At 48.2% G+C, this 288,358-nt stretch overlaps 1 pseudogene; it reads left to right on the top strand.

Annotated features, from left to right (window-relative positions):
- The first annotated feature begins 53,310 nt into the window (after window positions 1-53,310).
- LOC141161351 (cytochrome P450 2K4-like) lies at window positions 53,311-278,262 on the top strand (annotated as a pseudogene).
- The last annotated feature ends 10,096 nt before the right edge of the window (window positions 278,263-288,358 follow it).

The raw sequence follows: 288,358 nt of genomic DNA, 5'->3' as shown, positions 1-288,358 counted from the left end.
AGGTGGGTGTTGCAATTATTGCAGGACAGGGGACATTATTACACCACAGGGACACCATTACAAGACAGGGATATTATTACAGGACAGGGACATTATTACAGGACAGAGACATTATTGCATTGTAGCGGTGCCTGAACAACACTGCCGGGCAGTACTCAAATACAGTACACGAGGAGGCAGAAACAAAACACCGGCTTTATTGAGAGACAGAGGATTATATGCCAGAAAATAAGACTAACAGTTATTGTAATGATAATAGCAATTATAGATACAAGGAGAGACAGCTGGAACGTGTCACACAAGCTGCTCTCCAGCTATGGCAATGCAAGGTTCAATACAAGCAGTATAAACTATTTCTACAAACTACTCTCTGCTAAATTACTAACTGGCTTCTGATAATTGGGCTGCGCTGCTGCAGCACCCTAGGTAAAGAAGCCTGCTCTATACCCTAACACAGTTGAACACCGGTGTCATAATCACAGTTCTGTAGTCTTAAGCCACGGCCCCTCTGTCAGTATTTGGTCAGTATTCGGTCAGTATTTTTTCCCAGAAGTAGGAACCAAAACCAGGAGTGGGTGATAAATGCATAATTGGTGCACTTGTTTCTATTATACCTGTTCTCTGATTGTTCCTCACCTGGTTTTGGCTCCAACTTCTGAGAAAAAATAGTGACCGAATACTGACCAAATACTGATAGTGGGGCCGTGGCCTTAGAAGAAAGTCTGGTAACTGCTGCTTGGTCCTGATGTAGTAGAGCAGATTTATTGTGTTGAGCTCTTCCTTCAGGTTATTGGATCCATCCTCTTCCAGTTCTGGGCAAGTCTCATTCCCACTTTCAATGTTGAGGGATTACTGGTAAGACAGAGTTGTTTCCTCCCTCAGGTTACAGGTGCCTATGGGAGAACTACCCTGGCTGTGCAATGCGCCTCTTTCCTTTTGACACAGTCTTGGAGATAGATACTGCGACAACCGGGCACTATCTTCTCCCTTGTTAGGACACAATTATTGTCCTTCCTGTCTCTTACAGGCACCAGTCTCTCACAGGGCAGCACAAGTCTCTCACAGACAACAGTCTCTCACAGGCACGAGTCCCTCTCTTCACTTCCTGAACAGACACTTCCTGCTTCATGTTCAAACCAACACACAGCAAGCTGCAGGGGAGAAAGGACTAGTCCAAGTGTATTATGCGCTTCACCGAGGGGCCCAGCAAGACTAGCACCCAACCTGAAAAGTCAAAGCCACGGACGCACTTGTCTCAATCTGCCCAACTAAGTGAGCCCCTGAGGGCCGGGAATACTCTTCACCCAGCTCCCAGGAAATGGAAGGGGGACTTTGGTAGAGCCTTTCCCATGCCACTGTCATCAGACAGCTGGTGTCTGGTGATGCGGCTAGTGCCTAGTCAAGAACTAGGTGAAACCCTCTGCAAGAACCCCAGGAAGTGAAACCAGAAGAGAAAATGAGAAAAACCCTTAAAAAGATAGCAAGACTAATGCTAGCACCACCACTCACCACCAAGCACATAGGGAATTGCAATAAACAGCAAAGGACTGACCATGATTATATAGCCCGTCTAATGATCAGGTGTTTATTACCTCCCAATCATCCCCAGACAGCCACTCCCTGCTAGCTTCACCAGCAGACTGGACAAAATCCCACCATATCTTGGTACCAGACAAAACAGCGACCTGCGTTGCCTGGCAATCGAGGAAGACGGCTCCTATCTTCCTTGAGCAGAGAAATCAGTGATGGACACGTCCTCACTAGTGATGAGCGAGCACTAAAATGCTCGGGTGCTCGAAGCTCGGGCCGAGCACATCGTGATACTCGGGTGATCGACCCGAGCAATGAGCCCAATGTAAGTCTATGCGAAACTCGAGCATTTTTCTGGCAGTTTCCCCCGGCGGTCTGCAGAAGGTCAAAAATTGCCCAAATCGATGGGAACAGTGCTCAATTAAATGGCAGGCAGGCAGGCAGAATATACAGGCAGACAGGCAGGCAGCGTATATAGGAGGGTGCATGAAAAACATAGCAGGGCACTTGGAACACACTAGTGCCCTCCGATTTTAACGCACCCGTCTCTTTAAAAAAGCTGGCAATTCATCAGCGGCATACATCGGTACCCGATGTATCGGTACAATCGGTCATTCTAATGACCACTGTTACTGGCGGGACTCCACTATATCTGGCACAGGGGCCCACCGATGACCCAGAGCCCACCGGTGGATCATTCGGTGTCCCTACGTGCTAGTCCGACGCTGGACACAGGGGGAAATGTTTAGAGGTCCAGGAACCTAGTTCAGCTATCATGACATTACCATCTGCTGGCAGAGGAACTACCTCTGCAACATCTGGCACCTCCCCCATGGCTCACCACAAATTGATCTTACAAAAGATAAACAGCACACAGGAACAGTGGAGGCCAAGTTAAGGTCTGGAAGACCAAGCTAAATTTCAGTGAGAGCTGCTTGTAGGGTTGCTAGAAAGGCAAATCAAAACCCCCACTTGACTGCAAAACACCTTCAGAAAGATTTAGCAGATTCTGGAGTTGTGGTACATTGTTCTGCTGTTCAGAGACACCTGCACAAATATTGCCTTCATGTATATAAACCTATAAAAGTCTCACTAAAAAGTGAAAACAGTCCCAAATAGAATGAAGAAGCGAAAAACACAACATTCCCAAATCAATATCACCAACCTGAAGATACAGTATATAGTATATTGTTGGGGACTGGCGGGAAATAAAGCAAACTGTGGGATCAGTTTGTAAGAAAGTAATACATTTTATTAAATATAGTAGGTATACATCATAGAGAAAAAATCAGTTAAAAATAGTTTGGAGTGAGAGAAATAACTGCAGTGGCACTATAAACAAGATGATAAGATGTGCATCACAGTAAGAAATAGAGACACATGGGATCCTAGTCAGCCTATATAGAACTTTCTAATAGGGGCTGCTCTGACATGTTGTTAAGCAATAGTTAATACCCTACAATCAATCTAAGAAGTAATATACAGCCTGGTTCTGTCTTGTATATAAGTCAATTAATGTCAGATAGTGTTAATCAGAAAGTAATATACAACCCAATTCTGTCTTGTATATGAGTCAATAGAAGTCTAGAACGGAATATAAAGCATAGTAATTACCTTGAGTCATGTTATAATGTCAGATAGTATTACTAAGGATCCGTGTAGCAACCTCGTGCAGCAGCCTTCATGGAAGAGTGATCAGAAAAAAACCTCTCCTGCATCCTTACTATAAAATTCAGCGGCAGAAGTATGCAAAAGAACTTCTAACAAGCCTGATGTATTTTGGAAGCAAGTCAGGTGGATGGATGAGGTTAAAATAGAACTCTTTGGCCACAATGACAAAAGGTATACAGTACAGACCAAAAGTTTGGACACACCTTCTCATTTAAAGATTTTTATGTATTTTCATGACTTTGAAAATTGTACATTCACACTAAAGGCATCAAAACTATGAATTAATACATGTGGAATTATATAGTTAACAAAAAAGTGTGAAACAAATGAAAATATGTCTTATATTATAGGTTCTTCAAAGTAGCCACCTTTTGCTTTGATGACTGCTTTGCACACTCTTGGCATTCTCTTGATGAGCTTCAAGAGGTAGTCACCAGAAATGGTCTTCCAACAATCTTGAAGGAGTTCCCAGAGATGCTTAGCACTTGTTGGCCCTTTTGCCTTCATTCTGCGGTCCAGCTCACCCCAAACGATCTCGATTGGGTTCAGGTCTGGTGACTGTGGACGCCAGGTCATCTGGCGTAGCACCCCATCACTCTCCTTCTTGGTCAAATAGCCCTTACACAGCCTGGAGGTGTGTTTGGGGTCATTGTCCTGTTGAAAAATAAATGATGGTCCAACTAAATGCAAACCGGATGGAATAGCATGCCGCTGCAAGATGCTGTGGTAGCCATGCTGGTCCAGTATGCCTTCAATTTTGAATAAATCCCCAACAGTGTCACCAGCAAAGCACCCCCACACCATCACACCTCCTCCTCCATGCTTCACGGTGGGAACCAGGCATGTAGAGTCCATCCATTCACCTTTTCTGCGTTGCACAAATACACGGTGGTTGGAACCAAAGATCTTAAATTTGGACTCATCAGACCAAAGCACAGATTTCAACTGGTCTAATGTCCATTCCTTGTGTTCTTTAGCCCAAACAAGTCTCTTCTGCTTGTTGCCTGTCCTTAGCAGTTTCCTAGCAGCTATTTTACCATGAAGGCCTGCTGCACAAAGTCTCCTCTTAACAGTTGTTATAGAGATGTGTCTGCGGCTAGAACTCTGTGTGGCATTGACCTGGTCTCTAATCTGGGCTGCTGTTAACCTGCGATTTCTGAGGCTGGTGACTCGGATAAACTTATCCTCAGAATCAGAGGTGAATCTTTGTCTTCCTTTCCTGGGGCGGTCCTCATGTGAGCCAGTTTCTTGCCATAATACGAATTCTAACAGTCTATTCAGTAGGACTATCAGCTGTGTATCCACCTGACTTCTGCACAACACAACTGATGGTCTTTATAAGGCAAGAAATCCCACTTATTAAACCTGACAGGGCACACCTGTGAAGTGAAAACCATTTCCGGTTACTACCTCTTGAAGCTCATCAAGAGAATGCCAAGAGTGTGCCAAGCAGTCATCAAAGCAAAAGGTGGCTACTTTGAAGAACCTAGAATGTAAGACACATTTTCAGTTGTTTCACACTTTTTTGTTAAGTATATAATTCCACATGTGTTAATTCATAGTTTTGATGCCTTCAGTGTGAATGTACAATTTTCAAAGTCATGAAAATACAGAAAAATCTTTAAATGAGAAGGTGTGTCCAAACTTTTGGTTTGTACTGTATGTGGAGAATAAAGGGCACAAAATTTCAGGAAAAGAACATATCACCAACTATTAGGCATGGGGCTGGATCAATCATGCTTTGCTGTTGTGTTGCAGTCAATGTCACAGGGAACATTTCAGGGATAGAGGGAAGAATTGATTCAATGACATTTCAAAAATTCTTGATGAAAACACCATCTGTAAAAAACTGAAGTTGAAAAGAGGATGCCTTCTTCAAATGGATAATGATCCTAACACACGTCAAAATCCACAATAGACTACCTCAAAAGGCACAAGCTGAAGGTTTTACAATGGCCATCTCAGTCCCCTGATCTTAACATCATTGAAAATCTGTGGTTAGACCTCAAAACAACAGTGCATGCAAGATGACCCAGGAATCTCACAGAACTGGAGGAATTTTCTTAGAAAAAATGGATGAAAATCCCTCAAACAAGAATTACTACATAGATAGAAATTTAGTCATTTATTAATAAATTACATGAGCAGTAAGGTACACAAGCAAAGCACGGATTATATCTATCACATATTTATATCTATCTGTATATCTATCTATTATAAATCTATCTATTATCTATATATCTATCTATCCATATATCTATTATCTATATATCTAGCTATCCATATATCTATCGATCTATTATCTATTTATCTATCTATCCATATATAAACTGCTCAAAAAAATAAAGGGAACACTCAAATAACACATCCTAGATCTGAATGAATGAAATATTCTCACTGAATAATTTGTTCTGTACAAAGTTGAATGTGCTGACAACAAAATCACACAAAAATCATCAATGGAAATCAAATGTATTAACCAATGGAGGCCTGGATTTGGAGTCACCCCCAAAATTAAAGTGGAAAAACACACTACAGGCTGATCCAACTTTGATCTAATGTCCTTAAAACAAGTCAAAATGAGGCTCAGTATTGTGTGTGGCCTCCACATGCCTGTAAGACCTCCCTACAACGCCTGGGCATTCTCCTGATGAAGTTGCGGATGGTCTCCTGTGGGATCTCCTCCCAGACCTGAACTAAAGCATCCACCAACTCCTGGACAGTCTGTGGTGCAATGTGACGTTGGTGGATGGAGCGAGACATGATGTCCCAGATGTGCTCAGTCGGATTCAGGTCTGGGGATGGGCGGGCCAGTCCATAGCTTCAATGCCTTCATCTTGCAGGAACTGCTGACACACTCCAGCCACATGAGGTCTGGCATTGTCCTGCATTAGGAGGAACCCAGGGCCAACCGCACCAGCATATGGTCTCATAAGGGGTCTGAGGATCTCATCTCGGTACCTAATGGCAGTCAGGCTACCTCTGGCGAGCACATGGAGCGCTGTGCGGCCCTCCAAAGAAATGCCACCCCACACCATTACTGACCCACTGCCAAATCAGTCATGCTGAAGGATGTTGCAGGCAGCAGATCGCTCTCTATGGCATCTCCAGACTCTGTCACGTCTGTCACATGTGCTCAGTGTGAACCTGCTTTCATCTGTGAAGAGCATAGGGCACCAGTGGCGACTTTGCCAATCCTGGTGTTCTGTGGCAAATGCCAAGCATCCTGAACGGTGTTGGGCTGCGAGCACAACCCCCATCTGTGGACGTCGGGCCCTCATACCACCCTCATGGAGTCGGTTTCTAACCGTTTGTGTAGACACATGCACATTTGTGGCCTGCTGGAGGCTCTGGCAGTGCTCCTCCTGTTCCTCCTTGCACAAAGGCGGAGGTAGCGGTCCTGCTGCTGGGTTTTTGCCCTCCTACGGCCCCCTCCACGACTCCTAGTGTACTGATCTGTTTCCTGGTAGCGCCTCCAGCCTCTGGACACTATGCTGACTGACACAGCAAACCTTCTTGCCACAGCTCGCATTGATGTGCCATCCTGGATGAGCTGCACTACCTGAGCAACTTCTGTGGGTTGTAGAGTCCGTCTCATGCTACCACGAGTGTGAAAGCACAACCAACTTTCAAAAGTGACCAAAACATCAGCCAGAAAGCATTGGTATTGAGATGTGGTCTGTGGTCCCCACCTGCAGAACCACTCCTTTACTGAGGGTGTCTTGATAATTGCCAATAATTTCCATCTATTTTCTATTCCATTTGCACAACAGCATGTGAAATTGATTGTCAATCAGTGTTGCTTCCTAAGTGGACAGTTTGATTTCACAGAAGTTTGATTTACTTGGAGTTATATTCTGTTGTTTAAGTTTATTTTTTTGAGCAGTGTATATATATCTATCTATTATCTGTTGATCTATCTAATTATCTATCTAAGATAGATAATAGATAGATATATGGATATATAGATATATTGATAGACAATAGATCAATAGATAGGTAGATAGTATGATATATAGTAGATATAGTTAGATGTATGGATAAATAGATTTATAGATAGATAATAGTTGGATATATGGATATATAGATATATTGATAGATACTAGATATGTGGATAGATAGATAAATACAGTAGATTAATAGATATATGGATAGATATATAGATAGATAATAGATATATGGAGATATAGAGATAGATAAAAAAGATATATGGATAGATAATGTGGTTAGATCTCAAAATAACAGTGCATGCGAGATGACCCAGGAATCTCACAGAACTGGAGGAATTTTATTAGAAAGAATGGATTAAAATCGCTCAAACAAGAATTGAAATACACTTATCTGGCTACAAAAAATGTTTCCAAGCTGTGATCCTTTCAAAAGGGAGTGCTACTAGGTACTAACCATGTATATCAAAAAAGGTCAACAATTACACCTCGCAATAGGATATTTACCACACAAGCACGGGCTACATAGGCCCGGCTTAAAGGAAGATTAAATACAAGTTCATTAAAATAAATTATTTTTATTTCAAAAAAATTAAAAAAAAATTCCTTTAAGATTAAAAACCAGGTGCCTTCAGATTTCATCAATTCAAACCTCAATACTTGCTACAATTTTCATGCAATATTACCTCATAAAGACATGCCTAAAAATCCATGGTGCCTATATTGCACTCCCTCCATGGCCATAAAGTGCTGTAAATAATTAGATCCAATCCACTCTAATCCAAATGTAAAGTGCAAGTGCATAGGAAAAATTTTTTCTCCCTATATTCAAGAAAGTTAACTATACTTGTAAGTATGAGTGCATTGATACAATTACCAAGTGGTATGTGAAAAACACATGTGAAGCCCAGCTGTGCTTGGTATCACAGATCCTAGAAGGGTGTATTGAAGGATTCCTCCACAAGAGGCCCCCATAACCATTCACACATCTCCACCTTCCACCTCAGACCACCAGAGGGAGCCCGTTAGGGATATAAAAGGGAAGGTGGAGCCAGGCAGCAGTTAGTCAGTTGGAGTCAGAGTTCAGTCTGGTTTAGCAGTGAGTCCAGTGCAGTCTGAGAAGAGTTACCTCAGAGGACAAAAGTCTGTTCCAGCTCCTGCAATTGCTATCCTGCAGTGGAACTTATCCAGATCGAGACTCGGTGTAGCTCAGTGAGGTGAGCTTTAGGTGTGCTGGCACCATAAGATCGGTGAAGAGCGGCATGCTGCCGTTAGTGTGAGTAGCCTATTGAGGGTACGAGTAGGCCGAAGGCGAAAGAGTAGAGAGAGTTAGTTCATAGGGGGCAGAGGAGCTTAACTAGCTCACCCCGAAGAAGAAGCAGTTACTGGACACCGGGTCCGAAGCTTACCAGGATCTCCATGACCCAGTAAGATTGTTAGGATCATTCAGCCATGGAGGGTCCTTGTTGGAGTCGGGGTATCCCCGTAACAAGAAATACACAGACACGTAGTGTATAATCAAGTACTGGGAAGCCCCTGAGCGCGTCTCCCTCTATGGGTGCTGTCCCTTTATTTATAATAATAATCATTTTTTTTTTTTTTTTTTTTTTGTCAGACATGCGCAGTAAAATGCCTTTGTTTCACAGGCAGCGAAATGATGATTCATAACAGTGGAATGTTGATAAGAAAGTTTCATAAACAAAAAGTGATAATTAGTAGAAGCTTGCTGAGACAGCTAAAACAAGTTACAATCTAGTTTCTGGGCGTCAGTCCAAATGTCCAGATAAGGGAAGAATAACTTCATCTGTGTCTTACATCGTAGTCTTGCGTGAAGTACAACTCCCATCATCCTCTCAGTCCCCCCTTTGATTCTTCCTTATGGACTTTTGGTAGAAAACCTGGTCCGGGAGTTCTTTTCTTTCATATTCTTGAGTCCGTGTTACAAAGCTTATTTATGCATATTAAAATAATTTTTAATCCTATTTTAAACACTACATATATGACTACTATAATTAGCACAATCTGTAATATACCTTGCAGAATTCCAGCCACCCAACCTCCAATACCCTTAAACCAGTTCTTTGGGTTGAGAAAGGAGAAGGTGTCTGACCACCAGCTATCTTTATTTTGGTCATTGTGTCTGTCATATTCATCCCGTAATCGTTGTATATCTGCCAGCTTGAACCTCATACTCATTGTACTGTTTGGATCTATGTAATGACAACAGGTTGGACCAATAATTTGACACATTCCTCCCTGGGCCGCAGTTAGGTAGTCTAACACTACAGTATGTTGATTAGTAACAATTATAAGTTGATTTTGTACAGCTATACTAGTATTAAGTATATCCATAATATCCCATATCTGATCATCTAGATAGTCGGTGGCCTGAACTAATTTATCCCACATCTGCATCAACATTGGATACACAAAGAAAGTGCTGAATATTTTATTAGGAATTCCCATTTGGACCACATGTGGCCTACCTGAAGGTCTAGGCGAGTTGTCGGCTGCTCTTTTGTATAGTGTGTGTTTAGGTACTGCTTGCATATCTACCTGCTGATTCTGAACTATAAATGTGGCCGGTGTTAAGCGTCCTAGAGTACATGTACCTTTTATTCCTACTGGGAGCCATTTATATGCTCCATTTCCACAAATCCAGAAGGTTCCTTCAGGCAGATCCCATATTGCAGAGTGTTGGAGCACCAACCTATGTACCAAATCTAAAAATTTAGATACATTCTGAAGTATACACCAAGGGGGTTTTTGACCTAATGGACTACAGTATCCTGCATCTGGATTTTCACAAGTCGGTGTACCTGGGTCATATGCACTTGACTCATTACATAATATATTACCTGGTATCTTTGAACATGTATCATTGTTTCCATCGGGGAATAATTGTGAATATTTCCAACCATTATTGTGTATGTATTTTTCTACTATATCAGGTTTAAAAGGTTGAGAAGAAGATACTGTGCTACTAAAACTGAGTTGTATATTTTCTGTAGGAATTAACCCTAAGTCTGTTAGTCCCGTCTTATTTCTAGGAACCCATACACCTCCTTTAAACGCTAAATATTGTAAGTTGTTTATTTTTCCGGTCATATTACCTTGCCACCAGGGAAATCCCACCCACCCCACAACTGGGATGGCAACAGTGGTGTTCCATAATCTAGAATTAACGGTTTGGTTATTTGCTAATTTGTCTGAGCAATTAGTCCATGTAAACACTTCCTCAGGGGTCATGGGTACGGCCAGGAAGGGTATGCTCGTGGCTGATATTGGAGAATGCGTACAAATCCAACAGTCTGCTATTTTCTGTCCGCCATCGAGCAGCCCGTTTACCAATGTCTCATGATGTTTTATAAATTTATTATCTGTAGGTTTTGGGGAACTTAGTTTATCCCACAGGTCTCCCTGATCTATCGTTATAGCTAACACAAGTACAATCACCACTATTTCTTTTTGCAATGGCTTGCATGTACCCATGCTGATTTTCCTTCCAATTTTACTGCAGTTGGAGTTGTCAATAACACCTGATATGGACCCTCAAATCTGGGTTCTAGCGTTCTTCTGTTATGTCTTTTTACGTAGACTTCGTCTCCTGGTTGCAGCTTGTGCGTTCCCTCAATGGAATCTGGATCTGGAATGGAAGAGAACACTAAAGAGTGTATTTTAGACACATGCTTACATAAATTTTGTACATAAGCAGTTAAGCTTTCAGTTTCTAACATTAAAGTCTGTGGGAAATACAATCCTGTATTGGCAACTCTACCAAACAATATTTCATGGGGGGTGAGTTTGCTCTTTCCCTGGGGGGTGTTTCTGACTGAATACAATGCTATTGGGAGACACTCAGTCCATGGTTTCTGTGTTTCTGCCATGGCTTTCTGTATTTTTAACTTAAGTGTTCCATTCATTCTCTCAACCTTACCAGAACTCTGTGGGTGGTAAGGGGTGTGTAGTTCACTTTTTATACACAACATTTTCATTACATTCTGAAAGATCTCTCCAGTAAAATGTGTACCTCTATCTGACTCGATCACTTCTGGGATACCATAACGGGGTACCAGTTCATGTGCTATTTTTACTGCAGTGACTTTAGCCGTGGCTGTATGAACTGGATAAGCCTCTGGCCACCCCGAAAACATGTCCACACATACCAGTACATACTTATAGTGTCCATGCTTAGGCATCTGGATGTAATCGATCTGAAGTCTCTGGAACGGATATAGTGGTCTTACATGGTGCTTCTGGGGGGTCTTAACAGTCTGTCCTGGATTGTGGGCTAAACAGATTTCACAAGAACCACATTTTGCTCGAGCTACCTGGCCGAACCCTGGGGCTAACCACTTCTGTCTGACCCTCTGTATCATACCGTTTGCAGACACATGTGTAGGTCCGTGGGCTTCACTGACCACAACAGGGTACCACGCTCGGGGGAGACAAAGCTCATCTCCTTTTCTCCATAGTCCTTCTTTTTCTTCTGCCCCCTGTTTCTGCCACTCTTCTTTTTCTTCTCTACTCACCTGCTGGTGGGCTTCTTTGAGCCGTGTAATTAAGTCAAATTCTGATACTGCACTAATAGTGTGGTCAGTTGTCAGAGGTTTTACTGCAGCTCGCTTAGCAGCCTTGTCGGCTCGGTCATTACCCCTAGCTATCTCGGTGTTGAGTCTTACATGTGCAGGTACTTTTATTACTGCTACTTGTTTGGTTGAGGCAGCTGATTCTAGGATTTGTCTAATCATTTGTCCATGTTTTACTGGTTGACCTGAAGCTGTCATGTAACCTCTAGCTCTCCATATACATCCAAAATCATGTACAATACCATATGCATATCAGTAAAAATATTAGCGGTTTTTTCTTTTGCTAACTGTAATGCTCGTATTAGAGCTAATAGTTCAGCTTCCTGGGCTGAACAGCTGGCCTGCATTGGCTCAGCTTCAATAACATCATAATCTGATACAATGGCATAACCTGTGTGAAAGTTACCAGTTTCATCTGCATACCTACTACCATCTATATACATATGTAGGTCTGGATTGTCAAGAGGGGTGTCCTGTACATTAGGTAGCCCTTGTGTTTCTTGTTCTATACACTGTAAGCAATCATGTATTATATTGTCTTGTTCGTGGTATTGTAAAAAATTTTCATCTTCGTCTTCCTGACCTCCTTCCACTCCCCCCTTTGTCTCTAGTGGTAACAGAGTGGCTAAATTTAGAGACAATATGCGGCGAAAAGTGAGGTTTGGTGGCATTAGTAAGGAGCATTGTAATCTAAGATGTCTAGCCATTGAAATGTGTTTTGGCAATACCTGATTCAGTATGCCATGTACATCATGTGTAGTTTGTACTATTAGGGCATGGTCTAGTACTATTTCTGAGGCTTTTTCTACCAAAAGAGAGACAGCTGCTACTATTCTGACACATGATGGTGCAGCTTTGGTAACATTATCTAATTGAGCAGAATAGTATGCGACAGGTCTTTGTTTATTTTCATGTTTCTGTGTTAGTACTCCTGTAGCATGATTAGACATTTCCGCAGCCATTAATTGGAATGGTTTGGCGTAGTCTGGGATTCCCAAGGCCGGGGCTGACATGAGACCTTTCTTGAGGTCTTGAAAGGCTATGAGTGCTGATTCAGTTAATTGGAAAGGTTCGATTTTTAAACAATCATATAGAGGTTGCATAAGCTGACTAGCATGTATAACCCATTGTCTGCAGTGTGATACTATTCCCAAAAATGCTCTTAATGTTTTGTAGTTCTTGGGAGGAACAAGATCTCTAATGATTTTTAGTCTGTCGGCGGTGAGGTGCCGAATACCTTGTGAAATGCAGTGTCCTAGAAATACTACCGTAGTCATACAAAGTTGTACTTTTTTCTTGTTAACTTTACAGCCCATGTCTGCTAGAAATATTAACAACCTTATTGTGTTGCTGTTTGCGGACTCTTGAGCAGGGGCACATAACAATAGGTCATCAACATATTGGAGAATTACAACCTCATCCGTAGGTTTGAAATTTTGAAGAACTGATCTCATAGCTTCTGAGTACAAGGTAGGTGAATGTATCATACCCTGTGGTAATCTTGTCCATGCTAATTGTCTATTCTTAAATGTAAATGCAAACAGTTTGTAACAGTCTGGGTGTAATGGTACTGAAAAAAATGCATTTGATAAGTCTATGACAGAAAATACTCGTGCTGTTGCTGGGATCTGTGATAGCAACGTGTGTGGATTTGGCACAACAGGAGTAATAGGTTCCAAAATTTTATTTATCTCTCTTAGATCATGTACCATCCGGTACCTAGCAGCTGACCCCTCAGTAGATTTCTTTTTTACGGGGTACAACGGTGTATTGGCTGGTGACTTTACTTCTATCAGTACTCCAGTTTTTAGATAATCTTTTATCTGTTCTCCTATGGCGTGTTCTTGTTGGGCACTAATAGGATACTGTCTCAATTGGGGTAGTGTCACACCTGGAACAGGAGTGACTTTTACTGGAGCTATTGGCATTAGTCCTACATCGGTGTCATGTTGTGCCCATAATTTTTCTGGTACCTCAGAAAGATCTAAAATAATTTGGGTAGGGGCAGGATCTTTCTCATCCTCTAAGGCTTGGACTTTTACAATGTTTTCTAGAGACTCTTGGTCATCAGGCACCAAAATTTGGACTCTACCATCCTTTGTCTCTTACCACTCCTGCTTTTCTAGCCCGAATGTCCTCCCATAGTTTCCTGTTAAACCTGTCATGCCTTGCTACCTGAAAAGTTTTGCAAACTTTCCCTAAATTCTTAGTTGCTTCTACACCACACCTTTCTTTCACGATTGTATAGACATCTTGCTCATCATTTGTGGTCTTAGTCTGTTTGTTGCCCATTTTTCCTGACTATTCTTACCTTAGGAGGCTTTTTGGGTTAGATAAAATATATTCTATATTTTACCTTTCCTCGTTACCTATTCTGTCCTAAGGAGCCATTGTTGCCCATTTTTCCTGACTATTCCTACCTTAGGAGGTTTTTTGGGTTAGATAAAATATATTCTATATTCTACCTTTCCTCGTTACCTATTCTGTCCTAAGGAGCCAGTATCTGAAACGGTTTCTCTGGACCGTTTTGTCTGAAGTGTAGAGTAATTCTAACACACATATATATGGCAACAAGGGCAAGACCAACAATACATAAAATGAACCATACAGTCTCCATTATATATCGTGTCCCTGGAGTATTATCATTACTTCCATGGGCTCATTCTGTCAATCTCTTATCCGTCAAAAAGGAGGACAAAGGTTCGGGAGTTAAGCGTGAGCGAAGGTTTCCCCGAAAGGACACAACCTTATGACTCAGTTAGGCAATCTCCGTAATACTTATGTCATCTACCTTAGTGCGGCTTATGAGGCTATTCCCGACATCCACATCTCTTTCATACCATCCGTTTCATAACCTTCTCTGACCTCTCCTTCGGCAGATCCTACAGTATATACATGAATGACCCGAGCTATAGGTATCCTTCTCTACTAGTTCCTCAATCCCAACACAAGATATGCATGAAATTTACGGACTATCGCAGAGCAGATGTAAGAGAACTAACAGTGTCTCTTACCTGGCCAGGTTTGTCATCTGCTGTTCCGATGTCCCAATCTCAGCGGTTACTCGTGCCGGTCGATGAACTTGAAGGAATACGCAGACCTCGGGTCCCTGTTTCGGGCGCCAGGAATTGTTAGGATCATTCAGCCATGGAGGGTCCTTGTTGGAGTCGGGGTATCCCCGTAACAAGAAATACACAGACACGTAGTGTATAATCAAGTACTGGGAAGCCCCTGAGCGCGTCTCCCTCTATGGGTGCTGTCCCTTTATTTATAATAATAATCTTTTTTTTTTTTTTTTTTTTTTTGTCAGACATGCGCAGTAAAATGCCTTTGTTTCACAGGCAGCGAAATGATGATTCATAACAGTGGAATGTTGATAAGAAAGTTTCATAAACAAAAAGTGATAATTAGTAGAAGCTTGCTGAGACAGCTAAAACAAGTTACAATCTAGTTTCTGGGCGTCAGTCCAAATGTCCAGATAAGGGAAGAATAACTTCATCTGTGTCTTACATCGTAGTCTTGCGTGAAGTACAACTCCCATCATCCTCTCAAAGATAAACCGGAATCCCTGGAGAACTACAAGTCCCAGGATCGCTAAAGTGCTGATACGTACCAGAGCCAGGAGACACATAGGCCCCGTAAGTCGGGAGCGTGCACTCCAAGAGAAGGCCCTACCACAAGGTCAGCCAGCGCAGGACAGAGACAAAGTTAGGCCTAGCTCCAGGCAGGTCAGAAACTTATTACGCAGCAGCAAGAACCAGGAGGCCCAAAACCTGCTCATTGGGGAGGATCCGGACATACACCCTTCACCCTACAGTGCTCCGGGGAGTGCCTGAATTTCCTTCAGTAAAAGGTACTGAAGTGACTTTTGTGTCCGTCCCTGTTCTTGCTCCGACTCGGCTGAGTCTCCTTGTCCTGCATCCCCGTTCTTATACTGCCCTGAGGCCCAGCTCCACCTGTGGGGAGCTATACAATCAAGCTGCCTTATCATTAGCCTCAGTGGACTGCGCAGCGCTGGTGATCCTCACCAGAAGCCACAGGTGGCGTCACAAACTTTTTAATAAAACTTAACAATTATCAACGCCTTTTTAAAGAGTGACCCCAGAGTACGGGCCCGGGAGCGGACCACCGTGACCTCCTTAAGGCTAAAGGCCTGGGTAACCGAGTCATCCCCATCCCCTGGGCTAGTCACACAAACAGCACCTACTGAAGTTATTAATGGAGAGCTATATATATCAAATCATGTTAGCCATAAGCATGAACTGAAAAGGATAGTACTTACATGTGGGCTATTGATAACAGTGTACAGCCTGTAGAGGTGTTTGAAAAAATCTGCCCCGACGACGCCGTTTCGCCATGTGCTTCTTCAATGGGGGCCCTTCACAGGGAAGGGGTTGTCCACTACTAGGACAACCCCTTCTCATACCCTTATTTTGGCCCCAATAAAATAATAAAGCTTATTCTCACCTCCCGTGCTGGCGCCGTTCCTGAAGTATCGGCACTCGCAGTCCCGGGGTTCTCGTGTGGTTGTTCTGATATGTGATTCCGGTGCCTAATCACCGTCACTGTCCCCACCTTCGGACAAATCTAACATGAAGGGGAAGTCAGAGATCAGCTGCAGCCCGGACTTCCTTCTTCTTCCATCTTCTGGGCGATGCAAGCATGGCACTGCATGTTGTGTGGTATTGCATAGGGGAGTGATGTTGCATGTTGGGGGCTTGCATATGCATGTAAGTGATGTTGAGGGTCTATCACAGGCAAGGGGATGATGCATGCATGTGCTGCATGTTGTGGGGGCTTGCACATGGAATGGGTTAATGTTGCATGTGAGGCCTTGCATATGTAAGAGGGTGATGTTGCATTTCTTTCCTCTTGCACAAGGAATTTGACTGTAGCTGCGTGCACAGGGCTGCATGTTGGGGGGGTGTACACAGTGAAGGGGTGCATCTTGAATTGTGGTATGTGTTAAAGGGGCCCACTGAGACTCTTTCACCCGGGGCCCACAAAAAACTGGAGCTGGCCCTGGAATCAAGTTTAGTACACATATTAAGGACTTACACTTACCACATAGATACTTTCACAAAACCAAGTTTACTACAACTATATGGTAACAGAAACAGTTTTACTACATAAATACAGGAACAGAACTGAGCTTACTACATAGATGTGGGAACATAACCAAACTTACTTCATAGATATGGGAAGATAACTGAGCTTACTACATAGACACAGTAACAGAACCACACTTTCTACTACAATGTTACTACATAGACACAGGAACAGAAACCAGCTCATTATATTAATACAGGAACAGAAACCAGCTTAATAAATAAATACAGGAACAGAACTATGCTTACTACATATGTATGGGAACACACCCAAGCTTCCTACAAAGATATGGGAACAGAACCAATTTTATTACATACAGTGGCATGTAAAAGTTTGGGCACCCCTGGTCAAAGTTAGTGTTATTGTGAACAGTTAAGCAAGTTGAAGATGAAATGATCTCTTAAAGGCCTGAAGTTAAAGACAACAGATTTCCTTTGTATTTTAGGCAAAAAATATATATTTTTTAATCTTTTACTTTTTAAAAATGACGAAAAAGGAAAATGGACCAATGCAAAAGTTTGGGCATCCTGCATGGTTTGTACCTAGTAGCACCCCCTTTTGAAAGTATCACAGCTTGTAAAAGCTTTTTGTAGCAAGACAAGAGTCTTTCAATTCTTGTTTGAGGGATTTTCATCCATTCTTCCGTGGAAAATCCTTCCAGTTCTGTGAGATTCCTTGGTCATCTTGCATGCACTGCTATTTTGAGGTTCAGCCACAGATTTTCATTGATGTTCAGAAGAGGGGACTGTGAGGGCCATTGTAAAACCTTCAGCTTGCACCTTTTGAGGTAGCCTATTGTGTATTTTGATGTTTGTTTAGGATCATTAACCATTTGTAGAAGCCATCCTCTTTTCAACTTCAGCTTTTTTACAGATGGTGTTATGTTTGCATCAAGAATTTGTTGAAATTTCATTGAATCCATTGTTCCCTCTACCTGTGAAATGTCCCCTGTACCATTGGCTGCAACACAACCCCAAAGCATGACTGATCCACCCCCATGCTTAATAGTTGGCGAGATGTTATTTTCCTGAAATTTGGTGGCCTTTTTTCTCCACACATACCTTTGATCATTGTGGCCAAAGACTTCTATTTTAACCTTTTCGGTCGACAGAACTTGTTTCCAAAATGTATCAGGCTTGTTTAGATGTTCTTTTGCACGCTTCTGATGCTGAATTTTATGGTGAGGCTGCAGGAGAGGTTTTCTTCTGATGACTCTTCCATGAAGGTCATATTTGTGCAGGTGTCTCTGAACAGTACACAAAAAGAAAAAGTGGGCACTGCTGGGGAATAATAATCACAAATAGAAAGGGGTGCTAACAGTAACCTGATGTAAAGACACAAAATTATTCGGAAGAAAAAGACTCAGGATATATAACCATGCACACCCAATGTTGGAAAAGTGAAAAAAATCTTTATTACATGATTACATTTAGACAACAAAAGAAAAATTTTTTAAAAGCATTTAAAACAGACAAAAACATGTGCAATCTTCATATGGGGGAATTCATGATAATATGCATAAAAATAGCAATAAACCCCACTATGTTATGTGCCACAGGTATATTTTACATCACTTATATAACATTCGATTAATGTAGACCAACTAAGCAACCCTGGCTATAAATAGCACAGCATAACCAGTCAAAATATATGTTTATGACAAAGCAAACCCCCCTAAATAATATAAGTGAATCAAGGAATGAGTAGGAGAGATGGTCTATTGGCAATGGGGGCCCATATTTTAGAGGTATTGGCCAGATTGTGTCACCAAAGTCATATATGACGTGGCACAGTTGATCCACATATAAATAACAAGCCAGGCATTCCTGAGTGGTCAAGTCAAGAAAATAAGTAAATAAAAAATATATGGAAGAATAATGACCTGCTGGCACCAGAGACCCTACGCGTTACGCTGCTCAGACGCAGCTTCGTCAGGGGTATGTTGTCTAAGAGCACATGTGTGTGTTATATAGTTGATCCCAAATGGTGTGACTAGTTTCAGGTGAGTGTTTGTCTCCCTATGGTGTGTAGACAGGCCTGTTCTCATCAGAATGTGTTCCACCCAGTCCATGTGGAACGCAAACGGAAATGGGTTAAACGTCATATCCGGTCCAAAGCAGAGGGCGCCAAATACAGCCCTGAAGCTATTATTGTCAAAGGTGCGTCCCACCCGTACCATACGGTGGAAGGGGGGTGGAAGTAAAGTAAACGTCATATCCAGTCAGAAGGGTAAACACGCAGAGCAATGAACTATGCACGTAGTCATAATAAAGAAGAGGCTTGCGTTCCACGATGGAACGCAAAAACCCCAGGAGCAGCGCGTCCGCTGCAGAGAATAATAGTGATCACACAAGAAAGTGCTAGCATTAAAAAAAAAAAAAAAGAAAGAAAGAATTGCAGTCCAAACCAGGAATACTAAGAAGTCAGTATATGATCTGAGGACAATCACCAAACATGCATAGATACAAAGATAGATACAAAGATGCATCACATAACAGAATACAGACCTGGACATATAAGACTCACTAACCAGACAGACATAAAACAACAACAAAAAAAATAAAAAAAATAAAAAAAAAATCCCATTTAAAATAAAACTCTCTCCTTTCCCTCTTTTTCCTTTTTTCTCTTCCTTTCTTTCTCCCTTCCCTTCCTTCTCCTTTCCCTTCCCCTTCTTTTCCTTCCCATTTCCATCCTCCCCTCTCCTTCCCTCCCCTTCCTTTATTAAGATAAAAGACAAGACATATAAATGCATATGAGACTGTGTGCAAGTATGTGAAAAGATGCACACAGCTAAACACAAATGAAAGAAATAAGCAATAAACTAATGGAACTGCACAAGTTGGCCCCATGGGAGGGAAAAAAAAAAAAAAAGGTGAATCAAAACCCCAATAGTGGGCAAGATTCCACATATAAGAACACCATGGGAGTCTGGAAAAGTCAGAACTGGAAAATACTCATTCGTGCCCCTCATAGCCACTACATCAAACATTAGGGTCCAATAAGAAACTAACCCCGGGGAACTGGGTAGAATCTAAAAAATATTGATATTAAAGCTGCTGGAATGGAATTTAAAGGAGGTGCACATGCACCCCCAAAATAAACAGAGTACTGCTTATAAGGACACCATGGAAATTTAAGCCAAGTAACCAGTAAATGAGAGATCCTCATTTATGCCCTTTGGGGCCACTGTGTCAAGTGTAAAGATCCACCTGGATTCTGTCCTCAAAAGGTCCCTAGTATGATCTGAATTGCGTGGGTTAGGCTTCATTTTTTGGAGGCCTGTAACTCGCAATTTATTAGTGCTGCTGGAATGGAATTGAAGAAAGTGCAGGGCCACCGTGGAGATGGTCCTGCCCTTTCTCAAATCCTGTTCAGCAAGATGGATATTCGAAGCGTGTTGCTGTACCCGCCTCCGAAGTTCCTGCGATGTTTGACCAACATAGACCTTGGGACAGGGACAGGTCAAAGCATAAATAACATTAGTGGACCTGCAGTTAATGTAGTCCCTCAAAGGAAATTGACGATTGTCAGTCGGGTTAGTAAAGATTTTTTCAGATGAAAAAAATGGACATGCAGAACAATTGCCGCAGGGAAAAGAGCCTTTGAGCCTATTACCACCAGAGGTATTGTACAACGGACGTAAGTAATGGCTATGAACGAGTTTGTCCCCTAAATTTGGGGCTCGTCTAGCCGTCAGCAAAGGTTTGTTTGATAATATACTGGATAGACGGTGATCTGTCTTCAGTATATTCCAATGTTTGCGGAATAGACCACCTACTTCATTCCATTGATTGTTAAACCTAGTAATAAATCTGATCTGTGTGTCTTCCATGTCAGCTCGTGGTTGCAACAGAACCTCCCGTGGTTTGGCGATGATCCTCTGATGTGCTTTAGAGATTATGGATTTCGGATAGCCCCGTTCACAAAAGCGTGCAGTTAGGTTACTGGCCTCAGTTTTGAAGTCATCCTGTGTTGTACAATTCCTCTTGGCCCTTGAAAACTGTCCCACTGGTATACTGTCTCTCAAATTTCTGGGATGAAAGCTTTGGTAATGTAGAAGACTGTTTGTAGCAGTCGATTTTCTGTATAATTTAGTAACAAGTGATCCGCCCACTATCCTGATTTCCAAATCCAGAAAATAGACTGCGGAAGAAGATATACAATGGGTAAGATGGATGTTAAAGTCATTAACATTAAGTCTATCAACAAAATCAATTGCCTCCGCCTCCGTGCCCGTCCAAATAATTAAAATATCATCAATGAAGCGAAACCACTTGAAAATCCCATAATTGTATTCCCGTAAGGGATAGACGTGTGTATCCTCCCACCAACCCAGGAATAGATTGGCGAAGGCGGGCGCACACCGTGCGCCCATGGCGGTCCCAGAGGCCTGCCGATAAAACACATGATCGAATACAAAATAGTTATGCGTGTCTACATTAATCGAATGTTATATAAGTGATGTAAAATATACCTGTGGCACATAACATAGTGGGGTTTATTGCTATTTTTATGCATATTATCATGAATTCCCCCATATGAAGATTGCACATGTTTTTGTCTGTTTTAAATGCTTTTAAAAAGTTTTTCTTTTGTTGTCTAAATGTAATCATGTAATAAAGATTTTTTTCACTTTTCCAACATTGGGTGTGCATGGTTATATATCCTGAGTCTTTTTCTTCCGAATAATTTTGAGTCTTTACATCAGGTTACTGTAGCACCCCTTTCTATTTGTGATTATTATTCCCCAGCAGTGCCCACTTTTTCTTTTTGTGTACTTGTATTTCTTGTCAGTTTCTGACATTCCAGAGTGGCTGCACACAATATATTATAGAAAATATATTTTTGAAGGCTTTCTTTTTGGTCTTTATTATGTGATTATAATTGTATACATTTAACCCTTATATTTTTGTATTTTGTTTGAATAGTCGTCTAATTGGTTGTGACTTCTCAGGGACAATGGCGTTTGATTTTGAGGCCAGGGAAGCGGCTTGCAGTAAACACAGTTTGGCTGCTTTTCCTCCCCCCACATTAGTGGAGGATAATGATTTTAACCGTCTTGCACGGGATTTGACGGATCTGCACAAGGCGGTTACACGTGTCTGGTGGAATATATCTAGTCTTGAAGAGTACCAAAGACTCTCCATTTTTCCTCGTGGACTGAGAGTCCAGATTTTTCCGGCCTGGGAACCTTCCCCGGAATTCAAGTCCACATGGGAGTCGGGTCTATCACAGTGCTCTAATATCCTCATCAACATGTTAATTCAGCATGACAGGGAATTATTTCAGACACTGAAAATCCGAATAAAATCATTGGAAACACAGATGTCTAAATTTGATCTTAATAAATTAGTAATGCCTTTCCAAATTAATTTGAGGGACACTATTGATCGTCTTGATAAGGACACCATGGAGAGAAAAAGAGCCAAACTTAATCGTGATAAGGCTGATTATGACAGGGGTCAAGCTTATAAATGGAAGCACAGGGGTAACCTGCGCAGATTTTCCTCTACAAAGTTTATAGAAGGGGGATCCTCATCAAGTGTAGGGCGTAGCGATCATTTTTTAAGCTCAGAAACGAGCGACACCGACGGCGGACGAGACGGGGAAAACGCAAGCAACGGCAGCAAAAAAACAAGTCTGAACTCTGCAAGGACCATGGCCACCAGGACGTACAGGAAGAGAAACAGGTTTTGAGCCAGAGCTCTGATCAATTGCAGATCATCAATCTCTCTACATATACTCTAAGTGACACTGAAAGGTCTGTATTACAAAAGGGTCTAACATTTTCTCCTATGGTGCCGGCGGACAAATTCACCTTGATAAAAGATTTGTATCTATTTTGTAGGAAAATCATTTTTAGGGTCATTTACAACAAGTCTGATGTGCCATCAGATCTTTCTTCTCCTACGGATAGACAGGTCTTCTCTGATCTACTTGAACTCCTACGGGACAACCAGGTAGGCAAAAATTTCCACACCGATTACCTTCTAAAATCTTACCGTCCCTGTCCATGGTTCCAGCAGTGTTTACCTTCTTTGAAGTCATGAAGGACGAGATCAGGAGATTACCCGCTAATAATTTATCCCATCAAAATCTAACAAACATGGAAAGACGTGCCCTCCTTTGTCTGCAAAAAAATCAGGAATTCCTTATTAAGGAAGCTGACAAGGGGGGTAACATTGTCCTTTGGCCCTGGGACATGTATACCACTGAAGTACATAGGCAGTTGAATAATAGCAGATTTTATCTGAGGCTTCCATCGGATCCGACTCAGATTTTCTCGGCTAAATTTGAACGATTGATCCTTAAGGCCTTTTCCATGGGGATTATCAATAAACAGGAGAAGGACTTCATGATGGTGAGGAAACCAACTATTCCTACTTTCTACATATTGCCTAAAGTGCATAAAGACCTGGTTTGTCCGCCCGGACGACCCATTGTGTCAGGCATAGGAAGTATCTGTGAAAAAGCATGCATTTATGTAGATTTTTTCTTACAGCCACTTGCCACCAGCCTTCCTTCTTATCTCAGAGACTCTTCCCATCTAATACAGTCTCTCAACTCCCTAAGTTTACCTGACCAGTTCCTGCTCATTACTGTTGATGTTGAATCGCTGTATTCCAATATAGCTCACCAGGATGGCATAGCAGCGGTCCTGCACTTTCTGAATAACACGAGTGGAGGTAATCGTCTGCATGACTCCTTTATTGTGGATCTTTTGAAATTTATCCTCACGCACAACTATTTTGTATTCGATCATGTGTTTTATCGGCAGGCCTCTGGGACCGCCATGGGCGCACGGTGTGCGCCCGCCTTCGCCAATCTATTCCTGGGTTGGTGGGAGGATACACACGTCTATCCCTTACGGGAATACAATTATGGGGTTTTCAAGTGGTTCCGCTTCATTGATGATATTTTAATTATTTGGACGGGCACGGAGGCGGAGGCAATTGATTTTGTTGATAGACTTAATGTTAATGACTTTAACATCCATCTTACCCATTGTATATCTTCTTCCGCAGTCTATTTTCTGGATTTGGAAATCAGGATAGTGGGCGGATCACTTGTTACTAAATTATACAGAAAATCGACTGCTACAAACAGTCTTCTACATTACCAAAGCTTTCATCCCAGAAATTTGAGAGACAGTATACCAGTGGGACAGTTTTCAAGGGCCAAGAGGAATTGTACAACACAGGATGACTTCAAAACTGAGGCCAGTAACCTAACTACACGCTTTTGTGAACGGGGCTATCCGAAATCCATAATCTCTAAAGCACATCAGAGGATCATCGCCAAACCACAGGAGGTTCTGTTGCAACCACGAGCTGACATGGAAGACACACAGATCAGATTTATTACTAGGTTTAACAATCAATGGAATGAAGTAGGTGGTCTATTCCGCAAACATTGGAATATACTGAAGACGGATCACCGTCTATCCAGTATATTATCAACAAACCTTTGCTGACGGCTAGACGAGCCCCAAATTTAAGGGACAAACTCGTTCATAGCCATTACTTACGTCCGTTGTACAATACCTCTGGTGGTAATAGGCTCAAAGGCTCTTTTCCCTGCGGCAATTGTTCTGCATGTCCATTTTTTTCATCTGAAAAAGTCTTTACTAACCCGACTGACAATCGTCAATTTCCTTTGAGGGACTACATTAACTGCAGGTCCACTAATGTTATTTATGCTTTGACCTGTCCCTGTCCCAAGGTCTATGTTGGTCAAACATCGCAGGAACTTCGGAGGCGGGTACAGCAACACGCTTCGAATATCCATCTTGCTGAACAGGATTTGAGAAAGGGCAGGACCATCTCCACGGTGGCCCTGCACTTTCTTAAATTCCATTCCAGCAGCACTAATAAATTGCGAGTTACAGGCCTCCAAAAAATGAAGCCTAACCCACGCAATTCAGATCATACTAGGGACCTTTTGAGGACAGAATCCAGGTGGATCTTTACACTTGACACAGTGGCCCCAAAGGGCATAAATGAGGATCTCTCATTTACTGGTTACTTGGCTTAAATTTCCATGGTGTCCTTATAAGCAGTACTCTGTTTATTTTGGGGGTGCATGTGCACCTCCTTTAAATTCCATTCCAGCAGCTTTAATATCAATATTTTTTAGATTCTACCCAGTTCCCCGGGGTTAGTTTCTTATTGAACCCTAATGTTTGATGTAGTGGCTATGAGGGGCACGAATGAGTATTTTCCAGTTCTGACTTTTCCAGACTCCCATGGTGTTCTTATATGTGGAATCTTGCCCACTATTGGGGTTTTGATTCACCTTTTTTTTTTTTTTTCCCTCCCATGGGGCCAACTTGTGCAGTTCCATTAGTTTATTGCTTATTTCTTTTATTTGTGTTTAGCTGTGTGCATCTTTTCACATACTTGCACACAGTCTCATATGCATTTATATGTCTTGTCTTTTATCTTAATAAAGGAAGGGGAGGGAAGGAGAGGGGAGGATGGAAATGGGAAGGAAAAGAAGGGGAAGGGAAAGGAGAAGGAAGGGAAGGGAGAAAGAAAGGAAGAGAAAAAAGGAAAAAGAGGGAAAGGAGAGAGTTTTATTTTAAATGGGATTTTTTTTTTATTTTTTTTATTTTTTTTTGTTGTTGTTTTATGTCTGTCTGGTTAGTGAGTCTTATATGTCCAGGTCTGTATTCTGTTATGTGATGCATCTTTGTATCTATCTTTGTATCTATGCATGTTTGGTGATTGTCCTCAGATCATATACTGACTTCTTAGTATTCCTGGTTTGGACTGCAATTCTTTCTTTCTTTTTTTTTTTTTTTTTAATGCTAGCACTTTCTTGTGTGATCACTATTATTCTCTGCAGCGGACGCGCTGCTCCTGGGGTTTTTGCGTTCCATCGTGGAACGCAAGCCTCTTCTTTATTATGACTACGTGCATAGTTCATTGCTCTGCGTGTTTACCCTTCTGACTGGATATGACGTTTACTTTACTTCCACCCCCCTTCCACCGTATGGTACGGGTGGGACGCACCTTTGACAATAATAGCTTCAGGGCTGTATTTGGCGCCCTCTGCTTTGGACCGGATATGACGTTTAACCCATTTCCGTTTGCGTTCCACATGGACTGGGTGGAACACATTCTGATGAGAACAGGCCTGTCTACACACCATAGGGAGACAAACACTCACCTGAAACTAGTCACACCATTTGGGATCAACTATATAACACACACATGTGCTCTTAGACAACATACCCCTGACGAAGCTGCGTCTGAGCAGCGTAACGCGTAGGGTCTCTGGTGCCAGCAGGTAATTATTCTTCCATATATTTTTTATTTATTTATTTTCTTGACTTGACCACTCAGGAATGCCTGGCTTGTTATTTATATGTGGATCAACTGTGCCACGTCATATATGACTTTGGTGACACAATCTGGCCAATACCTCTAAAATATGGGCCCCCATTGCCAATAGACCATCTCTCCTACTCATTCCTTGATTCACTTATATTATTTAGGGGGGTTTGCTTTGTCATAAACACATATTTTGACTGGTTATGCTGTGCTATTTATAGCCAGGGTTGCTTAGTTGGTCTACATTAATCGAATGTTATATAAGTGATGTAAAATATACCTGTTGCACATAACATAGTGGGGTTTATTGCTATTTTTATGCATATTATCATGAATTCCCCCATATGAAGATTGCACATGTTTTTGTCTGTTTTAAATGCTTTTAAAAAATTTTTCTTTTGTTGTCTAAATGTAATCATGTAATAAAGATTTTTTTCACTTTTCCAACATTGGGTGTGCATGGTTATATATCCTGAGTCTTTTTCTTCCGAATTATTTTGTGTCTCAGAACAGTAGAACAATGAACCACAAAGCTAGAGTCTGTTAAATCTTTCTGTAAGTCTTTTGAGGTCAAGCGGGGGTTCTGATTTGCCTCTCTAGCAATCGTACGAACAGCTCTCACTGAAATTTTGCTTGGTCTTCCAGACCTTATCTTGACCTTCACTGTTCCTGTTAACTGCCATTTCTTAATTACATTTCAAACTGAGGAAAGGGCAACTTGAAAACACTTTGCTATCTTCTTATAGCCTTCTCCTGTTTTATGGGCCTCCACCATTTTCATTTTCAGAGTGCTAGGCAGCTGCTTAGAAGAACCCATGGCTGCTGTTTATTTGGCATAAAGTTAGAGGAGGCTTGGTTTTTATAAAGCTGGGAAATTTTCATCACCTGGCATTTCCTAACGATGGTAGTGAACAATGCATAACCCTAACAGGCTAATTAAGGTCAGAAACCTTGGTCAAAATTATCAAAGCACACAAATCTCCAAGGGTGCCCAAACTTTTGCATAGGCCCATTTCCCTTATTGTAATTTTTTAAAATGAAAAAAAAAAGACCATCTATATACTTATTTGCCTAAAATACAACTGAAATATGTCATCTTTAACAATATGCCTTTTAGAGATCATTTCATCTTCAACTTGCTTAACTGTTCACAATAACAGTGATTTTGACCAGGGGTGCCCAAACTTTTACATGCCACTGTAAGTATGAGAATGCACATTAGCTACTGTAGCTACAGTAAATATTAACACCATAACAGAACAACGTTTAGTACAGTACATATATATAGGAACACACATAAGTATGTGGTTTGAATATTGCATGATATCCTCAAAGTTTTTGCCTTATTTAAACTGCATGTTTTCACAGTCACTGCGCCTGTCATGTGACCATTCCATGCTTGGTACACAATTACAATCACAAGCCGACCTCTTTCTTTTCCACTTCTCTCAATTGTTACCACAATGGTCAGCTCGTGATCAGCTGTATGCGAACTGAATAGACATGTGACGATCGCAGAGAGAGTGAAAACAACGGAATCTGAACAGTACGTTACAAATAGTTAGCAATCTACAGGTCAAAGTCAGTGTCAAATCCAATAAATGTCTCGTACAACCAGTTTCAGCTACATTACACAATCAGAAGAAAAATATATCTACCACCATTGTAAAACATAAAAACAAATCCATCTGAAACATAGCTTACATACAGTGCATATCCTTGTCTGTAAGAAACTTGGGATAAAATTAAAAACATAGTGTAAAACTAGAATAAAGGGTTCTCTACGTACAATTGCAGCATCAAACAAGTGAATATATTTGGAAAAATACACAAAAAAGGAATTCAAGGGTAGCGATCTGCAGACGGAATCAATCACTCCAATAATGCGTACGTCCAACTGACTTTATGCCAGGTATTTGAGAATTTTAGCAGTTTAATAGATGATTAGTGATGGGCGAATCCGTCACTGTTCGGGTTCGGTTAATATAGCCGAACACCGAACAGTTTTTTAAAAGATCGAGTTCCGGTACCAGAACAGTACCCGAACCCGAAACCAAACACAGACCCCATTCATTTGAATGGGGGACCCAAATTCACGTGGTTTCCCGCTCTGTCATTTGCGTGACAGCGCAGGAAACACATGCTCTGATCGGCGGTAATTGCAGTACCACGATCAGAGCTCTGTAGCATCATGCTGACAGGTGTCAGCATGATGCCACAGCTGTGACAGTGAACCGGCGGTAAAAAGCTTACCACGGGTCATAGGCGCCTCCTGCCATTGGAAACAGCGAGCACAGGCACTGCTGGATGGGAGCAGTAGTCTCCCATCCACCGGCGCCTGTGCTGTACTGAATGTTAAAAAAAAAAAAAGTTAAAATGAATAAAAAAATATTAAAATAAAAATAAAACACATTATACTCACCTACACCTTGTCCCCGATGTTCGCCGCCCCTGCAAAAAATAAAAAATAAAAAAGCACCATATACTCATCTTACACCTAATCCCTGAAGCCCACGATCACCTGTAATAAAAGTAAAATAATAAACCAACCTCATCCTTACCTTTCCGACGCAGTCCAAATAACGAGTTTCCCACGAAGATTCGATGAACAGAGCGGCCACATTGTATGTGACTGCTCTGTTCATTTGCCGGCAATACACTGACTCAGTGTATTCCCAGCAAATGAGGTCTGAGCATTAGGCATGAGCGAATATTTCAATGTTCGGTTTGGAAAAGTTTGCCAAACAAATTGATATTCGCCTAATTTATTCGCCGAATGTTCATCGAACATTTCCGAATCTCATAGGAGTCAATGGGGGGGGGACCAAAAAAATGCATATACAACACCTAGAAAAGGGACCAAAAGCTGCCCAAACACATCAAATTAGGTGTAGACACCAGGGAAGTGCCATCAATTGACTCAGAGTACAAGTACTATAATTATTATTACTGTGACAGCGACATTTATTCAGTTGAGCTTTACATGTCAAAAGGGGTCACCGACTGGTATAACAGGGGAGAGGGCCGTCCTGACGAAACTGCAGCAGCGGTGAAATGCGTGTCGATGTAGCTATTGAGCCAGAGAATCTACCATCCAGGACTACACCTAATGTCTACAGGTAACCTACCCTTCTAAATTTTATATTTGAGACACCTATAGTACATACTATATATATATCTATACTACCTCTTATTTCAATGAGATTCATTATACTGACTATAAGGTAGCCTCTTGTATTTACTTTATTGCCCATTACCCTATACCTTAGACTTAGGGGTTAAACAACACTGTAGTCCAGCTCATTGGTCTCCTATTCCATTGTACTAAGTTATGTCCTATTCCTATGTATATGTATAACTTTTTCTATCATGATTTTAAAACTTTTTTGATATAATAAACTTGTGATATATAAAATATATTGATCTATTGCTCCCTCCTTCTGCTCGTGATTGGTAAAGGAGAGAGGACCCTGCCTGTGAGGGCGCACTGTCACGGACGTGGTTTGTGGAACCACTGTGCCACAGACCCCGGAAAGCCTGGAAGGGCGCGACTAATCAAGCACTGGACTGTTCACGAGAGCCTCTAATGGTGAGGTTAGACTTGGCTCCCGATGAACGCCAGGTGCCTCTCCAGGACAGACCAACGGATGCGCAGCAGCTGGACCCAGTAGGACAGACTAGATGGTGCAGCAGGCAGAGTCTCCATCAGAGTGCAGCAGGCAGAGTCTGCATCAGAGTGCAGCAGGCAGAGTCTGTGTCAGGAGTTCAACAGGCAGAGTCTGTATCAGGAGTGCAGCAGGCAGAGTCTGTATCGGGAGTGCAGCAGGCAGAGTCTGTATCAGGAGTGCAGCAGGCAGAGTCAGTATCAGAGTGCAGCAGGCAGAGTCTGTATCAGGAGTGCAGCAGGCAGAGTCTGTATCAGAGTGCAGCAGGCAGAGTCTGTATCAGCAGTGCAGCAGGCAGAGTCTGTATCAGAGTGCAGCAGGCAGAGTCTGTTTCAGGAGTGCAGCAGGCAGAGGCTTTATCAGAGTGCAACAGGCAGAGTCTGTATCAGGAGTGCAGCAAGCAGAGTCTGTATCAGAGTTCAACAGGCAGAGTCTGTATCAGGAGTGCAGCAGGCAGAGTCTGTATCAGGAGTGCAGCAGGCAGAGTCTGTATCAGAGTGCAGCAGGCAGAGTCTGTATCAGGAGTGCAGCAGGCAGAATCTGTATCAGAGTGCAGCAGGAAGAGTCTGTATCAGAGTGCAGCAGGCAGAGTCTGTATCAGAATGCAGCAGGCAGAGTCTGTATCAGAGTGCAGCAGGCAGTGTCTGTATCAGGAATGCAGCAGGCAGAGTCTGTATCAAACTGCAGCAGGCAGAGTCTGTATCAGGAGTTCAGCAGGCAGAGTCTGTATCAGGAGTGCAGCTAGGACTGGTATGCAACCTTACACAAATTAGACTGCAGAACAGGAAGGTTCCACTTCAGCTAACCCATTAGATGGAGATCCAATCAGGATTCCCCACATTTAAAAAAATTAGTGGCAGACGCCAGCAAAGTGGCATCAATTTCACTACTGTAGAAATAGTGTAAATAAGACCCACACCTCTTCCAGTACAGCCAACGCAGGAGATGGAGACCTAGCCAGGAGTGTTCACATTGCCCTAAATGAGGGCCCAACGCCACTGAAGTGGCATCAATGTCATCAGACTACAAGTAGTTTAACACAGACCCAAACCTGTCCCACTTCAGCCAACCCAGGAGATGCAGACTCAATCGGAAGTGTTTGCAGTTAAAAAAATAGCTCCTAAGACCACCATTTCCATGGCCAACAGATTGGAGGTTGTGGAGTTCAACCTCTTAGCTTTGTCATGTGTAGGATGAAACAATCTTTTACGTGACCACAACAGCGGGATTGAGGACTGGTTAAGGTGCTGAGGGAGGGCGGAGTATGGTGAACCGGAAAAACTGGTGGAGTGTGAATGAGGTGCAGATGTTATGGTGGATTGAGAAACATGCGGTGTGCTCAGTGAAACAAACACAGCAGGCGTGTCCGCTTCCGTTACAGCTGACGGGCTGTCACACAGTCTCACTGGAGCAGGTAAAGAACCGGAGTTTCTGTGATGGGAGACCTGCGTGACAATACTTGGCATGGTAACAGAGGAGGAGGAAGAAGCAGTAGATGCATTTGATGGGGCAGTTGATGGTTGTTGAGATGCGCTGGTCCGCATTTCAGCGCGGTAAGATTCCCAGCGTAAAGAATGTTGTTTGAGCATGTAAACGTTCATGCATGTAGTAGTCAAATTATTACAGTTTTTCCCTCTACTGAGTTTTTAATCACAAAGTTTGCAGATAACGTGAGTTGGCTCATCCTTTGCACTGACAAAAAAGGCCCAGGCTAGGTAACCCTTGCTGCCCTTGCGAGCTGCAGACTCGTGACCGCTGCTGGCCACAGCCACAGTTGTGGCTAAGGATGCAGTGCTCCTGGTGCTTGCATCACTCCGTGTCTGCGCCATAGGGCAAAATGTGACCTCCTCGTCTTCCTCCTCCACCTCCTCAGATGAGCTACTCGGCTGCATGACTCTGGGTTCACGCCAAGTAGGATCTTCAACCTCATCATCATCCAATGTGTTATCCCATTCCTCGCCCTCAGAGTGACCCCTCTCCTCTTACACTCCTGACAGCACAGTACAGTCCGCATGAGCCTCAGGTATCTGAGTCTCATCAAGATCACCTACCTCCCCTGCGGCTAACGTCTGTTGACGAGGGTCAGGAACCTGCTCAGAGCCTACTTCGTCCTGCCCCGAATCCAACCTAAAAAAATTTTGGGCATCGGTGCAGATGCTTTCCTCCCCTTGACTCTGTGACTGTTTGGCGTACACTTCTGAGTTCTATAGACTTTCCCATCTGTGGTTCACTAAAGTCAGTTGGCCAGTTGTGACACGGGGGGAAGCATGGGTAATTGGGGTGCCTCCTCTGTGGACTGTACTGCGTGTGATGTTGAGGTGGAGGAAGAAGAGGAGAGGGCACTGAAAGGAGAGCTTGCCATCCACTGGACCACCTGCTCTTTCTGGGCCTTATCATCAAGGCGTATCGCTGTCTGGCTGCCAAAGGAAGGGAGTGCAGTAGGCCGTCCACTAACAAAAGTTGTCAGCTGTCTTTGGATAGGACCTGTTTGTGTTGGTTCACTAGTGCTTTCACTAACATTACCACGTACCCCACGTACACCTTGAACACCAAGCCTATTCCCCCTTCCACCACGCCCTCTCTTTTTCCCACTCATGTTAGTCAGATACAGTGGTAGGAGCATGCAATTAAGTAAAGAAAAATATTTTTTTTCCTGTGATATAGCTCAGCACACACCTGAATTTCAGCGACACTAAATGACAAGGTAAGATTGCACTGCCGTATAATGTTACTAACAGACAAAAGAAATTTGTTAGTGTGCATGAGGCTGATAAAACCTACGAGATATTCTCCAAACAATTTCAAACTGAGATGTCCCCTGCTGTATTACTTTAGGAACAGAAGAAATTTTTTTTTGAATGTGGATGAGGCCAGTATGACAGAATATATGCTCCAAAATATTTCAAACTCAGATCTAGCCAGCTGTATCACTTTACTCAGAGCAAAAATATTTTTGGGTTACTGTGCATAAGCTCTGCGTCCAGCTGACTTTTTGGACTGGGCCTAGTAAGAGAAGTTTTGTTTTTTTTACTGTGAAACCAGGACAAGTTCAACACCACTAAAATAGGATCTGCCTTTTAGCAGACTGGATCAACTTTGCCACAGTAAAAAACCTTTGGTGGACTCAGCCTGCCAACCAAAAATACAGTATATAGGTTTGACTGTGCGTACAAGCTGAATTTGACCACCACTGACGTAGTACCTGGTTTATAGCACTGTATGACTTTTGGCACAGGAAAAAATATTTTTTGGACTGGGCGTAGCAAGAGAAAAAATGTATTTTTTTATTCTGAAACCACCTGAAGTTCAACTCCACTAAAATAGTATCTGACACTTTCAATATCACAATAGCAACAAAAAAAATCAGATTTTGTGCTCTGCAATAAGAAGCTCTGCAGACTGTGCAGAGCACAATTTCGACCCCACTAAATGAAAAGGTGCACTGCGCTTGCTTGATCACATTAGCAAGTGCAAAAAAAGATTCAAGGTATACTGAGACATGGAGCTCTATACCAGCGGTGCACAGCACTATTGTATGGCATGGGCCCTCTGTTTCTGTCATTATCTCAGTACTTGCACAAGAACACCAAAAATGTGCTGCACCAGCTGTTGCAGAGGTACACAGGCCAGGAATTACAGTGGTGGCCAAAAGTATTGGCACCCCTGCAATTCTGTCAGATAATACTCAGTTTCTTCCTGAAAATGGTTGCAATCACAAATTCTTTGGTATTATTATCTTCATTTAATTTGCTTGCAAGGAAAAAACACAAAAGAGAATGAAGCAAAAATCAAATCATTGATCATTTCACACAAAACTCCAAAAATGGGCCAGACAAAAGTATTGGCACCCTCAGCCTAATACTTGGTTGCACAACCTTTAGCCAAAATAACTGCGAACAACCGCTTCCGGTAACCATCAATGAGTTTCTTACAATGCTCTGCTGGAATTGTAGACCATTCTTCTTTGGCAAACTGCTCCAGGTCCCTGATATTTGAAGGGTGCCTTCTCCAAACTGCCATTTTGAGATCTCTCCACAGGTGTTCTATGGGATTCAGGTCTGGACTCATTCCTGGCCACCTTAGAAGTCTCCAGTGCTTTCTCTCAAACCATTTTATAGTGCTTTTGGAAGTGTGTTTTGGGTCATTGTCCTGCTGGAAGACCCATGACCTCTGAGGGAGACCCAGCTTTCTCACACTGGGCCCTACATTATGCTGCAAAATTTGCTGGTAGTCTTCAGACTTCATAATGCCATGCACACGGTCAAGCAGTCCAGTGCCAGAGGCAGCAAAGCAACCCCAAAACATCAGGGAACCTCCGCCATGTTTGACTGTAGGGACCGTGTTCTTTTCTTTGAATGCCTCTTTTTTTTCCTGTACACTCTATGTTAATGCTTTTTCCCAAAAAGCTCTACTTTTGTCTCATCTGACCAGAGAACATTTTTCCAAAACGTTTTAAGCTTTCTCAGGTAAGTTTTGGCAAACTCCAGCCTGGCTTTTTTATGTCTCGGGGTAAGAAGTGGGGTCTTCCTGGGTATCCTACCATACAGTCCCTTTTCATTCAGACGCCGACGGATAGTACGGGTTGACACTGTTGTACCCTCGGACTACAGGGCAGCTTGAACTTGTTTGGATGTTAGTCGAGGTTCTTTATCCACCATCCGCACAATCTTACGTTGAAATCTCTCGTCAATTTTTCTTTTCCGTCCACATCTAGGGAGGTTAGCCACAATGCAATGGGCTTTAAACTTCTTGATGACACTGCGCACGGAAGACACAGGAGGTGGACTTGTAGCCTTGAGATTGCTCATGCTTCCTCACAATTTGGTTTCTCAAGTCCTCAGACAGTTCTTTTGTCTTCTTTCTTTTCTCCATGCTCAATGTGGTACACACAAGGACACAGGACAGTGGCTGAGTCAACTTTCATCCATGTTAACTGGCTGCAAGTATGATTTAGTTATTGCCAACACCTGTTAGGTGCCACAGGTAAGTTACAGGTGCTGTTAATTACACGAATTAGAGAAGCATCACATGATTTTTCAAACAGTGCCAATACTTTTGTCCACCCCCTTTTTTAGGTTTGGCGTGGAATTATATCCAATTTGGCTTTAGGACAATTCTTTTTGTGTTTTTTCATTGAAGACAAATTAAATGAAGATAATAATATCAAATAATTTGTGATTGCAATCATTTTCAGGAAGAAACTGAGTATTATCTGACAGAATTGCAGGGGTGCCAATACTTTTGGCCACCACTGTATCTACACTTCTACATCTGACTACCACACAAGCGCCCATCTATATATAGCTAATAACTCTCATTACACAGGAGAACACTGAGCTGCGTCTGTCTCCAGCAGTGACATGGATATAATGGCGCTGAGGGAACATGGCGGCTTTTTATAATGAGAGGACATGTGATTTCTGCAGCCAATTGCAGAAGCCCTTATGTCTAGGCAGTGTAGATGCTTCCTGCGCTATCATTGTCTGGCTGCGCTTTCCTCAGTTAAAGTTACCGCCCACAGGAAAAAAAACAAAAACAAAACAGTGCGCCGCTGATCTGACCTGTTCTAAGATCTCCACAGCCCTCACACTCACCTGGCACATGTCACCGCTCGTCATACACTTGCACTATGCTAACAAAACTGTTCAAAACACCGTGGTTGCTCTGTATTTGCGGTCCCGCGCAAATTCGTCGAACTTTTCCGATTGTAAGAAAATTTGCTCGCCTTTGCGATCACGAATCTGAATGTGCCATATTCGTGCCGAATTTGTGCCGAATTTGAAACTTTAGAACATTCGCCGAACAAATTTGCTCAACACTAACCACAACTTTATCAATCCATTGTAACATCTCCGCCTGCATCTCACTCATGGTCCAGCAGTTTGTCTGGTCCACCGTACTCCGCCCTTTCTCAGCACCACAGCCAGCCCTCGGTCCCGTAAAAGATTGTTTCCTCCTACACATGACAAAGCTAAGAGGTTGAACTCCACCATCTCCAATCTGTTGGCCACAGAAATGGTGGTGTCAGGCCCTTATTTTTTGAACTATGAACACTCCTGTATGGCTGCTTTTTTTACTGAGGAGGAAACTGGGGAACCTGGGGGAAACCCCCGCAATCACTGGGAGAACATACAAACTACTTGTAGATGTTGTCCTTGGTGGGATTTGAACCCAGGATTCCAGCGCTGCAAAGCTGCAGTGCTAACCACTGAGTCACTGTGCTGCTGTCTCTGTTCTCCCGGCTCTGATATCTAACATGCTGGAGAAACTTGCACCTACTGCCACTCAGTGTCTTCAGCTGCTTTGTGAGAAACTAATGTTTGGGCAGCCACTCAGTCTACCAAATAAAATCCTGAGAAGGAAATTGTGGATGGCTTTGTTTCTGGTACTATGTGCACTACTAATACCATGGTGTTGTGCCATAATTCACTGGAAATATCCCAGGCTGGTTGGAGGCAAGCTCAATCCCACAGAAAAGTACCAGCAGCAAGCTTATTAGATGGTGGCCTCTATCATCATAAAGGAGTTAGCTCGTTGTCTAGTAGACCGACCACCGCTGCTGTCTACCTTATGGACATTGTGTTGAAGCTTGCAAGGTGTCACGGGTTTACCATGACAGAGAGGAGCCAGAAGACTGCAGCTTCTGATTCCTCTCACTCCTGCAGTCATTAGAAGCCTTTCGCCTTCATATTAATTGGTGCAGAGGTTAATCTGCTCAATTGTGAGCTGCTGGAAGCTTCCCTTCATTTAGGCTCTCAGCAGATTTGTCCCGTTCATCTCCCCTACCGTGTAACTCTGTACCCCAACACATCAGACTGTCGCCTACCGTGGAAACATTGAAAAGGAAGCTGAAGACTCACTTCTTGTGGCAAGCATACAATCTGCGTTAACCCTCGCTCCAGCATACCGCTGTACGACCAGCTGTATCCTGACCTACTGTACCCTTACCCATCCCTTGTAGATTGTTTGTGCACCCTAGCAGGCAGGGTCCTCTCTCCTCTTGTACCAGTGAGCCGGAAGTTGCAAACGCTGCTGAAGCACTGCCAGGGTGGCAGAAGTTGTAGCTGACTTTCTGAAATAGGCACACACGTGACATACTTTCACAAGCATCTCTGGCAGATCTGGGTAGGTTTTGAGAAACCGCTGAACCACTAAGTTGAGCACATTTAGTTCTCGCTCATCACTAATGTGTACCCATGTGTGGAGAGCAATATCTGCCCCAAAGAATTTTAAGCAGAGATGTAGTTTGCTTTATATACCAGTTTTGACTTTATCATATCTTTGTACCCCTGTATGGAGAACAATATTTGCCCCAAAGAATTTTAAGCCGACATGTAGTCTGCTTTATATACCAAATTTGAGTTTATCATATCTGTGTACCCCAGTGTGGAGAACAATATCTGCACCAAAAAATGAAGATCATTAGAGTATAACAATTGTAAAGGAGACCAAAATCTCTTCCACTGCAGCCAAGCCAGTAGATGGAGACCTAATCAGGATTCTCCACATTTCCAAAAATTATTGGTAGACACGAACGAAGTGGCATCAGTTTCACTACAGTAGAAATAGTAGAATTAGGAATGACACCTCTTCCACTACAGCCAAGCCAGTAGATGGAGACCCAATCAGGATTCTCCACATTTCCAAAAATTATTGGCAGACACCAGCGGAGTGGCATCAGTTTCACTACAGTAGAAATAGTAGATTTAGTAACGACACCTCTTCCACTACAGCCAACTAAGTAGATGAAGACTCAATCAGGATTCTCCACATTTCCAAAACTTTGTGGCAGACACCAGCGAAGTGGGATCAGTTTCACTTCAGTAGAAATAGCAGAATTAGGAACGACACCCCTTCCATTACAGCCAACCCAGTAGATGGAGACACAATCAGGAGTGTTCACATTTAAAAAAATTAGGGCATAAAACCTTCAGCAGCAGCAAGAGCAGGCACAGAAGCCACATCACAGACTGCAAGTCCATGAGATCAATGCAGCACACTAAAAACTACAACATTGCCTAGTTTGTACAGTCTGCAATTGGAGTGAAAAAGTCCTTGGAAATCCATGGCTTGTTCATCTTGATGAAAGTTAGGCGGTCTACACTTTCAGGGGACAGCTGGCTGCGCTTATCCATCAGGACACCACCAGCAGCGCTGAAGACACATTCTGTGAGAACGCTGGCTGCCGGGCTTGATAAAACTTCAATGGCGTGACAGGCGAGCTCAGGGGATTCATTCATTTTTGAAGACCAATGCAGCATCGGCGTCTCTGCCTCCTGCCGGGCAGAGACTCCATCCCCCTTACTGCCGCGGTCCCGGCCCGGGGTCCTCCTGCTCCTCTGCTGCTGGTGCACGCAGCTTCCCGGGCACTGTGCTTAGGGCGCGCGCTCCCTCCCTCTTAAAGGGGCCGCGCGTGCCATCCTAAAGAGTCCCCGGCCAATGGCCAGAGGACTTCCACTCTATAAGGCACCTCCTCCAAAATGGAGGTGCCTGTGCAAGGTTGTAGTTTGTGTGCTAACACTCTCCTCAGCCCTCAGGTCCCTGTGCCTGCCAGTCTGCCTGTCAGCCGTGCCTGCCAGCCGTGCCCGCCAGCCTGCCTGTCAGCTGTGCCCGCCAGCCTGCCTGTTAGCCGTGCCCGCCAGCCTGCCTGTCAGCCGTGCCCGCCAGCCTGCCTACCCGGAGCACCCATCTCGCTATCTGCCATACCCGCCTGCTTACCAACCTGGAGCACCCGTCTGGCTATCTGCTATACCTGCCTGCTTGTCTAACCGGATCACCCGCCTGCCTAACTGGCCATGCTCATCTGCTGTACCTGTCAGCCTCCACCATCTGACCCGTGGGAGTCGCCTGCTCTCACACAAGGTCGGTCCCAGAGTGGCACCTGGTCCACCTGCCCGGACCCTCGCTGGTTCATGGAGTTGACTAAGCCGCCGTGTGAACTGGGTCAGTCCGAGTAGGCACTTAGTTACGCTCCTCTGGTCCCTCCTTGCACCGAACAACAGAGGTTCCACCACCCGGACCCGTAACAACCAAAATGTAGAAGGGTCCAATGATTGTATTCATATTGAGCTCTAGATACTCCTGCACCATTTTCTCCAGTTGATCACCATGTGTCAGACTTGTACTCTGCTGTACTGATGCACGAGCTGTTGTAAAATATGTGTGAAAGGACTCACAGAAATTGCTTCTGCCACTTACGCTGCTGCTGCTAATGTTTTGGCATTGACACACTGACAAGCCAGAGGTTGAAAAACTACAGCTGCTTTGTACACTGTGTGCCTCACTGCTATCTTGGGGAAAACCTGTCTTAAGGTTGCTTAAAAGCTTGTTTCGATACTCCAGCATTAGTGGGTCCCTTTCCAGGGTGTTAAGCATCTGGCAAAATTTACTCTTTAAGGAGGATCTAACAGTGGCAACCCAGTAGTCATCATTATTTCAAATCATAGCTATACGGGGATCATGTTGCAGATAGTGTATCAAGAAGGCACTCATATGTCGGGCTCTTCCAGGAGGTCCAAAGACAGGTTGTTTTGATGGCTGCATAACACTGATGCTTGTTTCCTCCTTCCCCTCCTGCTAACCATGATCAACAGAGTGGGGATGATTATCCTCTTCATCTTCTGACTGTTGCTCGCCCATCACCACTTCCTCTTCCATTTGTTCCTTGGCTCTTGCATCTTCACTAAGTTTGTCTAGTATCACCAACCCCCCTCCATTGCAGTAATCCACTGTCACTTGGCATCCGCCTGTGTGAAAACAGTCTGGAATTTTGAGACATTTTTATCCCTTCCACATCCTCCTCTTCTTATGGGACCACCACCTCCTGCCACAGGCTAGTCCAAGTCTGCTCTAGTATGTAGATGACCGGAATAGTGATGTTGATGATGGCATCGTCAGCACTAACCATTTTAGCAGCCATGTGAAAATTGTGCAGAAGGGTATAGAGGTCCTAAATTTGTGCCCACAAACATAAATGTGATATGCTCCACATCCATACTGAGTTGGTCCAGGCTATACGACATGACATACTGCGTCAGGGCTGGATGCTGCTACCAAAGTCGCTGCAACATGTGCAGAGTGGAATTCCACCGTGTGGGCACATCGCATATCAACCTGTTAACTGGCATGGACAAAGACCTCTGTATCGATGCAAGTCGATGACATGAGGGATGCGAACGGCAGAAGCGAGCACACAGTTTCTGTGCTTTCTGAAGCAGCTCATCCAGGCCGGGATAGTGGCAAAGAAATCGCTGTACCACCAGGTTGAGCCATGCAAGGCATGTGTGTGAACTCGCCTCGGTGTAGGGCCGCCACCAGGTTCACAACGTTATCGCACACAGCCTTTCCTGGCTCCAGGTTCAAGCTGTCCACAACTCTTCAGCTGTATGACTGAGATCTCCAATATTAATTTTAACACTGCCTGATTGAGGTGAGCCCTGGCTGCGCGGTATGGAGGTGGTGTGGAATCGCTCTGCACTGTTGTAACGTGTGTCTTGTTAAGGCAGAGGTTGAGTGCGCATGTGAAGGCCCAAGAGGAGGTGGAGGAGGCAGAAGCAGTGGAGGAAGTGTAAAATACAGAGGTTTGTTCTGCAAGCCTTGGGGATTCCAAAATGTGTAGAGCAGCCCCTGCCTCACCTGTCCCCACAGCCACCAGTGTCACCCAGTGTCCAGTAAGCAAGATGTGATGCCCTTGGCGAAGCTTACTCATCCAGTTGTCTGTGGTGAAATGCACCGTGGCAGACATAGATTTAGTCAAGTATCGGGTGATGTTGTCTACGACATGCTGGTGTAGTGCAAGTACAGCTTTCTTAGAGAAGTAATGGCGCCTGGGCAACTGATACTGGGGGACTGCGACCTCCATTAGCTTTCGGAAACCATCTGTATCTACCAAGCGGAAAGGAAGCATATCCGTGGCCAACAGATTGGAGATGGTGGAGTTCAACCTCTTAACTTTCTCATGTGTAGGATGAAACAATCTTTTACGTGACCACAACTGCAGGACCTCGGGCTGTCTGCAGTGGTCAGATAGGGCAGAGCATGGTGAATCAAACAAGACAAACTGCTGGACCGTGAATGAGGTGCAAGCGTAGATGTTACTGTGGATTGAGAAACATGTGGTCTGCTTGGTGAAACATGCACAGCAGGCATGTCCGCTTCCGTTACAACAGATGGACTCTGACTAACCTGACTGGAGTGGGTAGAGAACTGGAGGTTCGGTGGTGGGACACCTGCGTAACAATACTTGGCATGGTAACAGAGGAGGAGGAAGAAGCATCGGATGTGGTTGATTGGGCAACTGATAGTTGTTGAGGTCCGCTGGTCCGCATTTCAGCACAGTAATATTGCCAGTGTAACGCATCTTGATTGCTCATGTGAAGGTTCATGCATGTAGTAGTCAAATTATTACACTTTTTCCCTCTACTGAGTTTTTTCTGGCAAAGTTTGCAGATAGCGTGAGTTGGCTCATCCTTTGCGGTGACAAAAAAGGCCCAGGATAGGAAACCCTTGCCGTAAGCTGCAGACCCGCGACCGCTGCTGGCCACAGCCACAGTTGTGGCTAAGGATGCAGTGCTCCTTGTCTTTGCATCACACCATGTCTGCGCCATAGTGCGAAACAAAACCTTCTCGTCTTCCTCCTCCACCTCCTCAGATGAGCTACTTGACTGTGTGACTCTGGGTTCACACCAAGTAGGATCTTCAACCTCGTCATCATCCAATGTTTTATCCCATTCCTCACCCTCAGAGTGACCCCTCTTCTCTTGTTGCCCTGACAGTACAGTACAGTCCGCATGAGCCTCAGGTATCTGAGTCTCATCAGGATCACCTCCCTTCCTGTTGGTTAACGTCTGGTGACGAGGATCAGGAACCTGCTTGGACCCTACTTCGTCCTGCCCCGAATCCAACCTAAAAAAATTTTGGGCATCGGTGCAGATGCTTTCCGCCTCTTGACTATGTGAATGTTTGGAGTACACTTCTGATGCCCATGGTATAGAATGGGTGAACAATTCTACAGACTCACCCATCTGTGGTTCGCTACAGTCAGTTGGGCAGTTGGACAGTTGTGACACAGGGGGAAGCAAGGGTAATTGGGGTGCCACCTCTGTAGACTGTACTGTGTGTGATGTTGAGGTGGAGAAATAAGAGGAGAGGCCACTTGAAGCAGAGCTTGCCATCCACTGGAGCACCTGCTCTTTCTGGCCCTTGTCAACAAGGCATATCTCTGTGCGGATGCGAAACAAAGGGTGTGGAGTAGCCCCTCCAGTAACAGAAGTTGTCACTAGTGCTTTCACTAACATTACCACCTACCCTGAACACCAAGCCTATTCCCCCTTCCACCACGACCTCTCTTTTTCCCACTCATGTTGCTCAGATAGTGTGGTAGGAGCACGCTATTAGCCTAACAAAATGTGATTTTTTTCCTCTGCAACAGCACTTCACACATCTGAATTTCAGTGGCACTAAATGACTAGGTAAGATATGGCTTGCTGTATAACATTACTAACAGAAGAAAGTATTTTTTTAGTGAGGATGAGGCCTGTTTAACATAGGAGATATGCTACGAACTATTTCAAACTGAGATGTCCCCTGCTGTATAACATTAGGAACAGAAGAAAGTATTTTTATTGTGGAAGAGGCCTGAATAATATACGAGATATTCTCCTAACTATTTCAAACTGAGATGTCCCCTGCTGTATAACATTAGGAACAGAAGAAAGTATTTTTTATTGTGGAAGAGGCCTGAATAATATACGAGATATTCTCCAAACTATTTCAAACTGAGATGTCCCCTGCTGTATAACATTAGGAACAGAAGAAAGTATTTTTTATTGTGGAAGAGGCCTGAATAATATACGAGATATTCTCCAAACTATTTCAAACTGAGATGTCCCCTGCTGTATAACATTAGGAACAGAAGAAAGTATTTTTTTATTGTGGATGAGGCCAGTATAACAGGCGAGATATGCTACGAACAATTTCAATCTGAGACACCCCTGCTGTATAATGTTAGGACCTGAAGAAAGTATTTTTTTATTGTGGATGAGGCCTGTACAACATGCGAGATATTCTCCATACTATTTCAAACTGAGATGTCCCTTGTTGTATAACGTTAGTAACCAAAGAAAGTATTTTTTTAGTGTGGATGTGGCTGTATAACATACAAGATATTTTCCAAACTATTTCAAATTGAGATGTCCCCTGCTGTGTGACGTTAGTGACGTGCCTCCTGGGCCGTGGGGTACTCGGTAGCCGGGCCGATCGGTGCTGGGGGATGTCACAGTGGCAGTGACCCGCTCCGTGACCCAGGGCAGTCAATAAAAGGGGTTTAAAGAAAAGGGGATAAAGTTTTTATGTATAATGTTCATGACGCCACCTGTGGTATGCGGCTATATGGGGCCTCCGCTGCGGTGCAGCTCCTCTGGAGCTGATGGTGATGCAGCAGAGTTGGTTCAGCTCTCCACAGGCAGAGCTTAGCTCCAGGGCAGGGAATGTTTGAGGTAGATGTTGTTGGTGATGTGTAGTGCAGGGCTGGTTATGGCCCAGCAATAATTCTAGGACACAGTGGGGTGCAGGTGTAAGGGGGAAGACCGGGGTGTAAGTACTTTCAGAGCAAGGGATCCGGAACTGCTGGGGCCGTACCTCTGGTTGCAGGGGGAAGACAGACTGCGAGCACAGGAGTCAGGTGACTGGGAAGCTGGGGGCGTGTCCAGAGTGAGAGCTGGGAGGTCAGGTGACCGGGTAACTGGTGGCGTGACTAGAGAGAGGAAGAGACGAGGACTTTTGCGTGGGAAAGTGGCGCTGGGTCCTGCTCAGGAGAGCAGTGTGAGAGGGTCCAGACTCCTGGCTACAGTACTTGGAGCAAGATCCGAGTGCAGTGGACCGGAGGAGTCAAGCCGACTAGAGGGAGAAGAGACGCAGGGTCCGTGGAGCCGAGCATGTGAGGTGCCGTGTTATGGACTAGGGGTTCAGCGGGTAAAACCGGAGACCGCCCGCTGCCGCCAGAAGACGGAGCATTGTTTGGGCGGGGAAGCCTGAAGAAATCAACACCGGCATCAGCTGGCAACTGCCTTGTGGAGGATAAGAGCCAGCTAAGTGTAAAAACTGTCAATTACAACCGGTTCGACTCTGCTACATCTAGTTAAACTGTGAACTGCCAGTAATAGACTTTTACCTGCTACTTCCCTTAATTTTCCCCATATCTTCCCCTGTTACTCCCTGCGTGGAGATTGACCCTGTTATCATAAACCTCCTCTGTTTATTAACCCCGTATTGGCTGCTCTGTGTTTCTGTGTCACTGCATCTAAAGTACCCGTGTTACATTTGGCTTAGTCGGCAGGATGCAGTCGTTAGACACAGACACTGCAGAGCAGCCCATCCTGGGAGCTCCTAAATCTAGCTTGCCGCTGGGGGCCATGCTCAGCAATCTCCAAATGTTCACCGGGGACAATATGATGCTGTGGGACTGGATTGAGAGAGTTAGGAATATGTTACGTATGTGACGCGCCCCCTGGGCCAGTGTTGTTTGGGGGGATACCCGGAGCCGGATCAGATGGGGGTTGTAGTCTCCGAGTGGCGGTGACCCGGTCCGTGCCCAGGGTGTCAAACTCAGTGTGTGGCAGTCCTACAGATGTTGCTGGATGTTCTTTAGTGTCGACTACGCCACCCGTTGATTTGCGGTCAATACGGCCGCCGCTGCAGCAGGGTCCGCTGAGGCTGGTGGTGTGTGTGCAGCTTCTGGTAGTATAACCCCCAACGGGAGGGGTATAGCCTCAGGGGGTCAGGTGTAGAGGGTGGTGGTTGTGGTGGTGCAGTGAGGATGGTAATGAGACTCAGAGCCGGGCTGTGCAGTTCAGGGTCTTTACTTACTGCTGTTCTTGTGGTCACTCTGGCCTTGAGTGACCGCCCGAGCCGTGCTGCGTCCACCAGGTCCTGGACTCGGCCAACCCCCAGGTGATTCTGGAGCGTGGTCCTGAGCTCCCTTTCTGTCTCTTCCTTTCTCTGGCCTACCCCACCAGGGATCCACCTATGTCCGGCTCCCTCGGGCCTCTTGTTGGGTAAAACCCTTGTCTCTGGGTTCCCTGACCCTATTCTTGGTTTGCCTTCTGGGTGGATTTAGTGGGGGATCGTGGCAAATCCTGCCCACGACCTCCGGTCTCTGGCTGAGGATTAGTGCCCTCCACCAGCTTGGGATCCGGTACCCTTGTGCCAACTCTTCACCCTCCGGTCTAATTTTGGGCTCTTGGAGTTCCTTCTTCTCCCCCTCTGGGTCCTTCTCTTCTCCTCTCTCTCACTTCTCAGGACTGCCGACCCTCTACACAAGGCTGACTGACTGACTGACCCTGATCTAAGATGGTTCCCACCTTATATACTCCCTCTATGTGTGAGCTCAGGTGACCAGCACCCAATGAGCTCCTAGCATTACCCAGACTGCTCCCCCTATCTGCCCCTACACTACTGGGATGTTCCACCCCCCTCCCACTCCAGCCAGGGACAGACACTGTCGTACCTGCACATTTCTCTAGTGGGAGTACCATTGATCTGTCCCCCGGAAATGGGATGTATGTAGTGCATGCAGCCTACTGAGCTCAGTTCCACACTCCATCCTTACCCGGGAGTGGAATACCACACCTCTGGCTGAGGTGCAATACCCCTGTAGCAGCCGAATCCTCAGGGTGCTACATATGCATCCGATGACCCCAGCTATGCAAGCCGAAATAGCCTTACTGGCCCTGGACGGTGAGGCCCGACAATCCGTGATGTATCGCCCTCCCCATGACCGGGATACTGTAGAAAAAGTGGTGCGGATACTGGAGGAGATGCATGTCGATCCCACCAGTGTAGGAGAGCTGAGGATACGGCTGTTTCACCAAGTGCAGCAGGAGGGGGAGACTGTGACGCAGTATGTTAATGCCTTACACAGGATGCATGCCTATATCACTAGAAAAGATGACATGGGGAATTTGGGAATGGGCCCCCCTGACGTGATCTTAAGGGACCAGTTTGTGGCAGGCCTCAGGGATGTGCAGCTGAAGCAGGCCTTGCGGGAGCGCCTGCGCGCCAACCCACGTATGACTTTTCTAGAAGTGGGGGCAGAGGCACATGTGAGAGAGCAGGAGATGAGGGTGACGACCCTGGCAGGGATGGTCCGGAGTAATGTGGTACCCACTCCGCCTGCAGCTGAACCGGAATGGGCTCGAGAGATGCGGAAGGAGATACAGGAGATGCGGGAAGAATGGTCCAGTCTCAAGAAGACACCAGAGATACCCAGATCGATTGCCCCAGTTATGGAAAGAATTGAGTTCAGGCCCCCCCCTGCAGGAGAGTTCCATAGAGGAGTGAGGCAGCCCTACACAGACAGAGACACGACCTGCTGGAAGTGTGGAGGCGCAGAACATTACGCCAGGGTCTGTGCTAGACGAGGGCGGCCCCTGTCATGGCAGCCATTAAACTAGCGGGCTCCGCGTTTGGGGGACACAGCCCAGAGCCTGAGGAAGGGGAAAGAAAAAGAGGAAGTCCCAAGCACCTGGTTTCCATCAGCCCGACTGTCTGGGCCAAAATAAGCGGTCGGGCTGTTCACTGCTTGATTGAAACGGGATCCCAGGTGACTACGATGACAGAAGCCTACTTTCAACAGCGATTTCCAGAGATAACGCGGCCTGAATGGGAACCAGTAATTAGACTCACAGCAGCTAATCAATTACCCATCCCAGTGGCAGGGGTGGTGTGGATGAAGATCTGAGTGTGTGGAAAAGATGTGGGAAAAATAGGAGTCGTCCTGGTCCAAAGGGGAACCGGAAGTGAACCCTCGGAATGAATGTGCTGAAAGAGATAGGGCAAATCCTGATAAGTGAGCCAAAGGAGATTCCTCGAGACCAGTGGGACCACCGAACCCCCCAAAGGAGGGTCTTTCAACAACTAATCCGAGCTGCCCAGGCTCAGGAGATGTCGAGTGAAGGGAAGATCCTGAGGAAAATAATAGTGCCAGCAGCTACGGCGCTCACCTTACCGCCCGGACAAACTGTACTCACGTTATCATCTCTTGAGGGGGTCGAAGGTCAGATAGAACCAACATCGATGGAAGTACCCCCCGGACTCTTGGTGGCTCGGACACTGGCCACCGTCCAGGGTGGCAATGTTGAAGTGCGGTGTGTTAATCTGGGTGAAGATGATCTCACACTCCCTCCCAGGGCGGAAATAGCCCAGATTCTGGGAATGCCAGAGAAGTTGGTGCGACCTGATGTGGTACAGCTGTCCGCTGTACGAGGAGACTCCTGGACTCTGGCGGTCACCATGCCGCCGGAATCCCACCAGGCTAGTGCGAAGGGGGGACGAAGAATCCTAGAATGAATGCGGGCTGAATTGACGGGACTTACACCTTGACAGGTGCAGCAGGTTGAGGAGGTGCTGGAGCGGTACCAGGAAGTCTTTGCTCGCCACGAGGATGATTTTGGTTGCACCGAAGCCATTACCCAAAAGATTCCCATGTGGAGCACTGCCCTACTGCAGGAGAGATACCAACAGACACCTCCCCAGATGTATAAAGAGGTTAAGGAGATTCTAGCCCATATGTTACAGAATGGTGTGATACGGGAGAGTCAGAGTCTGTGGGCAGCCCCGATTCTCCTGGTCCGGAAGAAAGATGGGACCCTGCGGTTCTGTGTGGACTATAGATGACTGAATGCCTGTACAGTACAGGACTCTTACCCACTACCCCGAAACGAAGAGTCCCTATCTGCCTTAGGGAAGGCAAGATACTTCTCTTCCTTGGATCTGGCCAGTGGGTACTGGCAGGTGACCGTGGCCGAACATGACCGTGCGAAGATGGCGTTCATATTACCCATGGGACTGTTCGAGTTCAATCGGATGCCCTTCGGCCTGACTAACGCCCTTGGGACATTCCAGTGTCTGATGGAGAGGTGCCTGGGCGATTTGAACTTCGAGGCGACACTGATTTACCTTGACGACATAATTGTCTATGCCGCCACCTTAGAGAAGCACCTCCAGCGACTGGAGCAAGTACTGAGTCGCCTACAGAGTCATGGCCTAAAGGTGAAGCCCCAGAAGTGCCACCTATTACGCAAACAGATCAAATATCTTGGTCATACTGTGTCCGGTGAAGGAGTCAGGCCCACCCAGGAAAAGGTGGCCGCCGTACAGGAGTGGCCTACCCCGAAGACAGTGAAGGACGTTCTGGCCTTCCTGGGGCTTGCCGGGTACTACCGAAGATTCGTGAAGAACATAGCCAACCCATTGCTGGAGCTACTTAAGGGAGTGCCGGCGGGCTCCAATCAGGCGATTCGGTGGGGAAGCAGCCAGGAAGAGGCCTTCCGTGCCCTAAAAATGGCCCTGACGAGGCCCCAATACTTGCCTATGTGGATTTCTCCTAACCATTCATACTCCACACTGATGGGAGCCTACATGGTGTGGGAGCCGTGTTATCCCAAGTACAGGAGGGGAAAGAGCACGCGATTGCGTACGGCAGCCGCTCCCTTCACGACTCCGAGAGGAACCCAGATAATTATAGCTCTTTCAAATTAGAGTTGCTGGCTCTGGTTTGGGCAATGACCGAGAGGTTTGCAGAGTATTTGTTCGGGTCCGAAGTACTGGTGAGAACAGATAACAACCCGCTGGCCCACCTGGAGAATGCGAAATTGTGGGCCCTGGAGCAGCGGTGGGTGGCCCGCATGGCCAGGTATCGGTATAAGATCGCCTACCGGCCTAAGGCAGAGAATACTCATGCCGACGACCTCTCCAGAGTGACATATGAACGGCCTGATCATGACCGCGATGAAGATTTGAAGGCGGATGAGACCCCTAGCTTCCGAAGTTTCGTGGGACCGCTGGCCGCGGCACAGGTACAGATTGGAGAGACGTTGGAAGAACAAGTGCTAGGGCGGCCAAGAGATGACTGGATCCGACTTCAACAGACTGACAGAGAAGTTGCTCAATTACATCAATGGGTGGCTTTTCGGCAAGTCCCCAGTCGAGAACAGAGGAGTACCCTGTCCCCGGGAGTACTGAAAATTCTTGGAGAATGGGAGAGACTGTGGTTGCGAGACGGGCTGCTGTACCGATGGGTGCATCTACTGCGAGAGTTCGGGACCACCTGGCAAGTGGTGATCCCAGAGAAGTTGGTCAGAGTAGTGGCTAAGGAGGCTCATGAACGAGGGGCTCATTTCGGACCAGAGAAGATGTTGCAGTGGTTGCAGAGGCTGGTGTATCATCCCCGACTGCGAGCAACAATAGAAGACACTTGTAGAAGATGTCGGAGCTGTGAGCTGGTTAACCCCCGGAGCAGCGGGTCCCCATACAAACCATTGTGACTTCTGCCCCCTTGGAGGTGCTGATGATCGACTATTTGACTGTTGGACTGGTGCATCTCGGGTATGAGCATTGCCTGGTAATGACAGACCACTTCACAAAGTTTTCCGTAGTGACCCCGACCAGAGACCAGACCGCCGAGTCAACTACGCAGGCCATCTGCCGAGACTTCATTCAGCTGTACGGCTGCCCAAAGAGGATTCATTCCAATCAAGGCCCCTGCTTCCAAGGCCGGTGATGGAACAGCTGCACCGGTTGTACAAGATTGAGAAGTCACAGACTACTCCTTACCACCCTCAAGGAAATGGGGCCTGTGAACCCTTTAATCGGACACTGATCCAAATGCTCCGCACGTTGTAGGAAGATAAGAAGGTACGATGGCCTGAGTTTGTGGCCGAGCTGGTGTGGGTCTACAACAACCGAGTGAATAGTATGACGGGGTTCACTCCTTATACCTTGCTGTTCGGGCGAAAGAGGCGAGAGATTACCGAGTTAGAGCTGGACTCTGAGGAGGACTACCCACGGACAGGTGTGTCTTTCTGGGTCCGGGAACATCGGCATCGACTGCAGACCCTCCGACGGTTGGTACAACAAAAGTTTCAGGAGCTCAAACATCATGAGACATTGCCTCTTCGAGGGACAGCTCTGAGGCCCGGGGAGCGAGTGTTGGTTCGGGACAGGCGGCCCCGGGGCAAATTGAGTAGGCGGTGGGAACGGACCCTGCACCGAGTGAAGCGCAGGATTGGCGATGAACGACCTGTGTATGAAGTTCAACCTGAGAGGTTCATCGTAGTATGCTGCGACCCTGTCTGTCTAAAGATGACGAGGATGGAGAAGAATCACCTGCTTCTAGAGAGGGTCCTGTCACAGTTGCCCCAAGCCACGATGTGGACTAAGAAGAGTTGTTGATTCTACCTCCGAGCCCCAGAACTCGATTACCTGCAGTCCCCAGTGCAGGCGGCGAGGGAACAACATCGGTTGAAGCCACCGGGCAGGCGGAGATTGGGAATCCGAGTGACCCTGCACCCCCTATCGGTCAAACTGAGTTACGCCGTTCAGAACGGACAACAGCAGGAGTGCCTCCTCACCGTTACGAACAAGATCAATTCATATGGTAGCATATCATCCAGGAAGTCCAAGAATGTGAACCTTTGGTGAAGGAACTCTTGCCCATGGAATGACGAGTTAAAGGAGAGCGGGGGTGTAAGGGGGAAGACCGGGGTGTAAGTACTTTCAGAGCAAGGTATCCAGAACTGCCGGGGCCGTACCTCTGGTTGCAGGGGCACAGGAGTCAGGTGACTTGGAAGCTGGGGGCGTGTCCAGAGTGGGAGCTGGGAGGTCAGGTGACCGGGTAACTGGTGGCGTGGCTAGAGAGAGGAGGAGACGAGGACTTTTGCGCAGGAAAGCGGAGCTGGGTCCTGCTCAGGAGAGCAGTGTGAGAGGGTCCAGGCTCCTGGCTACAGTACTTGGAGCAAGATCCGAGTGCAGTGGACCGGAGGAGTCAAGCCGACTAGAGGGAGAAGAGACGCAGGGTCCGTGGAGCCGAGCACGTGAGGTGCCGTGTTATGGACTAGGGGCACAGCGGGTGAAACCGGAGACCGCCCGTTGCCGCCTGAAGACGGAGCATTGTTTGGGCAGGGAAGCCTGAAGAAATCAACACCGGCATCAGCTGGAAACTGCCTTGTGGAGGATAAGAGCCAGCTAAGTGTAAAACCTGTCAATTACAACCGGTTCGACTCTGCTACATCTAGTTAAACTGTGAACTGTCAGTAATAGACTTTTACCTGCTACTTCCATTGCTTTTCCCCAATATCTTCCCCTGTTACTCCCTGCATGGAGATTGACCCTGTTATCATAAACCTACCCTGTTTATTAACCCCGTATTAGCTGCTCTGTGTTTCTGTGTCACTGCATTTAAAGTACCCGTGTTACACAGTCTTCAGGTTTTACTCACAGTTGTTCATTTCTCCAGGTTACAATGGCCAGCGTGTAACCTACCACGTCGTCCTGTGTCCACCAGGGTAGGGGTTCAGCAACTCTCAAGTCTCTCAGGAGTACTTAAACGGGACCTAATTCTGTGTGCCTTCCTCGGTCATCTTCCTGCGCTGGCTCTCACCCTCCTGCCCTGCGCCTCGCAACCAGTGTCCCAAGCCAGTAACCTCGGATTTTGACGGGCAACCTGCAGTCCCCTGAATCCTATGTGGCTACCTTTTCGGTGATTTAGTTGCGGTTGTGAGCAACAACACCTTGAAAGTGCAGAAGCCTCCGGTTTCGAGCTGAGCCTGGTGGTTCTCCACTAGTGAGGGGCCGGTCCCCTCTGCGGCCTGATCCCTGTACATTCGGGCGCACGGGTGCCTTCCTGCACTCACCGTGCCCCTGGGATCCCCTGTTTCTCTGGAGCCTTCCCTCTGCTCCCGCCCTCTCTCAGTCTGTCCTGGGCCTTTAAGTCTTGGCCCGCTCCTTCCTCCTCTCCTCCTGGGCAGAGCTCCTACAGAGCTCCTGCTCCCAAAACTCTCTCTCTTTCTTCTGACTCTCTCCTCAGACTGAACTGAACTCTCTTTCCAAGATGGTTCCCCCTTTTATATCCTCCTTCTCAAATGCTACCCTGTACGTCTTCCTCCACCCACACCCACTACATAGTTCCACCCTCCAGCTAGGGACCAGGGACTGTGCTCTCCATTAGGAGCAATCTCGCCCTGCCCCTACTGAAGTGGAATGTGTTGGATGCATGTGTATGGGTCCCGGGCAGTACTCCTTCCTTACCTGAGAGTGAGATGCAGTACCTCTGTGGCGACTGAACCCTCAGGGGCGCCACATTAGAAACAGAATAAAGTATTTTTTTAGCGTTGATGAAATCCGTATAACATACGAGATATTCTTCAAACTATTTCAAACTGAGATGTCCCCTGCTGTATGACATTAGGAACAGAAGAAAGTATTTTTTTAGTGTGGATGAGGCCTGTATAACATAAGAGATATATAATTTTTGCCCTTTTCTGTGAGCTGTTTTTAATTTTAGCATAGGGACTCGCAAGTATGGGGACGCTTGACAAATTGAGATCTTTCTTACAGTATCACCTTAGTAACAGAACAAAGTATTTTTTAGTGTGGATGAGGCCTGTATAACATAGAAGATATGCTCCAAACAATTTCAACCTGAGATCTCCCCTACTGTATCATGTTAGTAACAGAAGAAATAATTTGTTTAGTGTGGATGAGGCCTGTATATCATAGAAGATATTCTCCAAACTATTTCAAACTGAGATGTCCCCTGCTGTATAAGGTTAGGAACAGATTTTACTGTGTTTGAGGCCTGCATAACATAGGAGATATGCTAAAAGCTATATCAGACTGAGATGTCCCCTGCTGTATAATGTTAGGAACAGAAGAAAGTATTTTTTTTACTGTGGATGAGGGCTGTATAATATAGCAGATATGCTACAAACAAATTTCAAACTGAGATGTCCCCTACTGTATAACATTAGGAACAGAAGAAAGTATTTTTTTTATTGTGGATGAGGCCTGTATAACATACGAGATAGTCTCCAAACTATTTCAAACTGAGATGTCCCCTGCTGTATAAAACATTAGGAACAGAAGAAATCTTTTTTTTTTTACTGTGGATGAGGCCTGTACAACATAGAATATATGCTCCAAGATATTTCAAACTGAGATTTAGACTGCTGAATCACGCTAGTCATCGCAAAAAATAGATTTTTTTTTACTCTAAGTCCTGCATACAGCTGAATTTTACTGCCACAAAAGAACTAGGTGACTTATGGCAGACTCTATGACATTTATCACAGAAAAAAATATTTTTTGGACACTGGCTAACGACAAAAGAAATCTATTTTTTTCCTTTGAAAACAGCTGAAGTTCAACGCCACTAAAGTAAGTACTAGGTGGCTTATAGCAGCGTGTATCACGTTTGCGACAGAAAAAATCTTTTGTGGACTCTGGCTAGCTACAGAAAAAAAAAAAATTTTACTCTGAAAAGAGCTGAAATTCAACGCCACTAAAATACTAGGTGGCTTATAGCAGAGTGTATCACATCTGTGACAGAAAAATATTTTTCAAACTCTGTCTAGCAACAGAAATTTTTTTTTCTATTGTGCATACAGCTGAATTTCACCCACCAAAAATGAAGAGGTGGACTACTATAGCTTGCGTTATCACATGAGCAAATAAAAAAATAAGAGTTTTGTGCTTTGCATTCAGGAGCTCTGCAGTGTCTGCATACAGCTAAATTTCAACCCCACAAAATGAAAAGGTGGGTTACTAGGGCTTGCTTGCTGTATCACATTAGCAACTGAAAAAATAAAAAAATAGATTGAAGGAATACTGGTGCATAGAGCACAATTCAAGCAGTGCACAACACAGTTCTATGCCATGGGCCCTGCTGTTTTAGTCTGAATCTCAGTAATAGCACAAGAAAAAAAAATGTGCTGCAAGGTCGATTTCACAGGCACACAGCAGACTACTTATCTTAACTATCTGACTTCCAAACAACCGCCTATCTATCTGTGCCGTAATTTGCACACTTAAAGTTACAGGCAAAAAAAAAAAAGATTTCAAGTGCGCCGCTCCTCTGAGCTCTTCCGAGCTCTTTCCAGCCCCTCCACTCATCAAACACGACCCCCTGCTCATCACACACAAGCAGTATGGCTAGCTAAACTGTGAAAAACACTGTAGTTGCATCGCAATAATTTTCCTGCACTCCTTTACTGAATGTTACAGAATTTCCCGAATTTAAGTAAAAATGGTCATGTTTCCGATCACGAATCTGAATGTGCCATATTCATGTAGAATTAAATTTTTGAGATTGGACTTCAAACATATTCGCTCATCACTAGTTTTGACCTGAGGTTACAATATATGGAGCCATTTTTTAATATTTGTTAGGTTTTTCTATTCATATTTTATTTAATCGTGTATATACTGTATATATATTTTTTATTTTAGGAAAACCATTCAACCATTCAATACTCACTTGCTGTTAAGAAGTGCAGTTTCCAATGTATTCTTCTCTATTATCTTTGGGAAAAGATTTGAGTATGATGACCCAACGTTTGAAAAATTTATCAAAATGTTAGATGAAAATGCCAAACTGCTTGGTACACCCAAAGTCATGGTAAGAAAACCTTCAGATCTTATATCTAATCTTTAGGCCAGTTCCACATGTCCACATATTTCCGGTACTTGAGATATCCGTGTCCCTTGTGTCCCGTGTGTCCATGTGTTTCAAACGTGTGGCAACCGTGTGATGCCCGTGTGCCGCATCAGGATCACATGGACCGGCGCCTGGGAATCAGCGCTACAGTTAGTGCTGTTCCCAAGCGCTGGGTCCTGAACACTGCCCTCATCATGGTTCTCTGTCGGCACTGCGATAAGCACCAGCAGGGACAATGATGAGGGTAGTAGTAGTCTGCTCCCACAGTGTCCCTGTGTAAAATAAGAATAAAATAATAAAATCCATATACTCACCTGTCCTTGGTGTCCCCCGCTGTAATCCTCTGACCGCTGCCAGGGAGCCGGGGAGAATGAGCGGCTCCAGAGCTGAGCACAGGAGCGGTGTCCTGTCACTCACTGAGCGGGGACACTACAAGAGCAGACTACCACTACCAACATCATTGTCTCTGCTAGTGCTGATCGCAGAGCTGGCAGGGAAACATGTTGAAGATCTTAATAGTAAAAAGAAATCCAAATCCAGGCCTCCATTGGTTAATAAATTTGATTTCCATTGATGATTTTTGTGTGATTTTGTTGTCAGCACATTCAACTTTGTACAGAACAAAGTATTCAATGAGAATATTTCATTCATTCAGATCTAGGATGTGTTATTTGAGTGTTCCTTTTATTTTTTTGAGCAGTGTATAATACATTTAATAAATTGATTGATGTGACATGTCCCCTCTTTGATAAAGAGGTTTGTACCACAATATTCTACAGCGCTCTATAGAGGTTGCCATTACTCTTATCAGTTCTTGTCCCCAATGAGCACCACAATCTAAATCTGTCTAAATGAGCCCCTATCCATATCCTGTATAGAGTATGGGAAGAAAGTGGTGAACCTCGAGGAAACCCATGCAAACCTACAAGGAGAACATACCAACTTAGGTCCCATTCACTCAAGTTTTGCGCATACGTTTTGTGTTTTTTTTATTTGCTTGTTTTTTTTTGCAGATAGAACACATACCTGTTATAGGCAATGGCCTTTTTCACAAACCCAAAGTCATGTCCGATTTGGATCTATTTTGCGGATAAAACTTATCGATTTCAGTGAATTTGGGCAGTATCCCTTTTTGACTGACTAATGCTTATAGAAGATTAGGAAACCTCAATCTGTTTTTCTCTCATATGAGAAAAATGGATGACATGCATGACTGGTAAAAAAAAATCCATCTACACTGACCAAAAATGGATAAAAATTGGATCCACTAAACTGATAAAAGTCATGTAGAAAAAAACTGAATGGGGCCCAATTCAGAGATTACACTTGGCTGGATTCTAACCTAGACTCCTAGTAATGTAAGGTGGAGCGCTAACCACTGACTGGCCAAGCTATTCCCAGTATACACAGTTACTGAACTGGTCTGTACTAGTGATGAGCGAGTACCATAATATTCGTAATCGCTATACTCATAACGAGTACTTTGTAATAATCGCGTATTCGATCTGAATAACGAGTACAATGTAAGTCAATGGGAAATGCGACTAATTTTCTGCAGGACCCAAAAAGGATCCAGCAGAGAATTACTGGTATGTCTTTGGAGTGTGGGAGGAAACCAGAGGAAACCCACACAAACACAGGGAGAACATACAAACTCCTTGCAGATGTTGTCCTTGATGGGATTTGAACCCAGGACCCCAGCGCTGCAAGGCTGCAATGCTAACCACTGAGCCACCATGATGCCCAGGTGGCTTTGGTACATGCATTTTGAAGGGACAGTTGTTACTTAGACATTTGGGCGGTCCCTCCATCATTGACACTCAGATAGTGAAATACGTATTCCATAGCAGTTTACAATGTGCTCATTGTAGCATTGGGCTTGACCCTACTCCTCCTCAACCACCATGTGATACTGCGGCCCTAAATTCAAATGTTCAGAGGGCTTGCAGTAGGCAGGAAAGCTGAGTTTTGTGAGAGCCCTCGCGTGGCCCTGTAACATACATTTTGAAGTGCCCTCCTCTAGAAATTTAGGAGGTGCCTCTTGTGTGCATTTGAGTGTGGCCTCACTTATTCATATTGTAGGGCCCTCACTCTATTATTTAACTAATGTAAGGGCAGAGACAACAGAGAAAAAGGCCAAGAGACATGGAGTACTAGAAGGTAGCAGTGAGTGCGACCTGCGATCCTCAGGTGTGGCTGAACTCTGAACCGGAAAAATAAAGCTGCACTAGTCAACTGGATGACGAGCTGAAATATATCACTTGGGCAAGTCAATGGACAAAGGATATATGGTGCCCCCCCCCTCCAGGATGGTTTGGAGAAGCTTCTCCAAATGGCTCAGAGATTTTGATTGTCAATATTCCCCAGATTATATAGCAAGAGAACACTTCTTGATACTGTACTACTTCGTCCAGTGCAGAATGTGCATCGTATTTCCAAAAATTACTCCTGGGGGCTGTGTCATAAGTGCAGGGAGATTCCACGACAAGGGCCTCCCTTGACAAACATTATCTATGATGGAGTACTGTAGTAGTTGTGGCCCTCAATTCAAGTTTTCAGAGGGCCATCAGTCTGTCATCAACAGTCAGTGTAAATTTCTATTGAATATGTAACCCCTTTCTCAGTCACAATGTGGCACAAGCCAGGCATGTTTTTTTGCCAAATAGGGTGACTAACAATACATTTCTATTGAATATGTATCCCCTAGCTCAGTCACAATGTGGCACAACCTGTGATAAGGGCTTCCAATGACAAATATTAGTTTGGTAGGACCACTGTACATTCCAGATTTGTCCACTGCACAATGTGCATAGAGTTTGTAAAAATTAGCCCTATGGGCTGAGTCATGGTTGACTCAGAAAGCCACCATTCCAAGGGCCTCCAATCACAAATAGTAGTTAGGCTGGAGTAGGAATACTGTCCTGGTTTGTCCACTGCACAATGTGCATAGGGTTTGTAAAAATTAGCCCTATGGGCTGAGTCATTGTTGACTCACTATTTTGGCTGTGACATTTAGCTTGGCTTGTGCCATCAACATCTGAAAATCTGTCAAAAAAAAACAAAATGCCAAAAAAGCCTGTTGTTAAGGGACGTGGACATGGATGTGGTGTTGTCTGTGGTGCGCGAGAAGGCACTCAGTCTGTGTCAGGTCAGAAGAAGCGTGATGCATCCACTATGTTCCTGGAAAAATGTCCCCGTCTGGAACGTAAACTTTTGTGGAAGCCAGAAGAGCGAGAACAGATTCTGTCTTGGATAGCAGACAAGGCCTCTACGCATTTGTCAAGCAGCAACAAATCTTCCACGAACACACAGTCTACTGTGGATACACAGAAGGCTGGCCCATCCAATCCTGAAGCTGGTTCACCTTTCTCCCACCATTATCAGTCACAGGAGACATATGACCCCAAGCTTGGCCACTCTGAGGATCTGTTCGGTATGTATCCTTTGGTTGCCTCTGGCCTATCACCATGCAGCATTGAAGAGGGACAAGAGGAGGTGGCGTGCATTGATGCTCAAGTATTTGCGGAACTACGGCCAGAAGAAAGCCACTTGGAAAAACGTCATTTACTGTCTCCAGAGGTGGAGGCTGATGATGATGAGACAGTTGCCATCAGGTCAGCCTACAATGTCAACTGGGAAGGAGGATGAGATGGAAGACGATGTTGTCGATGATGAGTCCACTGATCCGACCTGGACCGCTGACATGCATAGCCATGACAGCAACACAGAAGAAGATGGATATGTAGCACCAACACAGGCACCAAGGGGTTGTGGTTTGCCTGGAGTGAGAACTGGGTCAACTGTTCCCAAGGGCACCCCCACTGTGTGCCAAGTCAGGGCAAGGGGGCGTTCAGCTGCTGTGTGGAATTTTTTTTCTGAAAGTCCTTCAGAGAAAAACATTGTAGTATGTAACCTTTGCCATAACAAGATGAGCAGAGGCCAGAGCAAAGCAACCTGAGCACCACTAGTATGCAAAACCTCATGGCAGCCAAGCACCCCAGTAGGAGGGCGGAACACCAGGGTACCAAATCTGTGTCTGCGGGTCAAACCAATGCCATGTCGCCTGGGCTATGTCCATCAGAATCTGCTGTTCAGGAAGCAGGCGCTCATACCTCCTGCCCACACGCTGCGGTTGCTAACACACAACAAACATCAACTACATCCACTTCCTTGTCCCAGCGAAGCATCCAATTGTCCGTGCCTGAGAGCTTGGAAAGAAAGCGTAAATACCCAGCCACGCACCCACAGGCACAAATACTAAACTCGCACATTGCCAAATTGTTAGCTGTGGAGATGTTGCCGTTTAAGCTTGTGGGAACACAGTCTTTCTGACGCGCCCCCTGGGCCAGTGTTGTTAGGGATACCCGGAGCCGGATCAGATGGGGGTTGTAGTCTCCGAGTGACGGTGACCCGGTCCGTGCCCAGGGTGTCAAACTCAGTGTGTGGCAGTCCTTATAGATGTTACTAGATGTTCTTTTGTGTCGACTACGCCACCCGTTGAATTGCGGTCAATACGGCCGCCGCTGCAGCAGGGTCCACTGAGGCTGATGATGTGAGTGCAGCTTAGGTAGTATAACCCCCAACGGGAGGGGTATAGCCTCAGGGGGTCAGCCGTGGAGGATGGTGGTTGTGAAGGTGCAGCAAGGAGACTCAGAGGCATAAAATGCAGTTCCAGGGTTTTACTTACTGGTGTTGCTCGGGTCACTGTGTACAGCAGTGACCACCCAAGCCGTGCTGCGTCCACCAGGTCCTGGACTCGGTCAACTCCCAGGCAACTCCGGAGTGTGGTCCTGAGCTCCTTTCTGTCTCTCCCTTCTTCTGGCCGTTCCCACCAGGGATCCACCTAAGTCCGGCTCCCTCGGGCCTCTTGTTGGTCAAGCCTCCTCTGGGCTCCCTGACCCTATTCTTGGTCTGCCTTCCGGGTGGATTTAGTGGGTGATCGTGGCAGATCCTGCCCACGACCTCCGGTTCCTGGCTAAGGTGTGCTGTAGCCTCTGCCAGCTTGGGATCCGGTACCCTGTTGCCGACCCTTCACCCTATTAGCTCTCTTATGGGCTCTTGGGGTCCCCTCTGCGCCTCTGGGTCTCTCTCTCTTCTCCTCTGCTCTGCTTCTCAGGTTACACTCTGACAGACTGACGTCTCACAGACTGACAACTGACTGACTGACCCTGATCTAAGATGGTGCCCACCTTAAATACTCCCTCTATGTGTGAGCTCAGGTGACCAGCACCCAATGAGCTCCTAACTTTACCCAGGCTGCTCCCCCTATCTGCCCCTACACTACTGGGATGTTCCACCCCCCTCCCACTCCAGCCAGGAACAGACACTGTCGTACCTGCACATTTCTCTAGTGGGAGTACCATCGGCCTGTTCCCCGGAAATGGGATGTGTGTAGTGCATGCAGCCTACTAGCTCAGTTCCACACTCCATCCTTACCCGGGAGTGGAATATCAAACCTCTGGGTTGAGGTGCAATACCCCTGTAGCAGCCGAATCCTCAGGGTGCTACATTCCCCCCTGGTAAATCACAGCACGTCCTCGGGCTGTAAGATATAAACATCCAAAACATACAATTTTTTTTTTTTTTTCATAAACATAACCATAGAAAACATTATATAGATATCATCAGCAATAAACTTTTCATATATAACATTCTTGTTTCTGGTTCCTCCGGTCACGGTGCAACTTGTGACCGGGTAAAGTGCGACAGTCTCTTTTGGAAGAAAACAGTTTCCTATAAAACCGGTAGGGGGCGCTTTAGGAAGCGCAACTATATACAAGGGGAATATGGCCGCTCTCAGTCCTCGGCCAGGTATTAGGGAGGAATGACCGCTCTCAGTCCTCGGTCAGTGGGAATAGGGACACACGGGTTTCAGTTCAATTGGCTGGTCCCAACGGGGACTATATTTTAACTAGAACAGTTCTTATACCCTGACGGGTAACTATGTACAGTCTCTCTCTACCGTACTTCAATGACGGCGTCCTCCTGCTCCTTCTTTAGATTCTTCAGACCCGTCCGGATCCTCTTGCTCCTCCTCCGTCAGGCGATGCACATGGAGGGCGTAGGGTCCTTTGGCACACTTGTGCCGGGTGAAGGTGACCTCGTCCCCTACGTACAGGTCACGACCTCTGTGTCCCTCCGGCAGATGGCTTTCTACGTCTCTGCGGGTTACAAAGACGTCGCCGGGGGTCTGATGGTCTCTAATGAAGCCCCATCCGTGCTGCATGTTGAATTTTATCACAGTCCCGGTGGAAGGGGGACCATGAGCTGCACGGGGATTCCTCCTGGTCCGGCTCTTCTGCTCCGCGCTCCTTATCTGCGCTTGCTGTTCCCGGACCCGCCTCTCTCTCCGCTCCCTCTCGAAGACCTCGAGCTGCTGCCGGCAGCACTCTGCACGCTCCGCTGCGGCCGCCCGAGTCTCCTGAGTGAACCCCATGAGGTCTTCTCCAGTGGGGTCCCACTCGAACTGTGCCTCCTCCAGCGGGGGCGAGGTCCTCCTTACAGGCTTCGGAGCCGGAATCAGGGGCTCGTCTAGGGGTCTCTCTTTCCGGAGTCGGGGATGGTGAAACTCCGGTGGCCATATGAAGGGCTGCCCATCCGGGCACGTATGCTGGGCGAACAGGTCTTCACCCAGGTGCGGCACTCTAGATGTTGAGGGCGCGTTGATGGTAGCGGCGCCCGGGTCGACCAGGCCTTGCGACCAGGCTTGGGGCACCCTAAAGGCAAAGGGCACCGTAAGAACGGCGGCGCCCGTGGTTACTCGGCCCTGCGGCCAGGCCGGTGGCTCCGCGGAGGTAGGGGGCGCTGTTGGTATTGCGGCGCCCGGGGGTACTAGGCCTTGCGACCAGGCCGGTGGTATTTCCTGCTTTGCCACGCTCGAGGCGTGTGACGTCACAGGGGTTGCGGCCGCGGCTTCCGGTTGAGGCCTAGTCTGCGGCGGTGACGATGCAGCGACGGGCACGGCAGGGGGAATTTCGGGCTCTGCGACGGGGAGCTGGGGCAGGCACGCGGTTTCCCGGCTCGGGGTAGAGACGTCCCCTTTACCTGCCTCCGTCCGTTCAGCTCCCTTCTCGGCGCCGTCTCCTGCCTTCATTCCTCCTGCACCATCCTCAGAGGCGGTCTGTCTCCTCGTCTCAGGTGGCGTGCTCCGCTGACGGGTTTCGGTCTGCTGGGCCATCTCTCGGCTCCACTCCGCCAACGTCTCTCGCTGCACCCGGGCCATCCTCCGTGCGAGGCCCTCCAGCGCGGTCTGTGCACACTCCCGGTCTCGGGGGAGCTGTGTTAGGATCTCCAGCAGGCCTTCTGGAGTGGCGACCTGCAACAGGCTCCTGACCACTGGGTCGGTGCTGCCTGACTCTCCCTCCATCTCCGGGTAGGCTCTCTCTGGACTCTCTTCCAGACGTCTTGTCTCCGGGTGCGCTCTCTCCAGACTGCTCCAGGCGACACCCATCTTTGTTCTCTTGTTCTGTCTCCGCCCACATCGAGGGTGGTCCCGGGGCAACTTAGTGATTGTCGGTTCCAGGGGCAGTTCTCTCACGCTGATGGACACTTCCAGCATCACAGTCTCTGTTGGTGGGCGCGGTTTCCGCTTTTGGCGCCATTCTTCGACCTGGCCCACGATGGGAGGTGGCCTTTTGCCACCCTCTGGCACGCCCATAATGGCGTCCGCTCTTCCAAGGCGGGAAATCTTCGGAAATGGCGGGAATCGTCTCCCAGTGGCGGGAAACTCCATGGATGGCGGGAAAAAGCTGCAAATGGCGGACAATCGGCGGGAAACGACCTGTGATGGGGTCCGTTGGCGGGGACCCTCCGGAACCGGCAGGAGACTTCTTTTTGAGGTAACGGTGTACTTTTCTTCAGGCACGCAGTACCCGGTTGTTGCGGGCACGTTATCCTGCCGACTACGCCAAAGTTGACGCGCCCCCTGGGCCAGTGTTGTTAGGGATACCCGGAGCCGGATCAGATGGGGGTTGTAGTCTCCGAGTGGCGGTGACCCGGTCCGTGCCCAGGGTGTCAAACTCAGTGTGTGGCAGTCCTTATAGATGTTACTAGATGTTCTTTTGTGTCGACTACGCCACCCGTTGAATTGCGGTCAATACGGCCGCCGCTGCAGCAGGGTCCACTGAGGCTGATGATGTGAGTGCAGCTTAGGTAGTATAACCCCCAACGGGAGGGGTATAGCCTCAGGGGGTCAGCCGTGGAGGATGGTGGTTGTGAAGGTGCAGCAAGGAGACTCAGAGGCATAAAATGCAGTTCCAGGGTTTTACTTACTGGTGTTGCTCGGGTCACTGTGTACAGCAGTGACCACCCAAGCCGTGCTGCGTCCACCAGGTCCTGGACTCGGTCAACTCCCAGGCAACTCCGGAGTGTGGTCCTGAGCTCCTTTCTGTCTCTCCCTTCTTCTGGCCGTTCCCACCAGGGATCCACCTAAGTCCGGCTCCCTCGGGCCTCTTGTTGGTCAAGCCTCCTCTGGGCTCCCTGACCCTATTCTTGGTCTGCCTTCCGGGTGGATTTAGTGGGTGATCGTGGCAGATCCTGCCCACAACCTCCGGTTCCTGGCTAAGGTGTGCTGTAGCCTCTGCCAGCTTGGGATCCGGTACCCTGTTGCCGACCCTTCACCCTATTAGCTCTCTTATGGGCTCTTGGGGTCCCCTCTGCGCCTCTGGGTCTCTCTCTCTTCTCCTCTGCTCTGCTTCTCAGGTTACACTCTGACAGACTGACGTCTCACAGACTGACAACTGACTGACTGACCCTGATCTAAGATGGTGCCCACCTTAAATACTCCCTCTATGTGTGAGCTCAGGTGACCAGCACCCAATGAGCTCCTAACTTTACCCAGGCTGCTCCCCCTATCTGCCCCTACACTACTGGGATGTTCCACCCCCCTCCCACTCCAGCCAGGAACAGACACTGTCGTACCTGCACATTTCTCCAGTGGGAGTACCATCGGTCTGTTCCCCGGAAATGGGATGTGTGTAGTGCATGCAGCCTACTAGCTCAGTTCCACACTCCATCCTTACCCGGGAGTGGAATATCACACCTCTGGGTTGTGGTGCAATACCCCTGTAGCAGCCGAATCCTCAGGGTGCTACATTTCCGTGATCTCTTGGCTGTGGCTGCCCCACGATACAGCATTCCCAGCTGCCACTATTTTGCCTGGTGTGCCATCGCCGAGTTACACAAGCACGTGTTAAACAATCTGAACCATGCTCTCACCAACGCCATAACTGGGAAGGTCCACCTAACAACAGACACCTGGACAAGTTGTTGTGGACAGGGATGATACATTTCTGTCACGGCACACTGGGTGAACCTGGTGGAGAGTGGAACAAAGGTTTAAACTGGAACATTACACATCCTACCCACGCCAAGAATAGCGGGCTCAACTTCTGTCAGGGATGCAGCCTCTTCATATTCCACTTCCTCTTTCCCCTCCTCCTGCTCCTCATCCTCTGCTGAATTACCCTCCCCATCATTGCCAAGCTGGGACCTGTGCAGCAGCACATCGGCAAAGCGGCAACATGCTCTACTGAAGCTGATCTGTTTAGGTCAGAAAGCACACACTGTAGCAGAGCTGTGGCAAGCTTTAAAACAACAGACCGATCAGTGACTTTCCCCACTGCACCTTCAGCCCAGTCTGGTTGTCTGCGTTAATGGGCATAACCTGGTGGCGGCTTTAAAGGTCGGCAAGCTGATACATGTGTCATGCATGGCTCATGTGCTGAACCTTGTTGTTCAGAAATTTCTGAAAACTGACCGTGACTTGCCGTACCTACTTGAGAAGGTGCGCCGTATTAGCACCCATTTCCATCATTCCTCGCTGCAAAAGCGCTTGAATTTGCCAAGTCACAGACTCATTTGCGACCTGCCCAAGTGGTGGAACTCAACCTATCATATGATGGCGAGGATTAGTGAACAGTAGAGGGAAGTAGCTGAATACCAGCTTCAACATGCCCGTCAGACTGAGAGTCAGCCACCACACATAACAACAGTCGAGTGGGTGTAGATCGCTGACATTTGTGAGGTTCTTGAGAACTTTGAGTACTGCACCAACCTTGTGAGCGATGATCAGGCTATTATCAGCGTAACCATCCCGCTGCTGTGTCTCTTGAAACAATCATTGCATAATCTCAAAAAGGAAGCTTTGCGTGCCCAGCATGTTGGTATGGAGCCAGATTTCCCAATGGGTGATACTACCCAGCCCAGCCAATATTTTGAGGCAACATTGGGTGATGAGAAGGAAGATGAGGAGGATGAGGAGGGAGAGGACTTGTTTTTCTGTGCTACCGAGGGGACTCGTAATGCTACAGAGGGGACACCCAACCCAAGCTTCATGTCTGTCCAGCCTGGATGGGCTGGAGAAGAGGAGGTGGAGGAGGAGGCGAGTCAGTGTGAGGAGAGGATGGGTACTGTTTCTACTATTGAGGACACAGAACATTTGCCTTTTTTCAGCTTGGCCCACATGGCACAGTTCATGTGTAAGTTTCTGTGGCAAGACCCTTGCATGATACACATTTTATCCAACAAAATAATAATAATTTTTATTTATATAGCGCCAATATATTCCACAGCACTTTACAATTAAGCGGGGACACGTACATACAATAAATTCATTACAAGGTAAGACAGTTTAAACAGTTACATTAGGAGTGGGGTCCCTGCTCGCAAGCTTACATTCTACAAGGAAATGGGTGGACGCAATAGGTGAAAAGAGCTTGTTATTTCAGGTCTGGCAATTATAATAAGTAGGGATTTTCATATAAAGCTGCATGATCCGGTCATCAGCCAGTATGGTTAAGTGCAATAATCAAGTATTGAGTGCAGTTATCGTGTGCATCGAGGGTGTGGAGACAGATGAATAGTAGGGTGCAGATTCTGAATAATATTTAGAAGGAGGGAACAGGGGAAAGTTAGTTTACTGAGTAGTTAAGGTGGTAGGCTTGTTTAAAGAGATGGGTTTTTAAAGCTCGCTTGAAGACGTGGGGGCTAGGCATCAGTCGAATCGTCTGGGGTAGAGCATTCCATAGAACTGGTGCAGCACGAGAGAAGTCTTGGAGACGGAGGTTCGAGGTTCGGATTATGGGGGATGATTTGTAGAACGGAGGGCACGTGTAGGGCAATAGAGAGAGATGAGAGAGGATATATAAGGTGGTGCAGAACTGTGGAGAGCTTTGTGGGGAAGAGTGATGAGTTTATATTGGACCCTGTAGCGAATGGGCAATAAGTGTAATGACTGGCACAAGATGGAGGCATTGGTGAAGCGGCTGGACAGAAATACGACCCTGGCTGCTGCATTCAGGACGGATTGGAGAGGAGAAAGTTTGGTAAGAGGGAGACCGATCAGAAGAGAGTTGCAGTAGTCCAGACGACAGTGAATAAGAGTGACAGTAAGAGTTTTAGCAGTTTCAAAGGTGAGAAAAGTTTGGATTCTGGAGATGTTTTTAAGGTGCAGGTGACAAGAGCGACCTATACTGGTTGGCCACCTTTCTTGATCCACGGTACAAGGAGAGATGTCCTTCTCTCCTTTTGGAATCACCAAAGAGTTTTACAATGGAATCGTTTAAGAAGGTCATTATAGATCAGTTGCTGAAAGCATCACCCTCAGACAATGCTGGTGGCAGAGGTACCGGCTCTTTTCAACACCAAGGGATAATGGGGAGGGACACGAACACCAGCTCCAACAGAGGTGGGGGGAAAATATGCACAAATTGGGCAATTTTCAATAAACCAGCACAACATCAAGGGCTATCTGTGCCTGTAACAATGCCAAGGAGGGATAAGTTGCAGAACATGGTCAAGGGGAACTTAAGTGACCATACGTGCATCCTTTCTGACGCTTCAGTTCCCTTTAATTATTGGGTGTCTTAGCTGAACACTTGGCCCAACCTCTCCTTATATGCCTTGGAGGTGCTGGCCTGCCCGGCTGCTAGTGTGGTGTCTGAGCGTGTTTTCAGTTCTGCTGGGGCAATCATCACTGATAGGCTCACACGCCTCTCCATGGAAAATGCAGACAGACTTACTCTGATTAAATTCAACAAGGACTGGATATCTCCACAGTTTGTAATCCCTCCAGATGACAGTAAGCCAACCTAAATTCACCAAAAATGCAGATTCATGCAACTGCTGTTAACGTCACCCCCTTCCCATAAAAACCTGTTTCCTTCCTTTGTCAAATCCTATGCACATTGTGCTGTGGACAAAGCAGGACAGTATTCCTACTCCAACCTAACTACTATTTGTGATTGGCGGCCCTTGGGATGGTGGCTTCCTGCGTCAGCCATGACTCAGCCCATAGGGCTAATTTTTACAAACCCTATGCACATTGTGCAGTGGACAAAGCAGGACAGTATTCCTACTCCAGCCTAACTACTATTTTTGATTGGAAGCCCTTGGGATTGTGGCTTACTGCATCAACCATGACTCAGCCCATAGGGCTAATTTTTACAAACTCTATGCACATTGTGCAGTGAACAAACCAGGACAGTATTCCTACTCTGGCCTAACTACTATTTGTGATTGGTGTCCCTTGGGATTTTGGCTTCCGAAATTGTGGGTAAAGTAGGAAATGTTTGGACTACTGCTTTGTGTAGGGCACTAAACGCCTTTTTAAGTGGACTAATGTGGACAGAAGGCAGGCTGTCACCCCAAAAACAGCGGGGAAATTGGCTTGGTGCGTGCTTGGTAGCAGACAGAAGGAAATGTTTGGACTACTGCTTTGTGTAGGGCACTAAACACTTTTTTAAGTGGACTAATGTGGACAGAAGGCAGGCTTTCACCCCAAAAACAGTGGGGAAAATGGGCTCGTGCGTGCTTTGTAGAGGGCAGTAGGAAATGTTTGGACTACTGCTTTGCGTAGGGCACTAACCGCCTTTTTAAGTGGACTAATGTGGACAGCAGAAGTCAGGCTCTGACCCCTAAAACAGCTGTGATAATAGACCTGTGCTTTTAAAAAAAAAAGGCAGCACAAAATGCTACTACTCTGTGTGCTGGAAAATATTGCTTTGACTCCTACAAGAGCTGTTTTAAGATGGACACTGGAAGAACACTTTAACCTCTCCCTACCTAATACACAATCTCTCCCTCCCTGTACTCTGACTTTGTTGTGTGCTCTGAAAAGAGCTATTTTTTGGTGGTATTATGGAGATAATGAGCGGCTCCTTAAACACTGCAGGTGTAAGGTGCCCCAGCGAGGTAGTCGTGGGCGAGCTGTAGCCCCCTCTCGCTCTGGCACCCTACAGACAATACGTGTCCTCCCTCTGATGTGTGGCTGTGTATGTGGGGCTCTCCACTTACTTCAAACAATCCGATCGCGGCTGTCTCCAGGCATTTCTCTTCTGGGACCAGGGCAGCAATAAATTCAGAGGACACGAGGTTCTTAACCAGAACTTGAACTTTACTTGGGGAAGAGGAATATGTACAATATTTACAGGCAGATATAATGGATATGGCCCGACAGGTTATCATCTCTCTCACAGGCGCTGGTGACTCCTTCAGCCCTGGTTCCCTCTTTAAGTGAAGCATCTCTGTGACTCTAATCTCTGGCCCAAGAGACTCTTCTGAAATACCAACAGTGATCTGGATCCGATATCTCTCCCCCACGTCTTAGCCTGGAGCCCTATTTATCTTCCTCTGCTTCCTGCAGACTAGAAGTGCCCCGAGTCCTCACTACCTTTGATGAGTTTCTCCGGCCGGCTAACAGGACTCTTGCTCTTGCGTAGGGAGACTTTCACACTGGTGATCCCACTGTCTGAGGGTATGGAGCTCCCGTCTACCCAAGCAGCCAATATATACTCAGGCTGCCTGTATGATTCTCTGTCCTATCTCTTACTGAAGAATCACTTCCTGATCCCGGAAACTAAACAGAGATTTTCCTAATGTGCCCACCCTCAGTGAGCTGTCATCACACAGCATTAACTCACCACTGTCTGTAACACTGTTAGCAGACTCAACCTGACATCTGCACCTAGGACAGTGGCATCTTGTGGCTGTTTTCAGGTATTGCAACTCACAAGGAATTATGCCAGGAACAAGCTCTATGTCACTCAAGGCTTGATCAGGGCACTAAGTTCCCCTTCTACTCTACTGACTGGACCACTAAAGCTAACCCCTTAGCTTGGTCTACCAACAGTTAGAGAGGTCTGACTTCAGGAACACTTCCTTTAACTATCTCAGTGCCAAGGGAAGGCTACGCCCTTCCCCACTATTACATTCCCCGACACTTTAATGTTGGTCGTCCCCGACCACACTAAACAATCAACACAGATCAGCAGCTATGACATTGTATCACTTTACTAGATTTACTAAAACATTTTAGTAAACAACTGGTCCTGAAAAACGTCTTCTTGAATGGGAGACCGGCCCTTCTCGGTTAAGGGCCCCAGTACAGCAGCTCAGGACAGTCCATTATCAACTTTTCAAAACTTTCTCAGGAGTACCGGTCCTTCTTGGTAAGGACCCTGGAAACACAGTGTCCATGTCCATATTTTTAAGACAGGCCAACACCTCAATAGCCCCCAATCTCCTTCAAGGGCTGCATTCTGAGGCACACAGTCACAAGTAACACCCTGTGAGTCTCTTTCTTCTTGGCCCTAGCGGGGGTCACCGGTTCTTCCCGCTAGGCCGCAAGTCTCTTAGATTTGGAGGATATCCATCCTCAAGGTGTGCCTCAGCATTTTAAATTCCAGCAGAAAAAGGCGCAACAAGCGCAACAAAAGAAAAATAAAAAGTAAAAACAAAAAGAGCAGCTCTCCTGGGCACACAACTTTGATGCTGCTTAAGGCCTTCCTGGCCTGGGAGGTAGGGGAACAGTCCTCCATTTTTCTCTCCAACTTAATTCAACATGGGGCACTCCGCTCCCATTGGGAAACAGTCCCAGAATCAGGACCACAGCTGGTGGGTCCTAGTAGGAGAAGAGGTGAAAGGTCAATGGACCTTTTAGCTTACTCACTTCTTCCGGGCCTCCCGTCGCTCCTTCATGAAGGAGGCCCATGCTGCAGACGAAGGTGGCTTCCTCCATTTCCACGGCTGATCGGGGTATCTGCTAGGCCCAGGGTCCTCATCCGAGGATGTAGCACTGCCACAGCCGACCTGGTTAGGGCCGTAGCTGGTAACAGAAAAATGATGGACCTCCTGACTGGCACCAGCCTGAGTCTCTCTGGCAGTCCCTTGCTCAACTGCCTCAGCCCCTCCTGGGTGTTGTGGTGCCGACTCCTTCTCTGGCACCTCACTAAGGAAATCAGTTTCCTTGTCGCTTGCGACATCCTCCTCCTCGTCGCTCACAATATCTCCCCACTAGTGTTGAGCCACCCCCGTAGTGTTCGAGTTCGGTTCGGTTCGTCGAACACCCGTGTGTTCGCCGAACTGTTCGTCGAACTGTTCGTCGAACACCTTCGAACACCGTTAAAACCAATGGCAGGCAAACAAAAACACATAGAAACACATAGAAAACACCTTCAAAGGTGTCCAAAAGCTGACAAACTGCTCAGAAGACACAACTAACACATGGAAAAGTGACAAGTACATATAGTCATGCGAAAAGAAAAGAGGTGGAGGAGTAAAAGGAGGGGGAGACACAGATATAGGCATGTCATGCCCTTCTAAAATCCAAAAAGTGAGAAGCCGAGACGGCCAGTCCGCTCCTGCCCGTGCCACCTCCGTGTCGCCGGGTTTGTGCCAGAGCCGCGGTGAACCCTGACGGCCAGCCCCCCTCTCCCAATACTGGTGCCTGTCCGCTGGTGGGTCGAGAGAGCCCCCCTGTGGTGGAGGCAGCTCTAAGCTTTTTAATTTAAATTGTCCCTCTAATTTGAATGAATACACTTTAAATCCATTTACAAGGATCTATTGGAGGGCAAGTCTCATGCCAGCAGCCGCGTAATTCCAGCTCCAGTAGCGTCCACTAAAGCTGCTGCAGTTAAAAAGCTTTTATAAGGATCGAGCTCGGCTGTCCACCGCAAGGCATCCTAGTGCCAGTCCCAGCCCCTATGCCTTGGGGTGCCTCCTGATGCTCTTCGCTGAGTATCCCGTGGTCCCGAAGCATTTCCTTTGAAAAAATTAAGTGTCCAAACTACAGGTGGTGTAGCTTGCTTAACAGCCGGGATAATCCGCTGACTAGCAGACACTGCTACTAGGCACAAAGTATTTCCTGGGCTAGATGCAGTTAAAAATTTGTAAGTAGATACTCTCGTTGGATGCTGAGAAAGCATTCCATAGAGTCTCCTGGCACGCCATATATGATTCTCTTAAAAAGCTTGGGGTAGGGGTCTAGGGGACCCTTTTATAGCCAAAATCACGGCCCTGTATCACAATACGTCACCTAGGCTGAAGATAAATGGAACTGTAGCACCGAGGGCTCGGTTGCTACAGACGTATTGCACCTCACCCAGAGGTGTGATATCTCACTCTCAGATAAGGATGGAGTGTGGATCAGGACCCGACACCTGCATGCATTACACCACATTGCCGTGGGGCAGGGCGACCAATATGCCCCTGAGATGGGCACGACAGTCCCTGTCCCTGGCTGGAGTGGGGGGAGGGAACACTGAGGAAGGGGAACCCTGCAGTGCAGGAGCAGGGAGGAAGCAGTTCCTGGGTGCATTGAGAAGGGAGTATAAAAGGTGGGCACCATCTTAGTTCAGTGCAGAGAAGTCTGAGCAGAAGTGGCAGGGAGCAGGGGCTCTGCATGAGCTCTGCTCCGGAGGCGGGCCTAGTAACAGAGGCTCAGGCCTGCAAGAGGGAGAAGGAAGGAAGAGGAGCGGAGAAGGCTCCAGGAACGAGGAATGAAGGGATCCCAGGGGTGCGGACGGGTGAGTCGCCACCGCACGCCCGAATCCACCTGCGTGGAGGGGTCAGGCCAAAGGGGGAGACCGGTCCCCGAACTAGTGGAGGCAGGAAACGACCCTCAGCTAGAAACCGGAGGCTCTGACATTTTATGTGGCGCAGCCCCTTGCTCCACCCGCTAGGAAGGCACCACATAGGGTCAGGGAAACTGGCGCCAAGTTTACCAAGAGGAGGCCCGAGGCAGCCGGACAGAAGTGTTGGTAAGAAAGGCCAGACAAAGGACACACAAAGGGGGTCCTGTGAAGCGCTCCAAAGTTATCTGGGAGTTGTCTGAGCCCCTCACCTGGTGAGCACAGTACGACGTGGGCAGCCGTTACCTGCAGACGTGGTCTGGATAATAAGAACTGTGAGTAAAGGCCCTGAACTGCATCACTGACTCCGTGTCGTTACTGCTGCTGCCCTGCACCATCACCCCCATCCTCCGCATACACTGCCCTGAGGCTATACTCCTCCCGTGGGGAGTTATGCTACGCTCTGCTGCACCCACAACACCAGCCTTAGCGGTCTGCCCTGTAGCGGCGGTTCACTCTGACCGCAATCCACGGGTGGCGTAGTCGGACATTTAAACATCAAAACCACATAAATAGTTCCGCCACTGGTTTGACCGCCCTGAGCCACGGAACCGGATCGCCGCCACGAAGACTACAACCACCAGCATCCACCAAAAAGGGTCCGGCTCCGGGTGTCCCAAGGCCCAGGGGGTGCGTCAGAACATTTTCATCACCTTTCACAATCACCAATGGGACAAGGCAGGGATGTCCTCTGTCCCCTCTCTTATACATCCTAGTGACGGAGCACCTGCTCTCATCAATTCGCCATAACCCCAATATTAGGTGGATTGAGGTGGGAGGCACCGAGTACAAGTGCTCTCTATTTGCTGATGATGTCCTAGTATATATCACTCAATCACATATATCCATCCCTGCTGTTATGGCTGAAATAGATCACTTTGTTACATGGTAAAAATTTAAAATCAATGCAGCGAAGTCTGAGGCCCTCGATGTCTCCCTCCCTAAATCCATATAGGATTCCATCCAGTCCAACTTTCCCTTTGCCTGGCCCTCACAGGGTATCAAATACTTAGGAATTCCTATTCATAGAGACCTCTCCCATCTATGTTATCTTAATTTTGGGCCCTTTATTGAACAATTCCATACAGACCACGGTTGGCAAGTTAGAACTGTAAGATTCACTACGTGAACCACTGGTGTTTTGTGGAAAAGCACATGTACACCGCGTTCCAAATTATTATGCAAAAAGTGTTTAGGAGTGATAAGGGAAGAATTTGTTTGTTTGTCAGTTAAACTCATTGATGGTGATGTGTGTCAGGGCTCTTTATATCACTGTAAGCAATTGCAGACACCTGTGCTAATTAGTTTGGCAGGTGTGTCCAATGAAAGGCAAGACTACTTAAGAAGGCTCTCTCACATTATTAAGCAGCCTACATTTTCTGCCAAAATGGGAAAGAAAAAGGATGTGTCGGCTGCTGAGAAGCAACAAATTGTGAAGTGTTTAGGTCAAGGCATGACTACAATCAACATTGTGCGATGATCAGGATGAAGTGTCTTGGCAATCAAGAAGTATGTAGCTGATTCACAGTACACACGTGTGCGTGCTGATAAGGGCAAATTGAGGACTCTTTCCTACAGGCAATTACGTCAGGTTGAAAGAGCAGCGGCAAAAAAGCCTTGTCATAGCAGCAGACAAGTTTTTGAAGCTGCTTGTGCCTCCAACGTCCCCCGAACAACAAGATGCAGGGTCCTTCAGAGGTTTGCAGCTGTGCATACGCCATCCTGTCAACCTCCTCTATCCACTTCACACAAGCAGAAACGGCTCCAGTGGGCCAAACATTACATGAAGACTGATTTCAAAACTGTTTTGTTCACGGATGAGTGCCGTACAGCGCTCGATGGTCCAGATGAATGGAGTGGAGGATGGCTGGTTGATGGACACCCCACGCAAACACGGCTACAGCGCCAACAAGGAGGAGGTGGAGTAATGTTTTGGGCTGGAATCATGGGGAGAGAGATTGTCGGCCCCTTTAGGATCCCTGAAGGCGCTAAAGATGAACTCCATAATGTATGTGGATTTTCTCAAACAGCACTTCCTGCCATGGTTCAAGAAGAAGAACCGTGTATTTCACAGCAAGATCATTTTTCTGCATGATAATGCACCATCTCATGCTGCACATAAAACATCTGCATCTCTGGCTGATATGGGCATAAAAGGGGACAAACTTATGGTGTGACCCCCATGCTCCCCTGACCTCTACCCCATTCAGAACCTTTGGAGCATCATTAAAAGGAGTGTCTATGATGGCGGGAGGCAGTTCACATCTAAGCAACAGCTCTGGGAGGGTATTCTGTCCTCATGCAAAACAATTGAAGCAGAAACCATCCAAAACCTGACAAATTCAATGGACGAGAGAGTTCAGAAGCTCCTTTCGAACAAGGGGTCCTATGTGAAAATGTAACATCACCTAGAATAAAGTTTTGAGTTGAAAACTGTTTGATTTCAGTTTCTAACAACCTGCTAATGCTTATAATTTCAAAAATGACCATTTTTTTGGTCTTTATTAAAATGAAAAGGTTGATCGAAAAGTTTGGGGGATCTAAGAGTGTGGCAACCCAGTAGTCATGATTACTTCGAATTCTGACAATATGAGGGTCATGCTGCAGGTAGTGCAGCAAGAAGGCACTTATGTGTCTTGCGCATCTCGGAGCCCCAAAATTATTTTCCGGGCTAGATGCAGCTAAAAATTATTTTTAATTTTAAATCTGGTGAAGCTTATTATAGATGGCCTAATAGGATCAGTGCTGCACACTGCTACAAAGCCCAAATTATTTTCCAGTCAAGATACAGATAAACATGATTAGTAATTTGAAAGCTTAAAACGGTTGGTAGGGTGATTTTAACCAATCATCAAGCTTTTACTCTCCCCAGGATGACACAGGGGTAGAAAAGTCGTTTCGGATCCATGATTTGTTCATCTTTATGAACGTGAGTCTGTCTACATTATCAGTGGAGAGCCGCGTGCGCTTATCTGTCAGCAAACCACCAGCAGCGCTGAACACACGTTCAGACAGAACGCTGGCTGCGGGGCATGACAAGATCTCCAAGGCGTAAGTGGCTAGCTCCGGCCATTTATCCAGATTGGAAGCCCAAAAAGAGCAAGGGTCCAGTGACACAGTCGTGGCTTCAATGTTTACTTGGAGATACTCCTGTACCATCGTCTCTAGGCGTTGACTATGTGTCAGACTTCTTGTCTCCTGTGGCCTTGCAAAGGATGGGCTAAAAAAGTGGTGAAATGATTCCGCAAAATTGATGTTACCAGCAGATACTGTGGTTCTGTTACGGTTTGAGTGCTGAACACTTGACGGTCCCACGGTTGGCAAGTTGGAACTGTGAGATTCACTACGTGCACCACTGGTATTTTGTGGAAAAGCACATGTAAGATCCTGCAACAGTCTCTGCTGATACTCCTGCATGCGTGCATCCCTTTCTATGGCAGGAATAATTTCTGCAAATTTACTTTTGTACCGGGGATCTAACAGTGTGGCAACCCAGTAGTCAGGATTATTTCTAATTCTCACAATTCGAGGGTCATGTTGCAGGTAGTGCAGCAAGAAGGCACTCATGTGTGTTGCGCATCCAGGAGCACCAAGTCCCTGTTGTGTTGGTGGCGAGGTAACAATCATGCTTCCTTCCTCTGTCCTCTCCCCCCAACCTCGCACAACAGAAATGTGATCAAGGTCTCCCTCATCTGATGAGTCTTCCATCAGTTCGTCCTCCACTTCTTCCTGGGCTCCTGCACCTTCCTCACTAGTTTGGCTGCTACCATGCGCCCTGGTAAAATCATCTCCCCCACCCTCACATGCCTGCCGCCTTGGTGCTGCCGACCGTCTGGACCTTGCAGATGTTAGCCCTTCCGCATATAACTCCTCCTCCTCTACTTCCTCCACCTCCTCTTGTGCCACCACCTGACTCCGAATTCTGTTTAACATGTGCTCCAGCATGTAAATCACCGGAATAGTCATGCTGATAATGGCATCGTCAGCACTAAACATCTTCGTCGCCATTTCAAAACTGTGCAGAAGGGTGCATAGGTCCCTGATCTGAGACCACTCCTCCAGCGTGATTTGCCCCACCTCTGAATCTCGTTGGCCCAGGCTATACGTCAGAACGTATTGCACCAGGGCTTGTCGGTGCTGCCACAGTCGCTGCAACATGTGCAGAGTTGAATTCCACCGGGTAGGCACATCGCATTTTAGCCGGTGAAGTGGCAGGCCCAACGACTTCTGTAGAGATGTAAGTCGCTGAGCTGCGGGATGCGAACGGCGGAAGTGAGCACACAGCGACCGTGCCCTCTGCAGAAGGCCATCTAGTCTGGGATAGTGGGCTAAAAATTGCTGGACAACCAGGTTCAACACGTGAGCCATACAAGGCACGTGTGTGACATTGCCCCGGCGAAGGGCCGCACCCAGGTTTGCAGCATTGTCGCACACGGCCTTCCCTGGTTTCAGGTCCAGTGGAGACAACCATTCATGAAATTGGTTCTCCAGAGCTGACCACAACTCCTCAGCTGTGTGACTCACATTTCCCAGACATTTCAATGTAAAAACCGCCTGATGACGTTGAGCCCTACTGCCAGCATAGTAAGGAGGTGTGCAGGATCCCTTCTGCGCAGTTAGAAAGCTTGTGGCATGACCAGACAGGCTTTGGGTGCAGGTGGAAGACCGAGAGGAGGTTGAGGAGGCAGAAGCAGTGGAGGAACTTTGACATAAAGAGGATTGACGCACAACTCGTGGGGACGGCAAGACTTGGACAGCAGCCCCTTGTCCTGCTGTCACCATAGTTACCCAGTGCCCAGTCAGCGACATGTAACGCCCCTGTCCATGCCTACTCGTCCAAGTGTCTGTGGTGAAATGCACCCTGTCACACACAGAGTTTCTCAAAGAAGCGGTGATGTTGTGTGCGACATGCTGGTGGAGCGCAGGCACACCTTTCTTTGAGAAGTAGTGCCGACTGGGCATCTGGTACTGGGGCACTGCGACGGACATAAGGTCTCGAAAATCCTCTGTGTCCACCAGGCGGAAAGGCAGCATTTCTGTAGCCAAGAGCTTGCAGATGGTGAAATTCAACCTCTTAGCTTTCTCATGGCTAGGAGGAAATGGTCTTTTACTTGTCCACATCTGAGGGACCGAGGGCTGGCTATTGTGCTTAGACGGGGTTGATAAGGGTGTCCCCGGCAAACTGCCGGTCTGTGAGGAAGATGCAGGCGGACATGTTAGGTTGCCTTGATCCAAAGGTGGTGCTATCGATGTCGGACAGCGCTCAAGACCAGCTGGTGTTACCACCTCCAAAGAAAATGATGACCTGCCAATCACGCTGGCTGCTGCGGGTAAAGAGGTGGCAGGTCTGCGCCCCAAAACAGGTGTGACTGCTGTCCCCCCAGTCACAGAGGATGAAGAGGCCGCGGATGCACAAGATATGGCAGACGGTGGTTGGCCCGGCCGGCTAGGCCGCATTGTAGCACACTGAGCTTCCCACTGCAACTTATGCTTCATGTCCATGTGCCGGTTCATGCATGAAGTACTCAAACTATGTATTTTTTGGCCTCTACTTAGCTTTTGCTGACAAATGTTACAGATAACACGAGTTGGGTCATCTTTATCGATCTGAAAAAATGCCCAGGCTATGCAAGGCTTAGCACCCATGCGACCTGAAGAGCCACCACGACTTGTGGTGAGAGGCAGAGTTGTGTTTGAGGATGCAGTTGTTGACGTGCTTCCAGTACTACGTCTCTGTCCAGGAAGGCGCAACCTGACCTCGTCGTCACTAGCATCTTCCTCCACCTCCTCTGCTGACCTCATCTCTTGGCTGACTGTGGGTTGACAGTAAGTGGGATCTCCGACCTCATCATCATCACCCTGTGCGTTATCACACCCGTCGTCCTCAGAGCCAACCTGTTCCTGCCCTGACAAAAAACTAAAGTTGTCGCTCCAATCAGGTATTTGAGTCTTATCATCGTCTTCCTCATTGTCTCCACCAACAGGAGTTACAGTTTGGGAATGAGGGTCTACATTATGGTCAGAACCTTCTGCGTCTGGTCCTGGATCCGACTCATAAAGATTCTGGGCATCAGTGCAGATCATTTCCTCGTCTGGATTCACAGAAGCGCTGGAGTCGACCTCTGATTCCCAGGCTATAGTATGAGTAAACAGCTCTGCAGACTCAACCATCTGTTCTACCTCATACTCAGACGGGCAGCTGGAGATTTGGGAGCTGTGAGGAAGCAAGTGCGATTTGGGTGACACCTTTGAGGACTGGAGTATTTGTGATGTTGAAGTTGATGTGGAGGAGAGCCCACTTAAAGGAGCACTTGATATCCGTTGAAGCACCTGCTGTTTTTGTGCCTCATCTGGAATTTGTAGCGATTGGCGTGGCCGTAAGAAAGGGATCTTATCACATTGTCCGCTAAAAGAAGTAGACATTTTAGTTTGGCTGGAAGATGGTCTTTCTTCTGCACCTACCCCACGGACACAACCTTTTTTCCCCTTCCCAACACGCCTATTCCCCTTTCCACCAGCAGCAGGCCTTTTTCCACTCATTTTGGTGGTTAACTAATTCACAACTCTGGAGTTGTTTGCACAAAAAAACAATGGATGGTAACCGAGCAGAGCTGAGTGGCCAAACTGTGGTATTAGGCCAAAACTATTGGCTGGGTTAGATGCAGAAAAAAATTATTTTTAATTTGCAACCTGATGGAGGTCAGTATAGATGGACTAATAGACCAAATCCCACACACCGCTAGAAGCCCAAATATTTTTTCAGAGCTAGATGCAGAAAATTTTTTTATTCAATTTGCAACCTGATGGAGGTCAGTATAGATGGACTAATAGACCAAGTCCCACACACTGCTAGAAGCCCAAATATTTTTTCAGAGCTAGATGCAGAAAAAAATTATTTTTAATTTGCAACCTGATGGAGGTCAGTATAGATGGACTAATAGACCAAGTCCCACACACCGCTAGAAGCCCAAATATTTTTTCAGAGCTAGATGCAGAAAAAAATTATATTCAATTTGCAACCTGCTGGAGGTCAGTATAGAAGGACTAATAGAACAAGTTCCACACACTGCTAGAAGCCCAAATATTTTTTCAGAGCTAAATGAAGAAAAAAATTATTTTTAATTTGCAACCTGATGGAGGTCAGTATAGATGGACTAATAGACCAAGTCCCACACACTGCTAGAAGCCCAAATATTTTTTCAGAGCTAGATGCAGAAAAAAATTATTTTTAATTTGCAACCTGATGGAGGTCAGTATAGATGGACTAATAGAACAAGTCCCACACGCTGCTAGAAGCCCAAATATTTTTTCAGAGATAAATGAAGAAAAAAATTATTTTTAATTTGCAACCTGATGGAGGTCAGTATAGATGCACTAATAGACCAAGTCCCACACACTGCTAGAAGCCGAAATATTTTTTCAGAGCTAAATGAAGAAAAAAATTATTTTTAATTTGCAACCTGATGGAGGTCAGTATAGATGGACTAATAGACCAAGTCCCACACACTGCTAGAAGCCCAAATATTTTTTCAGAGCTAGATGCAGAAAAAAATTATTTTTAATTTGCAACCTGATGGAGGTCAGTATAGATGGACTAATAGACCAAGTCCCACACACCGCTAGAAGCCCAAATATTTTTTCAGAGCTAGATGCAGAAAATTTTTTTATTCAATTTGCAACCTGATGGAGGTCAGTATAGATGGACTAATAGACCAAGTCCCACACACTGCTAGAAGCCCAAATATTTTTTCAGAGCTAGATGCAGAAAAAAATTATTTTTAATTTGCAACCTGATGGAGGTCAGTATAGATGGACTAATAGACCAAGTCCCACACACTGCTAGAAGCCCAAATATTTTTTCAGAGCTAGATGCAGAAAAAAATTATTTTTAATTTGCAACCTGATGGAGGTCAGTATAGATGGACTAATAGAACAAGTCCCACACGCTGCTAGAAGCCCAAATATTTTTTCAGAGATAAATGAAGAAAAAAATTATTTTTAATTTGCAACCTGATGGAGGTCAGTATAGATGGACTAATAGACCAAGTCCCACACACTGCTAGAAGCCCAAATATTTTTTCAGAGCTAGATGCAGAAAAAAATTATTTTTAATTTGCAACCTGATGGAGGTCAGTATAGATGGACTAATAGAATGATGCTATGCCCAAAAGATTTTACTTCATTAGGTGCAGTAAAAAAATTGGTATTCTATACACAGGTGGTATATCTTGCAACACAGATAGGCTACTCCACTGACTAACACACTCTGCAATAGGCCAAAAAGGATTAGCTTTGCTAGATTCAGCCAAATGCTGTGAAAAAAACTTGCACAGCACTGGCACAGACCTGCCTGGCAAAAACTGATAGGAACAGATGTAACCTAGTCCTGAAAAGGACTCCAATTACAATTAGTCTTTACTCCCACAATCTATCTATTTAAGAGCACAGACCTGCTTGATAAAAGTCGTAGGAAATGCTGTAACCTAGTCCTTAAAAGGACTGCAATCACAACTATTCCCTACTCCCAAGCTATCTGTATATTTGTGCGAAAATTGGCTTGAAATTAACAAGGTATAGCGCACACAGCAACAGCGGTGCCGTCTAACACGCAGCTGCAGCAGTGAGAAAATGGTGGCGACGGGGAAAATGGCTTGGTCTTATAGGGCAAGGACATGTGACATACACTGCCAATCACACATGCCCTTGCTTGTGTGAAAAAAAGCACTTCGCTCCGTGTGTGCACTGCTGATAGGCTGACAGATTGCACCTCCCCACTGCAAATGCGGGAAAGAGAAAAAAAAATGGAGATCTTCATTGTTCCTGCAGAGATCCATCCCCTGCCCCTCCCCCCGCCCCGCTGTACACTCAAACTGCGTATTAACATTAATTTTCATCATTACTGAGAAAAATTCCAGTTATGATTTTGGTGCACGAACAGTTATCGAACATAACCTCGAACAGCCGAATTTTTCTCAAATTGTTCGTGTTCGCCGACCGTCTCGAACACCGCCCAAAACAGCTCGAATTTGAGATTGGCGAACAGTTCGAGTAGAACAACGCTCATCTCTACTCCCCACCGCCACCTCCTAGGCTCCTCTGCTGGCGGAATACTGGCCTTAGGTGGGGACAGAAAGCCTTTAGGGGCTTCCCTAGCCCAGCGTTGCTTAGTCTCCCTCTTGGCCCTTCGCTGGAAGACTTCCCTGTCCTTTTCAAGGACATCCTCCCACTTGCATGGACGGGTGAGCGCAGCCGCGTACCACCCCCTGGAACATTCGCACTTTACAAAGTGGACTATGTCCCCCACACGTAGATTGTGGAGACGGTCGGGCAGATAGTCACGCTTGATGACCTCACGGGTGACAAATACCTCATGCCCGGTCCACTCTTCTTCTAAGAATCCATACCCCTCACGGATATTTAACTCGAGGACTCGCCCCCCAGTCTGGGACGCCTCCACCGACTCCCTCCGCGCCGCGTTGGACCCCTCCAGCCAGCCTCTCAGAAAGATGTCGGTCCATCGCCGATGCTGTCTTGGCGTCATCGGGAGGTTGCGGGTAGTCCATCTCAGACTCCCGAGCTCGGCGTAATGTTTCGCCGAAGGGGTGTTGATGGCCTCCACCGCCAGCTGCCAGAAACTTTCTTGCGGGGCCCTCTTCCTGGGAGGCCTCGCCTCCACCTCTGCACCACCCCCTTCAGGCCTAGGGGCCCCTGTCACCGTGGAGGCTGTCGCGGCAGGCGCCGCAGGCGAAGCCGGCCGCTGGGGTATAGGCTGCTCACCTCCGTCAGGCTCCACTGCAGCTGTTGCTCCGGCCCCACCAAAATGTTCTCCACCCTCGGCCAAGGGGGACGGGTCTTCCAGCATCCGGCTCCAGTACCACATGTGGAACTCATGGATAAGCAGGCCCAGCTCTGGATCGGGCCTAGTGGACCACTGGACAGCCACTGGGGGTAAAGACTCATGGGCGGCATCCGCGAGTGAGCGACTCTCGCCTGCAGCCCCTGGGGTACTCAGCTCCAGTATCTCTTCCTCAGCGCGCACTCTGGACAGGTCGTCCGATCCTCTGGTTGCCATCCTCTCGGAGTGTCCACCGCAGCACCTCCTTCCTCTCGCGCGCTGGACAGAAAATGGCGCTGGTCGCTTACCAGTGACGCGCGTCCTGCGCGTCCAACTCCTTCTCTTCCTGGGCCGGCTTTCTGACGCGACCGCCGCGTCACTCGTCACTCTCGACAGCTCCGCCTTCAGCCGCGCCCCTTCTCTGTGCGCACTGAAACTCACGAGGCCAGACTTCACTTTACGCCGCGCCCTCTTCCTCACTGAACGTCCCATCCTGGGGCGCATCTTCACTGCTGGGCCCATCCTTCTTTGGGCCAGAACTCGTAGGGGCTGGACATCTTTTCACGCGCCCCGGCGCCGTCCACTCCCACGATAGGCGGTACTTCTCCCAGACTTTACCGCCACTGTCACCATCTTGGAATCCATGCTTCGGGCCCCCATCTTGGGCCGCATGCCTTCTAACACTTTCTCCTCAGTGTTCTGCGTTGGCTCTTCCCCGCTTTCTTCATGCGTGGAGCTCGCATCCTGCCGACTACGCCAAATGTAAGGTGCCCCAGTGAGATAGTCGTGGGCGAGCTGTAGCCCCCTCTCGCTCTGGCACCCTACAGACAATACGTGTCCTCCCTCTGATGTGTGGCTGTGTATGTGGGGCTCTCCACTTACTTCAAACCATCCGATCGCGGCTGTCTCCAGGCATTTCTCTTCTGGGACCAGGGCAGCAATAAATTCAGAGGACACGAGGTTCTTAACCAGAACTTGAACTTTACTTGGGGAAGAGGAATATGTACAATATTTACAGGCAGATATAATGGATAAGGCCCGACAGGTTATCATCTCTCTCACAGGTGCTGGTGACTCCTTCAGCCCTGGTTCCCTCTTTAAGTGAAGCATCTCTTTGACTCTAATCTCTGGCCCAAGAGACTCTTCTGAAATACCAACAGTGATCTGGATCCGATATCTCTCCCCCACGTCTTAGCCTGGAGTCCTATTTATCTTCCTCTGCTTCCTGCAGACTAGAAGTGCCCCGGGTCCTCACTACCTTTGATGAGTTTCTCCGGCCGGCTAACAGGACTCTTGCTCTTGCGTAGGGAGACTTTCACACTGGTGATCCCACTGTCTGAGGGTATGGAGCTCCCGTCTACCCTAGCAGCCAATATATACTCAGGCTGCCTGTATGATTCTCTGTCCTATCTCTTACTGAAGAATCACTTCCTGATCCTGTAAACTAAACAGAGATTTTCCTAACGTGCCCACCCTCAGTGAGCTGTCATCACACAGCATTAACTCATCACTGTCTGTAACACTGTTAGCAGACTCAACCTGACATCTGCACCTAGGACAGTGGCATCTTGTGGCTGTTTTCAGGTACTGCAGCTCACAAGGAATTATGCCAGGAACAAGCTCTATGTCACTCAAGGCTTGATCAGGGCACTAAGTTCCCCTTCTACTCTACTGACTGGACCACTAAAGCTAACCCCTTAGCTTGGTCTACCAACAGTTAGAGAGGTCTGACTTCAGGAACACTTCCTTTAACTATCTCAGTGCCAAGGGAAGACTACGCCCTTCCCCACTATTACACAGGTAGCCCTTAAAATGGCTTTTGTTTGATCAAGAGGTCTAAACACTCTCCCTAGCAGCTCAGCGATCTCTCCCTATGCTTATCGAATGCAGGCTCCAGACGCAATGTGCACAAAATGGCGGTGGCAGGGCTTATACTGACCCTGTGACGCTGGGTGGCCAGCCAATCACAGTAATGCCACAACCAAGATGTCTGCGGCATTACTGTGATTGGTTAAGAAGTCCAGCATGTTTAGTGGCTGCAAAGGAGGTGCCAAAACTGCAGGGCGGGACATCCGAATATAGCGAGGCGAGTACACAAATACTCGCAATATAACGAGTAACCTGAATACCGTACTAATCGTGCGAATAGAGAATCGTAAGGAATACACTCGTTCATCGCTAGTCTGTACTTTTTGTTGCAAGAATATCTAAAGAGAAATTGTTGATTTCCACAGCTGTATGATTATTATCCCTTCCTCGGATCACTCCTTGGCCTAAAAAAGAAACTACAGCAGAACATACGAGATCTGAGAGGATTTATTTACCAATGTTCGATGAATCGACGATTGGATTTAGATGCAAATGACATCACAGGATATATCGATGCATATCTTATGAGGCTGAAACAGGTGCGTTAATGGTGCATATGTTACCTTAATTTTCTTATATATGTTCAAAAGGGGTGTTATATCAATTATTCTGAGAACATCTGAGGATTTAATTATCTAGTTGGTCAGGGCTGGTTTTAGGTCATGTGTGACCCTGTGGCCAAAAGTAAAAGTGAGACCATGAATACTGAACTATTCTACTAACAACACCATCATATTCAGGCAGCACAGAAGGTCTTGTGCTGAGAGCAGAAGCACTGATCTATGGGGCACTGCCAGGGTTGTTCAAAACGACAGTATTTTTGTTTATTTTAAGATGCATTGCAACATATTTTTTACCAATCAAAACTTTTCTGACAGTATAGAAAAGTGTGTGTGGGGTCAATGTCACAATGTTTAATGCACTACAGGTAAAATAGGGAGGTAATAGATCTATTGTTAGTGTTTTTCTGCAGTGTGTGTTATAAATCCAATCCAATACCAATGTCTTCTCTTATTGGACTTGTTAATTTTTCCCATCTTTTTCATCTGGCCTTAATGTGTATCCATGCCCTTAGGTCCAAAAGTCTGTTACCCTGTGTAAATAGTAGGCAGCTTTGGAGAGGGAATTGCCCACTACCGCCCTTCCTCGTGCCAGCCCTGCAGTCAGTAATTGTACTCAGATCACTGCCTTTGCCTGTTATACAATTAGACAAGTGGTGACACAGGATAACTAATGGGTCTCCCATTAGAGTGCAGTTCTTCTAGAGATGGCTTTCTTGAACAGGTACTAACCTACCAATATCTTCTATTGAAATTACTACACAGCCTCCGCTTGGTATATCTCTGGTTTGTATTTTTATATTATAACAATATATTACTGGAATCATGCCAGTCATCTAATTGAAATTGGGTTTTTACATCCATTCAACACTTGAAAACACTTGAGACACAACCTAGATGACACAGGCCCTAAAGTAACTCTGCAGTTAATCAAGCAAAATATTCCTTTGTGCTAATTCATAGCTTTTCTTACTTAAAGGGTGCTGGTCTGTAAGAATGTACTTAAGAAACCTGAGGTACTGCAGAATAGGGCAGCGACACAAAATGTCAGCGATACCTTTTCTTTATCCAGTGTTCAATTGCAACAAAATTAATGTTTTATTCATATGCAAATTAGGTTTAGGCTAAGTGCCCACGATGCAGAAATGCTCCGGATTCTTCTTGAGCGTTTCTACATCTCCCTGGCAGAAAAAAACACATGCGGATTTTCCATGCATTTTTTCAGCCAGGGACAAGCGTATGTCACGCGTTTTGCACATGCGATTTAGCATGCGGGTTGTCAAGCGCTTTTCCAAGCGATTTTAGCATCACTTAGAACAGTACTTGACAACTTGGTCACACTATATAAATTCATGCAACCGGCATGGATTTATATAGTGTGACCAAGTTAATAGTTAAAAAAAGAATAAAAATGGTAAAAAAAACAAAAAAAAAACATTATACTCACCTTCCGATGGCCCCCGGTCTCCTTCTCCGTTGCGTCTGGTGTCTTGGGCGGCTCGTGGTGGTTTAAAGGACCTTCCATGACGTCATTTAGTCATGTGACAGGTCACATGGTCGCCGACATCAGCGGTCGCATGACCTGTCACATGACTAAATGACGGCATGCAAGGTCCTTTTACACCATCGCAAATATCGCTAATTTGTCCTTCCCCTTTCTTGGCTCTGGTAGCTCTCCGGCCTTGATTGACCTCAGAGGTAGAACAGAGTCCATGTTGTGGTGAAAGTAGAGTGATGCTTGCTCACCATTATTGGCACGCCTTCATTTTTTTCATAGGCGGTACAATATCTTCAGAAATGGATGGAAATGTACCAAAGCTACGCTGTATATCCTCAGAATGTTTTAATTAGTGGTCCAAAGTAATACAACAGTAAAACATTGTATTTCAACTTACATGATGCAATTTCAAAGAAGAAACAGAATAAACAGCATGTGCAGCAATAAAGTCACCCCTAAGTAATACTTGGTTGCACACCCTTTGGCATTGATGACTGCCTCCAAACATTTCTTGTAGCCATTTATAAGCTTCTTGTGTGGCGCCCCATGAAGGTTCAGTCGCCACAGAGGTACTGCACCTCACCCAGAGGTGTGGTATCTCCTTATCTCAGGTAAGGAGGGAGTGCTGCCCGGAACCCCTACACCTGCATCCAACCGGCGGGCGCGATGTGAACGTCTGGAGGCCCGGAACAAGGCCGCGAAGGCTCAAGTTCGCCAGGCGGAGTCAGCCCACCCCAGCCCCCGCGATGAAGGACTCGTGGTAAAGTTTGACCTGAAGGCGGGGTGGGGCTTTATCAGAGATCCTAACTTTGCGAGGGACATTTTCGTAAACCGGCGGGATGTTGAGCCCGAGCTGGAACAGGGCCATCCCCACCGGAATCTATATCCCGGTGACCGAGTCACCTATACACGTCACCACGGGGAGCGCGAGTGGTACGCCCTGCAAGTGTACCGCGTCATTGAGGACACACCCCCCAGGACATACAGTATGACCCGGCTGGGTCCGGAAAGAACCAGCAGTACCCCAGGCGGGGACCCCACTACTAGGCCAGTAGTTGGGACTAACTGTAGATAGTCACCCGTAAGGGTACCACCAGTTGTTTTATGTGTGCCTAATTACCCGTCAGGGTATATAGACTCCAGGCTGGGGACTGTGAACAGCCAAAAACTTGAGCGGGCACTAGATCTCTCGGCTCTGGACGACCTGTGGGTAAGCCAGTCATCACCAGGAATGTGAACTTCTTCATATGTAATGCTCCAATCTGGAGCTTAATTTGTACAGACATATTTTGACTGTTTCTGAGTAGGGCTCGTCCTTCTGCTGACAATGCCCAAACCGGCTTCTGGAGTTGTCGGGCGAGAATCAGACACCAACTCTTCAAGGCTTTAGGCCCGAAACTTCCGGTTAATCTGAGGCCTTCACTTGCTACGGAGACAGTCATGGTAATCTGTGGAGTGGAAACACTAATACCAAGGGCAGCCTCTCCTACAGGCCTAATGTCTTGGGATTCTCCAACCTTCGCTGGACAAAGACCGTCAGGGGGTCCCAAACCACCGCAGCGGGACCGCTATCTGATTTTGTCACTGAGTTCTGGCTTCTGCTTTGCCTGACGAACATAGTCATCCTTCATGGATTCTGTGCGGAAAGCTGCCTCTACAGGCTGGGGAACAGGAGGTCTTTGGGAGGACAGAACCTGGCGTGACGGTTTACCTCTACGCCTTGCACGTCTGGACTGCCTCTTGAGGTTGGTAAGAGAAGTATTCTGTGGAGCATAGTCATCCTATGTGGAATCTGGGTGGGCAGCAGTCTCTTTGGGCTGGGGGACTGGTAGGCTACCTACACACATTACCCATCAGGGCTACTCCGGGATATTGGGAAGGGAAGCTTTAGCAGAGGCTTCAGGATTAGGGTCATCGGAGACCATTAGAAAGGCCACCAGGAAGGCCTGCAGGTCAAAGATGATAGGATCCCATGCTTCCCATAGGGGGGGTGATCCATTTCAAGGCATCACCTGCTAGTTAGGACATCATGAATGCTACTTTAACCCGATCAGTAGGAAAATAGTGAGCATAGAACTTGAAATGCAGCATGCATTGCTCCACAAATGCACGGCTTCGTTTTGGATCCCCATAGTACCGTGGTGGATCCGCAGGAACGAGTGCTGATAGATCCATTTGGGCTGGTGCATTAATCGCCTGGGCCATAGCTTGAGAAAAATGTTTTTCTTGGTGCACGTATTCGCCAGACAAGGATTAAAAATGTCTCTGAGAGCAAAAGGCCGTGGGGCTCAACGGGAACCATGGCCTGAGCAAACTGTTATGCTCGCACCCGGACTGACTGGCGTGAGCGTGATTAGTGATCCCACTGTACCATGAACCGAGGAGTGCTTGGAGGGGCGTAACTAAGTATCAACCCGATCCGACCAAGGTCGCACGGCGGCTAGTCGACTCTGTGGACCAAGGAGGAACCGAGCATAGGGACCAGGTGTGACTCCAGGTCAGACCCTGGTCACAGTTGTTGACCCACACTGGGGAATGCTGGTACAGGCAGGTTAGACTGGCATACAGGCAGGTGGGTATTGGCAAGTACGGCTGGTATGCAGACAGGTGAGTACTGGCAAGTACGGCTGGTATGCAGACAGGTGGGCACTGGCAAGCACGGCTGGTATGCAGACAGGTGGGCACTGGCAAGCACGGCTGGTATGCAGACAGGTGGGCGCTGGCAAGCACGGCTGTTATGCAGACAGGTGGGCACTGGCAAGCACGGCTGGTATGCTGATAGGTGGGCACTGGCAAGCACAGCTGGTATGCAGACAGGGAGATACTGGCATGCATGGATGGAGTGCAGACCGGGAGGTACTAGCAGGTTGGAGCGCAGGCTGGATAGGGTCCAGTACAGACTGGGAGACAGGTACAGAGCCGCAGATGCGGTAGACAAGCAGAGTAAAGCGAAACCGCCGGAGCGGAGGACAAGGCAGAGCAGAGAGGAACTGCTGGTGTGGTGAGCAAGCAGAGCGGAGCAAAAACCGCAGGTGGGGTGGGCAAGGCAGAGCAGAGCGGAACCGCCGGAGTGGTGGACAAGGCAGAGCAGAGAGAAACCACAGGTGTGGTGGACAAGGCAGAGCAGAGCGGAATCGCCGGAGCGGTGGGCAAGGCAGAGCAGAGAGAAGCCGCCAGAGCGGTGGGCAAGTCAGAGTAGAGAGAAGCCGCCAAAGCGGTGGGCAAGGCAGAGCAGAGCGAAGCCGCCGGAGCGGTGGGCAAGGCAGAGCAGAGAGAAGCCGCCGGAGCGGTGGGCAAGGCAGAGCAGAGAGAAGCCGCCGGAGCGGTGGGCAAGTCAGAGCAGAGAGAAGCCGCCGGAGTGGTGGGCAAGTCAGAGCACAGAGAAGCCGCCGGAGGGGTGGGCAAGCCAGAGCAGAGAGAGGCCGCCGGAGGGGTGGGTAAGGCAGAGCAGAGGGAAGCCGCCGGAGCGGTGGGCAAGTCAGAGCAGAGAGAAACCGCCGGAGCGGTGGGTAAGGCAGAGCAGAGGGAAACCGCCGGAGTGGTGGGCAAGTCAGCAGAGAGAAACCGCTGGAGCGGTGGGCAAGACAGAGCGGAGAGAAACGGCCAGAGCGGTGGGCAAGACAGAGCGGAGCGAAACCGCAGGTGCGGTGGACAAGGCAGAGAGGACAGGGCTCTGTTCACATGGAACAGACTGGAAAATACAGAAAGATACGGAGGAAGGGAAAAGGGACAAGCAGAACCAGATAAACACAAGGTACTTCCTATGAAGTAGCGAGTGGACACAAAACTCACAAACAGAAGTACAGAGACAACGAGTTGGAGTTAGGTGCAGGTTCAGATACTGCAGGAAAAGGGAAGGTACGGACATAGAGACAAACAGGTAACAGGCTAGGATACAGTTCAGACAGGAACTGCTACTGCAATGAGATACAAGAACGAGCCTGGGTATACAGCCCCCAGAGTGGGGGGACAGACTAGAAGTCAGAGATAACAGGCCTGGGTATACAGCCCCCAGAGATGGCAGAAACGGACAAGAAGTCACAGATAACAGGTCTGGGTATGCAGCCCCCAGAGATGGCGGAAACAGACAAGAAGCAGAACTGGACCTGGCAACTTCAGAGTCAAGGAGCACACTGAAAGTTAGTGTGGCTCAGGCCCGTCCTACTGGGTGGAGGGGGTTTAAATATCCAGTGACTCACAGCAATAGGCTGGAGACGCATTAGGGGTGCGCCCACAACAGCTATAAGAATCAGGAAGTAACCGGGCCGCCGCCCTAAGCAGTCAGTCAAGAGACATGCACGCAGCATGAGCTGGAGCAAGATTTGCAGGCTGGACTGACAGGTAAGATTGCGGTCTTGCATAGTGGGAGGTGGTGCACTATGCAAGCACACCACCAGGGATGTTACAATCAGGATCTTACTTTCCCACATAAGCAGACAGATGTCCCTTAGAGAGGTATTCACATTGTTAGGTCCTGACATCGAGAAACGCCTTATCGCGGCTGTCAGATACACATGAATTGGCCAATTTATGCGCTAAGATTTCTCATTTATTTCTATATTCTACTGCAGTAATGCTATTCATATTTCATACTTCATATTTACATGCGCTAAAATTTCTCATTTATTTCTATTTTCTACAGCAGTAATGCTATTCATATTTCATACTTCATATTTACATACTCAGCGTTACAGAGTGCTACTTTGTTTGTTCACTTGCACTTCTCAGCTGGAATTTTATCCCACTCTTCCTTTGCAGTTTGTTCAAGCTCTTGAATGTTTGCAGGGTTCTTTTTCCCAATGGCAGATTTCAGCTCACTCCAAAGATTTTCAAAGGGATTGAGGTCAGGACTAGTGATGAGCGAGTTTGCTCGTTTAACCCTTTAATCGAGCATGCACAGGTGCTCGCTGAGTATTTGCGGCATCCTCGGCATCTATGTTTGATCCTCCATGATCCCACACTGTTCCAGGTTGGCATGCAGGTCTTTGGATGTTTGAGGTGGTGTTTTTTCCACCACTTGCACCAACCTTCGAAGACTAGAGATGAGCTAATATGTTTGAAAAACTATTGCCAATTTCAAATTCAGCACGAATATGGCACATTCTGATTTGTCATCAGAAAGACGAGCATTTTTTTCTTAAAATCTGCAAAAATCGGTAAATGTGCGGGAAATAATTGCGTTGCCATTAAAGTAGTTTTAGCACTTTGGCTAGAATAGTGGTGGGGTATGATGAGCGGGGGAGGGCATGTTTGATGAGGAGAGGTTGTGGGGAGAGCTTTTTTTTTTCCCTAACTTTATGTTTGCAAATTGTGGCTAGCCAATCAGGGTGCAGGAACCATCTACAATGTCCAGACACAAGAGCTTGTGCCATTGGCTGCTGAAATCACATGTCCCTCTCTATATAAAAAGCGAACATGTTGCCATTTTGTGATTATAACAAGATCATTTTCATGCATGATAATGCCCCGTCTCCTGCTGCACATAACACATCTGCATCTCTGGCTGCTATGGGCATAAAAGGGGACAAACTTATGGTGTGGCACCCATGCTCCCCTGACCTCAACCCCATTGAGAACCTCTGGAGCATCATCAAAAGGAGTGTCTGTGATGGCGGGAGGCAGTTCACATCTAAGCAACAGCTCTGGGAGGGTATTCTGTCCTCATGCAAAACAATTAAAGCAGAAACCATCCAAAACCTGACAAATTCAATGGACGAGAGAGTTCAGAAGCTCCTTTCGAACAAGGGGTCCTATATGCAAATGTAACATCACCTAGAATAAAGTTTTGAGGTGAAAACTGTTTGATTTCAGTTTGTAATAACCTGCTAATGCTTATAATTTCAAAAATGACCATTTTTTTTGTTCTTTATTAAAATGAAAAGGTTGAAAACTCTGCTGTGCATAATAATTTGGAACATGCATTTTGAGTGCAGTTTGAGTTTTTTATTTTTTTTTAAAATATACTGTAATCATAGGCAGTTTATACAAAAACCTTTCAGTTGTACTCTAATAGTTATTTGACTGGAAAATTACAATGACTGCAATTCATATAAGTAATTTGGGAAAATCTGAGAAAATATTATTTGCATAATAATTTGGAACACAGTGTATTCTATCTTATAAAGGCCTCATCCACGTTAAAAAAATACTTTCTTCTGTCACTAACGTGATACAATAGGGGAGATCTCAGTTTGAAATTGTTTGGGCATATCCTCTATGTTATACAGGCCTCATCCACACTAAAAAAATCTTTCTTCTGTTACTAGCGTGATACAGTAGGGGAGATCTCAGTTTGAAATTGTTTGGAGCATATCTTCAATGTTATACAGGCTTCATCCACACTAAAAAAATACTTTCTTCTGTTACTAACATACCATTGTAGGGGAGATCTCAGTTTGAAATTGTTTGGAGCATATCTTCTATGTTATACAGGCCTCATGTACACAAAAAACATACTTGTTTCTGTTACTAACGTGATACAGCAAGATAGATGTCAGTTCGAAATTGATTTGAGCATATCTTCTATGTTATATAGGCCTCATCCTACACGAAATTATACTTTCTTCTGTTACTAATGTGATACAGCAGGCTAGATATCAGTTTGAAATTGTTTGGAGCATATATTCTGTTATTCAGGCCTCATCCACACTATAGCATACTTTCTTCTGTTACTAACATGATACAGTAGGTGAGATCTCAGTTTTAAATAGTTTGGAGTATATCTTCTGTGTTATATAGGCCTCATCTACACTAAAAAAATACTTTCTTCTGTTAATAGCATGATACAGAAGGAGAGATCTCAGTTTGAAATTGGAGCATATCTTCTATGTTATACAGGCCTCATCCACACTAAAAAAATATTTTCTTCTGTTACTAATGTGATACTGTAAGAGAGATCTCAGTTTGAAATTGTTTGGAGCCGATATTCCATGTTATATAGGCCTCATCCACACTAAAAAAATACTTTCTTCTGTTACAGTGTTTTCAGGAGGCCCTCTGACCTCCACATCTCTTCCAAGGGGCATTGGAGTGCCTCCAAATTTTTGGCAAACCTTGACTTCACTGCATAGGCAAACACAATGGGAGACTCACTTCCTAATAATGGGAACATTGTTTTAAGGAGGCCCTCTGACCTCCACGTCTCTTCCAAGTGGCATTGGAGTGCCTCCAAATTTTTGGCAATCCTTGCATTCACTGCATAGGCAAACACAATGGGAGACCCACTTCCTAATAATGGGAACATTGCTTCCAGGAGGCCATCTGACCTCCACATCTCTTCCAAGGGGCATTGAAGTGCCTCCCAATTTTTGGCAGCCCTTGCATTCACTGCATACGCAAACAGTATGGGAGACCTACTTCCTAATAATGGGAACATTGTTTTCAGGAGGCCCTCCTCTAAGTCTCTTCAAAGGGGTATTGGGGTGCGTCCAAATTTTCAAAGGGGTATTGGGGTGCGTCCAAATTTTGGGCAGCCCTGCCACTCACTGCATACGCAAGAACAGTATAGGAGACCCACTCTTTAGTAATGGGAACAACAAAGCATAGCCGGCTGATGGCTCTCTAAGAATAGTGAGAGCCGACTGCTGGCCCTTTAAAAATAGTAAAGGCCGACTGATGGCCCTATAAAAATAGGCTTTGTGACTTTCAGAGTCCCTCCTTCATAAATGAAACAGGATGTGTCTGATGATGTGTAACACACCACATGGCCAGATATGGTTGTAAAATGTTAAAATAACATCTCCCGGTGAATGCATTTGTCACTACTGAAAGCAATGCAAAAGTGCAAAAACGCATCAAAAACACTACGTGTGAACTTGGAAGAGACGTGGAGGTCAGAGGGCCTCCTAAAAACAATGTTCCCATTATTAGGAAGTGGATCTCCCATTGTGTTTGCCTATGCAGTGAATTCAAGGTTTGCCAAAAATTTGGAGGCACTCCGATGCCCCTTGGAAGAGACGTAGAGGGCCTCTTGAAAAAATGTTCCCTTTATTAGGAAGTGAGTCTCCCATAGTATTGGCCTATGCAGTGAATGCAAGGGCTGCCAAAAATTGGGAGGCACTCCATTGCACCTTGGAAAAGATGTGGAGGAGGGCCTCATAAAAAAATGTTCCCATTAGAAAGGAGCAGGTCTCCTATACTTCCAATGCCCATGCACTAAGCGTATGGGCTGATAAACATTTACTCCTGGGGGGTATACATGAACATACTGTATAAAACATTTTTTTAAGGGCATCATAAACACCTTTAAAAAAAAATATGTGGGTGTTGCATCACGGACCACGGTCACCCTGGTAATATGGCGGTGAAGGATGAGGATGAGGAGAAGGAGGATGACAAGAGCAGATAGCCAAGATCAGGAAGCGTTTACCCATGTGTGGGTGTGAAAAGGTGCATGGGAATACACCTCCCAAAGAAAGACACTGAAATTGAGTTTATGTTACGCTGCTATCATTCGGTGGTGTTGAGAAGTCTGGCCCAATCCAGCCCTTGTTCATTTTTATAAGAGTCAGCCTGTCAGTGACGCGCCCCCTGGGCCATATTCTTTTAGGGGGAATATCCGGAGCCGGATCAGATGGGGGTTGTAGTCTTCCGAGTGGCTGTGACCCGGTCCGTGCCCAGGGTGTCAAACTCAGTTGTATGTGGCAGTCCTACAGATGTTATTAAGTTCTTAATGTCGACTACGCCACCCGTTGTATTGCGGTCACTATGGCCGCCGCTGCAGCAGGGTCCGCTGAGGCTGATGGTGTAGGTGCAGCTTTTGATGGTATAACCCCCAACGGGTGGGGTATAGCCTCAGGGAGTCAGGTGCAGAGGATGGGGGTTGTGGTGGTGCAGCGTAGATGTAAAATGAAGACAGAGTCGGGTTGTGCAGTTTAGGGTATTTACTCACTGCTGATGTTCCGGTCACTCCAGCTTCAAGTGACCACCCGAGCCGTGCTGCGTCCACCAGGTCCTGGATCCAGCCAACCCCCAAACAAGTCCGGAGCGTGACCCTGAGCTCTCCTTCTGTCCTTTCCTCTGGCCGTCCCCACTAGTGATCCACCCAGGTCCAGCTCCCTCGGGCCTTCTGTTGGGAGACCCTTGGCCTTGGGTTCCCTGACCCTCCACGTGGTATGCCTTCGGGGTGGATGTGGTGGGTGGCCGTGGCAGACACTGCCCACGGCCTCCGGTCTCTGGCTAGGGTGTGCTTTTGCCCCCACCAGCTTGGGATCCGGTACCCTAATGCCAACTCTTCACCCGCTGATGGACTTTGGGTTCTCAGAGTTCCTTTTCTGTTTCCCCCTCTGGGTCTTTCTTGCTTTCTCCTCTCTCTCTCTCTGGGGCTGCTCTGCTCCTCTTCCTCTGCTCTGCTCTGACAAAAGGATGACAGACTGACTGACCCTGTTCTTTGATGGTGCCCACCTTATATACACCCTCTATGTGTGAGCTCAGGTGACCAGCACCCAATGAGCTCCTATCTTTACCCAGGCTGCTCCCCCTATCTGCCCCTACACTACTTGGGATGTTCCACCCCCCTCCCACTCCAGCCAGGAACAGACTCGGTCGTACCTGCACATTTCTAAGTGGGAGTACCGTCGGTCTGCTCCTCGGAAATGGGATGTGTGTAGTGCATGCAGCCTACCGAGCTCAGGTCCACACTCCATCCTTACCCGGGAGTGGAATATCACACCTCTGGGTTGAGGTGCAATACCCCTGTAGCAGCCGAATCCTCAGGGTGCTACATTCCCCCCTGGTAAATCACAGCACGTCCTCGGGCTGTAAGACATAAACAACACCAAAACATACAAAATTTTTGCATAAACATATAAAACATATAAAACAACATATATTAGCAGCAAAACATTCTTATAGAACATTCTCGTCGCCTCTGGCTCCTCCTCCGGTCACTGTGCAACGTGTGACCGGGTAAAGTGCGACAGTCTTTGGAACTCGTGGCTTTCCTATAAAACCGGTAGGGGGCGCTTTAGGACGCGCAACTATTTACAAGGGGTATGGCCGCTCTCAGTCCTCGGCCAGGTATTAGGGAGGAATGACCGCTCTCAGTCCTCGGTCAGTGGGATTTAGGGAAATACGGGTAACAGTTCACACTTGCTGGTCCCAACGGGGACTATATTAGCAACAGTTACAATTTCAGTTCACAGTGCCCCGACGGGCAACTATATACAGCTTCTACTTCGCTGTACTTAAACGACGGCGTCCTCCTGCTCTTGCTTTATGGTTACCTTTAACTCTAGTTTCAGACCCGTCCGGGTCCTCTTGATCTTCCTCCTCACACCGCAGCTCTTCCTCCGTCAGGCGATGCACATGGAGGGCGTAGGGTCCTTTGGCACACTTGTGCCGGGTGAAGGTGACCTCGTCCCCGATGTAAAGGTCACGACCTCTGTGTCCCTCCGGTAGGTGGGACTCAACGTCTCTCCTGGTCACGAAGACGTCGCCTGGGGTGCGGTGGTCTCGGATGAAGCCCCACCCATGCTGCATGTTAAACTTGATCACAGTCCCGGTGGTGCGGGGACTATGCGCTGCACGGGGGTCTCTCCTGGCCCGGCTCTTCTGCTCCGCGCTCCTTACTTGAGCTTGCTGTTCCCGGACCCGCCTCTCTCTCCGCTCCCTCTCGAAGTCCTCGAGCTGTTGGCGGCAGCACTCAGCACGCTCCGCTGCAGCTGCCCGAGTCTCCTGAGTGAACCCCATGAGGTCTTCTCCGGTGGGGTCCCACTCAAACTGCGCTTCTGCTAGCGGGGGCGAGATCCTCTTTACGGGCTTCGGAGCCGGAATCAGGGGCTCGTCTAGGGCTCTCTCTTTCCGGAGTCGGGGATGGTGAAACTCCGGTGGCCAAATAAAGGGCTGCCCATCCGGGCACGTATGTTGGGCGAACAGATCTTCTCCCAGATGCGGCACTTTTGGTCTTATGGGCGCGGTGGTGTTAGCGCCCGGGTTGCCCGGGCCTTGCGGCCAGGCCTGGGGTATCTGGAAGGTGAAGGGCACCGTAAGGACGGCGGCGCCCTGGGCTACTTGGCCCTGCGACCAGGCCGGGGGCTCCGCGGAGGTAGGGGGCGCTGTTGGTATTGCGGCGCCCGGGGGTACTAGGCCTTGCGACCAGGCTGGTGGTACTTCCTGCTTGGTCACGCTCGGGGTTGAGGCGTGTGACGTCACAGGGGTCGCGGCTCCCGTTTGAGGCCTAGTCTGCGGCGGTGACGTTGCAGCGACGGGCACGGCAGGATAGACTTCGGGCTCTGCGACGGGGAGCTGGGGCAGGTACGCGGTTTCCCGGTTTGGGGTATAGACGTCCCCTTTACCTGCCTCCACTCGTTCGGCTCCCTTCTCGGCGCCGTCTCCGGCCTTCAATCCTCCCGCGCCATCCTCAGAGGCGGTCTGTTTCCTCGTCTCGGGTGGCGTGCTCCGCTGACAGGTCTCGGTCTGCTGGGCCATCTCACGGCTCCACTCTGCCAACGTCTCTCGCTGCACCCGGGCCATCCTCCTTGCGAGGCCCTCCAGAGCGGTCTGCGCACACTCCCGGTCTCGGGGGAGCTGTGCTAGGACCTCCACTAGGCCTAGTGGGGTCGTTGTTTCCAGCAGGCTCCTGACCAACGGGTCGGTGCTGCTCTGCTCTCCTTCAGTTGTCTCCAGCAGGCTCCTGGCCAGCGGGCCGGTGCTGCTCTGCTCTCCCTCCTCTGTTTCTAGCAGGCTCCTGGCCAACGGGCCGGTGCTGCTCTGCTTTCTCGCCATCTCCGGGTAAGCTCCTCCGATATTCTTCTCCAGGCTTCTTGCCTCCGGGTGCGCTCGCTCTAGACTGCTCCAAGCGGCACCCATCTTTGTTCTCTCCTTTCGTCTCCTCCCCCCTCGAGGGCGGTCCCGGGGCCACTTGGTGATTGTCAGCTCCAGGGGCTGTTCTTTCACGCTGACAGACACCTCTAGCATCACAGTCTCTGTTGGTGGGGGCGGTTTCCACTTTTGGCGCCATTTTCGGTCCTGGCCCACGATGGGAGGTGGCCTCTCGCCACCCTCTGGCACGCCCATAATGGCGTCCGCTCTTCCAAGGCGGGAAACCTTTGGAAATGGCGGGAATCGCTTCCCAGTGGCGGGAAACTCTGCAGATGGCGGGAAAACGCTGTTAATGGCGGACAACCGGCTGGAATCGATCTGTGATGGAGTCCGATGGCGGGGACCCTCCGGAACCGGCAGGAGACTTCTTTTTGAGGTAAACTCATTCTTTTCTTCAGGCACGCAGTACCCGGGTGTTGCGGGCACGTAATCCTGCCGACTACGCCAAAGTTGACGCGCCCCCTGGGCCATATTCTTTTAGGGGGAATATCCGGAGCCGGATCAGATGGGGGTTGTAGTCTTCCGAGTGGCTGTGACCCGGTCCGTGCCCAGGGTGTCAAACTCAGTTGTATGTGGCAGTCCTACAGATGTTATTAAGTTCTTAATGTCGACTACGCCACCCGTTGTATTGCGGTCACTGTGGCCGCCGCTGCAGCAGGGTCCGCTGAGGCTGATGGTGTAGGTGCAGCTTTTGATGGTATAACCCCCAACGGGTGGGGTATAGCCTCAGGGGGTCAGGTGCAGAGGATGGGGGTTGTGGTGGTGCAGCGTAGATGTAAAATGAAGACAGAGTCGGGTTGTGCAGTTTAGGGTATTTACTCACTGCTGATGTTCCGGTCACTCCAGCTTCAAGTGACCACCCGAGCCGTGCTGCGTCCACCAGGTCCTGGATCCAGCCAACCCCCAAACAAGTCCGGAGCGTGACCCTGAGCTCTCCTTCTGTCCTTTCCTCTGGCCGTCCCCACTAGTGATCCACCCAGGTCCAGCTCCCTCGGGCCTTCTGTTGGGAGACCCTTGGCCTTGGGTTCCCTGACCCTCCACGTGGTATGCCTTCGGGGTGGATGTGGTGGGTGGCCGTGGCAGACACTGCCCACGGCCTCCGGTCTCTGGCTAGGGTGTGCTTTTGCCCCCACCAGCTTGGGATCCGGTACCCTAATGCCAACTCTTCACCCGCTGATGGACTTTGGGTTCTCAGAGTTCCTTTTCTGTTTCCCCCTCTGGGTCTTTCTTGCTTTCTCCTCTCTCTCTCTCTGGGGCTGCTCTGCTCCTCTTCCTCTGCTCTGCTCTGACAAAAGGATGACAGACTGACTGACCCTGTTCTTTGATGGTGCCCACCTTATATACACCCTCTATGTGTGAGCTCAGGTGACCAGCACCCAATGAGCTCCTATCTTTACCCAGGCTGCTCCCCCTATCTGCCCCTACACTACTTGGGATGTTCCACCCCCCTCCCACTCCAGCCAGGAACAGACTCGGTCGTACCTGCACATTTCTAAGTGGGAGTACCGTCGGTCTGCTCCTCGGAAATGGGATGTGTGTAGTGCATGCAGCCTACCGAGCTCAGGTCCACACTCCATCCTTACCCGGGAGTGGAATATCACACCTCTGGGTTGAGGTGCAATACCCCTGTAGCAGCCGAATCCTCAGGGTGCTACATCAGCATTTTCAGTTCACAGACGGATGCGCTTATCAGTTATAATTCCACCAGCGGAACTAAAAGCCCGCTCTGATAAAACGCTAGTGGCAGGGCAGGCCAGGACCTCCAAGGCGTAGAGACCCAGTTTATTCCACGTGTCCAGCTTGGATACCCAATAATTATAAGGCACAGAGGAATCACGGAGGACGTTGGTACGGTCGGCAAAGTACTCCCTCAGCATCTTCCCAAACTTTGCGCTCCTTGTGAGAGTACCCCGCATCTCAGGGCCTGTGTTCTGGGAGGGGCTGAGAAAACTTTCCCAGAACTTTGACAGTGTTCCCCTGCCTCTGCTGGATTGGAGTTGTGTCTCTCTCACCTGTACTCCATGGTTGTCCAACGGACTGTGACCTCTGCCGCCAGCGTTTTCAGATAGTAATTTTTTTAATAGTTCCGTAACATGGGCCTTCTGGTACTGCCACATTTTTGTAGACATGTCCACCTCAGGAATAAGAGATATAAAGTTCTCCTTGTAGCGTGGGTCTAGAAGTGTCACCAACCAGTAATGACTGTCACCCAAAATTTGGAGAATGCGAGGGTCACGGGAAAGGCAGCCTAACATATACTCAGCCATGCGTGCCAGACTGCTAACAGGCAAGACTTCCATGTCCTCACCAAGAGGACGACTGACCAAGACTCCTCCTCCTCCCCCCTGTCCTCAGGCCATCCTTGCTGAACAGACGGTATGACAGTTGTGTAGGTAGTACCATCTATAGCGCATGAAACTAGCTCCTGTTCTTCCTCCTCCTCCTCTTCCTCATTGTCACCCAATCCACGTTGGGATGAGATGAGGCTGGGCTGTGTGTAATCACCCTGTATGGTTCCTTGCTCCATCTCATCGTGCTCCGACTGCAATGCATCCTCTTTGATTGTGAGCAGAAAGCATTTCAGAAAACAGAGAAATGGGATGGTGATGCTAATTATGCGTCATCGCCACTCACCATCTTGGTGGATTCCTCAAAGTTTTGGAGGATGGTACATATGTCTGACATCCATGTCCACTCCTGAGGTCTTATCTGTGGAGTCTGAACTGAATACCGATGGCCTTGTTGATGCTGGTAGTCAACAACTGCCCTCTTCTGCTCACAAATACTTCCCAACATCTGCAGTGTAGTGTTCCAACGGGTGGGGACATCACACACCAGTCTGTGAGCCGGAAGCTGCAAACGCTGCTGACGCATTGCAAGGGCGGCGGAAGCTGTAGCTGACTTTCTAAAATGGGCACACAGGCGGCGTACTTTAACAAGCAGATCCAGCAGCTCCGGGTAGGTTTTGAGAAACTGGTGAGCCACTAGGTTAAGCACATGGGCCAGGCATGGTACATGTGTGAGCTCGCCTTGCCACAGAGCCGCCACCAGTTTCCAGCCATTGTCACACACGACCTTGCCTGGCTGTAGGTTCAGCGGTGTCAGCTACAGATCTGCCTGCTCTTTCAGAGCTGTCCACAACTCTTCAGCATTGTGCGGTTTGTTACCTAAGCATATTAGCTTCAACACAGCCTGTTGCCGCTTGGCTGATGCAGTGCTGCAGAGCTTCCAGCTTGTGACTGATGTGGTCATTTTGGAGATGGAGGCTAAAGAGGAGGAGGAGGCTGAGGAGGATGAGGTGCAGGAGCTGTAGACTGTGGAGGCAACACTGATTGACTAGGGCCCGCAATCCTTGGTGTCGGGAGGATGTGTTTCATCCCAAGGTCCGACAGGGTCCCTGCTTCCACTATGTTAACCCAGTGTGCAGACAGCGAGATGTACCGTCCCTGCCCACAAGCACTTATCCACGTGTCCGTGGTTAGGTGGACTTTCCCTGTAACTGCATTGTTGAGGGCACGGCTATTGTTGTGGGACACGTGCTTGTGTAATGCGGGGACGGCACACTGGGAGAAATAGTGGCGGCCGAGGACCGAGTACCGAGGAACGGCCGCCGCCATCAGGTTGCGGAAAGCTTCCATCTCCACAAGCCTAAAAGGCAACATTTCGAGCGCAAGCAGTCGCAAAATGTGAGAATTTAGTAGTGTGACCTGTGGGGCGTTGGCTGCGTATTTGCGCTTGCGTTCCAAGGACTGGGGTATGGACAACTGAACGCTGCGCTGGGACATGGACGTGCTTGCTGATGGTGCTAGTTGAGAGTGTGCAACAACAAGTGCAGAGCAGGAGGCATCTTCGCATGCACTATGGACAGTGGATTGGCTTGCATGCACAACAGCTGAAGAAGCAGTGGTGTCACCTGCAGACACTGTTGCTGGCCCCTGGGGTTCGGCCCACAAAGTCGGGTGCTTTGCTGCTGCTATGTGCCTGATCATGCTGGTGGTGGTCAGGTTGGTAGTTTTGCTACCCCTGCTGATGCTGGCCTGGCAGGTGGTGCAAATGGCCTTTTTGGGGTTATCGTCAGAGTCTTTAAAAACAACCAGACTCGGGAAGACCTAACAATTGTACTGGCAACTTCCGTCGTGTTCGTGTTACGGGGAACGGTTGCTCGCCTTCTGTCTGATGCCACCACATTGTTTCTTCCTGCCTGTTGGGATGCTCTGCCTCCCTCCCCCTGTGTCCTGCTGTCCTCGCTCTGCATGTCCTCCTGCCAGGTTGGTTCAGTTACTATATCACCGACCACCTCGTCTTCCACTTCCGCACCCAGCTTTTGTGACACTTTCCCACCGTGCCTTCGTATGACCGTGGCTGCTCAAATATTTGTGCATTGCTACATGTGATCTCCTCGTGCCCCGCTTCAAGTGGACCGGGCGAGAGGCCCGAATCTACAAATTGAAAAGTGAACAGCTCTTCGGAGTGTCCAAGTGTGGGATCAGTTGTTTCTGGGAACTCTACATGGTGGGGGGTAGGAGGATCAGGGTGAGGAATATGCGGTCCAGACTCACGGTTACTGAGACTTGACAGTGTGGAAGACAAGGTGGTGGTGGTGGCTAAGTGACTGGAAGCATTATCTTCTATCAAACCAATAACCTTTTCACACTGCTATGTGTTCAATAGTGGTGTTCTGCGGTCCCCTATTAATTGGGACAAGAACGTCGAGCGAGAAGATGTGGGTGTTTGTTGTGGCACAATTTCAGCTTGCCCAAGGCCTCGGCCTCTACATGCACCATTACCATCACGTCCAATTCCCCGTCCCTTGCCACGTGCCTTGCCCATTTTGAATGGAGGACAATATCTTCCACGCTTACTACAAATGGCTGAATTTGGAGAGAACTTATATGTGATCCGTGTGACGGACAAACCACAGTTTTAAATAGCTGGCCTGTAGATAACTAGTTTTAACAACACACTGGTGTCAATAGCTTCACTGACTCACTGAAACAAAAGTTCAAAGGAGGCCAGAAATGGCAATATTTTCAGCGCAATTATATGTGATCCGTCTGATGGACAAACCAGTTTTAAATAGCTGGATTTTTAGCGCTGTAATATGGAAAGGACCTAGCTGTATTCTGCAGTGCCAACAAGCAAATGGCGCAGAACAACTGTGTTCTCTGGATTGCTTTTTAAGCAAATAATCAGGATTAAAATAAAAAAAAATATTTCTGGCCCCTGATACCTAGGGCTATTTCTTCAAATATCTGTAAAAGCAGCAGACAGAACCCTGCCTGCCTGCCTAGCACTGATATCTGTGCAGCTGGATTAGTCCTCAGAAGGACTGTTAGTTGAGATGGATATGTGTCTTTATAGTCTGGTATACCTACACTAACTAGAAACAAGGAAATCTCTCCCTAGCTTAGCAGCACCTCTCCCTACACTGTCTGATTCCAGAGTGACTGTGATGAGCATGGCGGCGCCAGGTCTGATATAGACCTTAACGCATAACAGGAAGGACATAATTCCATATATATGAAAAATATAATAAGACAAAACCCAAATAGTAAAGAATACTGAACTAAAGAAACCTATCTTGGAATAAGTAATAACTATCACATATAAAGTTTAACAATAATAATTTTATTGGATATAAAGATATGACATGACAACAACAAAAATAAAAAACATATAAGACAAATTAAAAAATATATATAAAATAAGGGGGAGGCAGGGAAACAAAAGCAGCATGCATGGAAAAAGCGTCAAGTGCCTGGACCGAAAATAGATTTGTATAGTCAATGTGTGCTGATATAAAGTGAAAGGTGCTTACATTCCATAGAATAAATCACATGTCTGTGCATACACTGCCACAGACCCAGATAAGTATATTCATATATAAGAGACAGTGCTTATAAGAGTGATCAGATACAGCACAACAAGATATATACTAAATAATGGAGAAATTTTCAGTCCATGAGAGTACATAAAGAAGATTTTACCGACCATGGGCCATGCTGGAGATGTGTCCGTGTCACCCCCCACTCCAACGCGCGTTTCACATGGGCTTCTTCAGGGAGTGATGAAATAAGGGGGGCCGTCACATACTATATAGTCACAAGGATGATTACTTAGCCAATGATTTGAAGACATGTACGCCCCGGTGCTCATTCCATGGCGCATACCGCATCTTGCCTGGGATGCCGTGCGTCAGTCGCCGGGTCCCCAGGAACGTCATCAGAGGGCGCCAAGGCGCCATCCATGACGTAGCCAGTGACATCTGCGAGAGACTGCGCATGCCCGCAGGAAAAGACGCGATGCGCTCAGCACCGGCATTGCCATGATGGTAATGGGCGACTATAAGGGCAAAACTGAAATCATCATATATAAATAAACAAAATTGATACCACAAAAAATGTAACAGGATATGCACAAAAGTGCCAAACAGACAAAGGGATGTATAAAAAATCAATCAGATCGGCCAAATAAATTATACAGGTATTGCACTGCTGACAAATATTATATCTAAAAAATCATAGTCTTAATGCAGCACACAATATTAACCCTATATAATTACAAAAAATGGTCCTAATATTACATATCATCTACCAAAAAAATGTGAATAAATACTGTAATGCTGCGGCTTGCGGCATTATTGTAATGGTCCAGGGTGTGTTTTGGCCGACCATGTACCTCCCCAAGGTGACTGGTCACATGACTGTGACATCGCACAGGTCCTGTGCACACAGAAGGTCTGATTACATGACTGTGACATCACACAGGTCCTGTGTGTGCACTGGAAGATATATAAACCCTGGTAGTTTTGAGACAGGTGTGAAAGGTGTGAGGCCTAGTGAGGCCTGGTGAAGCCTGAAAGGCAGAGGCTGGATCCTTAGGTGTAAGCGATACCAGTAGCCTTGGAGGGCCAGAGACTTGGAAGGCAAGAGTCCTGGAAGGCAGAGACTGGATGTGAGGTGAGACCACATACCAGTAGCCTTTGAAGGAACGAGGGCTGGAGACCCCCATCTGGGAAGCCGTAAAGCCACAGTGGTGGCAGAACAAAACTGACTGAAGCAGCTAAAACCCGGCAAAGGTAAAACACTGCATTATAAGGACGTTGCTACAAGTGACTTTGCTGAGGGCTGTATCTGGAGCCAAGTGGGCCTGTCTGCCACTTGAAAGACTCCTGGACATTATATGTAATATGTCAGCGAGCCACTGAGTTGGACTCGGTTATAGCAGTTATGAAGTAAAATAAACTGCTGGATTGTGAAATACTGGAAAACGTGGCTGGTGTGCTTTAATTGACCCGGTGAAGCGAGTGTCCCCCAGCATGATGACTAGCGCTGTCTTACAATACATATAATAAATATAATACATAAAATACAACTATAATAGTGCATACAAATATGTTGATCAACTAAAAGAATACATGCAATATATTCAATAATAAACAAATAAATCAGTATTGGAAAGTGCATATATAAATATTAATTTTAAGGTTCATATAAAGTATAAAAAATATATATAAATATAAAACATATATTATAAATATAACATATATATTATAAATACATATGTGGAAAAAAATATACTATAAAGTGACAAGTAAATGCATTCCACAAAAAGGAACTTGTCCATCTCCATCACCTTGGGAAGAATAATATACAGAAGGAAAATGTTGAGTGATCATCCAATTCAATATGAGGTATAGAATAATATTGACAAAATCAAATGTGCCATCAGAAATGATAAATCTCAATTAATATTTATATTGATGACATAATAATAGCCAATATCAAATCTAATCATAATGCTGGCTATTAAAAATATACCAGCACATATGTAGCACCCTGAGGATTCGGCTGCTACAGGGGTATTGCACCTCAAGCCAGAGGTGTGATATTCCACTCCCGGGTAAGGATGGAGTGTGGAACTGAGCTCAGTAGGCTGCATGCACTACACACATCCCATTTCCGGGGGACAGATCGACGGTACTCCCACTAGGTATATGTGCAGGTACGACAGTGTCTGTCCCTGGCTGGAGTGGGAGGGGGGGTGGAACATCCCAGTAGTGTAGGGGCAGATAGGGGGAGCAGTCTGGGTAATGCTAGGAGCTCATTGGGTGCTGGTCACCTGAGCTCACACATAGAGGGAGTATATAAGGTGGGCACCATCTTAGATCAGGGTCAGTCTTCTGTAGAAGGTCGGGTGGTCAGTGTTCTGTGGAAGGTCAGTCAGCCAGTCCTTTGTAGAGGATCGGTCAGTCCTGAGAGAGAAGAGAGAGAGGAGAAGAGAAGGACCCAGAGGGGGAGAAGAAGGAACTCCAAGAACCCAAAATTAGACGAGAGGGTGAAGGGTTGGCAACAAGGGTACCGGATCCCAAGCTGGTGGAGGGCACTAATCCTCAGCCAGAGACCGGAGGTCGTGGGCAGGATCTGCCACGACCCTCACTAAATCCACTAAGAAGGCACACCGAGAATAGGGTCAGGGAACCCAGAGAAAAGGTTTACCCAACAAGAGACCCGAGGGAGCCGGATATAAGTGGATCCCTGGTGGGAACGGCTGTAGAAAGGACAAGTCAGAAAGGGAGCTCAGGACCACGCTCCAGAATTACTTGGGGGTTGGCCGAGTCCAGGACCTGGTGGACGCAGCACGGCTCGGGTGGTCACTCAAGGCCGGAGTGACCAACACAACAGCAGTAAGTAAAAACCCTGAACTGCACAGCCTGACTCCGAGTCTTCCTACCATCTACACTGCACCTCCACAACCACCATCCTCTACAACTGACCCCCTGAGGCTATACCCCTCCCGTTGGGGGTTATACTACCAAAGCTGCACACACACCACCAGCCTCAGCGGACCCTTCTGCAGCGGCGGCCGTATTGACCGCAAATCAACGGGTGGCGTAGTCGACATAAAGAACATTCAGTAACATCTGTAAAGACTGCCACACACTGAGCTTGACACCCTGGGCACGGACCGGGTCGCCGCCACTCGGAGACTACAACCCCCATCTGATCCGGCTCCGGGTAATCCCCCAAACAGCACTGGCCCAGGGGGCGCGTCAACTTTGGCGTAGTCGGCAGGATTTCGTGCCCGCAACAACCGGGTACTGCGTGCCTGAAGAAAAGTTCACAGTTACCTCAAAAAGAAGTCTCCTGCCGGTTCCAGAGGGTCCCCGCCATGGGGCGCCATCACGGATCGTTTCCCGCCGGTTGCCCGCCATCTGCAGCTTTTTCCCGCCATCCACGGAGTTTCCCGCCACTGGGAGGCGATTCCCGCCATTTCCAGAAGATTTCCCGCCTTGGAAGAGCGGACGCCATTATGGGCGTGCCAGAGGGTGGCAAGAGGCCACCTCCCATCGTGGGCCAGGTCGAAGAATGGCGCCAAAAGCGGAAACCGCGCCCACCAACCGAGACTGTGATGCTAGAAGTGTCCATCAGCGTGAGAGAACTGCCCCTGGAACTGACAATCACAAAGTTGCCCCGGGACCACCTTCAATGTGGGCGGAGACAGAACAAAAGAGCGAAGATGGGTGCAGCCTGGAGGAGTCTGGAGAGAGCGCACCCGGAGACAAGAAGTCTGGAGAGGAGTGTGGAGAAAGCATACCCGGAGATGGAAGGAGAGACAGGCAGCACCGACCCAGTGGTCAGGAGCCTGCTGCAAGCAACAACCCCACTAGGCTTAGTGGAGATCCTGGCACAGCTCCCCCAAGACCGGGAGTGTGCGCAGACCGCGCTGGAGGGCCTCGCACGGAGGATGGCCCGGGTGCAGCGAGAGACGCTGACGGAGTGGAGTCGAGAGATGGCCCTGCAAGCAAGAACCCGCCAGCAAAGCACGCCACCCGAGACGAGGAGACAGACCGCCTCTGAGGATGGTGCAGGAGGAGTGAAGGCCGGAGACGGCGCTGAGAAGGGAGCTGAACAGACGGAGGCAGGTAAAGGGGACGTCACTACCCCGAGTCGGGAAACCGCGTGCCTGCCCCAGCTCCCCGTCGCAGAGCCCGAAATTCCCCCTGCCGTGGCCGTCGCTGCATCGTCACCGCTCCAGACTAGGCCTCAAGTAGAAGCCGCGGCCGCGACCCCTGTGGCGTCACACGCCTCGACCCTGAGCGCGACCAAACAGGAAATACCACCGGCCTGGTCGCAAGGCCAAGTACCCCCGGGCGCCGCAATTCCAACAGCGCCCCCTACCTCCGCGGAGCCACCGGCCTGGTCGCTGGGCCAACTAACCCCGGGCGCCGCCGTCTTCACGGTGCCCTTTACGTTCAGGGTACCCCAGGCCTGGTCGCAAGGCCTGGTGAACCCGGGCGCCGCTACCACCACCGCGCCCTCAACGTCCACAGCGCCACACCTGGGTGAAGACTTGTTTGCCCAACACACTTGCCCGGATGGGCAGCCCTTTGTGTGGCCACCGGAGTTCCACCATCCTCAACTCCGAAAAGCAAAGCCCCTGTGCGAGCCCCTGATTCCGGCTCCGAAGCCCGTCAGGAGAGCCCCGCTCCCGCTGGAAGAGGCGCAGTTCGAGTGGGACCCCAACGGAGGAGACCTCATGGGGTTCACTCAGGAAACTCGGGCAGCCGCAGCGGAGCGTGTGGAGTGCTGCCGCCAGCAGTTGGCAGACTTCGAGCGAGAACGGAGAGAGAGGCGGGTCCGAGAGCAGCGGCTGCAAGAACAGAGCGCAGGGCAGAAGAGCAGGACCAGGAGGAACCCCCGTGCAGCTCATGGTCCCCGTGCCACCGGGACTGTGATAAAATTTCATATGCAGCACGGTTGGGGCTTCATAAGAGACCATCATACCCCCGGCGACGTCTTTGTCACCCGCAGAGACGTAGAAAGCCATCTGCCGGAGGGACACAGAGGCCATGACCTATATGTAGGGGACGAGGTCACGTTCACCCGGCACAAGTGTGCCAAAGGACCCTACGCCCTCCATGTACATCGCCTGACGGAGGAGGAGCTGCGGTGTGAGGAGGAGCAAGAGGACCCGGACGGGTCTGAAGAATCTGAAGAAGGAGCAGGAGGACGCCGTCGTTAAAAAACGGTAAAAAGAGACTGTATATAGTTACCCGTCGGGGTACAGTGCTGCTTTAAACATGTTCCCCGTTGGAACAAGTGTGAACTTTTACCCGTGTGTCCCTAGTCCCACTGACCGAGGACTGAGAGCGGTCACTTCCCCATTGTATATAGTTGCGCTTTCTAAGGCGCCCCCTACTGGTTTTATAAGGAAACCGTTTTTCTACAAGAGACTGTCGCATTTTGCCCGGTCACAAGTCGCACCGTGACCGGAGGAACAAGAAAGTTTATAAGAGTATTTATGAAAAAGTTTTATTGCTGCTAATCTATATATATATACCGTTTATATGTTTTATATGTTGATGTTGTTTTGAAAAAAAATTGTATATTTTGGATGTTTTGTTTTCTTACAGCCCGAGGACGTGCTGTGATTTACCAGGGGGGAATGTAGCACCCTGAGGATTCGGCTGCTACAGGGGTATTGCACCTCAAGCCAGAGGTGTGATATTCCACTCCCGGGTAAGGATGGAGTGTGGAACTGAGCTCAGTAGGCTGCATGCACTACACACATCCCATTTCCGGGGGACAGATTGACGGTACTCCCACTAGGTATATGTGCAGGTACGACAGTGTCTGTCCCTGGCTGGAGTGGGAGGGGGGGTGGAACATCCCAGTAGTGTAGGGGCAGATAGGGGGAGCAGTCTGGGTAATGCTAGGAGCTCATTGGGTGCTGGTCACCTGAGCTCACACATAGAGGGAGTATATAAGGTGGGCACCATCTTAGATCAGGGTCAGTCTTCTGTAGAAGGTCGGGTGGTCAGTGTTCTGTGGAAGGTCAGTCAGCCAGTCCTTTGTAGAGGATCGGTCAGTCCTGAGAGAGAAGAAAGAGAGGAGAAGAGAAGGACCCAGAGGGGGAGAAGAAGGAACTCCAAGAACCCAAAATTAGACGAGAGGGTGAAGGGTTGGCAACAAGGGTACCGGATCCCAAGCTGGTGGAGGGCACTAATCCTCAGCCAGAGACCGGAGGTCGTGGGCAGGATCTGCCACGACCCTCACTAAATCCACTAAGAAGGCACACCGAGAATAGGGTCAGGGAACCCAGAGAAAAGGTTTACCCAACAAGAGACCCGAGGGAGCCGGATATAAGTGGATCCCTGGTGGGAACGGCTGTAGAAAGGACAAGTCAGAAAGGGAGCTCAGGACCACGCTCCAGAATTACTTGGGGGTTGGCCGAGTCCAGGACCTGGTGGACGCAGCACGGCTCGGGTGGTCACTCAAGGCCGGAGTGACCAACACAACAGCAGTAAGTAAAAACCCTGAACTGCACAGCCTGACTCCGAGTCTTCCTACCATCTACACTGCACCTCCACAACCACCATCCTCTACAACTGACCCCCTGAGGCTATACCCCTCCCGTTGGGGGTTATACTACCAGAGCTGCACACATACCACCAGCCTCAGCGGACCCTTCTGCAGCGGCGGCCGTATTGACCGCAAATCAACGGGTGGCGTAGTCGACATAAAGAACATTCAGTAACATCTGTAAAGACTGCCACACACTGAGCTTGACACCCTGGGCACGGACCGGGTCGCCGCCACTCGGAGACTACAACCCCCATCTGATCCGGCTCCGGGTAATCCCCCAAACAGCACTGGCCCAGGGGGCGCGTCACATACACATGAATGCCAACACCCCACAAAAAAAAAAAGTTTTTTTTTTTAATATACATAATTAATGATGAGCGAGCATGCTCGCCACTGCTCGGTACTCGCCTGAGCATCTCAGTACTCGAGATGCTCGGAGCTCGCCGAGTACTTACGCAATGCTTGGGCGGGAGCTCGGGTCCCCGTCCTGCATGTCTGGCGCTATTTAGAGCACTCCTCATGCAGGCATTGTCTGCCACACACTGTAATGCCACAGCCATGGTGGTTGTGGCATTACAGTGATTGCTCAAATCAATGGGAACAGTGCTCACAGTGAAACATGAAGAGCCGGCAATTCAGCAGCGGCGTACACTGGTACCCGACAATTTAGAACAGAGACACTGCAGAGCGCAACTGCACTGCTTGCACTCTGCAGTGTCTCTGAAGGATGACAAGCTGGATGGCAGCGCTCAGCTGCGATCCAGCCTGTCATCTCAATGCCATCCCAGCGTGGGAGAATTCTCCTGCTCAAGCGCTGAGCACAGGAGAATTCTCCCACGTTGTCAGTGACGTGCATGAGGTGAGCTGAGTTCATTGGACATGAACTCGGCTCATCTGGATGCCGTCACAGCCAGACACTGAGGAGCTTCACTGAGGAGCTGCTCAGTGTCTGCGGCATGGCAAGCTGGATGGCAGCGTTCTGCTGCGCTCCAGCCTGTCATGTCAATGTAGCAGAGCTGAAGCTGTCCTGGGAACCATGGAAAGGTAAGGATGAGGTTGATTTATTATTTTATTTTTATTGCAAAAGACATTGGCTTCAGAGTGAATGGGCGATACGGTAAGTAGAGTTTAATTTAGAACATTAAAGTATTGCGTCTTTATTTCAATTAAGGGACTTTATTCTGGGTGTTTGTGTTTTTTTTAACTTTGACTATGGGGTTAGTAATGGGGGTGTCTTATAGACGCCTCTCCATTACTAACCTGGGCTTGATGTCAGCTGGCATTATAAGCTGACATCAACCCCAACCCTATTACCCCAGTGCCACCGCTACAAGGCAGTGGGAAGAGCGAGGCTAAGTGCCAGAATTGGCACATCCTATGGATGCGCCATTTCTGGGGCGGCTGATGGCTGGTGTTTCTAGCCTGGGAGGGGGCCAATATTCATGGCACCCTTCCTGGGCTATTAATATCAGCCCCCAGCTGTCTGCCTATCCTTTGCTAGCTATTAAAATAGGGGGGAACCCATGTCATTTTTTTTGGGTCCCCGATTTTAATAACTAGTAGTGTTGAGCGAACATGCTCGACACTGCTCGGTACTCGTCCGAGCATCACGCTACTCGGGATGTTCGGTGAGCACCGAGCATTTCCTGGTTACTCGGGCGGGAGCTCGGGTCTCCGCCCTGCATGTTTGGCGCTCTTTACAGAGCCAATGAACATGCAGGGATTGCCAGCCAGTCACTGTAATGCCGCAGCCATGTTGTTTGTGGGCATTACAGTGATTGGCTGGCCGCACAGCGTCACCTCGAGTATTTAAAACCGGGCGCCGCCATCTTGGACACAGTCGCTCCGGATCAGACAGTGTAGGGACAGCGCTGCTGATTTAGGGAGAGATATATCCTGCAAAATAGTTAGTGTAGGGTCTGTAAAGGCTCCCAGATCAAACAAACAGTCCTTCTCAGGACTAATATCCATCCCAGGTATATCAGGCAGGCAGGCAGGCAGGCTGTATAGGAGACGCAGTGGTTATACCAGCAAACGCTGCATTACAGTCCTGTGTGCTGCTCCTGTTGCTGAAATTGCTGGACTTAGCTCCAGGTCCCGGGGGCCAGGAAAAATCCTTTTTTTTTATCTAAATCCTCTTTTTTTTTCCTCCTTCACAATGTACAAATACCCATCTTATTAACCTTTTGGTGCCCCCCCCCCCCCCAAAAAAAAAAGTGTGCCTCTGATTTTTCAGACACAAATATATCTGTTGAAAATAGTCTGGTGTAGGCCAGAGAAATAGAAGTGTGGTTTTGCAGTTCTATGGGCCATTTGTATCTAAAAAAACTGTTTGAGTGTGTCGCTCACTGTTCAGCCGCAAATATATATATACTTTAAAAAGCCTGGTATACACCAGTAAATTATTACTGTGGTTTTGATGTTCCACAGTAAAACATCTCTATTATCCTGTTTTTGGCATTTTTTGCTGTATAAAAATAATAATAGTGTCTCCCTGATTTTTCAGACACAAATATATCTGTTGAAAATAGTCTGGTGTAGGCCAGAGAGACAGAAGTGTGCTTTTGCTGTTCCACAGTAAAAAATCTCTATTATCCTGCTTTTTGCATTTTTTGCTGTAAAAAAAAAAAAAATAGTGTCTCCCTGATTTTTCAGACACAAATATATCTGTTGAAAATAGTCTGGTGTAGGCCCGAGAAATACAAGTGTGGTTTTGCAGTTCCATGGTACAAACCTCTGTATTATCCACTTTTGGGCCTTTTGTATCTAAAAAAAACAGTTTGAGTGTGTCGCTCACTGTTCAGCCGCAAATATATATATATTTTAAAAAGCCTGGTATACACCAGTAAATTATTACTGTGGTTTTGATGTTCCACGGTAAAACATCTCTATTATCCTGTTTTTGGCATTTTTTGCTGTATAAAAATAATAATAGTGTCTGCCTGATTTTTCAGACACAAATATATCTGTTGAAAATAGTCTGGTGTAGGCCCGAGAAATACAAGTGTGGTTTTGCAGTTCCACGGTACAAACCTCTGTATTATCCACTTTTGGGCCATTTGTATCTAAAAAAAACAGTTTGAGTGTGTCGCTCACTGTTCAGCCGCAAATATATATATATTTTAAAAAGCCTGGTATACACCAGTAAATTATTACTGTGGTTTTTCTGTTCCAAGGTAAAAAATCTCTATTATTCAGGTTTTGGTAGTTTTTTCCGTAAAGAAAAACAGTAGTGTCTCCTGACTGTTGTGACACAAAAATATATCTGTTGAAAATAGTCTGGTGTAGGCCCGAGAAATACAAGTGTGGTTTTGCAGTTCCACGGTACAAACCTCTGTATTATCCACTTTTGGGCCATTTGTATCTAAAAAAAACAGTTTGAGTGTGTCGCTCACTGTTCAGCCGCAAATATATATATATTTTAAAAAGCCTGGTATACACCAGTAAATTATTACTGTGGTTTTTCTGTTCCAAGGTAAAAAATCTCTATTATTCAGGTTTTGGTAGTTTTTTCCGTAAAGAAAAACAGTAGTGTCTCCTGACTGTTGTGACACAAAAATATATCTGTTGAAAATAGTCTTGTGTAGGCCCAACATCCCAGTGTGGTTTCGCAGTTCCACGGGTCAAATCGCTGCACTATCCAGTTTTGGGCCTTTGGTATCTAAAAAAAAGCAGTTTGAGTGTGTCGCTCACTGTTCAGCCGCAAATATCTCTATTTAAAAAAGTGTGGTATACCCCAGTAAACAATAACTGTGGTTTTCCTCTTCCACGGTTCTAATCTACTCTTTATTACCCTTTTTCCATTGATAGTGCAAGTGTAAGCTATTTTACTTCATTTACAATGGGCAAGGCGCGTGGCAAGGGACGTGGAAGTGGACGTTCTGGTGATGGTTCGTGCAGAGGACGGGGCCGTGACCAAGGTGAAAATGTGCCACAACCAACAGCCACATCTTCTCGCTCCCACTTCTTGACCGAATTACTAGGGAAGCACAGAACAACACCAGTATTGAGAACTGATCAGTGTGAACAGGTTATTAATTGGATAGCAGACAATACTTCCAGTTACCTGGGCACCACCACCTCCGGTCTGTCTTCCACACGGTCAACTCTTAGTAGCCGTGAGTCTCGACCGCATACTCCTCCTCACCCTGATGCTCCTTCCTCCCACCATGCCGAGTGTCGTCAGACAGCAAGTGATCCCACACTTGGACACTCTGAAGAGCTGTTCACTGGTCCATTTCCATATTTGGGCCCCTCGCCTGATACGCTTGAAGTGGTGGAAGAGGAGATCCCATGTTGCGATGCCCAAATATTTGAACAGCCACGGCCACAGGAAGTCGACGTTGGCAATCTGTCACAAGAGGTGGACGATGACGAGACACAATTGCCAGGAAGTGAGGAGGAGGATCGTGGTGCGCAAGTGGAAGAGGAGGAGGTGGTGGATGATCTAGTAACTGACCCAACGTGGAAGGAGGACATGCAGAGTGAGGCCAGCAGCACACAGGGGGAGGGAGGCAGAGTACCCCAACAGGCAGGAAGAAGCAGTGTGGTGGCCGCAGACAGAAGGCAGGCAACCGTTCCCCGTAACACCAACACGAGGGACGTTGCCAGTACAAGCGGTAGGTCTTCCAGAGTCTGGAATTTTTTTTAAAGACTCTGCTGATAACCCCAAAAAGGCCATATGTTCCACCTGCCATGCCAACATCAGCAGGGGTGACAAAACTACCAGCCTGACCACCACCAGCATGATCAGGCACATGGCAGCAAAGCACCCGACTTTGTGGGGCGAAACCCAGGGTCCACGACCAGTGTCAGCGGGTGTCACCACTCCTTCTTCCACTGTTGTGCGTGCAATAGAACCCCCTGTTGTGTGTGCAAGGCAATCCCCTGTCCATACTGCATGTAAAGATGCCCCCTCCTCTCAGTCTTCACTTGTTATGGCAGTTTCTCAAGAAACAGCATCAACGTCCACGTCCACGTCCCACCGCAGCGTTCAATTGTCCATATCCCAGACCTTTGAACGAAAGCGGAAATTCGCAGCTAACACCCCACAGGCCACAGTCCTAAATTCGCACATTTCAAGACTGCTTGCATTGGAAATGCTGCCTTTTAGGCTGGTGGAGACGGAATCCTTCCGCAATCTTATGGCGGTGGCCGTCCCTCGGTACTCGGTCCCCAGCCGACACTATTTTGCCCGGTGTGCCATCCCCGCACTACACAAGCACGTGTCCCAAAGCATCTGCCGTGCCCTCAACAACGCAGTTACTGGGAGAGTCCACCTGACAACGGACACGTGGACAAGTGCTTGTGGCCAGGAACGGTACATCTCTCTGACGGCACACTGGGTAAACATAGTGGAAGCCGGGACCCAGTTGGACCTTGGGACGGAACACATCCTCCCCACACCGAGGATTGCGGGCCCTATGTCAGTCAGAGTTGCTCCCACAGTGTACAGCTCCTGCGCATCCTCCTCCTCCTCCTCTTCCTCATGTTCAGCCTCCATCTCAGATATCACCACATCAGTTACAAGCTGGAAGCATTGCAGTACTGCCTCCGCCAAGCGGCAACAGGCTGTGCTGAAACTCATAAGCTTAGGTGATAAACCTCACACTGCTTGTGAGTTGTGGACAGCTGTGAAAGAGCAGGCAGATCTGTGGCTGAGACCGCTGAACCTACATCCCGGCATGGTCGTGTGTGACAATGGCCGTAACCTGGTGGCGGCTCTGAGGCGAGGTGAGATCACACACGTACCATGCCTGGCTCATGTGCTTAACCTCGTGGTTCAGCGGTTTCTTAAATCGTACCCCGAGTTGCCAGATCTGCTCGTGAAAGTACGCCACCTGTCAGCTCATTTTCGCAAGTCGGCTACAGCTTCCGCCGCCCTTGCTGTGTTGCAGCAGCGTTTGCAGCTTCCGGCACACCGACTGGTGTGTGATGTCCCCACACGTTGGAACTCTACCCTCCACATGTTGCAAAGGATTTGTGAGCAGAAGAGAGCAGTTGTGGAGTACCAGCTGCAACAAGGCCGTCGATATTCAGGTCAGACTCCACACATAAGACCTCAGGAGTGGACCTGGATGTCTGACATATGTACCATCCTGACAAACTTTGAGGAGGCCACCAAGATGGTGAGTGGCGATGACGCCATCATTAGTGTCAGCATCCCACTTCTCTGTCTTTTGCAACGCTCTCTGCAGAGAATTAAAGAGTAGGCATTGCAGCCAGAGTATGATGAGATGGATCAAGAAGCCGTAGCGGGCGATTACACACAGCCCAGACTCATCTCATCCCAACGTGCATTGGGGGACAATGAGGGAGAGGAGGAGGAGGAGGAATAGGAGGAAGAACAGGAGCTGCTATCATGCGTTGTAAACGGTAGTACCTGTACAAGTGTCATACCGTCGGTTCAGCGTGGGTGGCCTGAGGACAGGGGGGAGGAGGAAGAGGAGGAGGAGGAGAGCATGGTCAGTCGTCATCTTGGTGAGGACACGGAAATCTTGCCCGTTACCAGTCTGGCACGCATGGCTGACTTTATGTTACGCTGCCTTAACCGTGACCCTCGCGTTGTCAAAATGTTGGGTGACAGTCATTACTGGTTGGTGACACTTGTAGACCCCCGCTACAAGGAGAACTTTCACTCTCTTATTCCTGAGGTGGAGAGGTCTACAAAAATGGGGCAATACCAGAAGGCCCTTGCTGCAGAACTCTTAAAAAAATTCCCATCTGAACACGCTAGCGGCAGAGGTCACAGTTCGTTGCCCAACCAAGGCGTACAGGCGAGAGAGATGCAACTCCAATCCAGCAGAGGCAGGGGAACACTGTCAACGTTCTGGGACAGTTTTCTGACACCCGCCCAGCTTACAGGCCCTGAGGCGCGGGGTACTCTCACAAGGAGTGGAAAGTTTCAAAAGATGGTGAGGGAGTACCTTGCCGATTGTACCAGCGTCCTCCGTGATTCCTCTGTGCCTTTTAATTATTGGGTATCCAAGCTGGACACTTGGAATGAACTCGCTCTGTACGCCTTGGAGGTCCTGGCCTGCCCTGCCGCTAGCGTGTTATCGGAGCGTGTTTTTAGTGCCGCTGGGGGAATTATAACTGATAAGCGCACTCGCCTGTCAACTGACAATGCTGACAAGCTGACCCTTATCAAAGTGAACAAGGGCTGGATTGGGCCAGACTTCTCATCACCACCAAATGACAGCAGAGTAACATAAAGTCAAATCCACTGTGTTATTTCGGGAGGTGTATTCACATGCACCGCTTCACACCCACACATGGGTATACGCTTCCTCGTTTTGGCTGTTTAATCTTCTTCTCCTTATCCTCAGCCTCCACCACCACTATACCACCAGGGTGCCAGCATTGCAAGTTCCTCCGTCCTAATTTTTGGCCGCTTTTGCTGGGAAAGCATAAGCAAATACCATGGGACACCCACTCCCCAATAATGGGACTTATGTTTGTAATATGCTGTACTGCATGGCTCTTGTAAGGGGCATTGCAAGTTGCTCCGTCCTAATTTTTGGCAGCTTTTGCTGGGAAAGCATAAGCAAATACTATGGGAGAACCACTCCCCAATAATGGGACTTATGTTTGTAATATGCTGTACTGCATGGCTCTTGTAAGGGGCATTGCAAGTTGCTCCGTCCTAATTTTTGGCAGCTTTTGCTGGGAAAGCATAAGCAAATACTATGGGAGACCCGCTTCCCAATAATGGGACTTATGTTTGTAATATGCTGTACTGCATTGCTCTTGTAAGGGGCATTGCAAGTTGCTCCGTCCTAATTTTTGGCAGCTTTTGCTTGCAAGGCATAAGCAAATACTATGGGACACCCACTCCCCAATAATGGGACTTATGTTTGTAATATGCTGTACTGCATGTGACGCATGCTGGGCCGTGTGTACATGTGTGTGGGATACCCGGTGCCGGGTCTCTGGGGTCTATAGTCTCCGTGGTGGTGACCCGGTCCCGTGGCTCAGGCTGGTCAAACCAGTGGCAGTCTTTCTTAGGTTTTGAGGTTAATTGTCCGACTGCGCCACCCGTGGATTGCGGTCAGGGAGTGCCACCGCTGCGAGGCAGACCGCTGAGGCTGGTGTTGTGTGCGCAGCATAGAATGGGATAACTCCCCTCGGGAGGAGTATAGCCTCAGGGCAGTGAGTGTGGATGATGGGGATGATGGTGCACGAGCGCAGCAGGAATGACTCAGAGTCTTTGCAGTGCAGTTCAGGGTCTTTACTGATGATTATAAGGTAGACCCTCCCGGGAGTACTGGCTAGCATAAGAGGCCTTGTCAGTCTGTGAGCAAGCAGGAGTTCCCCTGGCCAGGTGGAGTTGTAGGCCTCCCCGTCTGTCTGCACTCTTCCTGGCTACCTTGCTGTAAGCGGGTAGAAGTAGCCCACGTCCCTGAGTGTACCGTGTAGTGCTCACCCGTATGGCTGGTGACTTGGGGCCTTCTGTTAGCCTCCGCTCCACGACGGCGGTGCTGGTCCCTTGCTTGTGACTGAGCCTCCGGGCTTCTATGGCCAGAGGACCTGAAATCCCCTGCCGGCTGGTTTATGCTGCTGGATATATAAGTCCTCACAGCTTCGGACTCCTGTGTCCGGTTCCTATTGTCTTCTGCCAGGGCGAGCTCTGCTCAGCTTCCAGCCCCTGGTCTTTAGCTCCTAGCTCCTACAGAGCTCCTTGCTGTTACTTTCCCTTGCTCTCACTCTGACTCTGACTGTTCTCTGACTCACTCAACCCCGCCCCAGATCCAGTTTATAAGGGCAGAATTCTCCCCTCCCAGGACTGGGGCAGGAGGATGTTGCATGTTTAAGGGATCCTGACCAGGAAACCTCCCACTTGCTCTCCGACGTAATATCTCTATTACTGTGGTGATCAGACCCCTGGGTGCCACACATGGCTCTTGTAAGGGGCATTGCAGTTCCTCATAATTTTTGGAAAGCCTTCCATTCACTGCTTAGGCCAACAGTGCACGGGAGACCCAGTTGCTATAAATCGAAAAAAAAGTTTAGTTAACGCCCTCTGACCTCCATGTCATTTCCAAGGGGAATTGGAGTGGCTCGAAATTTTTGGTAGGCATTGCACTCACTGTATGCCCTATAACTGTGTAGCCAAACCGTCCATTTGTTACAGAAATATATCCTACAAGACATATCTGGTTGACTGGCCTGATATTGATGTGAATGGTCCCTGTTCCTCCTGCTCTTTCTCCTTTGCCACCACCTCATCCATCATTTATCACCTGAAGCTTTGTTTTAACGGGAGTCATAGAACTGGGATAGTAGCAGGAAAACATCCAGCAATCCTCGGAGGAGGTAGGATATGCGCCAAAACGCGGACCACCTCAGGCCTAGCCGCTACTACATACATGCGCTTGCATTCCAAGAAAACAAAGCAGATGCTAACTTCTATCATCATCATCATGCTCCTCACCTTGGCACTCTCAACTCCCCTGATGGAGAAGCCAGGGCCCACCGGAGGAGTCTGGTTCTCTGGTGGGTTCGTCCAATGCTGCCCTAAAGCAGGCCAGGCTAAGAAAAGTGTGGGGGAAGGTGACAGGAGAAATCAGGGTGGCTGGGGACCGAGTATGGACACCTGGCCGCCACCTGGCGGCTGGGGACCGAGCGTGGACACCCGGCCGCCGGGCGGCTGGGGACAGAGTATGGATACCTCGCTGCCGAAGCGGCCATGAGGTAGTGGCCAGCTTCGGCCTCCTCCAAACTAAAAGGTGGGTGGGTGGTTGGCTACATATTTTCGCTTGCATTGCAAGGAATGGGGGAGGTAGAATTGAACACTGCCCTGGGACAAGGACTTGAATGGGGATAGTTGCAAGTCTGCATCTTCTGATGCGGCAAGGATCACTTCTGATGGGCACACTTTTAGACAGTGACCTGGGGGTCAGAGATGCTTCCAGGGGTCTTCCCCATGCTGATCCCTTGTCTTTTCAGCACTGTATGCATGTGTCACACAGCACATGGCCAGATAAGGTTGTAAAATGTTAAAATGACATTTCCCGGTGAACGCATTTGTCACGGTTGAAAGCAATACAAAAGTGCAAAAACGCATGAAAAATGCTACTTGTGAACATAGCCCAAGGTGTGGAGGAGTATTTTTGTTTTTGTTTATTTATTTTACCTTATACACAAGTTTTTACCCTGGAAAGGAAATTCCTTAACATATTTCACAGGAAAACCGTTTCAGTTTCGTTTTTGAACGTTTTATTGTGAGCCCGCAAAAGTGGCTTAATACCTCTGACCACGTTGTTGACAGCAGTGACCTGGGGGTCAGAAATGCTTCCAGGGGCGATCCCCATGCTGCCCCCATGTCTTTTGAGCACTGTCACTATTGTTTTGGGCACTTTTTAGGCTTTCTACAGACTGCCGGGGGTGCTGCCGCAAAAATACTCGGGTCTCTCATAGACTAACATTGGGCTCGTTGCTCGGGTCGAGCACCCGAGTATCACGGTAAGCTGGGCCCGAGCTTCGAGCACCCGATCATTTTAGTGATCGCTCCACACTATCAGTCGCCATCTTGGTGAGGACACGGATGTCTTGCCCGTTACCAGTCTGGCACCCATGGCTGACTTTATGTTACGCTGCCTTAACCGTGACCCTCGCATTGTCAAAATGTTGGGTGACAGTCATTACTGGTTGATGACACTTTTAGACCCCCTCTACAAGGAGAACTTTCACTCTCTTATTCCTGAGTTGGAGAGGTCTACAAAAATAGGGCAGTACCAGAAGGCCCTTGCTGCAGAACTATTAAAAAAATTCCCATCTGAACACGGTAGCGGCAGAGGTCACAGTTCGCTGCCCAACTAAGGCATACAGGCTAGAGAGACGCAACTCCAATCTAGCAGAGGCAGGGGAACACTGTCAATGTTCTAGGACAGTTTTCTGAGACCTGCCCAGCTTACAGGCCCTGAGGCGCAGGGTACTCTCACAAGGAGTGGAAAGTTTCAAAAGATGGTGAGGGAGTACCAGCGTCCTCCGTGATTCCTCTGTGCCTTTTAATTATTGGGTATCCAAGCTGGACACTTGGAATGAACTCACTCTGTATGCCTTGGAGGTCCTGGCCTGCCCTGCCGCTAGCGTGTTATCGGAGCGTGTTTTTAGTGCCGCTGGGGGAATTATAACTGATAAGCGCACTCGCCTGTCAACTGACAATGCTGACAAGCTGACCCTTATCAAAATGAACAAGGGCTGGATTGGGCCAGACTTCTCATCACCACCAAATGACAGCAGAGTAACATAAAGTCAAATCCACTGTGTTATTTCGGGAGGTGTATTCCCATGCATCGCTTCATACCCACACATGCGTATACGCTTCCTCATTTCGGCTGATTTTTGCTCTTCTCCTTATCCTCAGCCTCCACGACCACTATACCACCAGGGTGACCGTGGTCCATGTTGCCAGCATTGCAAGTTCCTCTGTCCTAATTTTTGGCAGCTTTTGCTTGGAAGGCATAGGCAAAGACTATGGGAGACCCACTCCCCAATAATGGGAATAATGTTTTTAATATGCTGTACTGCATGGCTCTTGTAAGGGGCATTAAAATCGTCTTGTTAAGCTACTGTGACCTCCACATCTCTTCCAAGGGTCGTTAATATTGTCTTTTTATTCCACTGCGACCTCCACCACTCTTCCAAGGGGCATTAAAAGTGTCTTGTTAAGCTACTGTGACCTCCACGTCTCTTCCACAGGCCGTTGATATTGTCTTTTTATTCCACTGTAACCTCCACCACTCTTCCAAGGGGCATTGATATTGTCTTTTTATTCCACTGCGACCTCCACCACTCTTCCAAGGGGCATTAAAACTGTCTTGTTAAGCTACTGTGACCTCCACGTCTCTTCCACGGGGCATTGATATTGTCTTTTTATTCCTCTGTAACCTCCACCACTCTTCCAAGGGGCATTAAAACTGTCTTGTTAAACCACTCTGAACTCCACGTCTCTTCCAAGGGGCATTAAAACCATCTTGTTAAGCTACTGTGACCTCCACATCTCTCCCAAGGGGCATTAAAACTGTCTTGTTAAACCACTCTGAACTCCACGTCTCTTCTAAGGGGCATTAAAACCGTCTTGTTAAACCACTCTGAACTCCACAGCTCTTCCAAGGGGCATTGACATGTTGTTTTTAATTACCTCTAACCTCCACGACTCTTGCAACGGGCATTGCATTTCCTCCTAATTTTTGTCAGCTTTTGCTTTTCAATGCATAGGCGAACACTAAGGGAGACCCACTCCCCAATAATGGGTAGAAGATTTTTAATACGCTGTAATCCACGTCTGTTTCAAGGGGCATTGCAGTGCCTAATAATTTTTGGAAAGCCTTCCATTCCCTGCTTAGGCCAGCAGTGTACAGGAGACCCAGTTGCTATAAATGGAAAAAACGGTTTAGTTAAGGCCCTCTGACCTCCATGTCACTTCCAAGGGGCATTGGAGTGCCTCGAAATTTTTGGTAGGCATTGCATTCACTGTATGCCTTATAACTGTGTAGCTGAACCGCTCCTTTTGGTACAGAAACATATCCTACAAGACATGTGTGGTTGGCTGGCCTGATATTGATGTGAATGGTCCCTGTTCCTCCTGCTCTTTCTCCTTTGCCACCACCTCATCCATCATTCATCACCTGAAGCTTTGTTTTAACGGGAGTCATAGAACTGGGATAGTAGCAGGAAAACATCCAGCAATCCTCGAAGGAGGTAGAATATGCGCCAAAACGCTGACCACCTCAGGCCTAGCTGCTACTACATACATGCGCTTGCATTCCAAGGAACAGAAAGCTAAGGAGGTGGATGGCCTCATGATCATGAATAATTTACTCGTTGTGTAGGAGGCCGACCACTGCTGCTGTCTACCTTCTGAACTTTGTGTTGAAGCCTGATTGACCCAGGACCCGCAATCCTCTATGTCTGGAGGACGTGTTGCATCCCAGTGTCCAACTGTGTCCCGGCTTCCACAATATTAACCCAGTGTGAAGGCGTCAGTGAGATGGACCATTCCTGGCCACATTCACTTGTCCACGTGTTTGTGGTTAGGCTGTCCTTCCCACTAAATGCACTGGGGAGGGCACAGGTAATGTTTTGGTATGCGCGCTTGTGTATAAGGCGCACCGGGACAAATAGGGGCGGCTGGGGACCGTTTATGGCCACCCGGCCACTCCCACGCGGCTGGGGACTGTGTGTGGGCACCCGGCCGCGGGGCCGCTGGGGACTGAGTATGGACACCCGGCTGCCCCCTGGCGGCTGGGGACCAAGGGTGGACACCCGGCCGCCGGGCGGCTGGGGGCAGAGTATGAATACCAGGCTACCGACGCAGCCATGACGTGGTGGCCAGATTCCACCTCCACATGCCTAAAAGGCCTAATTTCAAGTGCAAGCAAGCTAGCAGTATGGTATTGCAGCCTGGGGGTGGGTGGGTGGCAGGCTGCATACTTGCGCTTGTATTGCAAGTTATGGGGGAGGTACAATTGAACACTGCCCTGGGACAAGGACTTGCACGGGGATAGTTGCAAGTCTGCATCTTCTGATGCGGCAAGGATCACTTCTGATGGGCACACTTTTAGGCAGTGACCTGGGTGTCAGAGATGCTTCCAGGGGTCTTCCCCATGCTGTTCCCATGTCTTTTTAGCACTGTATGCATGTGTCACACAGCACATGGCCAGATAAGGTTGTAAAATGTTAAAATGACATTTCTCGGTGAATGCATTTGTCACGGTTGAAAGCAATACAAACGTGCAAAAACGCATAAAAAATGCTACTTGTGAACATAGCCCAAGGTGTGGAGGAGTATTTTTGTTTTTGGTTATTTATTTTACCTTATACACAAGTCTTTACCCTGGAAAGGATGTTCCTTAACCCCTTTCCGACCTGGTCAGTAATAGTACGCACCAGGTCGGGAAGGCCGGTTCAGCGGGGGCTCCGGCGGTGAGCCCGCACTGAAGCGAGCACATGTCAGCTGATTATTTGAATCGCAATCCACCCGCGGCTGTTAACATGTTAAATCTCTGAGAGTGGCATTTAACTCGCGCTTCCGGGAGTCCTAAGCCCCGCCCATCAGTGACCCCGTCACGTGATCGCGGGTCACCAATGGGTGGGCATGACAACTCAGGGTCTGCAGCAGACGCCTGTGGTTGTCATGTCTCAATTGCTATGAGCGCCACATAGTGGTCAGCGCTCATAGCAAGTGAGCATTTCTCCTGCATACAAGCGATCTGCTCTTCGCTTGTATGCAATAGAAGCAATCAGACAACTGCTGCTTCTAGTCTCCTCTGGAGACTATAGAAGCAAGCAGAAAGTGTAAAAAAAAAGTTTTAAAAAAAATAAAAAAAATAAAAAATATATAAAAGTTTAAGTCACCCCCCTTTCGCCCCATTCAAAATAAAATATATATATATATATAAAAAAAAAACACATACACATATTTGGTATCGCCGCGTTCAGAATTGCCTGATCTATCAATATAAAAGAAGCATTAATACAATCAGTAAACGGCGTAACGAGAAAAAAATTTTAAACGCCAGAATTAAGCTTTGTTGGTCGCTACAACTTTGCAATAAAATGCAATAACGGGCGATCAAAACATCGGATCAACCCCAAAATGATATCAATAAAAACGTCAGCCCGGCAGGCAAAAAATAAGCCCTCACCTGGCCCCAGATCCTGAAAAATGGAGAAGCTAAGGGTCTCGGAAAATGGCATAATTTTTTTTTGTTTTTTTAGCAAGCTTTGGATTTTTTGTTCACCACTAGTGTTGAGCATTCCGATACTGTAATATCGGGTATCGGCCGATATTCACTGTATCGGAATTCCGATACTTAATTCCGATACTTTTACAATATCGGATACCGGAATCGGAAGTTCCCATAATGCCTGCGCTCTGCAGTGTCTGTGAAGGATGACAAGTTGGATGGCAGCGCGATCCAGCCTGTCATCAGAATGCCATCCCAGCGGGGGAGAATTCTCCTGATTGTTTAAAAGCCGGCGGGCGGTATAAAGCCGCCGGCTTTTAAACAATCACACAGCCCCATACTGCTTCCCCGCAGCCTCCCACCCCGATCCTCCGCTCCCCTCGCCACCTCCCATCCCGATCTTAAGTTAGGACCGGGTGGGGAGCGCAGCTCCAAGGAGCGGGGAGCGAAGGACCCGGGCGGGGAAGCCGGCAGTGAAAAGACTTCACCGCCGGCTTTCCCGTTCTGTGCTGCGCTTTCCCGCCGGTTATTTCAAATGAACAGCTGCGGTATCAGGTGATGCCGATCAGCTGTTCATTTGAAGTCGCCGCGTTGCCCTCAGAGGGTTCATGTGAGTTCATGCTTGACTGCATGAACTCACATGAACTTTCCCACGGCCGCACAGGTCAGCCTCACCTCCCAGACCATCAGCCCGTCATGATTAGTGTGTGTGCGGGGTGTGTGTGCGGGGTGTGTGCGGGTGTGCGCGGTGTCTGTGCGATGTGTGCGGGGTGTGTGTGCGGGGTGTGTGCGGGTGTGCGCGGTGTCTGTGCGATGTGTGCGGGGTGTGTGTGCGGGGTGTGTGCGCGATGTTTGTGCGGGTGTGCGTGGTGTCTGTGCGATGTGTGCGGGTGTGTGCGGTGTGTGTGCGTGCAGGCAGACATAGGCCGATGTGACACTACTACTCCCATCGGCCTATGTCTGTCCCCCGTCCACTCCTGCCAGCAGGATCAGCTCGATGGGAGCAGTAGTTCCCATCAGCCTGATCCTGCTATTTAAATTGCCCTACTGTGTCCCCAATAAATGTTAGATACATGTCATTGGTGGCCAGTGGTTACCTAAAAGAAATTAGTTCATACATTACCTGTCCCCGCCGATCGCCACCTAAAATAAAGTAAAATATAAAAAACTACACCTATACTCACCAAGACACGTAATTCCCCGAAGCCATCGATCTCCTGTAATAAAATATAAAATAATAAACCACAACATTATCCTTACCCCTCCGTAGCAGTCCACGAGTGTCCCACGAAGATCTCCAGTTCAGAGCAGCCACATAGAATGTGACCGCTCTGAACCGCTGCCGCCGCTAGAATGACGGGGCTGTAAGGGTTCACCGGAGTTCAGGCAGCGCTGCTCCGGTTAGCTCCTTTACGGCCCTGCTGTATCGTGAGAAATTCCCACGGTACAGCAGTGCCGTAAAGGAGGTCTCCGGAGCTGCGCTGCCTGAATGCACTCCGGTGACCTCAGTCAGTGGCTCCCGCTGCCGGGTGCGGACGTGTTCCCGGCAGCGTGAGCTTACAGCAGCCATGCACAGCTGTCACCATCTCCAGATGTGACAGCTGTGCATGGGAGATCAGCGCAGGAACGTGGACAGGTAACTATTATTTTTAATAAACTAAGAATTAAATAAAATGGTGTGTTTTATTTCAAATAAATTATTTTTTTCTGGGTGTAGTGTGTTTTTTCTTTTTAACACTTTGTAGGTTAGTAATGGGGGTGTCTTATAGACGCCCATCATTACTAACCTGGGCTTCATGGCAGCTGGCGCTGACATGAACCCCACCACTATTACCCCCTGCCACCACACCAGGGCAGCGTGGAAGAGCGAGGCTAAGTGCCAGAGTTGGCGCATCCTATGGATGCGCCATTTCTGGGGCGGCTGACGACTGGTGTTTCTAGCCTGGGAGGGGGCCAATATTCATGGCACCCTTCCTGGGCTATTAATATCAGCCAACAGCTGTCTGCCTAGCCTTTGCTAGCTATTAAAATAGGGGGGACCCCACGTCATTTTTTTTGGGGGGTCCCCCATTTTAATAGCTAGTAAAGGCTAGGTATTCAGCTGGGGGCTGATATTAGTAGCCTGGGAAGCTCCGTGGGTTTTACCCCCTTCCCAGGCTTCAAACATCTGCCCCAGCCGTCTGCTTAACCTCCGCTAGAGACTAAAATTATGGGGGATCCCACGGTATTTTTTTTTAAAATAAATCCATTATTTTAACACTAAATGACATTTGAGGAGTTAATAAAGATGCAGTCCCTAAATTATTATTTATTTTTTAATTAATTTTTCCCAAAACTTTTGACGTGGGCTTCGCCATATTTTTGTATGCCAGCCAGGCACAGCATCCAGCTTCTATGAACGTGCCATTTTCCGGGGCGGCTGCGGACTGCAATTTTCAGCGGGGGGCAGAAAGCTTGGGCCTCCCTGCGCTGCAGATTCCATCCCCCAGCTGCCTAGTTGTACCTGGCTGGACACAAAAATAGGGAGAAGCTCCACGTTTTTTTTTTTTTAATTATTTCATGAAATTCATGGAATAATTAAGAAAAAAAGGGCTTCCCTATATTGTTGTGTCCAACCAGGTACAAATAGGCAGCTGGTGGTTGGGGGCAGCCCGTTCCTGCCTGCTGTACCTGGCTGGACCCAAATATAGTGCAAAGCCCCACGTCAATTTTTTTTTAATTGTTTCAGGAAATTCATGAAATAATTAAAAAAAAATTATGTGGGGCTTCGCCCTATATTTGTGTCCAGTCAGGTACAGCAGGCAGGAACGGGCTGCCCCCAACCACCAGCTGCCTATTTGTACCTAGCCGGACACAACAATATAGGGAAGCCCTTTTTTTCTTAATTATTCCATGAATTTCATGAAATAATTAAAAAAAAAAATACGTGGGGCTTCGCCCTATTTTTGTGTCCAGCCAGGTACAACAAGGCAGCTGGGGGCTGGAATCCGCAGCGCAGGGAGGCCCAAGCTTTCTGGGCCCCACCTGCTGCAAATTGCAGTCCGCAGCCGCCCCGGAAAATGGCGCGTTCATAGAAGCGCCATCTTCTGGCGCTGTACCCAACTCATCCAGGGCCCTGGTGCGGTGGCTCACTGGGTAATAAAGGGGTTAAGGCCAGCTTGGCATTATCAGCTGGCCCTAAGCCCGAAATTCATGGGGTCACGCCAATATTAGACATGACCACCATGAATTTCTAGTAAAGTATTTAAAAAAAACACAAACACCCAGAAAAAAGTCCTTTAATTGAAATAAAGACACAATTCTTTATTGTTCTAAATTAAACCATACTTACAGTCACGCCCATTCCAGCTGAAGCCAACGATCTCCTGCAATAAAAGTAAAATAATAAAGCAACCTCATCCTTACCTTTCCATGGTTCCCAGGACAGCTTCAGCTCTGCTACATCGAGATGACAGGCTGGACCGCAGCAGAACGCTGCCATCCAGCCTGTCATCCCGCAGACACTGAGAAGCGCAGGCATGCTTGCGCTCCTCAGTGTCTCGCTGTGACGGCATCCAGATGAGCCGAGGTCATGTCCAATGAACTCAGCTCACCTCATGCACGTCACTGACAGCTTGGGAAAATTCTCCTGCACTCAGCGCTTCAGCGTGAGAATTTTCCCACGCTGTCAGTGACGTGCATGAGGTGCGCCGAGTTCATTGGACATGACCTCACCTCATGCACGTCACTGACAGCGTGGGAAAATTCTCACGCTGAAGCGCTGAGTGCAGGAGAATTCTCCCACGCTGTCAGTGACGTACATGAGGTGAGCCGAGTTCATTGTCGGCTCATCTGGATGCAGTCACAGCCAGACACTGAGGAGTGGAAGTATGCCTGCGCTTCTCAGTGTCTGCGGGATGACAGGCTGGATGGCAGCGTTCTGCTGCGGTCCAGCCTGTCATCTCGATGTAGCAGAGCTGAAGCTGTCGTGGGAACCATGGAAAGGTAAGGATGAGGTTGCTTTATTATTTTTCTTTTATTGCAGGAGATCGTTGGCTTCAGCTGGAATGGACGTGATGGTAAGTATGGTTTAATTTAGAACAATAAAGAATTGTGTGTTTATTTCAATTAAAGGACTTTTTTCTGGGTGTTTGTGTTTTTTTTAAATACTTTACTAGAAATTCATGGTGGTCATGTCTAATATTGGCGTGACCCCATGAATTTCGGGCTTAGGGCCAGCTGATAATGCCAAGCTGGCCTTAACCCCTTTATTACCCAGTGAGCCACCGCACCAGGGCCCTGGATGAGTTGGGTACAGCGCCAGAAGATGGCGCTTCTATGAACGCGCCATTTTCCGGGGCGGCTGCGGACTGCAATTTGCAGCGGGTGGGGCCCAGAAAGCTTGGGCCTCCCTGCGCTGCAGATTCCAGCCCCCAGCTGCCTAGTTGTACCTGGCTGGACACAAAAATAGGGCGAAGCTCCACGTTTTTTTTTTTTAAATTCATGAAATTCATGGAATAATTAAGAAAAAAAGGGCTTCCCTATATTGTTGTGTCCGGCTAGGTACAAATAGGCAGCTGGTGGTTGGGGGCAGCCCGTTCCTGCCTGCTGTACCTGACTGGACACAAATATAGAGCGAAGCCCCACATCAATTTTTTTTAATTATTTCATGAATTTCCTGAAATGATTTAAAAAAAATTGACGTGGGGCTTCGCACTATATTTGTGTCCAGCCAGGTACAGCAGGCAGGAACGGGCTGCCCCCAACCACCAGCTGCCTATTTGTACCTGGCCAGACACAACAATATAGGGAAGCCCTTTTTTTCTTAATTATTTCATGAATTTCATGAAATAATTAAAAAAAAAAAAACGTGAAGCTTCTCCCTATTTTTGTGTCCAGCCAGGTACAACTAGGCAGCTGGGGGATGGAATCTGCAGCGCAGGGAGGCCCAAGCTTTCTGCCCCCCCCCCCCCTGAAAATTGCAGTCCGCAGCCACCCCGGAAAATGGCGCGTTCATAGACGCTGGATGCTGTACCTGGCTGGCATACAAATATATGGCGAAGCCCACGTCAAAAGTTTTGGGAAAAATTAATTAAAAAATAAATAATAATTTAGGGACTGCATCTTTATTAACTCCTCAAATGTCATTTAGTGTTAAAATAAAGGATTTATTTTAAAAAAAATTGACGTGGGGCTTCGCCCTATATTTGTGTCCAGCCAGGTACAGCAGGCAGGAACAGGCTGCCCCCAACCACCAGCTGCCTATTTGTACCTGGTTGGACACAACAATATAGGGAAGCCCTTTTTTAAAAAAATTATTTCATGAAATAATTAAAAAAAAATTGACGTGGGGCTTCGCACTATATTTGTGTCCAGCCAGGTACAGCAGGCAGGAATGGGCTGCCCCCAACCACCAGCTGCCTATTTGTACCTGGTTGGACACAACAATATAGGGAAGCCCTTTTTTTCTTAATTATTCCATGAATTTCATGAAATAATTTAAAAAAAAAATGCGTGGGGCTTCGCCCTATTTTTGTGCCCAGCCAGATACAACTAGGCAACTGGGGGCTGGAATCCGCAGCGCAGGGAGACCCAAGCTTTCTGGGCCACCCCCGCTGCAAATTGCAGTCCGCAGCCGCCCCAGAAAATGGCGCGTTCATAGAAGCGCCATCTTCTGGCGCTGTACCCAACTCATCCAGGGCCCTGGTGCGGTGGCTCACTGGGTAATAAAGGGGTTAAGGCCAGCTTGGCATTATCAGCTGGCCCTAAGCCCGAAATTCATGGGGTCACGCCAATATTAGACATGACCACCATGAATTTCTAGTAAAGTATTTAAAAAAACACAACACCCAGAAAAAAGTCCTTTAATTGAAATAAACACACAATTCTTTATTGTTCTAAATTAAACCATACTTACCGTCACGCCCATTCCAGCTGAAGCCAACGATCTCCTGCAATAAAAGTAAAATAATAAAGCAACATCATCCTTACCTTTCCATGGCTCCCACGACAGCTTCAGCTCTGCTACATCGAGATGACAGGCTGGACCGCAGCAGAACGCTGCCATCCATCCTGTCATCCCGCAGACACTGAGAAGCGCAGGCATACTTCCACTCCTCAGTGTCTGGCTGTGACGGCATAAAGATGAGCCGAGGTCATGTCCAATGAACTCAGCTCACCTCATGTACGTCACTGACAGCGTGGGAAAATTCTCCTGCACTCAGCACTTCAGCGTGAGAATTTTCCCATGCTGTCAGTGACGTGCATGAGGTGAGCTGAGTTCATTGGACATGACCTCACCTCATGTATGTCACTGACAGCGTGGGAGAATTCTCACGCTGAAGCTCTGAGTGCAGGAGAATTTTCCCACGCTGTCAGTGACGTGCATGAGGTGAGCTGAGTTCATTGGACATGAACTCGGCTCATCTGGATGACGTCACAGAGAGACACTGAGGAGCGCAAGCATGCCTGCGCTTCTCAGTGTGTGCGGCATGGCAAGCTGGATGGCAGCGTTCTGCTGCGGTCCAGCCTGTCATCTCGATGTAGCAGAGCTGAAGCTGTCGTGGGAGCCATGGAAAGGTAAGGATGAGGTTGCTTTATTATTTTACTTTTATTGCAGGAGATCGTTGGCTTCAGCTGGAATGGGCGTGATGGTAAGTATGGTTTAATTTAGAACAATAAAGAATTGTGTCTTTATTTCAATTAAAGGACTTTATTCTGGGTGTTTGTGTTTTCTTTTAACTTTGACTATGGGGTTAGTAATGGGGGTGTCTTATAGACGCCTCTCCATTACTAACCTGGGCTTGATGTCAGCTGGCATTATAAGCTGACATCAACCCCAGCCCTATTACCCCACTGCCACCGCACCAGGGCAGCGTGGAAGAGCGAGGCTAAGTGCCAGAATTGGCGCATCCTATGGATGCGCCATTTCTGGGGCGGCTGACGGCTGGTGTTTCTAGCCTGGGAGGGGGCCAATATTCATGGCTCCCTTCCTGGGCTATTAATATCAGCCCCCAGCTGTCTGCCTAGCCTTTGCTAGCTATTAAATTAGGGGGGACCCCACGTCATTTTTTTGGGGGGGTTCCCCCATTTTAATAGCTAGTAAAGGCTAGGTATTCAGCTGGGGGCTGATATTAGTAGCCTGGGAAGCTCCGTGGGTATTACCCCCTTCCCAGGCTTCAAACATTTGCCCCAGCTGTCTGCTTAACCTCCGCTAGAGCCTAAAATTAAGGGGAACCCCACGCCAATTTTTTTTTAAATAAATCCTTTATTTTAACACTAAATGACAAGTACAGTAAGCAACACTGTCACTGTACTTCATATATATGTGACTGACATGTTTCTATCTATCTAATCTATGTGTGATTCTCTATTCTTTCTATTCTAAATTGTCGGGTACAGATGCTGAATTGCCGGCCGGCTTTCTTAAAGAGACGGTGCATGAAAACACTATTATTTTTTTAAATAAATCCTTTACACTAAATGACAAGTACAGTAAGCAACACTGTCACTGTACTTCTTATATATGTGGCTGACATGTTTCTATCTATCTAATCTATGTGTGAAGCTCTATTCTGTCTGTTATAAATTGTCGGGTACCGCTGCTGAATTGCCGGCCGGCTTTTTTAAAGAGACGGTGCACGAAAACACTAATATTTTTTTTAATAAATCCTTTACACTAAATGACAAGTACAGTAAGCAACACTGTCACTGTACTTCATATATATGTGACTGACATGTTTCTATCTATCTAATCTATGTGTGAAGCTCTATTCTTTCTGTTGTAAATTGTCGGGTACCGGTGTATGCCGCTGATGAATTGCCGGCTTTTCATGTCATTCTACATTATTCTTAGTTGTTTTACTTCATGTAGAATTAACCTACAAGGAAAGAAAGGGTTTATTTTCATTCCGATATTTGTGTCCCATTGACTTGCATTGGTTTCCGGTATCGGAATCGGCGATATCCGATACTTTTTGGGTATCGGCCCGATCCAATCCGATATGATATTTCCTGATATCGGAAGGTATCGCTCAACACTATTCACCACTTAAATAAAAAAGAACCTATACATGTTTGGTGTCTATGAACTCGTAACGACCTGGAAAATAATGATGGCAGGTCAGTTTTAGCAATCTGTGAACGTGGTAAAAAAGGACCCAAAAACAACTGTGGAATTGCATTTTTTTTGCAGTTTCACTGCACTTGGAATTTTTTTCCCATTTTCCAGCACACGATATGGTAAAACCAGTGATGGTGTTTAAAAATTACAACTCGTCCCGCAAAAAATAAGCCCTCACATGGCCATATTGAACAAAAATTAAAAAAGTTCTGGCTCTGGGAATAAGGGGAGCAAAAAAGGAAAACACAAAAACAGAAAGACCCATGGTCGTTAAGGGGTTAACATATTTCACAGGAAAGCACTTTCACTTTCGTTTTTGAACGTTTTATTGTGAGCCTGTAAAAGTGGCTTAATACCTCTGACCACGTTGTTGACAGCAGTGACCTGGGGGTCAGAAATGCTTCCAGGGGCGATCCCCATGCTGTCCCCATGTCATTTTAGCACTGTCACTATCGTTTTGGGCACTTTGTAGGCTTTCTACAGACTGCCGGGGGAGCCACCGCAAAAATGTTCGGGTCTCCCATAGACTAACATTGGGCTCGTTGCTCGGGTCGAGCACCCGAGTATCACAGTGAGCTCGGCCCGAGCTTCGAGCACCCGAGCATTTTAGTGCTCGCTCAACACTAATAACTAGTAAAGGCTAGGTATTCAGCTGGGGGCTGATATTAGTAGCCTGGGAAGCTCCGTGGGTATTACCCCCTCCCCAGGCTTCAAACATCTGCCCCAGCCGTCTGCTTAACCTCCGCAAGAGACTAAAATTGCGGGGAACCCCATGCCAATTTTTTTTTTAATAAATCCTTTATTTTAACACTAAATGACAAGTACAGTAACCAACACTATCACTGTACTTATTATATATGTGACTGACATGTTTCTATCTATCTAATCTATGTGTGATGCTCTATTCTTTCTGTTCTAAATTGTCGGGTACCGATGCTGAATTGCCGGCCGGCTTTTTTAAAGAGACAGGTGCATGAAAACACTATTATTATTTTTTATAATAAATCCTTTAACACTTAATGACAAGTACAGTAACCAACACTGTCACTGTACTAATTATATATGTGACTGACATGTTTCTATCTATCTAATCTATGTGTGATGCTCTATTCTTTCTGTTCTAAATTGTCAGGTACCGGTGTATGCCGCTCCTGAATTGCCGGACGGCTTTTTTAAAGAGACGGGTGCATGAACATCGGAGGGCACTAGTGTGTTCCAAGTGCCCTGCTATGTTTTTCATGCACCCTCCTATATACCCTGCCTGCCTGTCTGCCTATATATTCTGCCTGCCTGATGTTTAATTGAGCACTGTTCCCATCTATTTGGGCAATTTTTGACCTTCTGTAGACCGCCGGGGGGGACAGCCAGAAAAATGCTCGAGTTTCCCATAGACTTACATTGGGCTCGTTGCCCGGGTCGAGCACCCGAGTATTCCAATGTGCTCGGCCTGAGCTTCGAGCACCCGAGCATTTTAGTGCTCGCTCATCACTCTACATAATTAAAAGATTAAAAAATGGGGATATAGAAAAAAGGGGGGAGAGAAGAGTAAGGAGTAACTGAGAGGCCCAATCATAATAATTATGACAAAAAACTGGAGAAGCCCCACTGGTCATTGAGACCATGCGGTTTCATTGTCTGCAAAGTGGTAATCCAATGGCATTCTCTTTGTGCCAATCTTTTCATAACATTACCACCTCGTATACCCAAGTGTACAATGTCAATCCCTCTGACTTGCAAAGATATAGGGCCAGTAGGGTGACATTCGCGAAAGTGAGAGGGTAGAGTTTTTAATTTGAGAATTTCTCCACTATCCTCACTTCCATTGCATGAAATTGATCTTGCCAATTTTATATCCCTAATATGTTCCAAGATTCGGACCCATAATTGTCTGGAGGTAAGTCCTACATAGATGAGACCACAAAGACATGTCAGATAATATATAACAGATGTTGTCTTGCAATTTATTGTATCTTCTATTTTGAAAGTACGTTGATTATTAGAGATTGTAAAATGCTCGCTTTTGACCATATATTTACAGGCACTACAATCCCCACATGAATTGGAGCCCCATCTTGGTCCCTTAGAATTGAAAATGAAAGTTGATTTTGGAGAAATGTAGTGACTCTGTACCAGAGATTGACCAATTGTCCTACCTTTTCTAGCAATCACATGAGGTCGATCTTCAATTAGTTTGGTCAGGTCTGGATCCTGTTTCAAAATTGGCCAGAAACGATTCAAAATATTCGATATCTCCCTCCATCTGCTATGGTAATTAGTAATGATACCCATTTGATATTCACCTCTTTTCTTAGATTTATTCTGTAGAAGTATATTCCGATCCATGCTCCTTGCCTCTCGATAACCTTGAGTTACATCATCCAAGTCATAGCCACGACTTAAGAAGTGATGAGTCAGATCCTTGGCTTGAACCTCAAACTCATCAATAGAATCGCATATTCTCCTTACGTGAATAAATTGTCCCTTTGGAATTGCCTTGATGGTGTGTCTAGGATGGGCCGATCTGGCATGAAGAGGTGAATTTGTACTGGTTTTCTTGCGAAAAATGGTGCTGTGGATGGCTCCCAATGGATCTATAGAGAGCTGCAAGTCAAGAAAATCAATTGTATTCTTGGTGACATTGAATGATAATTTAACATTCCAAATACCAGAGTTCAAGTAGATAAAAAAATTGTCCAATTCCTTTTTACTACCCTGCCATACAAAAAGGACATCATCGATGAAGCGCATCCAGTTTATCACCGATGGTCCTTGTAGATCAGAGAGGTAGGGTAGCATGTAGTCCCACTCCCAGAGTCCCATAAATAAATGGCGATGAGTGCGCACAAGCCGCCCCCATCGCCACTCCTTGTAGCTGTAAAAAAAAACATCCTTAAACGTAAAATAATTATGAGTAAGGACAAATTCCAATAACTTGAGTATAAGTTCAAGAAGATCCTGATCTATGCCTTTACTGGTGAGAAAAAATCTTGCAGCCATAAGCCCCTGCTGGTGATCAATACATGTATATGGGGATTCTACATCCCCTATCATTAAATACATGTCAGGTTCAATTGTCACATCCTGCAGTCTTTGTAAAACATCACCAGAATCTTTGATATTAGAGGACAATTCTGACACACAGGGTTTTAGATAAAAATCCAGAAACCTGCACACTGGCTCACACAAACTTCCACATCCTGAAACTATCGGTCTCCCTGGTGGATTCGTTACATTTTTGTGAACGTTAGTCAAAAATTATATTGTGGGTATCACAGGGTGTTGTACTCGCAGACCCTCGCATATGGTTTTTGTGATACAACCTTTTTGCAAAGCAACATCCAAGAGAAGAAAAAGTTGTTTTTGATATGTTACTGTGGGGTCTGATGTTAATATACAGTAGCAATTTGTGTTTTGAAGCTATCTGAATGCTTCTTTCTCATATGCTTCAGTGGGCCAGATGACCACATTGCCGCCTTTATCGGCCGGCTTAAACACAACTTGCTTCATATTGCTCAATTCTGTGAGAGTTTGGCGTTGTTGTGCAGTCAAATTGTCAGTTGGTCTATGGACTGATAGCTGATATAGCTTGTTACATACCATTCTGACAAAAATTTCAGTAGATGAATTTAAAGTCAAAGAAGGAAAGGTCATAGATATTTTCTTGATAAAGTCCGGAAACGTACTTGTAGAAGGCTCTTGTTGCTCAAGGAGTAATTCTTCTAATACCTGGAGCGCTTCCAATTCTGTCTCTGTATAAAAAGTTGACGTTAAGGAATTTTTTGCATGATATTTTTTCAAAAGAAGTTTCCATGCAAATAAAAAAGCATCCTTAATAGCAAAAAAAAGATTAAAGTTTGGTGTTGGGCAAAAAGTTAAACCTAGGGCAAGAACTGACATTTGAGATGGAGAAAGAGATACAGTTAGGTCCATATATATTTGGACCGAGACAACATTTTTCTAATTTTGGTTCCAGACATTACCACAATGAATTTTAAACAAAACAATTCAGATGCAGTTGAAGTTCAGACTTTCAGCTTTCATTTGAGGATATCCACATTAAAATTGGATGAAGGGTTTAGGAGTTTCAGCTTCTTAACATGTGCTACCCTGTTTTTAAAGGGACCAAAAGTAATTGGACAATTGACTCCAAGGCTATTTCATGGACAGGTGTGGGCAATCCCTTCGTTATGTCATTCTCAATTAAGCAGATAAATGGCCTGGAGTTGATTTGAGGTGTGGTGCTTGCATTTGGAAGGTTTTGCTGTGAAGTAAACATGCGGTCAAAGGAGCTCTCCATGCAGGTGAAACAAGCCATCCTTAAGCTGCAAAAACAGAAAAAACCCATCCGAGAAATTGCTACAATATTAGGAGTGGCAAAATCTACAGTTTGGTACATTCTGAGAAAGAAAGAAAGCACTGGTAAACTCATCAATGCAAAAAGACCTGGGCGCCCCCGGAAGACAACAGTGGTGGATGATCGCAGAATAATCTCCATGGTGAAGAGAAACCCCTTCACAACAGCCAACCAAGTGAACAACACTCTCCAGGAGGTAGGCGTATCAATATCCAAATCTACCATAAAGAGAAGACTGCATGAAAGTAAATACAGAGGGTTCACTGCACGGTGCAAGCCACTCATAAGCATCAAGAATAAAAAGGCTAGACTGGACTTTGCTAAAAAAACATCTAAAAAAGCCAGCACAGTTCTGGAAGAACATTCTTTGGACAGATGAAACCAATATCAACCTCTACCAGAATGATGGAAAGAGAAAAGTATGGCGAAGGCGTGGTACAGCTCATGATCCAAAGCATACCACATCATCTGTAAAACACAGCGGAGGCAGTGTGATGGCTTGGGCATGCATGGCTGCCTGTGGCACTGGGTCACTAGTGTTTATTGATGATGTGACACAGGACAGAAGCAGCCGAATGAATTCTGATGTATTCAGAGCCATACTGTGTGCTTAGATCCAGCCAAATGCAACCAAACTGATTGGTCGTCGTTTCATACTACAGATGGACAATGACCCAAAACATAAAGCCAAAGCAACCCAGGAGTTTATTAAAGCTAAGAAGTGGAATATTCTTGAATGGCCAAGTCAGTCACCTGATCTCAACCCAATTGAGCATGCATTTCACTTGTTAAAGACTAAACTTCAGACAGAAAGGCCCACAAACAAACAGCAACTGAAAACCACCACAGTGAAGGCCTGGCAGAGCATTAAAAAGGAGGAAACACAGCGTCTGGTCATGTCCATGAGTTCAAGACTTCAGGCAGTCATTGCCAACAAAGTACTAGAAATGAACATTTTATTTACAATTATTTAATCTGTCCAATTACTTTTGGTCCGTTTAAAAACAGGGTGGCACATGTTAAGGAGCTGAAACTCCTAAACCCTTCATTCAATTTTAATGTGGATACCCTCAAATGAAAGCTGAAAGTTTGAACTTCAATTGCATCTGAATTGTTTTGTTTAAAATTCATTGTGGTAATGTCTAGAACCAAAATTAGAAAAATGTTGCCTCTGTCCAAATATATATGGACAAAGGCAAGGTATTTAAAACTGTGTTTTCTTTGTCACACGGATCACATATACGCTTTCAGAAAATACTGCCATTTCTGGCCTCCTTTAAAAAAATTTTTCAGTGTGTCAGCAAAGTTTTTGACACTGTTTTGCTGTTCAAAACAGTTACCTACAGGCCAGGTATGTAAAACTGTGTTTTCTCCATCACACGGATTACATATACGTTTTCACAAAATACTGCCATTTCTTGCCTCCATTAAAAAAAATTTTCAGTGTGTCAGTGAAGCAATTGACACCAGATTGCTGTTCAAAATAGTTACCTACAGGCCAGGTATTAAAAACTTTCTTTTCTCCGTCACACAGCTCACATATACGTTGTCAGAAAATACTGCCATTTCTGACCTCCATTAAAAATTTCTTTCAGTGTGTCAGCAAAGTTTTTGACACTGGTTTGCTGTTCAAAACAGTTACCTACAGGCCAGGTATTTTAAACTCTGTTTTCTCCGTTACACGGATCACATGTACGTTTTCAGAAAATACTGCCATTTCTGGCCTCCATTAAAAAAATTTTTCAGTGTGTCAGTGAAACAATTCACAGCAGTTTGCTGTTCAAACTACTTACCTACAGGCCAGGTATTTAAAACTGTGTTTTCTCCGTCAAACGGCTCACATATAAGTTCGCTCAAAACTCAGTCATTTGTAGTGAGCGTGGAAGATACTGTCCTCCATTTAAAATGGGCAAGGCACGTGGCAAGGGATGGGGAACTGGACGTGATGGTAATGGTGCATGCAGAGGCCGAGGACAAGGCCGTGGGCAAGCCGAAATTGTGCCGCAACAAACACCCACATCTTCTCACCTGACCTTCTTGTCCCAATTTCTAGGGGACCGCAGCACACCACTATTGAACCCAGAGCAGTGTCAAAAAGTTGTTGGTTGGATAGCGGATAATGCTTCCAGTCACTTAGCCACCACCACCACCACCCTGTCTTCCACACGGTCAAGTCTCAGTAGCCATGATTCTGGACTGCATATTCCTCACCCTGATCCTCCTTCCTCCCACCATGCCGAGTACCCTGAGACAACTGATCCCACACTTGGACACTCTGAAGAGCTGTTCACTTTTCCATTTATAGATTAGGGCCTCTTGCACGGTCAACTTTAAACAGGGTAAGAGGAGATCGCATTTAGCAATGCCCAAATATTTGAGCAGCCATGGTCACACGAAGGCGACGGTGGGAAAGTGTCACAAGAGGAGGACGATGATGAGACACAATTGCCAGAAAGTCAGGAGGAGGCCAGGGTGTGGAAGTGGAAGACGAGGTGGTGGACGATATAGTAACTGACTCAACTTGGCAGGAGGACATGCAGAGTGAGGACAGAAGCACACAGGGGGAGGGAGGCAGAGCACCCCAACAGGCAGGAAGAAGCAGTGGGGTGGCCACAAACAGAAGGCAGGCAAACGTTCCCCGTAACACCAACACGAAGGAAGTTGCCAGCACAACTGTTCAGTCATCCCGAGTCTGGTTGTTTTTTTAAAGACTCTGCCGATAACCCCAAAAAGGCCATTTGCACCACCTGCCAGGAACAGTGTCTGCGGGTGGCACCATTGCTTCTTCCGCTGTTGTGGATGCAAGCCAATCCCCTGTCCATGGTGCACGCAAAGATGCCTCCTGCCCTGCACCTGTCGTTGCACACTCTCAAGTAGCAGCATCAGGAAGCACGTCCATGTCCTTGTCCCAGCGCAGCATTCAGTTGTCCATACCCCAGTCCTTGGAACGCAAGCGCAAATGTGCAGCCAACGCCCCACAGGCCACACTACTAAATTCTCACATTTCACGACTGCTTGCACTTGAAATGTTGACTTTTAGGCTCGTGGAGACGGAAGCATTCCGCAACCTGATGGTGGCGGCCGTCCCTCGGTACTCGGTCTCCAGCCGCCACTATTTCTCCCAGTGTGCCGTCCCGCACTACACAAGCACGTGTCCCAAAACATTAGCTGTGCTCTCAACAACGCAGTTACCGGTAAAGTCCACCTAACCACGGACACGTGGACAAGTGCTTGTGGGCAGGGACAGTGCATCTCGCTGACGGCACACTGGGTTAACATAGTGGAAGTAGGGACCCAGTCGGACCTTGGGATGGAACACGTCCTCCCAACGCTAAGGATTGCGGGCCCTAGGTATATCAGAGTTGCACCCATGGTCTACAGCTCCTGCACTTCATCCTCCTCAGCCTCCTCCTCTTCTTCAGCCTCCATCTCCGAAATGACCACATCAGTCACAAGCTGGAAGCACTGCAGCACTGCCTCAGCCAAGCGGCAACAGGCTGTGCTGAAGTTAATATGCTTATGTAAAAAAACGCACAATGCTGAAGAGTTGTGGACAGCTCTGAAAGAACAGGCAGATCTGTGACTCACACCGCTGAACCTACAGCCAGGCATGGTCGTGTGTGACAATGGCCGGAACCTGGTGGCGGCTCTGAGGCGAGGTGAGCTCACACACGTACCATGCCTGGCCCATGTGCTTGACCTCATGATTCAACGGTTTCTCAAATCCTACCCGGAGCTGCCGGATCTGCTTGTTAAAGTACGCCGCCTGTGTGCCCATTTTAGAAAGTCAGCTACAGTTTCCGCCGCCCTTGCAGTGTTTCAGCAGCGTTTGCAGCTTCCGGCTCACAGACTGGTGTGTGATGTCCCCACGCATTGGAATTCTACACCGCAGATGTTGGGAAGGATTTGTGAGCAGAAGAGGGCAGTTGTTGAGTATCAGCATCAACAAGGCCATCGATATTCAGTTCAGACTCCACACATAAGACCTCAGGAGTGGACATGGATGTCAGACATATGTACCATCCTATAAAAATTTGAGGACTCCACCAAGATGGTGAGCGGCGATGACTCCATAATTAGTGTCACCATACCGCTTCTCTGTCTTCTGAAACGCTCTCTGCTCACAATCAAAGAGGATGCATTGCAGGCGGAGCACGATGAGATGGAGCAAGAAACCATACAGGGTGATTACACACAGCCAAGCCTCATCTCATCCCAACGTGGATTGGGTGACAATGAGGAAGAGGAGGAGGAGGAGGAAGGACAGGAGCTAGTTTCATGCACTATAGACGGTATTACCTGCACAGCTGTCATACCGTCTGTTCAGCGTGGATGGCCAGAGGACAGAGAGTAGGAGGAGGAGAGCATGGTCAGTCATCCTCTTGGTGAGGACACGGAAGTCTTGCCTGTTAGTAGTCTGGCACGCATGACCGAGTTTATGTTACGCTGCCTTTCCCATGACCCTCACGTTCTCAAAATTTTGGGTGACAGTCATTACTGGTTGGTGACACTTCTAGACCCACACTACAAGGAGAACTTTATATCTCTTATTCCAGAGGTGGACAGGTCTACAAAAATGGGGCTGTACCAGAAGGCCCTTGTTGCAGAACTATTAAAAAAATTCCCATCTGAAAATGCTGGTGGCAGAGAGCACACTTCGTTGGACAACCAAGGAGTACAGGCGAGAGAGACACAACTTCAATCCAGCAGAGGTAGGGGAACACTGTCAAAGTTCTGGGAGAGTTTTCTCAGACCCTCCCATAACACAGGCCCTGAGGCGCGGTGTACTCTCACTAGGAGTGCAAAGTTTGGGAAGATGCTGAGGGAGTACTTTGCCCTCCGTGATTCCTCTGTGCCTTATAATTATTGGGTATCCAAGCTGGATACGTGGAATGAACTGGCTCTCTATGCCTTGGAGGTCCTGGCCTGCCCTGCCGCCAGCGTTTTATCAGAGCTGGTTTTTAGTGCCGCTGGTGGAATTATAACTGATAAGCGCATCCGCCTGTAAACTGAAAATGCTGACAGGCTGACTCTTATAAAAATGAACAAGGGCTGGATGGGGCCAGACTTCTCAACACCACTGAATGATAGCAGCGTAACATAAACTCCAGCGTTTTTTCTTGAGAGGTGTATTCCCATGCACCTTTTCACACCCACACATGGGTATACGCTCCTGATTTTGGCTATTTGCTTTTGTCCTCCTCCTTCTCCTCATCCTCCACCACCATATCACCAGGGTGACCGTGGTCTGTGATGCAACACCCACCTAATTTTTTTAAAGGGTGTTTATGATGCCCGTAAAAAAAATTTTTGATACAGTATGTTCATGTATACCCCCCAGGGGTAAATGTTTGTCACCCATACACTTAGTGCATGGGCATTACAAGTATAGGAGGCACGCTCCTTTCTAATGGGAACATTTTTTATGAGGCCCTCCTCCATGTCTCTTCCAAGGGGCATTGAAGAGCCTCCAAATTTTTTCAGCCCTTGCATTCACTGCATAGGCCAACACTATGGGAGACTCTCTCCTTTCTAATGGGAATTTGTCGTTACTGTGGCCCTGCTCTATGTGTCTTTAAATTCTTAGTGGGGTTTTTCCTAAAATTGTCAGCTGTTGGACTCACTGCATACCGTATACCTGTATAACAGACCCTCTCCTTTCTAATGGGAACATGTCACACCTTGTTACTGTGGCCCTGCTCCATGTGTCTTTAAATTCTTAGTGGTGTTTCTCCTAAAATTGTCAGCTGTTGGACTCACTGCATACCGTATACCTGTATAGCAGACCCTCTCCTTTCTAATGGGAACATGTCACACCTTGTTACTGTGGCCCTGCTCCATGTGTCTTTAAATTCTTAGTGGTGTTTTTACTAAAATTTGTCAGCCGTTGGACTCACTGCATACCCTATAAGTGTATAGCAGACCCTCTCCTTTCTAATGGGAACATGTTGTACCTTGTTACTGTGGCCCTGCTCTGTGTGTCTTTAAATTCTTAGTGGGGTTTTTCCTAAAATTGTCAGCCGTTGGACTCACTGCATACCCTATAATTGTATAGCAGACTCTCTCCTTTCTAATGGGAACATGTCGTACTTGTTACTGTGGCCCTGCTGCATGTGTCTTTACATTCTTAGTGGGGTTTCTCCTAAAATTGTCAGCTGTTGGACTCACTGCATATCCTATAACTGTATAGCAGACCCTCTCCTTTCTAATGGGAACATGTCGCACCTTGTTACTGTGGCCCTGCTCCATGTGTCTTTAAATTCTTAGTGGTGTTTTTACTAAAATTGGTCAGCCGTTGGACTCACTGCATACCCTATAACTGTAGAGCAGACCCTCTCCTTTCTAATGGGAACATGTTGTACCTTCTTACTGGGGCCCTGCTCTGTGTGTCTTTAAATTCTTAGTGGGGTTTTTCCTAAAATTGTCAGCCATTGGACTCACTGCATACCCTATAATTGTATAGCAGACTCTCTCCTTTCTAATGGGAACATGTCGTACTTGTTACTGTGGCCCTGCTGCATGTGTCTTTAAATTCTTAGTGGGGTTTCTCCTAAAATTGTCAGCTGTTGGACTCACTGCATACCATATAACTGTATAGCAGACCCTCTCCTTTCTAATGGGAACATGTCGTACCTTGTTACTGTGGTCCTGCTCTATGTGTCTTTAAATTCTTAGTGGGTTTTTTCCCAAATTTTGGCAGCCCTTGCAACCACAGCATGGGCATTACCACTTATAGGAAACCCGCTCCTTTATAATGGGAACAATTTTTTTACTGAGACCCTTCTCTATGTCTCTTCAAAGGGGTATTGGGTTGCGTCCAAATTTTTGGCAGCCCTTGCAGTCACTGGATACGCAATAACAGTATAGGAGACCCACTTGTTAATAATGGGAACAACAAAGCATAGCCGGCTGATGGCTCTCTAACAATAGCTAGGGCCAACTGCTGGCCTTTTAAGAATAGTAAGGGCCATCTGATGTCCCTATAAAAATAGGCTTTATGAATTTCAGAGTCCCTCCATCATAAGTAAAACACGAAGTGTCTGATGATGTGTCACACACTACATTGCCAGCTAAGGTTGTAAAATGTTAAAATGACATTTCCCGGTGAATGCATTTGTCTTAAAAAAAACAAAACAATAGGATCTTTCTTTAGTATAAAAAACAGCGTCACCAAATTAACAACAATGTAATCACATTGTTTAGCTCATGCACCTCCTCCTCCATCTCCAAAATGACCACATCAGTCACAAGCTGACAGCACTGCAGCACTGCCTTGGCCAAGCGGCAACAGGCTGTGCTGAAGATAACATGCTTAATGCTTAATTGACAAACCGCTCAGCGCTGCAGAGTTGTTGAAAGCTGTAACACAGCAGCCTGATCTGTGGCTCTCACCGCTGAACACACAGCCTGGCATGGTCGTGTGTGACAATGGGCGGAACCTAGTGACAGAGAAATGACAGCCGGGGTAGATATGGTTTCCCTCTATGCCAGTCCTTTCACCGAGCTAATGAATATGGCTGTGGTGAAATACAACTCCCACTGAGAAGTTGTTTCAGATTGAAAAACATTGTGCCCACCAGAGGATTTGATTCTGAGGGATAACCTTTCTCCCCTGCTCAAGAGCCCCATAGCAGCTGCAAAGTTAGCGCTATCATGAACTTTCCTGAGGTAGAAGCCAAGGCACACCAGAGGATTCTCTGGTGGGACCGTCCAACCCTGCCCAGAAGCAGTCCTGGCTAAGAAAAGTGTGTGGAAAGGTTCCCGGACACTCTATGGCTGCTTTTTTACTGATGTGGAAACCCACGCAAACACAGGGAGAACATACAAAGTCCTTGCAGGTGTTGTTCTTGCTGGGATTTGAACCCAGGATCCTAGTGTGGCACCCCAGGGGTCTGGTTTCCACAGTAACAGCAATGTTATGTCTGAGAGCAGGTGGGAGGTCTCTTGGTCAGGGATCCTGTGCATGCCACACCTCCTGCCCAGTCCTGGGAGGGGAAGAACTTCCCCTATATAAACCTAGGGCTGAGGCAGGGTTAGTGAGTAGAGAAGAAGTAGAGACAGAGAAGCAGATATAGGAAAAGAACATCAGGAGCTCTGTGGGAGCAGTGCTACAAGGAGTCAGGGGCTGGCAGCTGCAGAGCTCGCCCTGACTGAGAAGTTATCACCGGACCCGGAGTCCGAGGCTGTGGGGACTAACTCCTATCCAACAGCAGAAACCGACCGGCAGGGGACTGCAGGTCCTCTGGCCCAGAAACCCGAAGGCACGGTCACATGCGTGGGACCAGCACCGCCGTCGTGGAGCGGAAGCTACTAGAAGGCCCCGAGTCACCGGCCATACGGGTGAGCACCACACGGTACACTCAGGGACGTGGGCGACTTATACCCGCCTCTAGCAAGGTAGCCAGAAGAGTATCATTAGTTTGGGAGGCCTACAACTCCGCCTGGCCAGGAGAGATCCCATCTGCTTAAGGACTGAACAGGCCCCAATCGCTAGCCAGTACTCCGGGAGGGTCTATCTTTGTCACCAGTAAAGACCCTGAACTACACCGTACCGTCTCCGAGTGGTTCCTGCTACCCCCATCATCCACGTCGGCTGCCCTGAGGCCATACCCCTCCCGTTGGGGGTTATACTATCACGCTGCACAATCCTACCACCGGCCTCAGCGGTCTGCCCTGCAGCAGCAGCTCCTTAGCTGTACTCAACGGGTGGCGTAGTCGTCCAACATCTACCGCTAATACAGCGCCACTTAGTCTGACTCCCTGGGCACGGACCGGATCACCGCCACGAGACTACAACCCTCAAAAGATCCGGCTCCGGGTAAGCTCCCGCGTGCGCAACACAGCGCGACACAGGCCCAGGGGCGCGTCAACTTTTGGCGTAGTCGGCAGGATTTCGTGCCCGCAACCACCGGGTACTGCGTGCCTGAAAAAGACTGTTCAAACTTACCTGTGGTGAAGATTCCCGCCATCCGGCGCCATCTTCCGCTTCCTTCCCGCCATCGGTGGAGTTTTCCCGCCATCCGGCGCCATCTTCAGCCTTCTTCCCGCCATACTTGGAGTTTTCCCGCCATTGGACGCCATCTTGAGGACGCCGCGCGGGAAGAAGAGGGGCGTGGACTCCGAAAGCTCGCGAGAACTGAAGCCCCGCCTTACGTCCGGACGTTGCGTAAGGTCCTGGAAGGAGCCCAGCAGACGCCGACGTCACAGGAGCGCGACGGAAGGTCCTCAACCCTGACGATCCACTGCGGAGCCGCGGCCTACGGAAGAGGATCATCGCAAGGTAGGCCACGGTCCACTAGGGGGGAGAAGGATGCCGGATACGGAGGAGAGCTTCACCGCTTCAACCCCCGCCAGCGCCACCGCTGTTGCGGTCATGCCTTTCACCATGCCCTATATCCCGGGGGCAGCCTGGCTACCCCAGTACTCAGGGGAGTCACATACCCTTCATGACTTTAGAGAAAAGCTGGATAGCCTCTTCCAGGTGTACCTCCTCACAGAGGAGCAAAAAGTGAGCATCCTGGTGGCCCAATTAACCGGGGCAGCCCAAAGGGAGGTAAAGTCCTGGCCACCTGGGGGGAGGACTGTCGCAGGGATACTAACCCGGCTGAGGGACACCTTTGATACCCGCACCTCAGCCGAGATCAAGCTTAGATTCTACGGGTGCAAACAGCGGGCACATGAGAGTATAAGGGACTATGCCCTGAACCTACAAGAGGCCCTGAGAGCCATTAAGCAGACCGACCCTGACGGCGTGGGAGACGAGGACAGGCTGTTGACTGAACAATTTATAGAGGGTTTATATTGCAATGCCCACCGAACCCAGTTGCGGGCAATGGCCTTACAGGACCCTCATCTGGGATTTGCACAGTTCAAGGACAGAGCCATCCGGGTGCTTCGAGAACCGGCACCAGGTGGCGTTGTGACCCCCAGACGCCCCACTACCACTTACCACCAGGAGGCGGCGCCCTTGTCGGCAGGGCCTGTGGGAGCTGATGCGCAGGCTTTGAACAATGACCCGGCTCCAGACCTGCACCATCAGGTCCAAGAGCTAGCTAAAAGCGTTGCTGCGCTAACCCGAACTGTGCAGTCTTTACAGGTTTCCACTCCAGGGAAGATCCAGCTGGCATCCGGACCGGAGGACATCCCGTGGCGTCGACCAAGGAGGACCCCACCGGCCAGAGGAAGACCCAGCGACCGATACAACGAGGACGGACGACCCATCTGCCGCCGCTGCAATCAACCCGGACATATGGCAAGGTACTGTCCTTTAAACTGGCACAACCTGGGGTAGAGGGCCAACCCCCAGGAAAAAGATCACCAGGCCCATCGAACTGGCGCGACAAATATGTGGGAGGACGTCCAGTCTTACCCGTGGTACTGGATGGCATTCCTATGAGTGCCCTACTGGACACCGGGTCACAGGTCACCACCATCCCGTACGTGCTCTTCAAGCAGTACTGGAATGACTCGGATATCACCCGCTACCCTGACGACGACTTGAGTATCATCGCCAGCAATGGTCAGCCCGTGCCACAGATTGGATTTAAAGAGGTGACCATTAAAATCGGTAGAGTCGAACTGGCAGCACAGGGACTGATCATTGTAGACATTGACAAACACGAGAGTCACCCAAAGATAACTCTAGGAACTAATGTAATTGAAAATTGTCTTGCAGAGGTGATTTTCCTTTTACAGCAGGTTGCCAAGAACGCCAGCTCCGGCCAGCAGCGGGTGCTCCAGAAAGAGATCCGGGCACTGATGCGACGGCAACAGCTAGAACTCTCCGGTGGTGAGATTGGTAGCGTGCGAATGTGTGACCCTTTCCCTATTGCCATGCCCCCGAAAAGTGAAATGATGATTTGGTGCCGGGCAGCTATTGGTCTGAGAGGTAGAGATTACCAGGCAATGGTAGAACCAGTTTACTCAGGCAGTAGGCCCACCATTTTGACAGCACGGGGGGTGGTCAATGTACGCCATGGGAGGGTGCCCGTTCGCATAATAAATATCGGGAAGAGGGAAGTGTACCTGCCCCGGTATGCCACGCTAGCCAAATTGTATACCATCAATCAAGATTCCATACAGTCCGTAGAACCCTTGCCTCCATCTTCCCCGGAGGAAGGTAACGGCTCTCAGAAAACAATGGAGGACTGGTGTCAGCAACTACATTTGGGTACTGACTCCACTCCCTCACACCAGAAACAGGGAGTCTATCGGGTGGTTCAAGAGTACGAGAGAGTGTTTAGTAAACACCCGTTAGACTTCGGGCGAGTCAAGGGGGTAGAACACCGCATCCCCACGGGAGACCATCCTCCCATAAAAGAGAGGTATCGACCCGTACCCCCTGCACACTACCAACACGCCAAGGGGATGCTTAGAGACATGAAGGAGGCTGGGGTGATCAGGGATAGCTGTAGCCCCTGGGCAGCTCCACTAGTCTTAGTCAAAAAGAAAGACAACACCATGAGGATGTGTGTAGATTACCGGAAAATCAACCGTATCACACACAAGGATGCGTACCCCTTACCAAGGATAGAGGAGTCTTTGGCTGCTTTAAGATCTGCTAACTTCTTCTCTACCTTGGATCTCACTAGTGGGTACTGGCAGGTTCCTGTAGCAGAGGCGGACCGGGAGAAGACCACATTCACCACCCCGATGGGACTTAGCGAGTTTACCTGCATGCCGTTCGGACTCTGCAATGCACCAGGAACCTTCCAACGATTAATGGAGTGCTGTCTGGGCCACAGAAACTTCGAGACGGTCCTGTTGTACCTGGACGATGTCATCGTATATTCCAAGACGTATGAGGACCACCTGAAACACCTGGCGGAAGTGTTCGAAGCTCTGGCAAGCTACGGCCTAAAGGTGAAACCCTCCAAGTGTCACCTCCTGAAACCAAAGGTGCAGTACCTGGGACACGTGGTGAGCGCTGATGGAGTGGCTCCCGACCCTGATAAGATCACCGCAATTAAGGAATGGCCAAGTCCCTCCAGTGTAAAGGAAGTGCGGCAGTTCCTCGGGTTGGTAGGCTATTACCGCAGATTCATCCCCGGTTTCACCAAAAAGGCAGCTCCTATGCAGGACCTCCTGATAGGCCAGTCCCGGAAGGCCAAGAACCAGAAGCCACCCTTCAGATGGGAGAAGTTAGAAGAAGAGTCCTTCCGCCAGCTGAAGATGGCCCTCACGGGGGATGAAATCCTGGCGTACCCTGATTACAGCCAGCCCTTTATCCTCTACACCGACGCAAGTAACATCGGGCTAGGAGCCGTACTGTCCCAGATCCAGCAGGGGAAAGAACGAGTAATCGCTTACGCCAGCCGAAAACTGCGACCCACCGAAAGAAACCCTGAGAATTACAGCTCATTTAAGCTAGAGTTCCTGGCAGTGGTGTGGGCAGTCACTGAACGCTTTAAGCACTACCTCGCTTCTTCCCGGTTCACCGTGTACACGGATAACAACCCGTTGACACACCTGGACACGGCAAGACTCGGTGCCCTAGAGCAGAGATGGATGGCTCGTCTGTCCAACTACGAGTTCACAATCAAATACCGGGCAGGACGCTCCAATACCAACGCGGACGCCCTGTCCAGGATGGCAAACCTACCGGACGTAGGAGAAGATCCAGAGGGACTGGAAGAAGTCGAACTCCCCGCGTTCCACCGTCATGGGACTATCCAGTATTCCCATCGGGTAAGGAGTAAGCAAGCCGCCACGTTTAACCCCTTGCCTCACTACAACTGGGAGGAAACGCAAGACAGTGACCCTGCCGTCCGGCTGGTGAAGGAGATGCTGACTCGGCCAGAGGCTCGCCTTGACCCAGACGCTCCGGAGGAAGCCAAGCAACTGTGGGCTGAGAAGAGTCGACTGTTCCTTTACAAGGGGAAGTTGTGCCGCAGAATGGTTAACTCCCGGACGCATGAACTAATCTGGCAAGTAGTGGTGCCACGGAGAGACGCAGCCATGGTGATGGAAGCATACCACGACGGGGCTGGACACTTCGGATGGAAGAAGCTGGAGTTCCTGCTGCGTGGGCGGTTCCACTGGGTAGGCATGAGGGGAACCATCGAGAGGTGGTGCAGAGACTGTGGCCCGTGCAACCTAAGAAGGAAGGACCGTGCCAGCCAGAAGTCTCCCCTGCAGTCCATCGTCACCCGGCAGCCGTTGGAACTGGTAGCCTTGGATCATGTAAAACTGACCCCAAGCAGAAGTGGCTACGTCTACGCGTTAACCATTGTGGATCATTACTCCCGGTTCTTGGTTGTCGTCCCCGTTAAGGACTTAACGGCTCAAACAGCAGCTAGAGCCTTCCAGCAGCACTTCTGCCGTCCACACGGGTACCCGGACCAAGTGCTGACGGACCAGGGACCTGCCTTTGAAGCGGAGGTCTTCCAGGAATTCTGCAATCTGTATGGCTGCTGGAAGATAAGGACGACACCCTATCATCCGCAAACTAATGGACTTTGTGAGAAAATGAACCAGGTGGTAATGGATCTCCTGAAAACGCTGCCCCTGGAAGAACGCAGTCTGTGGCCTGAGAAGCTGCCCGATCTGGTGGACCTATACAACCACATCCCGGTCGGTTCCACCAACTGTACCCCAGCTTACCTAATGAGGGCGAGACCTGGTAAGTTACCTGTTGACCTGGAAATGGGAGTCCTGACACCCGAGGACACTTCACCAGAAGCAGACTGGGACACAGAGAGGCAGCAGCAGTACCGGAAAGTACAGGAGAGCGTGGAGCGAAGTCTCTGTCAGGCTAGGGAAAGACAAGAGAAAACTTACAATCAGTATGCTCCCGCTGTTCCCCTGGTACCCGGAGAGCAGGTCTTGAAGAGGAAAAGACGGCTCCACAAGTTGGACAACCAGTGGGAGAAGGACCCGTACACCGTACTGCCCTCAAGCCACGAGAACCCGAAAGTCTGTACCATCAGTAAAGACGGAGGGGAGACCATAGCCATTGTATCCCGGGATCACCTGAAGAAGTGTCCTGAACAGCTACGGAACCCTGAAGAGGAACAAGAAGACCATCGACCCGTAGAGGAAAGGGAAGATATGGTTAGTACTGTGCTCGGAGACTTCCCTCGGTCCTGGACTCAAGTCAATGGTGCAGTTGTGGTACCCATCCTCACGTTACTCCAACCAGCATCCCAAGTGCCTACGGAGCAACAGGTAGAGCTGGAAGAGCAGCCGGTCCAGGAGGCAGAAGACTCCACACAAGCAGAACAGGAGGATCAACCCTCTGCTTATAGTGAGCCTGCCGTACCCCTAGTGAGCCAAAGAGCCGGTAGACAGCTGCCCAGTTTACCCTTGACAGCTCCTACACCCTGTAGTTCAGGGCCAGACAGTCAACTCCGTAGGTCCACTAGGGCCACTAGAGGCCAGTTACCCGCACGTTGGAGGATATGAAGTGTTTAAATTGTTTTATTTGTGGTCACCTGTCTGTTACTTGTAAATAATTATGTGTTTCTAGTTATTTTTAGGAGTCCTTGGTGGATTTACCGGGAATCCTTGTACAATTGGTTGGAGCGTAACCCAGGAATGGACTAAAGACTGTTAAGGACTCGGGGCAGGACAGACCCCTACCTGGTTACGTCTCCCTGTTTTGGTGAAATGGACACCTTTGTTTTCTCCAAAGACTGCACCCGGTTGTGGACACGCCGTAACCATCTTTATGTGTTTTTCTTATTGTATTATTATTGTTTATACCTTGTTATGTTTTTCTAAAAATATGTTTAGTCCCGGAGTACTAAAATTCACTAGGGGGGAATGTGGCACCCCAGGGGTCTGGTTTCCACAGTAACAGCAATGTTATGTCTGAGAGCAGGTGGGAGGTCTCTTGGTCAGGGATCCTGTGCATGCCACACCTCCTGCCCAGTCCTGGGAGGGGAAGAACTTCCCCTATATAAACCTAGGGCTGAGGCAGGGTTAGTGAGTAGAGAAGAAGTAGAGACAGAGAAGCAGATATAGGAAAAGAACATCAGGAGCTCTGTGGGAGCAGTGCTACAAGGAGTCAGGGGCTGGCAGCTGCAGAGCTCGCCCTGACTGAGAAGTTATCACCGGACCCGGAGTCCGAGGCTGTGGGGACTAACTCCTATCCAACAGCAGAAACCGACCGGCAGGGGACTGCAGGTCCTCTGGCCCAGAAACCCGAAGGCACGGTCACATGCGTGGGACCAGCACCGCCGTCGTGGAGCGGAAGCTACTAGAAGGCCCCGAGTCACCGGCCATACGGGTGAGCACCACACGGTACACTCAGGGACGTGGGCTACTTATACCCGCCTCTAGCAAGGTAGCCAGAAGAGTATCGTTAGTTTGGGAGGCCTACAACTCCGCCTGGCCAGGAGAGATCCCATCTGCTCAAGGACTGACCAGGCCCCAATCGCTAGCCAGTACTCCGGGAGGGTCTATCTTTGTCACCAGTAAAGACCCTGAACTACACCGTACCGTCTCCGAGTGGTTCCTGCTACCCCCATCATCCACGTCGGCTGCCCTGAGGCCATACCCCTCCCGTTGGGGGTTATACTATCACGCTGCACAATCCTACCACCGGCCTCAGCGGTCTGCCCTGCAGCAGCAGCTCCTTAGCTGTACTCAACGGGTGGCGTAGTCGTCCAACATCTACCGCTAATACAGCGCCACTTAGTCTGACTCCCTGGGCACGGACCGGATCACCGCCACGAGACTACAACCCTCAAAAGATCCGGCTCAGGGTAAGCTCCCGCGTGCGCAACGCAGCGCGACACAGGCCCAGGGGCACGTCACTAGCGCTGCAAGTCATCAGTGCTAACCACTGATCCAATGTGCTGCCGTTCACCCTCTAATATCTAACAGGCTGGAGAAACTTGCACCTGCTGCCACTCTATCTTCAGCTCCTTTGTGAGAAAATGTATTTGGGCAGCCATTTGGGCAGCCACTCAGTCTACCAAATAAAATTCCTGAGAAGGAAATTGAGGATGGCTTCGCTACTGGTACTGGGGGCAGTGCTAATACCATGGCGTCGTACCATAGTTTGCTGGAAATATTCCAGGCTGTTAGGAGGCAAGCAAATTCCCCCAGAAAAGTACCAGCAGTAATGTTCAGGGACCCGCGCTTGTAGAAGACGGAGACAACACCGGGAGAAATAGTGACGGATGGGGACCGAGTATGGACATCAGGCATGAGGCATGTGGTTGTGAAAATCTTTCGCCTCCACGAGTCTATAAGGCCACATTTCAAGTGCAAGAAGCTTTACAGGACTTCCTGTCAGAAATGACATGCAGGCGAGATAGGGTTTCCTTCTATGCCACTCCTTTCACCAAGCTCAATACAACTGTCAGCAAAAAAAGTTGTGGACTGGCTCCGTACCGTCCCTGGCCACATTCACCTGTTCACGTGTTTGTGGTTAGGCGGTCCTTCCCAATAAGTGCACTCTGGAGGGCACAGGTAATGTTGTGGGACCCGTGCTTGTGGAAGGCAGAGGCGATACCGGGAAATATAGTGGCGGCTGGGGACCGAGTATGGACACCCGGCCGCCACCGGCATGAGGTTGTGAAAATCTTCCGCCTCCACGAGCTTAAAAGGCTATATTTCAAGTGCAAAAAGCTGCCCAAAAATCTGACAGCTTAATGTTGTGGCCTGTGGGTGGCTGGTTGGCTGGCTGCATACTTGCACTTGCATTCCAAGTAACAGAAAACTAAGCAGATGGTGGCCTCTATCATCATCATGGCCTCACCTTGGCACTATGAACTCTCCTGAAGGAGAAGCCAGGGCCCGCCGGAGGAGTCTCCGGTTCTCTGGTGGGCCCATCCAACCCTGCCGAAAAGCTGCCCTGGCTAAGAAAAGTGTGGGGGAAGGTTCCCGGACACTCTATGGTTGCTTTTTTAATGTAAATCGGCCATGCTTATGCATGTTATTTCTCAAAATGCATTACAGATCAGGCCATTGTTCACCTCTGTATTCAAAAAATTAAATGCGCAAAGAAAGATGTTTGTGTGTCAAAGCACCACCGACAAGTGCGAGTTGATGTTGGATGGGCTGCCATTGCTTCTGCAACAAGCTCAATTACAGGACTTCCTGTGAGAAATGACACACAGGGTACATATGGTTTCTCTCTATGCCAGTCCTTTCACCGAGATAAATACAACTCTTAGCAAAAAAAGTTGTGGACTGGCTCCGTACCGTCCCTGGCCACATTCACCTGTCCACGTGTGTAGCATTGGCGTCCCTGCCCCCTGCCAGGCAGAGACTCCGTCCCCCTTACCGCCGCGGTCCTGCTCCGGCGTTTTCCGGCCTCCCTGCAGCTGCTGCTGGTGCATGCAGTTTCCCAGGTTCTGTGCTTAGGGCGCGCGCGCTCCCTGCCTCTTAAAGGGGCCGCATGCGCTGTCCTAAAAAGTCCTCGGCTAGTGGCCGGAGGACTTTCCCTATAAAAGGCACCTCCTCCAATATGGAGGTGCCCGTGCAAGGTTGTTGCTTTGTGATTCTTACTTTGCTTCAGCCCTCAGGTCCTCTGCAAGTCAGTCTTGTCCACCAGTCTGATCTTCAGTCCAGTCCACCTGCCTGACTTCTCTCCAGCCTGACAGTCTGTCTACAGTCCAGTCCGCCAGTCTGTCTATGGGCTCTGCCTGCCTGCTTACCTGGAAGCACCCGCCTGTTACCTGCCGTGCCCGCCAGCCTGCTTTACCTGGGAGCACCTGCCTGTTACCTGCCGTGCTCACCAGCCTGCATTACCTGGAAGCACCTACCTGTTACCTGCCGTGCCCACCAGCCTGCATTACCTGGAAGCACCTGCCTGTTACCTGCCGTGCCTGCCTGCATTACCTGGAAGCACCTGCATGTTACCTGCTGTGCCCGCCTGCCTGCTTACCTGGAAGCACCTGCCAGCTATCCGTCGTGCCCGCCTGCCTACTTACCTGGAAGCACCTGCCAGCTACCTGTTTTGCCCGCCAGCTTGCCTACTTGGAACACTTGCCTGACTATCTACCTAATCTGCCTGCTTGTTACCTGGACCACCCGTCAGCCTGCTGCCAAAGCTCATCCGCTGTACCGGTCAGTTCCTGCCTTCTGACCCATGGGAGTCACCTGCTCTCATACAAGGTCGGTCCCAGAGTGGCACCTGGTCCCTCTGCTCGGTTCCTCCCTGGTTCACGGAGTCGACTGAGCTGCCATGTGACCTTGGTCAGGCCGAGTAGATACTTAGTTACGCCCCTCTGGCCCCTCCTTGCTCCGAAGCACAGAGGTTCCACCACCAGGATCCATAACAGTTTGCACGGCCATGGAACCCAGTGGCCCCCAGGCTCCTTCGCTTGCTGACCTGTACCAGGAGGTTTCTCGTCAGAGATCCCAACAGGAAACCATCCTGACCTACCTGCGGTCTGTCAACTCCCGCCTGGACACGCTGTCCATCCCACCTGTGTCCGTCTCAAGCTGAGCAGCACCCGCTCCGGCGGCGCCTCAGCCTGCTAGTGCCATGGGATCCAGCCCTGGTCCCCGGCTCTCTGCGCCCCCACATTTTGGCAGTGACCCCGTCTTATGTCGGGGTTTTCTAAACCAGTGCACGCTGCACTTTGAACTTCTGGCACATCAGTTTCTCTCCGACCGGGCCAAGGTGGCGTTCATCATGTCTCACCTCACCGGGGAAGCATTGGCATGGTTAAACCCTCTATGGGAGAGAGGGGATCCCCTGGTGTCCGATCTTCCAGCTTTCCTCACCGCCTTCCGGAAGGTCTTCGATGAGCCCGGACGAAAGACTTCTATTGCCTCCTCTTTTCCCCGTCTCCGCCAGGGGAGTCTCAGCGTGGGTCAGTATGCCATACAGTTCCGTACCCTCGCATCTGAGCTTGCCTGGAACAATAAGGCCCTGGTGTCCACCTTCTGGGAGGGCCTTTCTGAACGGATCAAGGACAAGCTAGCTGGTCGAGACATTCCTTCCACCCTGGACGACCTGGTGTCACTAGCTACCCGGATTGACATCCGTTTCTTGGAACGATTTAAGGAGACTACCCGGGAGAGAAGATTTCCTCGTCTCGCTCCTATTTTCCAGAAGCTTGCCTCCCAACCAGCTATTCCCCGGGCATGCTCGCCCGAACCCATGCAGATTGACCAGACCAAGATGGTCAAGTCTCGCCAAGAGGCGCGCTGAGCTGAGGTGAGCTGTTTCTACTGTGGCAGTAAGGAGCATCAGATCCGTTCCTGTCCGGTGAAGCCGGGAAACTCCAGTGTCTAGGACTGCTCGGAGAGGTCGTCCTAGGCAAGAGTAAATCCTCTCCGTCCTTGACTTGTGGAGAAGTATCAGATTCCTACCAAACGTTTGGACGAACCATTGGCAGTCACTTCCGTGGATGGGAGACTCCTTCCGGTGACCATCTTGCTCGTCACAGAGCCTGTGTCCCTTCAGGTGGGAATGCTGCACTTTGGAGAGGATCTCCTTCCATTTGCTATCCGGACTCTCTCACTCCCTTTTGCTATGTCTACCCTGGCTACAGAAGCATGAACTCGTCCTGAATTGGCGATCTGGTGAGGTGCTCCGTTGGGGACAGGATTGCCATGGGATCCGCCTGGTTCCGGTTCACCCAGCTCGATCTCCGTCTACTCCGGCTAATCTACCTGGTCTGCCGGCACCCTACTGGTCCTATGCGGACGTCTTCGACAAGAAGGAGGCTGAAACACTACCACCTCATAGGCCATATGATTGCCCCATCGACCTGGTACCTGGTGCTTCTCCTCCCCGCGGGCATATCTACCCCTTGTCGCTGGCTGAGACCCGGACCATGTCTGAGTACATCGAGGAGAATCTTGCTAGGGGATTCATTCAGAAATCTACTTCCCCGGCTGGAGCAGGTTTCTTCTTCGTTAAAGAGAAAGATGGCTCGCTACGGCCGTGCATCGATTACAGGGGGCTTAACCAAATTACCATCAAGAATAAGTATCCCCTGCCTCTCATCTCGGAGCTGTTCGACCGCGAGGGTCTTCACCAAGCTCGATCTACGTGGGGCGTACAATTTGGTCCGGATCCGCCATGGAGACGAGTGGAAGACGGCATTCAACACCCGGGACGGTTACTATGAATACCGCGTCATGCCCTTTGGTCTCTGTAATGCTCCAGCCGTCTTCCAGGAGCTAGTTAATGACATTTTCCGCGACCTCTTGTATTCTTGCGTAGTGGTATACCTGGACGATATTTTCGTCTTCTCTCCGGATCTGCCCTCACACCGGAGGAATGTTCGTCAGGTTCTGCTAAGGCTCCGGCAGAATCATCTCTACGCAAAATTTGAAAAATGTCTCTTCGAGCAGACTTCCCTTCCATTCCTGAGATATATTATCTCCGAGACTGGTATTCAGATGGATCCCGAGAAGGTTTCTGCCATCTTAAAATGGCCCCGACCGGAGGGGTTGAAGGCGATTCAGCGATTTCTGGGTTTCGCAAATTATTACCACCTCTTCATTCCTCACTTCTCCTCCCAGACCGCTCCCATCTCCGCGCTCACCCGTAAGGGAGCAAACCCAAGGAATGGACTTCCGAAGCAGAGGAGGCCTTCGTCTCCCTAAAACAAGCCTTCTCTTCCGCTCCTGTGCTGCACCGTCTGGACTGCAACAAGCAGTTCTTCCTGGAGGTTGATGCTTCCTCCTTCGGAGCAGGAGCGGTGCTCACCCAGAAATCCCCGTCCGGGAGAATGGTAAGCTGCAGCTTCGTCTCTAAGCTCTTGTCCTCGTCCAAGCGCAACTACTCCATAGGAGATCGTGAGCTGCTTGCCATCAAATTGGCACTGGAGGAGTGGCGCTACCTGCTGGAAGGGGCTCTACACCCGGTGATCATCTGCACAGATGACAAAAACCTGGCCTATCTACAAAACACCCAGAGACTCAACCCGCGTCAGGCCCGGTGGTCTCTGTTCTTTGCCCGATTCTGGTTTTCTCTACATTACCGCCCTGCGGACAATAACGTTAAAGCCGACGCTCTATCCCGCTCTTTCCTGTCCTCCGACCAAGAGGAGGAGCCTCTGCATATCATCGACCACTCCAGTGTCATGACTGTGGCCCCGTTTGACCTGTCTCGTCTTCCACCTGGTAAGACTTTTGAAGCTGTTCCGGATCGTAAGAACGTTCTTCTCTGGGGTCATTTGTCCAAACTAGCCGGCTATGCAGGCCAGAGGAAGACCTTCCTGCTCATCGCCCGGCGTTACTGGTGGCCTTCTCTACGCAAGGACATTGCGGATTTAATCACAGCTTGTTCCTCCTGTGCCCGTAACAAAGTTCCCAGGCATCTTCCCGCCGGCCGTCTCCTGCCTCTACCCGTACCTTCCGCTCCGTGGCAACACATTGCTATGGACTTTATTACTGATCTCCCTGTTTCTGCCGGTTGTACTGTCATTTGGGTGGTCGCTGACCGCTTTTCTAAGACGGCCCTCTTCATTCCTCAGCCTGGTCTCCCGTCCGCATCTGTGCTGGCTAAGGACTTCATCCATCACATCTTTCGTCTCCACGGCCTTCCCCTCCACATCGTGTCTGATCGCGGAGTTCAGTTCATTTTGCGCTTCTGGAGAGCTATGTGTAAACTGCTGGATGTCACCCTGGATTTCTCTTTTGCTTATCATCCTCAGTCCAATGGTCAAGTGGAACGTATCAACCAGGTCCTTACCAGCTTTCTCCGGCATTTCATCAATGCTCACCATAACGACTGGGTTGAGCTCCTACCATGGGGCGAGTTCTCCTATAACAACCATGAGAGTGAGTCTTCTTCCAAATCCTCGTTCTTTGTGGTCTACGGACAACACCCCTGGATTCCGTTTCCCGTCTCCGCTTCTGTGGATAATCCTGCCGCGAAGTCTCTGGTCAGCGAATTTTCTACTATTTGGGAAGTCACTAGATCCGCATTTCTTCAGTCCTCTGAGCGGATGAAGAGACATGCCGATAAGAGACGTCTGGATCCGCCTCAATTCCATCTGGGAGACAGGGTCTGGCTCTCCTCCAAACATGTTCGGCTCAAAATACCATCGTATAAGTTGGGTCCGCAGTTCAACGGCCCGTTTCAGGTTCTCAAGCAAATCAATCCCGTGACTTACAAGCTAAAGTTCCTGGCCACCTTATGGATTCCCAACTCCTTCCACGTATCTCTCCTCAAACCAGTAGTTCTTAAATCTTTTTCTGATGATCCAGGTACCACTCCAGCTCCAGTCTCCGCTGAGGACGTCTATGAGGTAAAGAATATTTTGGCCACCAAAAGGGTAAGAGATAGTGATGAGCGAGCATGCTCTCCACTGCTCGGTACTCGCCCGAGCATCTCAGTACTCGAGATGCTTGGAGCTCGCTGAGTACTTGCGCGATGCTCGGTCGGGAGCTCGGGTCCTCGTCCTGCATGTTTGGCGCTATTTAGAGCACCAATCATGCAGGGATTGTCTGCCACTCACTGTAATGCCACAGCCATGGTGGTTGTGGCATTACAGTGATTGCCCAAATCGATGGGAACAGTGCTCACAGTGAAATATGAAAAGCCGGCAATTCATCAGCGGCATACATCGGTACCCGACAATTTAGAACAGAAAGAATAGAGCATCACACATAGATTAAATAGATAGAAACATGTCAGTCACATATATACAATAAGTACAGTGACAGTGTTGGTTACTGTACTTGTCATTTAGTGTTAAAATAAAGGATTTATTAAAAAATAAATTGGCGTGTGGTTCCCCGTAATTTTAGTCTCTAGCAGAGGTTAAGCAGACGGCTGGAGCAGATGTTTTAAGCCTGGGAAGGGGGTAATACCCACGGAGCTTCCCAGGCTACTAATATCAGCACCCAGTTGAATACCTAGCCTTTACTAGCTATTAAAATGGGGGACCCCAAAAAAAAATGACATGGAGTCCCCCCTATTTTAATAGCTAGCAAAGGCTAGGCAGACAGCTGGGGGCTGATATTAACAGCCCAGGAAGGGTGCCATGAATATTGGCCCCCTCCCAGGCTAGAAACACCAGCCGTCAGCCGCCCCAAAAATGGCGCATCCATAGGATGTGCCAATTCTGGCACTTAGCCTCACTCTTCCCACTGCCCTGTAGCGGTGGCAGTGGGGTAATAGGGCTGGGGTTGATGTCAGCTTATAATACCAGCTGATATCTAGTCCAGATCAGTCCAGATCAGTGATTGGTCGCGGACCAAGTCTGCAACCAATCACCGATTTGTGCGCCACATTTAAATAGCGGCCACGACCAATTGGATGTCAGCGCCGCTCCCCGGTCCTCCCTTCACGCCCTAGCCGCATGCATGTCAGCGGCGCTGCCTGTGCGGATACTTCCGCTCCGAGCACCCGGGACATGAGCGGGCGCTCGGAGCAAAAGTATCCCGACCCGCAGCGCCGCTCCCCGGTCCTCCCTTCACACCCTAGCCGCTGATGTCCCCACAGTTTCCGCATGGTGTTACAAAGGTCCGGACATTTGTGTTAAAAATCGCTGATTGGTCACTGGTGTTTAAATGTGGAGCCAAGATCGGTGATTGGTCGTGGCCGATATTTAAATTTGGCGCCCAAATCAGTGATTGGTCGCGAGCAGCATGCGGATACTGTGGGGACATCGCTGCGGGTCGGGATACTTCTGCTCCGACCACCCGCTCATGTCCCGGGTTCTCGCAGCGGAAGTAGCCGCACAGGCAGCGGCGCTCCCCGGTCCTCACTAATACGATTCCGCTCCCCGCTCCTCACCAATACGATTCGCTGATTGGTCGCGCTCTCCACACCCGACCAATCAGTGATCTTGGCACCAATTCACCCACCCAACAATACCCAATATAACATAATATCTTATATGTTATACAGGCCTAATCCACACTAAAAAAATATTTATTTTCTGTTACTAACGTGATACAGTAGGTGAGATCTCAGTTTGAGATTGTTTGGAGCATATCTTCTATGTTATACAGGTCTCATCCACACTAAAAAAATTACTTTCTTCTGTGACTAACATGATACAGCAGGGGTGTACTCAGTTTGAAATTGTTTGGAGCATATCTTCTATGATATACAGGCCTCATCCACACTAAAAAAAATATTTCTTCTGTTACTAACGTCATGCAGTAGGAGGGATCTCAGTTTGAAATTGTTTGGAGCATATCTTCTATGTTATACAGGTGTAACGGGTCTGGGAGGTGGAACCTCTGAGCAACTATACAAAGGGGCAGTCCTTGTAAGGAAGCGGATGACTCCCAGGGAAGGCGGGCAGGCAGTCACGGCTAGTGACGGGGACAGTCTCTGGGTAAGAGGGCAGGAGGTCACGGCAAGTGACGGGGACCGTCTCTCGACAGGCGGGTGGTCACGGCAAGTGACGGGGACAGTCTCTTGACGGACGGGTGGTCACGGCAAGTAACGGCTAAGCCTCCAGGAAGGCTAGCAGGCAGGTAGCAGGTGGACGCTCCCAGGTGAGCGGGCAAGAGTCTCTGGACAGACAGGTGGTCACAGCAAGTGACGGCTGAGCTTCCAGGTAGGCTAGCAGGCAGGCAGCAGGTGGACGCTCCCAGGTGAGCGGGAGAGAGTCTCTGGACAGGCGGGTGGTCACAGCAAGTGACGGCAGAGCCTCCAGGTAGGCTAACAGGCAGGTAGCAGATGGACGCTCCCAGGTGAGCGGGCAAGAGTCTCTGGACAGGCAGGTGGTCACAGCAAGTGACGGCAGAGCCTCCAGGTAGGCTAACAGGCAGGTAGCAGATGGACGCTCCCAGGTGAGCGGGCAAGAGTCTCTGGACAGGCAGATGGTCACAGCACGTGACGGCAGAGCCTCCAGGTAGGCTAGCAAGCAGGTAGCAGGTGAGCGCTCCCAGGTGAGCGGGCAGACGGATCCATAGACAGACTGGCAGGGCTGGTAGGCAGACTGTCGGACCGCAGGAATGTCAGCAGATAGACATGTATCAGGCAGGTATCAAACAGGCAACTGGCAAGTAACTGGCAGGTATCTGGTAACGGGACCTGAGGGCTGAAGCAGAGTGAAAGGCTATGCTACAACATTGCTCGGGCACCTACATTTTAGAGGAGGTGCCTTATCTATGGAGAGGTCCTCCGGCCATTGGCCGGGGACTCCTTAGGACGGCGCGTGGCCGCTTTAAGAGAGGGGGAGCGCGCGCACGCGCGCTCTAAGCACAGTGGCCGGGAAGGAGCGCGCGCTGCCAGCAGAGCGGGAGGAAGACGCCGGGCACGGAGCGGAGAGGTGAGGGGAACAGCGTCCCTGCCTAGCAGGAGGCAGGGACGCCGACGCTACAGTACCCCCCCTTTAGGCCCCCCCCCTTTTTAGGCCAGACAGAAATTTATCAAGGATGAGAGGGGCATGGATGTTCTCCCGGGGCTCCCAAGTTCTCTCCTCAGGACCAAACCCCTTCCAATCTACTAGAAAAAAGGTCTTTCCTCTTACCCTTTTGGTGGCCAGAATGTTCTCTACCTCAAACTCGTTTTCAGCAGAAACCAGAGCAGGGGGCGTACCTGTAGACTTGGAAAAAGAGTTAAGTACCACGGGTTTGAGGAGAGATACATGGAAGGAGTTAGGGATCTGCAAGTTGGCCGGGAGTTTCAATTTATAGGCCACCGGGTTGATCTGCTTGATAACCTCCTGTGGGCCGATGAACAGAGGCCCTAACTTGTAGGAAGGAACCTTGAGCCGGACATACTTGGACGAGAGCTAGACTTTATCTCCAGGATGGAATTGTGGAGGATCCAGGCGTTTTTTGTCAGCGTGTTTTTTCATCCGCTCGGACGACTGAAGGAGTGCGGATCGGGTACTCTCCCAAATGGAGGAAAATTCGATAATGAAAGATTCCACAGCCGGATTGTCCACCGAGGTGGAGACGGGAAATGGGATCCGAGGATGCTGACCGAAGACTACAAAAAATGGGGATTTGGAGGAAGATTCGCTCTCGTGGTTATTGTAAGAGAATTCGGCCCATGGTAGGAGATCCACCCAGTCTGAATGGTGGGCATTAACGAAGTGCAAGAGGTAACTGGTCAGGATCTGATTGATCCGCTCCACTTGACCATTGGACTGTGGGTGGTAAGCGAAGGAGAAGTCCAGGGTGACGTCTAGCAGCTTACATGTGGCTCTCCAGAAGCGTGAGGTGAACTGAACCCCACGATCCGACATGATGTGGAGGGGCAGGCCATGGAGACGGAAGATGTGGCGGATAAAGTCTTTAGCCAGCTCGGGTGCAGACGGGAGGCTCGGCAGGGGAATGAAGTGAGCCATCTTGGAAAAGCAGTCAGCGACCACTCAAATGACCGTACAACCGGCAGAGACAGGGAGATCTGTTATAAAGTTCATAGCTATATGCTGCCAGGGGGCAGCAGGTACTGGAAGAGGAAGGAGGCGACCGGCTGGCAGGTGTCTCGGAACCTTGTTGTGGGCGCAGGACACACTGGCTGAAACAAAGTCTATTACGTCCTTGTGCAGGGTAGGCCACCAGTAGTGCCGGGTAATAAGCTGGAGGGTTTTTTTCTGACCGGCGTGGCCAGCTAGCTTAGACGAGTGACCCCAGTGTAGGATCTTCTCCCGATCAGGTACAGTTACGAACGTCTTACCGGGAGGGAGACGATTTAGATTCACTGGGGCCACCTGCATTACTCTGGCGGGATCGATGATGTGTTTAGGTTCCTCCTCGAGATCAGACATCAGGAAGGATCGGAACAAGGCGTCAGCTTTGATGTTTTTGTCAGCTGGGCGAAAATGAAGGACGAAATCAAAGCGAGCAAAAAGCAAGGACCACCGGGCTTGGCGCGGGTTAAGTCTCTGGGCACTCTGGAGGTAAGCCAAGTTCTTGTGGTCCGTGTAAATTATTACCGGGTGAAGAGCCCCCTCGAGCAGGTAACACCACTCCTCCAATGCCAGCTTAATGGCCAATAACTCTCGGTCTCCTATAGAATTGTTGCGCTCAGAAGAGGAGAAGAGTTTGGAGAAGAAGCCGCAAGTTACCATTCTCCCGGAAGACGATTTTTGGGTAAGTACCGCTCCGGCTCCAGAGGAGGAGGCGTCAACTTCCAGGAAGAATTGTTTGTTGCTGTCCGGGCGATGCAGCAATGGGGCGGAAGAGAAAGCCTGTTTTAAGGAAAGAAAGGCTTCCTCTGCTTCGGGCGGCCATTCTCTGGGATTAGTACCCTTACGGGTGAGCGCAGAGATTGGGGCAGTCCGGGAAGAGAAGTGCGGTATGAAGAGGCGGTAGTAGTTGGCGAAGCCCAGGAACCCGCTGAATAGCCTTCAACCCCTCTGGTCGAGGCCACTTCTGGATGGCAGACAGTTTCTCAGGATCCATTCGTAGGCCGGTCTGAGAGATTATGTAGCCCAAAAACGAAAGCGAGGTCTGCTCAAAGAGGCACTTCTCATATTTAGCGTAGAGGTGGTTCTGCCTGAGCCTGAGCAGGACCTGATGAACATCCCTCCGGTGCGTGAGAAGATCCGGAGAGAAGACCAAGATGTCGTCCAGGTACACCACTACGCAGGTGTAGAGGAGGTCCCGGAAGATGTCATTGACCAACTCTTTAAAGACGGCGGGAGCGTTACAGAGACCAAAGGGCATTACCAGGTATTCATATTGGCCGTCCCGGGTGTTGAATGCCGTCTTCCACTCATCCCCCTGACGGATACGGACCAGGTTATAGGCCCCACGGAGGTCCAGCTTGGTGAAGATTCTAGCCCCCCTCAGACGGTCAAATAACTCCGGAATTAGCGGAAGGGGGTATTTATTCTTCACCGTGATCTGGTTAAGGCCTCTATAGTCTATACAGGGACGGAGTGAGCCGTCCTTCTTCTTAACGAAGAAGAAGCCTGCTCCCGCCGGGGAGGTAGATTTCCGGATAAATCCCCGGGCCAGATTCTCCTCAATATATTCAGACATGGACCGGGTCTCAGCAGCGGACAAAGGGTAAATACGCCCACGGGGAGGAGCAGCGCCGGGTATCAGGTCGATTGAGCAGTCGTATGGTCTATGAGGGGGTAATGTCTCTGCCTCCTTTTTATTAAAGACGTCCGCATAAGACCAATAGGGAACCGGAAGTCCAGGTAGATTGGCTGGGGTAGGAGAAGGATGGACAGGATGGACGGGAACTAAACAAGTCTTATGGCAGTCCGGTCCCCAGCGAAGGACTTCTCCGGTCTGCCAATCAAGCACGGGTGCATGTTTCTGAAGCCAAGGTAGGCCTAGCAAGAGGGCGTGAGAGAGTCCAGGCAGAACATGAAAGAAGATGCTCTCAGAGTGCAGCATTCCCACCTGCAGAGTAATGGATTCGGTGATGAGTTGGATGGGACGTGGTAAGAGGCCCCCATCCACGGCAGCGACAGGTAAGGGTACAGCCAGAGGTTTGGTGGGAATGCGGTATTTCTCTACCAGGGACTGAGAAATGAGATTTCCGGCAGCTCCAGAGTCAAGTTGGGCTAGTTCAAAATAACGGTTCTCCCCGCAGATGATAGAGACCGACAGCAACAGAGATGGAGAGGGTTTACTCTTGTCTAGGACGACCTCTCTGAGCGATCCTAGTCACAGGCATTTCCCGACCTCTCCGGGCAAGAACGGATCTGGTGCTCCTTACTGCCATAGTAGAAGCAGCTCCCCTCGGCTCGGCGTAACTCTTGACGGGTTTTGACCATCTTGGTCTGGTCGACCTGCATAGGCTCGGGTGAGTGCGCCTGGGGAGTAGCGGGAGAAGAGACGGGTTTCTGAAAGGTAGGGGCTAGACGTGGAAACCTCCTCTCATGGGTGACCTCTTTGGCGCGCTCCTGGAACCGGATGTCAATCCGGGTGGCAAGAGTTATTAAGTCGTCGAGAGTGGTAGGAATGTCCCGACCGGCGAGTTCATCTTTAATATGGCCGGACAGACCCTCCCAAAAGACAGACACCAGGACGTCGTTATCCCAGGCCAGCTCCGAAGCAAGGGTACGGAACCATATGGCATATTGGCCCACGGTGAGATTTCCTTGACGGAGGCGTAGCAGAGATGATGCGGATGAGGTCTTCCGTCCTGGTTCGTCGAAGAATTTCCGGAAAGCCGAGAGAAAGGCTGGCAGGTTGGACACCAGGGGGTCTCCTCTCTCCCACAGAGGATTTAGCCAAGCCAGTGCCTCCCCCGTGAGATGGGACATGATGAAGCCTACTTTGGCTTGGTCGGTGGAAAACTGGTGTGCCAACAGTTCGAAGTGCAGAGTACACTGGTTAATGAAGCCCCGGGCCTGGCAGGGATCTCCGCCAAAACGAGGAGGAGCGGGGAGGCGGGGACTGGGAGGAGATGCCATAGTGTTGATGGGCAGCGGCGGTGCCGGGGGAGTAAGTGTGCGAGTGGAGGCAGCTCCCGATGAGGTAGTCAATGTGTCCAGGCGGGAGTTAACACTACGCAGGTGACTCAGGATGGACTCCTGTTGGCACCTCTGACGGGAAAGTTCATGACATAGGTCCGAGAACGAGGGAGCTTGGGTGCCACTGGGTTCCATGGCCTGAGCAAACTGTAACGGGTCTGGGAGGTGGAACCTCTGAGCAACTATACAAAGGGGCAGTCCTTGTAAGGAAGCGGGTGACTCCCAGGGAAGGCGGGCAGGCAGTCACGGCTAGTGACGGGGACAGTCTGGGTAAGAGGGCAGGAGGTCACGGCAAGTGATGGGGACAGTCTCTCGACAGGCGGGTGGTCACGGCAAGTGACGGGGACAGTCTCTTGACAGACGGGTGGTCACGGCAAGTGACGGCTAAGCCTCCAGGTAGGCTAGCAGGCAGGTAGCAGGTGGACGCTCCCAGGTGAGCGGGCAAGAGTCTCTGGACAGACAGGTGGTCACAGCAAGTGGACGGCTGAGCCTCCAGGTAGGCTAGCAGGCAGGTAGCAGGTGGACGCTCCTAGGTGAGCGAGCAAGAGTCTCTGGACAGGCAGATGGTCACAGCACGTGACGGCAGAGCCTCCAGGTAGGCTAGCAAGCAGGTAGCAGGTGAGCGCTCCCAGGTGAGCGGGCAGACGGATCCATAGACAGACTGGCAGGGCTGGTTGGCAGACTGTCGGACCGCAGGAATGTCAGCAGATAGACACGTATCAGGCAGGTATCAAACAGGAAACTGGCAGGTAATTGGCAGGTAACTGGCAGGTATCTGGTAATGGGACCTGAGGGCTGAAGCAGAGTGAAAGGCTATGCTACAACATTGCTCGGGCACCTCCATTTTGGAGGAGGTGCCTTATATATGGAGAGGTCCTCCGGCCATTGGCCGGGGACTCCTTAGGACGGCGCGCGCGCGGCCGCTTTAAGAGAGGGGGAATGCCCTAAGCACAGAGGCCGGGAAGGAGCGCGTGCTGCCAGCAGAGCGGGAGGAAGACGCCGGGCACGGAGCGGAGAGGTGAGGGGAACAGCGTCCCTGCCTAGCATGAGGCAGGGACGCTGACGCTACAACAGGCCTCATCCACACTAAAAAAATATTTTTTTCTGTTACTAATGTGATATAGCATGCTAGGTGTCAGTTTGATATTTCTTTGAGCATATCTTCTATGTTATATAGGCCTAATCCACACTAAAAAAATACTTTCTTCTGTTACTAACATGATACGGTAGGGGAGATCTCAGTTTGAAATAGTTTGGAACATATCTTCTATGTTGTACTGGCCTTATCCACACTAAAAAATACTTTCTTCTGTTACTTACATGATACAGTAGGGGAGATCTCAGTTTGAAATTATTTGGAGCATATCTTTTATGTTATTTAGGCCTCATCCACACTAAAAAATACTTTCTTCTGTTACTGACAAGATACGGTAGGGGAGATTTCAGTTTGAAATTGTTTGGGACATATCTTCTATGTTATACAGACCTCATCCACACAAAAAAAGCTTTATTCTGTTTCTAACGTGATACAGCATGGGAGATTTCAGTTTTTAAATTGTTTTGAGCATATCTTCTATGTTATACAGGCCTCATCCACAGTAAAAAATATTTTTTTCTTTTACCAACGTGATACACCAGGCCAGGTGTCAGTTTGATATTTCTTGGAGCATATCTTCTATGTTATATAGGCCTCATCCTCAGTAAGAAATATTTTTTTCAGTTGCTAATGTGATACAGCAGGCCATATCTCACCTTGTCAATTAGTGCTGCTGAGATTCTGCTGTGTGCAGAGCTGTTGCAGAGTAAAAAAAAAACAATTTTTTTCAGTTGCTAAAATTATACAGCGAGCCATGTCTCACCTTGTCATTTTGTGGCAGTGAAATTCAGCTGTATGCAGAGCTCATGCAGAGTAAACAAAAATATTTTTTTCTGTGACTAACATGATGCAGTAGGGGAGATCTCAGTTTGAAATTGTTTGAAACATATATGCTATGTTATACAGGCCTCATCCACATTAAAAAAAATATTATTTCTTCTGTTAGTAACGTTATACAGCAGGCCAGATGTCAGTTTAAAATTTTTGGCAGCTGATATTGTTCTCCACACAGGGATACACATATTAAAGTCAAAATTAGTTTTGACCATGGTATATAAAGCAGGCTATATTTCATCTTTTAATTCTTTTATGCTGATATTGTTCTCCATACAAGGGTACACATTAATGATGAGCGAGCACTAAATGTGCTCAAATTAGTGGTTCAGCGGTTTCTGAAAACCTACCTAGATATGCCAGAGCTGCTTGTAAAAGTACGTTGCATGTGTGCCCATTTCAGAAAGTCAGCTACATGCTTCCACCAGACTGACAGTGCTTCAGCTGCATTTGCAGCTTCTAGCTCTCCGATTGATGTGCGATGTCACCACACCTTGGAAATCAACATTGCAGATCTTGGGAAGCATTTGTGAGCAGCAGAGGGCAGTTGTTGAGTACCAGCTTCAACACGTCCGTTAGGTCAGGTCAGCCTCCGCATATAAGAGCTGATGAGTGGGCATGGATGTCTGACATCTATACCGTCCTCCAAAACTTTGAGGACTCCACAAGATGGCTTAATGATGACACTTGGTGACTTAAACCGTGTCTTTGCTTATGCATGTTATTTCTCAAAATGCATTGCAGATCAGGCCATTGCCCAACTCTGTAGTCATGAAATTCAATGCGTAAAGAATAAAGATCTTTGTGTGTTGAAGCACCAAAAAGTGTGAGCTTATATGAGACCGGCTGCCATTGCTTATGGAACAAGCTGTTTTAGAGGACTTCCTGGGAGAAATGACAGCCGGAGTAGATACAGTATCCCACTATGTCAGTCCTTTCACCGACCTAAAGTATATGGCTGTGGTGAAATACAACTCTCACTGAGAAGCAGCCCTGGATAAGAAAAGTCTGTGTGAAGGTTCCTGGATATGCTATGGCTACTTTTTTACTGTGGACTGGCTCCCACAATCTATAAAACTTAAGATGCAATCTGGCACCTTGGCAAAGCCCAATTCTGTTCTCCCTCTGATATCTAACAAACAAGTCATGTTGGAGAAACTTGCACCTACTGCCACTCAATGTCTTCAGCTCCTTTGTAAGAAACTAATGTTTGGGTAGCCAGTCTACCTAATAAAATTCCTGAGGTACGGAAATTGTGGATGGCTTTGCTTCTGGTACTGAGTGGTAATACCAAACCATGGCGTGCCATTCATTGGAAATTCCTGGCTGGTTGTAGAAAAGCTCATTCCCACAGAAAAGTACCAGCAAGCTAAGGAGATGGTGGCCTCTATTATCATGAAAGAGTTAGCTCGTTGTCTAGGAGACCAACCACCGCTGCTGTCTACCTTGTGTACATTGTATTGAAGCTTGCAAGGATTGAGAGTTTACATTGGCGAGTCTGGTTTTTATACTAAAGATCCTGCTGTGTTTTTATAGTTTTAAGTGAGCACACAGAGACCGTGGTTTCTGCAGCAGCCCATCCACCCCGGATAGTGGCAGAGAAATTGCTGTTTTATCAGGTTGAGGATACGAGCCATGCAAAGCACGTGTGTGAGGTTGCCTCGGCATAGGGCCGCCACTAGGTTTACACTATTATCGCAATTCCTTCCCTTGCTGCAAGTTCAGTGGAGACAACCATTGCTCAAACTCGGCATGGATAGCTGTCCACAACTCTTGATCAGTTTGACTGCGATATCCAAGGCATATTAACTGAAACACTGTATGATTGCAGTGAGCCCTGGCTGTGCAGTACGAAGGTGGGGGGATTCTATCTGCACTGTTGGAACATGTGTTTCATTAAGGCTGAGGTTGAGGGCGCAGATGGAAGCCCTAGAGGAGGTGGAGGGGGCCGAAGCACTGGAGGAAGAGTTAGATACAGAAGTTTGTCCTGCAAGACTTGGGGATTCCAAGACGTGGTGTCTAGTGGTTTAGTTCTCCATCCCCTGGTATGTAATAGTTTAGTTCTCCAACCCTAGATGTTTAGTAGTTTAATTTTCAAACCCCTGATGTCTATTAGTTTAGTTCCCCGTGTTCTGGTGTGTATTTGTTTTGTTCTCTAACCTCTAGCTGTTTAGTAGTTTATTTTTCCAACCCCTGTTGTCTAGTAGTTTAGTTCTCTATATCCTGGAGGGTAGTGGTTTATTTCTCCATCCCCAAGTGCCCTGCAAGCCTTAGGGGTTTCAGGACTTGTGGAGCAGCCCATTCCTTGCCTGCCCCCAGAGCCATCAGAGTCACCCAGTGCCCAGTCAGCAAGATTTAATGCCCCTGCCCATGCTTGCTTGTCCAGGTGTCAGTGATGAACCTGGCAGACCTAGATTTTTTAAAGGAGTGGGTGATCTTATCTGCAACATTCTGGTGTAGGGCAGGCACAGCTTTCTTAGAGAAACAATGGCGACTGGGCAAATGCTACTGGGGGACCACGACGGCCATCAGCTTTTGGAAACATGTCTGTATTAGTGATGAGTGAATGTTTCAATATTCAGTTCGGATTATGATTGCCGAATTTGCAATATTCACCAATTAATTCGTCGAATATTCGTCGAACATTACCAAATGCCATAGGACTCAATGTGGGGCAAAAATAAACGCATATACAACACCTTCAAAAGCTTCCAAAACACATCAAATTAGGGGTAAACACCTGGAAAGTGTCATCAAATAACCCAGAGTACAAGTACTATAATTATTATTATTATTACAGCGACATTTATTCCGTGGCGCTTTACATATGAAAAGTGACTCACCGACTGGTACAAGAGGCGAGAGGACCCTGCCCATGAGGGTGCACAAACAATCTACAAGGTATAGGTGAGGATACAGTAGGTCAGGGTACAGCTAGTCGCGCAGCGGTATGCTGGAGCGAGGGTTACCGCAGATTGTACTGAAGTGGGCCTTCAGCTTCCTTTTCAAGGTTTCCACGGTAGGCGACAGTCTGATGTGTTGGGGTACAGCATTACACAGTAGGTGCATGGGACAAACCTGCTGAGAGACTAAATCACGGTGAGCTTCCAGGAGCTCACAATTGAGCAGATTAACCCCTGAACCAATTAATATGAAGGCAAAAGGCTTCTAATGACTGCAAGAGGAGATGCTGCAGTCTTCTGGCTCCTCTCTGTCACAGTAAACCCGTGACACCTTGCAAGCTTCAACACAATGTTCACAAGGTAGACAGGTTGGTCTCCTAGACAACAAGCTAACTCCTTTATGATGATAGAGGCCACCATCTCCTTAGCTTGCTGCTTGTACTTTTCTGTGGGAATGAGCTCTTCTCCAATCAGCCTAGAATATATCCAGTGATATATGGCATGACACCATGGTATTAGCAGTGCACATAGTACCAGAAGTGAAGCCATCCACAATTTCCTTCTCAGGAATTTTATTTGGTAGACTGAGTGCCTGCCCAAACATTAGTTTCTCACAAAGGAGCTGAAGACACTGAGTGGAAGTAGGTGCAAGTTTCTCCAGCATGTTAGATATCAGAGCTGGGAGAACAGAGAGAGCAGCATGGTGGCTCAGTAATTAGCACTGCTGCCTTGCAGCGCTGGAGTCCTGGGTTCAAATTCCACCAAGAGCAACATCTGCAAGTAGTTTGTATGTTCTCCCGTGTTTGCGAGGGTTTCCCCCATGTTCTCCGGTTTCCTCCTCAGTAAAAAAGCAGCCATACTGGAGTGTTCACAGTTCAAAAAATTAGGGCCTGACACCACTATTTCCGTGGCCAACAGATTGGAGATGGTGGAGTTCAAACTCTTAGTCGTTTACATGACCACAACTATGGGACCGAGGACTGGCTGTTTTGCTGAGAGAGAGCAGAGTACGGTGAACCGGACAAACTGCTGAACCATAAGTAAGATGCAGGTGGAGAAGTTACGATGGATTGATAAAGTCGTGGTGTGCGCGTTTTCTGAGATTGGTCAAAAATAGCAGGCATGTCCGCTTCTGTTATAGCTGGCCGGCTCTCATTCAGCCTGACTGGAGTGGGTAAAGAACTAGAGGTTCTTCGGTGGGAGACCTGCGTGACAATACTTGGCACAGTAACAGTGGAGGAAGAAGAAGCAGCAGATGCGGTTGATGGAGCGGCAGATGGCTGTTGAGGTTCGCATTTTATCGCAGTGAGATTGCCAGGGTAACGCATGTTGATTGCGTATGTGAAGGTTCATGCATGTAGTAGTCAAATTAATTGGCTTTTTCCCTCTACTGAGTTTTTTCTTGCAAAGTTTGCAGATAACGTGAGTTGGCTTATCCTTTGCGGTTTCAAAAAAGGCCCAGGCTAGGCAACCCTTGCCATCCCTGCGAGCTGCAGAGCTGTGACCGCTGCTAGCCACAGTTGTGGCTAACGATGCAGTGCTCGTTGCGGTTCCAACACTCCGTGTGTGAGTCGTAGGACGCAATGTAACCTCCTCATCTTCCTCCTCCACCACCTCCTCACATGAGCTACTCAGCTGCATCCCTCTGGGTTCACACCAAGTGGGATCTACAACCTCATCATCATCCAATGTGTTATCTCATTCCTTGACCTGAGAATAACCCTCCTCCTCTTCTTGCACTGACAACACAGTACAGTCTGCTTGACCCTCAGGGGTTAACTTCTGGTGACAAGGATCAGGAAGCTTTGTGGACTCTACTTTTTTTTCCCCTCTATGGAGAACAATATTTGCACCAAAGAATTTTAAGATGAGATGTAGCCTGCTTTATATATCACGGTAGTAAGAAGACCAATTTTGAGTTTATCATGTCTATGTAACCCTATGTGGAGAACAATATAGGCACCAAAAAATTAATTTCACTTGAGTATAACAATTGTAAAGGAGACCAAAACTTCTTCCACTACAGCCAACCCAGGAGATGAAGACCTAACCAGGAGAATTCATATTTCCCTAAATTAGGGCCTAACACCACCAAAGTGGCATCAATTTCATCAGAGCAGAAGTAGTTTAATGGAGTCCAAAACCTCTTTCACTGCAGCCAACCCAGGAGACGGAGACCTAACCAGGAGTTTTCACATTTCCAAAAATTAGTGGCAGACACCAATGAAATGGCATCAAGTAGAAGTAGCATAATGGAGACCAAAGCCTCTTCCACTACAGCCATCCCAGCAGATGGAGACTCAATCAGGATTCTCCACATTTCCAAAAATTAGGGGCAGACACCAGCAAAGTGGCATCAATTTCACTACAGTAGAAATAGTATAATTAGGACTGACGCCTCTTCCACTGCAGCAAACCCAGGAGATGGATACCTAACCAACAGTGTTCACATTTCCAAAAACTACTGGCAGACACCAGCGAAGTGGCATCAATTTCACTACAGTAGAAATAGTAGAATTAGGACCGACATCTCTTCCACTGCTGCCAACCCAGGAGATGGAGACCTAACCAGGAGTGTTCACATTTCCCTAAATTAGGGCCTAACACCACCAAAGTAGCATCAATTTCACCAGAGTAGAAGTAGTTAATGGAGACCAAAACCTCTTCCAGTACAGCCAACCCAGGAGATGGAGACCTAACCAGAAGTGTTCACATTTCCAAAAATTTGTGGAAGACACCAGAGAAATGGCATCAATTTCACTACAGTAGAAATAGTAGAATTAGGACCGACACCTCTTTCACTACAGCCAACCCAGGAGATGGAGACCTAACCCTGAGTGTTCACATTTCCAAAAATTTGTGGCAGACACCAGCGAAGTGGCATCAATATCACTACAGTAGAAATAGTAGAATTAGGACCGACACCTCTTCCACTACAGCCAACCCAGGAGTGTTCATATTTCCCCAAATTAGGGCCTAACACCACCAAAGTGGCAACTATTTCACCAGAGTACAGTAGCAGTAGTTTAATGGAGATCAAAACCTCTTCCACTACAGTCAATCCAGTAGATGGAGACTCAGTCAAGATTCTCCATATTTCCAAAAATTAGTGGCAGACTCCAGCGAAGTGGCATCAATTTCACTACAGTACAAATAGTATAATTAGGACCAATACCTCTTCCTCTACAGCCAACCCAGGAGATGCAGACCTTAGCAGGAGTTTTCACATTTCCCTAAATTAGGGCCTAACACCACCGAAGTGGCATCAATTTCACTAAAGTAGTAGTAGCATAATGGAGACCAAAACCTTTTCCATTACAGTGAACCCAGCAGATAGAGACTCAATCAGGATTCTCCACATTTCCAAAAATGAGTGGCAGATACCAGCGAAGTTGCATCAATTTCACTACAGTAGAAATAGTAGAATTAGGAATGACACCTCTTCCACTACAGCCAACCCAGCAGATGAAGACACAATCAGGAGTGTTCACATTTAAAAAAATTAGGGCCTAAAACCTGCAGCAGCAGCAAAAGCAGGCACAGAAGCCATATCACAGACTGTAATACCACGAGATCAATGCAGCACATTAAAAACTACAACATCGCCTAGTCTGTACAGTCTGCTATTGGGGTGCAAAAGTCCTTGGAGATCCATTACTTGTTCATCTTGATGAAAGTTAGGCAGTCTACACTTTCATGGGACAGCTGGCTGCGCTTATCCATCAGGAGACCACCAGCAATGCTGAAGACACGGTCTGAGAGAACGCAGGCTGCCGGGCATGATAAAACCTCCAAGGTGTGACAGGTGAGCTCAGGCTGTAACACAGGTACTTTAGATCAGAGGTCCCCAACCGCCGGTCCGCGGACCAGGACCGGGCCGTTGGGGTTTTTCAGCCGGTCCGCGGGGAGAGGGGGCCCCTCCAGCCTCCAGCAGGGCCGCCATCAGGGCATGACTGCCCTGACTCCAGTATGGGGCCCGGCCGGTAGGAGCCCCCTCGGAGCCCCCCTCTTGTGCGTCTCTCTCCTCATGGGGCCCCCGGCCCCATGCTAAGCGCCGGGTCCGGGACATCTTAGCGCTGCGCTGCTGCGGCAGCACCTTCATGATTCCCCTGACTTCCGGTCATGTGACGGCGCCGTCACATGGCCGGAAGTCAGGAGAACCTGGTGTCAGCGATTTGGACGAGCGCCAGGATTCTGCAGGGATCGCATGGGGGTAAGTATAACAAGTTTTATTTTTTTTTAAATACAATTAACTAGGAGTGGGGGGAATGGGAGATGCACATGGGGGGAGGGGAGAGATGAGAGATGCACATGGGGGAGGGGAGAGATGAGAGATCCACATGGGGGGGGGGAGAGATGAGAGATGCACATGGGGGAGGGGAGAGATGAGAGATCCACATGGGGGGGAGGGGAGAGATGAGAGATGCACATGGGGGAGGGGAGAGATGAGAGATCCACATGGGGGGGAGGGGAGAGATGAGAGATGCACATGGGGGGAGGGGAGAGATGAGAGATGCACATGGGGGGAGGGGAGAGATGAGAGATGCACATGGGAGGGAGGGGAGAGATGAGAGATGCACGGGGGGGTGAGAGATGCACGGGGGGGTGAGAGATGCACGGGGGGGATGAGAGATGCACGGGGGGTGGATGAGAGATGCACGGGGGGGTGAGAGATGCACGGGGGGGATGAGAGATGCACGGGGGGTGGATGAGAGATGCACGGGGGGGTGAGAGATGCACGGGGGGGATGAGAGATGCACGGGGGGTGGATGAGAGATGCACGGGGGGGTGAGAGATGCACGGGGGGGATGAGAGATGCACGGAGGGGATGAGAGATGCACGGGGGGTGGATGAGAGATGCACAGGGGGTGGATGAGAGATGCATGGAGGGGGATGAGAGATGCACGGAGGGGGATGAGAGATGCACGGGGGTGAGCTGCACATGGGGGGGTGAGAGATGCACATGGGGGGGTTATGTTTACATAACTTTGTTGCCTTATGAAGGGCGGGGGGGGCCCCCAAAAATTTCTTGCACAGGGGCCCACTACAGTCTGTGTCCGCCCCTGGGATGAAGTAAATGCAGCTGAACAGCAGCTGTCAGGACAGCTGCACTGTCCTGCTGCAGGGCGTGATGGGGCCTCAGTGATGCGGCTCCTGGCACAGCACATTATGTGGGGCTCCTGGCGGGGACCTGGTCTACACTATATGATAAGTATGCACTAAACTCCAAATCCCTCCATTACCCCGCCCCCATATGACCAAAGCCCCGCCCACCCCACCCCCTCCTTGCTGGGCCATGGAAAAATGATCTTGCTTCAAGCCGGTCCCTGGTGCAAAAAAGGTTGGGGACCACTGCTTTAGATGCAGTGACACAGAAGCACAGAGCAGCCAATACAGGGTTAATAAACAGGGAAAGTTTATGATAACAAGATGAATCTCCATGCAGGGAGTAACAGGGGAAGATATGGGGAAATAGCAGATATTTAGTCTGTAACTGACAGTTTACAGTTTAACTAGATGTAGCAGAGTCAAACCGGTAACAAACGACAGTTTTTTCACTTAGCTGACTTGTATCCTCTACAAGGCAGTTGCCAGCTGGTGCTGGTGATGCTGTCTTCAGGTTTCCCCGCCCAAACAATGCTCCGTCTTCTGGCGGCAGCGGGCGGTCTCCGGTTTTACCCGCTGAGCCCCTAGTCCATAGCACAGCACCTCACGTGCTCAGCTCCACGGACCCTGCATCTCTTCTCCCTACAATCAGCTTGACTCCTCCGGTCCACTGCACTCGGATCCCTTGCTCCAAGTCCTGTAGCCAGGAGCCTGGAACCTCTCACACTGCTCTGCTCCGCAGGACTCAGCTCTGCTTTCCCGCGCAAACGTCCTCGTCTCTCCCTCTCTCTCGTCACACCGGGAGTCCTTCTGTCACCTGACCTCCCAGCTCTCTCTCTCGACACACCCCCTGCTTCCCTGTCACATGACTCCTCTGCTTGCAGTCTGTCTTCCCCCTGCAACAAGAGGTACGGCCCCGGCAGTTCTGGATCCCTTGCTCTGAAAGCACTTATACCCCGATCTTCCCCCTTACACTCCCGCTCTCTTTTAACTCGCCATTCCACGGGTGAGAGTTCCGTCATCAAATGTTCACATTCTTGGACTTCCTGGACGATACAGTACCATATGAATTGATCTTGTTCGTAACGGTGAGGAGGCACTCCTGCTGTTGTCCGTTCTGGACCGGCGTAACTCAGTTTGACCGATGGGGGGTGCAGGGTCACTCGGATTTCCAATCTTCGCCTGCCCGGTGGCTTCAACCGATGTTGTTCCCTTGCCGCCTGCACTGGGGACTGCAGGTAATCGAGTGCTGGGGCTCAGAGGTAGAATCAACAACTCTTCTTCGTCCACATCGTGGCTTAGGGCAACTGTGACAGGTCCCTCTCTAGAAGCAGGTGATTCTTCTCCACCCTCATCATCTTTAGACAGTCAGGGTCGCAGCATACTACGATGAACCACTCTGGTAGGGGCTCCTTCAGCCCCCTCGGGTTGAACTTCATACACAGGTCCTTCAGCGCCAATCCTGCGCTTCACTCGGTGCGGGGTCCGTTCCCACCGCCTACTCAATTTGCCCCAGGGTTGCCTGTCCCGAACCAACATCCGCTCCCCGGGCCTCAGGGCTGTCCCTCGAAGAGGCAATGTCTCATGATGTTTGAGCTCCTGAAACTTTTGTTGTACCAACCGTCGGAGGGTCTGCAGTCGATGCCGATGTTCTCGGACCCAGGAAGACACACCTGTCCGTGGGTAGTCCTCCTCGGGGTCCAGCTCTAACTCGGTGATCTCTCGCCCCTTTCGTCCAAACAGCAAGGTATAAGGAGTAGTGTTGAGCCACCCCCGTAGTGTTCGAGTTCGGTTCGGTTCGTCGAACACCCGTGTGTTCGCCGAACAGTTCGTCGAACTGTTCGTCGAACACCTTCGAACACCGTTAAAACCAATGGCAGGCAAACAAAAACACATAGAAACACATAGAAAACACCTTCAAAGGTGTCCAAAAGCTGACAAACTGCTCAGAAGACACAACTAACACATGGAAAAGTGACAAGTACATATAGTCATGCGAAAAGAAAAGAGGTGGAGGAGTAAAAGGAGGGGGAGACACAGATATAGGCATGTCATGCCCTTCTAAAATCCAAAAAGTGAGAAGCCGAGACGGCCAGTCCGCTCCTGCCCGTGCCACCTCCGTGTCGCCGGGTTTGTGCCAGAGCCGCGGTGAACCCTGACGGCCAGCCCCCCTCTCCCAATACTGGTGCCTGTCCGCTGGTGGGTCGAGAGAGCCCCCCTGTGGTGGAGGCAGCTCTAAGCTTTTTAATTTAAATTGTCCCTCTAATTTGAATGAATACACTTTAAATCCATTTACAAGGATCTATTGGAGGGCAAGTCTCATGCCAGCAGCCGCGTAATTCCAGCTCCAGTAGCGTCCACTAAAGCTGCTGCAGTTAAAAAGCTTTTATAAGGATCGAGCTCGGCTGTCCACCGCAAGGCATCCTAGTGCCAGTCCCAGCCCCTATGCCTTGGGGTGCCTCCTGATGCTCTTCACTAAGTATCCCGTGGTCCCGAAGCATTTCCTTTGAAAAAATTAAGTGTCCAAACTACAGGTGGTGTAGCTTGCTTAACAGCCGGGATAATCCGCTGACTAGCAGACACTGCTACTAGGCACAAAGTATTTCCTGGGCTAGATGCAGTTAAAAATTTGTAAGTAGATACTCTCGTTGGATGCTGAGAAAGCATTCCATAGAGTCTCCTGGCACGCCATATATGATTCTCTTAAAAAGCTTGGGGTAGGGGTCTAGGGGACACTTTTATAGCCAAAATCACGGCCCTGTATCACAATACGTCACCTAGGCTGAAGATAAATGGAACTGTAGCACCGAGGGCTCGGTTGCTACAGACGTATTGCACCTCACCCAGAGGTGTGATATCTCACTCTCAGATAAGGATGGAGTGTGGATCAGGACCCGACACCTGCATGCATTACACCACATTGCCGTGGGGCAGGGCGACCAATATGCCCCTGAGATGGGCACGACAGTCCCTGTCCCTGGCTGGAGTGGGGGGAGGGAACACTGAGGAAGGGGAACCCTGCAGTGCAGGAGCAGGGAGGAAGCAGTTCCTGGGTGCATTGAGAAGGGAGTATAAAAGGTGGGCACCATCTTAGTTCAGTGCAGAGAAGTCTGAGCAGAAGTGGCAGGGAGCAGGGGCTCTGCATGAGCTCTGCTCCGGAGGCGGGCCTAGTAACAGAGGCCCAGGCCTGCAAGAGGGAGAAGGAAGGAAGAGGAGCGGAGAAGGCTCCAGGAACGAGGAATGAAGGGATCCCAGGGGTGCGGACGGGCGAGTCGCCACCGCACGCCCGAATCCACCTGCGTGGAGGGGTCAGGCCAAAGGGGGAGACCAGTCCCCGAACTAGTGGAGGCAGGAAACGACCCTCAGCTAGAAACCGGAGGCTCTGACATTTTATGTGGCGCAGCCCCTTGCTCCACCCGCTAGGAAGGCACCACATAGGGTAAGGGAAACTGGCGCCAAGTTTACCAAGAGGAGGCCCGAGGCAGCCGGACAGAAGTGTTGGTAAGAAAGGCCAGACAAAGGACACACAAAGGGGGTCCTGTGAAGCGCTCCAAAGTTATCTGGGAGTTGTCTGAGCCCCTCACCTGGTGAGCACAGTACGACGTGGGCAGCCGTTACCTGCAGACGTGGTCTGGATAATAAGAACTGTGAGTAAAGGCCCTGAACTGCATCACTGACTCCGTGTCGTTACTGCTGCTGCCCTGCACCATCACCCCCATCCTCCGCATACACTGCCCTGAGGCTATACTCCTCCCGTGGGGAGTTATGCTACGCTCTGCTGCACCCACAACACCAGCCTTAGCGGTCTGCCCTGTAGCGGCGGTTCACTCTGACCGCAATCCACGGGTGGCGTAGTCGGACATTTAAACATCAAAACCACATAAATAGTTCCGCCACTGGTTTGACCGCCCTGAGCCACGGAACCGGATCGCCGCCACGAAGACTACAACCACCAGCATCCACCAATAAGGGTCCGGCTCCGGGTGTCCCAAGGCCCAGGGTGTGCGTCAGAAAATTTTCATCACCTTTCACAATCACCAATGGGACAAGGCAGGGATGTCCTCTGTCCCCTCTCTTATACATCCTAGTGACGGAGCACCTGCTCTCATCAATTCGCCATAACCCCAATATTAGGTGGATTGAGGTGGGAGGCACCGAGTACAAGTGCTCTCTATTTGCTGATGATGTCCTAGTATATATCACTCAATCACATATATCCATCCCTGCTGTTATGGCTGAAATAGATCACTTTGTTACATGGTAAAATTTTAAAATCAATGCAGCGAAGTCTGAGGCCCTCGATGTCTCCCTCCCTAAATCCATATAGGATTCCATCCAGTCCAACTTTCCCTTTGCCTGGCCCTCACAGGGTATCAAATACTTAGGAATTCCTATTCATAGAGACCTCTCCCATCTATGTTATCTTAATTTTGGGCCCTTTATTGAACAATTCCATACAGACCACGGTTGGCAAGTTAGAACTGTAAGATTCACTACGTGAACCACTGGTGTTTTGTGGAAAAGCACATGTACACCGCGTTCCAAATTATTATGCAAAAAGTGTTTAGGAGTGATAAGGGAAGAATTTGTTTGTTTGTCAGTTAAACTCATTGATGGTGATGTGTGTCAGGGCTCTTTATATCACTGTAAGCAATTGCAGACACCTGTGCTAATTAGTTTGGCAGGTGTGTCCAATAAAGGCAAGACTACTTAAGAAGGCTCTCTCACATTATTAAGCAGCCTACATTTTCTGCCAAAATGGGAAAGAAAAAGGATGTGTCGGCTGCTGAGAAGCAACAAATTGTGGAGTGTTTAGGTCAAGGCATGACTACAATCAACATTGTGCGATGATCAGGATGAAGTGTCTTGGCAATCAAGAAGTATGTAGCTGATTCACAGTACACACGTGTGCGTGCTGATAAGGGCAAATTGAGGACTCTTTCCTACAGGCAATTACGTCAGGTTGAAAGAGCAGCGGCAAAAAAGCCTTGTCATAGCAGCAGACAAGTTTTTGAAGCTGCTTGTGCCTCCAACGTCCCCCGAACAACAAGATGCAGGGTCCTTCAGAGGTTTGCAGCTGTGCATACGCCATCCTGTCGACCTCCTCTATCCACTTCACACAAGCAGAAACGGCTCCAGTGGGCCAAACATTACATGAAGACTGATTTCAAAACTGTTTTGTTCACGGATGAGTGCCGTGCAGCGCTCGATGGTCCAGATGAATGAAGTGGAGGATGGCTGGTTGATGGACACCCCACGCAAACACGGCTACAGCGCCAACAAGGAGGAGGTGGAGTAATGTTTTGGGCTGGAATCATGGGGAGAGAGATTGTCGGCCCCTTTAGGATCCCTGAAGGCGCTAAAGATGAACTCCATAATGTATGTGGATTTTCTCAAACAGCACTTCCTGCCATGGTTCAAGAAGAAGAACCGTGTATTTCACAGCAAGATCATTTTTCTGCATGATAATGCACCATCTCATGCTGCACATAAAACATCTGCATCTCTGGCTGATATGGACATAAAAGGGGACAAACTTATGGTGTGACCCCCATGCTCCCCTGACCTCTACCCCATTCAGAACCTTTGGAACATCATTAAAAGGAGTGTCTATGATGGCGGGAGGCAGTTCACATCTAAGCAACAGCTCTGGGAGGGTATTCTGTCCTCATGCAAAACAATTGAAGCAGAAACCATCCAAAACCTGACAAATTCAATGGACGAGAGAGTTCAGAAGCTCCTTTCGAACAAGGGGTCCTATGTGAAAATGTAACATCACCTAGAATAAAGTTTTGAGTTGAAAACTGTTTGATTTCAGTTTCTAACAACCTGCTAATGCTTATAATTTCAAAAATGACCATTTTTTTGGTCTTTATTAAAATGAAAAGGTTGATCGAAAAGTTTGGGGGATCTAAGAGTGTGGCAACCCAGTAGTCATGATTACTTCGAATTCTGACAATATGAGGGTCATGCTGCAGGTAGTGCAGCAAGAAGGCACTTATGTGTCTTGCGCATCTCGGAGCCCCAAAATTATTTTCCGGGCTAGATGCAGCTAAAAATTATTTTTAATTTTAAATCTGGTGAAGCTTATTATAGATGGCCTAATAGGATCAGTGCTGCACACTGCTACAAAGCCCAAATTATTTTCCAGTCAAGATACAGATAAACATGATTAGTAATTTGAAAGCTTAAAACGGTTGGTAGGGTGATTTTAACCAATCATCAAGCTTTTACTCTCCCCAGGATGACACAGGGGTAGAAAAGTCGCTTCGGATCCATGATTTGTTCATCTTTATGAACGTGAGTCTGTCTACATTATCAGTGGAGAGCCGCGTGCGCTTATCTGTCAGCACACCACCAGCAGCGCTGAACACACGTTCAGACAGAACGCTGGCTGCGGGGCATGACAAGATCTCCAAGGCGTAAGTGGCTAGCTCCGGCCATTTATCCAGATTGGAAGCCCAAAAAGAGCAAGGGTCCAGTGACACAGTCGTGGCTTCAATGTTTACTTGGAGATACTCCTGTACCATCGTCTCTAGGCGTTCACTATGTGTCAGACTTCTTGTCTCCTGTGGCCTTGCAAAGGATGGGCTAAAAAAGTGGTGAAATGATTCCGCAAAATTGATGTTACCAGCAGATACTGTGGTTCTGTTACGGTTTGAGTGCTGAACACTTGACGGTCCCACGGTTGGCAAGTTGGAACTGTGAGATTCACTACGTGCACCACTGGTATTTTGTGGAAAAGCACATGTAAGATTCTGCAACAGTCTCTGCTGATACTCCTGCATGCGTGCATCCCTTTCTATGGCAGGAATAATTTCTGCAAATTTACTTTTGTACCGGGGATCTAACAGTGTGGCAACCCAGTAGTCAGGATTATTTCTAATTCTCACAATTCGAGGGTCATGTTGCAGGTAGTGCAGCAAGAAGGCACTCATGTGTGTTGCGCATCCAGGAGCACCAAGTCCCTGTTGTGTTGGTGGCGAGGTAACAATCATGCTTCCTTCCTCTGTCCTCTCCCCCCAACCTCGCACAACAGAAATGTGATCAAGGTCTCCCTCATCTGATGAGTCTTCCATCAGTTCGTCCTCCACTTCTTCCTGGGCTCCTGCACCTTCCTCACTAGTTTGGCTGCTACCATGCGCCCTGGTTAAACCATCTCCCACACCCTCACATGCCTGCCGCCTTGGTGCTGCCGACCGTCTGGACCTTGCAGATGTTAGCCCTTCCGCATACAACTCCTCCTCCTCTACTTCCTCCACCTCCTCTTGTGCCACCACCTGACTCCGAATTCTGTTTAACATGTGCTCCAGCATGTAAATCACCGGAATAGTCATGCTGATAATGGCATCGTCAGCACTAAACATCTTCGTTGCCATTTCAAAACTGTGCAGAAGGGTGCATAGGTCCCTGATCTGAGACCACTCCTCCAGTGTGATTTGCCCCACCTCTGAATCTCGTTGGCCCAGGCTATACGTCAGAACGTATTGCACCAGGGCTTGTCGGTGCTGCCACAGTCGCTGCAACATGTGCAGAGTTGAATTCCACCGGGTAGGCACATCGCATTTTAGCCGGTGAAGTGGCAGGCCCAACGACTTCTGTAGAGATGTAAGTCGCTGAGCTGCGGGATGCGAACGGCGGAAGTGAGCACACAGCGACCGTGCCCTCTGCAGAAGGCCATCTAGTCTGGGATAGTGGGCTAAAAATTGCTGGACACCCAGGTTCAACACGTGAGCCATACAAGGCACGTGTGTGACATTGCCCCAGCGAAGGGCCGCACCCAGGTTTGCAGCATTGTCGCACACGGCCTTCCCTGGTTTCAGGTCCAGTGGAGACAACCATTCATGAAATTGGTTCTCCAGAGCTGACCACAACACCTCAGCTGTGTGACTCACATTTCCCAGACATTTCAATGTAAAAACCGCCTGATGACGTTGAGCCCTACTGCCAGCATAGTAAGGAGGTGTGCAGGATCCCTTCTGCGCAGTTAGAAAGCTTGTGGCATGACCAGACAGGCTTTGGGTGCAGGTGGAAGACCGAGAGGAGGTTGAGGAGGCAGAAGCAGTGGAGGAAAAATGACATAAAGAGGATTGACGCACAACTCGTGGGGACGGCAAGACTTGGACAGCAGCCCCTTGTCCTGCTGTCACCATAGTTACCCAGTGCCCAGTCAGCGACATGTAACGCCCCTGTCCATGCCTACTCGTCCAAGTGTCTGTGGTGAAATGCACCCTGTCACACACAGAGTTTCTCAAAGAAGCGGTGATGTTGTGTGCGACATGCTGGTGGAGCGCAGGCACACCTTTCTTTGAGAAGTAGTGCCGACTGGGCATCTGGTACTGGGGCACTGCGACGGACATAAGGTCTCGAAAATCCTCTGTGTCCACCAGGCGGAAAGGCAGCATTTCTGTAGCCAAGAGCTTGCAGATGGTGAAATTCAACCTCTTAGCTTTCTCATGGCTAGGAGGAAATGGTCTTTTACTTGTCCACATCTGAGGGACCGAGGGCTGGCTATTGTGCTTAGACGGGGTTGATAAGGGTGTCCCCGGCAAACTGCCGGTCTGTGAGGAAGATGCAGGCGGACATGTTAGGTTGCCTTGATCCAAAGGTGGTGCTATCGATGTCGGACAGCGCTCAAGACCAGCTGGTGTTACCACCTCCAAAGAAAATGATGACCTGCCAATCACGCTGGCTGTTGCGGGTAAAGAGGTGGCAGGTCTGCGCCCCAAAACAGGTGTGACTGCTGTCCCCCCAGTCACAGAGGATGAAGAGGCCGCGGATGCACAAGATATGGCAGACGGTGGTTGGCCCGGCCGGCTAGACCGCATTGTAGCACACTGAGCTTCCCACTGCAACTTATGCTTCATGTCCATGTGCCGGTTCATGCATGAAGTACTCAAACTATGTATTTTTTGGCCTCTACTTAGCTTTTGCTGACAAATGTTACAGATAACACGAGTTGGGTCATCTTTATCGATCTGAAAAAATGCCCAGGCTATGCAAGGCTTAGCACCCATGCGACCTGAAGAGCCACCACGACTTGTGGTGAGAGGCAGAGTTGTGTTTGAGGATGCAGTTGTTGACGTGCTTCCAGTACTACGTCTCTGTCCAGGAAGGCGCAACCTGACCTCGTCGTCACTAGCATCTTCCTCCACCTCCTCTGCTGACCTCATCTCTTGGCTGACTGTGGGTTGACAGTAAGTGGGATCTCCGACCTCATCATCATCACCCTGTGCGTTATCACACCCGTCGTCCTCAGAGCCAACCTGTTCCTGCCCTGACAAAAAACTAAAGTTGTCGCTCCAATCAGGTATTTGAGTCTTATCATCGTCTTCCTCATTGTCTCCACCAACAGGAGTTACAGTTTGGGAATGAGGGTCTACATTATGGTCAGAACCTTCTGCGTCTGGTCCTGGATCCGACTCATAAAGATTCTGGGCATCAGTGCAGATCATTTCCTCGTCTGGATTCACAGAAGCGCTGGAGTCGACCTCTGATTCCCAGGCTATAGTATGAGTAAACAGCTCTGCAGACTCAACCATCTGTTCTACCTCATACTCAGACGGGCAGCTGGAGATTTGGGAGCTGTGAGGAAGCAAGTGCGATTTGGGTGACACCTTTGAGGACTGGAGTATTTGTGATGTTGAAGTTGATGTGGAGGAGAGCCCACTTAAAGGAGCACTTGATATCCGTTGAAGCACCTGCTGTTTTTGTGCCTCATCTGGAATTTGTAGCGATTGGCGTGGCCGTAAGAAAGGGATCTTATCACATTGTCCGCTAAAAGAAGTAGACATTTTAGTTTGGCTGGAAGATGGTCTTTCTTCTGCACCTACCCCACGGACACAACCTTTTTTCCCCTTCCCAACACGCCTATTCCCCTTTCCACCAGCAGCAGGCCTTTTTCCACTCATTTTGGTGGTTAACTAATTCACAACTCTGGAGTTGTTTGCACAAAAAAACAATGGATGGTAACCGAGCAGAGCTGAGTGGCCAAACTGTGGTATTAGGCCAAAACTATTGGCTGGGTTAGATGCAGAAAAAAATTATTTTTAATTTGCAACCTGATGGAGGTCAGTATAGATGGACTAATAGACCAAGTCCCACACACCGCTAGAAGCCCAAATATTTTTTCAGAGCTAGATGCAGAAATTTTTTTTATTCAATTTGCAACCTGATGGAGGTCAGTATAGATGGACTAATAGACCAAGTCCCACACACCGCTAGAAGCCCAAATATTTTTTCAGAGCTAGATGCAGAAAATTTTTTTATTCAATTTGCAACCTGATGGAGGTCAGTATAGATGGACTAATAGACCAAGTCCCACACACTGCTAGAAGCCCAAATATTTTTTCAGAGCTAGATGCAGAAAAAAATTAATTTTAATTTGCAACCTGATGGAGGTCAGTATAGATGGACTAATAGACCAAGTCCCACACACCGCTAGAAGCCCAAATATTTTTTCAGAGCTAGATGCAGAAATTTTTTTTATTCAATTTGCAACCTGATGGAGGTCAGTATAGATGGACTAATAGACCAAGTCCCACACACTGCTAGAAGCCCAAATATTTTTTCAGAGCTAGATGCAGAAAAAAATTATTTTTAATTTGCAACCTGATGGAGGTCAGTATAGATGGACTAATAGACCAAGTCCCACACACCGCTAGAAGCCCAAATATTTTTTCAGAGCTAGATGCAGAAAAAAATTATATTCAATTTGCAACCTGCTGGACGTCAGTATAGAAGGACTAATAGAACAAGTCCCACACACTGCTAGAAGCCCAAATATTTTTTCAGAGCTAAATGAAGAAAAAAATTATTTTTAATTTGCAACCTGATGGAGGTCAGTATAGATGGACTAATAGACCAAGTCCCACACACTGCTAGAAGCCCAAATATTTTTTCAGAGCTAGATGCAGAAAAAAATTATTTTTAATTTGCAACCTGATGGAGGTCAGTATAGATGGACTAATAGACCAAGTCCCACACACCGCTAGAAGCCCAAATATTTTTTCAGAGCTAGATGCAGAAAAAAATTATATTCAATTTGCAACCTGCTGGACGTCAGTATAGAAGGACTAATAGAACAAGTCCCACACACTGCTAGAAGCCCAAATATTTTTTCAGAGCTAAATGAAGAAAAAAATTATTTTTAATTTGCAACCTGATGGAGGTCAGTATAGATGGACTAATAGACCAAGTCCCACACACTGCTAGAAGCCCAAATATTTTTTCAGAGCTAGATGCAGAAAAAAATTATTTTTAATTTGCAACCTGATGGAGGTCAGTATAGATGGACTAATAGAACAAGTCCCACACGCTGCTAGAAGCCCAAATATTTTTTCAGAGCTAAATGAAGAAAAAAATTATTTTTAATTTGCAACCTGATGGAGGTCAGTATAGATGGACTAATAGACCAAGTCCCACACACTGCTAGAAGCCCAAATATTTTTTCAGAGCTAGATGCAGAAAAAAATTATTTTTAATTTGCAACCTGATGGAGGTCAGTATAGATGGACTAATAGAACAAGTCCCACACGCTGCTAGAAGCCCAAATATTTTTTCAGAGATAAATGAAGAAAAAAATTATTTTTAATTTGCAACCTGATGGAGGTCAGTATAGATGGACTAATAGACCAAGTCCCACACACTGCTAGAAGCCCAAATATTTTTTCAGAGCTAGATGCAGAAAAAAATTATTTTTAATTTGCAACCTGATGGAGGTCAGTATAGATGGACTAATAGACCAAGTCCCACACACCGCTAGAAGCCCAAATATTTTTTCAGAGCTAGATGCAGAAAAAAATTATATTCAGTTTGCAACCTGATGGAGGTCAGTATAGATGGACTAATAGAATGATGCTATGCCCAAAAGATTTTACTTCACTAGGTGCAGTAAAAAAATTGGTATTCTATACACAGGTGGTATATCTTGCAACACAGATAGGCTACTCCACTGACTAACACACTCTGCAATAGGCCAAAAAGGATTAGCTTTGCTAGATTCAGCCAAATGCTGTGAAAAAAACTTGCACAGCACTGGCACAGACCTGCCTGGCAAAAACTGATAGGAACTGATGTAACCTAGTCCTGAAAAGGACTCCAATTACAATTAGTCTTTACTCCCACAATCTATCTATTTAAGAGCACAGACCTGCCTGATAAAAGTCGTAGGAAATGCTGTAACCTAGTCCTTAAAAGGACTGCAATCACAACTATTCCCTACTCCCAAGCTATCTGTATATTTGTGCGAAAATTGGCTTGAAATTAACAAGGTATAGCGCACACAGCAACAGCGGTGCCGTCTAACACGCAGCTGCAGCAGTGAGAAAATGGTGGCGACGGGGAAAATGGCTTGGTCTTATAGGGCAAGGACATGTGACATACACTGCCAATCACACATGCCCTTGCTTGTGTGAAAAAAAGCACTTCGCTCCGTGTGTGCGCTGCTGATAGGCTGACAGATTGCACCTCCCCACTGCAAATGCGGGAAAGAGAAAAAAAAATGGAGATCTTCATTGTTCCTGCAGAGATCCATCCCCTGCCCCTCCCCCCGCCCCGCTGTACACTCAAACTGCGTATTAACATTAATTTTCATCATTACTGAGAAAAAATCCAGTTATGATTTTGGTGCACGAACAGTTATCGAACATAACCTCGAACAGCCGAATTTTTCTCAAATTGTTCGTGTTCGCCGACCGGCTCGAACACCGCCCAAAACAGCTCGAATTTGAGATTGGCGAACAGTTCGAGTAGAACAACGCTCATCTCTAATAAGGAGTGAACCCCATCATACTATTCACTTGGTTGTTGTAGACCCACACCAGCTCGGCCACCTTCCGATCTTCCTCCAACGTGCAGAGCATTTGGATCAGTGTCCGATTAAAGCGTTCACAGGTCCCATTTCCTTGAGGGTGTTAAGGAGTAGTCCGTGACTCCTCAATCTTGTACAACCGGTGCAGCTCTTCCATCACCCGGCCTTGGAAGCAAGGCACCTTGATCAGAATAATCCTCTTTGGGCAACCGTACACCCGAATGAAGTCTTGGCACATGGCCTGCGCAGCTGACTCGGCGGTCTGGTCTCTGGTCGAGGTCACTACCGCAAACTTGGTGAAGTGGTCTGTCATTACCAGGCAATGTTCAAACCCGAGATGCGCCGGTCCAGCAGTCAAATAGGCGATCATCAGCACCTCCAAGGGGGCAGAAGTCACAATAGTTAGTATGGGGACCCGCTGCTCCAGGGGATTTACCAGCTCACAGCTCCGACATCTTCGACAAGTGTCTTCTATTGTTGCTCGCAGTCGGGGATGATACACCAGCCTCTGCAACCACTGAAACATCTTCTCTGGTCCGAAGTGAGCCCCTCGGTCACAAGCCTCCTTTGCCACTACTCCGACCAACTTCTCTGGGATCACCACTTGCCAGGTGGTCCCGAACTCTCGCAGTAGCTGCACACAGTCTCTCCCATTGTCCCAGCATTTTCAGTGCTCGCGAGGACAGGATACTCCTCTCTTCTCGACTGGGGACTAGCCGCAAAGCCACCCATTGACGTAATTGAGCAACTTCTCTGTCAGTCTGTTGAATTCGGATCCAGTCATCTCTTGGCCGTCCTAGCACGTGTTCTTCCGACGTCTCTCTGATCTGTCCCTGCACCGCAGCCAGCGGTCCCACGAAACTTCGGATGCTAGGGGTCTTATCCGCCTCCAAATCTTCATCGCGGTCATGATCAGGCCATTCATATGTCACTGTGGAGAGGGCATTGGCGTGAGTATTCTCTGCCTTAGGCCGGTAGGCGATCTTATACCAGTACCTGGCCATGCGGGCCACCCACCGCTGCTCCAGGGCCTCCAATTTTGCATTCTCCAGGTGGGCCAGCGGGTTGTTATCTGTTCTCATCAGTACTTCGGACCCGGACAAATACTCCGCAAACTTCTCGGTCATTGCCCAAACCAGAGCCAGCAACTCTAATTTGAAAGAGCTATAATTATCTGGGCTCCTCTCAGAGTCGTGAAGGGAGCGGCTGGCGTACGCAATCACGCGCTTTTTCCCCTCCTGTACTTGGGATAACACGGCTCCCAGACCATGTAGGCTCCCATCAGTGTGGAGTATGAAGGGTTGGGAGAAATCCGCATAGGCAAGTATTGGGGCCTCGGTCAGGGCCATTTTTAGGGCACGGAATGCCTCTTCCTGGCTGCTTCCCGACCGAATTGCCTGATTCTTGGAGCCTGCCGTCACTCCCTTAAGTAGCTCCAGCAGTGGGTTGGCTATGCGGATGAAGTTCTTCACGAATCTTTGGTAGTAACCGGCAAGTCCCAGGAAGGCCCGAACGTCCTTCACTGTCTTCGGGGTAGGCCACTCCTGTACGGCGGCCACCTTTTCCTGGGTGGGCCTGACTCCTTCACCCGACACAGTATGACCGAGATATTCGATCTGTTTGCGGAACAGGTGGCACTTCTGGGGCTTCACCTTTAGGCCATGACTCTGTAGGCGACTCAGTACTTGCTCCAGTCGCTGGAGGTGCTCCTCGAAGGTTGCGGCAAAGACAATTATGTCGTCAAGGTAAATCAGTGTCGCCTCGAAGTTCAAATCGCCCAGGCACCTCTCCATCAGACGCTGGAACGTCCTGGGGGCGTTAGTCAGGCCGAAGGGCATCTGATTAAGCTCGAACAGTCCCATGGGTAATATGAACGTCGTCTTCGCACGGTCATGTTCGGCCACAGGCACCTTCCAGTACCCACTGGCCAGATCCAAGGAGGAGAAGTATCTTGGCTTCCATAAGGCCGACAGGGACTCTTCGATTCGGGGTAGTGGGTAAGAGTCCCGTACTGTACAGGCATTCAGTCATCTATAGTCCACACAGAACCGCAGGGTGCCATCTTTCTTCCAGACCAGGACTATCGGGGCTGCCCACGGACTCTGACTCTCCCGTATCACACCATTCTGTAACATATGGGCTAGCATCTCTTTAACCTCTTTATACATCTGGGGAGGTATCTGCTGGTATCTCTCCCGCACTGGGGCAGCGCTCCCAGTAGGAATCTCTTGGGTAATGGCTTTGGTGCAACCAAAATCATCCTCATGGCAAGTAAAGACTTCGTGGTACCACTCCAGCACATCCTCAACCTGCTGCACCTGTCGAGGTGTAAGTCCCGTCAATTCAGCCTGCATTCGTTCTAGGATTCTTCGTCCCCCCTTCGCACTAGCCCGGTGGGTTTCCAGCGGCATGGTGACCGCAAGAGTCCAGGGGTCTCCTCGTACAGCGGACAGTTGTACCACATTAGGTCGCACCAACTTCTCTGGTATTCCCAGAATCTGGGCTATTTCCGCCCTGGGAGGGAGTGTGAGATCATCTTCGCCCAGATTAACACACCGCACTATTACATTGCCACCCTGGACGGTCGCCAGTGTCCGAGCTACCAAGAGTCCGAGGGGTGCTTTGTCCATCGATGTTGGTTCTATCTGAAGTTCAACCCCCTCAAGAGGTGTGCAGGCCCGTGCGGGTAATGTGAGTACAGTTTGTACGGGCGGTAAGGTGAGCGCCGTAGCTGCTGGCACTAGTATTTTCCCCAGGATCTTCCCTTCACTCGACGTCTCCTGAGCCTGGGCAGCTCGGATTAGTTGTTGAAAGACCCTCCTTTGAGGAGTTTGCGGGTCCCACTGGTCTCGAGGAATCTCCTTCGGCTCACTAAGCAGAATTTGCCCGATCTCTTTCAACACATTCATTCCGAGGGTCACCGGGGGTCCACTTCCGGTTCCCCATGCTACCAGGATGACTCCTGTTTTTCCCACATCTTTTCCACAGACTCGTATCTTCATCCACACCACCCCTGCGACCGGGATTGGTAATTGATTAGATGCCATGAGTCTAATTACTGGTCCCCATTCAGGCCGCGCTATCTCTGGAAATCGCTGTTGAAAGTAGGCTTCTGTCATCTTAGTCACCTGGGATCCCGTGTCATGAACAGCCCGACCGCTTATTTCGGCCCAGACAGTCGGGCTGCTGGAAACTAGGTCCTTGGGACTTCCTTTTTTTCTTTCCCCTTCCTCAGGCTCCATGCTGTGTCCCCCGAACACGGAGCCTGCTAGTTTAATGGCTGCCATGACAGGGGCCGCCCTCGGCTAGCACAGCCCCTGGCGTAATGCCCTGCACCTCCACATTTCCAGCAGGTCATGTCCCTGTCTGTGTAGGGCTGCCTCCCTCCTCTATGGAACTCTCCTGCAGGGGGGGTCCTGAATTCAATTCTTTCCATAACTGGGGCAATCGATCTGGGTATCTCTGGTGTCGGGGCAGGGGTCTTCTTGAGACTGGACCATTCATTCCGCATCTCCTGTATCTCCTTCCGCATCTCTCGAGCCCATTCCGGTTCAGCTGCAGGCAGGGTGGGTACCTCATTACCCCGGACCATCCCTGCCAGGGCCGTCACCCCCATCTCCTGCTCTCTCACACGTGCCTCCGTCCCCACTTCTAGAAAAGTCATACGTGGGTTGGCGCGCAGGCGCTCCCTCAAGGCCTGCTTCAGCTGCACATCCCTGAGGCCTGCCACCAACTGGTCCCTTAAGATCATGTCAGGGGAACTCATTCCCAAATTCCCCATGTCGTCTTTTCTAGTGATATAGGCATGCACCCTCTGTAAGGCATTAACATACTGCATCACAGTCTCCCCCTCCTGCTGCACTTGGTGAAACAGTCGTATCCTCAGCTCTCCTACATTGGTGGGATTGCCATGCATTTCCTCCAGTATCCGCACCTCTTTTTCTACAGTATCCCGGTCATGGGGAGGGCGGAACATCACGGATTGTCGGGCATCGCCGTCCAGGGCCAGTAAGGCTATTTTGGCTTGCATAGCTGGGGTCATCGGATGCATACGTAACATACTCCAAACTCTCTCAATCCAGTCCCACAGCATCATATTGTCCCCGGTGAACTTTGGGAGATTGCTGACCATGGCCCCCAGCGGCAAGCTAGATTTAGTGGCTCCCAGGATGGGCTGCTCTGCAGTGTCTGTGTCTAACGACTGCATCCTGCCGACTACGCCAAATGTAACACAGGTACTTTAGATGCAGTGACACAGAAGCACAGAGCAGCCAATACAGGGTTAATAAACAGGGAAAGTTTATGATAACAAGATGAATCTTCACGCAGGGAGTAACAGGGGAAAATATGGGGAAATAGCAGATACAGTCATATGAAAAAGTTTGGGCACCCCTATTAATCTTAAGCTTAATGTTTTATAAAAATTGGTGTTTTTGCAACAGCTATTTCAGTTTGATATATGTAATAACTGTTGGATACAGTAATGTTTCTGCCTTGAAATGAGGTTTATTGTACTAACAGAAAATGTGCAATCTGCATTCAAACAAAATTTGACAGGTGCATAAGTATGGGCACCTCACCAGAAAAGTGACATTAATATTTAGTAGATCCTCCTTTTGCAAAAATAACAGCCTCTAGTCGCTTCCTGTAGCTTTTAATGAGTTCCTGGATCCTGGATGAAGGTATTTTTGACCATTCCTCTTTACAAAACAATTCCAGTTCCTGTAAGTTTGATGGTCGCCGAGCATGGACAGCCTCTTCAAATGATCCCACAGATGTTCAATGATATTCAGGTCTGGGGACTGGGATGGCCATTCCAGAACATTGTAATTGTTCCTCTGCATGAATGCCTGAGTAGATTTGGAGCGGTGTTTTGGATCATTGTCTTGCTGAAGGATCCATCCACTGCGTAACTTCAACTTTATCACTGATTCTTGAACACTATTGCCAAGAATCTGCTGATACTGAGTGGAATCCATGCATCCCTCAACTTTAACAAGATTCCCAGTGCCGGCATTGACCACACAGCCCCAAAGCATGATGGAACCTCCACCAAATTTTACTGTGGGTAGCAAGTGTTTTTCTTGGAATGCTGTGTTTTTTTGCCACCATGCATAACGCCTTTTTGTATGACCAAACAACTCAATCTTGGTTTCATCAGTCCACAGGACCTTCTTCCAAAAAGAAATAGGCTTCTTCAAATGTGCTTTTGCATACCTCAGCCGACTCTGTTTGTGCGTACTTGCAGAAACGGCTTCTTTCGCATCACTCTCCCATACAGCTTCTCCTTGTGCAAAGTGTGTTGTATAGTTGACCGATGCACAGTGACACCATCTGCAGCAAGTTGATGCTGCAGCTCTCTGGAGGTGGTCTGAGGATTGTCCTTGACTGATCTCACCATTCTTCTTCTCTGCCTTTCTGATGTTTTTCTTGTCCTGACACTTCTGGCCTTAACAAGAACTGTCCCTATGTTCTTCCATTTCCTTACTATGTTCCTCACAGTGGAAACTGACAGGTTAAATCTCTGAGACAGCTTTTTGTATCCTTCCCCTGAACGACTATGTTGAATAATCTTTGTTTTCAGATCATTTGACAGTTGTTTTGAGGAGCCCATGATGCCACTCTTCAGAGGAGATTCAAACAGGAGAACAACTTGCAAGTGGCCACTTTAAGTAGCTTTTCTCATGATTGCATACACCTGGCTATAAAGTTCAAAGCTCAATAAGGTTACAAAACCAAAAAAAGTGCTTTAGTAAGTCAGTAAAAAGTAGGCAGGAGTATTTAAAACAAGAAAATTATAAGGGTGCCCATACTTATGCACAGGTCAAATTTTGTTTGAATGCAGATTGCACATTTTCTGTTAGCACAATAAACCTCATTTCAAGGCAGAAACATTACTGTGTCCAACAGTTATTACATATATCAAACTGAAATAGCTGTTGCAAAAACACCAATTTTTATAAAACATTAAGCTTAAAATTAATAGGGGTGCCCAAACTTTTTCATATGACTGTATTAGTCTGTAACTGACAGTTTTCAGTTTAACTAGATGTAGCAGAGTCAAACCGGTAACAAACTACAGTTTTTTCACTTAGCTGACTTGTATCCTCTACAAGGCAGTTGCCAGCTGGTGCTGGTGATGCTGTCTTCAGGCTTCCCTGCCCAAACAATGCTCTGTCTTCTCTCTCTCATCACACCAGGAGTCCTTCTGTCACCTGACCTCGCAGCTCTCTCTCTCGACACACCCCCTGCTTCCCTGTCACATGACTCCTCTGCTTGCAGTCTATCTTCCCCCTGCAACAAGAGGTATGGCCCCGGCAGTTCCGGATCCCTTGCTCTGAAAGCACTTACACCCCGGTCTTCCCCCTTACAAGGCCATTCATCCAATTTTGATGACCAAAATATAAAAGGGTCCACATTCTCCCTGATGGTATTCATATTAATCTCCAGATTCTCCTGCACCATCCTCTCCAGTCGTTCACCATGTGTCAGACTTGTATTCTGTTGTGCCGGTGCATGAGCTGGTCTAAAAAAATGTGTGAAAGGACTCACAGAAATTGTTTCTGCCACTTACTCTGCTGCTAATATTTTGGCATTAATGAACTGACGTGCCGGAGGTTGAAAGTCTTCTGCTGCAATGCACACTGTGTGCCTCACTGCTATCTTGGGGAAAACCTCTCAAAGGCTGCGTGCCCACGATGCATTTTTCATGCGTTTCCGCTGCGGAATTTACACAGCGGAAACGCATCAAAAACGCTTGGTAATCCGCACCACATGGTCCTCAATGGCATTCCGCAATGTCAATGCACATGCTGCGGATTATTCTGCAGCGTTTCTGCGGCGCTCAAAAATCCGCAGCATGTTCATTAATTTTGCGGGAGCGCAGCGTAATTGCTGCCATTGACTTGCATTGAGACGCATATAATTCGTGTCTGTACATTTGTACACGCGGATTATATGCGTTACAATGTGTGGATGGTACCCAGTTCTGGAGGAGAGAAGACTCTCATCCAGACCTGGGTACCATTGTACCTGTGAAAAAAAGAATAAAATAATAAATAAAGTTTATATTTACCTTCTCGCAGGCTGGCCGGCAGCGCTTATCTTCCAGAACCTGAGATGACGTCACGGTCATGTGACCGCAGGCTGTCTCGCGAGATGCCGGCAACTCGGAAGGAGCGCTACAACACACGCGGCAGCACACGCGGCAGGGGATCGGTAAGTATAGCTTTATTTTTTACGGTCGCACTATATAAATTCATGCAGTTTGCATGGATTTATATAGTGTGACCTAGTTGTCAAGCACTTTCCAAGTGATGCTATCGCCTGGAAAGTGCTCGTATTCCGCATGCGTAAACACATGCATAAACGCATGTGAATGCGCATGTGAATACGCGTGTATTCTGCAGGAAAAACGCATGCACAATCTGCATGCGTTTTTTCTGGCAAGGGAGATGCAGAAACGCTGCAGAAATTTTCTGCTTCATTTCTGCATCGTGGACACATAGCCTTAAGGTTGCTTAAAAGCTTGTTTCGATACTCCAGCATTAGCTTTCCAGGGCGGGAAGCATTTGGCAAAATGTACTCTTATAACGTGGATCTAACAGGGTGGCAACCCAGTAGTCATCATTATTTCAACTCATAACTATATGGGGATCATGTTGCAGATAGTGCATCAAGAAGGCACTCATATGTCGGGCTCTTCCAGGAGGTCCAAAGACAGTCTGCATTGATGGCTGGGTAACACTGATGCTTGTTTCCTCCGTCCCCTCCCGCCAACCACTATCAACAGAGAGGGGATGATTATCTTCTTTATCTTCTGACTGTTGTTCGTCCATCACCTCTTCCTCCTCCATTTGTTCCTCAGCTCTTGCACCTTCACTAACAGTTTGTCTGGTATCACCAGGGCCGGTTTTAGCCAAAGTGGGGCCCTAGGCAAAAGTTTAAAGTGGGGCGCTAAATGCTAACACATTGCGCCATCACACTTAAACATTTAGGTTGTATTTACATGCCCTGAGTTCAGGCCATTAAATGAGCGTGATTGACAATATTGAAGTCATTCGGCTCTTTTTTCCTGCACTGTTTACACTGGCTGAGGAAGAATGATGGGCACAGAATGATCACTACTAGATCAATCTATCCCCATACAGTATCATGTTATCAGCAGCATATCTGCAGTTTACACCAGGCGATGTGCTGTTGACAACAAGGATTTTTGTCCCAGCATAAACAATCCAATCACCCAATGAACGAGCAGCATTTTGCTAGTTCGTTGGCCTATTGCCGACATGTTTACACCTATGAGCTCTCATCTGCACTGCCAGAATTTATAAATGTGGATGTCATACACACACAAACATACAGTGTGTTGTCACATACTGCCGCTGTGGGTCTATACCCGACCAGCTACATATACTATTTACATATATACAAGCTAGAATACTGCAATAAAATGTATAAACACAAACACGTACACGGTACACACACATGTACACACACACATACACCGCACACACACGTACACGGCACACACACACGTACATGGCACATGTACATATATGTACATAGCACACACATGCTGCACAACAAACCACCTCACATGCACACACTGCACACACATCTCACATAACACACACTGCACACACACCTCACATAACACACACTGCACACACACCTCACATAACACACACCTCACATGCAGACACTGCACACACACCTCACATAGCACACACCTCACATACACACACTGTACACACACCTCACATGCAGACACTGCACACACACCTCACATAACACACACTGCACATACACCTCACATAACACACACTGCACACACTGCTTTATGCTGGAGGGAATGATGATCTTTCAGACTATGAGCTGCTGCTTCTCCTGATGGCAGCAGCCCTGTCCCAGCAGGAGCTGACACCTTCCGCCTCTCATCTGCTGAGAACTGTCAAGAGCCGGAGCTCAGCAAAGCACACACAGGTGGACACAGACTTACCTGGCAGCTCATCAGCTGGATAGGTGCCAGTCTCTGGCTCCCACTCCCCCTCATGTTCTGTATGCAGGATGACAGGAGCACCGTCCAATGAGCACTTCTATCTCTCTGATGGGGAAGGTTCAGTGGCCGATGCTCCTGTCTTTCGCTGCACGCTCCTCTTCTCTTAATGCCAGGCCCAAGGTCCTGAAGTTCCCCAGAGTGCAAAGCCTGTGGTGACATCACGGTCACATGACGTGTCACATGATCGTGATGTCACTACAGGTCCTTAACCAGTCTAGATCGGAAGCTTCTGTGATAAAGCTATTATCAGTGAAACTGCTGCTGTAGACATTGGGGGCCCCCAAGAAGGTGGGGGCCCTAGCTAGATGCCTAGTCTGCCCGCCTAACACTGGCACTGGTTATCACCAACCCCCCTCAATCGCAGTAATCCACTGTCACTTGGCATCCGTCTATGTGATGACAGTCTGGAACTTTGAGACATTCTTATCCCTTCCGCATGCTTCTGTTCTTCTGAGACCACCACCTCCTCCCGCAGGCATTCAAAGTCTGCTCCAGCATGTAGATGACTGGAATAGTGATGCTGATGATGGCATCATCAGCGCTAACCAGTTTAGTAGCCATTTCAAAACTGCAGACGGGTGCAGAGGTCCTTAATCTGTGCCCACTGCATAAATGTGATATGCCCTTCGTCCGTACTGCGTTGGCCCAGGCTATACGACATGACATACTGCATCAGGGCTTGTCGCTACTGTCATTGTACCTGCAACATGTGCAGAGTGAAAATCCACCGTGTCGGCACATCACATATCAACCTGTTAACTGACATGGACAAAGACCTCTGTATCTATGAAAGTCGATGACATGAGTGGCACGTATGGTGAAAGTGAGCTACTCAGCTTCCATGCTTTCTGAAGCAGCTCATCTAGGCCGGAATAGTGGTGGAAAAATCGTTGTACAATCAGGTTAAGGACGTGAGCCATGCAATGCACGTGTGTGTGAGCTCGCCTTGGCGTAGGGCTGCCACCAGGTTTGCACCTTTATCGCACACGGCCTTCCCTGGCTCCAGGTTCAGTGAGCCAGGCCTTACCTGGCTCCAGGAGTTTCAGCCAATGCTGAAACTCAGCCTGGAGAGCTGTCCACATCTCTTCAGCTGTATGACTACGATCTCCAAAGCATATTCATTTTAAGACTGCCTGATTGCGGTGATCCCTGGCTGTGCAGTACCGAGGTGGTGTGGATTCGCTCTACACTGTTGGAATGGGTGTCTCATTAAGGGAGAGGTTAAGTGCGCAGGTGGAGGCCCTAGAGGAGGTGGAGAAGGCAGAAGCAGTGGAGGAAGTGTGAAATACAGAGGTTTGTTCTGCCTGCCTTGGGGATTCCATGATTTGTGGAGCAGTCTAGTGATGAGTAGAGCAAATTGGAATACTCAAGTGCTTGGTCCGAGTAACGAGCCCAATGTAAGTCTATGGGAAATTCGAGCATTTTTCTGGTGGCCCCCCCCGGCGGTCTACAGAGGGCCTAAAAATTGCCCATATCGATGTGAATAGTGCTCAAATGGCATGGGAACAGCATGGAGAAGACGCCTGGAAGCATTTCTGACTCTCAGATAACTGCTGTCAACAATGTTGTCAGAGGTATTACGCCACTTTTACGGACTCACAATAAAACATGCAAAAACTAAACGAAAATGGATTTTCCTGGGAAATAGGTAAAGGAACATCCTTTCCAGGGTAATGACTTGTATATAAGGCAAAATAAATGTACAAAAACAAAAATGCTTCTCCATACTTTGGGCTATGTTCACACATAGCATCTTTGATGCGTTTTTGCACTTTCAACCAAGACAAATGCATTCACCTGGAAATGTCATTTTAACATTTTACAACCTTATCTGGCCATGTGGTGTGTGAGACATGATCAGACGCATGCATACAGTGCTGAAAAGACATGGGAACATCATGGGGAAGACCACTGGAAGCATCTCTGACTTCCATGTCACTGCCTAAAAGTGTGCCCATCACAAGTGATCCTCCCTCCATGCACCTATCATTGCAGACTTGCAACAATCACCATCCACGTCCTTGTTCCAGCGCAGCATTCAGTTGTCCCTACCCCATTCCTTGGAATGCAAGCGCAAGTATGCAGCCAGCCACCCACTAACAGGCCGCAATAGTAAACTGCCAGATTTCTGGGCAGCTGCTTGCACTTGAAATGTGACCTTTTAGGCTCATGGAGGCGGAAGCTGTCCACAACCTCATGGCGGTTGCGGCCGGGTCCCACAACATTATCCGTGCCCTCCCCAGTGGACTTAAGTGGGAAGGACCGCCTAACCACAAACACGTGGACAGGTGAGTGTGGGCAGAGACGGTACATCTCACTAGAGCCAAGTCCACAGTAAAAAAGCAGCCATAAATTGTCCGGGAACCTTCCCACACACTTTTCTTAGCCATGGCTGCTTCTCGGCAGGGTTGGACGGGCTCAACAGAGAACCGGAGAATCCTATGGTGGGCCCTGGCTTCTCCTTTACGAGAGTTTATAGTGCCGAGGTGAGGTTGTGTTGATGATAGAGGCCACCATCTGCTTAGTTTTCTGTTACTTGGAATGCAAGAGCAAATATGCAGCCACCCACCCACCCTCAGGCCGCTATACTATACTGCCGGCACATTTTTGGACAACTGCTTGCACTTGAAATGTTGCCTTTTAGGCTCGTGAACGCGGAAGCTGTCCACAACCTCATGGCGGCGGTCGGGTGTCCATACTTGGTTACAAGCTGCCACTATTTCTCCCTGTATCGTCTCCACTTTCCACAAGCATGGGTCCCAGAACATTACTGCTGGTACTTTTCTGTGGGAATCTGCTTGCCTCCTACCAGCCTACCGTTCCTTCGGGAGGTATGCGGAGGGTGGCTCCAGTGTTCTTAAACCAGGTCCCCTCGAGGGGGACATTCGCTCCCCCTAATCTACAAAATGAGGTACTCTTCTGGGCACATGCCCCTAAGATCGGAGCTCATTTTGGGGTCAAACGTACCACAAAGTTCCTTCAACGGTGGCCCCGGTGGCGCCAGGACGTTAAGGAATATGTTCTTGCGTGTGTCTCCTGTGCGAGAGGTAAATCATCCCATCAAAGTCCGGCCGGTCATCTCCACCCGTTACCCATGGAGGACTCCACAGATCTGACTCTTCTTCTTCTGAATAATGGCCAACATCCGCGCGTTCCGGTTCCTATGCCAGTTCCCTCTATGGAACCTGGGGTCAGAGATTTGGCTCTGGAGGCACGGGAGGTTTGGGACCATACCCAGGATGCTATATTGGCCTCCAAGAATCGAATGAGACAGTCGACTGACACTCTTCGTCGTCCTGCTCCCGTATTCTATCCGGGCGACAGAGTGTGGCTCACGGCTCGCAATACTAAAGTACGCGGGGAATCTGCTAAGTTTGCCCCCCGCTTTATTGGTCCTTTCAAAATTTTGGCCCAAGTAAACCCTGTAATGTAATGGTTACAGTTACCACGACACCTGAGGAGTCACGACACTTTCCATGTATCGCTCCTTAAACCCGTTCGCCTGACAAAGCTCGCTGAACCCCAACCTGCTACAGACACGGGGGGTGATAATCTCGAGGTGCAGGCTATTATGTGGTCTAAGATGGTTCGTGGAAAAAAAGGTTACCCAGTACACTGGAGGGGCCATGGATCTGAGGATCATTCCTGGGAACCGGTGGACCACATTCATGCTCCCCTGCTCGTTGAGGAAAATGAGCATCAAGTGGAGAGGGGTGTTAGAAGGGGGGATAATGTTAGGTGTCAGGCGTTTGCTGGATTTGAAATGGGTTCAGAACCGTTAGTGGATTCTGTGGTCTCCCATTTCAGTCCAGCCAGGGCTGATGCTGCTTCGCATTGTCGTTGGTCCCAACGCCTAGCTGGTACACGAGAGGTACAGGTTGTCTCTTGCGTCTTTGTTCCTAGCAACCTGAAGGATAGGTCTCGGAGGGAAACTGGGCTGCTACAGCCCAAGTCCAGGATTCACTGCACTGAGCATGCCCGTGACATGGCGGACCGTGATTGGTGGTTTAGGAGTCAGCTGATCTGGTGACCTGGCGCCGCCTGATTCATCGCGGGTGACGTCACCAATGGTGCGACGGTGGGCAGGGCTTAATCTTTAAAAAGCCCACCCACGAACATGGCGGCACGCTCTGATCATTGAGCTGTGATGTGTTGACTCTTGGTCTTTTGGGCTCCACGTGTGCTTTAGTTTCTGGCAGGCAGGTTTAGTGGAAATAGGCAGGCTTAGATGAAATAGGCAGGTAGCTTCATCTGACAGTCTGGCTCCGACAAAGGGGTCGCCATACACCCCGAGCCGTCTGCAGACACCCTATTCCTGGCACCGCCTGTAAGCCACGTGGAGAGATACCCCTCAGTCTGGTAGCACGCCAGCTGGGAGCACGTATTCGCCGGCGTGAGTCACACACGCATCCTAGCATCTGCTGTGTAGTCCCTGTGCAGTTAACAGGGCTACAGATACATTATTTATCGCACATCTCTCGTGCAGTTAACGGAGATAGTGTGAATCCCTATTCCCGTTCCGGTGTGCAGTAACACGGAAGGGATTGTTATTTAAGTTGGTTGTTTTACCTTCTCACCCGGAAGGTGTTCGGCCGCAGTCCAACAGGCTGCATCGCGGACCCCGGGTTCGGTTGCTTTCCATTATTTAATAAAGTTGTTTGCAACCTTCCCCTTAACACAGCCCTTGAAATTGTTGCAAATTCAATAACAGTATAGGAGACACACTCCTTAACCCCTTTAAAGCCCATGATGTACTAATACGCGTTTTTGCCCTGGGACTTAAGAGCCTGACCCGTATTAGTACGTCATCGCGATAGCGCGCGCACACAGGCTGTGCGGGTGCGATCGCCGCCGGGTGTCAGCTGATTGTCACAGCTGACACCCGGTACTATGTGCAGGGAGCGGTCCCGCACCACTCCCGGCACATTGACCCCCGCAATGCTGTGATCGAAGTCGATCGCAGCATTGCGGTGGCTAAGGGGAGGTGATCGCAATGCTCTCCTCCTCTTCCGGCCTCCAGCCCTGTCTGCCGCGGCTTCCCAGGTGTTGACATGACCACCCGATGTCGTCATGACAACATCCGGGTCACCAGACAGCAGGAAGATTGTTTGGTCATGCGCAGTACATGACCAAATGATCTTCTCACTGTGCAGGGCTGACTGCCTGCATAGCACAGGGATGGTGCTCCATCCCTATGCTATGCAGGCAATCAGAATAAAAAAAGTGAAAGTTCCAGAGTGGGACAAAGTAAAAAAGTAAAAAAAAATGTCAGAAAGTGAAAAAAAATGTTTTAAAAAAATTGTAAAAATATTTTAAAAAATAAAAATAAATAATCCACCAAAAATAAAAATATAATGTACCCATCAATAAATATTTTTATGAAAAAAAAACAAACCAACAATCAAAAGTCCACATATTTGGTATTGCTGCGTCTGGAAGGACCGTTCTATAACACTGTCCCACTAGTTAACCCCTTCAGTGAACACGGTAAAAAAAAAAAAAAAACTAAGCAAAAAAACAATGCTTTATCATCATACCGCCAAACAGAAAATGGAATAACACGCGATCAAAAAGACGAATATAAATATAAATAAAAATGGTACCGCTGAAAACGTCATCTTGTCCCGCAAAAAACAAGCTGCCATACAGCTCCATCATCCGAAAAATCAAAAAGTTATAGCTCTCAGAATAAAGCGATGCAAAAAATAATTTTTTCTATGAAATAGCTTTTATTGTGTAAAAGTGCCAAAACATAGAAAAACGATATAAATGTGGTACCGCTGTAAATGTACTGACCCGAAGAATAAAGCTACCTTATCAATTTTACAACACGCGGAGTAGAATAAAAAAATAAAAAAAAAAACAATTCCTGAATTGTTGGTTTTTATTTATTCTGCCTCCCAAAAGCTGGAATAGAAAGCGATCAAAAAATGTCACATGCCTGAAAATGGCACCAATAAAAACGTCAACTTGTCCCGCAAAACACAAGCCATCACATGACTCTGTCGGACAAAATATGGAAAAATTATAGCTCTCAAAATATGGCGATGCGAAAACTAGATTTTACAAAATACAGTTAGGTCCATATATATTTGGACAGAGACAACATTTTTCTAATTTTGGTTCTAGACATTACCACAATGAATTTTAAACAAAACAATTCAGATGCAGTTGAAGTTCAGACTTTCAGCTTTCATTTGATGGTATCCACATTAAAATTGGATGAAGGGTTTAGGAGTTTCAGCTCCTTAACATGTGCCACCCTGTTTTTAAAGGGACCAAAAGTAATTGGACATATTAAATAATTGTAAATAAAATGTTCATTTCTAGTACTTGGTTGAAAACCCTGTGTTGGCAATGACTGCCTGAAGTCTTGAACTCATGGACATCACCAGACGCTGTGTTTCCTCCTTTTTGATGCTCTGCCAGGCCTTCACTGTGGTGGTTTTCAGTTGCTGTTTGTTTGTGGGCCTTTCTGTCTGAAGTTTAGTCTTTAACAAGTGAAATGCATGCTCAATTGGGTTGAGATCAGGTGACTGACTTGGCCATTCAATAATATTCCACTTCTTTGCTTTAATAAACTCCTGGGTTGCTTTGGCTTTATGTTTTGGGTCATTGTCCATCTGTAGTATGAAACGACGACCAATCAGTTTGGCTGCATTTGGCTGGATCTGAGCATACAATATGGCTCTGAATACATCAGAATTCATTTGGCTACTTCTGTCCTGTGTCACATCATCAATAAACACTAGTGACCCAGTGCCACTGGGAGCCATGCATGCCCAAGCAATCACACTGCCTCCGCCGTGTTTTACAGATGATGTGGTATGCTTTAAATCATGAGCTGTACCACGCGTTCGCCATACTTTTCTCTTTCCATCATTCTGGTAGAGGTTGATCTTGGTTTCATCTGTCCAAAGAATGTTCTTCCAGAACTGTGCTGGCTTTTTTAGATGTTTTTTAGCAAAGTCCAGTCTAGCCTTTTTATTCTTGATGCTTATGAGTGGCTTGCACCGTGCAGTGAACCCTCTGTATTTACTTTCATGCAGTCTTCTCTTTATGGTAGATTTGGATATTGATACGCCTACCTCCTGGAGAGTGTTGTTCACTTGGTTGGCTGTTGTGAAGGGGTTTCTCTTCACCATGGAGATTATTCTGCGATCATCCACCACTGTTGTCTTCTGTGGGCGCCCAGGTCTTTTTGCATTGATGAGTTCACCAGTGCTTTCTTTCTTTCTCAGGATGTTCCAAACTGTAGATTTTGCCACTCCTAATATTGTAGCAATTTCTCGGATGGGTTCTTTCTGTTTTTGCAGCTTAAGGATGGCTTGTTTCACCTGCATGGAGAGCTCCTTTGACCGCATGTTTACTTCACACCAAAACCTTCCAAATGCAAGCACCACACCTCAAATCAACTCCAGGCCTTTTATCTGCTTAATTGAAAATGACATAATGAAGGGATTGCCCACACCTGTCCATGAAATAGCCTTGGAGTCAATTGTCCAATTACTTTTGGTCCCTTTAAAAACAGGGTAGCACATGTTAAGAAGCTGAAACTCCTAAACCCTTCACCCAATTTTAATGTGGATACCCTCAAATGAAAGCTGAAAGTCTAAACTTCAACTGCATCTGAATTGTTTTGTTTAAAATTCATTGTGGTAATGTCTAGAACCAAAATTAGAAAAATGTTGTCTATGTCCAAATATATATGGACCTAACTGTATGTGTCTTTAAGTGTGTGACAGTTGTCAATCATAAAAACCCGATATCATTCTGGTATCTCTGTAGTCGCACCGACCGGAAGAATAAGGTCGTCTAATTACTTATACGGCACTAGGAACGGCGTAAAAAATAAATGCTAGGGCTAGGGTTGGGGTTAGGGTTGTGCTAATGTTAGGGTTGGGGTCAGGGTTGGGCTAGGGTAGGGTTAGGGTTGGGGTTAGGGTTGTTTTTTTTTCAAAAGTAAAAAAAAAAATGACGATATGGCAACTAGTGTTGAATGCAAGTGCTCGCTATTTGAGTTTGCATTGAGTGCTCGGGTATGCATTGAGCATCGCAGGTGCTCGATTCTCCGCCCCATATGCTTTGCGGCCAAAAAAACCTCGCGGGGATTGCCTCCATGCACGAGCGATCCCCGCATGTTTTTTTGGGGGTGTCTAATAACCGTGAAACATGCGGGCGGGGACTCGAGCATTTCACTTGAGCACCGTTGATACATGGTGCATACCTGAGTACCCGATGCAAACTCAAGTAGCGAGCACTTGCGCTCAAGACTAATGACAACTTATTCAATGTGATGACCTAATGTCATCAAATTCTGTGTCGTACCTCTGGGTTCAAAATGTTCACTATACCCCTTGATAAAATCCTTGAGGGGTGTAGTTTCCAAAATGGGGTCACTTGTAGGGGGTTTCAACTATTTAGGCACATCAGGGGCTTTTCAAACGCGACATGGCGTCCCCTCTCGATTTCAGCCAATTTTGCGTTCAAAAAGTCACACAGTGCTCCTTCCCTTTTGAACTCTGTCGTGTGCCCAAACACTGTATTTTCCCCACATATGGGGTATTGGCGTACTCAGGAGAAATTGAAAAGTTTTTAGGGTCCATTTTCTCCTCTTACTCTTGTGAAAATAAAAAAATTGGGGCTAAAACATAATTGTTGTGGAAAAAGTTTGATTTTTTTATTTTCACGGCTCCATGTTATGAACTTCTGTAAAGGATTTAGGGGTTCAAGGTGCTCACCACACATCTAGTTAAGTTTCCTGAGGGGTCTAGTTTCCAAAATAGTGTCACTTGTGGGGGTTTCCACTGTTTAGGCACATCAGGGGCACATCCGCTAATTATTCAAGCAAATTTTACATTCAAAAAGTCAAATAGCGCTCCTTCCCTTCCGAGCCCTGCCGCGCGCCCAAACAGTGGTTTTCCCCCACATATGGGGTATCTGCTAACTCTGGAGAAATTGTACAACAAACTGCACAGTGCAATTTCTTCTGTTACCCTTATGAAAATGCAAAAGTGGGGGCTGAAAAACATTTTTGTGGGAAAAATGTGAAAATTTTATTTTTACGGCTCAATGTTATTGTAGCGTCGGCGTCCCTGCCTCCTGCTAGGCAGGGACGCTGTTCCCCTCACCTCTCCGCTCCGTGCCCGGTGTCTTCCTACCGCTCTGCTGGCAGCGCGCGCTCCTCCCCGGTCACTGTGCTTAGGGCGTGCGCGCGCTCCCCCTCTCTTAAAGGGGCCTCGCGCGCCGTCCTAAGGAGTCCCCCTGCCAATGGCCGGAGGACCTCTCCATATATTAGGCACCTCCTCCAAAATGCAGGTGCCCGAGCAATGTTGTAGCATAGTTCATCACTCTGCTTCAGCCCTCAGGTCCCGTTTCCAGTTACCTGCCAGTTACCTGCCAGTTTCCAGTCTGATACCTGCCTGACTCGTGTCTATCTGCTGTTATTCCTACGGTCTGACAGTCTGCCTACCAGCCCTGCCAGTCTGTCTATGGATCCGTCTGCCCGCTCACCTGGGAGCGCTCACCTGCTACCTGCCTGCTAGCCTACCTGGAGGCTCTGCCATCACGTGCTGTGACCACCTGCCCGTCCAGAGAATCTTGCCCGCTCACCTGGGAGCGTCCACCTGCTACCTGCCTGCTAGCCTACCTGGAGGCTCTGCCGTCACGTGCTGTGACCACCTGCCCGTCCAGAGACTCTTACCCGCTCACGTGGGAGCGTCCATCTGTTACCTGCCTGTTAGCCTACCTGGAGGCTCTGCCGTCACTTGCTGTGACCACCCGCTTGTCCAGAGACTCTAGTCCACTCACCTGGGAGCGCCACCTGCTACCTGCCTGCTTGCCTACCTGGAGACTCAGCCGTCACTTGCTGTGACCACCTGCTTGTCCAGAGACTCTCGCCCGCTCACCTGGGAGCGTCCACCCCCTACCTGCCTGCTGGCCTACCTGGAGGCTTAGCCATCACTTGCCGTGACCTCCTGCCCTCTTACCCAGAGACTGTCCCCGTCACTTGCCGTGACCTCCTGCCCTCTTACCCAGAGACTGTCCCCGTCACTTGCCGTGACCTCCTGCCCTCTTACCCAGAGACTGTCCTCGTCACTAGCCATGACTGCCTGCCTGCCTTCCCTGGGTGTCACCCGCTTCCTTACAAGGACTGCCCCTTTGTATAGTTGCTCTGTGGTTCCACCTCCCAGACCCGTTACAGTTTGCTCGGGCCATGGAACCCGGTGGCACCCAAGCTCCTCGCTCTCAGACCTATGTCATGAACTGTCCCGGCAGAGGTCCCAACAGGAGTCCATCCTGAGTCACCTGCGGAATGTCAACTCTCGCCTGGACACTCTGACTGCTCCACCAGCAACCACCACTAGTGTCATGACTCGCAACCCGGCAGAGCCGCTGCCCACCAATACCATGGTATCCTGCCCCGGACCCCAGCTTTCTGCACCTCCTCGCTTCGGAGGCGATCCCGCTCAAGCTCGGTGCTTCATAAACCAGTGCACCCTGCACTTTGAACTCCTGTCCCACCAGTTTAACTCCGACCGGGCCAAAGTAGCCTTCATTATGTCCCATCTCACGGGGGAGGTACTGGCTTGGCTAAATCCTCTATGGGAGAGAGGAGACCCCCTGGTGTCCGACCTGCCAGCCTTTCTCACAGCTTTCCGGAAAGTCTTCGACGAACCCGGACGGAAGACCTCATCCGCATCATCTCTGCTTCGCCTCCATCAAGGAAATCTCACCGTGGGCCAATATGCCATACGGTTCCGTACCCTTGCTTCGGAGCTGGCCTGGGATAACGACGCCCTGGTGTCTGTCTTTTGGGAGGGTCTGTCCGGCCATATTAAAGATGAACTCGCCGGTCGGGACATTCCTACCACTCTCGACGACTTAATAAGTCTTGCCACCCGGATTGACATCCGGTTCCAGGAGCGCGCCAAAGAGGTCACCCGTGAGAGGAGGTTTCCACGTCTAGCCCCTACCTTTCAGAAACCCGTCTCTTCTCCCGCTACTCCCCAGGCGCACTAACCCGAACCTATGCAGGTCGACCAGACCAAGATGGTCAAAACCCGTCAAGAGTTACGCCGAGCTGAGGGGAGCTGCTTCTACTGTGGCAGAAAGGAGCACCGGATCTGTACCTGCCCGGAGAGGTCGGGAAACGCCTTTGTCTAGGATCGCTCAGAGAGGTCGTCCTAGACAAGAATAAACCCTCTCCATCTCTGCTGCTGTCGGTCTCTATCATCTGCGGGGAGAACCGTTATTTTGAACTAGCCCAACTTGACTCTGGAGCTGCCGGGAATCTCATTTCTCAGTCCCTGGTAGAAAAATACCGCATTCCCACCAAACCTCTGGCTGTACCCTTATCTGTCGCTGCCGTGGATGGGGGCCTCTTACCACGTCCCATCCAACTCATCACCGAATCCTTTACTCTGCAGGTGGGAATGCTGCACTCTGAGAGCATCTTCTTTCATGTTCTGCCTGGACTCTCTCACGCCCTCTTGCTAGGCCTACCTTGGCTTCAGAGACATGCACCCGTGCTTGATTGGCAGACCGGAGAAGTCTTTCGCTGGGGACAGGACTGCCATAAGACTTGTTTAGTTCCCGTCCATCCTGTCCATCCTTCTCCTACCCCAGCTAATCTACCTGGACTTCCGATTCCTTATTGGTCTTATGCGGACGTCTTTAATAAAAAGAAGGCAGAGACATTACCCCCTCATAGACCATACGACTGCCCAATCGACCTGTTACCCGGCACTACTCCTCCCCGTGGGCGTATTTACCCGTTGTCCGCTGCTGAGACCCGGTCTATGTCTGAATATATTGAGGAGAATCTGGCCCGGGGATTTATCTGGAAATCTACCTCCCCGGCGGGAGGAGGCTTCTTCTTCGCTAAAAAGAAGGACGGCTCTCTCCGTCCCTGCATAGACTATAGAGGACTTAACCAGATCACGGTGAAGAATAAATACCCCCTTCCGCTCATTCCGGAATTATTTGACCGTCTGAGGGGGGCTAGAATCTTCACCAAGCTGGACCTCCGTGGGGCCTATAACCTGGTCCGTATCCGTCAGGGGGATGAATGGAAAACGGCATTCAACACCCGGGACGGCCACTATGAATATCTGGTAATGCCCTTTGGTCTCTGTAATGCTCCCGCCGTCTTTCAAGAGTTGGTCAATGACATCTTCTGGGACCTTCTCTACTCCTGCGTAGTGGTGTACCTGGACGACATCTTGGTCTTCTCTCCGGATCTCCAGACTCACCGGAGGGACGTTCGTCAGGTCCTGCTCAGGCTCAGGCAGAACCACCTCTACGCTAAATATGAGAAGCGTCTCTTTGAGCAGACCTCGCTTCCGTTTTTGGGCTACATAATTTCTCAGACCGGCCTACGAATGGATCCTGAGAAACTGTCTGCCATCGAGAAGTGGCCTCGACCAGAGGGGTTGAAGGCTATTCAGCTGTTCCTGGGCTTCGCCAACTACTACCGCCTCTTCATACCGCACTTCTCTTCCCGGACTGCCCCAATCTCTGCGCTCACCCGTAAGGGTACTAATCCCAGAGAATGGCCGCCCAAAGCAGAGGAAGCCTTTCTTTCCTTAAAACAGGCTTTCTCTTCCGCCCCGGTGCTGCATCGCCCGGACGGCAGCAAGCAATTCTTCCTGGAAGTTGACGCCTCCTCCTCTGGAGCCGGAACGCTACTTACCCAAAAATCGTCTTCCGGGAGAATGGTAACTTGCGGCTTCTTCTCCAAACTCTTCTCCTCTTCTGAGCGCAACAATTCTATAGGAGACCGAGAGTTATTGGCCATTAAGCTGGCATTGGAGGAGTGGCGTTACCTGCTCGAGGGGGCTCTTCACCCGGTAATAATTTACACGGACCACAAGAACTTGGCTTACCTCCAGAGTGCCCAGAGACTTAACCCGCGCCAAGCCCGGTGGTCCTTGTTTTTTGCTCGCTTTGATTTCGTTCTTCATTTTCACCCGGCTGACAAAAACATCAAAGCTGACGCCTTGTCCCGATCCTTCGTGGTGTCTGATCTTGAGGAGGAACCTAAACACATCATCGATCCCACCAGAGTAATGCAGGTGGCCCCCGTGAGTCTAAATCGTCTCCCTCCCGGTAAGACGTTCGTAACGGTACCTGATCGGGAGAGGATCCTACACTGGGGTCACTCGTCTAAGCTAGCTGGCCACGCCGGTCAGAAAAGACCCTCCAGCTTATCACCCGGCACTACTGGTGGCCGACCCTGCACAAGGACGTAATAGACTTTGTTTCTGCCTGTGTGCCCTGCGCCCGCAACAAGGTTCCGAGACACCTGCCAGCTGGTCGCCTCCTTCCTCTTCCAGTACCTGCTGCCCCCTGGCAGCATATAGCTATGGACTTCATAACAGATCTCCCTGTCTCTGCCGGTTGTACGGTCATTTGGGTGGTTGCTGACCGCTTTTCCAAAATGGCTCATTTCATTCCCCTGCCAGGCCTCCCGTCTGCACCCGAGCTGGCTAAAGACTTTATCCGCCACATCTTCTGTCTTCATGGCCTGCCCCTCCACATCGTGTCGGATCGTGGGGTTCAGTTCACCTCACGCTTCTGGAGAGCCACATGTAAGCTGCTAGACGTCACCCTGGACTTCTCCTCCGCTTACCACCCACAGTCCAATGGTCAAGTGGAGCGGATCAATCAGATCCTGACCAGTTACCTCTGGCACTTCGTTAATGCCCACCATTCAGACTGGGTGGATCTCCTGCCATGGGCCGAATTCTCTTACAATAATCACGAGAGCGAATCTTCCTCCAAATCCCCGTTTTTTGTAGTCTTCGGTCAGCATCCTCGGATCCCATTTCCCGTCTCCACCTCGGTGGACAATCTGGCTGCGGAATCTCTCGTTAGCAAATTTTCCTCCATTTGGGAGAGTACCCGATCCGCACTCCTTCAGTCGTCCGAGCGGATGAAAAAACACGCTGACAAAAAACGCCTGGATCCTCCACAAATCCGTCATGGAGATAAAGTCTGGCTCTCGTCCAAGTATGTCCGGCTCAAGGTTCCTTGCTACAAGTTAGGGCCTCGGTTCATCGGCCCACTGGGGGTTATCAAACAGATCAACCCGGTGGCCTATAAATTGAAACTCCCGGCCAACTTGCGGATCCCTAACTCCTTCCATGTATCTCTCCTCAAACCCGTGGTACTTAACTCATTTTCCAAGTCTACAGGTACGCCTCCTGCTCCGGTTTCCGCTGAAAACGAGTTTGAGGTAGAGAACATTCTGGCCACCAAAAAGGTAAGAGGAAAGACCTTTTTTCTAGTAGATTGGAAGGGGTTTGGTCCTGAGGAGAGAACGTGGGAGCCCCGGGAGAACATCCATGCCCCTCTCATCCTTGGTAAATTTCTGTCTGGTCTAAAAAAGGGGGGCCTAAAGGGGGGGGTACTGTAGCGTCCGCGTCCCTGCCTCCTGCTAGGCAGGGACGCTGTTCCCCTCACCTCTCCGCTCCGTGCCCGGCGTCTTCCTCCCGCTCTGCTGGCAGCGCGTGCTCCTCCCCGGTCACTGTGCTTAGGGCGCGCGCGCTCCCCCTCTCTTAAAGGGGCCGCGCGCGCCATCCTAAGGAGTCCCCGGCCAATGGCCGGAGGACCTCTCCATATATTAGGCACCTCCTCCAAAATGCAGGTGCCCGAGCAATGTTGTAGCATAGTTCATCACTCTGCTTCAGCCCTCAGGTCCCGTTTCCAGTTACCTGCCAGTTACCTGCCAGTTTGCAGTCTGATACCTGCCTGACTCGTGTCTATCTGCTGTTATTCCTGCGGTCCGACAGTCTGCCTACCAGCCCTGCCAGTCTGTCTATGGATCCCTCTGCCTGCTCACCTTGGAGCGCTCACCTGCTACCTGCCTGCTAGCCTACCTGGAGGCTCTGCCGTCACGTGCTGTGACCACCTGCCGGTCCAGAGAATCTTGCCCGCTCACCTGGGAGCGTCCACCTGCTACCTGCCTGCTAGCCTACCTGGAGGCTCTGCCGTCACGTGCTGTGACCACCTGCCCGTCCAGAGACTCTTACCCGCTCACCTGGGAGCGTCCACCTGTTACCTGCCTGTTAGCCTACCTGGAGGCTCTGCCGTCACTTGCTGTGACCACCCACTTGTCCAGAGACTCTCGTCCGCTCACCTGGGAGCGTCCAACTGCTACCTGCCTGCTTGCCTACCTGGAGACTCAGCCGTCACTTGCAGTGACCACCCACTTGTCCAGAGACTCTCGCCCGCTCACCTGGGAGCGTCCACCCCCTACCTGCCTGCTGGCCTACCTGGAGGCTTAGCCATCACTTGCCATGACCTCCTGCCCTCTTACCCAGAGACTGTCCCCGTCACTTGCCGTGACCTCCTGCCCTCTTACCCAGAGACTGTCCCCGTCACTAGCCATGACTGCCTGCCTGCCTTCCCTAGATGTCACCTGCTTCCTTACAAGGACTGCACCTTTGTATAGTTGCTCTGTGGTTCCACCTCCCAGACCCGTTACAGTTATAAACTTCTGGGAAGCACCTGGGGGTTCAAGGTACTCACCACACATCTAGATAAGTTCCCTGAGGGGTCTAGTTTCCAAAATGGTGTCACTTGTGGGGGGTTTCCACTGTTTAGGCACATCAGGGGCTCCCCAAATGCAATATGGCGTCCGCTAATTATTCAAGCAAATTTTACATTTAAAAAGTCAAATGGCGCTCCTTCCCTTCTGAACCCCGCCGTGCGCCCAAACAGTGGTTTTCCTGCACATATGGGGTATCTGCTTACTCAAGAGAAATTGCACAACAAACTGCATGGTGCAATTTCTCCTGTTACCCTTATGAAAATGCAAAAGTGGGGGCTGAAAAACATTTTTGGGGGAAAAATGTGAAAATTTTATTTTTACGGCTCAATGTTATAAACTTCTGGGAAGCACCTGGGGGTTCATGGTGCTCACCACACATCTAGACCAGTTCCCTGAGGGGTCTAGTTTCCAAAATGGTGTCACTTGTGGGGGGTTTCCACTGTTTAGGCACATCAGGGGCTCCCCAAATGCAACATGGTGTCCGCTAATTATTGAAGCAAATTTTACATTCAAAAAGTCAAATGGCGCTCCTTCCCTTCCGAACCCTGCCGTGCGCCCAAACAGTGGTTTTCCCCCACATATGGGGTATCTTCTTACTCAGGAAAAATTGCACAACAAATTTTGGGGTCCATTTTTTCCTGTTACCCCTGCGAAAATAAAAAAAATTGGGTCTAAATTAACATTTTTGTGAAAAATGTTAAATGTTAAGTTTTTTCTTTCACATTCCAAAAATTCCTGTGAAGCACCTGAAGGGTTAATAAAGTTCTCTTGAATGTGGTTTTGAGCACCTTGAGGGGTGCAGTTTTTAGAATGATGTCACTTTTGGGTATTTTCTGTCATAAAGACCCCTCAAAGTGACTTCAAATATGATGTGGTCCCTAAAAAAATGGTTTTGTAAATTTTGTTGGAAAAATGAGAAATCGCTGGTCAACTTTTAACCCTTATAGATCCCCAATAAAAAAAAAATTTTGGTTCAAATATTGTGCTGATGTAAAGTAGACATGTGGGAAATGTTATTTATTAACTATTTTGTGTGACATATCTCTCCAATTTAAGGGCATAAAAATTCAAATTTTGAAAATTGCAAAATTTTCAAAATTTTCACCAAATTTCCATTTTTTTCACAAATAAACGCAAGTGATATAGAAGAAATTTTACCACAATCATGAAGTACAATATGTCACGAAAAAACAGTCTCAGAATCAGGGGGATCCGTTGAAGAATTCCAGAGTAATTACCTCATAAATTGACAGTGGTCAGAATTGTAAAAATTGGCCTGGTCATTAACGTGCAAACCACCTTGGGTTGTAAAGGGGTTAATAATGGGAAAGACAATTCAAATAAATTCTATATTCTAGAATATTAAGTGTCTTATCTGAAATTCTTTTATGGGTGAGGTATCGCAGTATGGATAGCATATTATACAGATCCAGCCAGGTATTATTGCCTTATACTGGGTGCTGCTGGTGCTGCCCATATAAATTTAAAATCTATTCTATTCCCTATCGATAACGCTGTTAGATGCATTTACAATAGGAACAGGTACTGCTGTAGGTGGTATAATCACCAGCTACAGATGAGTGTTCATTCTGGTCGCATAAATGTCTTCCACAGTCCATAACTTATTTTTTTTATTTCTTTGGCCTTATATACAATTCATTACCCTGGAAAGAATGTTTCTTAACATTTTTTCCATCTTAGCTTGTTTTTTGTATGTTTTTTTTGTCAGTCCGCAAAAGTGGCGTAATTCTCTTACAACATTGTTCACAGATATGCTATTTGTCAGCAGCCAACTTAGAATAAGTTTGATCCCTCAACTGAAATACTTTAAATGGAGTGTAATATTTGACACGCTCACAATAATTTCTGGATTATTAGGGCAGTCATATGGGATAACGTCTGATGACCACGGTTTCAGACAGTCAACTAATAGTATGGTATTTGTCAGCGACCAAGTGTCAGTTGCTTCAACAAAACACAGGTGGCTGACTTTAAAAGGAGTGGAATATTTGGCATGCTCCACAAAATTTCTGTATTATTACAGCAGTCATATAGATAACATGCTAAACCTAAAAAATGCTCAGACAAGATGAGTTTAGATCGTATAGTGAAATAATTAGATATTATTAACCAATCAAGATACCAAAAAACACAAATAATAAAAAAAAGACATGTACACATAATACAGGACAAATTTAAAAGAAAGGTATGCAACAAGGTGTATGCAGCATATGATGTAAACAGTATGCAAGACACAAATAGAGAATATCAAATAAATAGTTTTAATTATGAGCAAAGCACTGAACCTCTTCAATGAATTCTAACAAGCACATCAGCAAAATTTAGATGTCACCATAAAGTGCAGATGTAAATTCAAGATCTAATCACATTAAAGTGACTCAGTGCTTAAACAAATATTAGGTCTCTGGCCAAAACACAGTGCAAAAAATGCAAATATAAGGTCTGTACAGGTCAAGATAGCTTAGTGTCTAAACAAATATTGAGTCTCTGACCAGATAAAGAAATGAATAAATAGCCATGTCAAATGTGGCATAGTGCTAGTGTCCGCTTACCAGACAATCAAATCTCAATAAAGAGCTAAACAGTCACAACATAAATTCATTTATAAATATAAAGTGCAGTGCACATAAAGTGACAAGATAGAACAGTAGCCCATAAGTAGAGAGATTATATTTCAAACATCACATGATATACCTGGATTCATGCTGCAAACACCAAGTGCTATAGTAACCAGCACTCCAACGCGCGTTTCACAGGTATGCTTCCTCAGGGAGTGATATTAAGCACTGAGGCGTGTTGTCTCTTATATACCTTGTGAGGATCATGTGATCCTTTACTACAGATGCCTCTTATTGGGCGCATGATTGCATCCTGCCGCGATGACCGCGCATCCACCGTGAGCACAGCCGCCACATCACAGAGAGGCGCAGTCGCGCCGCCTGTGACGTCAGATGCCGAGCGCGCGATAGCACACGCGAGCACAGCGGAAGGAGGACATGCGCACGCATCCTGTGGCCATATTGCTAAAGGGCAAACAGAAGGGCAAGTCACACAAATAACAGAATAAGGCAAGTAAACAATCATATGCAGACAACTAATTAATATACAATAGCCCAAATTCGAGGCACATTATTAGTCCATACATAGATAGTGAAGATGTACATATAAAATAATAATAAACAAATGCCCCATCCAATAATATGTGTACAATATGACAAGTCCACACAAATATGGACAATACCACAATCCTCAAAGTTGATGTTAATCACGGTTAAGCAAATGCATGGCCAGGGTTGTCCCAGATTTAACAGAAGCAGAGGACATCCAGTAGGTGGAGTTTTCAATATGATATCATCAAATAGAAATCCATAATATAAGGATATGGATATAAATGGAAAACCATTACAGACATATGGCCACAAATTCAGACCACACTACTGGAAAGAAAAACATACATTAGACAAACACACTCACAATTATATATAAACCAATTAAAAATACATATGTATATTCCTACAACTGAGGATAATATATAAATGTAGCACCCTGAGGATTCGGCTGCTACAGGGGTATTGCACCTCACTCCAGAGGTGTGGTATTCCACTCCCGGGTAAGGATGGAGTGTGGAACTGAGCTTAGTAGGCTGCATGCACTACATACATCCCATTTCCAGGGGACAGAACAACGGTACTCCCACCAGTATATGTGCAGGTACGACAGCGTCTGTCCCTGGCTGGAGTGGGAGGGGGGTGGAACATCCCAGTAGTGTAGGGGCAGATAGGGGGAGTAGTCTGGGTAAAGCTAGGAGCCCATTGGGTGCTAGTCACCTGGGCTCACACATAGAGGGAGTATATATGGTGGGCACCATCTTAGATCAGGGTTCAGTTCAGAGAGGAGGAGAAGCAGAGCAGAGGAGCTCAGCCAGGAGGGCTGACAGGGAGCTGTGGCTCCGGCTGGGCCCAGCTCCAGGGCCAAGCCTGCATTGAAGAGAGAGAGGAGTAAGAAGGACCCAGAGAGAAAGACAGAGGGAACCCCAAGAACCCAGAAACAGACCAGAAAGGGTGAAGGGTTGGCGGACACGGGTACCGGAACCCGAACTGGTGGAGGCCACTTATCCTCAGCCAGGAACCGGAGGTCGTGGTCAAGATTTGCCACGACCCTCACCAAATCCACCAGAAAGGCACACCAAGCATAGGGTCAGGGAACCCAGAGGAGGTTTGACCACTAAGAGACCCGAGGGAGCCGGCCAAAGGTGGATCCTTGGTGGGAACGGCCAGAGACAGAGAGAGAGAAGGGAGCTCAGGACCACGCTCCAGAACTGCCTGGGGGTTAGCCGAGTCCAGGACCTGGTGGACGCAGCACGGCTCGGGTGGTCACTCAAGGCCAGAGTGACTGAGAGAACAACCGTGAGTAAAAACCCTGAAACTGCACCTCAAGTCTCTGACTCTCCTTTCTACAACATAACTACACCCATCATCCACACCTGCTGCCCTGAGGCCATACCCCTCCCGTTGGGGGTTATACCATCACTGCTGCACATATACCACCGGCCTCAGCGGACTGCTCTGCAGCGGCGGCTTCAAAGCCGCACTCAACGGGTGGCGTAGTCGATCAAGTTAACATCTACTGCCATAGACTTCCACTTATTTTGACACCCTGGGCACGGACCGGGTCACCGCCACAAGGACTACTACCCCTACCCAGATCCGGCTCCGGGTATCCCCTGAACATGGCCCAGGGGGTGCGTCAACTTTCGCGTAGTCGGCAGGATAACGTGCCCGCAACCACCGGGTACTGCGTGCCTGAAGAAAAGTTTATCTGTACCGTAAAAAGAAGTCTCCCGCCAATTCCGGAGGGTCCCCGCCATCGGACGCCATCACGGGTCGGTTCCCGCCGTTTGCCCGCCATCTGCAGCCTTTTCCCGCCATCTGAGAAGATTTCCCGCCCTGGCAGAGCGGACGCCATTATGGGCGTGCCAGAGGGTGGTAAGAGACGACCTCCCATCGTGGGCCAGGACCAAGAATGGCGCCAAAAATGAAGACCGCCCCCACCAGCAGAGGCTGCGATGCTAGCGATGTCCATCAGCGTGGGGGGTCTGCCCCTGGAACTGAAAATCACCAAGTTGCCCCAGGACCGCCCTGAGTGTGGGCGGATACAGAACAAAAGAGCGAAGATGGGTGCAGCCTGGAGGAGTCTGGAGGAGCCGTACCCGGAGATGGAGGGAGAGGCAGGCAGCACCGACCCTGTGGTCAGGAGCCTGATGCAAGCAACCACCCCACAAGACCTGGTGGAGATCCTGGCACAGCTCCCCCTAGACCGGGAGCGTGCACAGACCGCGCTGGAGGGCCTCGCACGGAGGATGGCCCAGGTGCAGCGAGAAACGCTGATGGAGTGGAGCAGGGAGATGGCCCAGCAGGCTGGAACCCACCAGCGGAGCACACCACCCGCAACGAGGAGCACGCCTGCCGCTGAAGAGGATGCAGAAGGGACGGAGGCCGGAGACGACGCCGCAGAGGGAGCTGAAGAGACGGAGGCAAGTAAAGGGGACGTTACTACCCCGAGCCCAGCCACCGTAAGCCTACCCCCGTTCCCCGTCGCAGAGCCCGAAGTCCCACTGATCGTGCCCGTTGCCGCACCGCTACCGCTCCAGACTAGGCCCCAAGCAGGAGCCGCGACCACGCCCCCTGTGACGTCACGCGCCTCAACCCTGAGCCGGCCAAGCAGGAGACGCCACCGGCCTGGTCGCAAGGCCGAGTGCCCCCGGGCGCCGCCGTCTTCACGGTGCCCTTTACCTTCAGGGTACCCCAAGCCTGGTCGCAAGGCCTAGTGATCCCGGGCGCCGCTGCCACCACCGCACCCTCAACGTCCACTGTGCCGCACCTGGGTGAAGACTTGTTTGCCCAGCACACTTGCCCGGATGGGCAGCCCTTTGCGTGGCCACCGGAGTACCACCATCCCCGACTCCGGAAAGAAAGACCCCTGGATGAGCCCCTAATCCCGGCTCCGGCGCCCGTCAAGATGACCCCGCTCTCGTTAGAGGAGGCGCAGTTTGAGTGGGACCCCGCAGGAGGAGACCTCATCGGGTTCACTCAGGAGACCCAGGCGGCCGCAACTGAGCGTGCGGAGTGCTGCCACCAGCAGTTGGAAGTCTTTGAGCGAGAACGGAGAGAGAGACGGGTCCACGAGGAGCGGCTGCAAGTAAAGAGTGCAGAACAAAAGAGCCGGACCCGAAGGAACCCCCGTGCAGCCCACGGTCCCCGTGCCACCGGGACTGTAATCAAATTCCAACTGCAGCACGGTTGGGGCTTCATCAGAGATCATCACACCCCCGGCGACGTCTTTGTGACCAGAAGAGATGTCGAGTCCCACCTACCGGAGGGACACAGAGGTCGTGACCTTTACCTGGGTGATGAGGTCACCTTCACCCGGCACCAATGTGCCAAAGGACCCTATGCCCTTCATGTACACCGACTGACAGAGAAAGAGCTGAGGTGTCAGGAGGAGCAAGAGGACCCGGACGGGTCTGAAGGGTACAGGAACTGTTACCATTATAGTCCCCGTTGGGACCAGCAAATTAAACTGTTACCCGTATGTCCCTTAATCCCACTGGCCGAATACTGAGAGCGGTCATTCTTCCCTAATCCCACTGGCCGAGGACTGAGAGCGGCCACCTCCCCTTGTATATAGTTGCGCTTTCTAAGGCGCCCCCTACTGGTTTTAAAAGGAACTGTGTTTTTTCCAGAAGAGACTGTTGCACTTTACCCGGTCACAAGTTGCACCGTGGCCGGAGGAACAAGAATGTTTATAATGAAAAGTTTTATATGAAGAGTATTATGCTGCTGATATATATATAGTGTTTTATATGTTTATGATGTTTTGGAAAAAATTGTATGTTTTTGGATATTTTATTCTTTTACAGCCCGAGGACGTGCTGTGGTTTACCAGGGGGGAATGTAGCACCCTGAGGATTCGGCTGCTACAGGGGTATTGCACCTCACTCCAGAGGTGTGGTATTCCACTCCCGGGTAAGGATGGAGTGTGGAACTGAGCTTAGTAGGCTGCATGCACTACATACATCCCATTTCCGGGGGACAGAACAACGGTACTCCCACCAGTATATGTGCAGGTACGACAGCGTCTGTCCCTGGCTGGAGTGGGAGGGGGGTGGAACATCCCAGTAGTGTAGGGGCAGATAGGGGGAGTAGTCTGGGTAAAGCTAGGAGCCCATTGGGTGCTAGTCACCTGGGCTCACACATAGAGGGAGTATATATGGTGGGCACCATCTTAGATCAGGGTTCAGTTCAGAGAGGAGGAGAAGCAGAGCAGAGGAGCTCAGCCAGGAGGGCTGACAGGGAGCTGTGGCTCCGGCTGGGCCCAGCTCCAGGGCCAAGCCTGCATTGAAGAGAGAGAGGAGTAAGAAGGACCCAGAGAGAAAGACAGAGGGAACCCCAAGAACCCAGAAACAGACCAGAAAGGGTGAAGGGTTGGCGGACACGGGTACCGGAACCCGAACTGGTGGAGGCCACTTATCCTCAGCCAGGAAGCGGAGGTCGTGGTCAAGATTTGCCACGACCCTCACCAAATCCACCAGAAAGGCACACCAAGCATAGGGTCAGGGAACCCAGAGGAGGTTTGACCACTAAGAGACCCGAGGGAGCCGGCCAAAGGTGGATCCCTGGTGGGAACGGCCAGAGACAGAGAGAGAGAAGGGAGCTCAGGACCACGCTCCAGAACTGCCTGGGGGTTAGCCGAGTCCAGGACCTGGTGGACGCAGCACGGCTCGGGTGGTCACTCAAGGCCAGAGTGACTGAGAGAACAACCGTGAGTAAAAACCCTGAAACTGCACCTCAAGTCTCTGACTCTCCTTTCTACAACATAACTACACCCATCATCCACACCTGCTGCCCTGAGGCCATACCCCTCCCGTTGGGGGTTATACCATCACTGCTGCACATATACCACTGGCCTCAGCGGACTGCTCTGCAGCGGCGGCTTCAAGGCCGCACTCAACGGGTGGCGTAGTCGATCAAGTTAACATCTACTGCCATAGACTGCCACTTAGTTTGACACCCTGGGCACGGACCGGGTCACCGCCACAAGGACTACTACCCCTACCCAGATCCGGCTCCGGGTATCCCCTGAACATGGCCCAGGGGGTGCGTCATAAACATATATCCAAACAAACATACATATATATGTATACATAAAACTATACATATAAATACAAAACATAACATATATGCGGATTAGTGTATATTAAATATGTATATAAAAATGGGGGGGGGTTCAGAGAAGCAGCAGCACAGGGACCAACCCAGTCAATTATAAATAACTAGAGAAACCCCATTGGTCATTAAGGCCATGTGGCTTCATAGTTCTGAGTGTCATTATCCAACGACACTCCCTCTGTGCCAATTTGTTCATGAGATGTCCACCACGAACACCCATATGGACGACATCAATACCACGAACCTGCATTTCTATGGTTCCCAATAGATGATGTTTTGATAATGGGCAGGTATTGTTTTCAATTTCATGATGTCCTCCCTATATGTGCCATCCTGGCCCAATAATCTTGCAGATTTGATATCACTTACGTGTTCCTGTATCTGAACACATAATTGCCTGGAGGTAAGTCCAATATAAACAAAACCACAGGGACATGTAAGATGGTATATAACGGCTGTAGTTTTACAATTTATGGAGTGGACAATCTTATACGTCCGGGTACCAGCAGAATTGGAAAATTCATCAGTTTTGACCATAAGACCACAAACATTACAATCCCCACATGGTTGAGAGCCCCATCTGGGCCCCTTAGACCCAAAGATAAATCCGGATCCTGGGGCTACGTAATGGCTGTGTGTTATGGTCTCACCAATAATATAGACAACATGCGTCTGATCATTGAAAAAAGTTCCTCTGCTTCCACAATACAGTAATATGAATAAAACTAAAAAAAAATCTGGCTATATTCTGTAAACAAGCAAATGGAGCTGTAAAATGGTGTATACTGACACAATTTATAAATGGTGGCCAATATTTTCCACTTTCTCTACAAATGGGTGGATTTGAACCGCAGTTATATGAGATACTGTACATCTGACAGAGAACCACGGTTTTAAATAGCAAACCTGTAATTTACTAATATTATTCTACACAGAGAAATAGTGTGAATAGCTTGACTGACACACTGCAACAGAATGGAAATGGAAGAAATGTTTGATTTGGAACTATCTTATAGGTGATATGTCTGACAGAGAACCACAGTTTTAAATAGCAGGCCTGTAATGTACTAATATTATTGTAAACAGAGACCTAGTGTGTAGTGATGAGCGAGCACTAAAATGTTCGGGTACTCATTGTTCAAGTCGAGCAAATCGGAATACTCAAGTGCTCAGTCCGAGAAACAAGCCCAATGTAAGTCTATGGGAAGCTCAAGCATTTTTCAGTCGGCTCCCCCCGGCGGTCTCCAGAGGGCCTAAAAATTGCCAAAATCAATGGGAACAGTGCTTAAATGACATGGGAACAGCAGGAGGAAGACACCTGGAAGCATTTCTGACTCCCAGGTCACTGCTGTCAACAACGTTGTCAGAGGTATTACACCATTTTTACGGACTCACAATAAAACATACAAAATCAAAACTAAAATGGATTTTCCTGGGAAATATGTTAAGGAACATCCTTTCCAGGGTAATGACATATATAAGGCAAAATAAATAACCAAAAACAAAAATGCTCCTCCACACCTTGGGCTATGTTCACATGTAGCGATTTTGATGCGTTTTTGCACTTTTGCATTACTTTCAACCAAGACAGATGCATTCATCGGGAAATGTCATTTTAACATTTTACAAACTTATCTTGCCATGTGGTGTGTGACACATCATCAGACACATCCTGTTTCATTTATGATGGAGGTACTCTGAAATGAAAGTCACAAAGCCTATTTTTATAGGGCCATCAGGCGCCCCTTACTATTCTTAAAGGGCCAGCAGTCAGCGCTTGCTATTGTTAGAGAGCCATCAGCCGGCTATGCTTTGTTGTTCCCATTATTAACAAGTGGGTCTCCTATACTGTTATTGCATATGAAGTGACTGCAAGGGCAGCCAAAAATTTGGACGCAACCCAATACCCCTTTAAAGAGACATAGAGGAGGGTCTCAGTAAAAAAAAAAATTCCCATTATAAAGGAGCGGGTCTCCTATAGTGGTAATGCCCATGCTGTAACTGCAAGGGCTGCCAAAATTTGGGAAAAACCCCACTAACAATTTAAAGACACATAGAGCTGGGCCACAGTAATGACATGTTCCCAGTAGAAAGGAGAGGGTCTGCTATTCAGTTATAGGGTATGCAGTGTGTCCAACGGCTGCCAGAATTTAGGAAAAACCTCATGAACAATTTAAAGACAGATAAAGCAGGGCCACAGTAACGACATGTTCCCATTAGAAAGGAGCTGGTCTGCTATATAGTTATAGGGTATGCAGTGAGTCCAACGGTTGCCAAAATTTAGGAAAAACCCCACTAACAATTTAAAGACACATAGAGCAGGGCCTCAGTAACGACATATTCCCATTAGAAAGGAGAGGGTCTCCCATACTGTTTGCCTATGCAGTGACGGCAATGGCTGTCAAATTTTGGAGGCATCCCAATGCCCCTTGCAAGAGACGCAGAGGTCAGAGGGCCTCCTGAAAACAATGTACCATTATTAGGAAGTGTGTCTCCCATACTGTTTGCCTATGCAGTGAATGCAACGGCTGAGAAAAATTTGGAGGAACTCCAATGCCCCTTTCAAGAGATGTAGAGGTCGGAAGGCCTCCTGAAAAAATGCTCCCATTATTACGAAGTGGGTCTCCCATACTGTTTGCCTATGCAGTGAATGCAACGGCTGCCAAAAATTTGGAGGCACTCCAATGTTCCTTGCAAGAGACGTAGATATGTTGATATGGTACATATTGTGGTGATATGGTGGTAGAGGATGAGGATGGGGAAGGAGGAGGACAAGAGCAAATAGACAAATCAGGAAGCATATACCAATGTCGGGGTGTGAAGACAGAGGTTCATGGGAAAGAACTAGACCTCCCAAAAAAAAGACACTGTATTTGAGTTTATGTTATGACGCTATTATTCGGTGGTATTGAGAAGTCTGGCCCAATCCAGCCCTTGTTCATTTTTATAAGAGTCAGCCTGTCAGCATTTTCAGTTGACAGGCGGATGCGCCTATCGGTTATAATTCCACCAGCGGCACTAAAATCTAGCTCTGACAAAACGATAGCGGCAGGGCACGCCAGGACCTCCAAGGCATAGAGAGCCAGTTCATGCCACGTGTCCAGCTTGGACACCCAATAATTATAAGGCACAGAGGAATCACGGAGGACGTTGGTACAGTCGGCAATATACTCCCTCAGCATCTTCTGAAAATGTTCCCTCCTTGTGACAGTACCCTGAGCATCAGGGCTTGTGCGATGGGAAAGTCTGAGAAAACTGTCCCAGAACTTTGACAGTGTTCCCCTGCCTCTGCTGGATTGCATTTGTGTCTCTCTCACCTGTACTCCTTGGTTGTCCAACGAACTGTGACCTCTGCCGCCAGCGTTTTCAGATGAGAATTTTTTAAATAATTCCGCAACAAGGGCCTTCTCGTACTGCCGCATTTTATAAGGCCTGTCCTGCTCAGGAATAAGAGACAGAAAATTCTCCTTGTAGCGTGGGTCTAGAAGTGTCACCAACCAATAACGACTGTCAACCAAAATTTGAACAACGCGAGGGTCACGAGAAAGGCAGCGTAACATAAACTCAGCCGCGCGTGCCAGACTGCTAACAGGCAAGACTTCCGTGTCCTCACCAAGAAGACGACTGGACTGACTATGCTCTCCTCCTCATCCTCCTCCTCTTCCTCCTCCTCCCTGTCCTCAGGCCACCCACGCTGAACAGACCGTATGACAGTTGTGCAGGTAGTACCATCTATCGCACAGGAAACTAGCTCCTGTTTCTCCTCCTCTTCCTCATTTTCACCCAATCCATGTTGGGATGAGATGAGGCTGGGCTGTGTGGAATCATCCTGTATCGTTCCTGATACTCCTGTGAAAGCCGGCCTGTAGCTGGCATTCATAGGAGAAGGCGATTTTAGTTATACATAGCGGTGCTAATGCACCTCTATGTATAACACAAGCGATAAGATGATTGCCACTTCAAGTCCCCTAAGTGGACTATTAAATACAGTTAAAAGTGAACAAAAAGTTTTACAACATAAAAAAAACAAAAAATTTCAAATCAACCTCCCTTTTGCCCCATTAAAAATAAAACAATTAAAAAACACACTTATTTGGTATTGCTGTGTTTGTTAAAAGCCTGATCTATCAAGATATAAAATAAATTAGTCCGATCAGTAAACGGCGTGATGAAAAAAAATCAAAAAGCCAGAATTACGGTTTTTTTGGCAGCCACAACAATGCAATAAGAGCGAACAAAACATTGTATTTGCCCAAAAATGGTATCACTAAAAACATCACATCAGGGCGTAAAAAGTAAGCCCCATAAGCAAATTTTACTTTTCATTTCTTTTTTTTTTTTTTTTTTTTTAGAAATTTCCAATTTTTTTTTCACTACTTAAATTAAAAGAAAAACTATAAATGTTTGGTGTCTGTGTAATCATACTGACCTGGAGAATAATATTGCCATGTTTGTTTTGCCAGATAGCGAACACGTTAAATAAATAACCCCAAAAAACTATTGTGAAATTGCACTTTGTTTTGCAATTTCACCTCACTTGGAATTGTTTGTCCTGTTTTCCAGTACACTATGTGGTAGAATGAATAGTGTTATTCAAAAGTACAACTTCTCTTGCAAAAAAAAGCCTTTGTATGGATATGTATTAATAAAAAAGTTATGACTCTTCGAAGAAGGGGAGGAAAAAAATAAAACAAAAAAATGGAAAATCACAATGTCATGAAGGGTTTAAGTTAATTATTTTAAGCTGAAAAACTAGAAACAGCTTAAGCATTACTCTTTCATGAAAAAGGAGACAGTTCTTTTTAAACCTAGATAATATTTTTAATTAATTGATGTGACGTATCCTATCTTCAAAAAATAAGTTTGTATCATAATATTCTACAGCGCTCTACAGAGATTGCCATTACTCATCAGTTCTTGTCCTCAATGAGCATCACAATTTAAATTTGTCTCTCACTCACATACACACTAGGACCAATGAGCCTATTCGTATGCTTTATAGAGTATGGCAAGAAAGTGGAGAACCTAGAAGAAACACATTCAAACTTACAACGAGTATGTTACACCCACCCCGCCTAAGTTCAGATAGGGGCGAGACCGGTTACATGAATTCGTTGGAATCCTGGGGGAACCATTACTCAGGTTGACCATAGGCTGCAGCTTCTCTCAGGCACATGATAGATTCAGTTGCTGACCAGACACATCTGACAAGAGTCTTTATAAACAGTAGAACAGTAACATTTAATGAGGCACGGCCAGTGCAATGCAAATGTTTCTTTGAGCAACAGGGTCCAGTAATAACAGTACAGTCTCCTTTGCAGCACAGCCGTACACAGTGTATTATCTAGTAGTACAGTACAACACAGTTTTAATGCATACACAACCAAAGGTTTTTCCTTCACAAGGACTCAATAGTACATAGCATTCTTTATCTTGCATGGAGATGGAGGGGGGAAGGGTGTGATGAGGGAGATGATCTCTATGACAGGCTTCCTTCAAGTCCTTATCTTCCTGGCTGATAATACTCCACACTGTTAGCTCAGGGAGTCTAACTGACCTTTGTCTAGCTTCCCTCCTGACCAGAATTATGTTCCCTTGACTTCTGTGAGATACAGATCATAAGACACCTTTCTCTTCGGCTCCTTCTAGACTGTAAAAAACTTCCCCACAATCCCCCTGGGGCTCTGCTAAAACACTCCCCTTCTCCTGTGACTGTGTTAACCCCTCTAGTTGCTGGATGCTTCTGGAGCACAACACTTCCTGTCTCCTGTGCTTGTGTTACTTCTAATAGTTGCTGAATTCTTTTAAAGCAACAACACTACTTCAGCATATCACACTCTGCAACAGCACTACTTCTACATGTCACACTCTTCCCTCCCTTTTGAATGTCGTCCTCGACGTTCGTCTTAATTGGTCAATCTGACCAATCTGAAAGTTGAATAACTTTATATACAAATTGGCATTGTGAAATTGGTTTAACGTTCATAAACACTGATAACCTAATCTTACAACATTTTTCTTGTAAGATGCCAGTAAGAAATAAACAATTAACACAATTAAAACAATCAGCATCTCTTCAGCTGGAGCTTTTCATACGTCTTCAACCATCTCTCTCTCTCTATGCTTTAACAGTTCTTTGTTTTTAAAAAGTCTTTTAAGGAAAATCAAAGCATGAAAACAAGTCTTTCCACCAGGCAACATCTTCCATACTGCCTCTCAGTGGTGAATAAAACTCAAGTGGGCTTACCTGGTCTGCAGGCAGAGATACCCTTTTCCAGTCGACAGTCCTTGGCACTTGACTCAGTTCACTAAGTGTCTCATACGTCAGCATCACGGGCCTCCTCACTTCTCGAGTCAACATCCTCCTGGTGGGTTGTTCCTCAGAGACCACGGGTTCTTCGGTCACAGAAGTTTCTTACGCCGCACTCATTTCCCATTCTTCCTCAGATGCTCTTGGAGCTGCCTCTGTAAGTTCCTGTACTTCTCCTGAGTCACTTGTTTCCGCACGGTTTGGTAATTCCGCTCCTCCTGAGTGTCGATTGGTCTCTTCAGGGGCTGGTGTTCTATCATCAGAACTGAATTGGACTCCTTGGTACGAACTCTGGAGCCTCAGGACTTAATTCACTCACCTGAGGATGGTACATCCTTCTTCTTGCTGGTCCGAGAAATACAATGATGTGTTCTTCTCCATCGGAACTTTCAAGGTCACTATCCACCTCCGGAGCTTCAGTCTGTGGTGGTCCCTTAGTCGATCTCAGACAATATCGGTCTACTTCTGGGAAGTCTTGTTGTGGTGGGAGACAATCACAGGGTAGTAGTAAATTCCGATGGACTATTCTGGTTTCTTGTCTCCCGTCTCCAATCGGATTTCATACACTGGGCTGTTATCAGCTTTCCTCCTTACAACCACATACACGTTGTCTTCCCAGTACAAACAAAGTTTTCCTGGACTGCCTTTCTCACGTACGTTCTTGACTTCCCGGTGCCAATTCTGCTCCATAACATTTTCGATCAAAGTGCTCCTTACTCTTGCTCTGTCCTTGTGAAACCACTTTGGACACTATGTAGTATGCCTCTGCCATCCGTTCCGTCCATTTCTGAATGTATTCCGGATACATTCTGTAAGTCTCTGACACCGGAGTATCAAACATAATGTCAATTGGCTGTCTAGGCGATCGTCCACACAATAGGAAAAAGGGTGAGTAACCCGTTGCATCGCTCTTTGTACAGTTATAGACTTGTACCACTTTTGACAGAGAACTATTGTTCTTTCTTCTCATCAGCTGTTAAAGTGCGCAACATAGACAATAATGTTTGGTTAAAACGTTCCACTTGTCCATTAGCCTCTGGGTGATAGGGCGTTGTGTGGGATCTCTGAATTCTACAGTACTTTCCTAGCTTGGTATTGAGCTGGTTCTCAAATTCTCTTCCTTGGTCGTGGTGTAACCTCGTAGGGAACCCAAACCTCAAAACAAAATCAAGGAAGATTTTCTCTGCTGCTGTTCGACCCTATTTATTAGTGGTGGCATATGCTTGAGAAAATCAAGTGAAATGGTACATCACCACCAAGATGTATTCGTAACCACCCTTTCACGTCTCGAGATGTAGAAGGTCTATTGCAGGGGTCTCAAACTCAGTCAGGCATATGGGCCGCACATGGAAAAACATTTAATTTGGGGGCCGCATTATTTGCATGACAAAGTGACATTTTTAGTGATACCATTTTATTTTCTATACACCTTTTGAACTGGTCCTCATCTTGCAGACATGGTCTCCCCTCCAGGTCTCTCATATTGCAGACGTGGTCTCCCCTTCAGGTCCCCCATATTGCAGACATGGTCCCCCATATTGCAGACATGGTCCCCCATCCTGGTCCTTATGTTGCAGACATGTCCCCCATCCAGGTCCCCCCCATAGTGTGCACAGGGTCCCCGTCCCCCCCATACAGCGCTCAGGGTCCCTGTCCCCCCATACTGCGCTCAGGGTCCCCGTCCCCCCCATACTGCACTCAGGGTCCCCCCCCATACTGCGCTCAGGGTCCCACCCCATACTGCGCTCAGGGTCCCCCCCCCCATACTGCGCTCAGGGTCCCCGTTACCCCCCATACTGCGCTCAGGGTCCCCGTTCCCCCCATCATACTCCGCTCAGGGTCCCCGTTCCCTCCCCATACTGCGCTCAGGGTCCCCTCTACCCCCATATTGCGCTCAGGTTCCCCGTCCCCCCCCCATACTGCGCTCAGGGTCTCCATTCCCCCCCATACTGCGCTCAGGGTCCCCGTTCCCCCCCATACTGCGCTCAGGGTTTCTCCTCCCCATACTGCGCTCAGGGTCCCCACCCCCCCATACTGCACTCAGGGTCCCCGTTCCCCGCCATACTGCGCTCAGGGTCCCTGTCCCCCCGCATACTGCGCTCAGGGTCCCCGTCCCCCCCATACTGCGCTCAGAGTCCCCGTCCCCCCCATACTGCGCTCAGGGTTCCCGTCCCCCCCATACTGCGCTCAGGGTCCCCCCCATACTGCGCTCAGGGTCCCCCCCCATACTGCGCTCAGGGTCCCCGTTCCCCCCTCATACTGTGCTCAGGGTCCCCCCCCCATACTGCGCTCAGGGTCTCCCCCCATACTGCGCTCAGGGTCCCCGTCCCCCCCCATACTGCTCTCAGGGTCCCCTCCCCCCCATATTGCACTCATTGTCCCCATTCCCCACCCCATGCTGCACTCAGGGTCCCCATTCCCCCCCCATACTGTGCTTAGGGTCCCCGTCTCCCCCCCATATTGCGCTCAGGGTCCCCATTCCCCCCCCATACTGCGCTCAGGGTCCCCATTCCCCCCCCATACTGCGCTCAGGGTCCCCGTCCCCCCCCATACTGCGCTCAGGGTCCCCATCCCCCCCCCATACTGCGCTCAGGGTCCCCATTCCCCCCCATACTGCGCTCAGGGTCCCCGTCCCCCCCATACTGTGCTCAGGGTCCCCGTCCCCCCCATACTGTGCTCAGGGTCCCCGTCCCCCCCATACTGCGCTCAGGGTCCCCGCCCCCCCCATACTGCGCTCAGGGTCCCCGTTCTCCCCCCCATACTGCGCTCAGGGTCCCCATCCCCCCCCATAATGCGATCAGGGCCCCGTTCCCCCCCCATACTGCGCTCAGAGTCCTCGCCCCCCTCCCATACAGCGCTCAGGGTCCCCGTCCCCCTCATACAGCGCTCAGGGTCCCAGTCCCCCCATACTGAGCACAGTGCCCCCCCCATACTGAGCACAGGTCCCCTGTGCTGTATTTCACATGACAGAGGAAAACAAAAAAAAAGATTCTCACCTGTCCTCCGTTCCCTCGGCGTCTTTTCTGAACCTGCGGCCCGAAGGCACAGACCCCATAATGATCGCGGCTCTCTCCAGCAGCCGCCGACATCAGCGCTGTAGTGCAGTGTATTGCCACGCAGAGACCGGCTCTCTGCACAGCAATACCAGTGTCAACCGCTGGCCTATCAGAGGCCAGCAGCTGACATCTACGCATGACAGTGACGTCATACGCTGCTGCGCTGGGACGCATGCGGCCCGCGGGCCGCGTGTTTGAGACCCCTGGTCTATTGAGACCATCTCAAATGGATACGTAGTGTGGATGTTGCCCATAGGTGCCCGGGTTGATGTGTTGGGACGTTTATCTTTCAAACACCCACACTCCTTGGTCACTTACCTCTCAATATCTCTCTGCATGTACGGCCAGAAGAAACGTTCACGGATCAAATTTGTTGTCGTTTCCACTCCCAGGTGTCACATGTTTTCATGGAGTTCTTTGAAGACCAACCTACGGAATACTCTGAGTAGTATCAATTGCTGGTTTTGACCTCCTTTACGATACAGGATACCGATCGTCTTCACTGAGGTAGAGCTTCGTCCATTCTTTAATTAAAACAGATACTGCTGGTGACTCATTGTCTCTCTCCCATTTACTTGGAAACCGATTTTGGTCCACATAAAGTAGTATTCAACCAATTATCTGATCTTCCTGTTGTGCTCTACGGATTTTCCCTTTTGGTAGTTGTTGAATAGACTGAGGGTGATCTTGTTCTCTCACTTTAATGGTGGTTTCCACCGTCAACGGACACCACAATGGTGTGTCTTTCTCCTGATAAGCTTGTACTGCTTGGGTAGTGCTCTCAATTGCTTCCAGACTGACTTCCTCCGAGCATTCTTGCATGAACTCCTCAGGCTCTAGTGGCATTCTTGACAATCCGTCAGCATCCGCATTGCATTTTCCTGGCCTGTACTTGATGCTGAAATTAAAGTAAGCTACTTCAGCGACCCATCTCCCGTTGCATTCAGTTTGGCTGTAGTAAGGACATAGGTCAAAGGGTTGTTGTCAGTGTATACCTCAAACTCTTTCCTGTAGTAGAGATAATCTCTAAATTGTTCACATATACAGTAGACCATTTCAATGCCAGGAACTCCAATTTTCTGGAATGTAGATGGCGTCTGTCAATGTTCTAGAGCTGTAACCGATGACTCTAATTTTTCCATCTTAATGCTGATACAGGGCAGCTCCCAGTCCAACTTGAGAAGCGTCTCAATGAAAAACAAATGGTAAATTAAAATCAGGATATCCCAAGATGGGTAGTTTTACCAGGGAGTCTACTAGTTCTTCCAATACATCCTGGTGGTCTGCTGTCCAGAGAATGGGCTGTTGGGACGAAACGGCGTTGTTTCTTTTAAGCCCGGTCCAACCCGCATTCTTCATTTTTCTCTGTGGGTATTGTTGTGGGTTGCTGTTTTGGAACCCACTCCTGGGTCTGAGGGATACCGGTTCTGGCCTGGAACGAATCGACTTTTTCACCTCAATCAACTCGGCTCACAGTTTTCCTATTACTTCCTGCCAGTGAGCGCTGGCAGTCCTCTCTTTTGCTGGTGATTTAAGGTTCCCTCTCGGAGGTGGCACTGGAGGGTCTCTATCATAATCTTCGGACTGGCCACCAGGGGTCTCCAACTTCAGCTGACTCATTTTGGTGATTTTAGGAGCAGAGCCTTTCTTTAACTTCTGTTCGCTCTCTGACTCCAAACTAGCGGCCTCATTCATTTTTTCAATTAGGACTTCGTCCAAAATGTCACGATCTTCTAGGTACTGTTTCAGCTGCAGCTTGATATTTTTGCTGATTTATCCCATTCCCAATGATCTCAAGAACTTCTTCTGGACTAGTCCAGCATGAAACTTCTCTTCCACTTCTACATCTCTGCATGCAAACAACAATCTATCCTTCAGTTCAATTGATCTGAGCAAGAAACTTTGGGGTGATTCATTATTTTTCTGTGAGTACTCTCTTCTTTATAGTGCCCTTTTAAAATGATCTTCAGCTGTTGCAAGGTCAATTTACTTTTCATTTCTAGCATACTACAGAGGTTCAGTCCTGGGATGATCGCTTTCACCACCCACTCAAAAATCTCATCTGGCTGGTAGCCTTTCTGTAAGCCTGCAACAAGTTCCTATAAGACAGTCTCTCTTTCTGTTCACACTCTCCAATCTGTCCCAGGATTTTCAATTCTTTCCTTATGGTGATTTGTGGTGTTAAAGAGGACTGTTTCCCTGATTTATCTAACCCAAGCAGGTTAAAGGTCCTGTCTGAGTATATCACCCATTCAGAGGTTTGTGTAGATTCCTGCAGGGCTGTTGTTAGGGTTTTGGATTGTTCTTTCAATTCCTGCAGTTCAGTCTGTTGACGGAGATTCCCTCTTTTGGTAATTGGTGCCGCTCCTCCATCCTCCAACTTCAACCTGGTTAGAAACTGTGTTACTGACATCTTTATATGTTCTGCTATTGTTCTCAATTCTTCACAGGTTAACTGAAGAAGCAGCTCACTAATTCTGTCCATTTGTATTTCCACATCCATTGCTGGTAGTGAGTTTTTCTTAAGGGCTGGTCCCCTTTAACTGGTGTAGCAGAGTTGAGTTGAGGTACTGTGATGCTGTGTTTTTCCAGACACTTTTCCTCTTCTCCCTCTACACGCTAATTCCCGCTCAGAATTCCCCGTACGGGCCACCAATGTTACACGCACCCCGCCTAAGTTCAGATAGGGGCGAGACCGGTAACATGAATTCGTTGGAATCCTGGGGGAACCGTTACTCAGGGCGACCATAGGCTGCATCTTCTCTCAGGCACACGATAGATTCAGTTGCTGACCAGACACATCTGACAAGAGTCTTCATAAATGGTAGAACAGTAACATTTAATGAGGCACGGCCAGTGCAATGCAAATATCTCTTTGAGCAACAGGGTCCAGTAATAACACTACAGTCTCCTTTGCAGCACAGCAGTACACAGTCTATTATCCGGTAGCACAGTACAGCACAGTTTTAATGCATACACAACCACAGGTTTTTCCTTCACAAGGACTCAATAGTATACAGCATTATTTATCCTGTATGGAGATGGAGGGGGGAAGGGTGTGATGAGGGAGATGATCTTTATGACAGGCTTCATTCCAGTCCTTATCTTCCTGGCTGATAATTTTCCACACTGTTAGCTCAGGGAGTCTAACTGACCTTTGTTTATCTTCCCTCCTGACCTGAATTCTGTTCCCTTGACTACTGTGAGATACAGATCATAAGCCACCATTCTCTTCAGCTCAGGCAAGACAGTAAACAACTTCCCCACAAACCCCCTGGGGCTCTGCTAAAATACTCCCTTTCTAATGTGACTGTGTTAACCCCTCTAGTTGCTGGATGCTTCTGGAGCACAACACTTCCTGTCTCCTGTGCATGTGTTACTTCTAATAGTTGCTGAATGCTTTTAAAGCAACAGCACTACTTCTGCATGTCACACTCTGCAACAGCACTACTTCTGCATGTCACAAGTGCTTACCAACTTAGGTTCCATCTATACAAGTTTTGCATTCATGTTTTATGGGTTTATTTTTGTTTGTCTCTTTGTGGATAAAACACTTATCAATTATAATCTATGACGTTTTTCACATACCAATAGGAGTGAAACTTATAGAGAAAAACTATAATTTATAGATTGACACCTGTTTTTGTGTTCTGGCAACATCCCTGGTTTTGGCATACAAATATTGATGAAATACTGATCAAAATGCTGATGTGTGAATAAAGCCTTATTGAAGAGGTCTGTACTTTTTGTTGCAAAAATATCTAACGAGGAACTGTTGATTTCCACAGCTGTAGAATTATTATCCCTTCCTTGGATCACTCCTTGGCCTACATAAGAAAGTACAACAGAACATACAAGATCTGAAGAGTTTTATTTCCCAATTTTCAAAGACGATTCGACGATTGAATTTTGATGCAAATGACATCACAGGATATATCGATGCATATCTTAAGAAGCAGGTACGTTGCTTTCTATAATGGTGGATATGTTAACCTAACTTTATTTTATGAAATCATTAAAGGGGTTGTCCGGCCTTAGGCTACAAGACTGTAGTCTGCAGTCAATATATGTGACTGCAGACTTGTGAATCCTCACATCACAAACAGCTCTCCTACATATATAGACAGTTCTCCTACACATACACACACAACTCAGTTATATACACACTCTCCTATATACACACACAGCTCTGCTAAATACACACACAGCTCTGCTACATACACACAGCCATACTACATATACACACAACTATGCCACATACCCACACAGCTCTGCTGCATATACACAGCTCACCTATATAGAGACACAGCTCTGCTACATACACACAGCTCACCTATATACACACATAGCTCTGCTACATACACAGTTCGGGTAAGTGCACACACGTTGTGTTTTTTCTGCACGTTTTCTGCACCAAAATCTGCATGAAATCTGCACATAACTTTTCTCTGGCAGGAGCTTAGCTGCGTCAAAAACGCAGGTTTAGCTGTGTTTTTTGTTGTGTTTTTGCTGCGTATTTGCAGATTTTTTTTCACTGTTCTTCTGTCTCTATTTAGTAATGCACATAAAGTTCTGTGAAAAAAGGCTCCCATTCTATTTTGCCATCAAAAACGCTGCAAATATGCAGCAAAATACGCAGGTGCGTTTTTTGGTGTGTTTTTGCTGCGTATTTGTAGCGTTTTTTTCATCCCCACATTACTTCCTATGGGTGAAAAAACGCTGAAAGAAGTGACATGTCACTTCTTTCAGCGTTTTTCTAATCACTGAAAATATGCAGCAACCATAAAGCAACATGTGGGAACAGTGAATTGTGGTTTCTCATACACTTTGCTGGTACTGCCAGAAGCAGCTGAAAATTTACATAAAAATCTGCTGCAAATACACAGCAAAACACAACTTTTATGCACATACCCTTCTCCTGCAAATATACACAGCTCTTAGTGTATCAGATATATCATAGGAGGAGGAGAGCAATGTTCTTAGTGGTAGGTAAAGATGATGTGTCAGAGTTCTCCTCCAGCATAAGAAGCTCTCTCCAGACTATAAAATACACACACTTTTTAACAAGATTTTGTCATATTATAAAGTGGATATTATAGTCCAAAAATACAAAATATATTCTCTTCCCTCAAACCAAATTAACTTAATTATTTGCTTAGGTAGATATTATACACTGCTCAAAAAAATAAAGGGAGCACTCAAATAACACATCCTAGATCTGAATGAATGAAATATTCTCATTGAATACTTTGTTCTGTACAAAGTTCAATGTGCTGACAACAAAATCACACAAAAATCATCAATGGAAATCAAATTTATTAACCAATGGAGGCCTGGTTTTTGAGTCACCCCCAAAATTAAAGTGTAAAAACACACTACAGGCTGATCCAACTTTGATGTAATGTCCTTAAAACAAGTCAAAATGAGGCTCAGTATTGTGTGTGGCCTCCATGTGCCTGAATGACCTCTCTACAATGCCTGGGCATGCTCCTGATGAGGTTGCGGATGGCCTCATGTGGGATCTCCTCCCAGACCTGGACTAAAGCATTCGTCAACTCCTGGACAGTCTGTGGTACAACATGACGTTGGTGGATGGAGCGAGACATGATGTCCCAGATGTGCTCAATCGGATTTAGGTCTGGGGAACAGGCGGGCCAGTCCATAGCGTCAATGCCTTCATCTTGCAGAAACTGCTGACACACTCCAGCCACATGAGGTGTGGCATTGTCTTGCATTAGGAGGAACCCAGGGCCAACCGCACCAGCATATGGTCTCACAAGGGGTCTGAGGATCTCATCTCGGTACCTAATGGCAGTAAGGCTACCTCTGGCGAGCACATGGAGGGCTGTGCGGCCCTCCAAAGAAATGCCACCCCACACCATTACTGACCCACTGCCAAACCAGTCACGCTGAAGGATGTTGCAGGCAGCAGATCACTCTCCACGGCGTCTCCAGACTCTGTCACGTCTGTCACATGTGCTCAGTGTGAACCTGCTTTCATCTGTGAAGAGCACAGTGCGCCAGTGGTGACTTTGACAATCCTGGTGTTCTGTGGCAAATGCCAAGCGTCCTGCACGGTGTTGGGCTGTGAGCACAACCCCCATCTGTGGACGTCGGGCCCTCATACCACCCTCATGGAGTCGGTTTCTAACCATTTGCGCAGACACATGCACATTTGTGGCCTGCTGGAGGTCATTTTGACGGGCTCTGGCAGTGCTCCTCCTGTTCCTCCTTGCACAAAGGCGGAGGTAGCTGTCCTGCTGCTGGGTTGTTGCCCTCCTACGGCCCCTTCCATGTCTACTGGTGTACTGGCCTGTCTCCTGGTAGCGCCTCCAGCCTCTGGACAGTACGCTGACAGATACATCAAACCTTCTTGCCACAGCTCGCATTGATGTGCCATCCTGGATGAGCTGCACTACCTGAGCAACTTCTGTGGGTTGTAGAGTTCGTCTCATGCTACAACGAGTATGAAAGCACAACCAACATTCAAAAGTGACCAAAACATCAGCCAGAAAGCATTGGTACTGAGATGGGGTCTGTGGTCCCCACCTGCAAAACCATTCCTTTATTGAGGGTGTCTTGATAATTGCCAATAATTTCCATCTATTGTCTATTCCATTTGCACAACAGCATGTGAAATTGATTGTCAATCAGTGTTGCTTCCTGAGTGGACATTTGATTTCACAGAAGCTTGATGTACTTGGAGTTATATTCTGTTGTTTAAGTGTTCCCTTTATTTTTTTGAGCAGTTTATATTAGTAATATGCCATTGCTGAATGTTACCATCATATGGTGATTAAATATTACCTCCAATACTGACCTTGAACAAAAATCACTAAACATTAGTAATATTTATTTTTGTAATCACTATACAAGACCCAAATATTGGCACTGTCATGATCACCAACAATACCACTGCACTACGACTAAAAATATTATCTTACTATTACTGAATAAAAACCACTATACAAGGACATAAAAGCAAATACAATACAGGTAAATCCAATCCAAAACTAATGACTTAAATCTCATCTGTTATTGGACTTTTCCCATCTTTTTCATCTGGCACAGACTGCTATGAATATCGCTTTCTACTGCAGCTTGCGTCTGCAGAGTTAGGTTTCCTGACCTTTTCTGTCATTATCCGGTGTTCCATTGTAACAAAATTGATGTTTTATTCATTTGCAAATTAGGCTCACAGATTGCCAAGTGTGAGTTATCAGTGCACTTGCAATCCTTGGCTTCTTCTTTGATTTTCCGGTGCTGCTCTCTGCTTCTTAATTAACAGTAAAGACAGTTTCTGCTGCTCAATGTCACCCATGCGCTCAACTTAGGGGCAGCATCGGCAGGGAGAATAAAAGAGAAACCAAGGACCGCAAGTGTACTGATATGCCCACTGTTCGGTGCAAATGGAAGCACAGTTTACATATAAGTAAAATATACATTTGAGGAAAACAGAGCACCAGATGATGACAGAACAGCAATTGTTATGTCACATGAGCCCTGAGCCCAATCAGCGCTGGCTCCACTGTCCTTGCCTTCGGACGTATAAGTAATCAACAGGGAGTGAGAGTTGACTGGCTGATCACTTCCTCTTGATTAGTTATAAGTCCAAAGACGGGGACAATTATGCCAAGGCTGATTAGGCGGAGGGCTCATGTGACATAAGAACCTCACGTGAACCTAATTTGAATCCTCTCTTAGGCTAAAGCCTGCATTTATGGGTAGGTAGCATAGGAGAAGATTAACATTAGATAGGTTCCCAGCAAACTGGAGATCACCTTGTTATTGGCTGCTGGGCATTCATGAATTGGCCAAATTATGTGCTAAGCATTTACATTTTTTCTTATTATCTAAAGCAGTAATGCTATTCAAATTTCATATATTTCATGTTTACATGCTTTAGCACTACAAAGTGCAATTTTACTTGTTTGTTATGTATAGAGATGGCTATTCTTAGTTCGCACCTGTACACACCAGTTTTCTGATTTGGAAGTGACAGTCAGTCTTTTTGCTACTAGCTATACTGCCAAGAACAGTATGAAATCCTGCACAAACCTTGACAGGCACATGGCGCTACTTTGTTCTTAGCCTATCTTGGCTCTGCAACCTCTCTGACCTTGGACTGACCTTCAGAGGAAAAACAGAGTCCATGTTGTGGTGAAAGTAGGTCACAGTCCCCTGCGCTTTCCACAAATTCTGTACTGCTTTGCTGACAGCCCTTTTAATAACTCTCAAATTCTGTGTTTCTAATGGATCTTCTGTTCTTTAAGCTTCAACATAAAATACCTAGTCTTGGCTCATCATTTTTTGGGCGGAGCTCATGGATCCTTCCTTTGCAGGGTCCTAGAGCTGAAGGACTTTTCTCCACTTTACGCTCTGTCACCACTTTCCACTGGTCGAAGAGGGACTAAGTTACTACAGACTGATCAGTGGCTGCTACTTTTAGCTGCCACCGTGCTACTACAATTGTGCTGACTATACCAATTTTTTTGTGTGAAGCACAGGATCTGCAAGATGTAATCAGGTATTTAGTGAATATAAAGCAAATTGCATAATGGTTACAGCCTCCCAATGAGGCTACAATCTTTGTAGCTACACGCAGCATTGAGGCACAGAGCTTGGTGGTTACATATCCCAGGTCCAATGTTTACGCTGGAGCATGTTGATGTCTCTTCCATATTGATGCACTTAGTTGTTAAATGTTACCTTCTTCAGCAATTTCAGAATAGAAGTATTTAGAAGTATTTAGGCAACTAGAGTCATGAAAACATTACTTCAAAAACCTAAGTGTTTCAGGAACAAAAAAAAGTTAAAGAAAATGGAAGATTTCTACCATATAACAAAGAGAGTAAGGTTATAATTGTCTTAGAACCAGCTGATTATATTGAGTAAGTGGGGAATATTTGTGTTATGTGTTTTCAGGATTCAACAAAAACTGAGACATATTTTAATGAAGAAAATCTACTTTCCTCCATCCTGGATCTCTTTGCTGGTGGAACTGAATCTACATCTACAACAATTGAATGGGGAATTTTATTGATGATGACGTATCCGGAGATTCAAAGCAATTCTTGCTAAATTGTTTAAAGTTACATAAGACTTTAGGCGAACAGCAACAATCTCTAAAGACCACCAGATCACATCTTCCTGAGGGTGACCACTTAGCCTAGACCACACATATCAAACTCTGGCCCGTGGGCCAAATCTGTCTCGCAGGGTGATTTTATTTGGCCCTCGACACCAGAACCACCACTCCTATGTGCGGCATTATTCTGTATGGAGGACTATGTGGGGCCCATTATTCTGTAGGGAGGACTATGTGGGGCCCATTATTCTGTATGGAGGACTATGTGGGGCCATTATTCTGTATGGAGGACTATGTGGGGCCCATTATACTGTGTGGAGGACTATGTGGGGCCCATTATTCTGTATGGAGGACTATGTGGGGCCCATTATTCTGTAGGGAGGACTATGTGTGGCCCATTATACTGTATACTCTTTGGCCAATTTTGTCCAAGTTTTTCATTTTGGCCCTCTGTGTATTTGAGTTTGACATCCCTGGCCTAGACTATAGATTCTGTTGCATATTTACTCTTCTATCATATTTCATATACTGTATAATGATCATCTTTTTGATGACCAATCCCTGCAGAAGTAAATTTTTCAATACAATTTTGGGTGGTTGTCGCAAACAGGTTTTACTATAAGAGGATTTACATACTATCAATTATGTTGAGGTAATTCTAGTATATACAGTATATTTTTTTTAATTTATTGAATGTTTTATATTTTCTATAGTGATGAGGGAGCAGGCTCGCTACTGCTCGGTGCTCGCCCGAGCATCTCACTGTCCGAGATGCTCGGCGCTCGCCGAGTATTTCCCGGTAGCTCGGGCGGGAACTCTGGTCCCCTCCCTGCATGTTTGGCGCTCATTAGAGAGCCAATGAACATGCAGGGATGGCCTGCCATGCACTGTAATGCCGTAGCCATGTTGGTTGTGGGCATTATAGTGATTGGCTGGCCACACAGCGTCATCAGGTCTATATCAGACCTGGCGTCGCCATGCTCGTCACTGTCACTCTGGATCATACAGTGTAGGGAGAGCTGCTTCTGTGTCAGGGAGAGATTTGATCGTGTATTAGGTAGTGTAGGGAAAAAAACCGTGCATTACACATATCCATCTTAACAAACAGTCCTTCTAAGGACTAATCCATCTGCAGAGATATCAGGCAGGCAGGGTGTATAGGCAGGCAGTGTATATAGCAGACTGCTTTGCATATAGCACAAGAGGCTCCATTCCAATTCTGCTTTCTGCTGCTGTTAGATATTTATAGAAATAGGCCCAGGTCTCAGGGGCCAGGAACACTTTTCTTTGGATCTTAATCCTCATTATTTTCTTAAAAAGCAATCCAGAGAACGCCGTTTTTCTGCGCCATTTGCTTGTTTTGGGAGAGGTGCTGCTGCGTCAGGGACAGATTTGCTTGTGTATTAGGTAGTGTAGGGAGAAAAACCATACATTACACATATCCATCTTAACAAACAGTCCTTTTGAGGACTAACTAATCCATCTTCAGAGATATCAGGCAGGCAGGGTATATAGGCAGGCAGTGTATATAGCAGACTGCAGTGCATATAGCACAAAAGGCTCCATTCCAATTCTGCCTTCTGCTGCTGTTAGATATTTCTATACAAAGGCCCAGGTCTCAGGGGCCAGGAATACTTTTATTTGGATCTTAATCCTCATTATTTACTTAAAAAGCAATCCAGAGAACACCGTTTTTCTGCGCCATTTGCTTGTTGGCACTGCAGAATACAGCCAGGTCCTTTCCATATTAGAGCGCTAGAAATCCAGCTATTTAAAACTTTGTTTTCTCCATCAAACGCATCACATATACGTTGTCAGAAAACACTGCCATTTCTGGCATCCATTAAAAATTTCCTTTAGTGTGTCATTGAATAAATTCACCGCAGTTTGCTGTTCAAACTACTTACCTACAGGCCAGATATTTAAAACTCTGTTTTCTCCGTCAAACGGATCACATATATGTTGTCAGAAAATACTGCCATTTCTGGCCTCCATTAAAAATTTCCTTTAGTGTGTCATTGAAGCAATTCACCGCAGTTTGCTGTTCAAACTAATTACCTACAGGCCAGGTATTTAAAACTCTGTTTTCTCTATCACATGGATCACATATAAGTTTGCTCCAAACTCAGTCATTTGTAGTAAGCGTGGAAGATACTGTCCTCCATTTAAAATGGGCAAGGCACGAGGCAAGGGACGGGGAACTGGACGTGATGGTAATGGTGCATGCAGAGGACGAGGACAAGGTCATGGGCAAGCCGAAATTGTGCCACAACAAACACCCACATCTTCTCGCCTGACCTTCCTGTCCCAATTTCTAGGGGACCGCAGCACACCACTATTGAACCCAGAGCAGTGTCAAAAGGTTGTAGGTTGGATAGCGGATAATGCTTCCAGTCACTTAGCCACTACCACCACCACCCTGTCTTTCACACGGTCAAGTCTCAGTAGCCGTGAGTCTGGACCGCATATTCCTCACCCTGATCCTCCTTCCTCCCACCATGCCGAGTACCCAGAGACAACTGATCCCACACTTGGACACTCTGAAGAGCTGTTCACTCTTCCATTTATAGATATGGGCCTCTCGCCCGGTCCACTTGAAGCGGGGCAAGAAGAGATCGCGTGTAGCGATGCCCAAATATTTGAGCAGCCACGGTCATACGAAGGCAACGGTGGGAAAGTGTCACAAGAGGTGGACGATGATGAGACACAATTGCCAGAGAGTCAGGAGGAGGACCAGGGTGCGGAAGTTGAAGACGAGGTGGTGGATGATATAGTAACTGACTCAACCTGGCAGGAGGACATGCAGAGCAAGGACAGCAGAACACAGGGGGAGGGAGGCAGAGCACCCCAACAGGCAGGAAGAAACAGTGTGGTGGCCATAGACAGAAGGCAGGCAACCGTTCCCCGTAACACCAACACGAAGGAAGTTGCCAGTACAACTGTTAGGTCTTCCTGAGTCTGGTTGTTTTTTAAAGACTCTTCCGATAATCCCAAAAAGGCCATTTGCACCACCTGCCAGGCCAGCATCAGCAGGGGTGGCAAAACGACCAGCCTGACCACCACCAGCATGATCAGGCACATGGCAGCAAAGCACATGACTTTGTGGGCCGAACCCCAGGGTCCAGGAACAGTGTCTGTGGATGGCACCATTACTTCTTTTGCTATTGTGCATGCAAGCCAATCCCCTCTCCATGGTGCATGCGAAGATGCCTCCTGCCCTGCACCTGTCGTTGCACACTCTTAAGTAGCAGCATCAGGAAGCACGTCCATGTCCTTGTCCCAGCGCAGCATTCAGTTGTCCATACCCCAGTCATTGGAACGCAAGCGCAAATATGCAGCCAACGCCCCACAGGCCACACTACTAAATTCTCACATTTCACGACTGCTTGCACTCGAAATGTTGACTTTTAGGCTCGTGGAGACGGAAACATTCCGCAACATGATGGCAGCGGCCGTCCCTCGGTACTCGGTCCCCAGCCGCCACTATTTCTCCCGGTGTGCTGTCCCCACATTACACAAGCACGTGTCCCAAAACATTAGCCATGCTCTCAACAACACAGTTACCGGGAAAGTCCACCTAACCACGGACACGTGGACAAGTGCTTGTAGGCAGGGACGGTACATCTCGCTGACGGCACACTGGGTTAACATAGTGGAAGCCGGGACCCAGTCGGACCTTGGGACGGAACACATTCTCCCAACGCCAAGGATTGCGGGCACTAGGTCAATCAGGGTTACCCCCACGGTCTACAGGTCCTGCACCTCATCCTCCTCAGCCTCCTCCTCCTCTTCAGCCTCCATCTCCGAAATGACCACATCAGTCACAAGCTGGAAGCACTGCAGCACTGCCCTGGCCAAGCGGCAACAGGCTGTGCTGAAGCTAATATGCTTAGCTGAAAAACCGCACAATGCTGAAGAGTTTATACATACAGTTTCCAACCGGTGCATAGTCACAAAAGTACACGAGTAGAAAAACTCACACCTATGGATAATGATAAGGGAAAATCGCCCAACATGGAGATCAAATAAGAGAAAACATGCGATCAAAGAGACCCAAGAATTAATTAGTAGATATAAAAATTAGCTTTTATTACATATAATAGGATAAAAGATATCAGACAAAAGTGATGCAAAGCACATACAATGTAAAAAATCCATCATAGTGGAGGACTAACTAGGTTCATAATGTGAGAGTATGGCGCTGTGGCCAATAAATTTATCACTAATGTCTCACATGGTCACAGGTAAAGTCTCAAGAGAAGCTATATTGTAAGTATCAGAATGGTTAGGGCTATCTTAAATGGCCAATTATATATTAATCATATGTTGCCTAATAGATATACCACCAGCTTCAGCCAACAAGACAGATAATTTAAAGAAAAGATGTATAAAATATATATACCTGGACTCAGAATAAGACCATATGAGGACTCACATATGAAACACGCGTCCACCCCAGGGATGGACGCGTGGTTCATATGTGAGTCCTCATATGGTCTTATTCTGAGTCCAGGTATATATATTTTATACATCTTTTCTTTAAATTATCTGTCTTGTTGGCTGAAGCTGGTGGTATATCTATTAGGCAACATATGATTAATATATAATTGGCCATTTAAGATAGCCCTAACCATTCTGATACTTACAATATAGCTTCTCTTGAGACTTTACCTGTGACCATGTGAGACATTAGTGATAAATTTATTGGCCACAGCGCCATACTCTCACATTATGAACCTAGTTAGTCCTCCACTATGATGGATTTTTTACATTGTATGTGCTTTGCATCACTTTTGTCTGATATCTTTTATCCTATTATATGTAATAAATGCTGAAGAGTTGTGGACAGCTCTGAAAGAGCAGGCAGATCTGTGGCTCACACCGCTGAACCTACAGCCAGGCATGGTCGTGTGTGACAATGGCCGGAACCTGGTGGCGGCTCTGAGGCGAGGCGAGTTCACACACGTACCATGCCTGGCCCATGTGCTTAACCTTGTGATTCAGCGGTTTCTCAAATCCTACCCGGAGCTGCCACATCTGCTTGTTAAAGTATCCGCCTGTGTGCCCAGTTTAGAAAGTCAGCTACAGCTTCCGCTGCCTTTGCCGTGCTTCAGCAGCGTTTGCAGCTCCCGGCTCACAGACTGGTGTGTGATGTCCCCACACATTCGAATTCTACATTGCAGATGTTGGGAAGGATTTGTGAGCAGAAGAGGGCAGTTGTTGAGTACCAGCATCAACAAGGCCGTTGGTATTCAGTTCAGACTCCACACATAAGACCTCAGGAGTGGACATGGATGTCAGACATATGTACCATCCTCCAAAACTTTGAGGACTCCACCAAGATGGTGAGCAGCGATGACGCCATAATTAGCGTCACCATCCCACTTCTCTCTCTTCTGAAACGCTCTCTGCTCACAATCAAAGAGGATGCATTGCAGGCGGAGCACGATGAGATGGAGCAAGGAACCATACAGGGTGATTACATACATCCAAGCCTCATCTCATCCCAACGTGGATTGGGTGACAATGAGGAAGAGGAGGAGGAAGGACAGGAGCTAGTTTCAAGCACTATAGACAGTACTACCTGCACAGCTGTCGTACCGTCTGTTCAATGTGGATGGCCAGAGGACAGAGAGGAGGAGGAGGAGGAGGAGAGCATGGTCAGTTATCCTCTTGTTGAGGACACGGAAGTCTTGCCTGTTAGTAGTCTGGCACGCATGGCTGAGTTTATGTTACGCTGCCTTTCCCATGACCCTCGCGTTCTCAAAATTTTGGGTGACAGTCATTACTGGTTGGTGATACTTCTAGACCCACGCTACAAGGAGAACTTTCTATCTCTTATTCCTGAGGCGGACAGGTGTACAAAAATGGGGCAGTACCAGATGGCCCTTGTTGCGGAACTATTAAAAAAATTCCCATCTGAAAACGCTGGTGGCAGAGGACACACTTCTTTGGGCAACCAAGGAGTACAGGCGAGAGAGACACAACTTCAATCCAGCAGAGGCAGGGGAACACTGTCAAAGTTCTGGGAGAGTTTTCTCAGACCCTCCCATCGCACAGGCCCTGAGGCGCGGGGTACTCTCACATGGAGTGCAAAGTTTGGGAAGATGCTGAGGGAGTACCTTGCCGACCGTACTAACGTTTTCCGTGATTTCACTGTGCCTTATAATTATTGGGTATCCAAGCTGGATACATGGAATGTACTGGCTCTCTATGCCTTGGAGGTCCTGGCATGCCCTGCCGCCAGCGTTTTATCATAGCGGGTTTTTAGTGCCGCTGGTGGAATTAAAACTGATAAGCGCATCCGCCAGTCAACTGAAAATGCTGACAGGCTGACTCTTATAAAAATGAACAAGGGCTGGATTGGGCCAGACTTCTCAACAGCACTGATTGACAGCAGCGTAACATAAACTCAAATCCAGTGTCTTTTCTTGGGAGGTGTATTCCCATGTACCTTTTCACACCCACACATGGGTATACGCTTCCTGATTTTGGCTATTTGCTCTTGTCCTCCTCCTTCTCCTCATCCTCTACCACCATATCACCAGGGTGATCATGGTCCGTGATGCAACACCAACATAATTTTTTTAAAGGGTGTTTATGATGCCCGTAAAAATTTTTTTTTATACAGTATGTTCATGTATACCCCCCAGGGGTAAATGTTTGTCAGCCCATACACTTAGTGCATGGGCATTACAAGTATAGGAGGCCTGCTCCTTTCTAATGGGAACATTTTTTTATGAGGCCCTCCTCCACGTCTCTTCCAAGGGTCATTGAAGTGCCTCCAAATTTTTGGCAGCCCTTGCATTCACTGCATAGGCCAACACTATGGGAGACTCTTTCCTTTCTAATGGGAATTTGTCGTTACTGTGGCCCTGCTCTATGTGTCTTTAAATTATTAGTGAGTTTTTTCCTAAAATTGGTCAGCCATTGGACTCACTGCATACCCTATAACGGTATAGCAGACTCTCTCCTTTCTAATGGGAACATGTCATAAATTGTTACTGTGGCCCTGCTCCGTGTGTCTTAAAATTCTTAGTGGGGTATTTCCTATAATTGGTCAGCCGTTGGACTCACTGCATACCCTATAACTGTATAACAGACTGTCTCCTTTCTAATGGGAACATGTCGTACTTGTTACTGTGGCCCTGCTCTGTGTGTCTTTAAATTCCTAGTGTGATTTTTCCTCAAATTGGTCAGCCGTTGGACTCACTGCATACCCTATAACTGTATAGCAGACTCTCTCCTTTCTAATGGGAACATGTCGTACCTTGTTACTGTGGCCCTGCTCCGTGTGTCTTTAAATTCTTAGTGGGGTTTTTCCTAAAATTGGTCAGCCGTTGGACTCACTGCATACCCTATAACTGTATAGCTGACCCTCTCCTTTCTAATGGGAACATGTCGCACTTGTTACTGTGCCCCTGCTCTGTGTGTCTTTAAATTCTTAGTGGGGTTTTTCCTAAAATTGGTCAGCCATTGGACTCACTGCAAACCCTATAACTGTATAGCAGACCCTCTCCTTTCTAATGGGAACATGTTGTACTTGTTACTGTGACCCTGCTCTGTGTGTCTTTAAATTCTTAGTGGGGTTTTTCCTAAAATTGGTCAGCCGTTGGACTCACTGCATACCCTATAACTGTATAGCAGACCCTCTCCTTTCTAATGGGAACATTTCGTACTTGTTACTGTGGCCCTGCTCTGTGTGTCTTTAAATTCTTAGTGGGGTTTTTCCTAAAATTGGTCAGCCGTTGGACTCACTGCATACCCTATAAATGTATAGCAGACTTTCTCCTTTCTAATGGGAACATGTCGTACCTTGTTACAGTGCCCCTGCTCTGTGTGTCTTTAAATTCTTAGTGGGGTTTTTCCCAAAATTTGGCAGCCCTTGCAGTCACAGCATAGGCATTGGAACTATAGAAGACCCACTCCTTTATAATGGGAACATTTTTTTTACTGAGACCCTCCTCTATGTCTCTTCAAAGGGGTATTGGGTTGCGTCCAAATTTTTGGCAGCCCTTGCAGTCACTGGATACGCAATACAGTATAGGAGACCCACTTGTTAATCATGGGAACAACAAAGCATAGCCGGCTGATGGCTCTCTAACAATAGCTAGGGCCGACTGCTGGCCTTTTAAGAATAGTAAGGGCCATCTGATGTCCCTATAAAAATAGGCTTTATGACTTTCAGAGTCCCTCCATCATAAATAAAACAGGATGTGTCTGATGATGTGTCACACACCACATTGCCAGATAAGGTTGTGAAATGTTAAAATGACATTTCCCGGTGAATGCATTTATCTTAAAAAATAACGTAAAAAAGCAAAACAATAGGATCTTTCTTTAATATAGAAAACAGCGTCACCAATTTAACCTCAATGTAATCACATTGTTCAGCTCATGCACCTCTTCCTCCATCTCCGAAATGACCACATCAGTCACAAGCTGACAGCACTGCAGCACTGCCTTGGCCAAGCGGCAACAGGCTGTGCTGAAGATAACATGCTTAATGCCTAATTGACAAACCGCAGAGTGCTGCAGCATTGTTGAAAGCTTTAACACAGCAGCCTGATCTGTGGCTCTCAACGCTGAACATACAGCCAGGCATGGTCGTGTGTGACAATGGGCGGAACCTGGTGACGGAGAAATGACAGCCGGGGTAGATACGGTTTCCCTCTATGCCAGTCCTTTCACCGAGCTAAAGAATATGGCTATGGTGAAATACAACTCCCACTGAGAAGCTGTTTCAGATTGAAAAACATTGTGCCCACCAGAGGATTTGATTCTGAGGGCTAACCTTTCTCACCCGCTCAAGAGCCCCATAGTAGCTACAAAGTTAGAGCTATCATGAACTCTCCTGAGGTAGAAGCCAATGCACACCATAGGATTCTTTGGTGGGGCCGTCCAACCCTGCCGAGAAGCAGTCCTGGCTAAGAAAAGTGTGTGGGAAGGTTCCCGGACACTCTATGGCTGATTTTTTACTGAGGAGGAAACACACGCAAACATGGTGAGAACATACAAAGTCCTTGCAGATGTTGTCCTTGCTGGCATTTGAACCCAGGATCCCAGCGCTGCAAGGCTTCAGTGCTAATCACTGATCCAATGCGCTGCCGTTCACCCTCTAATATCTAACAGGCTGGAGAAACTAGCACCTACTGCCACTCTATCTTCAGCTCCTTTGTGAGAAAATCTATTTGGGCAGCCACTCAGTCTACCAAATAAAATTCCTGAGAAGGAAATTGGGGATGGTTTCGCTACTGGTACTGGGGGCAGTGCTAATACCATGGCGTCATACCATAGTTTGCTGGAAATATTCCAGGCTGGTAGGAGGCAAGCAAATTCCCACAGAAAAGTACCAGCAGTAATGTTCAGGCCACATTTCAAGTGCAAGCAGCTTTAGAGGACTTCCTGGGAGAAATGACACGCAGGGTACATACGGTTTCCCTCTATGCGAGTCCTTTCACCGAGCTAAATACAACTCTCACTGCATACCCTATAAATGTATAGCAGACTTTCTCCTTTCTAATGGGAACATGTCGTACCTTGTTACAGTGCCCCTGCTCTGTGTGTCTTTAAATTCTTAGTGGGGTTTTTCCCAAAATTTGGCAGCCCTTGCAGTCACAGCATAGGCATTGGAACTATAGAAGACCCACTCCTTTATAATGGGAACATTTTTTTTACTGAGACCCTCCTCTATGTCTCTTCAAAGGGGTATTGGGTTGCGTCCAAATTTTTGGCAGCCCTTGCAGTCACTGGATACGCAATACAGTATAGGAGACCCACTTGTTAATCATGGGAACAACAAAGCATAGCCGGCTGATGGCTCTCTAACAATAGCTAGGGCCGACTGCTGGCCTTTTAAGAATAGTAAGGGCCATCTGATGTCCCTATAAAAATAGGCTTTATGACTTTCAGAGTCCCTCCATCATAAATAAAACAGGATGTGTCTGATGATGTGTCACACACCACATTGCCAGATAAGGTTGTGAAATGTTAAAATGACATTTCCCGGTGAATGCATTTATCTTAAAAAATAACGTAAAAAAGCAAAACAATAGGATCTTTCTTTAATATAGAAAACAGCGTCACCAATTTAACCTCAATGTAATCACATTGTTCAGCTCATGCACCTCTTCCTCCATCTCCGAAATGACCACATCAGTCACAAGCTGACAGCACTGCAGCACTGCCTTGGCCAAGCGGCAACAGGCTGTGCTGAAGATAACATGCTTAATGCCTAATTGACAAACCGCAGAGTGCTGCAGCATTGTTGAAAGCTTTAACACAGCAGCCTGATCTGTGGCTCTCAACGCTGAACATACAGCCAGGCATGGTCGTGTGTGACAATGGGCGGAACCTGGTGACGGAGAAATGACAGCCGGGGTAGATACGGTTTCCCTCTATGCCAGTCCTTTCACCGAGCTAAAGAATATGGCTATGGTGAAATACAACTCCCACTGAGAAGCTGTTTCAGATTGAAAAACATTGTGCCCACCAGAGGATTTGATTCTGAGGGCTAACCTTTCTCACCCGCTCAAGAGCCCCATAGTAGCTACAAAGTTAGAGCTATCATGAACTCTCCTGAGGTAGAAGCCAATGCACACATTAGGATTCTTTGGTGGGACCGTCCAACCCTGCCGAGAAGCAGTCCTGGCTAAGAAAAGTGTGTGGGAAGGTTCCCGGACACTCTATGGCTGATTTTTTACTGAGGAGGAAACACACGCAAACATGGTGAGAACATACAAAGTCCTTGCAGATGTTGTCCTTGCTGGCATTTGAACCCAGGATCCCAGCGCTGCAAGGCTTCAGTGCTAATCACTGATCCAATGCGCTGCCGTTCACCCTCTAATATCTAACAGGCTGGAGAAACTAGCACCTACTGCCACTCTATCTTCAGCTCCTTTGTGAGAAAATCTATTTGGGCAGCCACTCAGTCTACCAAATAAAATTCCTGAGAAGGAAATTGGGGATGGTTTCGCTACTGGTACTGGGGGCAGTGCTAATACCGTGGCGTCATACCATAGTTTGCTGGAAATATTCCAGACTGGTAGGAGGCAAGCAAATTCCCACAGAAAAGTACCAGCAGTAATGTTCAGGCCACATTTCAAGTGCAAGCAGCTTTAGAGGACTTCCTGGGAGAAATGACACGCAGGGTACATACGGTTTCCCTCTATGCGAGTCCTTTCACCGAGCTAAATACAACTCTTAGGAAAAAAAGTTGTGGACTGCATCCGTACCGTCCCTGGCCACATTCAACTGTCCACGTGTTTGTGGTTAGGCGATCCTTCCCAGTAAATGCACTGGGGAGGGCACGGATAATGTTGTGGAACCCGTGCTTGTGGAAGGCGGAGGCGATACCGGGAAATATAGTGGCGGCTGGGGACCAAGTATGGACACCCGGCCGCCGCCGGCATGAGGTTGTGAAAAGCTTCCGCTTCCACGAGCTTAAAAGGCCATATTTCAAGTGCAAAGAGCTGCCCAGAAATCTGGCAGTTTAGTGTTGCAGCCTGTGGGTGGGTGGCTGGCTGCATACTTGCACTTGCATTCCAAGTAACAGAAAACGAAGCAGATGGTGGCCTCTCTTCATCATCATGGCCTCACCTTGGCACTATGAACTCTCCTGAAGGGGAAGCCAGGGCCCGCCGGAGGAGTCTCCGGTTCTCTGGTGGGCCCGTCCAACCATGCCGAAAAGCAGCCCTGGCTAAGAAAAGTGTGGGGGAAGGTTCCCGGACACTCTATGGCTGCTTTTTTAATGTGGATCGGCCATCCTTATGCATGTTATTTCTCAAAACGCATTACAGATCAGGCCATTGTCCAACTCTGTATTCAAGAAATTAAATGCGCAAAGAAAGATGTGCGTGTGTCAAAGTACCACCAACAAGTGCGAGTTCATGTTGGACGGGTTGCGATTGCTTCTGCAACAAGCTCAATGGGTGGGCGGCTGCCTGCATACTTGCACTTGCATTCCAAGTAACAGAAAACTAAGCAGATGGTGGCCTTTATCATCATCATGGCATCACCATCACTATGAACTCTCCTGAAGGAGAAGCCAGGGCCCGCCGAAGGAGTCTCCGGTTCTCTGGTGGGCCTGTCCAACCTTGCCGAAAAGCAGCCCTGGCTAAGAAAAGTGTGGGGGAAGGTTCCCGGACACTCTATGGCTGCTTTTTAAATGTGGATGGGCTGCCAATGCCATTGCTTCTGCAACAAGCTCAATTACAGGACTTCCTGGGAGAAATGACACGCAGGGTACATGCGGTTTCCCTCTATGCCAGTCCTTTCACCGAGCTTAATACAACTCTTAGGAAAAAAAATTGTGGACTGGCTCCGTACCGTCCCTGGCCACATTCACCTGTCCACGTGTTTGTGGTTAGGCGGTCCTTCCCAGTAAGTGCACTGGGGAGGGCATGGGTAATGTTGTGGGATCTGTGCTTGTGGAAGGCGGAGGCGATACCAGGAAATATAATGGCGGCTGGGGACCGAGTATGGACATGCCGCCGGCATGACGTTGTGAAAACCTTCCGCCTACACGAGCCTATAAGGCCACATTTCAAGTGCAAGCAGCTGTCAAAAATTTGGCAGTATAGTATTGCAGCCTGTGGGTGGGTGGGTGGCTGCCTGCATACTTGCGCTTGCATTCCAAGGAATGGGGTAGGGACAACTGAACGCTGCAGTGGGACAAGAACGTGGACGGTGATTGTTGCAAGTCTGCAATGACAGGTCCATGGCGGGAGGCATCTTCGCATGCGCCAAGGATCACTTATGATGGGCACACTTTTATGCAGTAACCTGGGAGTCAGAGATGCTTCCAGAGGTCTTCCCCATGCTGTTCCCATGTCTTTTCAACACTTTGTGCATGTGTCTGATGATGTGTCACACACCACATGGCCAGATAAGGTTGTAAAATGTTAAAATTGCATTTCCTGGTGAATGCATTTGTCTTGGTTGAAAGCAATTCAAAAGTGTAAAAACGCATCAAAAACGCTATGTGTGAACATAGGCAAAGTTGTGGAGGAGTATTTTTGTTTTTGGTTATTCATTTTGCCTTATATACAAGTCATTACCCTGGAAAGGATGTTCCTTACCATATTTCCCAGGAAAATCCATTTTGGTTTCGTTTTTGTATGTTTTATTATGAGTCCGTAAAAGTGTCGTAATACTGACCACGTTGCTGACAACAGTGATCTGGGAGTCAGAGATGCTTCCAGGGGTCTTCCCCATGCTGTTCCCATGTCATTTGAGCACTGTTCCCATCGATTTGGGCAATTTTTAGGCCCTCTGCAGACCGCCGGGGGGAGCCGCCTGAAAAATGCTCAAGTTTCCCATAGACTTACATTGGGCACGTTGCTCGGGTCGAGCACCCGAGTATTCCAATTTGCTCGACCCGAGCAACGAGTACCCGAGCATTTTAGTGCTTGCTCATCACTAATTTTCTAATGTTCTAGGAAATTCTGCTTCGAAACATTCTAGAAGTATGATGCTGCCAGTGCCACCCACCTTTGACAGAGGGACATGTGATTTTTGGCAGAGGGCGGTATTTAGCTTTCATGTAAAATAGCTTTTTTTCATAGAGAATAAAAATCCTAGTTTTAGTCTTTAGAACTTTGTTACAGAAAGGAGTATTCCACGAATTTTCTATGAAATTTGTGGCAGATCGATAGAGAATGAATGAAGGAGCAGTGCCCATGCTTGATCTCTACTACAGCTGAACAAGAGAAAAAGTCTCTTCTCAAGCACTGGGGTTTCTTGTGGATAGGTGATACCACTTTTTCTTCTAGAATACCCTATTCTATTACTGACCTTCATCACTAGTGCACATTTTCATGGTGCTTTCCTTTTTGAAGGTTTCTTACTCTGGACAGATGATTTACATAACCATATGTGGTACCCCAGGGGTCCGGTGGCCACAGTGGCATTGCCTCCCTCACAAGGGGTGATGCTATGCCTGTAAGCAAGGAGGGGTCCCCAAATCAGGTTTACCAGCATACAACACTTTTCTGGCTCCAGACCAGAAAGGGGAGCTCCTCCCCTTCAAACTGGAATCTGGAGGCGGGGTTTGTAAGTGTGAGTTGAAAGGAGTTGGAGACAGGAGAGCGACGAGGAAGGACCTGGGGAAGGGAGCTGTGTACAAGCTCACCCCAGAGGAGAGAAGCGCAAAGGAACCGGACACCAGACTCCGTGGTTGTGGTTCACTGAAGGCCCAGCAGCAAAATCCGGAGGGCAGGAGACTGCAGGTCTCCTAACCCCACCAGACGCCCGACGACACAGCAGCACCGCCACGTGGGAGCGACACTTAAGGAAGGCCCAAGCTGCCTGCCATACGGGTGAGGAAAAAGACGTTTTACTCAGGGACGAGGGCTGCAGCATAGCTTCATGCAGCAGGGCCAAAGAGATTAGCGCAGAGGGAAGGCCTACAACTTCACCTGGCGAGGTGGATCCCCAACTTGCTCCCAGGCCGCCCGACCTCTACTACCAGCTAGTACCCGTGCCCTGGTCTGCTTTACAAACTGCAAGTAAAGATAAGAGGAAACCACCATTAAGCTGTGGACTGGTCATTATCTGCGCCATCACCTGCATTACACCGCACCAACAACATCTACCTCATAAAATCACCATCTACTGCCCTGGAGCTAAGCTCTGCCTGTGGAGAGCAGAACCAACTCTGGTGCGTCACCATCAGCTCCAGAGGATCTACACCGCAGCGGCGGCCCCATATAGCCGCATAACACAGGTGGTGTCACGAACATAATCTCTAAAAACTTTATTCCCCTTTTACCTTTACCTTTAATTGACCGCCCTGGGTCACGGACTGGGTCACTGCCACCATGACATCCCCCAGCATCAACCGCCCCGGCTACCGAGTACCCCACGGCCTAGGGGGCGCGTCAACTTAGCATCACGAACAGGATTCGAACCCCGGTATAACCGGATACTGTGTGCCATAGACTTTACTGAACTGTATCATCACGTCATTTGCCGTCAGCCGAGGTGAAGCAGGAGGCCCTGATCCGGAACCGCCGGGTAAGCGATCCCTCTCGCTGGCAAAGCCGCATACTGGTACGCCAGCAGAAACCCAGGACCTGACTGAGGTTCACTAGGGGGAGGAAGATGACCAACCTGGGAGAGGATTCTGCTGCGGGCGCGGCCGCCGCCACTGCAATGCCATTATCCATGCCGTATATACCAGGGGCGGCGTGGTTGCCCCAGTAGTCAGGGGAGTCGTATACCCTGAGCGAATTTGAGGAGAGACTGCGCAGTTTATTTCAAGTGTACCCCCTGTCTGAGGAGCAAAAAGTCAGCACCCTCATAGGCCAGCTCGTCGGTGCAGCCCAGAGGGAGGTGAAGTCCTGTCTGGGCATGGACAAAAGCACTGTTAAGGAAATACTGGCCCGGTTGAAGGACACCTTTGACACCCGCACAGCAGCAGAGATTAAAATGAAGTTCTAGGGGTGCAAACAAAGGGTGCAGGACAGTGTACGGGACTTTGCTGTAAACCTGCAGGAGGCGCTGCGCGCCATTAACCAGGTAGATCCCGACAGTGTGCGAGACAAGGACAGATTGCTAACTGAGCAGTTTATCGAGGGGCTCCTGTCTAACGCTCATCGGACACAGCTGCGCATTATGGCTCTGCAAAACCCTGATCTAGACATTGCGCAATTTAAAGACCGAGCCATCCGGGTGCTGTGAGAACCAACCCCAAGTGCACTGCACCCCTCCAGCGCCCAGCTATCACAGACCACCTGGAGGTGGCGTCCTTTTCCCCGGCATTTGTGGAGGCTGACGCGCAGACCCTAGATAATGACCCCTCTGCAGACCTACACCTTCAGGTCAAGGAGCTGACCAAAAGTATGGCTACACTAACCTAAACCATGCAGGCCATGCAAGTGTCTCCAAAGGAAAGGATCCATCTGGCTTCCAGTCCAGATGACGTCCCGTGGCGACGACAGAGAAGAATTCCACCGATCAAAGGGAGGAACAGTGATCGCTACGACCAGGACGGACAACCCATCTGCCGCCGCTGTCAAAAGGCGGGGCACCTCGCAAGAATTCTGCAATTTAAAAGAGCAACCCCTGGGGCAGAGGGCCAACCCCCAGGAGTAAGACGACCAGGCCCATAAAGCTGGTGAGACAAGTACGTGGGAGGACGACCGGTCCAACCTGTCGTGCTTGATGGCATCCCGATGAACGCATTGCTGGACACTGGTTCCCACGTGACAATGATGACATATATCCTTTTCAAACGATACTGGACTGATTCAGACATTACCCGCAGTCCAGATGAACATATTAACATCTATGCCAGCAATGGTCAGCCCTTGCCTCAGGTGGGGTATAAAGAGTTGACCATAAAGGATGGCCGAGTAGAATTGCTATCACAAGGGATGATTATTGTTGATATTGATCGCCGAGAAAGCCATCCTATGATAACCTTAGGCACCAATGTGATAGAAAATTGTCTTGGGGAAATTATTGTTTTGTTGCAACAGGTCGCAGAGACTGCCAGTTCTAGTCAGCAGCGAGTATTGTAGAAGGAGATCAAAGCCCTGATGCAAAGACAACAGGCAGAGTTGTCTGGTGGAGAAGTCGGCAGTGTCAGAATGAGTGATCCATTCCCCATTGCAAAGCCCCCTAGGAGTGAAATGTCAATATGGTGTCGGGCAGCAATAGGTCTCAGGGGTCAAGATTATCAGGCCCTGGTAGAACCCGTGTACTCTGATAGTAGGCCCACCATCTTGACAGCTAGGGGTGTAGTCGATGTCCGCAAGGGGAGAGTACCGATATGCTTCCTGAATTGTGGGCAGAAAGAGGTCCATTTACCCCGGTATGCCACCCTTGCTAAGCTGTTCACTGTCCGTAACAATGCAATAAAGGCAGTGGAACCCTTGCCTCTGTTTAAACAGGTGGAGGATAATGGCTCCAAGGGGCAGATGGAGGATTGGTGTCAGAAGCTACAAGTAGGCACTGACTACAAAAATATGAGCGAGTCTTTATCAAACACCCACTAGATTTTGGGCAGGTAAAAGGGGTCCAACATCATATCCCCACAGGAGATCATCCGCCCATTAAAGAGAGGCACCGGCCTGTACCCCCAGCTCACTATCAATGTGCCAAAGGAATGTTACGGGAGATGAAGGAGGCTGGGGTGATCAGAGATAGTTGTAGCCCCTGGGCAGCTCCATTAGTCCTCATTAGAAAGAAAGATGGTACAATGAGGATGTGTGTTGATTATAGGCAGATTAACCGCATTACACATAAGGACGCCTACCCATTACCCAGAATTGAGGAGTCATTAGCTGCACTAAGATCTGCTAACTACTTCTCCACTTTGGATCTCACCAGTGGGTATTGGCAGGTTCCCGTGGCAGAGGCAGACAGAGAGAAGACCGCGTTTACGACACCAATGGGCCACTGTGAGTTCAACTGCATGCCATTTGGGCACTGCAACGCCCGGGAACTTTCCAGCGGTTAATGGAGTGTTGCCTAGGACACAAAAATTTTGAAACCGTTCTGCTGTACCTAGACGACGTAATCGTCTACTCAAAGACATACGAAGACCACCTGGAGCACCTGGCCGAGGTGTTCGAAGCCCTATCTGGTTATGGCCTGAAAGTAAAGCCGTCCAAGTGCCACCTGTTGAAGCCTAAGGTGCAGTACCTAGGTCATGTGGTAAGCGCCGAAGGTGTAGCACCAGACCCTGAAAAAGTCACCGTGATCAAGGACTGGTCAAGACCATCCACTATCAAAGAAGTGCGGCAGTTCCTCGGGCTGGTAGGCTACTACAGGAGATTCATCAAGGGTTTCACCAAGATAGCGGCACCCATGCAGGACCTCTTAGTAGGCCAGTCCAAGTGTTATACTATTGTAGGAACTCAAGGATTCTGGTAGCGTGGGGCAATGAACAATCAGAGACGGGTTTCTTTAATGCAAATAGTGTAGTTGTGCAACAGCAATAACACCCCAAAACAATATACAGATAACCCGTAGTGACATGCAATGAAACAAGTCCAGCGATATAAAGTCCTTGAAACCTGTATAGCAAGTCGGTAAAGTTCATACGACGGAGTCTTACACAAATGTGGTCAAAAGGTGAGTCTGACACACTGTTGATGTGGCTTGATTCAAATACTGCTGGTGTTGTAAGAGTCAGATCCAGGTATGCAGTAGACACAGGGAAGTCCAGGAACAAGTTCACAAGTTAATCCCAGATGCGGCGTAAATCCAGGGGAGTCCAGAAACAAGTTCACATATTCCAGTAATAGTTCCAACAGCCCTCACCGGAGGGAGTGAACGAAGGGTTAAACAGTAACACACAGTTCAGAAACACAGTTCTTACCAGGTAGAGTGAACCAAGGGTTACATTCCAAAGTCAACAGGTTAATGATAACACAGTGAGTGTAGCTTACATACCAGAGAATGTCCAGAGCCAAGGGTAGAAGGTCACTTCTGCTGAGAAACACCTGAAGATAAAGCTGGTAATGCACCATCCAGGGAAGCAGAAGCAGAATACTCCAGCAAGGAAGCCAGCACCTGAGCCGGGCTTTAAACAAACGAACAGGAAGTAGGGCACAACAACAGCAAACTCCATTTTAACCAAGGGCAAAATCATTCACAAGGTTACCTAGAAAACCTGGAATACTGACATTACCCCCCCCCCCCTAAAGATGGCCTCCGGACGATCCTGGACCAGGCTTGTCCGGGTATCTCCGATGAAACTGAGCAACATTCAGAGGAGCATTGATGTTACTTACTGGTTCCCAAGAATCATTTTCAGGAGAGTAACCTTGCCATCTAACTAGATACTGAAGCCGGTTCAGTATTGAACGAAGTCTTGAATCAACAATATCCTGTACAACAAATTGTTCTTCGCCATCAATCAAAACTGGTGGAGGAGGAGATACAATACATCCCTGAAACGTGTTAGGAGAAACCAGTTTTAATAAAGAAACATGAAATACTGGGTGTACCTTTAAAGTTTGTGGTAGCTTCAGCCGACAGGCCACAGAGCTCACAATCCCAGTGATCTTGAATGGACCGATGAACTTCTGTCCCAGTTTCTGCGAAGGAACACCCAATTTTAGATTCTTGGCACCGGCACCTATCGGCAGACTTCTTGTAATGCTCCTGTGCTACGGTCAGAGAGTCCTTCAAAACTTCAAGATTACGTTGCAACACCGCCACTCTGTTTTCAACCGCCGGTACCGAAGTAGCAACCGGAGACCTAGGCAAAATATTTGGATGATATCCCAGATTGGCAAAAAAAGGCGTTACCTTCGTGGAACTGCTCTGAGAGTTGTTGTACGAAAATTCCGCTAAAGGAAGTAGCTTCAGCCAATCGTCCTGCAAATGACTGTCGTAACAGCGTAGATATTGCTCCAATGTTTGATTTGTCCGTTCGGTCTGCCCGTTGGTCTGAGGATGGTATGCAGAAGACAAGCAAACATTAATATGGAGCGCAGAACAAAATCCTTTCCAAAATCTAGAGGTAAATTGGATTCCCCGGTCAGAAATGATCTCATCAGGTACCCCATGCAGCTGGAAAACGTTCTGGATAACCAGATCTACTGTTTCGGTAGCTGAGGGAAGACTGGTACACGGAATGAAATGAGCAGCCTTCGTTAAATGGTCCACTACCACCAAAATAGTATTTTTACCGCCAGAGGTGGGTAACTCCACAATAAAGTCTATCGAAATAGACCCCTAAGGGCAAGACGGTACAGGTAGCGGTTTAAGAAGACCAGTAGGTGAAACGCGAGGAACTTTGCACAAACCTCACAAGAACGGACATAGTTGTTCACATCTTTCAAGTAGGTAGGCCACCAAAAAAAACGACTTAAAAATTCCTGCGTCTTCTGTACCCCCCTATGACCAGCCAATACGGAGTCGTGGACCAATTTGAGAATTCAAAGTCTCACAGCCTCTGGGACATAAATACATCGATTTCTAAGCCACACACCATTCCGAAGGACAAGATTCACGTTGTCAGGTGGAGCAGTAAGAAATATGTCACCGTCATAGGCCAGCTTGATCTCCTGCCACAAGTCCCGGTCCTGGAGCACATCTACGAAATTGTCATCAGACAAGATGGTCATAGACGGGATCCCAGGTACGGAGTCCACTGCATGGATTCTGGATAATGCATCGGCTTTCCCATTACGTGAACCTGGACGGTACGAAATAATAAAATCAAACTGGTTCAAGAACAAACTCCACCTAGCTTGTTGAGGAGAAAGACACCTGGCGGACTTAAGAAATTCCAAATTACAATGATCCGTGAGTACTACTACCTGTTGAGTTGCTCCCTGCAAATGGTGTCTCCATTCTTTAAAGGCGGAAATGATTGCCAAAAGTTCCTTATCTGCAATATCATAGTTCAGTTCAGTAGAGGATAACCTGCGAGAAAAGAAGTCACACGGGTGCAGCAAACCTTTGTCTCCGGTTCGTTGTGAGAGGATAGCTCCCAATGCACAGTCAGAAGCGTCCACCTCCACGATGAAAGGCAGTACAGGATCCAGATGCATCAATATCGGAGCCGTGGTAAAACAAACCTTGAGGCGATCAAAAGCTCCCTAGGCTTGGGAAGACCATACAAACTTCTTCCATTTCTTGGTGAGGAGAGTGATGGGACGGACAATTTCCGGAAAATTCTTGATAAAACGTCTATAAAAGTTAGCGAAACCAATGAATCGTTGTACCTCCTTAATGTTTCCTGGTACTGGCCAGTCTATGATCACCTGGATCTTGCTGGACTCCATATTCAATCCCTCAGGAGAAAAAATATAGCCTAAAAATTGAATTTTAGAGCAATGAAATTCACACTTTTCGAGTTTGATGTACAAATGATTATCTCTCAAACGTCTAAGCACGGTCTTGACATGTTCCCGATGTTCCTGCAACGAATCAGAGAAAATCAAGATGTCATCCAGGTAAATTACAACATAATGGTCCAATAAATCCCTAAAAATATCGTTGGCTAAATGTTGAATAGCAGCAGGAGCATTACAGAGTCCGAATGGCATCACTAAATATTCATAATGTCCATACCGGCATCTAAAAGCTGTCTTCCATTCGTCTCCGGGGCGCATACGGAGTAAATTATATGCCCCGCGAAGATCTAATTTGGAAAATACTTTGGCCTGGCGAACTCTTTCCAACAATTCAGGAATTAGCGTCAACGGGTACCTGTTACGAATGGTTACCTTATTAAACTCCCGGTAGTCAATGCAAGGTCTTAAGAGTCCCATCCTTCTTCTTTACAAAGAATATAGGGGCTCCCGCTGGTGAAGAAGATGGTTGGATAAACCCCTTGGCTAAATTCTCATCTATATACTCTCGTAATGATTTTAACTCCGGAGCCGCCAGCGGGTAAACATGGCCGAAAGGAATCGCTGCCCCACGAAGCAATTCTATGGGGCAGTCATACGGTCTATGTGGGGGAAGTTGATCTGCCTTCTTCTTGTCACAAACATCCGAGAATTCCTGGTAAACCAGAGGGAGAGTAGGTACCTGTATTGCCTCTGCCAAGTTCTGGGTAACTGGAGCCGCTACCGTTGGATTGATGGCAGGACTACACTTCGGGAGGAAGGATATCTCCTTGGTTTCCCAATTGATGTTTGGATTTTGTGACCATAACTAGGGAATTCCTAAAATTACAGGAAAATGAGAAGATATTAAAATGAATGAAAGTGTTTCTTGATGGTCTAGTTCCATTTTACACTCCAGACCTCCAGAAGCACTGTCTCCCGATCTACTGGTCCAGAAACTAATGGGGAACCATCCACCGTTTCCATAGTGACTGGTGAAGCTCTTAGTTGTGTCTTTATACCATGTTCCCTGGCAAAAGAGGAATCCATGAAATTCCCACCTGCTCCAGAGTCTATCATGGCAGAACTTGGTATTCACTGTCCCTCCCACTGAATCTGAATAGGAAGAGAACAATGTGAGTATTTATCCCCTTGGTCCTTAGGGGAAGTCGGCATCAATATTGCGGGAAACACAGCATCTAGATGTAGACTGGTCTCTAAAACTTCGGACTCAGCGTCTGTGTTATCATAATCCCCTACTACCGCCAACACCTTGTTGGGTCGCCTGGGACATTTAAGACAATTGATGAGAAAATGGTCCGATTGACCACAATAAAAACATAAGCGCTCACGGAAACGGTATTTGTGGCATTCATTACTCTCACGTTTTTGTAGCGAGTCCACCTGCATAGGCACCTCCTCGGCCTCCCGCGAGTTCTTGCCTGTGGTTTCCCTAGACGGGAGAGAGAAATTAGTGATGCGATTTACAGCTGCTCATTTTTCTTGTCTGCGTTCAGTTAGACGGATATCAATACGTACACAGTGTTGTAAAAACAACTCAAACTCCTGTGGAGACTCATCCTTGATTGTACTGGACAAACCATTTCTAAAGATTGGCAATAAAGCATTATTATCCCAGTTGGTGTCCACCACTAACCTTTTTAAATTCAGTAACATATTCTATGACTGAACGTTTCCCCTGGCGTAAGGAAAGCAAGGCAGATTCAGCGGTAGCACAGCGGTTGGGATCGTCGAACATTTGTGCCATGGCTGTCAAAAAATCATCCAAATTATTTAGACAGGTATCGTGACTTTCAACCATAGGATTTGCCCAAGCCAGTGCCCGTGATGTTAACAACATAATAATACATAAAACCTTAGATCTATCAGACCGGTAATAGGAAGCATGTACATCAAAGAATAATATACATTGATTAACAAACCCACGGAATTGACTTCGGTCACCATTAAACCGGAATGGAGGCAATTTGGGATACTGGTGGATGATGTAGGCTCAGTAGGTAAGGCCTCCCGGACTTCTAACCTAGTACGTAAATCTTGGAGAGCCTGACCTAATACCTGTGCATTGTGGTCAATCCGGAACTCCATGTCTCTAATCTTATTGTGTACAGCCTCCGTGTCCTGCTGCAAGGAGTTAATTATGGTGAACAGTTTGTCTGCCCTGTCTCCATCATTGCCCTAGCAGAATCCTCTTTAGGCTGGAGTATCCTTTTATACTATTGGAGGAACTCAAGGATTCTGGTAGCGTGGGGCAATGAACAATGAGAGACGGGTTTCTTTAATGCAAATAGTGTATTTGTGCAACAGCAATAACACCCCAAAACAATATACAGATAACTCGTAGTGACATGCAATGAAACAAGTCCAGCGATATAAAGTCCTTGAAACCTGTATAGCAAGTCGGTAAAGTTCATACGGCGGAGTCTTACACAAATGTGATCAAAAGGTGAGTCTGACACACTGGTGACGTGACTTGATTCAAATACTGCTGGTGTAGTAAGAGTCAGATCCAGGTATGCAGTAGACACAGGGAAGTCCAGGAACAAGTTCACAAGTTAATCCAAGATGTGGCGTAAATCCAGGGGAGTCCATAAACAAATTCACATATTCCAGTAATAGTTCCAACAGCCCTCACCGGAGGGAGTGAACGAAGGGTTAAACAGTAACACACAGTTCAGAAACACAGTTCTTACCAGGTAGAGTGAACCAAGGGTTAAATTCCAAAGTTAACAGGTTAATGATAACACAGTGAGTGTAGCTTACATATGTCCAGGGCCAAGGGTAGAAGCTCACTGCTGCTGAGAAACACCTGAAGATAAAGCTGGTAATGTACCCTCCTGGTAAATACACAAAAGATCTGGGAGATAATAGAAGGACAAGGCAGCTGGGTTGAAGGGAAGCAGAAGCAGAATACTCACGCAAGGAAGCCAGAACCTGAGCCGGGCTTTAAACAAACGAACAGGAAGTAGGGCACAACAACAGCAAACTCCATTTTAACAAAGGGCAAAATCATTCACAAGGTTACCTAGAAAACCCGGAATACTGACACCAAGAAGGCCAAGAACCCGAATCCTCCGTTCAAGTGGAGTAAAACAGAAGAACAATCCTTCACTCATCTGAAAGTGGCTCTTACAACAGATGAAGTCCTGGCCTACCCTGACTATGGCCAACCCTTTATACTGCATATGTGGCACCCCAGGGGTCTGGTTGCCAGAGTAATAGAAATATTACGTCTGGGAGCAAGTGGGAGGTTTCTCTGGTCAGGAGCCCTAAGCATGCAACACCGCCCGCCCAGACCTGGGAGGGGAGGAATCTGCCCTTATAAACTGGGTCTGGGGCGGGATTAGGAGAGTCAGAGCCTGGAGAGGGAAAGTTACAGCAGGAGCTCTGTAGGAGTTAGGAGCTGAAGACAAGGGGCTGGAAGCTAAGCAGAGATATAGCTCGCCCTGGCAGAAGAATCTAATAACCGGACACCAGAGTCCGAGGCTGTGGGGACTGATATTCACCCAGCAGCAGAAACCAGTCGGCAGGGGATTCCAGGTCCTCTGGCCTTAGAAGCCCGGAGGCTCAGTCACAAGGAAGGGACCAGCACCGCCATCCAGGAGCGGAGGCTAACAGAAGGCCCCAAGTCACCAGCCATACGGGTGAGCACCACACGGTATACTCAGGGACATGGGCTACTTCTACCCGCTTACAGCAAGGTAGCCAGAAAGAGTGCAGATAGACGGGGAGGCCTACAACTCCACCTGGCCAGGGGAACTCCTGTTTGCTCGCAGACTGACCAGGCCCCTTATGTTGGCCAGTACTCCCAGGAGGGTCTGCCTTAACATCACCCGTAAAGACCCTGAACTGCACTGCAAAGACTCTGATTCGTTCCTGCTTCATCGCCGCACCAGCACTACTAGTGCTGGGACTCCCGTGCACTATCACCCTCACCATCAACTACACTGCCCTGGGGCTCCACTCTTCCCGTGGGGAGTCACACTACCTCAGCTGCACACACCATCAGCCCCAGCGGTCTGCCTTGCAGCGGCGGTCCGCGCTGACCGCAATCCATGGGTGGCGTAGTCGGACAATTAACTTAAAACCCTCCCAAAATACCGCCATCGGTCTGACCACCCTGAGCCACGGGACTGGGTCGCCGCCACGGGGACTACAAACCCCAGCATCCCCCAGAGACCTGGTTCCGGGTAACCCACTACACGTGTACGCGGGGCCCAGGGGGCGAGTCAACTTTGGCGTAGTCGGCAGGATTTCGTTCCCGCAACCACCGGGTACTGCGCGCCTTCAAAAAACTGTCATACCTGCCGTGGTGAAGGTCCCCGCCATTCGGAGCCGTTTCCCGCCATCTTCAAAAGTTTCCCGCCATCTTCAAAAGTTTCCCGCCATCCGCAGTCGTTTTCCCGCCATCGGACGCCATCTTCGGGACGACGCGCGGGAAGAAGAGGGGCGTGGACGCCGAAAAGCGCGCGAGACCCGAAGCTCCGCCCCACGCATCGACGCTGCGCAAGGTCCTGGAAGGGAGAGAGAGCGACGCTGACATCACCAGAGTGCGACGCAAGGTCCTCCACCCTGACGATCGTCTGCGGAACCGCGGCCTACGGAAAACAAGCAACAGAAGGTAGGCCACACTTAACTAGGGGGGAGGAAGATGACGGATGCGGAGGGACCCTCTACCACCAGCGCGGCCGCTGCCGCAGTAATGCCATTTACAATGCCCTATATCCCCGGAGCGGCCTGGCTGCCCCAGTACTCAGGGGAGTCGCATACCGTAAGCGACTTTAAAGAGAGACTGTACAGCCTGTTTAAGGTATACCCCCTGACAGAAGGACAAAAAGTGAGCATATTGGTAGGCCAGCTAACCGGGGCAGCCCAACGTGAAGTAAAGTCCTGGTCAGTCCGGGACAAGGAGACTGTAAAAGAAATCTTAACCCGTCTGAGGGACACTTTAGATACCCGTACCTCAGCAGAGATCAAAATGAAATTTTATGGGTGCAAGCAGCGGGCCCAAGACAGTATAAGAGACTATGCTTTGAACTTGCAAGAGGCCCTGGGAGCCATTAAACAGGCAGACCCTGACAGTGTGCGGAATGCAGATGAACTGTTAACTGAGCAATTCATTGAGGGTCTGCTGTCCAATGCCCACCGAACCCAGTTACGTGCAATGGCCTTGCAGAACCCTTGTTTGGACTTTGCAAAGTTCAAAGACAGGGCCATCCGGGTGCTCCGAGAACCGGCACCGGGTAGCGCTGTAACCCACCGGCGCCCCGCTATTACCTATCACCAGGAGGCGGCACCCTTGTCTACAGAGTCAGTAGGAGCTGGTGCGCAGGCTTTGGATACCAACCCGGCTACCGACCTGCACCATCAGGTCCAAGAGCTAACCAAAAGTGTAGCCGCGTAACCAGAACTGTGCAGTCTTTACAGGTTTCTCCTCCAGGAAGGATCCAGCTGGCATCCGGACCGGAGGACGTCCCATGGCACCGACAGAGGAGGATCCCATCGTCCAGAGGAAGACCCAGTGACAGATACAACGAGGACGGACAACCCATCTGCCGCCGCTGCAATCAACCCAGACACATGGCAAGGTACTGTCATTTAAACGGGCACAACCTGGGGTAGAGGGCCAACCCCCAGGCATAAGATCATCAGGCCCATAGAACTGGCGTGATAAATACGTAGGGGGACGTCCGATCTTGCCTGTGGTACTGGATGGCATTCCTATGAGTGCCCTACTGGACACTGGGTCACAAGTGACTACCATCCCGTACGTGCTCTTTAAGCGGTACTGGAATGACTCGGACATAACCCGCTACCCAGATGACGACCTGAGTATCATCGCCAGCAATGGTCAGCCCGTGCTGCAGGTGGGATTCAAGGAGCTGACCATTAAGGTTGGTAAAGTCGAACTGGCGGCACAAGGACTGATCAATGTGGACATTGACCGTCATGAGAGTCACCCTAGAATAACCTTGGGAACTAACGTGATTGAAAATTGTCTTGCAGAGGTGATTCTCATTTTACAGCAGGTTGCCAAGAACGCCAGTTCCAGCCAGCAGCGTGTCCTCCAAAAAGAGATCCGGGCACTGATGAAACGGCAACAGGTGGAATTATCTGGTGGTGAGATAGGTAGCGTGAGAATGTGTGACCCGTTCCCTATTGCCATGCCCCCGAAAAGTGAGATGATGATCTGGTTCCGGGCAGCTATTGGTCTAAGAGGTAGAGACTACCAAGCAATGGTAGAACCCGTCTACTCAGACAGTAGGCCCACCATTTTGACAGCACGGGGGGTGGTCGATGTACGCCATAGGAGGGTGCCCGTCCGCATCATAAATATCGGGGAGAGAGAAGTATACCTGCCCCGGTATACCACGCTAGCCAAATTGTTCACCATAAACCAAAATTCTGTAAGGGCCGTGGAACCCTTGCCTCCATCTCAACCAGAGGAAGGTAACGGCTCTAAGAAACAAATGGAGGACTGGTGTCAGCAACTGCATTTGGGCACAGACTCCACTCCCTCACACCAAAAACTGGGAGTCTACCGGGTGATTCAGGAGTACGAAAGGGTCTTTAGTAAACACCCGCTACACTTCGGGCGAGTAAAGGGGGTAGAACATCACATCCCAACAGGAGACCATCAACCCATAAAGGAAAGATACCGACCTGTACCCACTGCACACTATCAGCATGCAAAGGGGATGTTGCGGGACATGAAGGAGGCTGGGGTAATCAGGGACAGCTGTAGCCCCTGGGCAGCTCCACTAGTTCTAGTGAAAAAGAAGGACAACACAATGAGAATGTGTGTAGACTACAGAAAGGTCAACCGTATCACACACAAAGATGAGTACCCGTTACCTAGAATAGAAGAATCTTTAGCTGCATTAAAATCTGCTAACTTCTTCTCCACTTTGGATCTTACTAGCGGGTACTGGCAGGTTCCTGTAGCAGAGGCAGACAAGGAGAAGACCGCATTCACCACCCCGATGGGTCTCAGCGAATTCAACTGTATGCCGTTCGGGCTCTGCAACGCACCAGGAACCTTCCAACGGTTGATGGAATGCTGTCTGGGACACCGGAATTTCGAGACGGTCCTGTTATACCTGGACGAAGTCATCGTTTATTCCAAAACCTACGAGGACCATCTGAAACACCTGGCAGAAGTGTATGACGCCGTGGCAAGCTACGGCCGAAAGGTGAAACCCTCCAAGTGTCACCTCCTGAAACCAAAAGTGCAGTACCTGGGACACGTGGTGAGTGCTGACGGAGTGGCTCCCGACCCCGATAAGATCACCGTGATTAAGGACTGGTCAAGACCCTCCAGCATAAAGGAAGTGCGTCAGCTCCTCGGGTTGGTAGGCTACTACCGAAGATTCATTCCCGGTTTCACCAAAATGGCAGCCCCTATGCAGGACCTCCTGATAGGCCAATCCAGGAAGGCCAAAAACCAGAAGCCGCCCTTCAGATGGGAAAAGCTGGAAGAGGAGTCCTTCTGCCAGCTGAAGATGGCCCTCACGGGGGATGAAATCCTGGCGTACCCTGACTACAGCCAACCCTTTATCCTCCACACGGACGCGAGCAACATCGGGCTAGGAGCTGTACTGTCCCAGATCCAGCAGGGGAAAGAACGGGTAATCGCTTACGCCAGCCAAAAACTACGGCCCACAGAGAGAAACCCTGAGAATTATAGCTCATTCAAGCTAGAGTTCCTGGCAGTGGTGTGGGCAGTGACCGAACGTTTCAAGCATTACCTTGCCTCTTCCAAGTTCACCGTGTACACGGATAACAACCCGTTGACTCACCTGGACACTGCAAGACTTGGTGCCCTGGAGCAGAGATGGATGGCCCGCCTGTCCAACTATGAATTCACCATCAAATACCGGGCGGGACGCTCAAATGCCAACGCGGATGCCCTGTCCAGAATGCCAAACTTATCGGACGCAGGGGAAGAACCAGAAGATCTGGAAGAAGTTGAACTCCCTGCGTTCCACCGTGATGGGATTACCCTGTATTCCCACTGTGTGAAGGACAGGCGCTCTGCTACATTCAATCCCTTACCCCACTACAGCTGGGCGGAGACACAAGACCGTGATCCCGCAGTCCATCTGGTGAAGGAAATGCTGACACAGGCTGATGCCTGTCTTGACCCACACGCTCCGGAGGAGACCAAGCAACTGTAGAAGGAGAAAAGTAAGCTGTTTCTCTACAGGGAGAAGCTGTGCCAGAGAATGGTCAACTCTCGAACACATGAGCTGACCTGGCAGGTAGTGGTCCCAAGACGAGACGCGGCTGTGGTTCTGGAGGCATACCACAACGGAGCAGGACACTTCGGATGGAAAAAGCTGGAGTTCTTGTTGCGTGACCGGTTCTACTGGATAGGCATGAGAGGAGCCATCGAGAGGTGGTGCAGAGACTTTGGCCCGTGCAACCTAAGAAGAAAGGACCGTGCCAGCCAGAAGACTCCCCTGCTGTCCATCATCACCAGGCAGCCACTGGAACTGGTAGCCCTGGACCATGTGAAACTGGCTCCAAGCAGATCTGGGTACATCTACGCCCTCACCATCGTAGATCACTACTCCCGGTTCCTGGTGGTGGTCCCTGTCAAGGACTTAACGGCTCAAACAGCAGCTAGAGCCTTCCAGCAGCACTTCTGCCGTCCATACCGGTATCCGGAGCAAGTGTTGACGGACCAAGGACCAGCCTTCGAAGCGGAGGTCTTCCAGGAGTTCTGCAACTTGTATGGCTGCAAGAAGATAAGAAAAACGCCCTATCACCCTCAGACTAACGGACTATGTGAGAAAATGAACCAGGTGGTGATAGACTTGCTAAAAACATTGCCCCTGGAAGAACACAGTCTGTGGCCTGAAAAACTGCCTGATTTGGTGGACTTGTACAATCACATCCCCGTGGGCTCCACCAACTGTACCCCGGCTTACCTAATGAGAGCAAGACCTGGTAAGCTGCCTATTGACCTGGATATGGGAGTCCTGACACCTGAGGACACCTCGCCAGAGGCAGACTGGGATACAGAACGGCAGCAGCAGTATCAGAAAGTACAGGAGAGCGTCGAGCGGAGTCTGTCTCAAGCAAGAGAAAGGCAAGAGAAGGCTTATAACCAGTATGCTCCCGCTGTTCCCCTGGTACCTGGAGAGCACGTCTTGAAGAGAAAGAGGCGGCTCCACAAGTTGGACGACCAGTGGGAGAAGGACCCGTACACCGTACTGCCATCAAGCCATGAGAACCCAAAAGTATGTATCATCAGTAAGGATGGAGGAGAGACCACAGCCATTGTCTCCAGAGACCACCTGAAGAAGTGTCCTGAGCAGCTGCAAAGCCCTGAAAAAGATCAAGAAAACCCTCAACCCGCAGAGGAAAGGGAAGAAATGATCAGTACCGTACTCGGAGACTTTTCCCGGTCCTGGACTCAGATCAACAACGCAGTCGTGGTACCCATCCTCACCTTTCTCCAGCGAGCCCCTCAAGGGCCTACAGAAGAACAGGTAGTGTCAGAAGAGCAGCCGGCCCAGGAGGCAGAAGAACCCATACCAGCAGCCCAGGAGAATCAACCCTCTGCTAGTAGTGAGCCTGCCGTGCCCCTAGTAAGCCAAAGAGTACGCAGAAAGCTGCCAGACCTACCCGCAACACCTCCTACACCCTGTTGTGCAGAACCAGATAGTGGGTTACATAGGTCCACCAGGAACACTAAAGGACAAATGCCCGCTCGCTGGAGAATCTAAACTGTAATATATATTTACCTGTACATACGTAAATGTTGAAAAAGGTTTATGTTTTGTTACCTGGGTACTAATTATGTTTCTCTAGTTACCCTTCAGGTTTATTTGGACTGACAGGTTATGGACGCTGAATAACCGGAACTACATGTAGATAGTTGCACCTTGGTGCCTCTTGAGAAGATGGCCGCAGAAGAGAAAACCTGTCTGGCGTGGCCTCCTTGTGGCCCAAAGTAGCTAGTCTCAGTCTTGCGGCCACGCCCAGGGCCAATGCTTGGGGTTTGCTTTGGACAGGTCCCCTACTCTGTGCCAAGACTTCACCTTGTTGGGTGATATGGACACCCGGTTACGGACACGCCGTGACCTCCAAAGACTAAAGCTTCTTGTATATATGTTGTATTATTGTTTAACCCCTGTATTTGTGTTTTCTTAAAAATGTGTTTAGTCCCGGAGTACTAAAATTCACTAGGGGGGAATGTGGCACCCCAGGGGTCTGGTTGCCACAGTAATAGGAATATTACATCTGAGAGCAAGTGGGAGGTTTCTCTGGTCAGGAGCCCTAAGCATGCAACACTCAGGGACGTGGGCTACTTCTACCCGCTTACAGCAAGGTAGCCAGAAAGAGTGCAGATAGACGGGGAGGCCTACAACTCCACCTGGCCAGGGGAACTCCTGTTTGCTCGCAGACTGACGAGGCCCCTTATGTTAGCCAGTACTCCCGGGAGGGTCTGCCTTAACATCACCAGTAAAGACCCTGAACTGCACTGCAAAGACTCTGAGTCGTTCCTGCTTCATCGCCGCACCAGCACTACTAGTGCTGGGACTCCCATGCACTATCACCCTCACCATCAACTACACTGCGCTGGGGCTCCACTCTTCCCGTGGGGAGTCACACTACCTCAGCTGCACACACCATCAGCCCCAGCGGTCTGCCTTGCAGCGGCGGTCCGCGCTGACCGCAATCCATGGGTGGCGTAGTCGGACAATTAACTTAAAACCCTCACAAAATACCGCCATCGGCCTGACCACCCTGAGCCACGGGACCGGGTCGCCGCCACGGAGACTACAAACCCCAGCATCCCCCAGAGACCTTGTTCCGGGTAACCCACTACATGTGTACGCGGGGACCAGGGGGCGAGTCACATACAAATGCCAGCAACATGGGATTGGGAGCGGCGCTGTCCCAGGTACAGCAGGGCAGAGAGAGACTGATTGCCTACGCCAGCAGGAAGCTCCGTCCTATGGAAAGGAACCCCGACAACTATAGTTCCTTTAAGTTGGAGTTTTTAGCCATAGTCTGGGCTGTAACAGAGCGCTTCAAACACTACCTCGCCTCATACAGAGTTACAGTCTTCATGGACAGCAACCCGCTGATGCACCTGGAGACTGCGAAGCATGGTGCCCTAGAACAGCGATGGATGGCTCGACTGTCCAACTACGAGTTTACCATCAAGTATTGAGCTGTGCATAAAAACACTAATGCTGATGCGCTGTCCAGGATGCCCAACTTGCCAGATGGGGGAGAAGACCCGGAAGAGCTGAAGGAGATAGAGATACCCGCTTGCGATCGTCACGTTGTGACCCAGTTCTCCCACTGTGTGAGGAACAAGCGCTCCGCCAACAGAGAGGCCACGTTTAACCAATTGCCCTACCATGGATGGGCAAAGACACAGTATAGTGACCCGGCTGTCCACCAAGTAAAGGAGTTGCTGACACAAGCTGACTCGCACGCTGATCCAGATGCTCCACAGGAGACCCAACAGTTATGGAAGGAGAAGGGCAAGCTGTTCATCTACGAGGGAAAGCTGTGTCGAAGAAGCATCAACTCCCGGACACACAAACTAGTCTTGCAGGTGGTAGTCCCGAAGCGGGATGCGCCAATGGTCTTAGAGGTGTACCACGATGGAGCAGGACACTTTGGGTGGAAGAAGCTGGAAGTCCTGCTACATGAGTGATTCTACTGGGCTGGCATGAGGAAAGCAATCCAGAGATGGTGTTGAGAATGTGGTCCATGCAACCTGAGAAGGAAAGACCGTGATAGCCAGAGGGCTCCCCTGCAGCCCATAATCACCAAACAACCACTTGAACTGGTAGCCTTGGACCACGTGAAGCTAGCTCCAAGCTGGTCAGGCTATGTCTACGCTCTCACCATAGTAGACCACTACTCCCGATTCCTGGTAGTAGTGCCAGTGAAGGATCAGACGGCTAAGACAACAGCCAAAGCGTTTCAACAACACTTTTGTTGCCCACATGGTTACCCTGAATGAGTGCTGACCGACCAAGGTCCAGCCTTTGAAGCAGAAGTGTTTCAAGAATTCTGTAACTTGTATGGCTGCAAGAAAATAAGGACGACGCCGTATCAGCTCCAGACCAACGGGTTGTGCGAGAAAATGAACCAGGTGGTAATAGACCTGTTGAAGAGACGTTGCGCCTTGAAGAACGTAGCCTGTGGCCAGAGAGGTTACCAGATTTGGTAGACCTATATAACCACTAACTCCACTAACTGTACACCTGCCTACCTGATGAGAGCAAGACCTGGCAAGTTACCCATTGACTTAGACATGGGAGTTTTAACACCTGAGACGACATAACCAGATGAAGACTGGGATACGGAGTGGCAGCAACAATACCGCAAGGTGCAAGAATGTGTAGAGAGAAGTTTGTCCCAGGCGAGACAGAAGCAGGAGAGAACTTATAATCAGCAGGCACCTGCAGTTCTCTTGTCACCTGGAGAACAGGTACTCAAAAGGAGAAGACGAGTTCACAAATTAGATGATCAGTGGGAGGTTGAGCCATACACCATCTTACCTTCAAATTTTGACAACACCAAGGTGTGCCTCATCAGTAAAGATGGAGGAGAGACTTCAGCGACAGTCTCAAGAGACCACCTGAAGATATGCCCTGGTCAATTGAGACACAAAGAGGAAGACCAAAACAGCCCCCAGCACACGGAAAAGGTGGAAGGGACGGTTCAAACCATCCTTGGAGAATTTCCCCGGTCTTGGACGCAGGTGAACCAAGCAATCATGGTACCTGTTCTGACCTTTCCACAAGTAGCCTCACCGGATGCCACAGAGACTCTAGAACAGCAGAGAGACCAGTCGGCCCCAGAAACAGATGCTTCATCTGCAGCAGATCAGGAGAATCTACCCCCTGCTAGCGGAGAATCTGTCATACCCATGGTGAGTCAAAGAAGTCGTAGAAGACTTCCAAGCCTACCGGTGTTACCTCAGACTAACCGTAGTGTAGTCCACACTGAGCCCACTACACCAGCGGTAGACACTAGAGACCTGGGTAGGTCATTGGCAACCACTGTACTGCGTAGATCAACCCGTAGTACCATAGATCAGCTCCCTGCTCATTATAGGGACTAAAAAGTAGTAAAATAATAGTATATGTTAAAAAGTTGTAACCGTTAAGTAATCCTGAGTATATATAGTTATTAAATTTATGGACAAATGGACCACAGGACTAGGTGTGGCCAGGACAATGTTGAATAAAGTTAATTGTTGGCCTTGAAAATAAACCGCAGGCGTGGCCGAAAACCAGGTCCACCAGCAGAGTGCCGTGAAGCCAAGCCCAGGGACGATACACAAAGTGGGTTGAGGCGGTTCCCACCAACTAACCTTCAAGTACCTGGAAAGAGACAATTCCTGGGTAGTGGCATAAAGTCTAAGCTCCGCAATGACTGCTCCCAGATCTAGTTTGGTTTTTGCTATTCTGCAATTTTTGCCTTTTTGAGACTTTGTAAATTATTTGTAATGTGAATCGTTATTGTTGTTAATTGTTTAATTTTAAAGGTGTCCTCAGTCCGGGAGTACTGATTTTAACTAGGGGGGGAGTGTGGCACCCCAGGGGTCCGGCTGCCACAGTGGCATTGCCTCCCTCACAAGGGGTGATGTTATGCCTGGAAGCAAGGAGGGGTCCCCTAATCAGGTTTACCAGCATACAACACTTTCCTGACTCCAGACCAGAAAGAGGAGCTCCTCCTCTTCAAACTGGAATCTGGAGGCGGGATTTGTAAGAGTGAGTTGAGAGGAGTTGGAGACAGGAGAGCGACGAGGAAGGACCTGGGGAAGGGAGCTGTGTACAAGCACACCCCAGAGGAGAGAAGCGCAAAGGAACCGGACACCGGAGTCCGTGGTTGTGGGGCACTGAAAGCCCAGCAACAAAATCCGGAGGGCAGGAGACTGCAGGTCTCCTGGCCCCACCAGGCGCCAGGCGACACAGCAGCACCATAGGGCCCAGCACCACCATGTGGGAGCGACACATAAGGAAGGCCCGAGCTGCCTGCCATACGGGTGAGGAAAAAGACGTTTTACTCAGGGACGAGGGCCGCAGCATAGCTTCATGCAGCAGGACCAAAGAGATTAGCACAGAGGGAAGGCCTACAACTTCACCTGGGGAGGTGGATCCCCAACTTGCTCCCAGGCCGCCCGGACCTCTACTACCAGCTAGTACCCGTGCCCCGGTCTGCTTTACAAACCGAAAGTAAAAATAAGAGGATACCGCCATTAAGCTGTGGACTGGTCATTATCTGCGCCATCACCTGCATTACACTGCACCAACAACATCTACCCCATAAAATCACCATCTACTGCCCTGGAACTAAGCTCTGCCTGTGGAGAACAGAACCAACTCTGCTGCGTCACCATCAGCTCCAGAGGATCTGCACCGCAGCGGCGGCCCCATATAGCCGCATACCACAGGTGGTGTCACAAACATTATCTCTAAAAACTTTATTCCCCTTTTACCTTTTCCTTTAATTGACCGCCCTGGGTCACGGACTGGGTCACTGCCACCGTGACATCCCCCAGCATCGACCAGCCCCTCTACCGAGTACCCCACGGCCCAGGGGGCGCGTCACATACCCAAAAGAATATTCAGGGACTTGCGTAATTTGTTGTCTCCATCACCTGATTGAGACTTTTTAATAACTTTGGCACATGGTGTCCTATTGCCTTAAAATGTGTCTGTATATCATTGTTTATTCCAAATTCGGATATATTATAGTAAAACAAATAGAAAAAATAAACTAAAATGCACTCCATTTTGAATTCCATGTTTTAGACAGTAGATCCTTATTCTAGTTAAGAGTTAGGCATGTTTAGTTATTGAATACATTTAATTAAAATTGAAATTATTTTAGACTATTTAGACTATTTTTGTCACTTTTTATACTATTGTATATAAATGATTGTTGCATAGGTACAACAGCCAAAAAGAAAGATAAGAAATAACAAGAAGGTAGGCAAGTGTGGATACTCAGTAAATTGGCTGCCCCTGATATAGAAAGTACAAGTCATAGTAAAAGCTTATAATCTATCAAGTAAATGCATTGGCATTGCTGGGCTAGTACAAAAAAATAACTAAATATTTTATCCTTTGCTTTATAGAGAGGGTACAAGATTAAATTAAAACACATATAAAACCTGAACAGCAGCCGATAGTTGAAGATAGGAAGAAAATCCTTATACTGATTCAGTAATACATGAAATACAAAGGTTTGGAAATATTGTCCCACTGAACGTATTACACTCAACTCCGACTAATGTGTATTTACGCGGCTACCTCATCCCAAAAGTGATTTTATAATAAAAATATCAGAATGCTTAAGGATTTTCTTTTTGCTTATAAACAAGTACTGTATGTGTTTATCTATTAATCAAAGGGACTGCTATGGGGTCCACTGCCATACCAATAATTTCAAATTTTTGAAAATGATATGTATATAGTAAAGAAATATATTTGGTGATTTATTGTTTACAGGGTACAGATGTTATTCTTTTCCTGACATCAGTTCTCTATGACAAGACTCAATGGAAAACACCCTATGATTTCAATCCCAATCACTTCTTAGATGAAAATGGGAAATTTGTCCAACCTGATGCATTTATGCCATTCTCAGTAGGTAAGTAATGAGGACCATTAAGATGTAAGAAGATCAAATAATTGTACTTCTCATTCAAATCCCAAAACACTCCCTAATAGAATTACTATATTTTATTAAGAAATAATATATCATTTTCATTTTTCTATATCTCATATTTTGCCCTCAAAAAAATTCAAAACTGTTCTACAGTTTTATTACAACGCTCAGCATATTCATGGGTGACCTTACAATTTTTCAGCAATATAGCCTAGAGATCATTTCTCAAAGTTTTCACTATGTTTTGCTTCACATTGGGCAAGAATTCAGTTTGCTACTTTGACCCTTTGTCTGAATACCCTGACCATGGCAGAGTTATTTGATGGAGCTCTCCTTATAGTCAGCACCAGGACGCATGCCCCACACCAAAGCTATGCCTCTGACATTATGATTCTTTTAAATTCCAGTTGCAAGCATGTATACACTTAGAAGAGTAGGAACCACTAGTTCAAAATGTCCTCATATGCTGCTTGGTCATGCTCTCAACTATTTAAAGGGGTATTCCCATCTCCAAGATCCTATCTCAATATGTAGTAGGTGTTATAATAATTATATTAGCAAATACCTCCAATTAGAAATGTAGTATAGTTTTTCTGATTTACTATGTACATATCTTTCCTCATGTGCAGGCATTGCGAATCAGAAAAAATACCCGTTCAAGCTCATGAAGATCAGCATCAATTTCTGAATGCTGTTAGTCATATTTGGGGCAAAGAAGGGAGCAGGGTCAACTTTTTCATCACTTTTCAAGAACCAGTTCTGAAATTGGCATCCTTATGGAGGATGGAGCCTTGTTGTAATATTCTATGAACGCTGCAGCTTAGTCTGGATACAAAGAATTCCGGAACTATGCACAGGAAACCTTCAGTCAACAATGCTTTCCAGGGGGTCTATGAAACTTTTGTGGCTTCCTGGAGGTCTAACTTTTTTTTCCAGGAGAACATTAAGGCTATGTGCCCACGATGCAGAAATGCTCCGGATATTTTCCTGAGCATTTCTGCATCTCCCTGGCAGAAAAAACGCATGCGGATTGTACATGCGTTTTTCCTGCCAGGGACAAGCGGAAGTGAAGCGTTCTTCACATGCATTTCCACATGTGGGTTGTCAAGCGCATTCCAAGCGATTTTAGCATCACTTGGAAAGTGCTTGACAGCTTGGTCACACTATATAAATCCATGCAAACGGCATGGATTTATATAGTGTGACCGAAAGAATGGTAACAAATAAATATCATACTTACCTTCTGATGGCCCTGGAGTCTTTATTCGATGCGTCTCGGCTTGCCGGCAGCTCGTGGTACACTTAAGGACCTGCCGGCGTTAGCGTCGCGTAACCCGTCACATGACTAAATGACATCAGCGCAGGTCCTTGAGTCCACCGCGATCTGTCGTCAAGCCAGGACCAAGACACCGCGGGCCATCAGAAGGTAAGTATAATATTTATTTTTTATTTCATTCTTTTTTTTACAGGTTCTATGGTACCCGTGTCCGGAGGAGAGTCTCCTCCTCTCCAAACCCAGGTACCATCCGCACATTGAAACGAATGGAATGCGCATCTACAGATCCAGTGATGCGGATTCCATGCGTTCCAATGCAAGTCAATTGCGGCGAAAACGCAGCGCTTCCGTAAAATAATTGGTAGTGCTGCGTTTTTTTCCGCAATGATAATCCGCAGCGGAGATTTCCGCAGCATGTGCACAGCACTTGCGGATTATCATTGGGGAACATGGCAGACCTTCTACCAAGCGTTTTTTAAGCTTTTCTGCAGCGGAATTGCCGCTGCGTAAATGCTTAAAAAACGCATCGTGGGCACACAGCCTATGAGAGAGTTGGAAAGTATGCATTATATTCAAAGTTTTAGGGCCAAGATATAATTTCAACATGACCTGGTTAACTCAGTAATCCCATTTCTACAGGAAGAAGAGCTTGTGCTGGAGAAAGTTTGGCCAGGATAGAACTATTCCTGTTTTTTACTGGACTTCTTCAAGCATTTAATTTCTCTCCACCTCCATGAGTTTCCAGAGAAGATCTAAATCTCAAGCCTGGCTTGGATTCTTATTAATCCCTATACCATACATGACATGTGCGAAGCCAAACTATTAGTGCATGGTGAACAGCAGAGACCAATGTTTTTGTTGATTATATCTATATATATAATCGTCTAATTCTGTCTGTTTGTCTGTAACGGAAATCCCACGTCGCTGATTGGTCGCACCAGCCACCCGCGACCAATCAGCGACATGCGCAGTCCGGCCACGAATTGGCGCGGGATTTGAACCACGCTTCGCTGATTGGTCGCGCCCGGCAGGCTGCGACCAATCAGCGATATTGGCGCGGCTACTTTAAATTAACCCCCCAATGCACCCCCCCAGAGCCCCTAATGAATTTCGTAAATACCTCATGTTGCCAATACTGCATGTGCGCGGCATTATCTCTGACCACGCACAGGCAGCACGTGACCCCTGCTGCAGCCGGCTCTTGCTTCCTCTCACGTCACGACTATTTGCGGCTGCAGCCAGGGGTCTCCTGTTCCGCGTTCCACGGTGAGTGACGGGATGTGGGCGGGGTTATCGCCCATCGCGTCACACTCAGCATCCACCACGTGTGTAGCGCCCCTGAGGGTTCAGTCGCCACAGGGGTACTGCACCTCAGAACGAGGTGTGGTATCTCCTCTCCAAGGTAAGGATGGAGTACTACACAGGACCCCAACCACACACTTAACACTACACCACTCCAGTTCTGTAGGGGGTTTAGAGCACCATAGTGCTGCCCCGTACCTGAATGGAGAAGTTGGGGGGAACCAAAAGTTAGGGGGAACCATGTAGTGAGTGAGGGTGGAGGAAGCACTTTACTTTAGCACTTAATAGAATCATATATAACTGGAGGCCATCTTTATAACAGGGTCTTTAGCCGTGGTCCTTTTGGAAGGTCAGTCAGCACAAGGCTACAGCCGGCTCAGGGGAACATGGTTCCCGGTCTCAGGCCTCGAGACGGGGGATTGGGGCAGAGTTATAGCCGGCTCTGTCCCCGGTCAGAGTCCAACCAAGAAGGCCCAGTAGGGGAGTAGAGGAGATAGGCTCCACAGGCGAAAGGACCTCGGGGGGTGCGGACAGAGCGGAGTCGCCACCTGCATACCTTATTCTGGCCCTGCCAGAGAGACCCTGCCGCAAGAGGGGGTACCGGTCCCCGATTATCTGACTTTGTACTTCACGTCTCTGTCGGAAAAGTCCGGAGGCTTATGTGGATCCCAGGGGATACGGACGGAGCGGAGTCTCCACCTGTATGCCCTAATCTGCGTTTATCCAGACCGACCCGGCCTTATGCCACGTTCTCACCGCAAGTCACCAAAAAGGGCACCCAGTCGGTCCGGGAGCTACATGTTTCCCATATAGGACATCGCAGTACCCGTACGGGACTCAGTGGGGGACACAAGGCGGTACTAGTTCAGCAAGAGAGGAACACACTAGAGCGGGGGTCCTGTCAAGTGCACCTGAACTACCTGGAGTGTGCTGAACCCCACCCTGGCGGCCGCAGCTCGCTGTGTGACAGCAGAGAGAAGCTCTGAGCTGAAAACGATACCGTGAGTAAAGACTTGGATGACTTCAATTACTGCCTCTGCCTGTTCATTCCTCCATGGCTCTGCACCTGCCAACGCTCTACTCTACACAATCCCTCTCTCTTCCTACCCTGCCCTGAGGCCCTGCTCCACCTGTGGGGAGCCAAACCAACTAATCTATCTGAACACCGGCCTCAGAGGACTGCCGCAGCGCTGGTGATCCTCACCGGAATCTACAGGTGGTGTCACGAACATTCCCCTATCCCCTATATAAAGGACCTTTCCCCCTTTAAGCTTTTAAGAGTGACCCCAGGGTACGGGCCTGGGAGCCAACCAGCGCGACATCCCCCAAGGTCAGGCAACAACAAGGCCCGGGCGCCGAGTCTGTCCCCATCCAATGGGCGCGTCACGTGCTCTGTGAATGAATGGGTGCACAGTGGATGCCGGGTGTGACTTGATGGGGGATAACCCCGCCCACAACCTGTCACTCACCGTGGAACGCGGAACAGGAGACCCCTGGCTGCAGTCGCAAATAGTCGTGATGTAAGCGGAAGCAAGAGCCGGCTGCAGCCGGGTGTCACGTGCTGCCTGTGCGCGGTCAGCGATAGCGCCACGCACAGGCAGTATTGGCAGCAAGAGGTATTTATGAAATTCATTACGGGCCCCGGGGGGATACATTGGGGGGTTAATTTAAAGTAGTGGACCACCCCTTTAAACCCTGCTTCGCTGATTGGTCGCGCCCGGCCGGCCGCGACCAATCAGCGATATTGGTGCGCAATTTAAACCCCGCTTCACGGATTGGTTGCGCCCGGCCGGCCGCGACCAATCAGAGATATTGGCGCGGAATTTAACCCCCAGTCACAGCGCGACGTAGTTCACTCACGTTTACTGAGCAAGTTCTGTCAGTCACAGTGCGACATAGTTCACTCACGTTTACTGAACACGTTCTGTCAGTCACAGCGCGCTGAACAGATACCTCTTTATTGTACGCTATCACGATTTACGCTTCCTGTCTTCTAATGGGTCGTAAGTAGTGTTGAGCATTCCGATACTGAAATATCGGGTATCGGCCGATATTCGCGGTATCGGAATTCCGATACTTAATTCCGATACTTTTACAATATCGAATACCGGAATCGGAAGTTCCCATAATGCCTGTGTAGCACCCTGAGGATTCGGCTGCTACAGGGGTATTGCACCTCAACCCAGAGGTGTGATATTCCACTCCCGGGTAAGGATGGAGTGTGGAACTGAGCTCAGTTAGCTGCATGCACTACACACATCCCATTTCCGGGGAACAGACCGACGGTACTCCCACCAGTTTATGTGCAGGTACGATAGTGTCTGTTCCTGGCTGGAGTGGGAGGGGGGTGGAACATCCCAGTAGTGTAGGGGCAGATAGGGGAGCAGTCTGGTTAAAGCTAGGAGCTCATTGGGTGCTGGTCACCTGAGCTCACACATAGAGGGAGTATATAAGGTGGGCACCATCTTAGATCAGGGTCAGTCTGTCAGTCTTTTGTCAGAGCAGAGCAGAGGAAGAGAGCAGAGGAGAGGAGCAGCTCCAAGGCCAAGAGAGAGAGAGGAGAAAGAAAGACCCAGAGGGGGAGAAAGAAGGAACTCCAAGAGCCCAAATTATACCAGAGGGTGAAGAGTTGGCAACAGGGTACCGGATCCCAAGCTGGCAGAGGCTACAGCACACCTTAGCCAGGAACCGGAGGTCGTGGGCAGGATCGATCTGCCACGATCACCCACTAAATCCACCGGAAGGCAGACCAGGAATAGGGTCAGGGAACCCAGAGACAAGGGTTTACCACCAAGAGGCCCGAGGGAGCCGGACATAGGTGGATCCCTGGTGGGGAAGGCCAGAGAAGAGGACAGGACAGAAAGGGAGCTCAGGACCACGCTCCAGAATCACCTGGGGGTTGGCTGAGTCCAGGACCTGGTGGACGCAGCACGGCTCGGGTGGTCACTTAAGGCCGGAGTGACCAGAACAACTGCAGTAAGTAAACAAACCCTGAACTGCACAGCCCGACTCTGAGTCTCATTTCCATCCTCGCTGCACCACCACAACCCCCATCCTCTGCAACTGACCCCCTGAGGCTATACCCCTCCCGTTGGGGGTTATACTACCTGAGCTGCACATACATCATCAGCCTCAGTGGACCCTGCTGCAGCGGCGGCCGTATTGACCGCAAATCAACGGGTGGCGTAGTCGACACAAAAGAACATCTAGTAACATCATAAGGACTGCCACACACTGAGCTTGACACCCTGGGCACGGACCGGGTCACAGCCACTCGGAGACTACAACCCCCATCTGATCCGGCTCCGGGTATCCCCAACAACACTGGCCCAGGGGGTGCGTCACCTGCGCTCTGCAGTGTCTCTGAAGGATGACAAGCTGGATGGCAGCGCTCAGCTGCGATCCAGCCTGTCATCAGAATGCCATCCCAGCGTGAGAGAATTCTCTGGATTCATTAAAAGCCGGCGGGCGGTAAAAAGCCGCCGGCTTTTAAACAATCACACAGCCCCATACTGCTTCCCCGCAGCCTCCCACCCCGATCCTCCGCTCCCCTCGCCACCTCCCATCCTGATCGTAAGTTAGGACCGGGTGGGGAGCACAGCCCCAAGGAGCGGGGAGCGAAGGACCCGGGCGGGGAAGCCGGCAGTGAAAAGACTTCACCGCCGGCTTTCCCGTTCTGTGCTGCGCTTTCCCGCCGGTTATTTCAAATGAACAGCTGAGGTATCAGGTGATGCCGAACAGCTGTTCATTTGAAGTAGCCGCGGTGCCCTCAGAGGGTTCATGTGAGTTCATGCTTGACTGCATTGCATGAACTCACATGAACTTTCCCACGGTTGCACAGGTCAGCCACACCTCCCAGACCATCAGCCCGTCATGATTGGTGTGTGCGTGGTGTGTGTGCGATGTCTGCGGGTGTGCGCGGTGTGTGTGCGATGTCTGCGGGTGTGCGCGGTGTGTGTGCGATGTCTGCGGGTGTGTGCGAGGTGTCTGTGAGTGTGTGCGTGTGTGCGCGGTGTCTATGCGATGTCTGCGGGTGTGTGCGCGATGTCTGCGAGTGTGTGCGGTGTCTGTGCAATGTCTGGGGTGTGTGTGCGTGCAGGCAGACATAGGCTGATGTGACACTACTACTCCCATCGGCCTATGTCTGTCCCCCGTCCACTCCTGCCAGCAGGATCAGCTCGATGGGAGCAGTAGTTCCCATCAGCCTGATCCTGCTATTTAAATTGCCCTACTGTGTCCCCAATAAATTTTAAATACATGTCATTGGTGGCCAGTGGTTACCTACAATAAATTAGTTCATACATTACCTGTCCCCGCCGATCGCCACCTAAAATAAAGTAAAAAATAAAAAACTACACCTATACTCACCTAGACACCTAATTCCCCGAAGCCATCGATCTCCTGTAATAAAATATAAAATAATAAACCACAACCTTATCCTTACCCCTCCATAGTAGTCCACGAGTGTCCCACGATGATCTCCAGTTTAGAGCAGCCACATAGAATGTGACCGCTCTGAACCGCTGCCGCCGCTAGAATGACAGGGCCATAAAGCAGCCCCGTCACTGCATAAGCGGGTTCGCCGGAGTTCAGGCAGCGCTGCTCCGGTTAGCTCCTTTACGGCCCTGCTGTATCGTGAGAAATTCCCACGGTACAGCAGTGCCGTAAAGGAGGTCTCCGGAGCTGCGCTGCCTGAATGCACTCCGGTGACCTCAGTCAGTGGCTCCCGCTGCCGGGAGCGGACGTGTTCCCGGCAGCGTGAGCTTACAGCAGCCATGCACAGCTGTCACCATCTCCAGATGTGACAGCTGTGCATGGGAGATCAGCGCAGGAACGTGGACAGGTAACTATTTTTTTAGTTATCTAAGAATTAAATAAAATGGTGTCTTTTATTTCAAATAAATAATTTTTTTCTGGGTGTAGTGTGTGTTTTTCTTTTTAACACTTTGTAGGTTAGTAATGGGGGTGTCTTATAGACGCCCATCATTACTAACCTGGGCTTCATGGCAGCTGGTGCTGACATGAACCCCAACCCTATTACCCCCTGCCACCGCACCAGGGCAGCGTGGAAGAGCGAGGCTAAGTGCCAGAATTGGTGCATCCTATGGATGCGCCATTTCTAGGGCGGCTGACGGCTGGTGTTTCTAGCCTGGGAGGGGGCCAATATTCATGGCACCCTTCCTGGGCTATTAATATCAGCCCCCAGCTGTCTGCCTAGCCTTTGCTAGCTATTAAAATAGGGGGGACCCCACGTCATTTTTTTGGGGGGGTCCCCCATTTTAATAGCTAGTAAAGGCTAGGTATTCAGCTGGGGGCTGATATTAGTAGTCTGGGAAGCTCCGTGGGTATTACCCCCTTCCCAGGCTTCAAACATCTGCCCCAGCCGTCGACTTAAACTCGACTAAAATTATGGGGGATCCCACGCCAATTTTTTTTTAAATAAATACTTTATTTTAACACTAAATGACATTTGAGGAGTTAATAAAGAAGCAGTCCCTAAATTATTATTTATTTTTTTATTAATTTTTTCCAAAAATTTTGACGTGGGCTTTGCCATATTTTTGTATGCCAGCCAGGTACAGCATCCAGCTTCTATGAACACGCCATTTTCCGGGGTGGCTGCGGACTTCAATTTGCAGCGGGGGGGGGGGGGGCCCAGAAAGCTTGGGTCTCCCTGCGCTGCAGATTCCATCCCCCAGCTGCCTAGTTGTACCTGGCTGGACACAAAAATAGGGAGAAGCCCCACGTATTTTTTTTTTAATTATTTCATGAAATTCATGAAATAATTAAGAAAAAAAGGGCTTCCCTATATTGTTGTGTCCGGCCAGGTACAAGTAGGCAGCTGGTGGTTGGGGGCAGCCCGTTCCTGCCTGCTGTACCTGGCTGGACACAAATATAGTGCGAAGCCCCACGTCAATTTTTTTTGAATTATTTCATGAAATAATTTAAAAAAAAATGGGCTTCCCTATATTGTTGTGTCCGGCCAGGTACAAATAGGCAGCTGGTGGTTGGGGGCAGCCCGTTCTTGCCTGCTGTACCTGGCTGGACACAAATATAGGGCGAAGCCCCACATCAATTTTTTTTTAATTATTTCATGAATTTCCTGAAATAATTAAAAAAAAATTGACGTGGGGCTTCGCCCTATATTTGTGTCCAGCCAGGTACAGCAGGCAGGAACTGGCTGCCCCCAACCACCAGCTGCCTATTTGTACCTGGCCGGACACGACACAACAATATAGGGAAGCCCTTTTTTTCTTAATTATTTCATGAATTTCATGAAATAATTAAAAAAAAAAAATACGTAGAGCTTCGCCCTTTTTTTGTGTCCAGCCAGGTGCAACTAGGCAGCTGGGGGCTGGAATCTGCAGCGCAGGGAGGCCCAAGCTTTCTGCCCCCCCCCCCCGCCTGCAAATTGCAGTCCGCAGCCACCCCGTAAAATGGCTCATTCATAGAAGCACCATCTTCTGGCGCTGTACCCAACTCATCCAGGGCCCTGGTGCGGTGGCTCACTGGGTAATAAAGGGGTTAGGGCCAGCTTGGCATTATCAGCTGGCCCTAAGCCCGAAATTCATGGAGTCACGCCAATATTAGACATGACCGCCATGAATTTCTAGCAAAGTATTTAAAAAAAAAACACAACACCCAGAATAAAGTCCTTTAATTGAAATAAACACACAATTCTTTATTGTTCTAAATTAAACCATACTTACCATCACGACCATTCCAGCTGAAGCCAACGATCTCCTGCAATAAATGAAAAATAATAAACCAACCTCATCCTTACCTTTCCATCGTTCCCAGGACAGCTTCAGCTCTGCTACATCGAGATGACAGGCTGGACCTGCAGAACGCTGCCATCCAGCCTGTCATCCCGCGGACACTGAGAAGCGAGGCATGCTTGCGCTCCTCAGTGTCAGGCTGTGACGGTATCCAGATGAGCCGAGTCTCTCACGGTCACCGCATGCGCAGGAGAATTCTCCCACGCTGTCAGTGACGTGCATGAGGTTAGCGGAGTTCATTGTCGGCTCATCTGGATGCCGTCACAGCCAGACACTGAGGAGCGCAAGCATGCCTGCGCTTCTCAGTGTCCGCGGGATGACAGGCTGGATGGCAGCGTTCTGCTGCGGTCCAGCCTGTCATCTCGATGTAGCAGAGCTGGAGCCGTCCTGGGAACCATGGGAAGGTAAGGATGATGTTGCTTTATTATTTTATTTTTATTGCAGGAGATTGTTGGCTTCAGCTGGAATGGGTGCGACGGTAAGTATGGTTTAATTTAGAACAATAAAGAATTGTGTGTTTATTTCAATTAAAGGATTTTATTCTGGGTGTTTGTGTTTTTTTTAACTTTGACTATGGGGTTATTAATGGGGGTGTCTTATAGACGCCTCTCCATTACTAACCTGGGCTTGATGTCAGCTGGCATTATAAGCTGACATCAACCCCAACCCCATTACCCCACTGCCACCGCTACAGGGCAGTGGGAAGAGCGAGGCTAAGTGCCAGAATTGGCGCATCCTATGGATGCGCCATTTCTGGGGCGGCTGATGGCTGGTGTTTCTAGCCTGGGAGGGGGCCAATATTCATGGCACCCTTCCTGGGCTATTAATATCAGCCCCCAGCTGTCTGCCTAGCCTTTGCTAGCTATTAAAATAGGGGGGGCCCCATGTCATTTTTTGGGGGGGGTCCCCCATTTTAATAGCTAGTAAAGGCTAGATATTCAGCTGGGGGCTGATATTAATAGCCTGGGAAGCTCCGTGGGTATTACCCCCTTCCCAGGCTTCAAACATCTGCCCCAGCCGTCTGCTTAACCTCCGCTAGAGACTAAAATTAGGGGAACCCCACGCCAATTTTTTTTTAAATAAATCCTTTATTTTAACACTAAATGACAAGTACAGTAATCAACACTGTCACTGTACTTCTTATATATGTGACTGACATGTTTCTATCTATCTAATCTATGTGTGATTCTCTATTCTTTCTGTTATAAATTGTCGGGTACCGCTGCTGAATTGCCTGACGGCTTTTTTAAAGAGACGGTGCATGAAAACACTAAAATTTTTTTTTAATAAATCCTTTACACTAAATAACAAGTACAGTAAGCAACACTGTCACTGTACTTATTATATATGTGACTGACATGTTTCTATCTATCTAATCTATGTGTGAAGCTCTATTCTTTCTGTTATAAATTGTCGGGTACCGGTGTATGCCGCTGCTGAATTGCCGGCTTTTCATGTTTCACTGTGAGCACTGTTCTCATCGATTTGGGCAACCACCTCCCCCAATACATTCTACATTATTGTTAGTTGTTTTCCTTCATGTAGAATTAACCTACAAGGAAAGAAAGAGTTTATTTTCATTCCGATATTTGTGTCCCATTGACTTGCATTGGTTTCCGGTATCGGAATCGGCGATATCCGATACTTTTTGGGTATCAGCCCAATCCAATCCGATCCGATATTTCCTGATATCGGAAGGTATCGCTCAACACTAGTCGCAAGCGAAAATACGACAATGAGGATGACAGAATAAATTACATACATATTCTAGAATTTCCGATGCGTTAGAATCGGGCCACCATCTAGTGTTAATATATTTAATTTTGAACTTTGTTTCAAATTTCATTATCAAATATCTTTAGGTGAAGGTTGTATTATTGAATCATAAAGTGCACAGCTCTCAAACCTTATTGGAGTAAATCTTGCAATGGCCTCCAATTATCCCAATGTACCTTTAATTCAAAGGAAACTTTTTTAGCTTTATTTTTTGATTAAGTGTATCTTCTGACACAAATATTTGAATGTGCTGTAACTGTGCTTAGTTTATCTTTTATAAGATAGGTTTGTTTTCTTCCGACTTCTTGTGCCTTTAGTTTCTGGCATTGAAAATATAACGCTTAGGGCACTGTAGGGAATCAGGAAGTAAAGTCATGGATGGCAGGTATGTGTCACCGAGGTGCCTGACCTCAATGATGTAGGTTCCGTAATGGAGTGCTCCTGTAACAACAGATTACTGAGAGGATTTTTAGTGGACTGGATTTTGGGTCCGGGATTTAGGAGCAACCAAAAGAGTTTGGGTAGGAAAGGTCGCTCCCATGTTCTCCAGTCCAGGTCTTGCAGGTCCTATAAAAGGCAGCTGGGTTGGCTCAGGTGTGTCTAACATGTTGGAGTTACCACAATTGCTGACCAAACTGAGCCGAAAGCAGTGCCTTTATTGCTGCATGGGTGTGACTGTATTGTATCTTTGCTAACCCAGTGGGAGGATTGTTTTTGTTGCGTTTGTTTAAGAAAAAGGTATTGGCTGAATTAGTAGACCTTTCTCTAGGTTTATCAGCATATGGAGCTCACTAATCAGGGCCTGGGGCCATTCCACATTCCTTTCACTAATATCAGTGCCCATATTCAGTAGAGCTAAGGCCTGCAAAGGGTCATAACACCCAATGGCATAAGTGATAGAGCAGCAAAGATATTCACTCTAAGGGGCCTACAGCTATAAAGAATGGTTTTAATTGCTGCTGTTATTATTGCACACACAGACTTGAAAATAAATAGGCTCTACTAACCTGACAGCATGTGATCAGCTCTGTCTTCAGTTTTAGATGGTAGCAGTTACCTGCTTTG

This window comes from Phyllobates terribilis, unplaced genomic scaffold (genome assembly GCF_046119375.1).
Source record: "Phyllobates terribilis strain yellow unplaced genomic scaffold, ASM4611937v1 Scaffold_9__5_contigs__length_417890890, whole genome shotgun sequence".
Lineage (NCBI taxonomy): Eukaryota > Metazoa > Chordata > Amphibia > Anura > Dendrobatidae > Phyllobates > Phyllobates terribilis.
The sequence above is the reverse complement of the archived record's forward strand: the minus strand, read 5'-3'. Positions and strand labels throughout refer to the sequence as shown.